The sequence below is a fragment of the Euleptes europaea genome, chromosome 12 (genome assembly GCF_029931775.1).
Source record: "Euleptes europaea isolate rEulEur1 chromosome 12, rEulEur1.hap1, whole genome shotgun sequence".
NCBI classification, from domain to species: Eukaryota; Metazoa; Chordata; class Lepidosauria; order Squamata; family Sphaerodactylidae; genus Euleptes; species Euleptes europaea.
This window is the reverse complement of record NC_079323.1, coordinates 3250504-3534140: the sequence shown is the minus strand read 5'-3', so window position 1 is coordinate 3534140 and position 283637 is coordinate 3250504. Positions and strand designations below refer to the sequence as shown.

Below are 283637 nucleotides of genomic sequence, written 5' to 3'. Positions count from 1 at the left end.
GAGTTTGAATTCCTCGGCTCCATCATCAGCCAAAAGGGAGACTGCGGCCAAGAAAATAGGAAGGAGATTGAGACTGGGAAGGGCAGCCATAAAGGAGCTAGAAAAAGATTCTTAAGTGTGAGGATGTGACGCTGGCAACCAAGACCAAGTTAATTCATGCCATCATATTCCCTATTACTGTGTATGGGTGTGAAATGTGGTGTTGGAGGAGAGCATTACGGATACCATGGATCGCCAAAAAGACACATCAGTGTTAATTGGGGCTCACAGGATCCAATGGAATGCCCCATATAAATGAGATTGCCACTTTTGAACTCAGAAAAACCGCAGCCTGTTAGGGATGTAACATTTCTAGAAATTTTTTAAGCTATGAGGGGAAAGCTGTCTTTCAAAAGGAACTGAAATATACGCAGCGATTACTTTTCTATCAAACCTGAACTTGCTTTGATGCGTTAACAACATAAAATGCATAATTTATATCTTAGCTGGCATACAAAACTGTACTAATTGACATATTTACAGAATTTAAAAGTATAAATGCCAAACAGCCATTCTTCACTGGGAGTTTGAGTGGGAAAATGCCCGTTGTGATGCGGCGCTTCTGGGTGTAAACCGGAAGCGACGTGATTGCGACGGTGTGGCCGAGCGCATGCAAGTGAGCACTGCTTTCGAGCCGGGCAATGGATTGGTGGGCAATTGCCTGCCTATCTAAGCGACCTCGCAACCCTATGCTGGCCTCCCTGTACTGCTGCGACAGCGTGGCCCTAGGACGCCATCTTGCCCCCCGCCAGCGTCCTGACAGCGCAAGTCCTTGCACCGTAGTCCCAGGGGGCATTCCCAGGGTGTTCTTGGGGCACAGCTGCCTTTAGGCAGCTTCCTAACCTACTTCCGGCCGGGAACGCCCCCTTTGCCCTTACATTTTAGGTGGCCTAGCCCCTTGGAAGGCTATGGAGCAGTTCCATGGGGCTTGAAAGTAAGGCCAGCTTTCCGGCTTCGGCAGAGGGGGTGCCGAAGTTGAAGCCGGAAAGCTGGCCTTACTTTCAAGCCTCCAGCCACCAGCTGACCCCTCCCACTCAAGAATGGGCTGTAAGTTTTCTAGACGAAAAACTGCAAATATACTCAATACTTGAGAGTGCTGCAGACTGTTCCTGCCTATGCTACCTGAGCACATGCGTCTTAATTTTTGCCATCTGAGAGGATAAAGAGGAGGAGGAAGAGGAAGAAGAAGAAGAGTTGGTTTTTATAGTGGTTAAGAGCGGTGGTTTGGAGCAGTGGGGTCTGATCTGGAGAACCGGGTTTGATTCCCCACTCCTCCATGTGAGTGGCGGAGGCTAATCTGGTGAAGCGGGTTGGTTTCCCCACTCTTCCACATGAAGCCAGCTGGGTGACCTCGGGCTTGTCACACTCTCTCAGCCCCACCTACCTCACTAGGTGTCTGTTGTGGGGAGGGGAAGGGAAGGTGATTGTAAGCCGGTTTGATTCTCCCTTGAGTGGTGGAGAAAGTTGGCATATAAAAACCAACAAGCATGACACATAAATTAAAATTACGTGACAACTATGAAGATTTCTACTAGTAGAACAATAATCCCTGAATTATTATGCCATTAAACCAAACTCGGTGCCCAGGGAGAGGTCCAGAGAGGGCCTCTGAAGCAATTTCCAACCTGGATGCAACTCGGCCTTCGAAACAAAAGCCAGCTTCACATCTGCATCTCTCCTGCAAGACCAACGCATACGGCCTCAATATTCTTTCTGCCTGGTGCACCGACAGCACGTTCGCTACCAAAATGCCACAGCTCCAGGCACAGAATTGCCTTTTAAAAAACGTAATAACCCTCCTGCCCATTATATTACTAATAAAAATGATTAAAGAGAGCGGAGATCTTTCTTTTTTTCCCCTCCAGCTTTTATTTAGAGGAAAGCACGGAACCTGGGAATTTGTGTCGAGTAACTGTCAGTTAAGCAACTGCTCAGTTAATTATCTTAATGAAGCAGATTCGTGGCTCTGATTAGCAGAGGGAAAAATCAGTCATTAAGCTTTATCAGGCAAGCAGTTCGTCTTCTCAGCTACCTACGCCATTTCAAACACGGTCCGTCTCCCCATCAAAACTTATCCCGTTCCCGAATTTCTGTTTAGAAGGGGGTCGTTTCATCAAATCATAAATTCAAACATACAACAAGGTCGACATTTATGATTGACGAGCAATTTGTTAGATCATTAATCCCTCTCTCTTAAGCCCCCAGACAGTAAACAAGTCAAATGTTAAACCTGGCAACAATCGGATTGACAATTAGTGCCTAATTAATTAGCTTTCCTGCCATTTTCAAGCTAGCATTATATTAGGCAGTCTTCCAAAGAGGAAGATGAGGGAAGATGTAAAAGAAGGTAAAAGGAGCAGGCAAACTGGGGTGCATATAGGGTTGCCAACCTCCAGGTGAGGCCTGCAGTTTCCCCAGAATTAGGACTAATTTCCAGACTAGAAATCAGTTCCCTTGGAGATCTGTTCCCAAGGGAGGCCTGGAGTTTTCCCAGAATTAGGACTGATTTCCAGACTAGCGATCAGTTCCCTTGGAGAAAATGGCACCTTCGGAGGGTGGGCTCGATGGCATTACATCTCCACTGAGCTCCCACCCCAAATTCCATCCTCTCCAGGTACCACCTACCAATCTCCAGAAAATTCCCAAGCTGCAGTTGGCAACCCTAGGCGCAGGAAATGCAACAGTCCAATGAAAGGCACATTTGCAAGACCCCCCCCCCAAGACCAAGGTGCTTTCACACCCACTGATTAATGCACTTTCAATCTGCTTTCAGTGCACTTTGCAATGGGATTTTACTGTGCGAAACAGCAAAACCTACTCGCGAACAATCTGTAGAGTGCATTGGGAGTACACTGAAAGTGCATCATTCAGAGTGTGTGACGGTTCAGCGGCCAGTGTCTATGGAAGGGATGGTTCTTCAGAAGAGGGCAACAAAGATGGTGAAGGGTCTAGAGACCAAGTCCTATGAGGAAAGGTTGAAGGAGCTGGGTATGTTTACTCTGAAAAGGAGAAGACTGAGAGGGGATATGAGAACCATCTTCAAGCACTTGAAGGGCTGTCATAGAGAGGAGGGTGCCGAGTTGTTTTCTGTTGCCCAAAAAGGTCGGACCAGAACCAAAGGGTTTAAATTAAATCAAAAGAGTTTCCGTCTAGACATTAGGAAGAACTTTCTAACAGTTAGAGCGGTTCCTCAGTGGAACAGGCTTCCTCGGGAGGTGGTAAGCTCTCCTTCCCTGGAGGTTTTTAAGAAGAGGCTAGATGGCCATCTGTCAACAATGCTGATTCTGCGACCTTAGGCAGACGATGAGAGGGATGGCATCTTGGCCATCTTCTGGGCATGGAGTAGGGGGTCACTGGGGGTATGTGGGGGGGGCAGGTAGTTGTGAAGTTCCTGCATTGTGCAGGGGGTTCGACTAGATGACCCTGGTGGTCCCTTCCAACTCTAATGATTGTATGATTCTATTCTATGATTCTATGATTCAAAGCAGCAGCCCCTGCCAAAATAACAGCAAAAATAATCCCCACCAGGTACCGTTCCGGGGCAAGATTTACATGTTGTGCGTGCGGAGTTTATGGCCCTCCCAACAGTTGAATCTTGGCACTCTTGCTCATCTGCAGCATTTTTTGTTACAGTATTTATAGAGCCATTAAGTTTACACCAGAATATATATGTGTATGCACTGTGGCCATTATGTTTGCCGCAGGGACCATCAGTCTCAATTCCCTGACTTGTGTGAATTTAAAATTCTGCCCCAAAATACTACATGGATATAACCTTTTTATTGCGTAGTGCTGAAGATTGATTTTTAAAAAGAGAGAGATAAAAAGGAACGTCAAACAGACCACTCTGTGTTACAGATGTGCTAAACTAAATTAACTGCCATGGCTTCCCCCCTCCCAAAAGAAAATCCTCTTGAGAATGCTGTTACTAGCGTGCCTATGCTGCATCTTCATCATCATTTCCAAAACGTCTTGAGGAAGAAGAAGAGTTGGCTTTTATATGCCGACTTTCTCTACCACTTAAAAAAGAATAAAACCGGCTTACAACCATCTTCCCTTCCCCTCCCCACAACAGACATCCTGTGAGGTAGGTGGGGCTGAGAGAGCCGTGACTAGCCCAAAGTCACCCAGTTGGCTTCCTGTGGAGGAGTGCAGTTCTACATGCTGCAGTATGGCACTCTGATCAGCTCCATAAACGCTAGCTTGGGCCTGTGCCTTACCTCTTTGAAAACAGGGCGGAAGGTACCATGGTTTGGCTGTACACCAAAGCTACCCTCTTTTCCAGTTCACAAGCAATTCTCTACCTGCTCACCTGGGGAAAACAACATGCACGCCACAGGCGACCAAGGAAGCGGCGCTTTGCAAGGTCTCTTCAGCTAGATAAGGTCTACTGGAATAATGTTTCTAATAAGCTTTATGAGAGATATTTATCTGAAGCGCTGATATGCCTCACTGTCAAATGGTATTAAGCCATTCGAGGAAGGCCACTGCCCAAATCCCATTAATTTAATTCACAGATCTGTCAGTCATTTTTGGCAAAGTCCTCAATGATGCAACAGACTCTATAGAGAGACCGACAATGAGCTCCAATTCAGCAGTGATTTAAAAAAATAGATTAAATTATTCTGATGTTATGTGACAGGGAAGCGGAAGTTATACACAAAAAAATTTTTTTACTGCAACAGTTTAGTTGCATATTAATCCCCAACACTAGAAGCCAATTTAATAAAAGTAAATGATCCAATGACGTTTAATAACAAGAGTCAATACTTAATTCCAAATCCTCAACATACCGCCAAAGCTATAATTATGCCTAGAAATATCTATTCCAGAGGGATAGCCATATTGAACACAGGAAGCTGCCTTATGCTGAACCGTGGTCCATCGAAGTCTGTATTGTCTACTCTGGCTGGCAGAAGCTCTCCAGGGCGTCAGGCGGAGGTCTTTCACATCACCTACTGCCTGGTCATTTTAAGTGGAGATGCCGGGGATTGAACCTGGGACCTTCTGCATGCCAAGCAGATACACTACAAACTGAGCCACAGCCCCTCTCCATGACTCTCCAGGGCCTCAGGCGGAGGTCTTTCACATCACCTACTGCCAGATCCTTTAACTGGAGATGACAATTGAACCTGGGACCTTCTGCATGCCAAGCAGATGCTCTGCCACTAAGCCACGGCCCCTTGCCAATGATTCACAGGGTTGCCATGAGTCAGAAGTGACCTGACAGCACTTAACACGCACACACACATATAACTCTGTTTAGGACTGCATTGGAAGAGTGGAACCAAAAAAACCCCAATGAGTTCATTTACGCATAAACTTTGGTGAATTGGAAACCACTTCATGAGACACATTTAAGGGTTAGTCCTCAGAGACAGAAGCTACAAAATAGCAGATGGGGCAGAGAGAGAGAGAGAAGTATTACCAGAAAATCTTGGAGGGGGGAACTAAGTACTTTTTATTGCAGGAAAATCTTTCATGAGTTGGACCTCACCGTTTATCAGATGTGAGCAGCGTATAATCATTTTGCAGAATCCTGAACCACAAGGCCCATGTTCCCTTTCCCGCAACAGCCTCAAACGTCTATCCCTTTGGAATCATTACTTTTTTTGCAGCGAGCTAACCGTCCCAAGCCCCTACCAAAATCCAAACGTGATTGCGTTAAGTGGGCACATGAATTCCAACTCAGCAGGTTCTCGCTGGAGCCTCCCTAGGGTGCCCTTCAGCTGAAGTCCTGCAATCTTTAAGTACCTTTTTGCACGTGGAGAAAGTTTGAAATGCTCACCCATTGGGTTCTGAATATTTCCCATTTGTCACGTCTGAGCTGTATTCTCTTGCACAGAGCCCATACAATTGGGCCAGTGAGTCGCAGTGAGAAAGGCAGACTAGAAATAAAGTAAATAAATAAATATACACAGCTTTCTCCCCCTAAAGTTATGGCCTTTGAGGTTCCAGTTCTACCATTCGTTATTGTCTGCCGGTATTAGATCACGTTGCTGAGGTCATGGTTTTCTTGCTTTCAGCTTCTGTGAAACACTGGAGAAATATTATTACTATACTGTACTGTAGAACTCTTATGAATGCCGAAGCAGCTGTGAGCTGGTGCTTATTATTTTCAAGTACCTAGATGCAGGATTGTTCTCCTTTGTCCTTTCCCCAGAGCTGACTGCAGAATCATCATTAATCATAAGAACATAAGAAAAGCCTTGCTGGATCAGACCCAGGCCCATCAAGTCCAGCAGTCTGTTCACACAGTGGCCAACCGGGGGCCTCTAGGAAGCCCACAAACAAGACGACTGCAGCAGCACCATCCTGCCTGTGTTTCACAGCACCCAATATAATGGGCATGCTCCTCTGATCCTGGAGAGAATAAGAATGCATCATGACTAATATCCATTTTAAGTAGTAGTCATGGATAGCCCTCTCCTCCATGAATGTGTCTACTCCCCTTTTGAAGCCTTCCAAGTTGGTAGCCATCACCACATCCTGGGGCAGGGAGTTCCACAAGTTATGTGTTGTGTAAAGAAATACTTCCTTTTATCAGTTTTGAATCTCTCACCCTCCAGCTTCAGGAGATGACCCCGCGTTCTAGTATTATGAGGGAGAAAATCCGCCCATGTCGGTTTCCCCAGCAGACATGACTGGTAAACCACAGCAGTTGAGAAAACAGTGTTGAACAACAGTGTTGTTCATCGAGTGGTCTTCTGTGCAGGCACACATGGGAACTGCACATGCGCAGGCTGGTCCCCATGTGGGACTGCACAGAAGCCGCAAAGATGAAACAGCAATTCTTATCCTAGCAAACACAACAGCTAGATGTGTTCTTATGAGACTCTTGTTGTCGTCCTAAGACAGACAACCACTGGACGACAATGACACTACTGGCAAATGTTTCACAAGTCCCTGCTTCTCCAACAGCCTCCCCATTTTTAATTGCACCCCCCACCCTTCACACTCCTACAATTTAAAAGAGCAAAACCAGCAGCCTGAATAGGCCAGACTAACCGGAGCTTGGGAGCTAAGCAGGGTCATTCACTGTCAGTTCTTAGATGGGAGACCCCCAAGGATATCCAGGGGTGCTACCCAGAGGCAGGCAATGGCAAACCCCCTCTATATGTCTTTTGCCCTGACTTGTATGGCCCAGGCTAGCCTGATCTCGCCAAACCTCAGAAGCTAAGCAGGGTTGGCCCTGGTAAGTATTTGGATGGGAGGCCACCAAGGAAGTCCTGGGTCGCTATGCAGAGGCAGGCAAGGGCACCTCTCACTGTCTCTTGCCTTGAAAACCCCATGAGGGGCTGCCATAAGTCAGCTGTGACTTGACGGCACTTTACACCACCACCACCAAGCCTTTTTCTTTCCTCACCTGGATAGCCCAGGCTAGCCCAGTCTCATCAGATCTCGGAAGCTAAGCAGGGTCGGCTCTGGTTAGGACTTGGATGGGAGACCACCAGAGGCACACAAGGGCAAACCAGCTCTGTATGTCTTTGACTCTGACCTGGATGGCCCGATCTTGTCAGATCTCAGAAGTTAAGCTGGATCAGTCCTGGTTAGTGCTTAGTTAGGAGATCACCAAAGAAGACTTGGATGGCTATGCAGAGGCAGACAATGGCAATCCACCTCTGCCCTTCTCTTGCCTTGAAAACCCCATCAGGTATCACCACTAGTCCACTGTGACTTGACGGCACTTTATTATTTCCTATAATCCAAAGGCAGCTGTTCCTACAGTACGGACAGAGAAGCTTCCACACACACACACACACACACACACACATACCCCAGGAAAAGGAAATTGTCTGGAGAGGCTCTAAAGATTAAACACTCAGATACCTTTGATTAAAGTTATGTACAGGCATTCATTTGACTTGACTTAGATTTGGAAAACCAGCAGCAGATTATTCTGTTTAATGTGGCTGCAGGCTATCTGGAGGTAATTAAAAAGTTTTTTCCAAGAGCGGCAGCTTAATTTCACCCCCAGGCAATCGGTTTGCCACAGGGAAGCAATTAGTTGAACGCATACCTTGGAGCGTTTTGCTCCTTGAGAAGAGGGCAGACTGGCATGCCAGAGTTAACGCTGGCAAAGCTGCATTTATCACAATTGCGCACTGGCTGTCTAAAGAAGAATGAGCAAATTTCTGCCTTTTCCAAAAGCCTGGGTGGGTAACCAAATGCTTAGGGCTGTTTAGGCTGCAAAGGAGGAGGTTAAGGGGAGACATGATAGAGGTCTATAAAACTATGCATGGTTTGGAGAGAGTGGACAGGGAGAAGATTTTCTCCCTCTCTCATAATACTAGAATGTGGGTCATCTGCTGAAGCTGGAGGGTGAGATTCAAAACTGATAAAAGAAAGTATTTCTTCACACAACGCATGGTCAAATTGTTGAACTCCCTACCCCAGGATATGGTGATGGCTGCCAACTTGGAAGGTTTTAAGAGGTGAGCGGATATGTTCATGGCTACTAGTAAAAATGGATACTGGTCATGATGCATACCTATCCTCTCCAGGATCAGAGGAGCAGGCCTATTATATCAGGTGCTGTGGAGCACAGGCAGGATAATGCTGCTGCAGTCGTCTTGCTTGTGGGCTTCCTTGAGGCACCTGGTTGGCCACTGTGTGAACAGACTGCTGGACTTGATGGGCCTGGGTCTGATCCAGCACAGCGTTTGTTATGTTATGTTCAAATAAATCCCATTCCATTCTTGTAGGTTATCCGGGCTGTGTGACCGTGGTCTTGGTATTTTCTCTCCTGGCGTTTCGCCAGCAGCTGTGGCAGGTGTCTTCAGAGGAGTAAAATTGAAGGACAGTGTCTCTCAGTGTCAAAGTGGGTTGGAAGAGTAATATATATAGTCAGAAGGGGGTTGGGTTTGAGCTGAGTCATTGTCCTGCAAAATCCCATTCCAGTTTAACTCAAACAGCCAAACCCTGCCAAACGCTAACAGTGTTAGTCAAGCTAACCCGCTACCAATGATGTAAGTTTTCCAAGAAATGTTGAATTGGAATTGTTTTCTGGAAAATTTATTTATTTATTTATTTATTTATGTTATTTATAATCTGCCTTTCTCAAAGCAGGCGACACAGAGTGAGTCAATACAATCGACAGGATGTGACATTTGGTAAACAATGAAATAGGATTAGGGTTGCAGAACCAACCAGAAATCTAAAAACAGAACTGAAGCAAAGCAAAAGTATTAATATGACACATTAAATTATGAAAAAAGACATATCAGGATGCAACTTAGAGCAAACTATAAACAGTAGTATAAAACAAATCAGTGGGTTATGACTTGGCCCTGCCCAGGGACAGAAAGGTAATAAAGAGCGTCTGCATAGCTCCTTCTGTGAGTTAACTTTTGTTTGACACTAGAAATTCTTTGCCTCGTGAGTAATTTCAACAGTGTCATGCAAACTATTAAGATGAAAAAAGGTTGCACATATACTAGGCCCTTAAAAAAACCGGGGGTGGGGGATCTGTACCATACAGAGATTATAAAACGCTTTAAAAAAGAAAGAAAAAACAATGAAAAGTGTTAATGTAACACTTACATTAAGGAACATCCATATGTCAAGTATGAAGTTTGGCAGCTCTAAGCAAAAAGAAATATTTGGTGTGTGTTTTTCAGTAGTAGAAGAGGAATTTTTTTTAACACACTCACCTATCATGTGCCTGCGATTGAAGGATTCAAACATTCTTAACAGGTGAAAAGTTCTGCACCTGAACATTAGCAGATTTAAACAAAACTGCAGACAACAGCAATAAATTCAGAACAATATTAGGTCCGTCAACCACAAGGCAAAATTATCCTTCCTGAAGCAACTTTTTGAAAATCAGAAAATGCAAGCAGGGGGACCCGCAAGGAGTTGCAGGGGGGCTCTCAACTTCCCTGCATCCCCCTCCTCCACTATTTCCTCTTCCTGGCTTCCCCCAGCATGGTGTAGTGGTTAAGAGCGGTGGTTTGGAATGGTGGACTCTAATCTGGAGAACCGGGTTGGTTTCCCCACTAATCCACATGAAGCCTGCTGGGTGACCTTGGGCCAGTCACAGTTCTCTCCAAACTCTCTCAGCCCCACCTACTTCACAAACTGTCTGTTGTGGGGAGAAGAAAGGGAAGGCGATTGTAAACCGGTTTGATTCTTCCTTAAGTAGTAGAGAAAGTCGGCATATAAAAACCAACTCTTCTTCTTCATCATGCCGTAGGTCAACTTGATGGCACTCAGCAACCTTGACATTCCCATGTTGGCGAAAGTATGGTATACAGAACGTTTAATAGTAAATCAAACTTTCCTGCCCTTCCCTCAAATGCACCCCCTATGCAAAGTATGAAGGACGAAGTAGGATTCTGCAGTGGGAAGAGGAAGCCTGCAACCCGCACCCACCCCCTGTTGGCTGAAGTGCCTTTCACCAGGGAAAATCAGGATTTATGATCCAGCCCTCTGACTTTGCGCTGCACTCTCGAGATCTTCAGAAGTATTCCCAAGTGCCAAGCGCAACCCCACTGCTCTACCAAGTATGGGGAGGGGCCGTGGCTCAGTGGTAGAGCATCTGCTTGGCATGCAGAAGGTCCCAGGTTCAATCCTCAACATCTCCAATTAAAGGGACTAGGCAAATAGGTGATGTGAAAGACCTCAGCCTGAGACCCTGGAGAGCCGCTGCCAATCTGAGTAGACAATATTGACTTTATTGGCCAAGGGTTTGATTCAGTATAAGGCAGGTTCATGTGAGGAGAGGTAAAGTCACATCATGCATCAAAATAGCAACGACAGAAAATAAACTAGCATTTTTTTAAAAGCTGACTTTCCCTTTCATCTGAAGAAGTGAGCTGCGGCTCACAAAAACTCATAACCTGCCAGAAATTTTGTTAGTCTTTAAGGTGCTACTAAATTCTCGCTCTTTCCCTTTCAGTCGTAGATAATAAGATTTGGGAAAGAAACAGACTTAAGAGGAGACAAACAAACGAAAGCCACCTGCCGTTAGCAATGTCTCCTTCAAGGAAAGAACGGCAGAGGGAGGGAGGGAGGGGCTTCTCTCTGCTCCTCCCGGCACCTGAGAGGTAGAGTAAAGGCACTGCAGAATCCTTAGCTGTTCAGTGGTGTGCTTGTTCCATCAATCACACACACAGAAAAACAAGGAGAGGCAGTTGCATAAGCGGCATCATTCGAGCACTGCGCATGGATGTGCTACACAAACCCTCTCAAACCTTAAGGAGATCTGACGAGGTAATCAGGGAAAGAACGGCATGCATTTCACCGCACGTTCTGCAAGGAAGGATTGTAAATTATGTATCACCCAAAGGGGGGGGGAGACAGGCAGAGGGATAAGAACATAAGAAAGGCCCTGCTGGATCTGACCAAGGTCCGTCAAGTCCAGCAGTCTGTTCACACAGTGGCCAACCAGGTGCCTCTAGGAAGCCCACAAACAAGGCGACTGCAGCAGCATTGCCCTGCCTGTTTTCCACAGCACCTAATGTAACAGGCATGCTCCTCTGAGACTGGAGAGAATAGCTTTGAATCATGACTTGCATCCATTTTTACTAGCAGCCGTGGATAGCCCCATCCTCCATGAATGTGTCCACTCTCCTCTTAAAGCCTTTCAAGCTGGTACCCATCACCACATAAGAATATAAGAAAAGTCCTGCTGGATCAGACCCAGGCCCATCAAGTCCAGCAGCCTGTTCCCACAGTGGCCAACCAGGTGCCTCCAGGAAGCCCACAAACAAGACAACTGCAGCAGCACCGACCTGCCTGCGCTCCACAGCACCTAATATAATAGGCATGTTCCTCTGATCCTGGAGAATAGGTATGCATCGTGACTAGTATCCAATTTTACTTGCCTTGAAAACCCCATAAGTCATCTGTGGCTTGATGGCACACACACACACACACACACACACACACACACACACCTCCTTAGGATTGCACTGGAAGTTTTTTGATGTATGTGGGGGGGGAGAGCAACATAACAAAAAAACAAAAAACCTCTGGGGAAATCTATTTTATACCGGTTTACAAAAGCACAAGAAGTAGACGTATTCTCAGAGCTCCACACAGAAGCCCCCTCACTTCGACGTGCCCATTAATTAGCACTCCTTTCCTGCCGCACGTGAGAACGGTCCCCATTCCAGCAGCCACCAAATTCATCTGCAGTCAGAATGTGTTTTTATCGCCGTATCAGCCGCGGCCGCTGCCAGGGCTGACAAGAACCGAGCGCGGCTTGGCAGAGCGCCTCGAATTACTGCCGACGAAAAAGCACTTCCAGCCATCCTCCCGGAGCTCGACATGACAAATAAAGCAATGATTCATAACTGAATTACAGCAAAGCTCTCTGGAAGGCAAGGAACGTGCCGGTGAGGAGAACAGCCCGGCCGTTCCTTCGTGGAGCCGAGGGAAAGAGCCGCCAAGGATGCTCCATCCATGCGGGCCCGGGGAGGAAGGAAATGCTCGGAGGGAGGGAGACCCGGTGGGATGCAGGAAGCTGGAAGGAAAGAAACCGCTTTAGGAGAAGCAGCAACACTTCCCTTCCAGGATGTTCCATGAATACTAATTAGGCTCGGAGGCACATGGTGCAGGGCTGTAGAGGAGGAGGAGGAGGAGGAAGAGGAGGAGGAGAAGGAGGAAGAGTTGATTTTTATATGCCAACTTTCTCTCCCACTTAAGGGAGACTCAAACCAGCTTACAAATCACCTTCCTTTCCCCTCCCCACAACAGTCACCCTGTGAGGTAGGCGAAGCTGAGAGAGCTGTGATTAGCCCAAGGTCACCCAGCAGTGGTTTGGAGTGGTGGACTCTGATCTGGAGAACTGGGTTTGATTCCCCACTCCTCCACATGAGCGGCGGAGGCTCGGGTTGGTTTCCCCACTCCTCCACATGAAGCCAGCTGGGTGACCTTGGGCTAGTCACAGTTCTCTTAGAGCTCGCTCAGCCCCACCTAACTCACAGGGTGTCTGTTTTAGGGAGGGGAAGGGAAGGCGACTGTAAGCCGGTTTGAGTCTCCGTTAAGTGGTAGAGAAAGTCGGCATATAAAAACCAAACCTTTTTCTTCTTCAATCCATCAGTAACGGTAGGTCGGACGGCTCCGAGCCTCTTCAGAAAAGGAATCCCTGAATTTCAGCGCCCTTTAAAAAGGAACAGCTTTAAGAGAGCTGGAGTCTAGACAGAACGAATTTCTTTGTTTCTTTTTAAAAAATAGGGATTAAAGAAAAAAATCTGGCAGTGCTGTTCCTTCTCACACGTGAAAGTTGGGAGACGCTTGGGCCTCAAGGCCTGGCAGGATTCCAGCTGCCGTTTTATTGGGGGAAAGGAAGAAAGAGCTGCCTACAAAACAGAAGAAGATACTCCTACCAAGGAGCCATGATAATTAAGAATGTTGTACTGACAGGAAACTACATGGGAGACGCCAAAAGCTTTTTTTTTTTAAAGGTACTTTCCAAGACTAGAGAAAATTTTGTAGCACCTTTAAAGACAGCAAATGTATTGTTGTCTCGGCTTTCATGAGCCGGAAAGCCACAGAAAAGAGACAAAAGATTCACAGGTGGCATGGAAAAGTAATCTTTCTCAAGGGTGGGTTCTTTGTCTTCTGCCTCGGCCAAAGCATGAGGAATGTGTCACTGATGTATCTTAGAACTGTGCACCCCTCATCTACTAAAGCAGGAGTCCAGGAAAGGTGTAAGCAGGTGCCACGACCACATGAAGCTGCCTTACAATGACTCAGACCCTTGGTCCATCGAAGTCAGCATTGCCTACTCAGACCGGCAGCAGCGGCTCTCCAGGGTCTCAAGGCAGAGGTCTTTCACATCACCTACTTGCCTGGTTCCTTTTAACTGGAGATGCCGGGGATTGAACCCGGGACCTTCTGCATGCCAAGCAGAGGCTCTACCATTGAGCCACAGCCCCTCCCCACGGGCACCATGTTTGGAACCCCTGTACTAAAGATACAACTCACTCATCTGGAAGACTCCGGTCCTTGACGGACCCCATCCCGGTGTCAACCAAAGCACTGAGCAATCCCACCTGCAGACTCCTTTCTTGGAGGTCATAGCACAATAGATCAGCAACCATGGCCAGGGCAAATACGCACTGAGTCAACTCCTTATACGCTTTTAAGCCAGGCAAATGTCAGCTGGTTGTGACGCCAAACGGGGCGGGGGGGGGGGGGGGAGAACAAGAAGACAGCCAGCATGGTGTAGTGGTTAGTAGTGTCTGAGTAGGAGCAGGGAGACCCAGCTTCAAATCCCCACTCTGCCAAAAAAGAGGAGTTGGTTTTTATATGCCAACTTTCTCTACCACTTAAGGCAGAATCAAATCGGCTTACAATCGCCTTCCCTTCCCCCCCCCCCACAACAGACACCCTGTGAGGTAGGTGGGGCAGAGAGAGTGTGACTAGTCCAAGGTCAGTCACGCAGCTGGCTTCATGTGTAAGAGTGGGGAAACCAACCCAGTTCACCAGATTAGCCTCCGCTGCTCATGTGGAGGAGTGGGGAATCAAACCCGGTTCTCCAGATCAGAGTCCACTGCTCCAAACCACCGCTCTTAACCACTACACCACGCTGGCTCTCCAAGGTGAAAACATCTAAATAAATAGCTTTTCCATTTTAAAAGAGAAAAACCTGAGCAGGCTGAACAGCCTCAGGCCCCAGCTTGTGTAGAAGATGGCACCCTTTTTGCACTGCTCATTAGAAATGCTAAAATAGTACTAATCGGGAAATATGCCTATGCATACGGCACAAGGCAAATGCTTTGACCTGCTGGAACCTGAACGGAGGCACTGTGCGTTCTGGGATTTCTTTCTCCTCCTGTCGAGGTATCACCCACATCTACAGCGGATCACCTGTCCACATTCCTCTGTGGTTTACGACAGCAGGGACGTTATCAGTGGAATCAGGGGAAGGCAGAACTTTGGCGGCCTGAGGACCTGTTCCAACAGCAGACTCCCCACCGCTGCCTTTAACGCTGCCAAGAACCTTGACGTGGCTCAAGATCCATCCCAGTTACTAAGGGGCATTTCTGCAGCCTGAAAGGCCTTCGCTTTTCCTGCCTGGAGATCCCTTTCTTCTTGAACCGCTTTTCTCAGCCGGCCTCTTGCCCCAGAAACCCTGCATAGCGTGTTCCTTTCCGGTCTCCTAGAAGGTCATAAGAGCATAAGAATATAAGAAAGGCCATGCTAGATCAGATCGAGGTCCATCAAGTCTGTTCACACAGTGGCCAACCTGGAATCTGCCATGCCCTGAGCATGTGCAGAAGAGTCACAAGAGGGACAGGAACACCAGCTGCGCATGGCCCTCAGTCTCCTACGCACAGAAGCCACTCAAACAGTCACCAATTATTTCCTACGTGGCCTTCCCTTCACAGCCTTGCTCCCCCTTGCTATTAAGATTTACTTAATAACCCACCTTGACTTACTAAGGGTTGCTCAAGATTCACAGCATTCAGTTGTTTCTCTCCGGCACGGCGTCACAGTTGACTCGCCCACATAAGCTATCTAAAATTGAAATTAGGACTTGCCGTGCACGCCAAGATCTTAATTTGCCTCCTGCTAAATCACAAAGGCTTCCTTATTGGGACTCATGGATTTGATGGGCCACATCTGAAGGAAGCCTTTGGTCACCATCATTTATAGCTGCTTGGCATCCTCAGATTTCATGACAGCAGGAAATGAGAAAACAAAAACCAGAAAGTGACCAATGAGGCCACGGGAGCCCAAAAACCCTATTCTGTGGTAGGGTGATGATCCCCAAATTTCATACAAAGAAGCAATATTGTATGATTTAAGAATATTAGACTAGTGGTCCGTCCAGTCTGGCTACCCTAATACACAGTGGCCAACCAGTTCCTCTGGAGGGCCAACATCAGGGCACAGAGGCTGAGGCATTCCCCTGATAAGAACACAACAAGAGCCCTGCTGGATCAGACCAGTGAAGGTCCATCCAATCCAGCATCCTGTCTCACACAGGGGTCAACCAGTTCCGCTGGAGAGCCAACATCAGGGCACAGAGGCCGAGGCCTTCCCCTGAGAAGAACCTCAGAAGAGCCCTGCTGGATCAGACCAGTGAGGGTCCATCTAGTCCAGCATCCTGCCTCACACAGGGGCCAACCAGTTCCTCTGAAGATCCAACAAGGCATAGAGGCCAAGGCCTCCCACCAATATCGCCTCCTGGCACTGGGATTCAGAAGTTTACTGAGTTTAAAGTTTAATGAGAAGGCTCCCTTCAGTCACTGTGGCTAGTAGCCGCTGAGAGACCTGTCCTCCATGCACCTGAGTAATCCCCTTTTAAAGCTGTCTATGCCTCCAGCTATCACTTCATTGTCTGGAAGCGACTTCCACATATTAATCACTCGTTGAGTAAAGAAGTAGTATTCCCTTGTGTTCATCCTGAATCTCCTGCCCATCGGCTTCATTGGATGCACTCAAGTTCTAATATTGTGGGAGAAGGAAAAAAGGTTCTCTTTGTCAACTCTCTCCCCCATGTGCATAACTTTATAAACCTCTATCATGTCCTCTCTTAGTTGTCTCTTTTCTAAACTGAAAAGTCGACTTGGTTGCTTTCTTCTGTACTTTTTTCCAGCTCTGAAATGTCTTTTTGAGATACAGCGACCAGAACTGAACACAAGTATTCCAAATGAGGCCACGCTACAGATCTGTACAGGGGCAGTGTGAGAGCCAGCAAGGTGTAGTAGTGGTTAAGAGCGGTGGTCTGGAGCAGTGGATTCTGATCTGGAGAACCGGGTTCAATTCCCCACACCTCCACATGAGCGGCGGACACTAAGCTGGTGAACTGGATTTGTTTCCTCACTCCTACACATGAAGCCAGCTGGGTGACCTTGGGCTAGTCACACACTCTCAGCCCCACCTACCTCACAGGGTGTTTGTTGGGGGAAAGGAAGGGAAGGTGATTGTAAGCCGCTTTGATTCTCCCTGAAGTGGTAGAGAAAGTCGGCATAGAAAAACCAACTCTTCTTCTTCATTATGGGCAAAGGATTCCTCTGGAGTAAATTAGTCGTGACTCGCAGCTAGGGTTGCAAACTCCTGCTTGGGAAATATCTGGAGATTTGGGGGTTGAGCCTGTGAGGGGAAGGGTATGGGATGGGGAGGGACCTCAGTGGGGTATAATGCTACAGAGTCCACCCTCCACAACAGCCATTTTCTCCAGGGCAACTGGTCTCTTGTCATCTGTTGTAATTCCAGGAGATCTCCAGCCCCCAACTGGAAGCTGGCAACCCTACTCGCAGCCTCAACACCCTCTTTGCAAAGGTCAGGCCGGGGGGGGGGGGAGGAATCGAAGCATTTCTGGGCTAAGAAGAGCTTGCTTATTAACTCAACCAGCGGTCCAAAATCACTTTCCCAGAAAGCCAGGCATATCAAAGAGCGGCTTGTTCAGCCTACAAAGTCACCAGCAGGCCGCACGCGGAGAACATGCACTTACCAACACAAACAAGGCTTGGCGCGCCAGGAAAAGCTGGTAAATTATACATCAGAAGTGCAAGTCACTAATTCCAGCCAGGCTTTTTGCAGGCAGAGCTAGAAAGGACGGGCTTGGCGGGGTGGCCCCCTGAAAAGGCAGGTACCTTTTATTCTAACTGCATTCCAGCCACTTAAGGGTCTGACGGAGCTGGGAAAGCGGAGGCGCTTTTCTGGGAAACGGGGAATCGGTAAGCCGGTCGCCCGCCAGGATCCCATTCAATACGGTTTTACAGGTTTTGCACTAGATTCGAAGAGGTGTTTATGACCTCCTTGGTTTAGGTATGGCCCTAATTCCTCTCCTAATACTCCCAAGAGCTGTATCAGGAAATCTCACACTTCAAAAAAACAATTTTTTTTCTTGAAGTAAAAAGGGATAAAGCCCATGACTTGAAAGACACACAGAGAAAGGATTTAGACCGCGGTGCTTCAGTCGATTTGGACTCATGCAGAGCGGCGGCCACCACATCACGTGGTCCGCAGAAGCCAGGAGCAGGATCTGAAGAGGAGGCAGATAAGCTAAGCCGCAGCCATGCCAAAGGAGGAAGCCGACAGCCCTCACCTCGTTCAACGTCAAAGCCAGTCACGAAGTCGTAGGTCCTGACACCCAGCCCCTCGGCCTGGGGACGGGCAGAGTTCGGATTCTAAAGGGAGGGAAAGGCACCGGACGAGGAATAGAGAATAAAACTGCTGCTATCATACCACCCTTGTACAAATCTATGGTGAGACCACACTTGGAATACTGTGTACAGTTCTGGTCACCACACCTAAAAAAGGAGATTGCAGAGCTTGAGAAGGTGCAAAAAAGAGCAACCAAAAGGATCATGAGGCTAGAGCAACTGCCCTACAAGGAGCAATTGAAACGCTTTGGGCTGTTTAACCTAGAAAGAAGGCGGTTAAGGGGAGACTTGATAGAGGTCTATAAAATCATGCATGGATTGGAGAGAGTGGACAGGGAGAAGTTTTTGTCCCTCTCTCATAATACTAGAATGTGGGGTCATCTGCTGAAGCTGGAGGGTGAGAGATTCAAAACAGATAAAAGGAAGTTAAATAGTTAAATTGTGGAACTCCCTGACCCAGGATGTGGTGATGGCTGCCAACTTGGAAGGCTTGAAGAGGGGAATGGACATGTTCATGGAAGAGAGGGTTATCCATGGCTACTAGTCAAAATGAATACTAGTCATGATGCATACCTATTCTCTCCAGGATCAGAGGAGTATGACTATTATATTAGGTGCTGTGGAACACAGGCAGGATAATGCTGCTGCAGCCTTCTTGTTTGTGGGCTTCCTGGAGGCACCTGGTTGGCCACTGTGTGAACAGACTGCTGGACTTGATGGACCTTGGTCTGATCCAGCAGGACTTTTCTTATGTTCTTATGTTTGCAAGGTGGACACCTAAATGGACAGACTGTGCCCCTAGAAGAAGGAAGCAAAGGCCTTCTGTCTGGCCGGGCTCGGTGCATCACAACCCCTCTGCTTCCTCATGAGCATTTGTGCTGGTTACAGAGCAGTGCGACTCGGTCACGAGAGAGATTTTCATCCTCCCAAATGCAGACGGGTGATCTTGTCTCTCCTGTACTGCCCTCTCCTGCTACTTTCAACATAGGCTTTGAAATCCTAATCCCTGTATCTGCCGTCGATCTTAAACATTTATTTATTTATTTAATCTAACAGCTGGAAGGGACCGCCAGGGTCATCTAGTCCAACCCCTTGCCAATGCGGAAACTACAACTATAATAGCCCCAGCAAGTAGACCTCCATTCAATACTTTAAAACCTCCAACGATGAAGAATCCACCACCTCACGAGGGAGACTGCTCCAGTGTCCCACATGCCTCACTGTCAGGAAGATCTTCCTCAAATTTAGATGAAACCCTCTTTGCTTCGGTTTATATCTATCAGTTCGAGTCCTGTCATCGAACCTGAATGAAAATATGCCTGCCCCATCCTCTGCATGGCAGCCTTTTAGGTGTCAGAAGGTGGCAATCGTATCCCCTTGTAAGCGTCCCTTCTTCAATGTAGAGATTCCCAGCTCCTTCAGCTTCTCCTCATAGGATATTTATACCCCACCTTGTCCTGTGGCTCAAAGCAATTTACAAATCCCAGTGTAAAACATAGACACATAGAAACATAGAGTTGGATGGGACCTCCAGGATCATCCAGTCTAACTTCCTGTACAATGCAGGAAATTCACAACTACCCTCCCTTTCCCCACACACCCCCAGTGACCCCTACTCCATGACCAGAAGATGGCAAATAACCTCCAGGATCCCTGGCCAATCTGGCCTGGAGGAAAATTCCTTCTTGACCCAATTCCTTCTTGACATTACCCTGGGCATTTAAGAAGGGGCCACAAGAGCCAAACACTGGCACAACCCTTCCTGCCCTCCCTCTCATGATCTGCCCAAGGTCACAGAATAAGCCTTGCTGTCAGATGGCCATCTAGCCCCTGCTTTAAAACCTCCAAAGGAGAGCCCACCACCTCCCGAGGAAGAGCTCTAACTGTCAGGAAGTTCTTCCAAACGTTTAGCTGAAAACTCTTTTGATTTAATTTCAACCTGTTGGGTCTGGTCCGACCTTCTGAGGAAACAGAAAACAACATTGGGGGACACTTGCTGTAGACCAAAGCTTCTTAAACTGTGGGTCGCAACCCCATATGGGGTCACGTAACTGAACGTGGGGGTCGCGAAATAACCACATCCATCTCATTAGTATGCAAATTTGCTTTCATCTTTAATAAACGGTAAAATTATCTGCATACCAAAGAATTGTTTTAAAATACATTTCTTTATGATTCAGTATCAGTAAATGTTTTGATTTGTATACCTATTTTATATACCAATATAGCCGGGGTCACATAAAAATTTCTCAGGCAAAAAGGGGTCACGAGTGGAAAAAGTTTAAGAAGCCCTGAGCTAGGCCCTTCTACTCACTCTCTGTCCTTATAACTCTTGTTTTCCCTATTGCCCGGAAGGCCTCCTGTCCCGCGCCCGGGCAAGCCCCAGTCACGGGCCTGCCCGGCGGCCTACTCACCGGGCGGGAGTCGCGGCCAGCTCAAGTCAGAGGGCCGGGGCCGGCTGTCCTGTGGCCCGCGCCTACCCCGGAGGGCTCGACGTCCGGGCCGGAGGGGTTGGGGCCAGACAGCGAGGCGAAGTCGCCCGGCGGCGGCAGGGACCACGAGGGGGCAGGACCGGCTGGGCCGCGACCCACGGAGGCCCTGGAAGAGTCGCCATCCCGACTGGGAGGGCTGGGTCACGAGGCGTCGCAGCCCGGCGGCGGCAGGGACCACGGGGTGCTGCCTCCGAGGGCCCTGTCGGAGGTCCTGGCTCTGCAGCGGTCTTCCCCGACAGAGAAGGGGCCGGGAGGGGCAGAGGCCGCAGGGCGGTCGGGCGTGAGCGGGGGGGGCGGAGCAGGTGCCGCCGATCAGCCGGGGCAGGGCCGTGGTCCCCCTGAGAGGGAGGGAGGGCCAACAGCGCTGGAGGGCGCTGACTGGTGGAGCCCCTGCCCGTCAGGAGGAGGAGAGAGGCGGAACCCAGGGGGCCTGGCCTATATGACCAGGAGGGGTGTGGAGGCCAGGGAGGAAGCGGCGACGGTCTACTGTGGAGCAGGTGGCTCGGTGAAGCAGAGACCGCCCGAGGGGCTGAAGGGGAGGGAAAGGCCTTCTCTCAGGAAGCCCATTCTGAGGCCAAGGAAGCCCCCTCCGGGTCGAGGGACGGATCCTCACACCTCCCCTTTCAGCTTGCCTTTGCCTATTTTAAATTGTAGGCCCTCTCAGTAGGACAGAAAAATTACAATTTTCCTTAACGGACCGCACGGCTGTGTAGAAGTATGAAAATATGCGAGTAGTTAACAGCAACATACTTACTCGAAGGGAACATGAATTTACCAACACAAAATCTAAAGTTCGCCATTCTTGCCAACAAAAGTTCACTACTTGTAGCAGCCAGTTACAACACCAGGCGAATATTCTAATAGTTAAATATATGCCGAAAATTCCATAATAACCATTTATGTCAATGTTTGCATTGCAGCCCTTCCATCACAGCAAGGTATATAGGGCACAGTTTAGCAAATAATGAAGTACGCTGGGGTTTTGTACCTTTTATGGATGTAGTATCTCCTTCCGCTGAAAATAGTCCCAAATCTTTTCTATCTATGAGGCAGCCGGACTCTTCACAGCATTCCACAATTCTGAAGAGGCAAATCAAAACAAAACAAAATGTTAAAAACAAAGCAAGATGAAGAAAAGCCATCAATTGTCACAAGATGTATCCCATAGAATCATAGAGTTGGAAGGGACCACCAGGGTCATCTAGTCCAACCCCCTGCACAATGCAGGAAATTCCAAACTTCCTCCCCCCACACACCCCCAGTGAACCCTGCTCCATGCCCAAAAGATGGCCAAGATGCCCTCCCTCTCACAATCTGCTTAAGGTCATAGAATCAGCCTTGCTGACAGATGGCCATCTAGCCTCTGCTTAAAAACCTCCAGGGAAGGAGAGCCCACCACCTCCCGAGGAAGCCTGTTCCACTAAGGAACCGCTTTCACTGTTGGAAAATTCTTCCTAATGTCTAGACGGAAACTCTTTTGATTTAATTTTAACCGTTGGTTCTGGCCCAACCTTCTGGGCAACAGAAAACAACCCAGCACCCTCCTCTGTATGACAACCCTTCATGTACTTGAAGATGGTTCTCATATCCCCTCTCAGTCTTCTCCTCTTCAGCTCCTTCAACCTTTCCTCATAGGACTTGGTCTACAGACCCCTCACCATCTTTGTTGCCCTCCTCTGGACACTTTCCCCATGGAAAGTGATGGGTAGTTTTAATCACGAAGAACCAGCGCCTTACCTAAAAATCTGGCAGGCGCTATAATGGAGGTGGAAAGTGGCGTCAAGTCACAGGTGACTCATGTTGACCCCCTAAGCTTTTCAAGGCAAGGGACGAACAGAGGCGGCTTGCCACTGCCAGCCTCTGTGTGACCCCGACCATGGCACGTCCCAGGCAAGAGAAGAAAAAGGGGAGTGTGCCATTGCCTGCCTCTGTTTAGCAACCCAAGACTTCATTAGACAAGGAATAGAGAATAAAAGTGCTGCTGTCATACTGTCCTTGTACAAATCTATGGTGAGGCCACTCTTGGAACACTGTGTACAGTTCTGGTCACCACACCTAAAAAAGGATACTGCAGAGCTTGAGAAGGTGCAGAAAAGAGCAACCAAAATGTTCAGGGGACTAGAGCAACTGCCCTATGAGGAGCGGTTGAAACGCTTGAACATGTGAACATACGAAGCTTCCTTATACTGAACCAGACCCTTGGTCCATCAAAGTCAGTTTTGTCTACTCAGACCGGCAGCGGCTCTCCAGGGTCTCAGGAAGAGACTTTCACGTCACCTACTTGCCTAGTCCCTTTAACTGGAGATGCCACGGATTGAACCTGGGACCTTTTGCATGCCAAGCAGATGCTTTACCATTGAGCCACAGCCCCTCCCCTAAAAAGAAGTTTGATTCGAACCCACGCCTCCATACAGAGACCAGAACACCCAGAGCCCCAATTGTGGGAAGGCATCTCACCTTGACTCTGGCGCCTTAGACAACTTGGCCATTTTTAGCTTAGCTTTAGCTTGGAAAGAAGGCGGTTAAGGGGGGACATGATAGAGGTCTATAAAATTATGCATGGTATTGAGAGTGCGGACAGGGAGCTTTTCTCCTTCTCTCATAATACTAGAAGGCGGGGTCATCTGCTGAAGCTGGAGGGTGAGAGATTCAAAACTGATAAAAGGGAGTATTTCTTCATGCAACGCATAGTTAAATTGTGGAACTCCCTGCCCAAGGATGTGGTGATGGCTGCCAACTTGGAAGGCTTTAAGAGGGGAGTGGACACGATCATAGAGGAGAGGGCTATCCATGGCTACTAGTCAAGTTGTGATGCACATCTATTCTCTCCAGGGTCAAAGGAGCATGCCTAATACATTAGGTACCATGGAACACAGGCAGGATAATGCTGCTGCAGTCGTCTTGTTTGTGGGCTTCCTAGAGGCACCAGGTTGGCCCCTGTGTGATCAGACGGCTGGACTTGACGGGCCTGGGTCTGAGCCAGCAGGGCTTTTCTTATGTTCTTATGTGGTGATGGCTGCTAACTTGGAAGGCTTGAAGAGGGGAGTGGACCTGTTCATGGATGAGAGGGCTATCTATCCATGGCTTCTAGTCAAAATGGATCCTAGTCATGATGCACACCTATTCTCTCCAGGATCAGAGGAGCATGCCTATTATATGAGGTGGAACACAGGCAGGATAATGCTGCTACAGTTGTCTTGTTTGTGGACTTCCTAGAGGCACCTGGTTGGCCACTGTGGGAACAGACTGCTGGACTTGATGGGCCTTGGTCTGATCCAACATGGCCTTTTGTTATGTCCTTATGTACTAACCAGGGTCAACCCTGCTTAGCTTCTAAGATCTGACAAGATTGGGCTAGTCTGAGCCATCCAGGTCACAGCAGGCAGTACAACCAGTACCAACTATTACGCAAAGTTTGATATCTCCTAGAGGATTTGCCAAGTGTGCTGTCACTGCTGGACAGCTCCCTCGAGAGCTACTCTAGCAGCGCTCTTTAACTGTGGCTACCTTTATGGACTGGGCTGCGTGGACAATTCTCCCCACAGGACCCCATTCAGTCATTTCCCTACCAGTTCATTTTCACATAAGAACAGCCCTGCCGGATCAGACCAAGGCCCATCAAGTCCAGCTGTCTATTCACACAGTGGCCAACCAGGTGGCTCCAGGAAGCCCCCAAGCAAGACGACTGCAGCAGCATTATCCTGCCTGTGTTCCCTTACAGCACCTCATATAATAGCCCTGCCCCTCTGATCCTGGAGCATGAATAGGTATGCATCATGACTAGGATCCATTTTGACTAGTAGCCATGGATAGCCTCATCCTCATAAGAAAAGCCCTGCTGGATCAGACCAAGGCCCATCAAGTCCAGCAGCCTGTTCACACAGTGGCCAACCAGGTGGCTCCAGGAAGCCCACAAACAAGACGACTGCAGCAGCATTACCCTGCCTGTGTCCCACAGCACCTAAGATAATAAGAACGTAAGAAAAGCCCTGCTGGATCAGACCCAGGCCCATCAAGCCCAGCAGTCTGTTCACACAGTTGAAGGAGCTGGGTATGTTTAGCCAACCAGGCGCCTCTAAGAAGCCCGCAAACAAGATGACTGCAGCAGCATTATCCTGCCTGTATTCCACAGCACCTAAGATAAAAGGTGAAGGAAAAGCTTCACTTCCCAAATCTTTTTCCCATCATACAACTGTTAAGACGGAGGAACCATACCACAGAAAAAGCTGTGGAATCTTGCAAGAAACACAATTCATGCAGCTCTCGCAGTTTAAGAAAAGCACCAGCTCTCATAAGGCACTGGTACTATGTGCATTACTCTGACCTGGATGGCCCAGACTAGCTTGATCTCATTGGATATCAGTAGCTACGCAGAGGCAGGCAACGGCAAACCACCTCTATATGTCTTTCGCCCTGACATGGATGGCCCAGGCTAGCCCGGTGGTCTCCGATCTTGGAAGCTAAGCAGGGTAAGCCCTAGTTAGTGCTTGAATGGGAAACCAGCAAGGAAGTCCAGGGTTGCTACGCAGAGGCAGGCAATGGCACACCATCTCTGTTTGTATCTTGCCTTGAAAACCCTATGGGGTCACCATAAGCCGGCTGTGACTTGATAGCACTTCACACGTGCGCGCGCACACACTATACACGCATCAGAATTTTTAAAAGATGACTACAGCAGAATTGTGGCCCTAGCCAATATTTTTAGGATCTAGCCATACAGTGTACACGAAATCTTAAATATATAGAAGAGTCAAGATTAATTGTGATAGGCTGTTAACATTCTGTCTTACCACTTCTCTTCCCCCTCCTTCACCTTTTGCAGTGGCATCAGAACTAAATTTTCATGCTTCATAGGTATTGCTGTGTTAGGGGAGGGGCTGTGGCTCAGTGGTGGAGCATCTGCTTGGCATGCAGAAGGTCCCCGGTTTAATCTCCGGCATCTCCAGTTAAAGGGACTAGGCAAGTAGGTGATGTGGAAGACCCATGCCTGAGACCCTGGAGAGCCGTGGAGAGGGGCCATGGCTCAGTGGTAGAGCATCTGCTTGGCATGCAGAAGGTCCCAGACCCTGGAAAGCCGCTGCCGGTCTGAGTAGACAATACTGACTTCAATGGTCTGATTCAGTATAAGGCAGCTTCATGTGTTTATGTGTAAACTGTGTAATATGTAGGCTGCGTGCTCTTTGAGCAAAATGCTTTGAGATTTAATAAATAAAATAAAAAAGATTAATTATGATAAAAGAACTGAAGACTTGGAGAAGAGGGCGGGTGGCTATAGTCAGACAATTTGGTTTGTTTTGATTTTCATATTTCTTTTTTTTTAAATTGGGGGAAAGTATTATATTCTTATAAAAAATCTACAAACCCATAACAAGTGAATTATTAAGTTCTCGCAGATGCGTCTGGAGTTTCTCTCACAAAATAACGCAAGTTCAATCACTCTCACACGCACACCTTTTTTTTTGCCCCCGGGGGGTAGTCTGAAACAATAAAGAAGTACTGACATTCAGATCACGGGCAACGCTTGGCACCGGGGAGGTAGGAATTCATAATTAAAAAGACTCTGGAAAAAGAGCATGCTGTTGGAGGTACACAAAGAAGACAAAGGAACCATGTTTGTGTAACAAGCAAAGCCCTCCCAGGCGAGTCCCACTTGTATTAGCCTCTCAGTGACTGTTCAGAGACCTCGCAGAACCTAACGTAATGACCTCCCCCGTTCCCCACCCAACAAACAGCACGTCTAAGGACAGCAGATTCACATAAAAGCTGGCATCGCTGTCCCCTCAACCTCTGCCACATCAGAGCATCTTTCCCTTTTCAGGCACCAACCTCTGAATCTATTATTTTCAGCCACCAAATATAATTCAACTTCAACGTATTCTGTTCGTCTCTGAAAGGCAGGCAGCCGTTTTGTCCAACCAACTGGAGACACGGAACAAGCGGTTGGAAGCGAGATGAACAGTGTCAAACGTAAAGCCGAGTGGACTTCCCGGGGCACCAAAAAACCCAAAACAAAACGGGCCAACGTAAGAACATAAGAGAAGCCCTGCTGGATCAGACCCAGGCCCATCCATTCAACCAATCCATGGTGAACTGAGGGCCTGCGTCTGGGTTGGATAAGTGGAAACACGGAAGAACAGACTGGCTATTATTCTGGACCAGCCAATGCAAGGATGTCCAATTGTAGATGTGGCTACAGCTACAACAATCTTCTGAGACTTCCCAGTAACCACTTCAGGTAGTGAAGCTGGTATGCTTATTAGGGCAATATTACAACTAAGATATCAAAGTTACTTGCCCACACATTTTTTGGTATCTCACCTACCCACACATGCCTGTGTTAGTAACATCAACTTATCCTGCTAGCTGGTAAGAAGTGATCTGGGGGTTGCATTCTTAATTCAGCCTAACCCACGATGAATCACCCCACTTTTCCCTCACTGACAGAAGGAGAAGCCAAGTGTAGGTTATTCTTTGTGTCTGTAAGTGTGTGTCTTTTCTGTCCAAGTGTTACTTCTGGTTTCTTTTTAATGAGAACTTCCATTCCAAGTAACCTTTAACAGCACAGTCTTAAAGAACTGCACCTTCTTTGTGTCAGCAGCAGGAAAGTCTGTTTACAGGAAGAATATTTAATATGCAGAAAAACTGCATTTGATTTGGTTGCATTTTTTCACTTGCATTTTTTCAGTGGGCAATTTAATGAAAGTCATTTCTCAACATGCAGCTGTGAATGAAATCATTGGCTCAGTCTGAGATGTGTACTTTTCCCACAGATGCTGCCTAGCTAAATTTATAGTGAGTAGATACAGCCTAGCACTTGGGGAGGGGGGAGTTTGCTGAGGACTTCTTGAGGTGGCGAGAATGTAACAGGACTATATGAATTCATTCTCTCTCTAACACGCTCACACACACGCACAAACACGCACACAAATAAGTCTGGACTTAGCTTCAAAGCATGAATAAAAAAAATCCACACAATGGGGCCAGGCTCAGAAAAGAGAAGCATCCAGGTTTGCTGAAAAAAATCTTTAAAAAGTGGGAACTTAAAAAACACAAACGCAAAAAAGAACACGTAATGTAACATTTTTAAAAAAAACCAAAACTTGGTGAGATCATGTTTGGTATTATGGTATTAACTACCGACCCCACACAATCAGGTATTCTTGCAAAAATAAGTAAAAATCAGCAGCAAAGGTCAAGAAGAATTGGTTTTTATATGCCAACTTTCTCTACCACTTAAGTCTCAAACCGGCTTACGCTCACCTTCCCTGCCCCTCCCCACAACAGACACCCTGAGAGGTAGTGTGAGAGAGTGTGACTGAGAGAGGTAGGCTGAGAGAGTGTGACTAGCCCAAGGTCACCCAGCTGGCTTCATGTGGAGGAGTGGGGAAACAAATCCAGCTCTCCAGGTTAGCCTCCGCCGCTCATGTGGAGGAGTGGGGAATCAAACCCGGTTCTCCAGATCAGAGTCCACTGCTCCAAACCACCACTGTTAACCACTACACCATGCTGGCACAAAGCAGCAAAAATGACAAAAAGAGGAACAGGAGAAAGCAATGATGGATAAGACACAGCAGCAGAAAGGTTGGAGGGAAGGCAAAAGCGGTCCGTTCATGGTGGGAACAAGCAATGAGAGAAGAACTGGGGGGATTATACAATATTCCCTTCCCTGCAAGTCTTTGTGGGTCCCATTCTCAAGGACGTTTCTCTCAGAAATACCACACTTTTGCACTATGGGAACTCAAACTCCTTAATCAAAACAACATAGGCTAGTCTCCATACAACATTCTTCCATGATTCACACATGCAGGAAAATAAGGCAGCAATTTGAAGGCAGAGACTGGAGGAGGCAGAATGGAGTGCATGTTTCAGACAGCAGGTGGATGATTCCAAATTTGAGGTGTTCCGTTGCATAAACAATTCCACGCAAACAGAAAACTAGCACAGAAGGGATAACGGTTCTGCCTGCTGTGCTGTTTTCTGCTTGCAAATAGCAGGGCTTGTGGCTCAGTGGAAGAGACTCTCCTTTGCATGCAGAAAGTCCCAGGTTCAATCCCAGCATCTCCAGTTAAAAAGGACCAGGGCAGTAGCTGAAATGAAAGACCTCGGCCTAAGACCCTGCAGAGCTGCTGCCAGTCTGAGTAGACAATAATGACCTTGATGGACCAAGGGTCTAATTCAGCATAAAGCAGCTTCATGTGTATTTCAAGATTTTGATCCTTCTGTATTTCTCCACGTGCTACCTGAAGTGATGTAGTCCAATCTAACATATCTAGGATCCACCATTTTCTTGCACCCACAAACCTAGCCCAAGACTTAAGAGGCTGTGCTTGCAAGGCTTCCTAAAATATACAAGTGCCCCTGCCCCCTTATAAACACCAATGATCCCACGGCAGATATGAGCTCAAAATCCTGTGTAGAGCAGGACTGAAATCCGTGTTCATAAAGTGTCCATCACTGGCTTATCGACTTTACAGGGATCCGGTATTTACACCTGTTTCACTATTTCTTCTTCAGAGAATTCACCGATGGACCATATATTTGGACTCTAAGTGTAGTGGTTCCTATTTTCAAATTGAACTCATATGTTCGCAAACATATGATTTTGATCTCATATCTGCTGTGGGATCAGTGGTTATACTTCTATTTTTGGTATTTACATTATTTTCAATTTTGTTTCATCATTAGCTTATAGCATATGACATCAGAAGTCTCTATGGGCATGTTACAATGATGTGAGAATAATTGTGATATGTGATTGTACAATACAGATATTAGCTGTTATCTATGCTTATACATGGTTTATTGCTGTGTTTTTTGCTTGAACTTTCTTGAAACGGCATGAAATACCCTAATTTTTGTTTTTTTTTAGCCCTTATAAACACCAGCAAGAAACAGTACAGTCTACCGTTAACAGGGCAGGGCCTCAGAGCTCAGGCTCCCCTCCAGACATCGGCTCTGTGATTTTATCAAAGAAAAAAGAAAAAACAATTCCACGCTCCACTAGTCTCTTGGGGCATCAAAAACCTTTCTCCATCTCCCTAATGAGGAAACAGAGACTGACCTCATCATGGCTTTCACATACGTTAAACAGGAGAAACGCTTCTTGACCACAAAGGAATGTCCTGAGGACAAACCAGCCGCACAACATGAGGCAAACTAGAAATATTATGGAGTTTAGCAAAACAAAATCCCATATTGACCATCAGTGTGTGTGCGTGCGCGCACCGTCAAGCCACAGCTGACTTATGGCGACCCCGTAGGGTTTTCAAGGCAAGAGACCTTCAGAGGTGGTTTGCCGCTGCCTGCCTCCGCGTGGGCTGAGAGAGCTCGGAGAGAACGGTGACTGGCCCGAGGCTTCGTGTGGAGGAGTGGGGAATCGAACCCGGCTCTCCAGACTAGACCACGCTGGCTCACTGTGACTGGCCCAAGGTCCCCCAGCAGGCTTCATGTGGGGGAGCGGGGAATCGAACCTGGTTCTCCATATGAGAGCCCGCGATTCTTAACCGCTACACCACGCTGGTTCTCCATTGATCATCAGAAGCTGCCCTATTTCGAGTCAGACTTTCTATCACAGCATTACCTACTCTGACTGGCAGCTGCTCTCGAGGCCCTGAAGCCTCTCCCAGCGCCTGCTGAGACCCCAGGGGCTGAACCACAGACCTTCAAACACACAAGGCACCCTGTTCTGTTTATTTATTTATGTAGTTATTAAAACAAGTGTTTCCCATCTTTCCTTGTGGTTCAAAGGAGCTTACAATAACAGTTTAAAAAAAAACACCCCCGGCTAAAACCAAGAAAGGAAATAACAAGCCCCAAATCCCTCCTCCCCCCTTACAAGTTGCCTGCCATTCAGACCCCTCCAAAGCCCTGGCAAACAGGCAGGCCTGAAGATCTTCAAGGAGAGGGGGGGCTCTCATCTCTTCAGGGAGCCCGTCCCACGGAGCCACAGTGGAAAAGGCCCCGGCTCTGTCGATGTCAGACGGGCCACCCTCAGCGGAGGGACAGCCGACAGATGGCTGCCTGATGACCGTAGTTGGCATACCAGGGACCTACGGAAGGAGACGGCCCTCCGCATCACTAGAGAACCAGCGTAGCGTAGTGGTTAAGAGCGGCAGACTCTAATCTGGAGAACCGGGTTCGATTCCCCACTCCTCCACATGAGCGGCGGACTCTAATCCGGGGATTAAAGAATCGAACCCAATTCTCCACCCCTCCACATCGGCGACGGACTCTAATCTGGAGAACCGGGTTCGATTCCCCACTCCTCCACATCAGCGGCAGACTCTAATCTGGGGATTAGAGAATCGAACCCGATTCTCCACCCCTCCACATCAGCGGTGGACTCTAATCTGGAGAACCGGGTTCGATTCCCCACTCCTCCACATGAAGCCTGCTGGGTGACCTTGGGTCAGTTCTCTCCAAACTCTCTCAGCCCCACCTGCCTCGCAATGTGCCTGTTGTGGGGAGGGGAAGGCGATAATAAGCCCCTTTGAGGCTCCTTAAAGGTAGAGAAAAGCGGGTATGAAAACCAACTCTTGTTCTTCTAAACCACTGGTTCCCAACCAGGGGTCCATGGACCCCCAGGGGTCCGCGAGAACTAAATTAAGGTCCGCAAAACAAAGTTATAAACCATAATAAATTAATATTTTCAATTAAAAGTTCTCTATTATAAAAATATATATTCAAATATTATTCTAAGTTTAATGTTTAACTAACCGTTATGATTAAAGTTTATTTTCAAATTCTCGGAATTTTTATTTTAAACCTTGGGGTCCCTGCACCGAACAAAAAAGTCCTAGTGGTCCCTGGTCAAAAAAAGGTTGGGAACCACTGTTCTAAACCGTGACCCCTTCCCAAATGAACAACACTCTCAGGTGTGCAAACAGTGCCCCCTTATTTACCTTCTTCTTCCCAGTGAGAAACCACTTTATCATGAATCCTCAGCTCAGCAACTGTCCTCAGCTCAGTAGGTACTGAGAGCAGCTCTCCAAAGATCTCACGCAGGTGGATTCTCCCAATCCTGTTACTGAAGATCTTTCGACTGGAGATGCCGAGGATCTCAAGAGCGGCCTGCTCCACGCAGAGCACGTGCTCTGCTTCTGAACTGCGGGGTTCTCCTTGTGAGGTAAATCATGAATATTCCCATTTTCCTTACGGGGAAACTAAAGCGGAGGGAGCGCGACTTGCCTCCTGCCGGGGCCACCCAGGAGGTGCGAGGATCCCACAGGAGCCGTAATCAAAAATAACATGCGCCAGAGTGACGTGCATTTTAATGAAGCCGTTGCCATGTGAGCCCAGCTATGATCAGAAAGATGGAAATATATTTCACAGGCTGGGGGACAAGACAGCAGGCAGCGGAGGAGGGGCTTCCACTGAACCTTGCGTTAGACTCTCCTTTCAGAAAATCAGAGAATCATAGAGTTGGAAGGGACCACCAGGGTCATCTAGTCCAACCCCCTGCACAATGCAAGAAATTCACAACTACCTCCCACCCCACCCCACGCACCCCCAGTGACCAGAAGATGGCCAAGATGCCCTCCCTCTCATCATCTGCCTAAGGTCACAGAATCAGCATTGCTGACAGATGGCCATCTAGCCTCTGCTTAAAAACCTCCAGGGAAGGAGAGCCCACCACCTCCCGAGGAAGCCGGTTCCTCTGAGGAACCGCTCTGTTAGAAAATTCCTCCTAATATCTAGACGGAAACTCTTTTGATTTAATTTCAACCCGCTGGTTTTGGTCTGACCTTCTGGGGCAGAAGGCCTTTGACGGAAGGCCTTTCCCCCCATCCTCACCCAGGCAGCTCTCCCTGGGGCGGGATCTAAAGTCACTTTCTTCATTAGGATACATGAACACATGAAGCTGCCTTATACTGAAATCAGACCATCGGTCCATCAGGGTCAGCCTTGTCTACTCAGACCGGCAGCGGCTCTCAAGGGTCTCAGGCAGAGCTCTTTCCCATCACCTCCTCCTGATCTTTTTGTTTTGCATTAACTGGAGATGCTGGGGATTGAACCTGGGACCTTCTGCGTGCCAAGCAGACCCTCTACTACTGAGCCACGGCCCCCTCCCCTGCAACACTGAGATTTGGTTTATACTTTCTGTGCTGGCATGAGCCAGCGTGGCGTAGTGGTTAAGAGCGATGGTTTGGAGCGGTGGATTCTGAATTGAGTCCTGGAGCAAAGTGGAAGCCGGCGTAGATGGAACCAGACTGGAGTGAAACAGTTCCCAATGACCCACTCCAGTCAACGCTCTGGCCACCACATTCTGTACCAACTGCAGCTTCCAGTCGGTCTTCAAGGGCAGCCCCAAGTAAAGCCTAGCCTTTCTCTTTCCCCCTTCAGCAATACCCCCCATCCTTGTGCTTCGTAGCCACAAATACCTTTCCTAAAGAGGGGTCTCTGTGAACTCCGCCACCACCACCACCATCTTCAGCATGGTGTAGTGGTTCGTAGCTGTGGAGTCTGATCTGGAGAATCGGGTTTGATTCCCCACTCCTACACACGAAGCCAGCTGGGCAACCTTGGGCTAGTTACAGTTCTATTAAGAGCTCTCTCAGCCCCCCCCCCCACCTTACAGGATACAGAAGGCCCTGGGTTCAAATCCCCAGCATCTCCAGTTAAAAGGATCAGGTGGTTGGTGATGTGAAAGAATGAGACCCTGGAGAGCAGCTGCCAGTCTGAGTAGACAATACTGACCTTGATAGATTAACTCTAAGGCTGCTTCGCTTATGCTGGGCCCCAGCAGACAAGCCCCGGCCCCCAAGGGGTCACTCGGCCCGGCTTGATCCTGGACCCCAGCGGCCCCCGAGGTCTCCAGCTCACCAGTAGCTTTCCCGGTAAACCTTTCCCGGTAGATCAAAGGATCGATCCTCCCCTGCCTCCTGAGTATTTGACGCATTAACAAAGCCGCAACAGCCACAAGGAAGCAGACAGATCGATCCCGGGCGTTTCCACTCCCGACGCCAGCTCCAGAGTGCCTCGCCAGGCTCTGCTCCAAACTCTTCGCATGAGGAAAACAAACCTTCCATTGCAAAGGACTACATTCACATAGATGTCTTATTCATGCTCTGCAGATATTAAATTCTTCCCAGCGAGTTGGTGTCAGCAGAGGAAGCTCGTAGGAGAGGGATCAGCTACCGGCAGCTTAAGGGAGGTATCTCGCCTCCCAGTTGCGAACACAGGAGAAAGTGTGACGCGTAATTCTGAACGCATCGCTTACGCAAAAAGAGAGGGAGGCGGCAACCTTTACAAATGTGCATTAAGCGTATACTGCCAAGGCTGTGGAACACCACACGCAGTCTTACAATCCTGACCCAAACTGTTAGCTGCTCAAGAACTCTCAAAGAATTTCCCACCTTACTCAGTCCACTGCTAGTACTTATGCTGCAGGGAGTTGAGTTTTCCATATGTGAAGGTACAAACTTGCAAGCCCACCTACAAGTGTGCAGCTGGGTTCCAGCTCATGAACAGTGCTGGTCCAATAGTTGATCAGAAATGCTGATTCTATGACCTTAGGCAGTTCATGAGAGGGAGGGCATCTTGGCCATCTTCTGGGCATGGAGCAGGGGTCACTTGGGGTGTGGGGGGGGAGGTAGTTGTGAAATTCCTGCATTGTGCAGGGGGTTGGACTAGATGACCCTGGTGGTTCCTTCCAGCTCTATGATTCTATTCTATTCTATTCACTGTGGTGAATTCTGGGTTGGAGGATATTTCTCCATACTATTACTACTACAAATAATTATAATAATAATGTGTCTTCAAGCCGCAATCAACTTACGGCGACCCCTAAAGTGGTTTTCAAGGCAATGAGATGAACAGAGGTGGTTTGCCATTGCCTGCCTCTGCGTAGCAACCCTGGACTTCCTTGGTGGTCTCCCGTCCAAGTACTAACCAGGGCTGACCCTCCTTCGCTTCTGAGATCTGATGAGATTGGGCTAACCTGGGCCATCCAGGTCAGGGCAACAGATATATAGAGGTGGTTTGCCATTGGCTGCCTCTGCGTAGCAACCCCGGACTTCCTCGGTGGTCTCCCATCCTAGTACTAACCGTGACAGATCCTGCTTAGCTTCTGAGCTCTGATGAGTTTGAGGTAGTCAGGCTGCTACGCCATACACAACAGACAGCGATTCATTAAAATTCATTCCAGAACTCCTGAATGTTTTCTGAGCGTGATTCTACCCAGTCTCTTGTGTCACTAATATTTTTAGATAACAGCAGCCCTAACGGAGAAAACCTATCATTTAAAACGGCCCCTATCATAGCGGCAAGTTGTAAAAAACCGCAATTGCCTCTAGTTATTCATTCATTCCCCCATCTGCAACTGCAGAACTTTCTAAGAGCTAAAACATTTCAAGCCTGTTATTATTATATTATTGATAATGGAGAGAGCAGACAGAGCCTAGAGGCCCTGATTTTATACTGTTTTATGCCGTCCTAAAATAGATTCTACCAGGCAAAATGGCTGTACAGTCTTCATTATTTTCCTCGCAGCAGAACAATACTTGTTGAATTGTCTACACAGAACACCGCGACTGCAAACCTGAAAGCCCCTGAAAAATTGGGGGTTGGGGTTGGGAGGGGCAGCGAGAAGATTTCCCATTCATAACCTCGGTTTTGTATGCGCAAAACGGGAGCGATAATTTGCCTTAGTGTCGCTGTGCAGGTGGAAGTGAGACGGCTATAAGGTATTCAGCATACTAGAAGCATTTAGGAGAGACTTTATAATAACGATGTGTCATAAAAATATGGATTCACTTTAGTCTTATCAGGCTTTCAACAACTTTTAACAGATTCAACATGCTTTTAACAACCTTCCTTCCAGATTCCCTGGAGAGGCGGCATAAAATATCCTAAATAAATAGATAAATATCTAAATTTTCCCCTTCCCACTCCTGCTGTTAATGCCACACATCTCTCTGTCCTGCCTGCTTTATTTCTGCCGTGGTATCTGCAACTCGTGAGCCAGCATGGTGGTGTAGTGGTTACAAGCGGTGGACTCTAATCTTAACAGTCACAGTTCTCTCAGAGCTCTCTCAGTCCACACGGAGGCAGGCAAAGGCAAAACCACCTCCAAACATCTCGTGCCTTGAAAACCCCTACGGGGTCGCCATAAGTCATCTGTGACTTGAGGGCAAAATCACACACACATCTGCAACTCGCTGTTGTGGAAGAGGAAGATGCGAGTCCAGTCGCACCTTGAAGACCCACCAGATTTCCAGGGAATCAGCTTTCGAGAGTTAAAGCTCCTTTCCATCCGATACCAAGTTTTGATTCTGAAAAGCTGATACCCTAGAAATCTGGTTGGCCTTTAAGGTGCTGCTGGACTCAGGCCTTGGTCATCTGCTGCAGACCAACATGGCAACCCTGAAATGATCTCGCTCTTGAAAGTTCACATCCAGCGTGGTGTAGTGGTTAAGAGCGGTGGACTCTGATCTGGAGAACCGGGTTTGATCCCTCACTCCTCCTCACAAAGCCAGCTGGGTGACCTTGGGCTAGTCACAGCTCTCTTAGAGCTCTCTCAGCCCCACCTACCTCACAGGGTGTCTGTTGTGGGGAGGGGAAAGGAAGGTGATTGTAAGCCGGTTTGATTCTTACTTAAGTGGTAGAGAAAGTCGGCATACAAAAACCAACTTCTTCTTCTTCCAAGGTGGTGTGCTTTGGCTACAGAAACACCAAGTGCAAATTCTTTTCTACTGCCAAGCCAGAGATCTCATCAGGTTATCAGAACAGCTGCTGTCAAGGGCAACAGCAGGCGATGATGCTTCTAAGATCAGACCATCAGAGCAGATGAACCAGCGGGAACCAGAAGGCCTCGCTGGAGGTCGATGGCGCACAGCAGGCGAGAAAGAAAAAATGCAAACCAAGAAGGGATCGAAGGAGAAACGGACAGCCAGGAAAGCCTGGGTGGGAACTCTCCAGAAGCCAAACAAGACGAGCAGGTAAGATGGGGGGAAAAGCACTGAGGAAGAATACAGCCGTTCCTCAGTTCTCTGAACTGCAAGGTATGATATAAATAAATGAAATGAAATACGCTTAATGCACTGTGAATGGGGATGCTTTTTTAAGAAGGCCCTGTACACTGCCGGTCCCCCCCAGTCTAGTACTGGCTAACCTCTCAGAGTCTCAGGCAGAAGATTTTGCTAGCTCCGTCACCTGAGTCCCTTTAATGGAAGATGTAAGGGAACTGAACTAAGCTTGTAAAGCCATATGATCTACAGCTAAGCTGTGGCTCCTCCATAGTGTGGTGTAGTGGTTAAGAGCGGTGGTTTGGAGCAATGGACTCTGATTTGGAGAGCCGGGTTTGATTCCTCACTCCTCCACATGAGCGGCTGATTCTAATCTGGTGACCTAGGTTGGTTTCCCCACTCCTCCACATGAGTGGCACACTCTAATCTGGAGAACCGGGTTGGTTTCCTCACTCCTCCACATGAGCGGTGGACTTTAATCTGGAGAACCAGGTTTGATTCCCCACTCCACCACATGCAGCCTGCTGGGTGACCTTGGGCCAGTCACACTCTCTCAGCCTCACCTACCTCACAGGGTGTCTGTCGTGGGGAGAGGAAGGGAAGGTGATTATAAGCCAGGTTGATCCTTTCTTAAGTGGTAGAGACAGTCAGCTTATAAAAACCAACTCTGCTTCTTCTGACTAAGAGCTCCATATTACTTCACCAAGTTCCTGTGACACCGCAAAGGCATTCCTACTTAACGTGGGAAGTCCTCTGCAAGCCAGAACAGGATGTCTGAATTTCAAGAAGAGGCCGGGACAGCTGATCATCTTGGAAAACTCTCCAGGTGACATGCAACTAACTACAAAGGAGCCACATAGGGGGTTATTTCATAACCTGGAGGTAACTGGGCTACATAACATTTTAAAAATAATATTTGAATGTTTGCAGAAATATCGTGAATGGTAGTTAAAGCGACACCTGCGTCCCCCTGGGGTCAGCTTCCAGTATGGCCCAGTCAACACTTAAATGGCATTTTAATAAAGACGAGATGTTCATCTAGTTTTAATTTAAAACCCCTCTCCTCCTTTTCTGCTACTCAGTATGAGGGCCCTGGCGGCTTCCTCGGCCCCGCGGCAGGCCCCGCGCCCGTAAATGAAGCCCCATCTGTTGTTTTACTACTGATTTTATGGAACGGCTAAATTGTTTTACCTGAGATTTTATTGTGCTTTATAATATCTGCTGATGTTGCTAGCTGCCCTGAGCCCGGCTCTGGCCAGGGATTGAGGGTGAGGCAAAAATCTAAATAAATTCATTAATAAAAGAGAAAGCATGAAGCCACATTTGTTTCCACAGACTGGTTTAAGCAAAGGGAGTGGTCTGGTTAGAATGCCGGATAATTAGACAAGGAATAGAGAATAAAACTGCTGCTGTCATACTGTCCTTGTAAAAACCTATGGTGAGACCACACCTGGAATACTATGTGCAGTTCTGGTCACCACACCTAAAAAAGGATATTGCAGAGCTTGAGAAGGTGCAGAAAAGAGCAACCAAAATGATCAGGGGGCTGGAGCAGGAGCCCTACAAGAAGCGGTTAAAACGCTTATGGCTGTTTAGCTTGGAAAGAAGGAAGTTAAGGGGAGACATGATAGAGGTCTATAAAATTATGCATGATATGGAGAGAGTGGACAGGGAGAATCTTTCCTCCCTCTCTCATAGTACTAGAACGCGGGGTTATCTGCTAAAGCTGGAGGGTGAGAGATTCAAAACAGATAAAAGGAAGTATTTCTTCACACAAGAGTTAAATTGTGGAACTCCCTGCCCCAGGATGTGGTGATGGCTGCTGACTTGGAAGGCTTTAAGAGGGGAGTGGTGGACATATCCAGGGCTACTAGTCAAAATGAATACTAGTCGTGAGGCATACCTATTCTCTCCAGGATCAGAGGAGCATACCTATTATATCAAGTGCTGTGGAACACAGGCAGGATAATGCTGCTGCAGTCATCTTGCTTGTGGGCTTCCTAGAGGCGCCTGGTTGGCCACTATGTGAACAGGACTTGATGGGCCTTGGTCTGATCCAGCAGGGCCTTTCTTATGTTCTTATGATCTGGGAGACCCAGGTTTAAATCCACAGTCTGCTTCAGGGGTAGCTTTACTGGGTGACCTTGGGCCAGCCACAGGCTCTCAGTGTATCTCACAGGGGTGCTGTGAGGATAAAACGTAGGAGAGAATGCCACTTTGGGTCCCCATTGCGGAGAAAGCCAGGCTGCAAATGAATAAATACTATTTGCCTATTTGCTCCTTGTAACTACCGTATTTACTCAAAAGTACGACAACCCAACCCCTCTAAAACAATGTTACACGCACACAATAAAGTATTACTAGACCTAACAAACTTGCATTCAAATGCAAGACAACCCCCTCTTTTATATGGCATACCTGGAAAAACTCTTGTCTTTCATTTGAGTAAATACAGTATACAGGGAAGAAGGGCTTCCTCGGGAGGCTGTGAGCTCTATTTCCCTGAAGGTTTTCAAGCAGAGGCTAGATGGCAATCTGTCAGCAATGCTGATTCTATGACCTTAAGCAGATGATGAGAGGGAGGGCACCTTGGCCATCTTCTGGGCATGGAGTGGGGCTCACTGGGGGTTGGGGGGGAGGTAGTTGTGAATTTCCTGCATTGTGCAGGGGGTTGGACTAGATGACCTCCGTGGTCCCTTCCAACTCTATGATTCTATAAGACAGACAAGATCACTTGGCTGAAAGGCACCCCAAGTCCAACTTCTTTATTTTTACAGATGTCCAGCAACCCCTTTGTCCCTTAGACTTTGGCAAATGAGCAAAGATAGGAACAGCTACATACCAGGAAAGACTCCAACCACCTCCTGTTAAAAGATGTGTGTCGTGTCCCCTCCAAAGTGCACCACTTAATCCACATCACTTGGTTCCCCAAATAGTATAAGTGACTCAGACAGAAGAGACAGTGATTGTGAAAGGCAACAGCCTCCCCCACCCTCCCAAAATAAAAAGACCCCTAGGCAAAACAAAACAGAAATAAACTCCAAGAACATTAGTCATCTCAACTGGGAGGAACTGGAATAACATTCCTTATGCTAAATAAACGAGTGTGTTTTTTTAATTCTAATTTCTAGCCTGAAGACCAGTCACGTGCCAATCAGTTTTATCACACACTCACAAAATGTCCTAATACAATTGGCTTTGGCAAGAAAGGGTGGGGTATGAACCAAATAAAATTTAAAAAAGATAAAAATAATATCACCAGGACGTGGTGATGGCTGCCAACTTGGAAGGCTTTAAGAGGGGAGCGGACATGTTCGCGGACACTAGTCATGAGGCATACCTATTCTCTCCAGGATCAGAGGAGCATGCCCATTACATTAGGTGTTGTGGAACACAAGCAGGATAATGCTGCTGCGGTTGTCTTGTTTGTGGGCTTCCCAGAGGCACCTGGTTGGCCACTGTGTGAACAAACTGCTGGACTTGATGGTCCTTGGTCTGATCCAGCAGGGCCTTTCTTATGTTCTTATGACAAGTTTAAAAAATAAAATCCAATGCCTACCAAATGAAAGACAGTCTAATAATTTTCTGGAAAACACTCGCCTGCAATCTTCTCACATGCAGTAAAGAGCACCTAGATTCGAGTCCGGCAGCACCTTAGAAACCAACAGGATTTTGCAGTATATATGTGTGTGTTATGTGCCGTCAAGTTGCTTCCAACTCAGGGCGACCATATGAATCAAAGTCCTCCAAAATGTCCTATCTTTGAAAGCCTTGTTCAGATCTTGCAAATTGAGGGCCGTGGCTTGCTTTATTGAGTCAATCCATCTCTTGTTGGGTCTTCCTCTTTTCTGCTGGAGTATAAACTTTCGGGAATCAAAGCTCCCTTCATCACATGAGGTGCTACTAGAGTGCTACTGGACTCTAAGGGGCTACTGGACTTGAATCTAGCTGTTCTACTGCAGGCCAAAACGTCAGCCCTCTGAAGTTATCAGTAAAGAGCATGAATGCCATTCCATCAGCCCCGAGTCGCGAAGATTTCAAAATCGTCACCAGCTTCGTAATCACAAAGGTTGTCGTGAATTCTTACTGAGGAAGACCAACCAGTTACCTAGTAACCACCTGGCAGCTCCAAGCAAGGCAAATGGGTTGTGCGCCGGGCTAATTACCCAACCATATGGGAATTACTAAACCAGATCTGCTGGGGATAAAAAGAGTATATTAGCTAGCAAATTACGGAAATTAACCGCAACAGGAGACCTTTGAGTCGAGAGACGCAGAGCTATTTCCATGAGAATAAAATCACAGGCATTTACGAGTCCTGTGGATCATACCATCATTAAAAACAAACAACCCATTTAAGCAACTCTTGTAAGATAAAAGAGTATTATTGTATTTATTGTTCCGTCTACTGCAGCGGAGAGGTTGAGACTTGAACGATCATTTACCAGAAGGAGCAATTTCTGGGAAATTGCAGATCGGGCGTCCATCTTATTATTCCCCTTATGATGAGCAGAAAGAGTCCATGGGAAAGATAGGGGGGAAAGAACTGTAAATGGCGATATGCATAAACTAACCTCTCCTGTCAGAGCGCCTGCAATAGCAAGAGCTTATTTTATCTCATCAGAGCCGGTATTTTCATAAAATAAGACTTAAATCTGAACAAGGTGCAGGTAACATTAGAAAGACTGTGGCTCAGTGGTAGAGCATCTGCTCGGCATGCAGAAGGTCCCAGGTTCAATCCCCAGCATCTCCAGTTAAAGGGCCTAGGCAAGCAGGTGATGTGAAAGACCTCTGCCTGAGACCCTGGAGAGCCGCTGCCAGTCTGAGTAGACAATACTGACTTTGATGGACCAAGGGTGTGATTCAGTATAAGGCAGCTTCATGTGTTCACGACAACTGAAAATCCCGGCGTCGTCAGTGGCCGGAACTTCTTCATCCGCTTCTGGAAAATGAGAGCATACAACTCTACCTCAAGACTCATGTTCCCCAAACTGAGAGCACTTCCATCACCAATCGCTAACCTAAGGCTACATTCACACTTAGAAAGGTGATGAATTTAGTCTCTAAGGGCCTACTTAAGAGTTCTTCAGAAGCAGACTAAATTTAAGTTATATGGGGAGGGGGAATCTCTGGTATTATTTGAAGTGGCATCCTTTAATTAACGAGGATGATTACACGAATCTGATATAACCCATAAGATTTTATGAATTCCGTCTAACAATCTGTAAGGGACCTGCACTGTTATTTTTGTAAGTTGTAATTCAGTATAATAAATAAAGAAGCAGACAAAACTATCATTCCCCTACTAGTAAACCGGGAAACATTGTATGCACCAGTTAAGACCTTCCCTTAGATGACAGCATAATACAAGCAACTCCTAGTTCTGGCTATTAGTCTATAAATGAGTTTAAATTTAAACATGCCCTTTTAATTGGATTGCGGATCAAAACTGGCTTGTGGCTCTACAGGACTACATAGTCCAGGATCTAAGAGTGATAAAAAAAATTAGGGCAACACCCTGATGAGCAGCAAAATCTTAACAAGTGGGGGCCAGGGAGAGTAACGATTTGCCAAATAGCCTTCAATTCACTTCACCAAGCCACAGAACGGAATATCCATTTAAAAAGGTAAAGGTCCCCTGTGCAAGCACCGGGTCATTCCTGACCCATGGGGTGACGTCACATCCTGACGTTTTTTAGGCAGACTTTGTTTTACGGGGTGGTTTGCCAGTGCCTTCCCCAGCCATCTTCCCTTTACCCCCAGCAAGCTGGATGCTCATTTTGCAGACCTTGGAAGGATGGAAGGCTGAGTCAACCTCGAGCCTGCTGCCTGAAACCGACTTCCGTTGGGATTGAACTCAGGTCGTGAGCAGAGCTTGGTCTGCAGTACTGCAGCTTAACACTCTGTGCCACGGGGCTCTTACAGGTTACCAAATACCAGCTAGGTTAGACTCGTCACAAGAACCTGCATATAAATTCGAACTACTACATAATACCACACAATCCTAAATTACCCCCCCGGTTACATGTTTGTTTCCGACTGACAACCCTTGAATTCTGCCTATATCTCAAAAGAATCCATTGTGACATATGAGCATAAGGCGAAATCCCTCAAATTGTGCTGGGTAAATATGGACTCGGATCTAGCTATTGAATAAAATGTATGTGCCCATTATCTGGTATACCATTTGCATTGATACACACCAGCCTTCCAAAAGCTGTATTTTGAATGTTGCAGTTAATTCTCACGTCTCCAAAGGTCGGACTTAAAAAATTTTTTTGCAAGGGACTTGGCTCACTTGGACAGACCAGAAAAAATGATGGACGCTCCAAACCCATTTCCCCCCAAGATCACCCCTTGATGTCCTTCTCTGCTCCTGCTCTGGAAAGCAGCTACATATTAAATCCACTGGCTGATGTCCCCCAGCCTCTAGAGAAGGGGTGTCAGACATACAGCCCGTGGGCCAGATTAGGCCCCTTGAGAGCTCTTACTCAGCCCACGAGTTAGCCAAGGCAGCCCCCCCCCTCCCAGTCCAATCTGAGCTGGCGAGGCATGGCCCGGCCCGATCAAGTGACATTTATGTCACATCCACCCCTGTAGTAACAAATGAGTTTGACACCCCTGCTCTAGAGGACATTTCTAGTACATAGTTAAATTGTGGAACTCCCTGCCCCAGGATGTGGTGATGGCTGCCATCTTGGAAGGCTTTAAGAGGGGAGCGGACATGTTCGTGAAGGAGAGGGCTAGCCATGGCTACTGGTCAAAATGGACACTAGTCATGATGCATGCCTGTTCTCTCCAGTATCAGAGGAGCATGCCTATTCTATGAGGTGCTGTAGAACACAGGCAGGATGGTACTGCTGCAGTCGTCTTGCTTGTGGGTTTCCTGGAGGCACCTGGTTGGCCACTGTGGGAACAGACTGCTGGACTTGAAGGGCCTTGTTCTGATCCAGTATGGCCTTTCTCATGTTCTTACATTTCAGTTATCACAGTGATTCAAAGAGAAGAGGCAAAAGCGTATGCCAAGCCAAAGGGCAGCATGATCAGCTCGTCACCACAAAGGAGCAGTAGAGGTCAAGCTGCCACCCAAAGCAACAAGCCAATTCCCCGACACCCGGCCCAAGCCCCATCAAACCCAGGGTCCAACCGATGCTCCTTCAGAGAGGAGCCAGCCGGGGCAGACGGAGAAGGGAACGTCTCTGAATGTCTCTTTCCCGGACGCAGCATCACAGTTGGGTTAATCGCGGGGAAAGGTCTCTGTGGCTGACTTTGCATTCTTTTTCATACTGCCGAGCTTTGTGGAAAAAAAATTTCATTAATTAGCATCCCGCTCTCTGCATTGTTTGGGTTTAATTAACGGTGGCTCGTTCTCGAGGCATTCTTTTGTCACCAGCAGAAACAAAAATTCCTAAGATCATCACAGCACTAGTCAGAAATCACCATGCTTCAAGGGCAACGATTGGGGGTGGGGGAATCATCTGAATATTCCTGTGCGGGAGCACTAGACGTTCCTGTTTAACCCCAGGCCCTATCTCACTCCTCTGCTCTATGACCTACTGGGGTTCCTTTCCATGCCTTTCCTGCTCCAGCAGATCTAGACCGAAGACTGAGACATGGCCTCTGGCTAGAGAGCCAACATGGTATAGTGGTTAAGAGCGGCGGACTCTAATCTGCAGTACGGGGTTTGATTCCCCACTCCTCCACATGAGCCCCAGACTCTAGTCCGGAGAACCAGACTCAATTCCCCTCTCCTGCACGTGAATCCTGCTGGGTGACCTTGGGCCAGTCACAGTTCTCTCCGAGCTATCTCAGCTCCACCTACCTCACAAGGTGTCTGTTGTGGGGAGGGGAAGGCAACTGAAAGCCAGTTTGTTTTTCCTTAAAAGGCAGAGAAAGTCAGCATATAAAAACCAACTCTTCCTCTTCTTCCCCAAATTCCTGTTTGAACTAGGTGTCATTCTTAAGGAGCTATTCATTTTAAAGATTTGTACCCCATCTTCCGATACCAGCAAAATTTTGTTGGTCTCTACGGAGCTACTGGACTCGAATCCCAGTCACCTCCTGATCCAATGATCCTCACTCCCAACAGAACCAGCCTGAGCAGCCTTTGAAATTCTGCAGAGGCCGCAGAGTTTTCCCCATTCAGGTATGCAGTTCCTGGCCAACTCACATCTGAGCAGGGTTCTCTCTGGCTCTCTGAGGCAACTCCTCCACTGTCCAACAGCCGCAGCAGGGCCAGACTTGGCCCAACCCGTGGAGACTGTGCTCTTGAACACCCAAAGCTGCCTTCTACTGAATCAGACCCATGGTCCATCAAAGTCAGTATTGTCTACTCAGACTGGCAGCGGCTCTCCAGGGTCTCAGGCAGGGGTCTTTCGCACCACCTACCTGCCTAGTCCCTTTAACTGGAGTTGCCGTGGGTTGAACCTGGGACCTTCTGCATGCCAAGTGGATGCTCTACCACTGAGTCCCTCTCCACAGCTCTCCAGGATCGCAGGCAGAGGTCAACACATGAACACATGAAGCTGCCTTACACTGAATCAGACCATTGGTCCATCAAAGTCAGTATTGTCTACTCAGACCGGCAGCAGCTCTCCAGGGACTCAGGCAGAGGTCTTTCACATCACCTGCTTGCCTAGCCCCTTTAACTGGAGATGCTGGGGACTGAACCTGAGACCTTCTGCACACCAAGCAGATGCTCTACAAACTGCGCCACAGCCCCTCCCCTGAGTCCCTGGAAGGAAAGTGAGGCAACCTCCAAGCGGCCTTTTGACCTCTGGCTGGTGACAGAGGCCGCAAGTGCTTGCCAACTTTACTAAGTCCTAACAAAGTAGCCGGCTCAAGGTTGACTCAGCCTTCCATCCTTCCAAGGTGGGTCAAATGAGCACCCAGCTTGCTGGGGGTAAAGGGAAGATGACTGGGGAAGGCAATGGCAAACCACCCCGTAAACAAAGTCTGCCTAGCAAACGTCGGGATGAGACGTCACCCCATGGGTCAGGAATGACCTGGTGCTTGCACGGGGGACTACCTTTACCTTTTACCTAACAAAGTACCTACCAGTAGGGCCTGTGAATGCATGAAGCTGCCTTATACCAGGGGTCCCCAACACAGCACACGTGGGGTCCAAGGAGCCAACGAACACCTTCCCTGGTGCCTGCCAAGGGCTTTAAGAAAGCAGGCAGGGCCGGGAAGGCTTTTGCTCAGCAAGACTTCTGATTGACTATTGGAGATTTGATTGGCCTTGCAAATTTTTAAAAACACTGGTTTGGCAGCAGCTGAAGGTTGGATTTTATACCCCGATTTCCTCTACCTTTTTAAAGCCGACTTATGATTGCCTTCCCTTCCCCTCCCCACAACAAACACCTTGCGAGGTAGGCAGGGCTGAGAGAGTTCGGAGAGAACTGTGACTGGCCCAGGGTCACCCAGCTGCCTTCATGTGGAGGGGTGGGAAATTGAACCCAATTCTCCAGATTAGACTCCCCCACTCTTAACCACTTCACCACGCTGCCACCACAGCACAAGGATCTTTGCTGAAAATAAGCTGTGGCAGCCATGTTGTGGCTGGCTCCGCCTCCTTCAACAGCCATTTTGTGACTGTGCCCCCACCATGCAATGTCAGATTTCTAAAGGTGCCTGCAGGCTCAAAAAGTTTGAGGACCCCTGCATTATACTAATTGGACCAAGACCATCGCTCCAGCCAGCATGGTGTACTGGTTAAGAGCGGTGGTTTGGAGTGGTGGACTCTGATCTGGAGAACCGGGTTTGATTCCCCACTCCTCCACATGAGCAGCGGACGCCAATCTGGTGAACTGGGTTTGTTTCCCCCACTCCTCCACATGAAGCCGGCTGGGTGACCTTGGGCAAGTCACAGCTCTGTTAGAGCTCTCTCACCCCCACCTAACTCACAGGATATCTGTTGTGGGGAGGGGAATGGAAGGTTATTGTAGGCCGGTTTGATTCTCCCTTAAGTGGTAGAGAAAGTCGGCATATAAAAACCAACTCTTCTTCTTCTTCTTCCATCTGGCTCAGTTCTGCCTAGTGTGGCTAGCTGCAAGTCCCAGGCAGAGAAGTTTTCTTCCCAGAATCTAAAAACCACAGCACCTCCCCTGGTGCCCCACAGGGGACAGAGGTAGAGAGGGATTCCATACTGCAAGACCCTTGGGACTCCAATCTCTCTCTGTGCAGAGACTCATGCTCTTCCCCACAGGATTTCTGTCTGCGGGGGAATCAAGAAGACGGGCCTTACCTTCAATGCAATCACGTTCTCAAAAGCAGTGTGCTTTCCACAAAGGAATCAACAGCAACCATGTGGGGAAAATAGAATGTGCGTGTGTGTGTTAAGTGCCGTCAAGTCGCTTCCGACTCCTGGCGACCCTATGAATCAATGTCCTCCAAAACATCCTATCCTTAACAGCCTTGCTCAAGTCTTGCAAACTGAGGGCCGGGGCTTCCTTTATTGAGTCCATCCATCCCTTGTTGGGGCTTCCTCTTTTCCTGCTGCCTTCAACTTTTCCTAGCACGATTGTTTTTTCCAGTGACTCTTGTCTTCTCATAATGTGGCCAAAGTATGACAGCCTCAGTTTAGTCATTTTAGCTTTTAGGGTCAGTTCAGGCTTGATTTGATCTTGAACCCACTAGCCATTTATGCAGGGGTATTTACTTCGCAGTCCCTGATGGACTGCTTCGAGGCTTCTTTTGCATTATTCATGATTTTACTGACCTTGAGACGTGACTTCGCTCTGGCCTCGTTCTTCCCCCGCAGTTCTAGGATCCCATTTTAGGACGAATTTAAATACGGCTTCGAGGCAAGAGCGACACAATTTCCCCCCTATTTCCATGCATAGCTCTTTGGGTTTCTCTTCCCACGCCCATTTTGGCTTCTCCTTCCCACGTGCCTGTCCCTCCCCTCCAAACTCTTCCCTCAAAGCAAAACACAAAAGAGGGAGTTAAACCTTCGTGAAATGTTCAGGAAGACACTGAAGAAGGCTGCAATGGTTGGAAGGCAGCTCTCGGCAGGGAACTGTTGAAGAAAGGTGGAGAGGAATACCCAGCAAAAGCACATGCAGTCCCTTTAAGAGCTGACCCACCCCCTCCAAGTGCAACAAGGCTGCGTTTTCTGGGGGACTCAGAAGCTCCGGGATTGACTAGGGATGCCTAATTAATCACAAAGTAATCCAGGAATGGGGGGGGGGGCTTCATGCATATGATGTTTGAGAATTCGGAGAGGAAGACTGTGCAGCAAACCAAACACAAATGTCCCCTGCATAACACACACATGAAGCTGCCTTATGCTAAATCAGACCCTTGATCCATCAAAGTCAGTATTGTCTACTCAGACCAGCAGCGGCTCTCCAGGGTCTCAGGCAGAAAAGGGTCTTTCACATCACCTCCTTGCCTAGTCCCTTTAACTGGAGATGCTGGGGATTGAACCTGGGACCTTCTGCATGCCAAGCAGATGCTCTGCCACTGAGCCACAGTCCCTCCCCATAAATGACCTGATTTGTTTTTTTTTGGCAGTCGTGGAGCCTAAATCTACTCCTGGTCCCATCCAGTGTTCCATTTCCTGGTCACGCTCGGATCCTGCATTTTGTTTCTAGGTCACACGGCGAGTGCGGCAAACCGCAGGGAACAGGTTTTTGGAGAGAGATTTATCGCATCCTGCCTAGTATCACCCCCACAATATGGCATCGTTCTGCTGTCTATTCTAATTGTTGTGCTATGCCAAAAAAATGGCGCTCTCTGACATTTTACATCGTGTTCTCTTTTAATTCCCTAGCATTACAGTTTACAATAACGAAAACTTTCCCCTTTCCACTGCCTCCGTTTTCTTCACAGGTAGCCCGGCGTAATAACCGGTAACCAGTCCACAAGCTGCTGTATTGTTTGCGCTTACTGTGTTGGTCTTAATTAGGGCCGAGTTTACACACAGCCCACAAAACCTGGAACCGGGCCCACCTCCAGCGGTGTCGGCAAACAAAACCAACCCCTCTCCTGTAAAAATGCAGCAAACAGTTCTCCGAAGGAGGGGGGGGGAATAAGAAGCACTGAAAGCCCTGGAACCAGGCTCCAAGCACGAGCATCGGATATATAAAAAGGCCTTCAGCGAAAACAAACTGGAATAAAGGAAAGGAGAGAACAGAAGCAGCATTTCCCTTCTAACAGGCTCATCATGTCAAGCTACCCTGGATTTCACGAAAGGAGATTAAAAAAAAAATCTAGCCGCAATTGTCATAACTGCGAGTGAGTCAGAACGGCTTGTCACACGCAGCCAGCCGTAGCAGGGGGCCTTTTGCAAATTGTGGCCATTTTAGGGCTCAGCTACATCTCCAAGACCAATTAGAATGGATGAAAATTTAGCTCCGCTCAGAGCCGACACATACCGCAGGGATGCAGAATGCAGACAATTTGCAGAAATGTCCTCGGCTGTTGCCTAAGAGATGTTTGGGGACAGCCGTGATTCTGTTTGTTCGTCGAGGAAGCAGTGCGGTGGGGGGGGGGGTCAACAACGGCGCCCGTCTCTTTTCGAGCACGAAACCTCTTAAATATTTCACCAAATTCTTCATTTCAGACCGTTGATCTCTTTGGATGTTCGCCTGCCAATGCTCAACTTGACAAGCAACGCAGGAACGAGCTGACATGCGCACCGTTCAGCTTCACCAGAGAAAGAGAATCGAAAAGGTATCTCGGATCATGTTTAGCGTCCCTCAGATGTAACATTTATGCCATTGCCAAACAATATTTCCCCAAACAGCTAATTGCTTATATATCCAAATGTTCCCTGCCGGCTGCATTGCAGAAAATCAAGGTTCAAATTGCTGCTTTTCTCAAAAATAAGAAGTCCAATCAAAATCATCGAGTTACAGCTACATGAGGGGGGAAACAACATATCTATAAATAGTCATAATAATAAAGTTATGTTAAGTCGCAACTGACTGATGGCAGCCCCTCACAGGGTTTTTGAGGCAAGAGACCTTCAGAGGTGGTTTGTCATCGCCTGCCTCTGCCTAGTGACCCCGGACTTCCTTGGTGGGCTCTAATCCAAGTACAAACCAGGGCTGAGCTTGCTTACCTTCCAAGACCTGATGAGACTGAGCTAGCCGGGGCCATCCAGGTCAAGGCGAAAGACAGACAGAGGTGTTTTGCCATTGCCTGCCTCTGTATAGTGGCATAATGTACATAAGAACAGCCCTGCTAGATCAGGCCAAGGCCCATCAAGTCCAGCAGTCTGTTCACACAGTGGCCGACCAGGCGCCTCTAAGAAGCCCACAAACAAGACGACTGCAGCAGCACCATCCTGCCTGTGTTCCACAGCACCTCATAGAATAGGTATGCTCCTCTGATCCTGGACAGAATAGGTATGCATCATGACTAGTATCCATTTTGACTAGTAGCCATGGATAGCCCTCTCCTCCATGAACATGTCCATTCCCCTCTTAAAGCTTTGCAAGTCGGCAGCCATCACCACATCCTGGGGCAGGAAGTTCCACAATTTAATCCTGGACTTCCTTGGTGGCCTCCCTTCCAAGTACTAACCAGGGCTGATCATGCTTAGCTTCTGAGATCTGACAAGTCCCGGCTATTCAGGCTTCTTATTTATAAATACATTTAGGAATAAACAAACCACTTTGAGGATATGACAGAAAAGCGGTATAGAAATCCCAAGTGCAGACTCCTGAAAACGGTTAGATGCTCTTGAGAGCACAGCAGCCAAGGAAAGCCCCAGCATAGGCAGTCTTGCAGGTTCAATGATAGGAAAGGCCAAAGGTCAATGCCAAGGGTCAGGACCCATGGAAAGAGCCCTTATGAAACCAGGCCAGCAGATTCAAATTCATTATTTCAGCCAAGAAATGATGAAGGGCAGAAAGCACCCCGAAAGAAGAAGGCTTGGTTTTTATATGACGGCTTTCTCTACCACTTTCGGCAGCATCAAACTGGCTTACAATCACCTTCCCCTCCCCACAACTGACACCCTGTGAGGTAGGTGGGGCTGAGAGAGCTCTAAGAGAACTGTGACTAGCCGAAGGTCACCCAGCTGGCTTCATGTGGAGGAGTGAGGAATCCAACCCAGTTCACCAGATTAGCCTCCGCCGTTCATGTGGAGGAGTGGGGAATCAAACCTGGTTCTCCAGATCAGACTCCACCGCTCCAAACCACCTTTCTTAACCCCTACACCATGGAGGATCAGGAAGAACCATCACTTCAAAGATGAAGCCCAGAAAGCTGTTGGCGTGACTGGATACCCACAAAGCCAATATCCAAAAGTTCCAGCTGTGACCCAACTTGTGAGAGAGGAAAGTGCCATCAAGTTGGAAACAACTTATGGCGACCCCATAGAGTTTTCAAACCAAGAGTCGAACGCAGGTGGTTTTCCATAGCCTGCCTCTGCATCGCAATCTTGGGTATCCTTGGTAGTCTCCCATCGAAATACTAACCAGAGTCGACCCTGCTTAGCTTCTGAAATCTGACAAGACTGGGCTAGCCTTGATCATTTAGGTGAGGGCAAAACCCACCTAGCTACAGCTAATCATGGCTGGAGAAGAGAGTATTAAAGGTAAAGGTAGTCCCCTGCGCAAGCACCAGGTCACTACTGACCCATGGGGTGACATCACATCCCGATGTTTACTAGGCAGACTATGTTTCCAGGGTGGTTTGCCATTGCCCTTCCCAGTCCTCTACATTTACCCCCAGCAAGCGGGGTGCTCATTTTACTGTCCTCGGAGGGATGGAAGGCTGAGTCAACCTTGAGCCGGCTACCTGAAACCGACTTCCATCAGGATCGAACACAGGTCATGAGCAGAGCTTTCGACTGCAGTACTGCAGCTTACCACCCTGCGCCAAGGGGCTCATTAAGAGGGAATTAGACCCAGATATAAAATTAGAAACAGAATGCCTCAATTTTCTATAGTCTAAGGCAGGGGTGTCAAATATAAGGCCCGAGGGCTAGATCCAAAACCTTGAGAGCTCTTATCCGGCCCGCAAGCCAACTGAGGAAGCCACACACATCCCACTCTCGATCTAGGCTGGCCAGGCATGGCCTGGCCCAACCAAGGGACATTTATGTCCTATCCGGCCCTCGTAACAATTGAGTTAGACACCCCTGGTCTAAGGCATACTTCTGTGATCCTGGAGAGAATAGGTATGAATCACAACTAATATCCATTTTGACTAATAGCCATGGATAGCCCTCTCCTCCATGAACATGTCCACTCCCCTCTTAAAGCTTTCCAAGCTGGCAGCTATTACCACATCCTGGGGCAGGGAGCTCCACAATTTAACTATGGCTGTTACCGCACTTGTATTAAGAGTTTGAAAATGTTATAAAAAATACTGTTCACATTTTCTATGTATTCCCACCAATGTATTAAGAGTTTGAAAACATTATAAAAAATACTGTTCACACTTTGTTTGGCCCCTTTAGCTGTGAAGACGTCTTCCAACCATTTATAAGCCGTGGAATCCAAAAACCCTTTTAAAGCTATGTTTTTTACAACATTTACAAACTCTTAATACATCGCTGGGAATACAAAGTGCGGTAACCCCCTATGTGTTGTGTGAAGAAATACTCCCTTTTATCAGTTTTGAATTTCTCCCCCTCCAGCTTCAGCAGATGATCCTGCGTTCTAGTATTATGAGAGAGGGAGAAAAGCTTCTCCCTGTCCACTCTCTCCAAACCATGTATAATTTTATAAACCTCTGTCATGTCTCCCCTTAAACAGCGTTTATTACAAAGGAAACACTAGTATCCGGATCCTAAATCAGCCTATTAATATATCAGGAAATAAATCCCATGGATTCCAACAGCAGGTGTTAATCCAAACAGCCACTTCTAGCATTGGAGTTCCACTACACAACAGAGTAACCGGTTAATACCATTTCAACCTGGGGAGGGGGGAGCTGGCCAAGAGCTATTGAATAAGCCGATACGTTAAACATTATTTTGCTACGTCGTTATCACAGGCATGCTCCAAGACCTGTATATGGTTCATGCACGGCCAAATGAAATATGCAGTGAATCAGGAAAATCGTGCACAGAAGGCAAAAAAGGGGAAAATCAAAAGGGACAGGATGTCTTTCAGAAGCAGGATGGATGGCTTCAGCCCGGCCCACCGTGCCCCACTGCATTACCCCCCTCCTCTGCTTCTATTCCAGCGTCCTCTAATTGGCAGCCACTTCACAGTTAACATTTTGCCAAATAACCGCTGTTGCTCAGCAAAAAAAACGTCTCCCCCAAGATGCTTCCATCGCATTGAATTCCTGGGGGGGGGGGGGGACGACAACAACCACATTCTGCCTTTCTCCATCGCAACTTCTCAGCAAGGATACGCGCTCCGCTGCATTTGATATAATATTTTCATTAAAACATAAATGGAACCCATCCTCCCCCCCCCCCACCGCGGCCGCCACTTTGGTTAACAACAACATGCCTTTGTCTGAATGTGTGGGGGGGGGGGGAGAGAGAGAGAGAGAAATAAACTCACCCAGCTAATTTTTCCACGTTCGACAGTTTTCAGCACAAACCAAAATTCCTTCTGGGTAAAATTCAATCAACAGGAAATCCAAGCTATATACCCCCTGAATGGTTATCACCGACCAGAGCGAGGGGGGGCGGGATGGGGGGGAGAAACAGCCTGTAGAGAAAGCCTTCCGATAATGAACACTTCTCCTATCGCCGTCTTTCACGGCCCTGCTGTGTTTGCACCGAAGAATGAATCCCGGACTATACTGTCTCCCCGACACTATTAATCCGCAATATAACGACAAGCTTAATTGCCCTTATTATCGCAGCCCCAATAAACGAGCTCTTACGGCGATCTTTCGAAAGGTGGGAGTGGGGGAGAGCTCTATCGCCGCTCCAGTTCATCACAGCGAATCCACACCGCCTGGCAAATATAACCGCTTCCAGGCCGCGGATGTTATGCGCGGCGACGTCCCCAATCAAGTCAAATCAAAATCATCTTAAAAACTTGGGTTCCAAAACAAGCACGAGAGAGGGAAATGATGCAAAGTTACACAACGCCGCTCTGTTGGTTTCTTCTGAACGCAAACGGGTGAAGCCCTCGCTACGTTATAAGAACATCCCAACACTGCCTTTCATTTATTATTTTATTTAGACGCCGCACTCTCGGCTGTTCTCACAACTTCGGCAGCACCTTACAAAACAGAGGTGGGGTGTCAGAAGGAAGACGTGCCCCCACGTGCAGTGAAAAATAATCCCAGAGTCACTACAGGGGCCTCAGATGAGACTGCTAAGTAGAGTGGTCCTATTCTTAAAATTCCCCTTTCAGCACTCGAGAATATGCCTGAAGAAGAGAAATTAGAATCTGCCTGAAGAAGAGTTGGTTTTTCTATGCCGACTTTCTCTACCACTTAAGAAAGAATCAAACTGGCTTACAATCGCCTTCCCTTCCCTACAACAGACATCCTGTGCTGGTCATTGACAGTAATAAAGATTATCTGTCTATCTATTTACCTACCTACCTACCAACCGACCATTTAAGGGAGAATCAAACCGGCTCACAATCACCTTCTCCTTCCCACAACAGACGCCCTGTAAAGTAGGTGGGGCTGAGAGCTCTAAGAGAGCTGTGACTAGCCCAAGGTCACCCAGTTGGCTGCATGTGGAGGAGTGGGGAATCAAACCCAGTTCTCCAGATTAGTGTCCACTGCTCCAAACCACCATTCTTAACAATTGTACCTGCTTACCTTCCCCCCACCCATGCCAGGTATGTAGAGATGTGAAAGAGCATCTCCTCAAAACCTACTTTGGGGTGACCTCAACACCCCAAATCCTTTTAAGATTCTTCCCCTGCCAACTGCACATGCACCAGTATTGTGTTGAAGAAGGCTCTTCACTCTGGTTACCAACTCTGGGTTGGGAAATTCCTGGATATTTGGAGATGGGGTCTGGGGAAGGCAGGGCTTGGGGAGAGACCTTGGCAGTGTGTAAGGCCAGTGTATAAGGCCCTCCAACGCATTCATGTTCTCCAGGGGAACTGATCTCGGAGTTCTGGAGATCAGTTCTAATTCCAGCGGATCTCAAGGAGGCCCCCTCCTAAGCTGTGGCTCAGTGGTGGAGCATCTTGCTTGGCATGCAGAAGGTCCCAGGTTCAATCCCCAGCATCCCCAGTTAAAAGGACCAGGCAGTTGGAGATGTGAAAGACCTCCACCTGAGACCCTGGAGAGTCGCTACCATCCCAGTCTGAGTAGACCATACTGATCTTGATGGACCAAGGGTCTGACTCAGTATAAGGCAGCTTTGGGTGTCTGGGGAGGGGCTGAGGCTGAGCAGTAAAGTATCTGCTTGCAGAAGGACCCAGGTTCAATCCCCGGCATCTCCATTTAAGGGGACTAGGCAAGTAGGTGACATGAAATACCTCTGCCTGAGACCCTGGAGAGCTGCTGCTGGTCTGAGTAGACAATACTGACTTTGATGGACCAAGGATCTGATTCTGGATAAGGCAGCTTCATATGCTCGTGTGTGTTCACCATCTCTCCCCCCCTCCCATGCCAGCCCAAGTTTCAGTGCTACTATCAAGAGACCTTGTGGTCCAGTGCCGGCATCCCCTCCCCTGTGCCAGCATCCTCTATACAACACACACTTACCAGGGACACTGCCAACCCAAGCTGGCAAGTCCTATGACATTCCTTCCACGGCCCTCTGCTGATTTTCTACCCCATTCCCCCGCAACAGCTCTTTATGGATGCCATCAGGATGTTGCCCTGGAAAGATTCCCTAGGCATTCCCCATATTCCAGTGTTTTATGTTCTATTTCACGCCACCGTCTTGTATGCCCCATTTTAAGAGCCCCTTGCCAGCGTGGTGTAGTGGTTAAGAGAAGTGGTTTGGAGTGGTGGACTCTGATCTGGAGAACCCAGGTTTGATTACCCACTCTTCCACATGAGCAGCGGAGGCTAATCTGGCGAACCGGGTTGGTTTCCCCGCTCCTACACATGAAGCCAGCTGGGTGACCTCGGGCCAGTCACAGTTCTCTATGAACTCTCTCAGCCCCACCTACCTCACAGGGTGTCTGTTGTGGGGAGGGGAAGGTGATTGTAAGCCAGTTTGATTCTTCCTTAAGTGGTAGAGAAAGTTGGCATATAAAAACCAGCTCTTCTTCTTGCAAACCACTCCATTTTTACTCAATAACACATCCCCCCATTCTGTACCCGATAAGCATTCTCATTTATTTTACCTCCGGTGCAAAGAGCATGAAAGCACCCCAAGGTGAACGCTGGAGGTATAAGCGTCTTTTCTCTTCTTTCCTCCTTCTATTGCTCCTCAGTATTTAATATTTTTCACTAGTCTCCTCTGAGGCTGCGGTGCCCTCACTCCATGCCAACACCATCCCTACAAAACGCCGCCGCCGTCCAGTCTTCCATTTTCAGCCTTCCTTTCGCGTACCGTGCCCACTGCCCTGGGCCAACCCCCAGATTTCGCAAGCCAGTGCAAGCCCCCCACCAGCGCAGCCATGCCACACTGACCCACAGAAAGCTGCGTCCTGTGCTCACTGGATCCACACCGTGGCACCCCGCCACCCTCGGAGACGGGCACCCGAGCCCACCAAAGATGGACCGATAGAGAAGAAAAATTAGACAGACAGACTTCTAAAAGCAGCATCTATTCCACGTCCATCCCAGAGTGTGGAGACCCTCTTCTCCTGCCTCGATGGGCACCCCCACCCATTCCACCAGACACAGCCAGCACTCAGTCTAGCCCCCCACCACCAATAAGCCCTCCATGCCTTACACCTCTAGCCAACCCCCCCCTCCCCATTAAAGGCACCCTCCTCTGCACCCACCCCCTCGCCAAACCACCCTCTGCAAACCATGGGGGTACCAAGTGTAGCCCCCCCCCAAAGTACAACATTGCCCCTTTAAAACTGCTCCAGCTGTCCTCCTTCTCTCCCCCCTGGCGGTGCCCCCCCCCCCAATCCTACCTGAATAGGACATGGCTCCTCCAACATTGCAAAGCCCCCCCCCCCGAAAAAAACCCAGGCTTTGCTCGCATAGGGAGAAGCGGGGGGGAGGGGGGAGGGGGACCCCGGGGCATGCCAATCCCCCCTCCCCCTCCCCCTCCCCACCGCGAGGGGGAGGGGTCTGCAGCGCCCCCACGGCTCCCACCTGCGGGGCTCTGCGCGCCTTCTGTCTGGGGGGGGGGTCGTCTTCCTGCTGCTTCCCCCAGCGGGCTGGTTGAGGGAAAGGCGGAGCGGGAACGTCGAGAGCCGCAGCAGCTGGGACGAACCGTTGAGGGGACCCGTCGCCGGACTACAGCTCCCGGCAGGCCGCGCGGCGGCACGCACGGCCTCGGCGGGCGGACGCCGCGCCGACAGGCATCTTGGGAGCGGTAGTCCTCGGAAGCCGCCTCCTCCTCCTCCCCCTTTCCCCGGCCGTTTGCGGTCGGGAAGGAAGGCGGAGCGGGGGAAGAGCGGGACGCGCGCGGAGCATCCTGGGAGTTGTAGTGAAAAGGGAAGAGCAGGGCTGCAGAATGAAGTGGTGGGTGGAGCTGCAGTAGGGTTGCCAGCTCCTTGTTGGGAAAGACCTGGGGATTTTGGGGGCGGAGCCTGAGGAGGGCGGGGTTTGAGGAGGGGAGGGACTTCAATGCCATAGAGTCCAATGGCCAAAGCAGCCATTTTCTCCAGGGGAACTGATCTCTATCGGCTGGAGATCAGTTGTAATAGCAGGAGATTTCCAGCTACTACCTGGAGGTTAGCACAGAACTGGCTGAAATAACTACTCAGCCAGTCCTGTGCTAATTTCCTAACCTGTGGTAGCAGTACAGTGGTGTTAATTTTGGTTGCTCGGTACCTGGAGGTTGGCAACCCTAGCGATGCCCCGTTTTGAAGGGGGGGAAAATAGACACATGTGCAAAGGTTAATCAGATCACTTCAGGATACAATAGTTCCATATTAACATACCACACCCGCATTAGCACATTATCTTGATACTTACAGGACAATGATTAGCACATTACCTTTGATACTTTTTGCAGGACAATGACTCAGCTCAAACCCAACCCCCTTCTGACTATATATTACTCTTCCTACACCCTTGACACTGAGAGACCCTGTCCTTCAGTGTTGCTCCTCTGAAGATGCCGGCCACAGCTGCTGGCGAAACGCCAGGAAAGAAAATACCAAGACCACGGTCACACAGCCCGGATAACCTACAAGAACCAAAGAAGGGGAGCGCTTTGACTATTCCCCCCCCCAAAAAAGAAAAAGGGAAACGGTATTTGTTATACTGGGGGGGTGGTCAGGCGGAGAAAGGCTGCACGGTTTGTAAACTGGGTTTCCATTCGCCATTCTTTTGGACAACGCAGGAAGGACGCCTAGAATATTTCTTCCATCTGTTCGCAGATAAGACGTTGGCCGGACCCTCCGGTTGCAATTGCTAGGATTGCACAGTAGCAATGCCCCCGAATTCGGCATGATTTGGGAATGCATGCCTCTGAACCGGATTGCCATTGTATTTCCTATTACTATGTATGGGTGTGAAAGCTGGACATTGAAGAAAGCTGATAGGAAGAAAGTAGATTCCTTTGAAATGTGGTGTTGGAGGAGAGTGTTGCGGATACTGTGGACTGCCAAAAAAAAACAAAAAAAACAAATCAGTGGGTTCTAGATCAAATCAAGCCTGAACTGACCCTAGGCCTAGACTAAACTGAGGCTGTCGTACTTTGGTCACATTATGAGAAGACCAGAGTCACTGGAAAAGATCATGCTAGGAAAAGTTGAGGGCAGCAAGAAAAAAGGAAGGCACAACAAGAGATGGATGGACTCTATAAAGGAAGGCAGGAGTCCTGTGGCACTGAGAGGTAAGCTGCAGTACTGCAGTCCAAGCTCTGCTCACGACCTGAGTTCGATCCCGACGGAAGTCGGTTTCAGGTAGCCGGCTCGAGGTTGACTCAGCCTTCTATCCTTCCAAAGTCAGTAAAATGAGTACCCAGCTTGCTGGGGGTAAAGGGAAGATGACTGGGGAAGGCACTGGCAAACCACCCAGTAAACAAAGTCTGCCTAGGAAACGTCGGGATGTGACGTCACCCCATGGGTCAGGAAGGACCCGGTGCTTGCACAGGGGACCTTTACCGTTTTTATAAAGGAAGGCACAGCCCTCAATTTGCAAGAGCTGAGCAAGGCGGTTGAAGATAGGACATTTTGGAGGACTTTGATTCATAGGGTCGCCATGAGTCGGAAGCGACTTGACGGCAATTAACACACACACACAAACCAGATTGCACCGTCACTGAGATGCCCTGGTAGAAAAGGGCAAGAGTCCAGTAGCACCTTAAAGACTAACAACAATATTTTCTGGTAGGGTATGCGCTTTCGTGAGCCACAGCGCATACCCTACCAGAAAATATTTTTGTTAGTCTTTAAGGTGCTACTGGACTCTTGCCCTTTTCTACTACTGCAGACAGACTAACACGGCTACCCACTGTGAGATGCCCTAGCGTGTCTTCCAGGGATCATTCAATCGGCCTAAATTTACAAGCCCCTTCCATGGGCAGAGCCTGATGGGAGTTGTAGTTGTGCAAAAAAGGGGGGGGAATAAAGCCGATGAGGGACAAAAAGCATGGCATGCTAGGAGTTGTAGGCATTTCCTCTCTGTCTCTCGGCAGGTTCCTGCCGGGAAGTCTTCTTATCCATCTGGGAACTGTAGTTCCAGGGCACGCAGCACATCTGGACTGTAGGGGGCAGCAGGGAGCGGAAGCAAATATTGCAGCCGAAATAAAACAGTTTCAAGACTGGTGCCGTTTATGCATGAGAGGTTTTGCCTTGGATTTGCCACTCTCTAAATGCACATTTTCGCGATCTGAATTCTCAAAGCTCAAAAATAAGCCCCCATGGAGAGTTCTGAGAAACTGGACGGGGAAAATGGGTATCTAGAAAGCGGCAAATCCAAGGCAAAGCCTCCCACGCCGAAATGGCCTTCGAAAATGAATTCCAGCCTAAAACATGGCTGCACAAAGCGTAGAGTCCCATAACACCTTAAAGGCTAACAGACTGGTGGCTTCTTTTATTGGCTTCTTTTCGTCCCAGCCTTTCTCCATAGTAGGTTGTCACCTCCAGGTGGGCCTGGAGATCTCCTGATATCATGACTCATCTCCAGACAGTAAAGATTAAGGTTGCCAGGTCCCTCTTTGCCACCAGGAGGAGGTTTTTGGGGCAGAGCCTTAGGGTTGCCAACCTCCAGGTAATGTGCAGGCTATTACAGCAGGCTAATTATTTTCTGAGTGTTTTTGAACCTCCAGGTACTAGCTGGAGATCTCCTGCTATTACAACTGATCTCCAGCCGATAGAGATCAGATCACCTTGAGAAGATGGCCACTTTGGCCATTGGACTCTATGGCATTGAAGTCCCTCCACTCCCCAAACCCCACCCTCCTCGGGCTCCGCCCCCAAAAGCTCCAGCCGGTGGTAAAGAGGGACTTGGCAACCGTACGGAGCCTGAGGTGGCGGGGTTTGGGGAGGGGAGGGGCTTCAATGCCGCAGAGTCCAATTGCCAAAGAGGCCATTTTCACCAGGGGAACTGATCTCTATCGGCTGGAGATCAGTTGTAATAGCAGGAGATCTCCAGCTAGTACCTGGAGTAGAGATAGGTCGGGTTGCCAGTTCTGGGCTGGGAGATACCTGAAGAAGTCAGTGCTTGGCTCTCATGGCCCTTTCGTACATGCCCAGGATAATGTTGATTGCCACTTTGGGGTCAAGAAGGAATTTCCCTCCAGGCCAGATTGGCCAGGGATCCTGGAGATTTTTTGCCTTCCTCTGGGCATAGAGCAGGGGTCACTGGGGGAAGAAGAAGAGTTGGTTTTTTATACCCCGCTTTTCTCTACCTTTAAGGAGTTTGAAAGCGACTTACAATCGCCTTCCCTTCCCCTCCCCACAACAGGCACCTTGTGAGGTAGATGGGGCTGAGAGAGTTCGGAGAGAGCTGTGACTAGCCCAAGGTCACCCAGCAGGCTTTATGTGGAGGAGTGGGAAATCAAACCTGTTTCTCCAGATTAGTCTGCTGGTCTTAACCACTACACCACATTAGACTGGGGGGGTAGTTTTGCATTTCCTGCATTGTGCAGGGGGTTGGACTAGATGACCCTTCAGGTCCCTGCCAGATGTATGTTTCACTCTTCCCTTTCTATCTTCCCCTTGACTTAAAGTGGATAAGATTCTCTGATCTGTCTTTCCCTTTCTTACTTATGTTACACCCTAAGGCACTATATACAATAATGGCTATGCATAAGAAATTATGTTCTCAATTAATGCAGGGTTTTTCCACAAAGCCCCCCCACCTTTTGTTTTGGGAAGAATGACAACTGTGATATTGGTAAACCAATCCACAGAAATGTGCCCCTGAAAGCCAGTCGCAATTATTAAATGAATAACTGTCCCACCCCACTAGCAGATTTCTCCATCAGAGGGGACGTGCCACTGAGGCCAGTACTCAAACTGCGCTCCATTTCTTTTCGATTTGCTCAGCACAGAATACCTCCTAGAGGGTTTTATTTAAATATTTTATGCCTGTCGCTTTATAAAAAATTCACCGAAAGTGAACACTGCGCATGATGCTGTGAAAAGACTGTGGTTCCTTGCAAAGAATCCATCCTTGGGGACTGATTCTCATCTGGTAGCTGATTTATCGGTGGTAAATATTTGTATTTGGGTGAAGGCCTCCTAATTCCGCCCCTCCCCACTTGTGCCCGATGCAATAAAGACATCAGGAAGAGATAATAATACACATTCCATGGAGTTTTTAAAAGACCACAAGAATGTGAATTTGAATACATCCCTTGAACAGACTGGTAAATCTAGGGATCTGCTTTGGACAGGACCTCGGTATCCCTGAAAGGTCAACCTGGTGTTTATGTGCAGATTTGCATCAGTGAGAAGTAGGATTGCTAACCTCCAGTGGGGCCTGGAAATCTCCCAGAATTACAACTAGGGTTGCCAGGTCCCCCTTCACCATCGGTGTGAGGTTTTTGAGGTGGAGCCTGAGGAGGGCGGGGTTTGGGGAGGGGAGGGACTTCAATGCCATAGAGTCCAATTGCCAAAGCAACCATTTTCTCCAGGTGAACTAATCTCTATGGTCTGGAGATCAGTTGTAATAGCAGGAGAAAGTAAGTTGGGTAGGGTTGCCAATTTCCAGGTACTAGCTGGAGATCGCCTGCTATTACAACTGATCTCCAGCAGATAGAGATCAGTTCCCCTGGAGAAAATGGCCACTTTGGCACTTGGACTCTATGATATTGAAGTCCCTCCCCTCCCCAAACCCCACCTCCTCAGGCTCCGCCCCCAAAATCTCCAGGTAATTCCCAACCCGGAGCTGGCAACCCTATGAATGAGGAAGGTTGGGATAGAAAATTGTACTGGATAGATAGGGATGCCTGCCTAGGAAACAGTAGAACAGCTAGAGTCCTGTATAGGGTTGCCAGGTCCCTCTTCGCTATCGGCGAGAGATTTTGGGGGCGGAGCCTGATGAGGGTGGGGTTTGCGAGGGGAGGGACTTAAATGCCATAGAGTCCAATTGCCAAAGCAACCATTTTCTCCAGGTGAACTGATCTCTATGGGCTGGAGATCAGTTGTAATAGCAGGAGATCTTCTGCTATTACCTGGAGGCTGGGAAAACAAAACCAGCACACAATATCAATGCAATACAACTATAATAAAGTGCAAGGTGATAAGTGAATACTTAGCATACAAAGAAGAAACATATATACAATATTTACAAAAAGCAAGGTCCAAAGTACAAAAGTACACAATTTATCCAATTGGTTCTTCTGTTTAGGTAAGTATCCTTAATATTATATAGTATTGCAATGCTACAGGTAAGTGACAGCTGAGAAGAGGATATAAGGACATGTTGTCTAGATCGATCTCCACGTTTCGCCGAAGGCTTCATCCGCTGGGCAATTTCTATACATAATAAATATTTAAAAAATGATATTTGTCTGTCTCTTCATTTATAAATACGTTATAAAATAATTAATCATGACCAGAACCAATATAAAATGACAAAAAGAAAGCATGTCATCAAGCTTACCACTCCAATGAATAATAATTGCACAGGAATAACATCCTCAAATGTACCACGTTCCAATGGCCAAGACGGCTCCAGGTAAGTTCAACAATCACCAAGTATAGGCTAACAGTCTCTACATTGACAGATAAATTTCTAACTCCAGCTGTAGGTGATGTAAGAAAAAACTAGGCTGTCTGCAGACTGCTAAGGGATCGAGTGCAAATAGCTGTTACAAGAAGCAGGAAAAATCCAGTTCAGTGTTCAAACCAGTAGGGTGAAGAGTCCGGAAGAGAAATATAAATTTAGATTCCATTTGTAATAAAATTATCTGGAAATTTTGTTGGTCAAAAGAACGCCCCCGATACTGCCATAGTACACAGGAAAGCATGTCATCTTCTGAATGATTTTTCTCTACAAAATGGGCAGTTAAAGGCGCCTGGAGGTTGGCAACCCTAGTCCTGTAGCACTACACCGCACAGGCATACCATACATTTTAAAAAATGACATTATGAGAATTTAAAACACTGAATTTGCCTCCCAATATTCTTCTTAGAGAACATGGGGGTGGGGAAGGAGAGCCAGTACCATCCTGAATATCAGTTTGTTTCAATATATATGGGTGGATGCCCACCACCCCTTTATTTCAGACTCTTCCTGCTGCCGATCGAAAAACAAACAATTCCGGCCTGACTGCAAAACTTGGAGACGTAAAGCAAGGGCTGGGAAGAATGAGACTGAACCGCAGAAACCCATCTCCCATCATCGAGATGATACGTACCAGATTGCCCGGAGCAGCTCAAAACTCCTGCCAAAACCCTAGCATTCCTTTCCTAGGGGACAGAGTTTAATTGTGGCTGTATATTCAGTTTAAGGCTGCGGAGAGGGAATGGGGAGGCTTTCGGATTAATTCCAACAGATGCCTCTAAAATCTCTCAAGACAAGATTTCGACATCTGACCAACTAGGAGGAGAAAAAAAATCCTTCCCTCTTAACAAAGGATGACCCGCCTGCCCGCTCCAAAGTACGCAATCACAATTTTACCCTTCTTGCAATCCATGTTGGGTTAATCTCATTCCTTGGGATGATTTGACTTGCCAACCGCAGCCCAGCCTGGAAAGGGGAAAAGGTTTAGGAAGCAGAAGTATGGCCAGGAACGGAGGGGCTTATGTATTTAAGAGCTGCCAAGTGCTTATTAAACAAATTTATTATCGAGTCAGGCTTTGAGGGGACTCTAAATAAGCCCTCCAGAGAATTAATGTTTAAGGCTCACAAGCAGCTGGGGTAGAAGTGTTTACAAACTCCTTTTGGTTAAATTGTCTCTGAGATCACTGCAGAGGGTATCCGTGCAGGTCTGCAGTAGATAGGGTTGCCAACCTCCAGGTACTAGCTGGAGATCTCCTGCTATTACAACTGATCTCCAGCCGATAGAGATCAGTTCACCTGGGGAAAATGGCCACTTTGGCAATTGGACTTTATGGCATTGAAGTCCCTCCCCTCTCCAAACCCCGCACTCCTCAGGCTTCGCCCCAAAAACCTCCCACCGGCGGCGAAGAGGGACCTGGCAAACCTAGCAGTAGAGCAGCTAGATTCAAATCCAGAAGCACCTTAGAGACCAACAAGATTTTCGGGGTATAAGCTTTTGAGAGTCAAAGCTCTCTGACACTGGGGGCTTTGACTGTGGAAAGCTTATTACCCCCCCCCCAAAAAAAATCTTGCTGGTCTCTAAGGCGCTACTGGACTCAAATTTAGCATCTCTGAGATGCAAACCTGAAAAGGAAAAGAATGAAATTACCCTTTATTAAGACCAACTGGACCCTGACTTGGCTGGCCCACGCTAGCCCAACCTCATCAGATCTCGGAAGCAAAGTAGGGTCGGCTCTAGTCAGTATTGGTATTGAAGCTGCCATTTTCTCCAGCGACTGATCTCTGTAGTCTGGAGATCGGTTGCAATTCTGAGAGAACTCCAGGTCTCACCTGAGGTTAGTAACCATACCTGTAAGGTAGGTTCGGCTGAGAGACAGTGACTGTGAACCTCCACATTCCACAGTGTGGATGCCCACCAGTCTGAAAGCCAGTGCCAACAGGCAACATTGGGGAAGGCAGGGTTGCCAACCTCCAGGCACTAGCTGGAGATCTCCTGCTGTTACAATTGATCTCCAGCCAATAGTTATCAGTTTACCTGGAGAAAATGGCCGCTTTGGCAATTGGACTCTATGGCATTGAAGTCCCTCACCAAACCCCGCCCTCCCCAGGCTCCGCCCCAAAAACCTCCTGCCGGTTGCAAAGAGGGACCTGGCAACCCTACCTAGTCACTATGCATCGCACATCCACATCAGAAAATAAAAGTCATCCATATACCTGCACAACAGTCTCTCCGAATCATTTAAATGTGCATTTCCCTTTTGCAAACCGAATCGGAGCACCTTTGCACAGCTTGTCCCGTGGGCTTCAGGGAGGCGTGTTGACTTCTTGTTAATTAAGCCCCGAGAGGAGCATTTCATGTATTCCCCCGGCAAAAGAAACGCTTGCGACTTGACACGCAGAGCCCTGCAGCAGCAGCCTGAATGAGCCGCGAACGTGCGAGCTAATTTGTAGAATTAGTGCTTGACTAGAGTGGATAATTTCTGAAGAAGGAGGTGCCAGAAGAGAGGGAGGCATGAAAGTTACAACCTGCAGGTATGTCCTAAGGCTGCCAACATTTTACCAGCCCCTGCTCCTGCGCCGTTAACAGCAACGTGATTTCCAGGCACTGGCAGGTGAAAATATATCCCCATGCCATAAAGCTTTTCTTTGATCATTTCTGTAGGATCATACAATTAGAAATGGCACAGGGGGGGGGGAGAAGAAGGAAGAAGAAGTTGTTTTTTATATGCTGACTTTCTCTGCCACTTAAGGGAGAATCAAACTGGCTCACAATCACCTTCCCTTCCTCTCTTCACAACAGACACCCTGTGAGTAGGGTTGCCAGGTCCCTCTTCACTACCAGCGGGAGGTTTTTGGGGCAGAGCCTGAGGAGGGTGGGGTTTGGGGAGAGCCAGCGTGGTGTAGTGGTTAAGAGCGGTGGTTTGGACTCTGATCTGGAGAACCAGGTTCGATTCCCCACTCCTCCACATGAGCGGCGAATGCTAATCTGGTGAACTGGGTTCAATTCCCCACTCCTCCACATGAAGCCAGCTGGGTGATCTTGGGCTAGTCACAGTTCTGTTAAGAGCTCTCTGAGCCCCACCTATCTCACAGGGTGTCTGTTGTGGGGAGAGGAAGGGAAGGCGATTTGAAGATGGTTTGATTCTGCCTTAAGTGGTAGAGAAAGTTGGCATATAATAACCAACTCTTCTTCTTCCTCTTCAATGCTGTGGAGTCCAATTGCCAAAGCACCCATTTTCTCCCGGTGAACTGATTTCTATCGGCTGGAGATCGGTTGCAATAGCAGGAGATCTCCAGCTAGTACCTGGAGGTTGGCAACTGTACTTGTGAGGTAGGTGGGGCTGAGAGAGCTGTGACTAGCCCAAGGTCACCCAGCTGGCTTCATGTGGAGGAGTGGGGAATCGAACCTGGTTCTCCACCGCTCCCCTGCTCCAAACCACCACTCTTAACCACTACACATGCTGGAGGCTCCCAGATTTAGATCTGTTCAGGCACTAAAAACAACAAAAGAAAGGAGAACAAGTTCAGCTATGGATTGAAGTCCCTGGAAAAGAAAGACAGCTCCCCTGGAGTCTCATTCACACACATTATACATAAACAGATGGCTTCAGAGTCTGTTAAGAGGAAGGCACGATCAACAGTGTAGTAAACGGCACCGTTCATGTGCTCGCTCTTCAAGACAGGGAATCTGGTTTCCACGCATGAACACAAGAAACTGCCTTCTACTGAATCAGACCCTGGGTCCATCATAGTCAGTACTGTCTACTCAGACTGGCAGCGGCTCTCCAGGGTCCCAGGGAGAGAGGTCTTTCCCATCACCTACTTGCCTAGTCCCTTTAACTGGAGATGCTGGGGATTGAACCTGGGACCTTCTGCATGCCAAGCAGATGCTCTACCAACTGAGCTATGGCCCCCATGGCTCTCCAGGATCTCGGGCAGGGGTCTTTCACATCACCTACTTGCCCGGTCCCTTTAACAGGAGATGCCGGGGATTGAACCTGGGACCTTCTGCATGCCAAGCAGATGCTCTGCCACTGAGCCAGAGCCCCTCCCAGAAATTCTGCAAGAAGAATCTGCTCACTTGTCCTCTTCTTCTGACAGATGAGCAGCAAGGAGCCTTCCTCTCTCAGTTTCTGGGGCAAACTATACTGTGTGCTTGATGAAACTAACTGTAGAGTTGCCAATTCCGGGGTGGGAAATTCCTGGAGATTTGAAGGTGGAGCCTGAGGAGGGCAGGGCTTGGGAAGAAACCTCAGCAGGGTACAATGCCATAGAGTCCATCTTCCAAAGCAGCTATTTTTAGAGGGGGAACTGATCTCTGTTGTCTAGAGACAGGATTGCCAACCTCCAGGTACTAGCTGGAGAGAGAACCAGCATGGTGTAGTGGTTAAGAGCGGTGGTTTGGAGCGGTGGACTCTGATCTGGAGAACCGGGTTCGATTGCTCCACATGAGTGGTGGATTCTAATCTGGTGAACCGGGTTGGTTTCCCCACTCCTACACATGAGCGGCGGAGGCTAATCTGGTGAACTGGATTTGTTTCCCCACTCCTACACATGAAGCTAGCTGGGTGGCCTTGGGCTAGTCACCGTTCTCTCAGCCCCACCTACCTCACAGGATTTCTGTTGTGCGGAGGGGAAGGGAAGGTGATTGTAAACCGGTTTGGTTCTTAAGTGGCAGAGAAAGTCGGCATATAAAACCCAACTCTTCTTCTTCTAGCTGGATATCTCCTGCTATTACAACTGATCTCCAGCCAATAGAGATTAGTTCACCTGGAGAAAATGGCTGCTTTGGCAATTAGACTCTATGGCATTGAAGTCCCACCCCTTCCCAAACCCTACCCTCCTCAGGCTCTGCCCCCAAAATCTCCAGGTATTTCCCAACCCGGAGCTGACAACCCTATCTAGAGATCAGTTGTATTAAGGGAGATCTCCAGGCCCCACCTGGAGGATGGCAATCCTAGCCAAGGGGGTGTCTGTTTGTTTTGAGACCTCTCCCAGGCCTCTGCATTTGCAAAAGCTCTTACAAAATCTCCCACGCTCTCACCTGAAAAGGAAACTTTTCCTTTCAACGATATCTGAACACACCATGTGGCAGGGCAGGGCAAGGTGTGTGTGTGTGGGGGGGGGGGTAACCCACAGGAGGGGTTATTTGTGTTGCTTATTCAGGATGTATTTAAATGTCTGCATTAAAAAAAATGTAGTTGAGGTTGCAGATGAACCCCATTCCTATTTTGCATCTGTCGCTAGACAGGATCATTATGTTTACAAAAAATGGCCTGCTTGCCTTCCATTTGCTTATGCTGCTGTTTTTTTTTTTTTAATTGGTTTTTAATGTACTGCTGCTGACTTGGCTTCTAAAGGAATGGATCATCTCGTTTTTATTCCACAGCTGTAAGCATGGTTTATTATTTTTTGTATGTCTTGTGGAATGCATGGGGATTTTACTGGAAATCATCCACTGTGCGTTTAGGATATAAGCGTCAAGTAAGTTCTGAGGAACCTGAAACGGCAAATAAGGAACTTCGGCCTCATCCGCCATAATTCCAGCAGTGGATTTCGCATCCAACATTGAATGCCCAGTCTGAAGAACCTTTCAGCACTAGATATGTGTGCAAAGTGCCATCGCCACAAGGAGGAGGAGGAGGAAGAAGAGGAAGAAGAAGAAGAAGGAGGAGTTGGTTTGTATATGCCGACTTTCTCTACCACCTAAGAAAGAATCAAACAAGCTTAAAATCTCCTTCCCTTCCCCACTGCAGACACCCTGTGAAGTACATGAAATACGTGGGGCTCAGAGAGCTCTAAAAGAGCTGTGACTAGCCCAAGGTCACCCAGCTGGCTTCATGTGCAGGAATGGGGAAATCAACCCGGTTCACCAGATTAGCCTCCGCCGCTCATGTGGAGGAGTGGGGAATCAAACCCCATTCTCCAAATTAGAGTCCACTGCTCCAAACCACCGCTCATAACCACTACACCACGCTGGCGACTTAATGGCACTTAACACACACAGAACGCCATCAAGTCGCAGAAGACTCGTGGCAAGCTTATAGGGTTTTCAAGGCAAGAACAGAGGTGGTTTGCCATTGCCTGCCTCAGCATAGCCACCCTGGACGTCCTTGGTGGTCACCCTCCAAGCACTAACCAGGGTCAACCCTGCTTAGGTTTCGAGATGTGGTGAGATAGGGCTAGCCTGGGCCATCCAGGTCAGGGCAATGACATATAGAAGCGGTTTGCCATTTCCTGCCTCTGCATAGCGACCCTGGACTTGGTGGTCTCGGTGAACCGGGTTGGTTTCCCCACTCCTACACAGGAAGCTAGCTGGATGACCCTGGGCTAGTCACAGCTCTTAGAGCTCTCTCAGCCCCACCTACCTCACAGGGTGTCTGTTGTGGGGAGGGGAATGGAAGGTGATTGTAAGCTGGTTTGATTCTCCCTTAAGTGGTAGAGAAAGTCGGCATCTAAATACCAACTCTTCTTCTTCTCCCATCCAAGTACTTTGGGTTTCAAGATATGACAAGATCAGGCTAGCCTTGGCCATCCATAACAAGGTCTGAAGAAGTATCGGGGAGCACATCAATAGTTCCATTTATTATTGATTTAGTGCATTTTGTCTAGCTTTACCAACCTCCAGGTAAGGCCTGGAAACCTCCTGGCTCTGTTGGAAAGGACTTTTAGCCACACAGTTTTAGGTCCTTGCTGACTGGATTATATTTTTAATTGTAGCTTTGCAGCCTGAAGTAGGCCCAGCTATGTTGGAGAAAGGCAAATAAAATAAGACTAACCCACAACAAACCCAGGCTGGCCAGTGATGGGGAGATTCTTGGATCTCATTACAAGGCCGGGTTGTGCTGGGCTATCTTTGTAATGCGTGTGCCTAGCTCATCTGGCGTCCCAATTTTCCACTTCCCCAGATTCTTACATAAGGAGAGAAAATATTTGACAGCGAGTCCCTGGGAATTTGGGTGTTTTTGTTTGCTGCGCATCACTTTGTCTTTGAGCAACGCGGAAGCCAGACACCGGAGCATCATTTTCGTCCCCGACGTGCTGAAGAGCATCACTAAAAATAAACAGCCACATGACATGCACAGCGAGGTCCCCGCACACTTCAGTTGGACATGCCCAGATTGTGGCTCCCTCCCTCCCTGCAACTCTGCTACTCAGCCGGAGAACAGCCTGGCGCATTCCCGAAGCTGGAAGCGTCGGAGTTTGCAAAGAAAGAGAGACAAAGAGGCCAAGGTGCGCAACCCAGTTCTCTGATCTCTTTCCAAGCCAAGCTTCACCTGCTCAAGGGACATTTCTACAACTGCAATGCATAAAGAAGGGGGGGGGGAGAGAAAGGAAAATAACATGCAAACACCTCCCCCCCCCCCAAGGAATTAATGTTCTTCTGCATTCTGGGGACTGTACCTTTGCTTACCAAACCCAGAGTGACAGGCAGGTTGCAAACTACAACTCCCAGAATGCTGTGCCAATCAGAGGTGGCGTGGAGGGGGGGGCCTGGTGGTGTTTGCATCTTGCCTGGACTTGGACTGTGCTGCCCCACGCCTGACCGTAAAGGGGAACAGCCGGCCGCGCTCTGCTGGGGGTGAGTGGGGCAGAGGGTGTTGCCAGGTAAAAGTATGGGGGGGCCTCTTTTTGCTCTGGGTAACTTTGCTCTGGGGAGGGGTTGGAAGAGGAATAGGAGCTTTTGCCTGCTGAAAAGGGAGGGAGGGAGACAGCCCAGGGTGGGATGGAGATGCAGGCAGGTGCAGAGGAGTTTCTGGTACCCAGGATGGTACCCAGGATGGAGCTTAGCGTCAGAGGATGCTGAGCCCTGGTTTGCAAGCAGACCCCGTCCCAGGAGATGCTGGACCTCTTCCAGGCACCTTTCTGAAAACGAGGAGCTGTCGATGAGGCTCATAAGAATCTGGTAACAATCGGGTAGCCTACAGCGAAATGATCTGGGAGAATCCAGGGTAGAGAAACGTGAGTTTCCTGCTAGGGCAGCAGTGATGATCTCAAAGGGAGCAAGGGAAAGAGGGTTCGTAGAGGTCCCAGTCGCCTTGGTGGCCGGCAGCTGGAGAACTTAGACGCTACTTCTGTCGTTTTGCTATTGCAGGTTTTTTTAAAGAGTGAATATGAACTAAATGTGAATGTTTGGGAAAGGAAGTGTGGGGATGGAAGCAGTTTGAGTGCATTCACGCAAGCTGCCTCTATCGCTGTCAAAACAGGGAGGGAGAGCGAGAGATCGTGTAAATCTGTGTCTTGTTACTATTTTATGGGGCTGAGGATAGTCACATTTTCCGCTCCCCTCCAGCCAGCTGTTTTCTTGAATCTTGCTTGGTGGCTCTCCAGATACTGCCTGGGTAACTGATCTGATACACCTTTACTCTGAATTTAGGGTTGCCGGCTCTGGGTTGGGAAATTACTGGAGATTTGGGGGTAAAGCCTGGGGAGGGTGAGTTTTGGGGAGGGGAGGGACCTCAACAGGGTATAATGCCATAGAGTCCACCCTCCTAAGCAGCCATTTTCCCCAGGGGAACTGACCCCTGGAGCCTGGGGATCCTTAGTCTGATCTTCGTCATCTGGAGATCACTTCTAATTCCTGGAGATCTCCAGGTGCCACCTGGGTGTTGACAACCCTATCTGAACTCAGTCCTGGAGTTAAAGGGACTGGCTCCCCAATAAGCGAACATAAGATCACACCCTCCCCTACAATTGGCCTGTGGGAAGGGATTTTGGGGTCCTCGGTAGAGTTTCCCCCCTTGTTTTTAATCCCACCTGCTTCATGCACATGAAAACAGCTCTTCGTTTATTCTGATTTAGGATTGGGCATTTTCTGGCATGCCCAGTGACTCCCATATCTTTGCACGTTCTTTTCCCCTTCTGCTTGGAATCTTTTCTCAGCCAGCCGGGGTGCCTTGGCAGGGTAGCCCCCCTTCTCTTGGAGATACCTGGGCCCTATGCATTGGCTGGCATCCTTGCCTGTGGGCACATGTTTGCACTGCTCAGAAGCACCATGCTGAGCGCACGGGCTACGCGAATTAGGCAAATCATATGTTTTCCCGTCGTTTTTCCCCTTTTATTTACGCGGCAGAGCTGCTGTTGAATGGGAAGAGGTGGGTGGGTGTTTACTCTCCTTCTGTTCCACCGCCGCCGCCGGCTCGTCTCCGTCAGCCGGATGGTGTTGCCTGGGAATCTGGGCATGGCCTCCTGCCAAAGCAACCCAAGGGGGCTTGTGGTAATGAGGGCTGGGAGTCGAGGGCGTTTAGGGAACGCCGCAGGGGGCCCTTTGCTTCAGGTAGGTTCTGGATGGCTCCAGTTAAACGTAGATGCCAACGGCTAATCTCTAAATCCCACGAAGATTAAGGAGGCCAGGAAAAGTAGCTACCATTTCTCTCTCTTCCCGTCATTCCTGCGATAATTTACATAACAGAGATAATTCCAGGGGAATTATCTGGTGTGTGTGAGTGTGTGTTCTTAATCTGGTTAGCCTAGACTTGGGCCTATATTTAGTGTCCCAATGACCCCAATAGCCACCTTTATTTACGGAGGGGATCTCGCATGCGTGTGGAAAATCCCCACGTTAGTTGTTTCCAGGGAGCGCTGGTGAGTGGAGCTGAAGAGATGCTCTAGTTGGTTTTTAATTTTCTTAACCCTGTCTTGGTTTGGTTTTTCTCTCCCTCGCTCTCTCTCTCTTCCTTGGAAATTCTTCTGCCTTCATAGATTTGTGGGAAATCATCTCCACCGAAATGGCCCTGTTGAAGAGCGGTTGGCTTTGGAGACAGAGTAAGTTGGATTCTTGGGAGCCAGCGTGGTGTAGTGGTTAAGAGCGGTGGTTTGGAGCAGTGGACTCTGATCTGGAGAACCGGGTTTGATTCCCCACTCCTCTACATGAGTGGCGGACGCTAATCTGGTGAGCCGGGTTGGTTTCCCCACTCTGACACACAAAGCCAGCTGGGTGACCTTGGGCTAGTCACGCTCTCTCAGCCTCACCTACCTCACAGGGTGTCTGACGTGGGGAGGGGAAGGGAAGGTGATTGTAAGCCAGTTTGATTCTTCCTTGAGTGGCAGAGAAAGTCAGCATATAAAAACCAACTCTTCTCCTTCTAAAATGATGGCAAATTCCATAGCAGGAGACTACTTACATCATATAGACAGCAGTATAGCCCACAGTCTCTAATAGCTTATCCAAGTGACTTTGTGAATCATTTCTGACTGTGCAACTCTATTGCTTGTGGCATGGGATGGAAGGAGACATAGGGTTGCCAGCTCCAGGCTGGGAAATTCCTGGAAATTTGTGGGTAGGGCCTGAGGGGGGCAGGGACTTCAGTGGGCTATATTGCCATGGACTCCACCCTCCAAAGCAGCCATTTTCTATAGGGGAACAGATTTCTTTTTTTTCTGGAGATCAGTTGTAATTCCAGGCCTGGAGGTTGGCAACCCTAGCGAGCTTGTTTTTTGAGCGATGAAGGGTCTGCTCGGATATTAATTTTCCTAATTTGGTTCCTGATGGAGTGTTTGACTGGGAAGGACTGCAACTCAGTGGAAGAGCATCTGCTTGGCATGCAGAAGGTCCCTGGTTCAATCCCTGACATCTCCAGTTAAAAAGGAATCAGATCTGACTCAGTATAAATATGCATTTTTGTGCAGCCTGTTGATAAAATGAGTTCATAATGTATCCGTGACTGCTAAATGCTCGCATCAAGGGCTGACTTGATGCCTTTCGTCCATATCCTAGAATAAGGACAAATGCTGGCACCAGCTACAGCTAAGCAGATGCTATGAATAAGCATGATATGCAAATATTATGCGTCAGGTATGCAGATCAGCTCCCCTTCTGCATCACCTAAATGTGTTTTGACCTGTTGCTTCCACTTTCTCTTTCAACGTATAACTTTGCAACCACCCAACTAACCTGCACTGCTAGTGTTGCCAGCTCCAGGTTGGGAAATACCTGAGGAGGTGAGGTTTGGGGAGGGGAGGGACTTCAATGCCATAGAGTCCAATTGCCAAAGCGGCCATTTTCTACAGGGGAACTGATTTGTCGCCTGGAGATCAGTTGTATATAGGGTTTCCAGGTCCCTCTTTGCCACCGGCAGGAGGTTTTTGGGACGGAGCCTAATGTGAGCGGGGTTTGGTGAGGGGAGGGACTTCAGTGCCATAGAGTCCAATTGCCAAAGCGGCCATTTTCCCCCTCCAGGTGAGCTGATCTCTATTGGCTGGAGAGAAGTTGTAATAGCAAGAGATCTCCAGCTACTACCTGGAGGTTGGCAACCCTATGCATTGCCACTCTGGCTACTGTTGCTAGGTTTGCCAACTCTGGGTTGGAAAATTCCTGGAGGTTTGGGGGTGGAGCCTGGGGAGGGCAGTCTGAGGAGGCAAGGAACTTCAGCTGGGTAAGAATGCCACAGAGTCCACCCACCAAGGCAGCCATTTTCTCCGGGGGAGCTGATTTCTGTTGTCTGCACATCAGCTATAAATTATAGCAGAACTCCAGGCCCTACCTGGAGGTTGGCAACACTAACTGTTGCCCAGGTGGGCTGTTCCAAAAACACATGTTATATGTGTGAGAGTTAGAATTATCAAAGGGTGTTGGTTGTGAATATTAGAGAAAGGCACAAGAGGGGGAACCCACAAGGTCTCACTGGGGGAGAAACCACCTTCCCTCCCTACTGGTCCTTCTCCCTACATTCTGTCTGATGGCCTCACTTTCTGCTCCCCATTTGCTTTGGCTTTCCTACCCCTTGTTGGCCTCCCATGCCCCTTAGGGGAGACGTGGCTAGATGCTGGTAACCGACTGAGAAATGTACAAAATGAAAATCTCCCACAAAGGACCCTCTTTTTCTCAGACATTTAGCAAAAGCTGCCAATTGATTTTGGGGGCTTATTTTCCATCCCTGATAAGGGCTAGAGCCCTGATCTGGATGGCCCAGGCTAGCTCGATCTCGTCAGATCTCAGAAGCCAAGCAGGGGTCGGCCCTGGTTAGAACTTGGATGGGAGACCACCAAAGAATTCCAGGGTCACTACACAGAGGCAGGCAATGGCAAACCACCTCTGTTTGTCTCTTTGCCTTGAAAACCCTACGGGGTCGCCATAGATCGGCTGTGACTTGATGATAAACAATTATGCATTGACCTGGGTGGCCCGGGCTAGCTCGATCTTGTCACATCTCTGAAGCTAAATCAGGCTGGCCCTGGTTAGTACTTGGATGGGAGACCACCAAAGGTTGCTGGGCAGAGGCAGGGAATGGCAAACCACCTCTGTTAGTCTCTTGCCTTGAAAACTCTACTGGTTGCCAGGTCCCTCTTGGTTTTTGGGGCAGAGTCTGAGGAGGGCGGGTTTTGGGAAGGAGAGGGACTTCAGTGCCATAGACTCCAATTGCCAAGGTGGCCATTTTCTCCAGGGGAACTGATCTCTGTCAGTTGGAGATCAGTTGTAATAGCAGGAGATCTCCAGCTACTACCTGGAGGTTGGCAACCCTACTACTGGGGTGTCATGTGCCAGTTGCACTTTATACACAAGAAGGGCTAGAATCCTGTTCATTTCTATTTGCTGTTTAAATCAGAATGCTCAGGGTTCTACTGTCTCTACCAGAAGATGCTTATGAGTCATTCTTCTGTCTGCAATCCACCATTACTGCTGGTAAAGTAAGTGTTTCATAAACATTACATCCCACCTTTTGGACTGGCTGTTCTTTATATTTAAAAAGCATAAGCAGGTTCATTAAAAAAAATAGAAATTAAAGCATACACTTTTATTTGGAATTAATTTATATGAAGACTTAACACAGCCACGCTTTAATCACAGTTCAATGAGTGGTTCTGGCAATATTGGCACCGGACAAAAGTACCATAATTAGCCAACCCAGAACTTGGAAGTAAGAGCGGTGGTTTGGAGCAGTGGACTCTGATCTGGAGAACCAGGTTTGATTCCCCACTCCTCCACATGAGCGGCGGACACTAATCTGGTGAACTGGGTTTGTTTCCCCACTCCTCCACATGAAGCCAGCTGGGTGACCTTGGGCTAGTCACACTCTCTCAGCCCCACCTACCTCACAGGGTGTCTGTTGTGGGGAGGGGAAGGGAAGGAGATTGTAAACCAGTTTGATTCTCCCTGAAGTGGTAGAGAAAGTCGGCATGTAAAAACCAACTCTTCTTGTTGTTGTTCTAAAAGACAACATTTGCACATTTCTCTCTCCTTCCACCTCCCCATCGATCCAGTCCAGTGTTGAGCCTTTCTGTGTCTTCTTAAAAGAGAATCTGGCTGTATTTGACATTGGAGTCTTAGAAATCTAGCAGACAAGGCAGAATAAGAGATGAAGCAGCATGGAAGTGAAGTCAGCAATCCGGCAGATCCTCAATCCGCCAAGAACATGCCCGCTACAAACCCCGTTGAAACAAACGAGGTATCACGGAGAGCGCTTGCCCAATCCCCACTCATTTGAAAAGGAATAGTGCGGGGCATGTTCTCAGTGGATCGGGGCCTCTGTTTGGACACAAAGCAAACCTTTCCCCTGCAGTGCTCGGCAGAAGGATTGTGGAGGTGTGATTCAATAAAGGATTGTGGAGGTGTGATTCAATAAAGCGGTGCAGTAACCTTCCCTAAAGGGCTGGCAGAAGAGCAGGTGGATTAGCATATCGCTTGCTCGTCTTGTCTGGTCTTCTTCCTTCACTTTGCCCTACCCACCTCTCTCCTGGCCTCTGCAGGTTCTATTTTGCGGCGCTGGAAAAGGAACTGGTTTGTCCTATGGGTGGACGGCAGCCTGGTCTATTACCAGGACGACTCGGGACGCGACATGGACGGCCGCATCAACATCAAATTCAACTGCCGGGACATCAAGACAGGGCGCGAGTGTCGAGGTGGGTAGATGGGTAGAATTTCACGGCTGGCAATGTTTGGTGTTGGGTACAAAGTGCAGTTTTTCTGAAAATTGTTACTTCTTTCCAGAGCAAGTTAATGGCCCCTTCAGGTGGCAAAGATTGGTTGGCAAACAGGTGTGTCTGGAAATGGGGGACCTTTTCCACCGGACTTTTCCTATCCTGTCACTTCTGTCCTTTGGTGGCTTTGGTTTGTGAATGCACAGGCAAAACTCTTCACAATCACCCCAGGGCAATTTACCAAAAACCAACAGACAAGATCTGATTCATCAAAGCCCCTTCTTCTTGCAAATTTCCATCTGTTCCAGTGTTTCTGGCCTAAAAAAATACTCCTGTTCTATCAGGGCCATCCTGCTTTTTCTAGATATCTATGAATAAGAGGTCAGTTGTCAGGGGTTTCTACCCCCACCCATCCCCATGGAGAAGGGGCTTAAATTGTGCTTTTCATTTTGTTGCCAGCCAATGTCACTGCTTATTTTTCATTATTGTTTATGATCATAATTGCACAATTACTAAATAATACCCCTTAACAGATACCCTTTAACAGAACTTTCTCATTGCCAACCTATTTCCACTGGTTAAAAAAAAAGGTGAAGGTCCCCTGTACAAGCACCGTGTCATTCCTGACCCATGGGGTGATGTCACATCCCGACGTTTACCAGGCAGACTTTGTGTTTACGTGGTGGTTTGCCATTGCCTTCCCCAGTCATCTTCCCTTTACTCCCAGCAAGCTGGTTACTCATTTTACCGACCTTGGAAGGATGGAAGGCTGAGTCAACATTGAGCCGGCTACCTGAAACTGACCTCCGTCAGGATCGAACTCAGGTCATGAGCAGAACGTGGACTGCAGTACTGCAGCTTACCACTCTGCGCCACGGGGCTCCTGGTTAGAAATCCATAAATTTAGATTAGCTTTCTTATTTGTGAGATGTAATGCCTTAGACAATAAGCTTGAAGAAGGAGGAAAGAAGAAGGAAAGGAGTTATATGTAAAGGGAGAAAATCACCCTTTAACTGTCCACATATAACCTCCAGTTGCTGCAATTCCATCTTATGTTTAAAGCAAACATCCCAAATCGGGCCTAAAATGAAACCTTAAACACTGATAGCCCGTTGCAAACAAAATAAACCAGACTATGCCTTAAAACGGAGTGAACAAATAATGGCAGTTTGGGAGCCAGTGTAGAGGTTAGAGCTTTGAACAACTACTTGGGAGACCCGAATCCACTATAGTCCGTGATCCCGTCTGGATGACCTTGGGCCAGTCACTCTTTCTTCCTAGCCTATCTAGAATGAAAAGAGGGAAGGGTGAGCCACAAAGACCATGAACAAGTTGTGATGGGCAGAGGATTCCACGGAGGGAAGACAACGTGGTATAGCTCACTCTTGACAGATCTCGGCAGCTAAGCAGGGTCAGGGCTTGGATGGGAGACCACCAGGGAAGACTCTGCAGAGGAAGCCAATGCAAGCTATCTCTGCTTCTCACTTGCCTTGTGCATGGGTAGGGTTGCCAGGTCCCTCTTCGCCACTGGGGGGAGGCTTTTGGCGCAGAACCTGAGGAGGGCAGGGTCTGGGGAGGGGAAGGACTTCAATGCCATAGAGTCCAATTGCCAAAGCGGCCATTTTCTCCAGGTGAACTGATCTCTATCCGCTGGAGATCAGTTGAAATAGCAGGAGACCTCCAGCTAGTACCTAGCTGGATAGAAGCCATAGCTCAGTGGTAGCAGGGCATCTGCTTGGCATGCAGAAGGTCCCAGGTTCAATCCCAGGCATCTCCAGTTAAAGGGACTGGGCAAGTAGGTGATGTGAAAGACCCCTGCCTGAGACCCTGGAGAGCCGCTGCCGGTCTGAGTAGAGTATACTGACTTTGTTGGACCAAGGGTCTGATTCCGTATAAGGCAGCTTCAGGTGTTCATGTGTACCTGGAGGTTGGCAACCCTATACATGGGGAAAAGTAGGCAGGGGCACACAGATGGGGGTGGAAAGATATGGGGGGTCTCTGGGAACTGTCTGTCCAGGGCCCCTCAAAAACCGGAACCGGGCCTGCAAACTGTAGCTCTTTGTTCTGTTTTGCAAGAGATAACATCTCCCCTGCCACACACACACACACACACACACACACACTGCCTTTGTGTATGTGTTGTTCTCGCACTGAGTGGTACCACCGTGATGAGTCTGCATTCTCTCACGGACAACTGGCAGCAAAGGGACAGATGTTGCAAACAGAAAGGCCGGTTCATGAGCCCCGGAGTTCATTTCTGAACTCGTCCAGTAGAGAAAATGCGACCCTCCACAGTTCTGCAGTCCATCGCGAAGCGTCGCCAGGGTCCAGATTCCGGGATATCGATTCTTTATGTCTGGATAAGATTTTGCTGCTCCCTGGCAAGAACTGGAGCTCAGGTGCATTTGGGGGAAATAACTCTCCTCCTTGATTGGATTTGCTGGCAAAAATCCAATTTATATTGTCCTGATTGGAGGGTTATCGGGACCCTTGAACGTGAGCAGTCCATCATGGAATACTCACCGACAGTACAGCTTCTGTGAAGGAAATGAAAGGTCAATTCAGCTTAGGGGCAACAACTAGGGTTGCCAACCTCCAGGTACTAGCTGGAGATCTCCTGCTATTACAACCGATCTCCAGCCGAGATAGATCAGTTCACCTGGAGAAAATGGCTGCTTTGGAGAGTGGACTCTGTGGCATTGAAGTCCCTCCCCTCCCCAAACCCCGCCCTCCTCAGGCTCCACCCCCAAAATCTCCAGGTATTTCCCAACCTGGAGCTGGCAACCCTAGCAACAATACAAGCCCTCAGGCTCCAGTCTATGTGTTAGTGGCTGAGGAAGAGAGTTAGGGGTAGGGTTGCCAACTCCTGGTAGGAAATTCCTGGAGGTTTGGGGGCAGAGACTGGGGAGGGTGGGGTTTGGAGAGGGGAGGAACCTCCGCATGATATAATGCCATAGAATCCAGCCTCCAAAGCAGCCATTTTCTCCAGGGGAAGTGATCTATGTGGTCTGGAGTTTTGTAATTCCAGGAAATCTCCAGGCCTCACCTGGATGTTGGCAACCTCAGTTAGGGGATCTAGGGGCACTGTTCAGCTGCTTAAAGCATTGTCAAAAGGCAGGATAGAAATATTTTAAATAAATAAGGGCTGGAGGCTGGCGGAAGGGGGCAGAGCAGGCCGTGGGTGTAGAAGCAGGGCAATAGAGGGCAGGTTGCGTTGGATGAGGTTGCTGGAAGGGGAATTGGGATTGGGAAACTCCTGGAGATTTGGGGATGGAGCCTGGGGAGGGGAGGGTTTGGGGAGGGGAGGGACCACAGCAGGGTATAATGTAGGGTTGCCAGGTCCCTCTTCACCAACGGCGTGAGGTTTATGAGGTGGAGCCTGAGGAGGGTGGGGTTTGGGGAGGGGAGGGACTTCAATGCCATAAAGTCCAATTGCTGGGCATTTTCTCCAGGTGAACTGATCTCCATTGGCTGAAGATCAGTTGTAATAGCAGGAGATCTCCAGCTAGTACCTGGAGGTTGGCAACCCTAGTATGCCATGCACTCCATCCTCCAAAGCAGTTGATTTCTCCAGGAGAACTACTCCATATAGTCTGAAGATCAGTTGTAGTTGTAGGAGATCGCCCAGACCCACCTAGAGATTGGCCAACTGGTTGGCCACACCTTATTCCAAACCAAAGATACCCACAATGTGTGTGTGAGGGGGGTATTGCACAGCCCGTTTTATGCAGAGTTATAAACAACCACAAAGGTGAAAGCGCTGGGGATTATTCTTCTGTGGAGATATCCTCTCTTAGAGTTGCTTGTTCCACCCCCCCCTGGCCACCAGCAGGGGATGAGAAGAAGAGTTGGTTTTTATGTGCCGACTTTCTCTACCACTTAAGGGAGACTCAAACCGGCTTACAATCATCTTCTCTTCCCCTCCCTACAACAGACACCCTGTGAGGTAGGTGGGGCTGAGACAGTGTGACTTGCCCGAGGTCACCCAGCTGGCTTTGTGAAGAAACAAATCCAGTTCGCCAGATTAGCCTCCGCCACGCCGCTCATGTGGAGGAGGAGTGGGGAATCAAACCCGGTTCTCCAGATCAGACTCCACCGCTCCAAACCACCGTTCTTAACCACTACACCACGCTGGGTAGGGTTCCCCAATCCAGGTTGAGAAACTCCTGGGGACTTGGGGATGGAGCCGGGGAGGGGGGGTGGACACAGGGACCTCAGTGGGGAACGATGCCATAGAATCCACCCTCCAAAGCACCCAGGGGAACGGATCTCTGTTGTCTGAAGATGAGCTGCAGTTCCAGGGGATCCCCAGGTCCCACCTGGAGGCTGGCATCCCTACCCTCTCTCACCTTTCTGGCTCGGGTCGTAGTTAAGCCTGAAAGACTGATAATTATTGTCGAAGGCTTTTATGGTCAGAGTTCATTGTTTCTTGTAGGTTATCCGGGCTGTGTGACCGTGGTCTTGGTATTTTCTTTCCTGACGTTTCACCAGCAGCTGTGGCCAGCATCTTCAGAGGAATAACACTGAAGGACAGTGTCTCTCAATGTCAAGTGTGTAGGAAGAGTAATATATAGTCAGAAAGGGGTTGGGTTGAGCTGAATCATTGTCCTTCAGTGTTACTCCTCTGAAGATGCCGGCCACAGCTGCTGGCGAAACGTCAGGAAAGAAAATACCAAGACCACGGTCACACAGCCCGGATAACCTACAAGAACCAACAGACTGATAATTGTTGTAATATTCCCATGTAGAACAGTTTTCCCCAGCTCCAGAGCCTAGGTTGGGGAGAGAAACGAGAACAAAGGCCCCATATCAATCTTGCTGGGAGGGTGGAGTGTGTAAACTTTGCAAGCACAAAGGATGTCTGTTTGAAACCCAGTTTGGGCCAGCTTGCGGGGTGGTGCAGGGCTGCCTTTCTCACCGCCGCCGCTGCATTCCAGCCCCGACACGGGGCACTGGAAACCATGCATGTTTCCAAACATGGCGTGAGCGACGCAGCTGAGCTCAGCGACAGCTGAACCTGCCGCCGTGCGAGGAGAAGGAATGAGGGAGAAAAAGTGCCCCGGCTGTTTGGGTTGCCTGGGGCAACTGCGAGGCTATCCGTCCGCTGCTTACTGGATTATTCAAGAGGGCTCTTCTCCACGAGCAATAGGGTTGCACAGTCAGAAATGATTCACAAAGTCACTTGGATAAACTATTACAGACTGTGGGCTATACCGTTGTCTATAGTTTGATGTAAGTAAACTCCTGCTTTGGAATTTGCCATCATTTTAGAAGAAGAGTTGGTATTTCTATGATGGCTTTCTCTGCCACTCAAGGAAGAATCAAAGTGGCTTCCAATCACCTTCCCTTCCCCTCCCCACGTCAGACACCCTGTGAGGTAGGTGGGGCTGAGAGAGAGTGACTAGCCCAAGGTCACCCAGCTGGCTTTGTGTGTCAGAGTGGGGAAACCAACCTGTTCACCGGATTAGCATCCGCCACTCATGTGGAGGAGTGGGGAATCAAACCGGGTTCTCCAGATCAGAGTCCACCCCTCCAAACCACCGCTCTTAACCACTACACCACGCTGGCTCTCATGTTGCGTCATGTTGACTTTTGCTTTGCTTCATTTCTGTTTTTTTAGACTTCTGGTTAGTTCTACAACGCCTAACCCTATTGCATTGCTTACTGAATGTCCCATCCTGTTGATTGTATTGACTCATACGGTTAATCCACCTTGAGTTCCAGTGAGAAAGGAGGACTATAAATAACATAAGTAAAAAAATAAATCACTGCTCAGCAGCTGGCAGCCAAAGCTGCTCCATTTTTGTAGGGGCAGCTCAAACTAGGGTTGCCAACCTCCAAGTGCTAGCTGGAGATCTCCTGCTGTTACAACTGATCTCCAGCCGATAGAGATCAGTTCCCCTGGAGAAAATGGCCGCTTTGGCTATTGGACTCTATGGCATTGAAGTCCGCGTCATCCCCTCCCCAAACCCTGCCCTCCTCAGGCTCCGCCCCAGAAACCTCCCACCAGTTGCGAAGAGAGACCTGGCAACCCTAGCCTGGCTGCAGGTCTCCCTTCTCAGCACTGTTGGCCTTATTTGAATTTCGCCCGGTCTCCCGGGCATCTCTGGGGCGGCTGCCAGAATTTGTGCAGCTTGTTTTCTTGGGGCTGCAGAAGGAACTGAGGAGGCAGCAGCGACATTTCCCTGAGGTCCCAATTATTCCATCAGTTGCTTGCACTGCATATTTGAGCCCAACATATGGAGGCATTTGGCTGGCTTTGCAGAGGTCAGTTCTGTGCATGGCCAGAAGCTTTTATACGGGGACTCAGAAGAAGGCACTTCCAGCCTGAATGAGGGGGACTCAAGAAGGACGCTGGCACCCCACCATCGCAAGAAGAGCGCGGGCAAGATTAACGGCTTAGGCTAGCCCGATCTCAACAGATCTCAGACGCTAAGCAGGGTCGGCCCTGTTTAGTACTCGGATGGGAGGCCACCAAGGACATCCAGGGTTGATCCACAGAGGCAGGCAATGGCCAACCCACCTCTGAATGTTCCTTACCTGGAAAACCCCATGAGGGGTCACCATAAGTCAGCTGCAACTTGATGGCACAGTCCACCACTACCAGATAAGGTTGCCAACCTCTAGGTACTAGCTGGAGATCTCCTGCTATTACAACTGATCTCCAGGTGATTGAAATCAGTTCCCCTGGAGAAAATGGCCACTTTGGCAATTGGACTCTATGGCATTGAAGTCCCTCCCCTCCCCAAACCCCACCCTCTTTAGGCTCTACCCCAAAAACCTCCCACTGGTGGCGAAGAGGGACCACGCAACCCTACCACCAGTGTAAACCATGGGGGTGAGTGTCTGATACCTTCATACCCTGCTTCTGGGCCTTCTGAAAACATCTGGCAGGCCAGTGATGGAACTGTATGCTGGCCTCATTAGCCTCTGGGTCGGATCCAGCGGGGCTCTTTTTACGTAAAGGTGATGCCCGTTACGTATCTCCTCTGCTTTCCCCGTCTTGACCCACCACAATTCAACCCGACTCTGCTCACCCCCCAGCAGTTAACATTTAATAATTCTTAAGACTGCTGAGCGCCTTCCAGAAGCCTTTTGTGAAAAGCTAATTTTTGAGACAGACATTAAAAAAAAATGTACAAGTGGGATAATAGCCCCTTGATTAATTACACCATTGTTTCAGTCTGACATTGATCTGGAGCAAAGCAACGACAAAGCTGAATTACTAAGGATGTTGAAACTAGTAACTTTCATCAACGCTTCCAACATAGTTTAATGAACAGTAGGTACCATTAAGCAAAAAGCAGATTTTAATTTTTTAAAATAAAGATCACATCAAGCTGATTGCTTGGGGGAGGGGGTTTGCTGGTTCCCCCCCTTTCCTTTCCAAGTGATGGGAAAATAGGGTTGCCAATCTCCAGGTGGGGGCTGGAGATCTCCTGGAACTACAACTGATCTCCACACTACATTGATAGCTTGCTTATTCATTCATTCATTCATTCATTCCAGTGCTCCTGGAGAAAATGGCTGCTTTGGAAGGTGGACTATATGGCATTATACCATACAGAGGTCCCTCCCCTCCTTAAACCCCACCCTCCCCAGGCTTCACACACACACACACACAAATCTCCAGGGATTTCTGAATCCGGAGTTGACAACTCTAAAGTTCAGGGCAGTTTTGGAAGTCTCTTTCTTCTCCTGAAATGGAGGGGCGGGTGCTGGCTGATGCCACTCCTGGGTAGAAAATCAAATGCTCCCATTTTAATTTGGTTTTGGCAGGGCGTTTAATTTTTATCCTACTAACTGCTCAGAGAGACAGAAGGCATTTAATTCTGCTTATGGGGATTTGGGAAGAAGTTTTCTACTCCTTCCTGTGGATGCTAAAGAAATATTAAAATTCAGTTCTGAGAAATTCAGTTTGTATAACAAGAAAAGTTGGATTTCTGTTGTCTACAATAAATTGTGTGTGTAAAGTGCCGTTAAGTCGCAGCCGACTTACGGCAACCCCTTTTGGGGTTTCATGGCAAGAGACTAACAGAGGTGAGACTTCTATATTTTGCATAATTCTGACTACGCATAGTTTAATTGTGGAACTCCCTGCCCCAGGATGGGGGGTGATGGCTGCCAAATTGGAAGGCTTTAAGAGGGGAGTGGACATGTTCATGGAGGAGAGGGCTATCCATGGCTCCACCCTAAAAACCTCTCGCCAGTGGCAAAGAGGGACCTGGCAACCCTAATCCACAGACAGGTGCCACTCATCAGTAGCTGGGCAGCATCTGTGCGGGTCAGCCCTGATCCTGTGGTGACTCCAGGTCACAGGCAGAACTTGACCGGTGCTGAGCTGCCAACCGCACGCTACAGTGCCGCTCCGGCGCCTCCCCCCGAGCCCGCCTTTACCGGCGTTCCGAAGGCTCTGGCAACCCTGGAGCTTGTTTCACCCTCAAAAATCGGGCTGTGAGACCGAGGGGTTGGCATGCTGTCTCTTTCTCATCCGAGGAGGCGTTGGCGGGCAGACCCTCAACACCTCCATTGGCTTGGGAGCCCTGCAAGAGTGGAAGAGGGACTTCAGGCTTCTGACCTGTGCTGTTTTCCCCAGAGGAAATGCCCACAAGGGAACCTTTGCCCTTCCTCTGCGGCAGTTTCCACTGGTGAAATTGACACCGACGGGAAACCTGAATCCCTCCCTGTAGCACTTCTAAGCTGAATGGAGCAATAGAATGCTTCAAAGCTAATTTCCCCTGACCTTATGTGTCACTGCAAGTCAGGTTAGGTGCTAGGGTTGCCAACTCTAGGTTAGGAAATTCGTGGAGATTTGGGGATGGAGCCTGGGGAGGGGAGAGGCCTCAGCGGGGTATAATGCCATAGAGTCCACCCTCCATAGCAGCCATTTCCCCCATGGGAACTGAACTCTGTTCTCTTGAGGTCGGTTGTCGTTCCAGGAGAACTCTGGGCCCCAACTGGAGGATGGCAACCCTGGCTTCCTGGCTAGATGGCCATCTGTCAGCAATGCTGATTCTATGAGCTTGGGCAGTTCATGGGAGGGGGGGCATCTTGGCCATCTTCTGGGCACTGGGTGTGTGTGGGGGAGGTAGTTGTGAGTTTCCTGCATTGCGTGGGGGGTTGCACTAGATGACCCTGGTGGTCCCTTCCAACTCTATGAGTCTATGATACTATGACTCATGTCACACTTATTGTGTATTTTGGCCTGGAGTCGCAGGCTGAACTGTTTCTTGGCTGTGCTACGGGAGATGCTCCAAAATGGAGATACTGAGGATTGGACCCAGGGCCTTCCATGTGCGAAGTGTATCTTGCGTTTTGCCGCTGAGCTCCAGGATCTTGCTCTGAGACCCCTTTCTTACTTCCTTTGTGGTTGTTTATGCATGGGAGTTTTACCTGAGGTTCGTTGCTGGCTGGACCCACACTTTCCTGTTGGGAAACTCTGCACCAGCAGTCTCCAAGCTCAAACCAAGTCCCCGCCCCTTGAAATGCTGCTTTGTAATTGGCGTACTCTGTAGAGCTTACATTGAGAGAAAATCCCCCCCCCAAAATACCCAACTGCTGCATTAAAAAGCATTTTAAGAACAAAAAAAAAAAAAAAAAAACCGGAGCAATCTGAAAGTGGGAGGAGAAATCCAAGCCTTGGTTTTAAAAAGCCTTTCTTCTGCTCAGAAAGAGCTCTGAGGAAGCAGGAAGTATTGGAATCCCCGCCTCGGGACATGCTGCTTTGTAACTGGCTGTGATAGCAACCAAGCTTGGGTGTCCCGTGCTTTGCATTATCCATGGGGATTTCACCTGGGATGAGCTCAGGGGAGAGGGAAGAATTGATCTAAGAGAGGGACTGGAAGTCCCGGGATTTGTGAGGGCTGGCAGCGAGGTCACCTCTAATGGACGGAAAACTCATGCATAACTCCAACCGAGACAGACTGGGAGAGGATGTGAGTGAAAGTACCCACGCATAAGTGACCTGTGTGCCTCTCTGTTTTGCCCCCCAGATATTCAGCTTCCTGAAGGGAAGACTCGCGAGTGTTTGATGTGCATAGTGCAGAGAGACGGCTCCAAAACCATGCTTTGCGCCGAGAGCGAGGATGATGCGGTGTAAGTCATGGGTGGGGGGAAGGGGAAGATTCCACAGGGCAAGATTAAGTTGGAGGCTTTTAAAGTTTATACATAAGAATACCTACATTTGAACACATACATAAGAAGCTGCCTTGTACCGTGTCAGACTACTGGACGGTCAAGCTTACTGATATCTGTTCTCCAAAATCCCAGGCAGAGATTTCTTTCACATCACCTGCTACCTGATCCTATAACAGGAGATGCCAGGGATTGATCTGGATTTATTGCCTGATCTTGGTTCAGGTATGTAGCTAGTGTTGCCAGCTCTAGGTTAGAAAATACCTGGATATTTTGGGGGGTGGAGCCTGAAGAGGTTGGGGTTTGGGGAGGGGAGGGACTTGGGTATAATGCCGTATAGAGTCCACCTTCCAAAGTGGCCCTTTTCTCCAGTTGAACAGATCTCTGTCACCTGGAGATCACTTGTAATAGCGGGAGATATCCAGCCACCACCTGGAGGTTGGTAACCCTGTACATAGCCCTCAGTCAGAATATGTTAGGGTGGCCGGCTCCTGGTTGGGATGGGGCCTGGGGGAAGAGGTATGATGCTGCAGAATCTGCCATCCTAAGCAGACATTTTCTCCTGGAGAACTGATCTCTGTCATCTCAAGGTCAACTGTAATTTGGGGGGGGGGTCTCCAGGTCCCATCTGGAGATTGGCAATCCTAGAATATGTCTCAAGGCCAGGCAGGTACTGTGTTTTCGTTGACAGGTGGTACCTTTACCTGATTTAATGCACAAAATATGCCCTTCGCAGCATGGGCATCCAGCCGGCATGGGTATCCAGTACCCTGTAGATTCCATTTGGAGTCATGGGTTTGGGGGGGGGTCTCTCTCTCCCTGCCCCCATCGCCTTCCCCTGCCACCTAAAACGTTTGTGTCCAGGTGTGGAATGCCCCTAATCTCGGGTTTGCAGACCCAAGGACAGCATCAATAGGTGGAAACGTTTCAGAAGTCGCCACATCCCTGAAGGGAGCCCGAAGGGACGGCCGGGGGCTCCGAGGAAGCAACGCTGAGCGTAAACAACACAACATGATCTGCTCAAATCTTGAGCCAAGTAGATGTGAACCGTGTAGAAAGATGGGAGCTTTCTGAGCCTGCTAGCACCTTTGGCATTCTGACTCAGCATTGTGGGGGCAGTCACAAAATGGCCGCCACAGGAGGCGGGGCCAGCCACAAAATGGCTGCCACAGCTTTCCTTCAGCCACACTGTGAAGATTCTTTGTGCTGCGGTGGCAGCACATGTTGCTCAAACCATTAAAGCCAAGCTAAAATATGCCTACAAACGATAAAAAACACACATACATAAGAACAACAATTAAAAACAGGGTAGGAAGGCTAGGGTTGCCACCGGTGGGAGGTTTGGGGGGGCGGAGCCTGAGGAGAGGGGTTTTGGGGAGGGGCTTCAATGTCCTAGTGTCCAGTTGCCAAAGCGGCCATTTTCTCCAGGCTGGAGATCACTTGTAATAGCAGGAGATGTCGAGCGAGTATCTCGAGGTCGGCAACCCTAACTGGAGGGCTCACCGAAGGAATGCCAGAAGGATCAAAGGAGTCTTCACTCACTGGCAGAAGACGGCAACAGAAGGGGACGGGCGAGTCTCCCTGGGGGGAGAGTTCCAGAGTTTTGGTGCCACAACCAAGAAGGCCCTCTCCCGTTTGTCACACACCTGATCTGAGAAGGTGGGGGCGCCCGAAGCAGGGCCTCTGAAGATGGCCCTAGTGGTTGGGCAAGTTCATAAGGGAGTAGGTGGTCCTTTGGGTATGTTTGAATCGTGCGCCAAAGCGAATAAGGAGCCGGCGTAGGTGGAATAAGAATACAGTGATAAGCACTTCTCTTTGCAACCCGAACATCCAGTTGTTAGGGTTGCTGGATCGCCCCTCTCCTCCGGCAGGAGGTTTTTGGGGCGGAGGTGAGGCAAAGATCACACGCGCGGCTGCGCCCAACGCAATTGCATCACTTCCGGTTTACACCCAGAAGTGCCGCATTGGCAGGAGCCTTTTACCACTCAAACTGGGAGTTTGAGTGGTAAAAGGCCCATTGCAGTGCGGCGCTTCCGGGTGTAAACCGGACGTGACGTGGCGTGGCAGGCGCGCGTGCACACATTGCCCGCCGACCCTCAGCTGCTCGGCGGGCAGCCAGGTGGATTGGCGGGGGTTTGCCCGCCACCACCTGGCAACCCTACAACCCTACCAGTTGTCCCTGGTCGTCTCCCACTGGAAAGCAAAGAGACCACCAGGAACGATCAAGCCGTACAAATACAGCCAACCCAGGCGAGCATAAGCAATCATGTAGTCATATGAAAGATTTTAAACTGTTTTTAGAATGATGTTAGCCACTGTGAGCTTGGCCTTGGCTGGGAAAGGGTGGCCGATAAATCAAATTATCAATAAATAATAATAATAATAGCCGTTCAGATACAAAGGTCAGGAGGGGCGAAAACGCATGGTCACTTAGCCCAGTTCCAGCCCAGTTCCAGCCCCGTTCCACCCAGGATCAAATGAACCCGCATTACCTGGAATGAGCAGGGACTAAACTGTGTGCAAATGGATCCATGCAAACAGAAAATGCGGGTTCCTGCTGAGTAAGCCCTCCCGTCCGCACCCCAGTTCCTGGTGATTGGTCCTTTCGAATTGACTAATGGAGGCTTCCCCCCCCCCGCTTGTAATTTTAAAAGCATTTTAAGAACTAAAAAACAAAAAACGGAGCTACCTGAACGAAGGGTGGGGAGGAATCCAAGCCTTGTTTTAAAAAAGACTTTATTTTCTCAAAAAAAGCTCCGAAGTAGCAGCAGGCAGTTGAATCCCCGCCGCTTCAAACACTGCTTCGCGATTGGCTGTGAGAGATGCCAATCATCTATGTTTCCCCGTTTCTGTTTCTCCCAGAAGAGGACTGGGAAAGGGCGGGTTCATTTCGCTTCGATACAGGGCTGAAAGAAGAGTAAATGAGGTATCGTCCAAAAGGGCAAGAGTCCAGTAGCACCTTAAAGACTAACAAAAATATTTTCTGGTAGGGTATGAGCTTTCGTGAGCCACAGCTGAAGAAGTGAGCTGAAGAAGTGAGCTGTAGCTCACGAAAGCTCATACCCTACCAGAAAATATTTTTGTTAGTCTTTAAGGTGCTACTGGACTCTTGCCCTTTTTGACTACTGCAAACAGACTAACACGGCTACCCACTGTGAGGTATCGTCCGTTTGCAAAGATTTGATCCTGGGTGAAACTGGGAGGGAACTGGGAGGGAACTGGGCTGGAACGGGGCTGGAACTGGGCTAAGTGACCATGCGTTTAGCCCGAGGTCAGGCTCTAAATGTCCAACAGAGCTGTACGAACGAAGACGCTTTCATTCTCTCCTGCTGTAACGTGACCGGAGAGCTCCGGTTATTTCTCGGCTGCCTTGGCTGAGAACCTCAGACAGATAATTAGAGGCGACTTGAAGGCACCGAGGTTGTGGTCAGGACATCGCGCTCCGCTCAGTTGTGGTCATCTGCTGTGACGGCTGCCGCTGGGAAGCGATGCGCCCTAGTACAATCCTATTAGAGAAATCCCCTTCAAAGGAGCTGCTGCCTTGATAACTTCTGCAGCGGTTGGCAGATGCGCCACAGGGAAGCGGACGCGTCACTGGGCGTTGCATGCTTGCAATGACTGTCTGCAAAGGGTTAGGAACCTGTTTGTTCTTCCTTTGGTGTGTGTGTGTGGGGGAGCTATAGGGTAGAGGTGTGAGTCATTCCGGTCACTTCATTTTGACCTTTTCTCTCCTGCCTTCTGGGGAGGGGCTGTGGCTCAGTGGTAGAGCACCTGCTTGGCATGCAGAAGGGCCCAGGTTCAGTCCCCGGCATCTCCAGGTAAAGGGACTAGGCAAGTAGGTGAAATGAAAGACCTCAACCCAAGACCCTGGAGAGCCGCTGCCAGTCAGAGTAGACAATACTGACTTTGATGGACCAAGGGTCTGATTCAGTATAAGGCAGCTTCATGTGTTCATGGAAACACAAGTGTTCATATGTTTTCATTTGCTCTCTTTGGTATCTGACAAAGGGAGCTTTGACTTTTGAAAGCTCCTACCCTGAAAATCTTGTTGGTCTCTATGGTGCTACTGGATTCAAACCTTGCAGCGATTCTTGGGATTGAACTGAGGGGCTATTTACTTCTCACATGAGACTCTGGGAAGGGCTGTGGCTCAGTGGAAGGGCCTCTGCTTGGCATGCAAAAGGTCCTGGGTTCAATTCCTGGCATCTCCAGTTAAAAGGACCAGACAGTAGGTGATGTGAAAGACCTCAGCCTGAGACCCTGGAGAGTCAGTCTGAGGAGACAACACTGACCTTGATGGACCAATGGTCTGATTATGTGTAAGGCAGTTTCATGTGTCCATGTGACTGGCAGAAGACAGGATGAGGCTTCACCATTCATGGCAAAATCTCCTCCATGTATATTTCTAGGGACTGTTTGTGACACAGTGCGCCCACAGGAACTGCAAGTCTAGGGCCCTTCAGAATAAGTTCTCCCCAGCATAGAGAAAATACATAGGGAAGGCTAAGAGGAAGCAAAGTGCTGTTTCTTAAAGCCGAAGCCATTCAAAGACATCCCAAAAGTTGGGGGGGGGGGAATCCCCCAAATCACTTCACACATACAAGACGAAGTATATCAGTACCCAAATATGACCCTTGCCAGATAACATCTAGCTAGATAACTAAAACCAGAATATCATACATCCAGGAGAAAATACATTAAGGGGTGAAAAATTGATCCTAAGACGGTGTGCGTTTTCGTCACCTTCATGGCAGGGTAAGGAAAGGATACCACTGAGCTTGTCTTATCACTTAATAAACGGAATGGGGTTTTTTTTAATGGAATTGTCACGGCAAAGATTCTATCTGAAATTGGTAGCAGCAGCTCGACTCTGGCTTCAGAGCAGGAGGAGGACAATATTTGATAGTACGGCAGAGGATTTTCCCAGATCCCAACTGCACCTAGACTGTTATCACCTTCCCAGAGTTTGAGGATAGCCACATTAGTCTCTGTTATTTATTTTTATTTATTTATTTATTTTTGTGATTTATAGCCCACCCTCCCCGGCCAAAGACGGCTCAGGGCACGTAACATCATACAAAAGCATTAACACATCAGTAATAAAATTACGAGGAGCCCCGTGATGCAGAGTGGTAAGCTGCAGTACTGCAGTCCAAGCTCTGCTTACAACCTGAGTGATATCCCTATGGAAGTTGGTTTCAGGTAGCCGTCTCAAGGTGGACTCAGCCTTCCATCCTTCCGAGGTCGGTCAAATGAGTACCCAGCTTGCTGGGGGTAAAGGGAAGATGACTGGGGAAGGCAATGGCAAACCACCCCGTAAACAAAGTCTGCCTAGTAAACGTCAGGATTTGACGTCACCCCATGGGTCAGGAATGACCCAGTGCTTGCACAGGGGACTTTTACTTTTTAGTAAAATTAACCACAAAATCTAAATTTAAAACCGTAAAATCCCAATGAAAACTTAAAAATACAAAATTACAGATGGCGCCTAACCATTACTCGGATTGCCGGATATTTGCAGCAGGTTATTAATGTCAACCTCCATTGACATTAATAATATAACAGGAGGGGGGATAATAGGGAGGCCAGCAGATATTTGAGGCTGTCCTCAGTTACAGGCCAGGCGGAAGAGCTCTGTCTTGCAGGCCCTGCGGAACCCTTTAAGGTCCTGCAGGGCCCTGATGTCACCAAAATATAACTCATAAACTGAAGTCCAGAGGCACCTTCAAGACCAGGGGTGTCAAACTCAATTGTTACAAGGACCGGATATGACATAAATGACACTTGGTTGGGCCGGGCAATGCCTCGCCAGCCCAGATTGAGAGTGGGAGGGGGTGGCTGCCTTGGCTGGCTCGCGGGCCGGATAAGAGCTCTTAAGGGGCCGGATTCAGCCTGCGGGCCTTATGTTTGACACCCCTGTTCAAGACTAACAGCATTTCTTTCAATACGAGCTTCTGTGAGTGACAGCTCCCTGTGGCTCAGTGGAAGACCCTCTGTTTTGCATGCAGAAGGTCCCAGGTTCAATCCCCGGCATCTCCAATTGAATGGGGACCAGATAGGAGGCAATGCAAAAGACCTCTGCCTGAGACCCTGGAGAGTTGCTGCCAGTCAGAATAGACAATACTGACCTTGATGGACCAAGGGTCTGATTCAGTATAAGGCAGCTTCATGTGTACTTAAGTGAGGGACCTTGGCTCAGTGGTAGGGCATCTGCTTTGCATGCAGAAGGTCCCAGGTTCAGTCCCTGACATCTCAAAGGAAGGAGAGCTCACCAGCTTCTTTAAGGTCGCCAACCTCCAGGTGGGCACACATATACATAAAGTACCACCGATACAGTGAATATAATGGTTTGTGTAATTTCTAAAATGTGATTTCCAACAAATAATTCAAATTATGCAATGAAACAATCTATGCAAGTTTATAAACTATAAGTTTATAATTATGCAAACTTTTGTAGATTACAATTTATAGTTTATAAATTTGCATAGTTTCGTTGCATAATTTGAATTATTTGTTGGAAATCACGTTTTTGAAATTGCATAAACCATTATATTCAGTGTATCAGTGGTACTTTATGTATATTTGTGTTCTAGATACCTTCTAGTATTGTATAACCTCCAGGTGGGAGTTGGCGATCTCCTTACATCGATCTCCAGAAGGTAGATATCAGCTCCCCTGGAGAAAATGGCCGCTTTGGCAGGTGGTCTGTAAGACATTATACCACTCTCCGTCCTCAAACCCCACCCTCCCAAGGCTCCACCCCAGATCTCCAGGAATTTCCCAACCCAGAGTTGGAAACCTTGCTAGTCAACAATAGCTGCCTTTCTGCTGCAGATCTACATTAATTCAGCTGAGCTTGTGAAAGAAAGAAAGCCTCTCTTTCTGACTCCCGACCCACGCAGTGAAGTCCCAGCTCTGCCATCCTCTGTGCCAGCTATGCCAGTCACCTCAAGGAGCCTGCTTAGTTCATAGATTCCACATAGGGCTTCTGAGGGTGAAGTCTCGGTGGGTGGAAAAAGAATTCGCCTGGCAGGCAGATTTCTTTGTAATCTGCAGTCACAAGAGTTAGAAGCATGCACTGATGCGAAAGACACACACACATAGCTATATTAATACACACACACATATGGGGAGGGGCTGTGGCTTTGTTCTAGAGCATCTCCTTGGCATCCAGAAGGTCCCAGGTTCAATCCCCAGCACCTCCAGTTAAAAGGACTGGCTAGGAGCCAGTGTGGTGTAGTGGTTAAGAGCGGTGGTTTGGAGTGGTGGACTCTGATCTGGAGAACCGGGTTTGATTCTCCACTCCTCTGCATGAGCGGCGGACGCTAATCCGGTGAACCGGGTTGGTTTCTCCACTCTTCCACATGAAGCCAGCTGAGTGACCTTGGGCTAGTCACAGTTCTATTAAGAGTTCTCTCAGCCCCACCTACCTCACAGGGTGTCTGTTGTGGGGAGGGGAAGGTAAGGTAAGCCGGTTTGATTCTTCCTTAAGGGGTAAAGTTGGCATATAAAAACTAACTCTTCTTCTTCTAGGAGGGGATGTGAAAGACCTGTGCCTGAGCCCCTGGAGGGCTGCTGCCAGTCTGTGTAAACAATATTGATCTTGATGGACCACAGGTCCAATTCAGTATAAGGCCACTTCATATGTGTTCATATATGCCCTTTGAGTTCAGAACTGGATACTGGGGACACATTCTGGAATCTTTGCTTTCATTAAAAAGAAAAGCCAAGTTTCTAGTCCTTAAAACACTGTCCTTAAAACATCAGTAGCCTGGGGAAGTAAAAGTAAAAGGCCCCTGTGCAAGCACCGGGCCATTCCTGACCCATGGGGTGACATCACATCCTAACGTTTACTAGGCACATTTTGTTTACGGGGTGGTTTGCCAGTGCCTTCCTCAGTCATCTTCCCTTTACCCCCAGCAAGCTGGGTAGTCGGAAGAATGGAAGGCTGAGTCAACCTTGAGCCGGCTACCTGAAACCGATTTCTGTCAGGATCGAACTCAGGTCGTGAGCAGAGCTTTTGACTGCAGGACTGCAGCTTACCACTCTGCGCCACGGGGAAGAGGAGAGCTTTTTCTTTTTTGTCATCAAGTCACAACTGACTCATGGCGGCCCCGTAGAGTTTTCAAGGCAAGGGACCTTTGGAGGTGTTTTGCCATGGCCTGCCTCCATGTCACGACCCTGGGATTCTTTGGAGGTCGCCCACCCAAGTACTAACCAGGGCCCACCCTGCTTAGCTTCTGAGATCTGACGAGATCAGGCCAGCCTGGGCTATCCAGGGCATGGCAGGGAAAAACTTAGTGGCCTTTAAAAATGTCTGATTCTTCAGGTACCATTTTACTCAAATGCTCTTGTGCTGGTTTTGTTCACAGGGCTTGGAAGATGGCAATGCTGGAATCCAAGGCAACCCAGGTGAGCCTTTTTAAAGCTTCGCCTTCCTTGTGTGGAGAGCCAGCGTGGTGTAGTGGTTAAGAGTGGTGCTTTGGAGCAGTGGACTCTGATCTGGAGAACCGTGTTTGATTCCCCACTCCTCCACATGAGCGGCGGAGGCTAATCTGGTGAACTGAATTTGTTTCCCTGCTCCTACACACAAAGCCAGCTGGGTGACCTTGGGCTAGTCACAGCTCTCTCGGGCCCACCTATCTCACAGGGTGTCTGTAGTGGGAAGGGGAAAGGAAGGTGATTGTAGCCCAGTTTGATTCTTCCTTAAGTGTTAGAGAAAGTCAGCATATAAAAACCAACTCTTCCTCTTCCTCTTCTCCTTGATTCCTGTCTCCTGAAATGCTACCTAGAGGCTTTAATTTGGCATGCCTACCCCTTCCCTGTTTCAACAACAAGGTTTTACCAGGGTATAAGCTTTTGAGAGTCAGAGCTCTCTTTGTCAGATGCAGGTAGGAAGGAAGATCCCTGAGCCGAGATATATCTGATGAAGGGAGGTTTGACTGTCAAAAGCCCTGGAAATCTTGTCAGCATTTAAGGTGCAACTGGACTGGAATTTTTCTCTTCCCAGTTCTTTGCAATCTTCTCCTAAAGCTCCTCTCCTTCTCTATATCCTCAGCATCCTACAACTATACTTCCATGGCATGGGGGAAAAGCAGGATATAAATAAATACAGGATGATAGGAGAGGTCCCAGGTTCACAGAGAAGAAGAGTTGGTTTTTATACCCTGATTTTCTTTACCATAAGGATTCTCAAAGTGGCTTACAATCACCTTCCCTTCCTCTCCCCACAATAGACACCTTGTGAGGTAGGTGGGGCTGAGAGAGCTCAGAGAGAACTGTGACTGGTCCAAGGTCATCCGCAGGCTTTGTGTGAAGGAGTGGGGAATCATACCCGGTTCTCCAGACTAGAGTACGCCACTCTTAACCACTGCGCCACACTGGCACACTGAGCAGTAAGGATTTGGCTGTGGCAACTGACCAGGGAAGGGTAATCTGGCAGGCAATTTGAACTTCTTAAGAAACTTCTTAAGAAAACAGAAAAGGTTGAGGGAAGGTTATGAGGAAAGGTTGAAGGAGCTGGGTGTGTTTAGCCTGAAGAGGGGAAGACTGAGAGGGGATATGAGAACCACCTTCAAGTACTTGAAGGGCTGTCATATAGAGGATGGTGCCAAGTTGTTTTCTGTTGCCCCAGAAGGTCGGACCAGAACCAATGGGTTAAAATTAAATCAGAAGAGTTTCCATCTAGACATGATGAACTTAGGCAGTTCATGAGAGGGAGGGCACCTTGGCCATCTTCTGGGCATGGAGTAGGGGGTCACTGGGGGTGTGGGGGGAGGTAGTTGTGAATTTCCTGCATTGTGCAACGGGTTGGACTAGATGACCCTGGTGGTCCCTTCCAACTCTATGATTCTATGAGGTTTTGAGGGGGGACTTAGAGGGAAAGAGCGAGGGGGCACGCACATGCTGTACTTCCCTCGCATGTGGGAAGCAGCCACGGAAGGCCACGGACGAGCTCTTGCCACAGACGGGGCACGGTTCAGCTAAAGCAATTTCCAAATATCCAGCTAGAAGTCCACAAGTGATGCGGTCAACTGTGTGACGCTCTGCAGTCAGCAACCTGAGGACTGTCATAACAAGGTTAACAGTAGGGTGGTGGTGGTTAGATTTGAGCCCAGTAGCATTTTATAGACCAGCAAGATTTTCGGGGTAGAAGCTTTTGAGAGTCAACGCACCCTTTGTCAGATAGGGACCTCCATTCCTGCTTGTATCTGACAAAGGGAGCGTTGACTCTCGAAAGCTGGTCTCTGAGGTGCTACTGGGCTCAAAATCTAGCTCTTTTACTGCAGACCAACACGGCTACCCTGGTTAACAAGGTGGAATAGGGTTGCCAACCGCCAGGTACTAGCTGGAGATCTCGTTCTATTACAACTGATCTCCAGCCGATAGAGATCGGTTCACCTGGAGAAAATGGCCACTTTGGCAATTGGACTCTGTGGCATTGAAGTCCCTCCCCTCTCCAAACCCTTCAGGCTCCGCCCCAAAAATCTCCCACCAATGGCAAAAAGGCACCTGGCAACACTAAGAGGGAAGGATATTGTCCAAAGATAAAAAGAGAGTTCTGTTGGAGTCGCAGCTCCACCTGGGCCAGCTCCCTGTTCCCAGCAGGGGCCCAAGAGATGCCTTGGGGAAAACTCACAAGGAGGGAATGAATGTCACAGCTCCCCCTCTGCTGTCGCCCCCCCCCCAGAAACTGGTGCACAGAGGTATACTGCCTCTGCACCTGGAGGTTCCGTCAGGTCTCCATTTAGCTCCCTCCGCCCCTCTGTTTCCTCAAGCCCCCTCCACTCAACATGGTAGGAGGCACAGGGGTGGGAGGCGGAGGTAAAAGGCACTGACAAGAGAAGAGATTTTTTTTTTTACTATCCCCAGTCAAGCTTTGCCTCTGGTTTGAATTCTGTTAAAAAATTCCCTTTGTTGAATTATTCATCAAGCTTTCGTTTCAAAATCCCTCCACCTGCAGAATCGCTCCTCTTCCTCTCCCGGGTTCCTCCTTTGATTATTTCTTGCTCCCCCCTGAAGTGTGCGCAAGCCATCTCCTCCATACAACGTGCGGAGAGGCGTTGACGGAGGCCGTCTCCCGCTGCTCGCACAGTCGATGTTCTGAGCTTTCTGTGGCTGAGCGCAACTGCGGAGTATTTCCCCCCTCCCTGCTGGGTGATTATCGGGTGGCTAAAAAGTTGCATCTGGTGAGTTCCAGTTGAACATTCACCATCTGCTGGTAAAATTCACCACCAAGTGCGCCCATGACGGGAGCAATGTTTGCTCTTTCCAGGGCTCTGTGTGTGTGTCTGTGTGCGTGTGCACGCGCATGGCCTAGGGTTGCCAGTTTGGGGTTGGGAAATACCTGGAGATATTGTGGGACTTCATTGGGGTGTAATACCATAGAGTCCCGCTTCCAAAGCGGCCCTTTTCTCCAGGTGATCTCTGTTGCCTGGAGATCAGTTGTAATAGGGGGGATCTTCAGCCACCACCTGGAGGTTGGCAACCCTAGTGTGGACTCAGTCATATCTGCAGCAAGATGAAACAGCTGCCTCAGGCTTAGGATGTCCTTGAGGACAGTGCAGTTGCGGACTGCAGATCAGAGGCATTGGGTAAAATCCATGGGAACGTTGTCCCATGCAAGCACCATGTCGAGAACCCCTGATTTAACCTTCAAGGTGCCATGTGTGTGGGCAAAGCCAAGCGGAATCTCAGCAGGCAGAAGGGGTTAGACCTCACCTAGAGTACTGTGTTCACTTTTGGGCACCGGTTTAAGAAAGAATGTGTCCAGAGGAGGGCAGCAAAGTTGGTGAGGGGTCTGGAGACCAAGTCCTATGAGGAAAGGTTGAAGAAGCTGGGTATGTTTCGCCTGAAGAGGAGAGGACTGAGAAGTGATATGATAACCATCTTCAAGTACTTGAAGGGCTGTCACATAGAGGAATGGTGCCGAGTTGTTTTCTGTTGCCCCAGAAGGTCGGACCAAAACCAACGGGTTGAAATTAAATCAAAAGAGTTTCCGTCTAGACATGAGGGAGAATTTTCTAACAGTTAGAGCAGTTCCTCAGTGGAACAGGCTCCTTTGGGAGGTGGTAAGCTCTCCTTCCCTGGAGGTTTGGAAGCAGTGGCTAGATGGCCATCTGTCAGCAATGCTGATTCTATGACCTTAGGCAGATGATGAGAGGGAGGGCATCTTGGCCATCTTCTGGGCATGGAGTAGGGGTCACTGGGGGTGTGGGGGGAGGTAGTTGTAAATGTCCTTCATTGTACAGGGGGTTGGACTAGATGACCCTGGTGGTCCCTTCCAACTCTATGATTCTTGATAAGCCTCATGGAAAGGACCAAGAAGGCACCATGTTGGGAACCCCTGATTTAACCTTCAAGGCGCCATGTGTGTTTGCAAAGCCAAGTGGACCCTCAGCAAGCAGACATGAGCTCAGAGCTAGGTTTCCAGTGACAGGAAGGAAGGGCTACGATGCCCCTTGTCTGCTCTTCCCACTCTCCAAGACCTGCAGAATACATTGTGCAAATTTATGCAAATATATGGATGCTGGCATATAACCCCACATTCTTGGTGCAGAATAAAAGGAAGTGAAGAGCAGAGGCAGCCGTGGTTTTGAGGACGGCACCTCCTGTCTGGGGACAACCTTGGCCGCTTCCCTCCCCCTTGGATCCGCAGCGGCTCTGCTGGAATTCTGCCTGTCTGGGCATGAAACGGGGGGGGGGGGGGTCAGCAGAAATGTCTGTTCCACTCAGTCTTCGGTTGTCAAATTTCTCCGGTTAAGAGCAAAGCCGGGCCACCCCTCTGAGCCCGGAAACAGCTCCAACAGCTCCTCACTCCTTTGCCAAAAACAAAGCAAAACCCCACCTGTAAGCAATTTTTCTAAAATATTGTCGAAGGCTTTCACGGTCAGAGTTCATTGGTTCTTGTAGGTTATCCGGGCTGTGTAACCGTGGTCTTGGAATTTTCTTTCCTGACGTTTCGCCAGCAACTGTGGCAGGCATCTTCAGAGTAGTAACACTGAAGGACAGTGTCTCTCAGTGTCAAGGGTGTAGGAAGAGTAATATATAGTCAGAAAGGGGTTGGGTTTGAGCTGAGTATTGTCCTGCAAAAGTATTGTCCTGTAAGTATCAAGATAATGTGCTAATGAGGGTATGGTATGTTAATATGGAACCATTGTATCCTGAAGTGATCTGTTAATGTGTGTAATCCAAAACTAATCTGTATGGCTATTGTTGAATGTTGTCTTTGTCTGGAGGTTTTTCAGGGCAGGAAGCCAAGCCTTATTCATTCTTAAACTCTCCTCTTTTCTGTTAAAGTTGTGCTGATGTTTATGAATTTCAATGGCTTCTCTGTGCAATCTGACAAAATAGTTGGTAGAATTGTCCAGTCTTTCAGTGTCTTGGAATAAGACCCTGTGTCCTGTTTGTGTCAGTCCATGTTCAGCCACTGCTGATTTCTCAGGTTGGCCAAGTCTGCAGTATCTTTCATGTTCTTTTATCCTTGTTTGTATGCTGCGTTTTGTGGTCCCGATGTAAACTTGTCCACAGCTGCAAGGTATACGATATACTCCTGCAGAGGTCACAAGGTCTACCGGAAACCAACTCACACAGATCGCTACTTACACAAAAACTCCAACCACCACCCCCGACAGAAAAGAGGAATAATCAAAACATTAATGGACCGTGCAAGACGGATCTGTGAACCACAGTTTCTCAAGGAAGAAACTAACCATCTAAATCACGCACTGCTAGCAAACGGCTACTCCAAGAATGAAATCAGAAGGGCCATTGAACCAAACAAAAATCAGAAAACTCAAGAAAAACAGTCTCCCATAGGAAAGGTATTCTTGCCATTTATTAAAGGAGTCACTGATAGGATGGAGAAACTTTTGAAAAAACATAACCTACAAACAGTGTTTAAACCCACCAAGAAAATACAACAAATGCTACGATCAGCAAAAGACAAAAGAGACCCCCTCACCTCTGCAGGAGTATATCGTATACCTTGCAGCTGTGGACAAGTTTACATCGGGACCACAAAACGCAGCATACAAACAAGGATAAAAGAACATGAAAGATACTGCAGACTTGGCCAACCTGAGAAATCAGCAGTGGCTGAACATGGACTGACACAAACAGGACACAGGGTCTTATTCCAAGACACTGAAAGACTGGACAATTCTACCAACTATTTTGTCAGATTGCACAGAGAAGCCATTGAAATTCATAAACATCAGCACAACTTTAACAGAAAAGAGGAGAGTTTAAGAATGAATAAGGCTTGGCTTCCTGCCCTGAAAAACCTCCAGACAAAGACAACATTCAACAATAGCCATACAGATTAGTTTTGGATTACACACATTAACAGATCACTTCAGGATACAATGGTTCCATATTAACATACCATACCCTCATTAGCACATTATCTTGATACTTACAGGACAATACTTTTGCAGGACAATACTCAGCTCAAACCCAACCCCTTTCTGACTATATATTACTCTTCCTACACCCTTGACACTGAGAGACACTGTCCTTCAGTGTTACTACTCTGAAGATGCCTGCCACAGTTGCTGGCGAAACGTCAGGAAAGAAAATTCCAAGACCACGGTTACACAGCCCGGATAACCTACAAGAACCAATTTTTCTAAAAACTGCAACATATTAAAATACACAATCCGTATCAGCAACAGACAAAATCATGAGCGGTGGACCCTAATCTGGTGAACCGGGTTTGTTTCCCCTCTCCTACACATGAAGCCAGCTGGGTGACCTTGGGCTAGTGACAGCTCTCTTAGAGCTCTCTCAGCCCCACCTACCTCACAGGGTGTCTGTTGTAGGGAGGGGAAGAAAAGGTGATTGTAAGCCGGTTTGAGACTCCTTAAAGGTAGAGTAAATCGGGGTATAAAAACCCTCCTCCTCCTCCTCCTCTTCTTCTCACAAAGAATAATGGAGCATTGCGCCTAGGGTTGCCAAGTCCAGGTCTGGACAGTCCTGGAGATTTGAGGGAAGACAGGGTTTGAGGAAGGGAGAGACGTCAGCAGGGTATCACGCTCAAGAGTCCACCTTCCAAAGTAGCCATTTTTCTCCAGGGGAAGTGATCTCTGTCATCTGGACATCAGTTGTATTACCAGGAAATCACCAGGTTCCACCTGGAGATTGGGAACTTTACGCCTGGGGGTTAATAGCAGGTCAAAACTGAAGACAGGTCTTCCTGTTAATGTGTGGCTGTGTCTTGCTTTGCCCTCATAGGTCCACATGTATGATCCTTACAACGATGACTACTACCAGACGCTGCCCCTAGATTCTCACCAGGCGATGTACATCAGCTCCGATTACTACGGCAACCAGTTTGGAGGTAGGTGTGCCTCCCGGACAGAACCTCCCTTCCCCTTTAGCATCCTTCCTGTGAACGGGGCTGGCCAGACACTTTCCAGGCATTTGGCTGCAACAGAGATCCTGGTAAGAATGGGTCAGGGGCCCGTCCAGATTGCATCCCGGGCACACGGTTTTGGCATGAAAGGCCTCTCTCTGCCCTTTGCTTCTTGAACATGGCACAGAGCAGGTAGTGGCACTATCTGGTCGAGGGTTGCCAGCCTCCAGGGGTGGTCTGGAGATCTCCCAGAATTACAGCTGATTGCTAGACTACCGAGATCAGCTCCCCAAGAGAAAATGGCTGCTTTGGAGGGTGGACTCTATGTAGGGTTGCCAATCTCCAGGTAGCGGGGGAGAAACAGGCACCTCTATACTAATACCAAAGGTTAGGAAAATAGTATAGGAGCGAAGAACATTTACAAACAAGGTGCAATTTATATAAACTACTGAGATACCTATATACATACAATTTACAAACAGAAGTAACCACACTATAACCAACACACAGTATGTACAAAATATACAATCAAAGGGCAAAAAGTCTTTCAAAGGTCTCAGCAGAGTACCAAGTAAGTAATATGAGTTCAAGTACAATATTCAAGATGAATGAGAAGCCACAATCTTCAATAGGATACGGCCGTTTCAAATTCACAATAATGTATAATCCTTCTTCAGTCCTTCAGAAAATTGCTTCTAAAGAGTGTATAGTCATACACAATCATTTTCATATCCCACACAGGGTAAGTATAAATCAGGTTACTATAAGACATCCAAAAGGTACTTCACATCATGCAACATAATTCAGGACCTCTGGCTTAAACAGCATTATCAAGGTTGCGGTGACATCTGGTGGCATCAAATGTGAATTGCCCGGATGGTCGCTTGCCACAGGCCCAGGCAATGCTGGTTTCCCACCCCTCTTCTTTTGCTCGAAGTCCTCCTGACTTAGGGATGCCAACCTCCTGGTGGGTATAGCTGAAAGACAAATAACAGCACGTAGGCTCACTAATAATATGTCTAGAAACTTAAATCATACTCATATGAATCCTAGAAGGAGTATATATATCTCTTTTTTACTCAATGCACAAGTTCTCAGGCATTAGCAGCATGCCTATTATACAAAAATCCAAGAAATAACCAAGAAAAAAACAATTACAAATGAATGTAACCATAAGACTTCTATAATAGGCATGCTGTTAATGCCTGAGAACTTGTACATCGAGTAAAAAAGACATATGTATATACTCCTTTTATATTTATAAATGATTTGGATGAAGGAATAGAGGGGATGCTTATTAAATTTGCAGATGACGCTAAATTGGGAGGGGTAGCAAATACGGTAGAAGACACAGCCAAGATGCAGGATGATCTTGACAGGCTGGAGAAGTGGGCTAGAACTAATAAAATGCACTTCAACAAAGACAAATGTAAAGTTCTGCATTTAGGTAGGAAAAATCAAATGCATAATTATAGGATGGTGGAGACTTGTCTGAGCAGTCTTGGGCTGCATCAACAGAAGTATAGTGTCCAGATCAGGCGAACTGATGTATCGCTTTACTCCTCTCTGGTTAGACCTCAACTAGAGTACTGTGTTCAGTTTGGGGCACCACAATTTAAAAAAGATGTAGACAAGCTGGAACGTGTCCAGAGGAGGGCAACAAAGATGGTTAGGGGTCTGGAGACAAAGTCCTGTGAGGAAAGGTTGAAGAAGCTGGGTATGTTTAGCCTGAAGAGGAGAAGACTGAGAGGGGATATGATAACCATGTTCAAGTACTTGAGGGGCTGTCATATTGAGGATGGTGCCGAGCTGTTTTCTGTTGCCCCAGAAGGTCGGACCAGAACCAACGGGTTGAAATTAAATCAAAAGAGTTTCCATCTAGACATTAGGAAGAGTTTTCTAAAAGTTAGAGCGGTTCCTCAGTGGAGCAGGCTTCCTCGGGAGGGGGTAAGCGCTCCTTCCCTGGAGGTTTTTAAGAAGAGGCCATCTGTCAGCAATGCTGATTCTGTGACCTTAAGCAGATGATGAGAGGGAGGGCATCTTGGCCATCTTCTGGTCACTAGGTGTGGGGGGGAGGTAGTTGTGAATTTCCTGCACTGTGCAGGGGTTGGACTTGATGACCCTGGTGGTCCCTTCTAACTCTATGATTCTATTCTATTCTATTCTATTCTATTCTATTCTATTCTATTCTATTCTATTCTATTCTATTCTATTCTATTCTATTCTATTCCTTCTGGGATTCATATGAGTATAATTTAAGTTTCTAGACAGATTATTAGTGAGCCTACGTGCTGCTATTTGTCTTTCAGCTATATCTGTATGTATCAGCATAGGTTATTATTTTTGTGATATAAACCTCCGGGTGGGGCCTGGGGAGCTCTCAGAATCATGGCCTTTCTTATGTTCTTATGTTAGAAAGGGAGCCTCCTCTAGGCTAGGGCCAAGGCTGAAAAAGCCCTGACCCTAGCTGAGGACAGCCTCATGCTCTTAGGTCCGGGGACCATCAGGAGATTATTATTTGAAGATGGTAATGCTCTCTGGAAATGTTTCGGTTTTATCATGTCTGCCGCATCGCAAGAAGGCACGGTGGAAGTATTTTCAAATAAATGCGAGGCTGACTTATGTCTTCCAACTCCCTCCCCTCCGCAGCACCCGGCATGACCCACGTCATCTTCCGTGAAGACCCATACCGCGTGTCCGGAGACCAGATGGCGCTGGGCTTGCTGGCAGGAGCGGCCACCGGAGCCGCTCTGGGGTCCTTCATGTGGATGCCGTGCTGGTTCTAGGACTCGTCCGTCTGTCTCCCGCGTATGCGGCCAGCTGCTCGACTGAAAAGCCTCCGTTGTTTCCTAAGGGGGCCGGAGAGGATCTGCTCTGTATTGTAGACTCTTGTAAGATTCCCTTCTGCACACGCACACACGGTCCCTCCATGGCCATTTTCGCACTCCCCATGGCATTTCCTGACTATGCGTATTTTATGGCGTCCGTTGGTCTTCTTGGCATCTTGGAGATAGCAGTCCGCTTCATTGCCCTGCCATGCCACCCGAGTGCCCCCTTTTTATCAGCCGTGTTCTGCCAGTGCGTTGAGGGAGAGCACCTCTCCCTTTGGCCCTCGCCTAGAAATCTTCCCTCCCTCTCCTTGGAATTAATCCAAAGGGATTTCAGGCCTTAGAGGAGCTAGGTTAGTGTTTGGTGGTGGAAAGTGCCATCAAGTCATAGCCGACTTATGGTGACCGCTTGGAGTTTTCAATACGAGAGATGTTCAGAGGTGGCATGCCATTGCCTGCCTCTGCGTAGCAACCCTGGACTTCCTTGGTGGTCTCCCATCTAAGATCTAGCCGGAGTTGACCCTGCTTAGCTCCCATGATCTGCCGAGATCAGGCTAGCCTGGGCCATCCAGGTCAGGGCAAAAGACACACAGAGGTGGTTTGCCATTGCCTGCCTCTGCGCAGCAACCCTGGATTTCCTTGGTAGTCTCCCATCCAAGAACTAATCTGGGCCAACCCTGCTTAGCTTCTGAGATCTGATATAAGGCTAGCCTGGGCCATCTGAGTCAAGGTTGGGTTAGTGTAGGCCACATAGATGTTGACCCTTGAGAATCCCCTGAATTGGCTACAGAATTTCGTGTCAGTTCCATGCAACTGTTGACCATAGTCACTTATATCGTAGCCAGTTTTGGGGAATACTTTCTGGCTTTCTGTCGGAACATTTGAAGCTTCATTTCTTTCTTTTTTTCCAGGTCCAGGTCTACTCCTGGAGTGTAGCTATTCCTTCTCGCAGCTAGTAGAGAACCACAAAGGAGAGAAAGCGCAGGTCCCTCTGGGTTAGGCCGATTTCCATTGGTGAGATTTTGCAAGGTTTAAACTTGTTCGTAGTTCTGACGGGGTGCTGTGGAGTATGGAAGCTTGTGCATTCCAACTGACAGGGCCAGGCCAACCTTCTTCAATGCCCAAGAATGGGCTTCTTAAGTGACCACCACACACACAAATTGTTTGCTGACTTTATAGAGGGGCTCCTTTGAATCAGGTCGGCTGACTTCTGAAATTCAGGGGCTGTTTGGTTACTTAGCTGGGGCCAAATGTTGCCACACACACTGGCCCTTGTCAGGCTCCATAGTGGTGCTGGTATCGTATCTAGCAGTTAGGGCTTCCTAGTTGTGGATTAGATCCAGTGCCCAGAAGAGAAACATAAGAATGAAATGTGGAGTTTCTCCATTTCTTACAACTCCCCTCTTCTTTTACCTCATGAGTGAAACTGTAGGTAAATCCTGTCTTGATGGAAATTTAGGAAGGCTTCTGGGCCCCAGATAACACGAACATCAGAACTTCAGAAGAGCCAGCTGTCCATCTAGTCCAGCATCTTGTTTCATACAGTGGCCAACCAGTTCCTCTGGAGGGCCAACAACAGGGCACAGAGGCCGAGGCCTTCATAAGAACACAAGTCCTGCTGGATCAGTCCAGTGGTCCATCCAGTCTAGCATCCTGTCTCACACAGCAACCAACCAGTTCCTCTGGTGGGCCAGAAACAGGGCAGAGAGGCTGGGGCCTTCCCCTGATAAGAACCGCAGAAGAGCCCTGCTGGATCAGACCAGTGAGGGTCCATCTAGTCCAGCATCCTGCCTCACACAGTGGCCAACCAATTCCTCTGGAGGACTAACAACAGGGCATAGAGGCCGAGGCCTTCCCTCATGTTGCCTCCTGGCACTGGTATTCAGAGGTTGACTGCCTCTGAACATGGAGGTTTCCTTCAGTCACCACGGCTAGTAGCCACTGATAGATTTCTCCTCAGTCTACTCCCTTTCAAAGCCATCTATGCCTGTGACCATCGCTACATCCTCTGGTAGTGAGTTCCACCTTTTAATCACTTGTTGTGTAAAGAAGAATTTCCTTTCGTCTATTTGAATGTTCTGTCCATCAGCTTCATTGGATGGCAGAGATACCAGTTGGTTGGCCCTGAAGTAGAAAGTCAGCTTTTGTAGCCTGGATGGAGCACTGCTAATTGAGAGCGAACACGCCAGCCATTGGCAAAGCATCCTGGCTCTTCTCCCATCGTTTATGTCTGGCACATCTCCCTGCAGATTTAAAGTGCAGGTTTTTACACCAGACATAAACCTCTGTGATATAGAATTGACCACTAGAAGGAGCTAAACACGTGAAGAACATGAGTGCCCCCCCCCCCCCCGCAAGAAACAGGAACTTACAAGCAAGGAAACTGGGAATGCAGAAAATCCCCTGCACTTAAGGTTCCCAACATCCAGATGGTGGCTGGAAATCTCCCACTATTACAACTGATCTCCAGTCAATAGAGATCAGTTCCCCTGGAGAAAATGGCTGCTTTGACAATTGGACTCTATGGCATTGAAGTCCCTCCCCTCTCCAACCCCGCCCTTCTTAGGCTTACCACTCTGTGCCATAGGGCTCCAGGGAACAAGCATTAATAATAAGTCCAGGTAATTAGTACTAAGTCCAGGTAACAAGCATTAATAATAACAGGAAAGAGTATGCTTCTCAGAACTACAAAAACTTGTAAAAAACTATGCAAAGAACATTATTAAAAGGGAAATATCCAGAATTATCTAAAATCTGACAAACTAACTAGAATTTGACTAATAGACTTTATAATAATCAGCAAAACCAAGCAGAACTTGAACCCAGCCATAATCCACCTGGCATGTACCAATGATGTTTTCTGCATGCTTCTAAATGCAGGAGTAAGGTTGCTGGGGACCAAGATCAAACGTGGTATCCCACCCCCCATGTCAGTCTGAAATCTGTCTCTTGCCTCTTATAAGATGGGGAGGGACCGTCGTGGGGAGGTAGAGGCACGTTTGCCAAAAGATGCTGGACTAACTTGGCATGGGCAACTGCCTATGTCGCTGCACATAGTCAAAGGAACAGAAGGATTGAGGTGGTAGGTTTTTGGTTTTTTTTAAAGGGGGTGCGGAAAGTACCAGAGGGACCAGACTCTTTGGGGTAGTTTAAGTAACTGCTCGAATGATTCTAGCACAGCTGCCAGTTCTTGGAAGAGAGATCCGTTAGTTACTGCTAGCCAAAATGACTAATTGGAGCCTCCATGTTCAAAGGCAGTAACTCTGTGACTGTCATGCTTTGAGGGGAACAGATTGCAAAGTTTTTGGCCTCTCCTTGCCCTACTTGTGGGGTCTTCAAGAGCATGTGGTTGGCTGCCGTGTGAAACAGGATGCTGGACTAGGTGGTGCATTTGGGGAGATCGTTGGTCCGATCTCGTGCAGTGGCTCTCGCGTCGATTTCAAAGGCTTGCCATCAGTGTGGGTGTCACTTAGGGTTGCCAACCTCCAGGTGGGGTCTGGAGATCTCCTGGAATTACAACTGGTCTCCAAACGACAGGGATCAGTCCCTTGGAGAAAACGGCAGCTTTGGAGGGTGGACTCTACAGCATTACAACCTGCTGAGGTTCCTCCCCTCCCTTAACCCCACTCTCCCCAGGCTTTACCCCCAAGTCTACAGGAATTTCCCAATCTGGAGTTGGCAACCCTAGAATCCCTTGAAAATAAAACTGCGGACATGGGAGATGCAGAGAGGGCACTGTTTGTGTCCTGGCATTTCCACAGTGCACTTCAGGAATTTTTTTTAACCCCAACTGATGTGCTCCCCTCTTTGGAGGAGGGTAATTATAGTTTATTTTTAAATTGATCGACACTTATTTTCCCCCTCCTAAGAGTGTTCAAAGAAAAAGAAAAAACCACTTCCACATAGGGAATTGCAGTGCTGTAGTCAGAACAGCAGAGGGCGCTGCTTCCCTTGTGGAGCAACTATAGAGAGAAAAGTGCAAGAGGTGGTTCTTGTTGCCTAAAATTCCACTTTATCTTCCAATTAAAATTGTACAAAGTTTTACTGTAGAGAGGCCAAGGAGTATACTCAGGCAACTTAACATGCACTGAAAATCTCCTGGAATTACAGCTCAACTCCAGACTACAGAGATCAGTTCCCCTGGAGAAAATGGATGCTTTAGAGGGTGGGGTCTATGGCATTGTACCCCCACTGAGGTCCCTCCCCTCCCCAGGCTCCATTCCCAAATCTCCAGGAATTTCCCAGCCTAGATCTGGCAATCCTAACCCCCCCTCATCCCAAACCTCAGGTTGCCAACCTCCAGGTACTATGCAAAATATCAATAGGGGAGTGGTAACCAAAGCACATATATGTAAAGAGAAAAAATACTACTATACACTTAAATGTAATGAATTATATAATTTTCCAAAAAGGTGATTTATAATTTTAAATAAAATTACCAAAACACTTCTGTTACCAAGCAGACCTAGGCGAAAGAGAGGCGAAGGCCAGACAGTGTGGTCTGCCAATTCAAACAGAATAGGGTTGCCAGGTCCCTCGTCACAACCAGTGGGAGGTTTTGGGGTGGCGCCTGAGGAGGGCGTGGTTTGTCTTTCTATCTTTCTATGGTTCACCGATTCTTTTAGTACAGAGAATAGATCCCACTCTGTTATTACAAATGGTACAAGTCATCAGACACAGAAGGTGCTTTATACTTGGTTGTTTCTATGTATTTTTGCTCAAAGGCTCACACTTGGAAATAATAGCCAGACAAGCTTTAACTCTGTACAGACACTCCAAAAGACCCCGTTGGATTCCCTGCCTATCTCAGGAACCCTCTTATCCTCTCTCAATCAAAAACCCGCAACCCTCTTTTTTTCAGCCAGCAGTTGGGTGTTTCCAGCCACCTAAAGTTGCTAACCTCCGGGAGGGGCCTGGGGATTTCCCAGAATGACAATTGATCCCCAGGCCACGAAGATCAATCCCCTTGGATAAAATGGCTGAATTGGAGGGTGGACTCTATGGCATTATACCTCTTTGAGGTCACTGCCCTCTCTAAACCCCACCTTCCCCAGACTCCACTCCCAAATCTTCAGGAATTCCCCAAACCAACCACCACAGATTCCCCCCCACTTCCAATACACTGCTCAACATTTTGAATCTGATTGATTGATCCAAGTTGAATAGATAAGAGAGCGGGCACCCATCATCTCCGGCCCATTACGGTAACTGCTTTCCATTTTAACCTGGAACTCTGTGTATGTGCATCTTTTTGTAGCTGTGTAGAGGAACAACCGGAGAGCTCACAATGACTAAGGCTGTTGTTGGTACAGGGAGCAGCCTCAACTACATTTCTGCTTTTCTGGTCTAGGAAAGGAAAATTCCTCTTTTTCTCACTTCCCTTTGCCACAAAGCACACAATCTGATTTAACCAATAGGCAGAGGGCAACAGGTCGATTTAGCACGTACGTGTTAGGCTGTGCTTTTTAAGCAAAAGGCCACGTTGACTCAGAGAAAGTTATAAATTTTGGGCTCGGGTGCAACGAACGAGTACACAGAGCTGGCTGTGTGTATTTGGAAGGGAGAGGCATCCAAAATACATGGCAACGCAACACATCACGTATATATTTTGTGCTGTTTTGCACTTGAACAGAGGGATACGGTTGCCAGCGAGACAGTGAGACCCGGAACAGCTGATCTGCAGTTTCCAGGCTCAGGATTTCATGTGGCATTTTCGGTTTGCAGGCGGAAGGGTACGCAGCGAGCTCTCTCCCTCCACCCAGAACCCACAACCCAACGAAGGCCTTGCTTTGGTTAGCTTTTCTAGCCACATTTCAGCTTCTGGGTTTTGTGTGTCAGTTTGCAGAGCTTGGTTCTGTCAATGTTGTCATTTAAAGCACTAATAATTATGTATATTTTGGAAGGAAAAAAATGCTATTTAATGATAATAAAAGTTGCTCTTCACTGCACTGTATGAAATCAGGGTCCTTCTTGTCCACACAGAAACATTCTAAACCTGAACAATTAACTGCATCAGGCCACGAGTAATCTTAAAACAAGGTAGGTGCTGGTACTAGGTAGGCTTGCCAGCCTCCAGATAGTAGCTGGAGATCTCCCACTATTACAACTGATCTCCAGCCGATAGAGATCAGTTCACCTGGAGAAAATGGCCACTTTGGCAATTGGACTCTGTGGCATTGAAGTCACTCCCCTCCCTAAACCCTGCCCTCCTCAGGCTCTGCCCCCAAAATCTCCAGGTATTTCCCAACCTGTAGCTGGCAACCCTAATACTAGGGTTATCAACTTCAACATGGAGCCTGGAATTCTCCCAGATTTATAACTGATCTCCAGGCTACAGGGATCAGTTCTCCTGGAGGAAACGGCAGTTTCAGAGAGCAGACTCCATTATATTCCCCCGAGTTTAGAAGAAACACAATTTCCCAAGACAGAGTTGGCAACTTTGGGTACAAGGGGGGTTGCCAGCCTTCAACTGCAGATAGGGATGCCAGCCTCCAGGTGGGACCTGGGGGTCCCCTGGAATTACAGATCATCTCCAGACTACAGAGATCCATTCCTCTGGAGAAAATTCATGCTTTGAAGGGTGGACTGTAGGGCACTGTACCCCACTGTGGCCCCTGTCCTCCCCAGGCTCCACCTCCAAATTTCCAGGAGTTTCCCAACCTGGATCTGACAACTCTGCCCCCCAATCCCCTGCCGGTGACCGGGGGGGCTGGCAACCCTACTCCCAAAATTACAAGTGATCTCCAGACTACAGAGATCAATTCCCCTGGAGAAAGTGGATGCTTTGGAGGGTGGGTTCTGTGGAATTGTCCTCCACTGAGGTCCCTCCCCTCCCTCAATCTGCAGGAGTTTCCCATCCAGGTGCTGGCAACCCCTCCCCACTCAGTCCCTTGACACCTACCTGGCATTTTAGGACATCATGGGATTAAAGGAAGAAGGAAGAAACTGCTTCTGACCATGGAATGTCTGTCAGACATGACCCTATATCTGGAACCGTTTGCTGAGCACCTCTGGAGTCAAACGGCAACTACTTTGGATCATTGGTAGTCAAAACTGCAAGTAGGAAAGGAAGAATGGAGGAAAGTCAGGTGAAGATCTTTGCGAGGTGTTGAGGTTAACCTATTGGATGAGCAAAGTACCAGGTTCAAATCACCGTTTGCCATTCAATTTATTGGTTGACCAGTCATTCTGCCCCCACCTAACCTACCTCAGAGGGCTGTGGTGAAGTCCCTGGGGCTTATTATCTGGCCCCCAGCATAGCCCCTGATCTTAAGCTATAAATTCAATAAATAAATAAATAAGCAAGCCTTTGGTATCTTAGTAGGGTTGCCAACTTCCAGGTACTAGCTGGAGACCTGCTATTACAACTGATCTCCAGCCAATAGAGATCAGTTCAGCTGGAGGAATATGGCCGCTTTGGCAATTGGACTCTATGGCATTGAAGTCCCTCCCCTCCCCAAACCCCACCCTCCTCAGGCTCGGCCCCAAAAACCTCCCGGCAGTGGTGAAGAGGGACCTGGCAACCCTATACCTTAGCCATTTTCTCCTGCATCAGGACCCAGGCTGAATGGGGCTGTTTAACCAACTCCTTTAGAGGGCATGAACAACATTCATCTGACCCCGAATGCACTTTGCCAGCTGTGGAAGGGGCAGAGCAAGAGGGAAAGAAGTGGTGGTCGGGTGGGGGTGTCCTTGTGGGTCCCCTTCCATTACATACACACACACACCTAACTCACTGCCTTCCAGACATTTCACTATTTATGAGGAAGAAACCGTGTTGCTAAACCAATTTACAAAATCAGATATAGTCAATCCGTTCTGCTGCAGGGACAGAGAGAGAGCGAGAGCGCGTGCATTCGGAGTAGCAAGCAATATCATGAATCGAGAGCTGGCAAGCCTCCACCTCTCTCGGTTCATTCTGGGCCGGTTGCCATAAAGTCTCCACTTCACAGCCAACAATTTCCCACTCATTAAGGGATGCTCCAGTCCAGGGGGATCTGCAGCAGCTCAAGTACTTCATTCCGTTCCTCCCTTCAGTCCTCAGCTAGCGCAGAGTTCCTCAACATGGTGCGCATGGGGCCCCACAGGACCCGCCAATACGCCCTTTGGCACCTGCCAAGTTGTTAAAAAATAGGATGGGGTCATTGTAAGTAGGGTTGCCAGGTCCCTCTTCACCACTGGCAGGAGGTTTTTGGGGCGGAGCCTGAAGAGGGCGGGGTTTGGGGAGGGACTTCAATGCCATAGAGTCCAATGGCCAAAGCGGCCATTTTCTCCAGGTGAACTGATCTCTATCGGCTGGAGATCAGCTGTAATAGCAGGAGAGCTCCAGCAAGTACCTGGAGGTTGGCAACTCTTAATTGTAAGGCAGGGCTTGCTGTCGGCTGTCCTCATGCAAACAAGAGGCTTTTCCGCTGGAGGATAAGGAACTGTGGTTTGCACCTGGGTCAGCGTGTGTTTCTGTTCCCCCTTCAGCCTTTCCTTCTTCGCAGGAAGTGTTGGGGTGGGGGGGAGATATGCCATTGAGCTCTGCCGCCTGTGGAGCTAACAGCAGGGTTATTGTAAAGACTGCTGTGGTTGTAAGTGTGAAGTGCCTTGAAAACTAGGGTTGCCAGCCTCCAGGTACTACCTGGAGATCTCCCACTATTACAACTGATCTCCAGCCGATAGAGTTCACCTGGAGAAAATGGTCGCTTTGGCAATTGGACTCTATGGTATTGAAGTCCCTCCCCAAACCCCACCCTCCTCAGGCTCCGCCCCCAAAACCTCCCACCAGTGGCAAAGAGGGACCTGGAAATCCTATTGAAAACTGAGGTTCCATCCACACAGAGTTAGATGCTGCTCTATCAGTGTGCTACATTAACCACTGGCGTCTCTGGTTTGCACATGAAAATTCAGCTACGAATGATTGCACTAGCATAAAGATACTGCAACATCTAACCACGTGAACCATGTGCGGGTAACAGACTGAAAGGGCCAAGGGAGCGCTAAATCTGATTATGTACATATTCCAAGAGTCAAGATAGGGCCATGGAAAGCTATATCCACAGCTCAAGGTTTGGCTCCACCTTCTCTGGCAGCCATTAAAATTGCAAAGATGCCCACAGGCTGGTTCGGAGATCCCTCAGCTAGCAGACTACCCAATCGTTGAGCGCTCTTGATGACTGCGGGAGAACACACACACAAGTGCATCAGTGGATGGACTACTCAGCACTTGATGCTGAATAATTGGGGGGGGGTGACTTTAGACCATTTCAGGTGCCTCTTTCAGTCTGATGGGGACAGGGTCCTCTCAGCTGCGAAGCTGACCACTTGCCTCCTTGATCCATGCCCCTCCTGGCTGGTCAAGGCTAGCCTGGAGGAGGGATGAGCAGTGGTGGACCTACATTTTTGGGTCCCTGAAGCTTGAATTGTTATGGGGCCCCCTTTGCAACCAGCAACAATTGGGCAACATCCAACAAGGTCCAAAGGGCCTTGCTGCCCTTGCAAGGACCTCGAGGCCCAAATGGCGAACAGGGTGGTGGGGTGGAGTCCTTGAAAATGGGCCATACAGTGAGCCCCTTCCCACCAGCAACAAGGTCTGGGTAACTGCTGTTATCTTCAATGGGATTGTTCTATGGCAGATGTATTGTTTCATTCTCTAACAGAGAATGAGAGGGGGCTTGTTAGGATAAAGAGGTGAAAATCTGATTTTTGGTGTTAAAATGCACAAGCGAGAGGAGTGCAGCCTGAATGGAGAATTCAGGTGTCTTTTTATGGTTTCGATCGGCTCTAGCTTAAGGGCTGAGTTACAGAATTATTAAGCCGTGCACCAACGAAGGATTTGAGGATCCAGCTGCCAAAATGTAGGCTATGAATAAATTCTCGCGAGCTCAGTGAGTCCATACAGCTGGGGGCTCGGGCGCTGCAAGCCCCCAAGAAAATTTTGAAATTTGACCAATTACAGGGACATTTTGAGGCCACGTGAAATGGGTATTAGAGCATATTCCAAGGCCATATTAAGGACTTCAACCCATTGGCTTATGAGTATCACTAAAATAGCCTTATTTTAATAACACTAAAAAATGTGTGCGTGTGTAAAGTGCCGTCAAGTCGCAGCCGACTTATGGCGACCCCTTTTTGGGGTTTTCATGGCAAGAGACTAACAGAGGTGGTTTGCCAATGCCTTCTTCTGCACAGCAACCCCTCGTCTTCCTTGGTGGTCCCCCATCCAAATACTAACCAGGGCTGACCCTGCTTAGCTTCTGAGATCTGACGGGATCAGGCTAGCCTGGGCCATCCAGGTCAGGGCCACTAAAAAATACTCCATCGATTTTGTTCAAAAATTCACTTATTTAAAAAGAAAAGTTGCTACAGGGCTCCTCCGGGATTAGGGTCCCTGAAGCTTAAGCTTCATTAGTTTCTTTGTAGATCAGCCACTGGGTACGAGCTCCCTTGAAAGACAATATAAATCTGTCCCTCACTTCAGGGGTCTTCCTGGAGATGCTGAAGGAGGTGGTGGGGAAACTGCTCTTGAAAAAAACATCACCGGATCGTGATCCTGCCAACTACCAGCCAGTCTCGAACCTGAAGCATGTAAGTGTTACCCTCAAGCAAAGCATCCAAGCAGCAAAAAACAAACAAAAACAAAACAAAAACAAAAACCGAGGCCAAGATCTGTTTGTTTTGTTGCCCCAGAAGGTCAGACCAGAACCAATGGGTTGAAATTAAATCAAAAGTTTTTCTGTCTAAACATCAGGAAGAACTTTCTAACAGTTACAGCGCTTCCTCAGTGGAACAGGCTTCCTCGGGAGGTGGTGAGCTCTCCTTTCCTGGAGGTTTTTAAGCAGAGGCTAGATGGTCATCTGTCAGCAATGCTGATTCTATGACCTTAGGTAGACTATGGGAGGGAGGGCATCTTGGCGATCTTCTGGGCTTGGAGTAGGGGTCACTGGGGGTGTGGGAGGTAGTTGTGAATTTCCTGCATTGTAGAGAGGGTTGGACTAGATGACCCTGGTGGTCCCTTCCAACTCTATGATTTGATGATTGTATGACTGGAGTATTGAAGAGGGGTAAGCGGTCTTGTGGCCAAATCAAACAAAAGTCCAGCGGCACCATAAAGGTATTGAAATAAACAGACTTTTGATTTCGCTACAACAGGTTAACTCAGCAACCCCTGAAAGGCAGGGGTATAAACAGAGTTGCCAGCTCTGGGTTGGGAAATACCCGTCGATTTTGGGGCTGGAGCCTGAGGAGGGCTGAGTCTGGGGAAGGGAGGGACTTCAGTGGGGTATAATGCCATAGAGTCCACCTTCCAAAGCAGCCATTTTCTCCAGGTGAACTGACTGTCACCTGGAGATCAGTTGTAATCCCGAGAGCACTCTAGCGAGCTCCTGGAGGTTTTCAACCCTAGGCACAAATGAAGTAAATAAATACCTTGGTGAGGAGTAAGCTTTCGGAGGTCAGACCATGGCTTTGCTCCTTTGCTGCCTCAGGACTTTCGGCGGGGGAAAGTGCCAAGACTTGCAAAGCCTGTGGAGCGTGGCCTGGTGTGTGAACGCGTGCTTTTCGTTTCCCCCTCATGGGTAACCGTGCTCTAAACAAGCCCCCCAGGGGAATTTCTTCACGTGGGTGCCACCAACTGGCTTTTCAGGTCCCCTGAAGTGTGGGCTTGACAAATACTTAGCTCTTTTCCTAGGGCAGACATGTGCAAAGGATGGAGGCAGGCACGCTCTCCCTTCTTCTAAGACAGGGGTACCCAATCTTTTTGGCCTGCTGGCACCTTTGGAATTCTGGCACAAGATTGAGGCTGGAGCCACAAAACGGCCGCCGCAGGAGCCAGAGCCAGCCACAAAATGACTGCCTCCCACTGTGAACCCCAAGCAAGCAGCATCCCAACAGCCTTTGCATACGGAAGTCACATTCAAGCCTTTGACCACCCTCTCCTCCGTTGCCCCCTCCGATCCCCCCTAGGCTTCTATGAAACGCTCTCTAGTAACCATTAGGGCAGGTTTTATGTGATCAGTATGTATTTGCAATGAAGAAGAAAAAATACCAACTAATGTATGACATGGAAGATACTGCTTCCAAGGTTGGATCGTGGTTTCCAAAATGCAAAAGAGAGCAACAGAAAGGAGAAGGGAAGCCATGAGGGAGGGCTGGCCCGCGACCCACTTTCAGAGGCTTTGCGGACCGTCCCCCCCACTTCTGGGTCCCAACCCACAGGTTGGGAAATTCTGGTCGGGCTATAAATCACAAAATAAATAAATGCACACCTGTAGGATATTTCTCCGAGCAGAATTCTAGACCTGCCAGGGCATGGCACTTTTTATTTAATGCTGAGGCCTTATTATTCCCCACCCACCTCCATTGACTGTAACAACATTCTGATGTCCAGTGCAGAAATCAGAAGCATTATGGTTGATAGTAGGTGTTGATCAGAAGTTGTGGGTCAGCACTGGGGTGTGTGAAAAAAGGTGGGTCATTTAGGATGTGATCCTTGGTGTGATCTACCACATGCAATATGAGTTGGTGCTCTCCCTTTGGTCACCTCAGAGCTCCCCCCCCCAACCTTTTTGGCATGCCTCCACATTTCACACTAAGGTAGCGGTTTCTCAAACTCTGAAGTGAGGCCCGCTTCTAGACTTACCCTACCATCGGGGGCCCACTCGCCAAGAAACTTCTTCCCCTTCCCCAACATAAAATGCAGGCGTCTTGTATCAGTTAACACCAAACTAGTTTATATTTTCATGTCTAGCGTTTATAAACCAAGTATTTTTAATTCTGAACTTAGCCCCTGTGTGGATGAAAAAATCTAGAGAATGGGGCCAAGTACAGGTAGGGGGTATTTCTCTACACACTTGAGAGAGAGCCCCCCCCCCAGGTTTGCAGAAAAATTCCAAAAAGAAAAAAAAAAGGGAATAAAACTTTATGTTATCAGAAAAGAACGAGAACTTGTGACACTAGATCGCAAGACCTTGGCTGCCATTTTGGAAAAGGGAAGGGCATCCACCTGGCGCCACACGAGTCTGGTAGGCAGGGGAGGAGGAGCCAGTGTGTGAGCTGTAGCTCCTGCCCCAGCCAAGTGAGCCATGGAGGAGGGAGGTGTGGGTATCGTCCCCCCCATTGCTGTAGCAGCTGAGAGAGCCAGGCAGGTGGAGACAGCGGAACTGCAGGTGGTGGCCAGGCCAAAAGCGAATGTGGGCACACAGAAGCAAGCAAGAACCAGAACCCAATGACTCCATCTTCACTTCCGCTCCAACAACAACACAGGGTGGCAGAGCCCAAGGGCTAGAGGGGGGTGGGTTAAACGGGTGTCACCTTATTCTCCTGAGCTGCAGAACAAAACAAGCCGGCGCCGCGGTGCTTTAGTGTTTTGATTAGATACTTTATTGGAAGCAAAAAATTCTGTGCATGTTTAAAAAAATCCAACCCGTGTACACATTTTCATTGCTTTAAGAACCCAAGCCACGGAAAAACTCAATATTAAAAAGCAGCAAGATGGAACTTTTTCTTTTCTTTTGCACATTTAAGAATACAACAATACAGGAAAAGTAGACAGGTCACCATTTTTCTTCTCAGGGAAAGAATCGCCATATTTAAATGCATCTTTCCAGACGTGCTACTTCCCAAAAAATTAAAAAAAGGTCACCTCATTAATATTGCATTATAAAGCATTTTTAAATGTCTTATTCTGCCCCTTAACATGACATTACTGGTATATGCAAAGTTACTGGAAACTCAGGTCGAAGTGATGCGTTTGCCATTCCATTTCCACAACGCTGGAAAATGTACATCTGAAGCTAAGGATACTTTTCTTTGGGGGGGGGGTCTCTGCCCCATTGTGGAGGGAATTCAAGGAAAGAGGGGGAGAAGAATCTAAATTCCATTCCCACTTGGTCACTCAGAGACACAAGGCCTTTCCTGTGTGGTACCCCCTGCCCCCCTTGCAATATACCTTTCCTGCAAATAATGTATTTACAAATCGTGTTTGTTAACTCACACAGCAATTTCACAAGGACTAGTACAGATTTAAGAGTGCACTTCTAGAGTGTGAAAGCAAGTGTTTGCGTGTGCACGTCTCAAGTGTTTCACTGGTAGCTACATCTCGGGACATCGGCAAAGCTCTAAACGGATTAAAACAAATCCTTCAACGACGGTAAAAAAAGAACAAATCAAAGCAGAGAAAATAAATATCGAAAGAAACCATGGTTAAAAGTATAGTTCAGTTAAACGTAATACTAAACAACCGGTTAACTTAACCAAACTACGGAGAATCAACGAATATACTGGACTCAAAAGACCCTACATTTATAAAAAATGCTGAAAATAAAGGCAAAAGTCTGCATAAATGTAAGGTTGTTTCCATCTCATACTCCCTTCCCTCAGCCAAGAGCCCTTTCAAATCTACCTTTTACAAGTAAATGCTCCCGACTTCTGTTCAGCTCAAACATACTAGGGAATAGCCTCTCCTGTCCCTTCCTCCTCTTCGTGACATACTAGCTTCACATCGGACCTTGGCAGCTTGGACGCCATTTACCTATTGGGAGAGACCAAACTATCTTTAATGCTAGAACCTGCATTGCTTTAAAACTTCTCCGTGCCTTCCCCGCTCCAAATTTTGAAGGCATTCCTCCCCAATGCATACACTGCAAAATTACATTTACTTATTTTGTGGGCCTTCAAGAGAAAAGAGCTTTCGAAATTCTGCCTGCGTAACACCTCTACCTCCCTTTCTAAAGCATCTCAGCAGGTGTCAGAAGCCGGCTTTATCCAACACCAAGAGACGGAAACAAAACGAGGGGGGGGATTAAATGAAACAGGCAGGCCCACCGTGCCAAAAGGCTACTGTTTAGAAAAAGGGTCAGAGGTACCTCGACTGAAAAGGCAAAGCAGGCTTATTTGGTTTTGCTTCAACATTATGATTCCGCTACACTGCTTTGTCTTGAGGGCTGGCTATTTTTTTTCCAGCTAAAAGTATTACCCTGCATGCCTTTTGCTCATCACGTCCAAATCGTAGCCATTTCCACAATTTTTTAAAAGTGCAATTAAAAAAAAAAAAAGGGAACAGAGATTCAACCTAATTTGAAACTCCCCCCCCCCCCATCAAGTTACTGGAATACACAAGGATCAGTTTGGCTATCGGGTGTGTGTGTGTTTCCTTATAAATAACAAAGACACCGACGTTCTCTTTTGTGCTTGTGAAGCTAACAGATCATCTTCACGAGACAGGCAGCAAATGAAGAATTGCACTACGTTACTGGGGGGGGGGCAGGTAGGGGGCTAGGGAAAGGGGCAAGCCAAGAGTCACACCGCTGTCAATGAGTTGAGGGGAATGGAGAGAGGGAAGGAGAAAGAAGCAGAGATGGTCTGGAGGAAGGGAAGAGAAGACCACACACACACTATTAGCACGAACAACCCCCTTCGCTGACTGGCTGCTCTTGCGGCTTTTCAAGTTTGATGTCGATCACTGGGGGAGGAAAAGTCGTTAAGGGAAACAAAGTGGAAGAGGGCTGCCCACCATGCAATAGAGCTAGACTGTCTCATCCCGGTGCTTCAGAGGTCCATTTCAAAGTTCAGGAAGAAGATGTGGTGCCATCAAATGTGGAACTACCTGGGGGGCGAGGCAGAGTTTGCCTGGATGAAAGCGTCCTTGCACCAGGATCTCTTTCCTAGGCCCACTGCCCGGAATGTTTCAGTACGGGCAACACATCGGAAGTGAACCCGAGTCCAAGAGCTGGTCTCTTTATGAACCAGAACCTGAACGAAAAATCTCTTGGTTGCCTCGGTGCTTATTAACCCGTTCTTTCATCAATAGTGTGAGAAACCCGCTTTCCAAGTCCCTCCCTCTAACCTAGAAACTCATCCTCTCCATATTGGTTAAGAACATAAAAGACCACGCTGGATCAGGCCAAGGCCCATCAAGTCCAGTAGTCTGTTCACACAGTGACCAACCAGGTGCCTCTAGGAAGCCCACAAGCAAGACGACTGCGGGAGCATTATCCTGCCTGTGTTCCGCAGCACTTAATATAACAACCATGCTCCTCTTATACTGGAGAGAATAGGTATGCATCATGACTAGTATCCATTTTGACTAGTAGCCATGGATAGCCCCCTCCTCCATGAACATGTCCACTCCCCTCTTAAAGCCTTCCAAGTTGGCAGCCATCACCACATCCTGGGGCAGGGAGTTCCACATGTGTGTGACTGCTGCATCGTGAGGGAATGGCCCGCTGTGGGATGGATCTCACAGAGGATTTCCATCCACAGAGTGCAACTTTCTCACCTCCCTCCTTCCACTGAAGCCCAAAATGTTGACACCCCCCACCCCCGATACTGCTCCTGGAGGATAGCAAATCTCCGGCAACATGTGGGGAACTACCGGGGGGGGGGGGGGGAGAAGAGGTGAAAAGTCCCTCGGCTTCTGCCCACTGAAGTCCTCTGCTGGGTCCATCCCTGTGGATGTCCGGAAGTACCCCAGGGGCAGAAACAGGGGCAAAGAATACTAAAGCACAAATGCCCTTCTTCCCGGCACATGACCGCTTCTCCTTTGCCCAGCCCAGATGGCTCCCGTCTGGACCACTAACAGGGGAAGAACTTAGATCACGATGGGTAGCTGTGTTAAGTCTGTCTGTAGCAGTAGAAAAGAGCAAGAGTCCAGAAGCACCTTCAAGACTGAGAAAAATTTCTGGCAGGGTGTGAACTTTCGCGAGCCACAGCTCCCTTCTTCAAATACAGCCAGAATGTGATTCCATCAATCCTTCTTTACAAGGTTGATGGATTTCCATTCTGTACGGCTAAATGTGGTGCTTTCCACAGAGACAGATCACGACGGGTAGCCCTGTTAGTCTGTCTGTAGCGGTAGAAAAGAGCAAGAGTCCAGGAGCACCTTCAAGACTGACAAAATTTCTGGCAGGGTATGAGCTTTTGTGAGTACACAGCTCACTTACTCGGTTATGCTACTGGACTCTTGCTCTTTTCTTCTGCAGGTGAAGAACTGGACACTCTGCAATGATGACACACGGATCATTTCGTCAGCCCAGAACTTTGAACCTCAACCTTCCCGTGGCAGCAACTGAGACAGCCCTCCCTTCTCAGACTGATTAGAGCAAGCTGCGCATGACCCTGACTGGGGCCAGCAGTACAGGAGATGATAAACAGCCAGGAAGGAGCAGGTATGAGCGAATGGCTACAGGTTGTGTCTGCTTAGTTCATCCATGCTACCAAGGACAAGTCAGGATTCAGAAACCTGCACTATCTGCATGAAGCCGAGTCATAAAAGGCCTTTGGATCAGGGCATTTGAGGGCTGAATTCGCTTCCCTTCAGCTAGCACAAGAACACATGAGGCTGCCTTCTACTGAATCAGGCCCTGGGTCCATCAAAGTCAGTATTGTCTACTCTGACCGGCAGCGGCTCTCCAGGGTCTCAGGCAGAGGTCTTTCCCATCACCTACTTGCCTAGTCCCTTTAACTGGAGATGCTGGCGATTGAACCTGGGACCTTCTGCATGCCAAGCAGATGCTCTACCACTGAACCAGGGCCCCTTTCCATGGCTCTGGACAGTATTCTAAACATCAGCCAGCGGACTGGCTCACTTGTCTGAGTCACACAAAAGTTTATTTGCACTCCAGGGACTTTCTTCAGTGCCCTCTCTGGCATAACACACCTTCTGCATCAGAGGCTCAACTCAAGGGCTTGGGCATCACAAGCCCAAAATCCCCCTTTTCTGAACTCCTATGCTTGAACAGTTCTGCCCTCCACTCAGCGGCTTAATTTAGGACCCACGCCCCAAATCCAGAACAGGTCATCTTAATCCCATAGTTCTCAACACCCCGTGCCTCCCTTTACCCGCCCCCCCGGGAAACGGGGTATCAGTCAAGGATACTGTCTTCTCTGCTTTTGTCCTGCGTGCTTTCCATGCCAGGCAAGGCAGCGGCCACACGTCGGAAAAGCTGGAAGGGGAAAGAACCAGAAACACACCGTTAAGAAACACAGAGGCCAACAGCATGGGGGATAAACGTAACATTTGTCCCACCCACCCCACCCCCCAGACTCTCTTCCAAACCTATTTTTATACACAATAAAAGAAATGCCGTGCATCTGCAAAGCGTGTGTGTGTGTGTTAAGTGCCATCAAGTTGCTTCTGACTCCTGGTGACCCTATGAATCAAAGTCCTCCAAAATGTCCTCTTTGACAGCCTTGCTCAGATCTTGCAAACTGAGGACCGTGGCTTCCATCATAGAGTCAATCCATCTCTTGTTGGGTCTTTCTCTTTTCCTGCTGCCCTCTTCCTAGCATGACTGTCTTTTCCAGGGACTCTTGTCTTCTCATAATGTGACCAAAATACGATAGCCTCAGTTTAGTCATTTTAACTTCTAGGGTCAGGTCAGGCTTGATTTGATCTATAACCCACTGATTTTTTTTTTTGGCAGTCCAGGGTATCCATAACACTCCTCTAATACCACATTTCCAAGGAATCTACTTTCTTCCTATCAGCTTTCTTCAATGTCCAGCTTTCACACCCATACATAGTAAAAGGGAATATGATGGCATGAATTAACCTAATCTTGGTTGCCAGTGACACATCCTTACACTTCAGAATCTTTTCTAGCTCCTTCATGGCTGCCCTTCCCAGTCTCAATCTCCTTTTGATTTCTTCTGATTTTTTCATCTGCAAAGTACCAGAACTCATTTGCTTCCAGACAGAAAAAAGGGGCTAACATGCAGGCATAACTTGAAGATATTGCAGCTATGGTCCCAATAAAGTGAATATTGCAATAAAGTGAGTCACACTAATTTTTTGGTTTCCCAGTGCATATAAAAGTTATGCTTACAGTATACTGTAGTCTACTGAGTGTGCAAAAATACTTTATTGTTAAAAATGTGACACAGAGACACAAAGTGAGAACATGCTTTGGAGCTCCCTTTGCATTTAAAAGACAGCGGCTAAAAAAACAAAATCTCTTTTTGAGAAGTGAAAGGCGCTTGGCAGGAAACAACTGAATTATGCCGACTAAACCCAGCTGACAACTGACTTTTTTTTTTTAAGTAATCGCTCAAGCAGGGAACAAAATTGTGCTCTAGCCAGGTTCTGTGCCTAAATGGCTCAGCTACGAAAGGGAATTTGGCAAGAGAGTTAAGTCAAAGTGGATTTAACAGCCAGAGCAAGCAGGGATAAATCCAATTAGGGAAACATTACAAAAAGCTAGAAAGCTGTGCAGGGAATTTAGGGCCTTCGCATTCCCATGTTTTTCCCTCTCCTCCAAAAAAAGTTAAGGGTGACTAATTCATATCTAGTTTCAGAGGATAACCAGGATGCTTATAGTAGAAGAGTTGGATTCGAGTCCAGTAGCACCTCAGAGACCAACAGAGTACAAGCTTGCGAGAATTAAAGCTTCCTTCGTCAGACACCAGTAGAGTAGAAATGGAGATCTTTGACTTATACCCTGAAACTCTTGTTGGTTTCTGTGGTGCTGCTAGACTTTAATCTAACTGTTGCCAGACTTGTATTATCTAAAGTATGGAAGGTTAAAATAATTCTTATAATAAGATGGATAATTGACAAAGAAAGGTTTTTATTTAAATATTAAATTATCTGCTCTGCAAAAATAAATAAATGAAGATTTCTCTAGCAGAGATGTAATTTGGTAAAATATTGCACAGCGCATGGAATCAATTTAAGCAAAGGCTTGATGGACATCCACTGGGGATGCTGTAATTGCATATTCCTGCACTGAGCAGGGGTTAGACTAGGTGACCTCTAGAGCCAACAGCATCCTGAGATGATGCCCTTCCCGGCCTTGATGGGAAGACCATGAATGTGAACCGTATGGCGCCAGAGATGTCAGCGCCCTAATTCTCAACTCGTACTTCTGGCAATAAATCCTATTGATCCAAATGCAGCTGCCTGCCAGTGGAAAATCACTGCCCAGGTCACCTCTCATGTGGGTCGAAATGAACACACCCCAGAGGCCAGGGCACGGGGAATCACCATGGTTACCCTATGCCGACTTTCTCTACCACTTGAGGGAGAATCAAACTGGCTTACAATCGCCTTCCCTTCCCCCCTGCCACAACAGGTACTTTGTGAGGTAGGCAGGGCTGAGAGAGCTCAAAGAAAGCTGTGACTAGCCCAAGGTCACCCAGCTGGCTTCATGTGTAGGAGTGGGGAAACAAATCCAGTTCATCAGATTAGCCTCCGCTGCTCATGTGGAGGTTCTCCAGAGCAGAGTCCACCACTCCAAACCACCGCTCTTAACCACTTCACCAAGCTGGCCGTCACTGGTCTGATCCAGCAGGGCTCTTCTGAGGTTCTTATCAGGAGAAGGCCCTGGCTGCTGTGCCCTGCTGCTGCTGGACCTCCAGAAAAACTGGTCAGCCGCTGCGTGAGGATGCTGGACTAGATGGACCACTGGGGGCGGGGTTTCCCCCTAACATGCTGTTTGAAATACCAAGGTACCTTACAATGAATTAAAATAATAAAACATAAATCCAATTCTCAGTACAAATTGCTGGAAGTAGTTGGTATGGTAAATAAAACTTTCAGACTTCTCCAAGCACCCACACCAGGGTTCTTCTTTACCACAAGACATGCCCTTGGGGCCCTATTCCTCCCTCACTTACCTGTTTTACATTGTACCCTGCCTTCGCGCTAGTTTCAATAAACATTACATTCAGCTCTTTGGCTTTCCTCTCCCCTTCTTCAATAGACACTTGCCTGGAGAAAAGAAGCAAAAAAAGGGGGACATTTCAGTCTTGCCTGCCACCCTGGAGCCATCTTCCTCCCATGTCCTAATAAGCAATGTCCCAGAAATGCCACCCGCCGTTACACACCTGCCACATTCCACACAACTCACGATAGCAGTAAGGCAGCATCTGAGCAGAGACGATAGTAGCATAGCATTTGAGCAGAGCGCGTTCCTTTGATGCGTACAGAACTTTACGGAATGGCATAAAAAGGGATGAGCCCCACTGTAAAGAACGTACAGCCTCAATATTTGGCAGAGGGAGAAATGAAGGATGAAGGTTTTAAGGGGTTAAGCCAAAGGCTTTGCTGCAGAAGGGTATTTTGAGGTGTTTGGACAGAGGCAGATGGGAACCACGCAGGTGTCCAGGACAGCACTGTTTAACAGAGCAGGAGTCCATGGTGACAGAGGTGAAAGAGTACAGCTCTACCAGGTAAGAGTATAATAGGAATAAGGGCAAAGAGATCAGCAAAAGCAAGAAAGCTGTAAGAGGTAACAGCAAAAGGCGCTATGGATGAAGAAGGCGGGGAGAGTTTCTCATCCATTTTATCTTTTCAGCCATTCGTCTCCTGGAAAGCTTCCTAACTCTCTACCAGGAATCTTTATTTCTGACTTTCAGCCAAAACGTAGTTCTCAAAACAGCTCATGAGAATCAAGGACCAACACAATTTATTATAACTGAATCACAATTATCCTTAGGGCTGCTTCTTGCCCCCAACGGGAAGGTGGAAGTGTAGCGAGATATTCTCCCTCACACCCTATTAAAGACTCTGCACGAGACACGTTTCTAGGCTTTGCCTATGAAAATACTGATTAGCCACAGAGATCTTCAGGGTTTAATATTGTCAGAGAAACTTTTCTGCCTCTAATTCTGATAATGCGAAATATTAAGGAGTGAGCCTGTTCTTTTCTCTCAACAGGACACCTATATAAACATTTACCGTACATACTCGCGTATAAGCCGAGTTTTTCAGCCCAAAAAAAGGGCTGAAAAAGCCGGCCTCGGCTTATACGCGGGTCAATACGGTAGAGGGAGGGAGGAGGGAGGAGGGAGGAGGGAGGGGGGAACTTACCGCCGCCGCTGGGACCGCGTCGTTTCCTGCCGCCGGGAGCAGCCTCCTGCAGCTGCACGGAGGCTGCCCTGGCCCCCGGCTGCGCCGCCGCTTCCTGGGGCCGGGAGCGGCCTGGGGCGGCCTCCTGCAGCTGCACGGAGGCTGCCCCGGCCCCCGCCCGGCCGCGCCGCCGCTTCCTGGGGCCGGGAGCGGCCTGGGGCGGCCTCCTGCAACTGCAGGGAGGCTGCCCCAGCCCCTGCCGGGTGCACCACCGCCGCCACCAGGGCCGTGCCGCTTGCTCCCGAGAGCCCGGTCAGGTAAGTCTGCGGGGGGGGGGGGGGGTTATAAGCCGACCCTCGGCTTATATGCGGGTGCCTAATTTTTCCCCATTTTTGGGGAGAAATTAGGCACCTCGGCTTATACGCGGGTCGGCTTATACACGGGTATATACGGTATATTGAAAAAGAAACTACTCTTTTTATTCAGTGAGAAAATAAAGGCACAAAAGAATTAACCCCACAAATACTGTGGAAATGAATGCTAAAATTGTCAGCGTTCCTAGTATTGCTTAATCATATTATAGCTAATGGTGGTTTTAAAACAAATCAAGTTTCAGCTTTTGTCTCACCGCTTTTAGGGATTATTTAAAAAAGCCCAAGTTATCCAAGATCACACCAAGAGATCTCATCTCTTCTTCTGAGACGTCCAGCCAGAGAAATCTGATTTGCTTGTCACCACAGTGCCTTTTTACAGAAAAATATCAATCATATATCTCTCTAAGTTTGATTTATCATAATCATCTGCTTATTTCTAGATATCTGATTAAAAGGTAAAGGTCCTCTGGGCAAGCACCGGGTCATTCCTGACCCATGGGGTGACGTCACATCCCAACGTTTGCTAGGCAGACTTTGTTTACAGGATGGTTTGCCAGTGCCTTCCCCAGTCATCTTCCCTTTACCCCCAGCAAGCTGGGTACTCATTTTACCGACTTCGGAAAGATGGAAGGCTGAGTCCACCTTGGGCTGGCTACCTGCAACTGATTCCCGTCGGGATCGAACTCAGGTCGTGAGCAGAGCCTGGACTGCAGTACTGCAGCTTACCACTCTGCGCCACGGGGCTCATAGATATCTGATTGGTTACCACTAAATAAGAGATAAGCATCGTAAGTGCAAATAGCCAATCAGCAGGTGCGTGCATATGAGATACATCTGATATAGCAAGGTAAGAGGCCAATCACAACTCTTAAAAAGCAATTAATCTTTTGTAAGTGTTCCAATTAACTGTCCAAGATAAAGGCAGATCTAAGCAACAGGTGTGCAATCTCTCAGTCAACTTGCAAACTCAGCAAGAAAAAAGAAGCAATCTCATCGCAACCGCAACAAAAGGAGAAGTCCCTTCAAGCACAAATCTTAATTATTTGCTTTTGTGTCTGGCCTCTTTTAAAAACACCAATTGATACAGTTTCGTTCAGAAAACTGCTTTGTCTGGAAGTATCTGAAGATAATCTAGACACACAGGGGCACAGGTCAGAATGGCAGAAGGAACTAAGGCTCTGCTAAGGAAAAGTATAGTTTGAGAAAGATAGGGGAAAGAACACTCTAAAGGGAAAGAAGCAATTTTTCCATAACTGAAAAAAAATTAAGTTTTTACATTCTAAATCAGATATGTCAATTTTAATTAGTTGTCAATATTTTTCTGAAGCATGACCCTTACCTCTTATCCGCTAGGTCTGTTTTGTTTCCTACTAGCATGATGATGACATCGCTCCCTCTTTCCGTTCTGACATCATCGATCCATTTTGTGGTTTGCTGGAATGAGTTTACATCTGGGAAGAAGAAAAGACAAACGAGGGGGTGAAGGTCACCTGACCGGGTTTCCCCATGGCAGCCAATGCATTCACTTGCGCCAAGCACCAAACCCTCGTTAGTCATCCCCGATTGATCTGAAGCTTCGTCAAGATTCTGGCAAGTCATAGATGCTACTGGTGGGGCTTCTCTGTGAGTCCAGCTACAGGTGGGCATGAGCCAGCATGGCATAGTGGTTAAGAGCAGTGGACTCTAATCTGGTGGACCAGGTTGGTTTCCCCACTCCTACACATGAAGCCAGCTGGGTGACCTTGGGCTAGTCACAGTTCTCTTAGAGTTCTCTCATCCCCACCACCTCACAGGGTGTCTGCTGTGGGGAGGGGAAGGGGAGGCGACTGTAAACTGGTTTGAGTCTCCTTAAATAAAGGTAGAGAAAGTCGACATATAAAAACCAACTCTTCTTCTTCTTCCAGAATGAGACATTTCTTTAAGCCCCTAAAGGAGAACTTCACTTCCATTATGTTATTCTAGCATTTGCATGTTCTTTATATGCTTTACTTCAGAACTGCTTAAATTCCTTTATGGGGAACCTCCCAAGGGGGAAAATTGTCCCTTTAGCTAGAGACAAGTAGTTCAGGAGGTGGGGAGAGGAGGATTAAAATCTGAACTATCCAGTTCCCTTCCATGCAAAAAGATTCCAAGGTGTGAGGAGGGAGCATGGCTCAGTAGTAGAGAATCGGTCTGGCATGTAGAGGGTCCCAGGTTCAATCCCCAACACCTCCAGCTTAAAAAATGGTCAGGTAGTAGGTGATGGGAAAGACCTGAGACACAGGAGAGCCGCTGCCAATCTGAGTAGAGGATACTAACCTTGATGGACTGGTGGTCTGTTTCAGTATAAGGCAGGTTACAGGTGCTGATGGTGTAAGCTGGGGATGCGGGGGGCGGGAGGAAATCCCCTGGGGAAAAGGGACATTTCAAGAGGTTCTATCTTCTAGGCCATTCTACAAGCGCACTGTTGATGGAGCTGGTATGGAAGTGGCACTGACCTCCTTTGGGAGCAACTGTGGCCATGCAAGCATTGCCACCTGCTCACACAAATCCGAGACCGCAGCTCAATAAGCCAGGCCGCTTTCTCGTGAATCACAGCTTTTAAGGAGCAGTTGATACCCTCTGCCGCTTAATCATTTGTTAATTTGTGTTTAAACAAGGTTATTCCCTCTGGAGCAACTAAACTGCACAAGCCATAAGAAACTACTCCACTGTGGGTTTTAAATATACAGCCGAATGATACAGATGACTTAAATAAAAGAGGGGGGGGGCATGGAGAAATAACCTAACCAGCGGTGCTTTGCTTTGCAACTCCCTGAATAAAGCTTCAATCAGGGCTGGGTCAGCTATGGAACCAAATTTTAAGCCTCCACTACTCCCAAAAAAATCTTCAGGGATTTTTGTTTTGTCATACCACACAGCACAACACTCGCACAAAACACCAACGAGATGGAGGAGCAAGTGACACCTGGCACAGGCTTGTTTCTAAACCTCTCCCTTACCAGTGATTGTTTTGTGTTTTACTGTATTTTTAAACCCAAGTCTCCAATGTGGTTCACAGTAATTAAAACAGAAATTATAATCAAAACACAATGGGAAGGGCGTTTTTCAGTTGGAGCGGGGGCCTGCTGGATATTTATTTGTTTAAAACATTTATCAGCCTCCTTTCTTCCTTACAGAGCTCAAGGCGGCTGGCAACAGATAAAACACAGATAATACATAAAGAACATAAAATTTGAAATTTAAAATCACAGGTTGGGACTGCTAGGGCCAAATGTGGTCCTCAATGAGATGCTGAGATCTCAATATCTCGCTGACATGTGTCAATGAGAAAGGTGCCTATAAATAAGGCAAACAAATAAATCTGCATCTCTAGCTTTGAGCAAAACATGATGCTCTATTGTGGTTTCCAGTGTGGCATTGACTCTGGCCCACCGTTTGTACAGGAGATGGTCACAGGATGATTCTTTCCCCACACTTGAAGGTGGTTTCACACAGCATCTAATGGACAAAGGTGTATCTTAACATCATCACCAGTACTGGCTGCCTCCATCCTATAGGCATGAAAGTTTTGGCTTTCATGCTTGGGAATGGTGGGTTCATGAAAATCTAACAAACTCTGGTAATTTCATTCAAATGAGGCCCAGTTCGTTAACCACGTTTGTTTTGTGTAAACTGCTCAATTATTTGTTCTCGCATTTATGTTTTAACACTGACGCCTTTGAGTTTGCAGGCAGTGCTTATTTTGCTCAGCTGCACCATTCAGTCTGATTTGAGGGGGGAAAACACCAGAATGTGCAAAATCTCCCCCCCCCCCCCCACCGCCGCCTTGTGACAGATCTATACACATATTAAGGCTTTGCTGGTCTTTTCCAGCTGTCTTTCAGAAGGACCGTAATGTTTTAGTTCTTAAAAATGTACGTACCTTAGCAGGAAATGAAAGAGCAAATTGATTAGGAAGAAAACAAAACAAGTCTTGTAATAAATGAGGAAGGGAGGTTACAATCCTTGGGGCTCACACGCAGCTGCTGAAAGCCACAGAGTAGCAAGCAGTAGATGACTTCAGCGGGAGAGCACCATTTGGGAATTGGCGATTTGCAAAAGAAGCCGAACACTCGATGGTGACACCCACAGAACAGCGGATAAGGAGTGAGATGGGGATGGGGGCAGCTCCTTTCCAGGAAGCCTGGGGGCAAGGGAAGCAGGAAGATGGAGCAGGAGAAGATGGACATCCCTCACACCTTGGTGCAAAAGTTTTATGGTTTGCTTAAGAGCAGATCCTGGAGGACGGTGCCCCATGCATGAGCGACCGGCAAACAGTGGCCTGATTTATCGCCAGATGCCAAAGCTCAAGCCAACCTCAAGCGGCCATTTTTAAGCCCCCACCCCCAATTTCCCACGGTGTTTGTGGTGTTTATTCAGTGACAAGGAAATGCATTATATTCTTGCCCAACTAACTTAGACAATGCTTTGTGCAATGCATGTGCAAATCCTGGCCCCTATAGGTTACAGGGCTCAGCCTCTGCTGAACCCTAGGTCAAGCTTATTCCTACATTCAAAACATTTGGGAGGGGGAAAACAAACACAAATTAGAAACAAGACTGTCTCCCGCCTTCATGAAGGCCCAGGCCAGAAGGGTTTCATGCCACAATGGACAAGCAAATGATTTGTGACACAGCATGCATGGCTAGGCTGGAAGATGAGAGAGAAAGAAAGGAAGAACAAATGCCGGAAAGGCAGAATTTCCCCGCCCCACTCACTTGTGATATCATAAACAACCACCGCAACAGTGGAGTCACGAATGTAGCTAGGAATCAAGCTCCTGAACCGCTCTTGACCTGCCGTGTCCCACAATTGCAACCGTACCTAACGGGAAATCGGTCAAAACAAGCGAGAGAAACAAAACAAAAGGGTCAACGCCAGAGCAAAGAGATACCTACTTGTGATATCGTAAACTACTACAGCGGCAGCGGAGTCACGGATGTAACTGGGAATGAGGCTACGGAAACGCTCCTGACCCGCCGTATCCCACAGCTGCAGCCTGATCTGTGGGATGGGAGAAAATTAAAAAAAAAGAGCCAGACTGCCACTAAAAAGGAATGAAATTTTGATTGCCATTTAAAAAAAACATGAAAAAGCTAGGCAAAAATTATATAAAACTCATGCATGGAATTGCTTTGGGTTGGGAGCAGAAGCAGGCAGCCAGGACTTTTCCATTGGCTGTAGAGAAAGCCCAGAGGGCCTCCTCCTCCTATTTGACAGGCATCACTGCCAATCAGAGGACACTGCCGCAGCTTGCTAACCCCTTTAAGAGGCCATATTTAGAAGGGCATCGTGCTGCAAATCGTTGTGGTGTTTCCATGGAGGGACCCCTAGAGCAGGGGTCCCCAACGTGGTGTCCACTGGTTCCATGGTGCCTACTGGCACCTTTCCCGGTGCCCATTGAGCGTGTTTGGAAAGTGGGCAGGGCCTGGTGGGGCTTTCGCCCAGCAAGGCATCAGATTAGCTGTGTAGATTTTTAAAAACGTTGCTTTGGCAGCGGCTGCCACCACATCACAAGGATCTTCACTGTGTAACTAAAGGTACGCTGCGGCAGCTATTTTGTGGCTGGCTCTGCACCCACTGTGTGGTGTCGGAATTCCAAAGGTGTCTGAGGACTCAAAAGGCTTGAGGACCCCCTGCCCTGGAGGATCAAGGGAGGAGTGGCCAAAAGATGAGGCCATATGTGATCTTTTGTAAGCAACGGCCACTAAACTTCAGTGGAGCAGTGATCAGTATGCTTTATCAGCAAAGCTAGCCGCCAAGTACAGGGTATATAACTCATATAGAAGCAGCATGTCAAAGCACAACATTCTTGGCAAGTGTGACATTCATTCCTGGGGTGAATTCAGGAACAGAAGAAGCCATTTAACAATATCCCATTAACAGCCATAGCAGGGAACAGTTGGAAGTTCAGGCTCACCTGTGGGCAACCACATGGCCTGGCGCTAAAGGTAAAAACTATGCATTTAAATAATATGAACATATTTTATGTATTTAATACATCAGCTTGGTACGGACAGTCAGACATGTTTGCAGTACCAAAATAAGATGCAAAATGGATGGGAGGGAGTGGACAGAACCCTACCACACAAATACAGAAGCAGGTTTGCATGAGTATTTCTTCTCTGCCTTCCCCCAGGGTCAGGAGGCCCGTGTGACCAAACTTCTATGAGGCACAGAGGTTGCGATAAGGAGGCGGAAACCAGGCAAAGCCCCCTCCCCCTTTCATTCTTACACCAGTGGAGCAAATCTTATGGCTCCATCTGCTCATACATGACAGGATTCAATCATAGAATCATAGAGTTGGAAGGGACCACCAGGGTCATCTAGTCCAACCTCTGCACAATGCAGGAAATTAATATCTACCTCCCCACACACACACACCCAGCGACCCCTACTCCATTTCCAGAAGATGGCAAAAAAAAAAAGGATCCCTGGCCAATCTAGCCTGGAGGAAAACTCCTTCCTGACCCCAAAGTGGCGATCAGTATTACCCTAGGCATGTCAGAAAGGGCCATGAGAGCCAAGAGTTGGCGCAACCCTTCTTGCCCTCCCTCTCATGATCTGCCTAAGTTCACAGAATCAGCACTGCTGAAAGGTGGCCATCTAGCCACCCTCTGCTTGGAACTGAACCTGGGAAACTCAGTTCAAGTGCCAAGCTCACAGCGGCCTTGGGCTGCATGTGCCTCAGTTCCCCTATCAGAAAACAGGAAATATTCACCTGCAGTGCTGCTGTGAGAACACTGTACAACATACTTTAAAATTAAGAGTAGGCAACTTGTCTGGGTGTGTTTTTAAGTCGGGCCAGCTTTCTTCAGTGAAAAACAAAAGATGCTGCTTAAGCTTTCGATTCAGGGAGAACCGACCCCAAGACCCAGGGATCGGCCTTTCGTTCCATACAATGAAGGATCGGGTCAGCTCCAAAGCTCGTGTCTTCTGCGACCAAGCGTAGCCCACCCAGTGACAATACATTTCGCATCTTTTATGGTACTGAGGCCATGTCGCTGGGTTAATTTCTAGGAAAATGGCTGGCTTACTTAAATAACAGCTGTTTTCACTATGCAAAAAAAAATTCACAGGAAAAGGTTATGTAAAATCGAGGGTTTGCTTTTTTCTTTAAAAAGTATCTTGCGAGTACAACTAGGGCTGCCAACCTCCAGGTACTCATAAATCTCAACAACATCACTGTGAACAAAATCTCAAATAATCTCCAACAGGAGGAGTCTCTCATGACATCCACAAGGTGGATTTATGAGTGTTGTTTTGCATTATATTATACTTTGGCTTTATACTCATGAATCAGCTATCTTGTTTGAATAGAGTGTAGTATATTCCTCTATTGCTTTTGTACTACTCTAATTAATATAGAGGTGTGATTTTGTACACACAACCTCCAGGTACTAGCTGGAGATCTCCTGCTATTACAACAGATCTCCAGCTGATACAGATCAGTTCACCTGGAGAAAATGGCTGCTTTGGCAATTGGACTCTATGGCATTGGAGTCCCTCCCCAAACCCCATCCTCCTTAGGCTCCACCCCAAAAACCTCCCGCCGGTGGCGAAGAGGGACCTGGCAACCCTAAGTACAACCAGCCATGTATTTTAAGTTCCCAAGTGTACATCAAAACCAGACATTTCCCCAAACCAATGCAGGTGTGTAATATGGTATCCCGCCTCCTCTGGGGCAGGATCACACCCACTCGCCCTCTTCTGGGCCCCCTGGAACTCCGGACCGCTCTCGCATTTGGATAATTCCGAGTCCCAGTAAGAAGAAACAACGTACCCTTCTCTGTATGGTTACTACCACACTACTACAGTCTGGTTACTATGAAATTGTTACTCACTGTGCGATCTTCCAAGTACATGGTTTTTGATAAGAAGTCAATACCAATAGTTGCCTGCAAAACAAAAGTTTCATCCGTGAGCAAATAAGTACAACCATTCTCACTGGATACTGGTGTTTTTAAGAACGTAAGACCTGCTCCATCACCTGCCCAGCTGAGGCGCTCTGGGAATTGGATACCGCTGAAATTGGCTGCAATACTAGATCCGGTGCGGCTGCCGACCAGTGAAAAGGCACACAGAGGGGGTTTGCCACTGTCTGCCTCTCCGTAGCAACCCTGGACTTCCTTGGAGGTCTCCCATCCAAGTGTACTAACCAGGGCTGACCCTGCTTAGCTTCTTAGATCTGATGAGATCGGGATAGCCTGGGCCATCCAGGTCAGGGCTATGCTCTTCCAGCCTTCCTTTTATCACTCCCACATGCCTTCCACCTCTCGTTGTCTTTAAATGCTATCCCCCCACACCACTTCTCTGGCTGGCTTCAAGGTGTGCTAAAGCTGGTGGGGAGATGGAGAAGGACTGATGGGGGGAAGCAAACTCCAATCACCTCCTGTGAATGAAAGGTAACAGGCACCTGAGCCTGCCTCCATTTGTCTTCAGGAAGAGGGGTCATTTGCTGGAAACTACATTGCCACAACCACAGCTCCACCACCAACCGAGAGGGCGGGAGGGACACCCTCATTATGAGAAGACCCAAGAAAAGAGAGGAATGGAAGATTTTACTTTTCCCTAGTCTCAGTCACACTTTCCCACCTCCTAGCGCTCGCCACATTGAGAATACCTCTGCACACACTCCCCCAAATAAAACCCCTTGGACAAGGTACTGCTTCAACTGGATTTGCCCCATCAGAGCCCCCAGTCTCGCAAAGGCGACTCAGAGGTTTTTCCCCCAAATGGATCATTATCATTAGCAATCTCTGGTGATTACACTCTTACCTGAATGTTTCCTTGGCTCCCTACAAAAACTGAACTCTTTGTTACTCTCTCTGAACATTCCATTTCATTGAAAAATTTAAGGCAACGTACAGAGAAAAGCTAAAGCACAGGTGTCAAACATAAAGCCAGCCCTGGGGGCGGGGACCAGCCCTCTGAGGGCTCTTACGTGGCCCGCGAGCCAGCTGAGGAAGCTGCCCCCCCCATCCCGCTCTGGGACCTCCCCCACTACTGATCCAGGTTGGTAAATCCACTGTGGGCTCGCCAGCCGAGGCAGCAACCTCCCCCAGTCCTGAGGCGTTAATTATCAAAAACGGTTAAATAAAAGAAAATACTGTTAAGAGTGTTCTTGTTTTAAGCACCAAGCAGTAAGTGATGTGAAAGACCTCTGCCTGAAACCCTGGAGAGCCGCTGCCAGTCAGAGTAGCTAATACTGACCTTGCTGGATTGAGGGTCTGATTGAGTAAAAGGCAGTTTCATACGTGCTCACCTCAGATAAACGGCACTTCTCAGAGCCGTTCCACAACGCAGGGGCATTACTGAACAAGAACAAGGACCGTCAACTGTGCCCAATTTAGCTGTCATATAAGGAAGATGTTATTTTGCCTTAACTACCTGGAGATTAAAAGAATAACTTTAAGACATTGTTCGCATTTTCTGAATGCTTCTGCTCCTGACAAGGTGTCAGCGGCGAGACCTCTTAAGTCAGAAGAAATGAAAGGATGCTTCTATTATGATGCATCACAAGATGACTTTTACTTACCATTTCTCCTCCACCGCCACTTTCCACGACATGACACTTGAATTTGCCACAAGACTGTCAAAAGCACCAGCACATAGTAGTCCTCAGATGTCACTGTGAGAGGTGCCTCCAGACGAGTCCACTATGTAAAGTGGTCCTCTCCCAAGGGGGTCTTTGCCACACCAAAAGTGTGGTGGAGCACTCTTACAGAAGAACAGCCTTTGCTTGCCACAGCCATATGGGCATCTAACAGCACACAGTTTTGCTGCCTACTCTCAGGGTCACGTTAGATGTGAAGTGGGAAGCCGGGCTTGCAGTCCCCATTTGTCCATACAAAGTAGGGGAGTGGGGAAAGCAAGGCATGTGCCTAATTTTAACCAAAAAGAAGAAGAAGAACATGCAGGTGGTGGTGGTGGTGGTGCGAAGTATTGTGACATTGCAGTTGATTTATGGCGACCCCCATAGGGTTTTCAAGGCAAGAGGAACAGAGGTGGTTTGCCACTGCTTTCCTCTGCGTAGCAACCCTGGACTTCCTTGGTGATCCCCCATCCAAGTCCTAACAAGGGCCTATCCTGCTTAGCTTCTAAGATCTGACAAGAGCAGGCTAGCCTGGACCACCCAGTTCAGGATTTTTCCAACTGGTTGCGCAAAGTGCCGTCAAGTCACAGCCGACTTACAATAACCCCGTAGGGTTATCGAGGTGAGACGTGACCACAATTTTACTGCTTGCATGGGACGCTTGAGCAGAGAAAGTTCCCCTTGAAGAAGCTCGTGTGAAACGCTTAGAGGTACTTTATGAAATTTTATTCCCTTGCAACATTCGTTGCTTTTTGTATCTCCGTTTTGTTTTAGTGCATACCTCCCCTTTTTGCTTGTTTTCAAGGTGAGAGACAAACAGAGGTGGTTCCACCCCCAACCCCACTGGAGTTTCCTTCATGCAGTCTTGTTTCCTTTCTCCTTCCATCTTGCTCACCGTGTTTGCACAGCGACTGAGCATGTGTCATAAAAGAATGAGGTAATGCCATCCTTGATCAAGGCAGACACTCGACTTCCGCTAGGGCAGCTGAGCGAAGCACCCGTCTCCCCGGGGGCTCCCGGAGGGGGAACCAAGAAACGTCTTAAATAGGGGTGTTAATGCCCCCCTCCCGATTCCTGGATCGGGTATCAGGAAATCTCCTGCAGCAGATGAAGAGCGGTTTGACTCCTGAACTCTCTGAGTTTTACAACTTCGGAGATTCAGTAGTAGTCCCGCCAGCTTGAGGGATAATAAATCGCCGCAGACGTCTCTTTGGAATTTAGGCTTCGCTCTCCCCTATCTATTACCATCTAGCAACTATACAGAAGCAAGAATACCTACTCTCCTAAAATCTGAGTAAGTTTAAAAGAACTCCTTTGTTTTACCTGGATTTGGAAGTCCCAGGAGACTGCTAAATACATCAGTTGAATCTGTATCTCCCCACTCAATGTTTAAGTGACTCTTTAAAAACAAGAAAAGATCCGATAACCCGGCAGGGATCTTATCAATTTGATCAGTGGGAAGACATAACAACTAAGATTTTTGAAAGACGCTTCAGTTGCCAATCAGGAACTACTACGTATAAAGGGGAGGGAGGAGTGGAACCCCCCCCCGAAGAGTAGTCTTTCTAACTAAACAAAGCCTTCCTGCCACGTCCTTCCCGGAAACAATCTATCATCGCGAGAGAGTCAGAGAACTTGGAATTGGAAGTGTGGTATTAGTGTGTAACTGTGCCGGCGTAGGCCAAGGGCCGGGCGGTGCCCACAGTCCTCAGACGTGCGGGAGGTATCTAGACCCTTTCGGAGCAGGCGACAAAGATTATGCTGTCTACCGAGGTCAGAAGTCGGAGGCGTCGTCAAAGCAGGCAGGAGTCAACAGCCAGAGAGATCAATCATGAGCGGTAGCAGGAACACAGAGAAACTGCATGGTTGCTTCCGCAAAGTGAAAGCACGCCTGCACTGCCTTTATCAGTCAGTGCACTTCCAAGCTAGGCTTCATCCTGAAACGACTCAGCACCAGTTCTCTGTCTGCTTAGCCTCTCCAAGGGAGCACTTCTCCTTCTACCTTGCAGAACCACACGCTGCCGAGTCCTGATACGCCTATCAGGTTCAGGTGAGCTTGGAGGGCTGCCATTCTCAGCTTCCACTGCAGGGGTTGGGGGAAGAGTAGCTTCTGTCTGCCCTTGTTCCATCTCTCTGCCTAGCTGTGTTTCCTGCTGAGTTGTTTCAGGCTCCTGTGCTATTGACTGCAATGGAGGTACTGAAGGCCCAGAGGCAACCTGTTCCTCCACTTCAGCTTCAGAGTCCTCCGAGTCCTCAGCTCCCAAGGCAGGGCCCATGACAGTAACTGGCAAATATTTCCCAAGTTCCTGACCACAAAGAAGACAGAAGGTCTATGACCCTGATTCCTGCAGCACCTCCTTGTTATTTACTACACTGGAATTTGCCTGGATCTTATTAACTGAGTTTCAACAGAAATTTTCAGAAGTAGCAACCATGGAATATCTGATTACACAGATGGAACAACTGTCTGCTTTGATGAACATTTCATTTCAATTTATTAATCAAAAACTGGACATCACCTCAGACGATCTTAAAGACATAAAAACCCAAATTATCACAATGAGATCAGAGGAGATACTAGAGGGCCGTCTAGCTGACAAGAGAGATAAAGAACTGAAGAACCCTGCAAAGGAAACGAGGAATTACAATAAACAATCTGCAGTAGCCCATCTGACAACAATGGATTTGAATATGAGTGATTTTGACTTCTGTCCCCTTAATCTGCTTGATGAACTTTTCAACACCTGCTTGGAGGATTTAATGAGTAGAAAAACTGGGGCTGTCAGGATCTTTTTCTTTGAATTTGGGATGGAAGATATTGCAACATGGATTTACTATGGAAATTATCTATCTGCAGAAGAGACTTTACCAACAATCTCCAAGGATGCTCTTCGACGATTACTGCTAATGTGGAAAAGAAAGAAATGCTGGAAATTCCGGATAAAGAGACTAATTTAAGAGTCTAGTGTCTCTTCTGGATAAGATTGAAAAGGAACTGGTTAAAAGGATTGGTTATAATGGAAACAGAACTATATATGATATCAATTTACTAGAAAAACAATATGTATTAAATGAGTGTTAGGGAGAAATGGAGGACTTACAAAATAATTAATTTTTAATGGAAATAATCAAATGCCTTTTATTATACTAATCCATTTATTATTAGTGAGTTTTACTATTTCTCTTCTTCGTTTTATTCTTATTTCTTTTTTCTTTCTTTTATATGATATTACTAACTATTAATCTTTTTTTCCTTGAAAAATATAAATGTCAAAGAGATCAATAAATATTAACAATAGTATCAGGATTAGAATTTTATGCAAAAGAGATTACTAATTTATCACAAGATGAAGGGAGGTGTAGGGGAAGTCAACAATTCTTGATTATATATAATTTTTTAAACAATGTTACTGATTTGTTATTACTTTTTACTGTTTATGCTATTGTTAAACTATGTGATTAATAATTTTGGGGAAATAATAAAAAATTTATTTTTAAAAAAAGGCAGACACTCAAAAGACAATTAAACCAGCCCTACATCTAACTGTTCAACAAGTGAGCCTCTCCCTTCACTCTGCTGCTCTTCTAACCCCCAATAAAACAGCACTTCCTTTTCCCAGCTAGACAACCTGCTATGGTAGCTGCCTGTGGTGTGGAGTCCACAAACACTCATGAACACATGAAGCTGCCTTATACTGAATCAGACTATTGGTCCATCAAAATCAGTATTGTCTACTGTCTATTGTCTATTGACCAGCAGCAGCTCTCCAGGGTCTCAGGGAGAGGTCTTTCACATTACCTACTTGCCTAGTCCCTTTAACTGGTGATGCCGGGGATTGAACCTGGGACCTTCTACATATCAAGCAGATGCTCTACCACTGAGCCACAGCCCCTCTCCTCCTCTCCTCCCACTGATATGAAGGGAGGAAGCCAAGGACCATGACCCTGCTACACTTCACTAGCAAGCAGACGGAAAAAAACAAGGGAGAAGGAGCTCACACCAACAGAGTGGCATCACGATTCTAAACCCAGGGCAAGACTGGAAGAACTGTTGTTAGGGGTGGGGCGGTGGCTCACTGGCAGAGCCTTTTCTTGGCATGCAGAAGGTCCCACGTTCAATCCCCAACATCTCCAGTTAAAAAGGACCAGGCAGTAAATGATGTGTGAAAGACCTCTCCCTGAGACCCTGGAGAGCCACTGCCAGTCTGATTAGACAATACTGACCTTGATGGACTAAGGGTCTGATTCAGCATAAGGGCAGCTCTGTGTGTTCATTGGCAGGTGCTAATACTGGGGTGGGGGATCTGCTACTTGTCCCTTATGCGCAGCATACAGAAAGTGAGCACATCTGTTCCAGAATATCCCTCCCCACTTGGTGGTGGTGGAAAATGTCGTCAAGTCACAGCTGACTTCTGGCAACCCTGTAAGGTTTTCAAGGCAAGAGATGTTCAGTGGTGGTTTGCCATTGCCTGCCTCCGCATAGGCTGAGAGAGTTCTCAGAGAACTGTGACTGGCCCGAGGTCACCCAGCAGGCTTTGTGTGGAAGAATGGGGAATTGAACCCGGTTCTCCAGATTAGAGTCCGCCACTCTTAACCACTACACCACAGAATCATAGAGTTGGAAGGGACCTCCAGGGGGTCATCTAGTCCAGGGCTTCTTAAACTTTTTCCACTCACGCCCCCTTTTCGCCTGATAAATTTTTACGCGAGCCCGGGTATACAGGTATATACAGTAGGTATACAAATCAAACATTTACTGATAATAAATCACAAAGAAATTTATACTGTTGCCAAATTTTTTGCGATCCCCACATTCAATTACACAACCCAATATGGGGTCACAACATACAGTTTAAGAAGCTTTGATCTAGTTCAACTGGTGGTTGGACTAGGAGGTCATCCAGTTCTATGATTCTAACTCCCTGCACAATGCAAGAAATTCACAACTACCTTCCCCCTACACTCCCAGTGACCCCTGCTCCATGCCCAGAAGATGGCCAAAACAATCCTCCAGGATCCCTGGCTAATCCAGCCTGGAGGAAAATTGCTTCCTAACCCCAAAGTGGCAATCAGCATTCCCCTGGGCATGTAAGAAAGGGCCACAAGAGCTGAGCACTAGCTCATCCCTTCCTGCCCTCCCTCTCATGATCTGCCTAAGGTCATAGAATCAGCATTGCTGTCAGATGGCCATCTAGCCACTGCTTAAAAACCTCCAAAGAAGGGGAGCCCACCACCTCCCGAGGAAGCCTGTTCCACCGAGGAACTACTTTAACAGTCAGGAAGTTTAGCTGAAAACTCTTTTAATTTCAGCCCATTGGTTCTGGTCCGACCTTCTGGGGCAACAGAAACCAACTCGGAACCATCCTCTACAGCCCTTCAAGTACTTGAAGATGGTTCTCATATCCCCTCTCAGTCTTCTCCTCTCCAGGCCAAACATACCCAGTTCCTTCAACCTTTCTTTATAGGACTTGGTATTCACACTGGCTCTCCTCACTTATTACTGAGCTATTCGCTTTGCACTTGCTTTGTTTATTATGTTAGACTTCCTTTCCGTGGAGACAGCCATATTGCGATAAAATGCTGGAGGGGTGGGGTCAGAGTTCCAAGTAAAAACTAGGGCACGCACTCAACGGAGAAGAACAGAACTGAGAGAGGACCAGGAGAAAGACAGATGATTATTACATAAAAGAACCGCTTTAACGGCTCGGTAATTACAGCAGGCAGAAATGCAAAGGATGTTTGCTCCGCTAGGAAGCCAGAGGCACATCTGAGTCCTCCCGCATCGTTAATTCTGCTGACCCAGCAGGAATTTCTATTGGTCTATTAGGCCAAATGATGCTGAGGATGTGGAGAGACCCATTCATAATCGCAAGGAGACAGATTCTTTAGAGAGAATTTTAAAACAAAGGAAAGCATCCCAGGAGGTTTTGTTTTTTTAAAAAAATGAGGAGTAGAAAGGAGAGGGCATCTCTCCATTGGAGTTTAAGTCCTTGAGCCTAGCCTTGGACTCATGGGCAGCTTGTGGAATTCACTGCCACAAGATTTAGTGATGGCCGCTCATTCAGCTGGATGTAAAAGAAGAGTAGAAAAAGTCATGGAGGATATGTTCACCAATGGCTCACTGCCATGACGATTAAATAGAACCTCCATGTTCAGAGGCAGTAGCTCTCAGAATACCTGTGCTGAGGCGCAGCAAACACTGGGAGGTTTTGGCTTTGGCTGTTACCGCACTAGGTATTCCCAGCGATGTATCAAGAGAGTTTGGAAATGTTATAAAAAACATCGCTTTAAAAGGGTTTTGCCATACTACGGCTAAAAAATGGTTGGAAGACTAAAGAGGCCAAACAAAGTGCGAACAGTATTTTTTATAACAGTTTCAAACTCCTAATACATCGCTGGGAATACCTAGTGCGGTAACAGCCCGTTAGCCTACATTTTAAGGGGCTACTTCCTCACCAAGCATGCCAATTTCAACAGCAAGCACACAGAAGGGCATCCCCAGGGACTATAACTCTGAGACAACCATATAATGACTTGCCAAAAACAGAGTCCTTTTCAAGCATTACAAGGCATTTCTATTTAGACAGATTTTTGGTGTCTCTAGTTAAGTGCATCATCTGTGGGCGGCTGCAATGTACAGTTGGTAAAGTAACAAATAATGCTAAATGTTCTAGCTTTTCATGATTTTACCATCCTCAAGCCTTTCAAATGAAGAAGAGTTGGTTTTTATACCCTGCTTTTCTCTACCAAAAGGAGTCTCAAAGCAGCTTACAATCGCCTTCCCTTCACCTCCCCACTACAGACATCTTGTGAGGTAGGTGAGGCTGTGAGAGTTCAGAAAGAACTGTGACTATCCCAAGATCACCCACCAGGCTTCATGTGGAGAAGAAGATAATCAAACCAGGTTCTCTAGATTAGAGTCCGCCGCTCTTAACCACTACACCACACTGGCTACAAATCTAAAATATTTAGACACAAATGACACATAGGTTTCAAAAAATGAGCACCTTCCAAAATGGAACTGAAATATTTTGTTGTGGATTGCTTGAGGCAGGCAAAGGACCAAAGGATTCTTGGGTTCAAGAAAGCAGGGAACAGATACACCTGACACCTGACACAAATAGCCCAAACCAGGGTTAGCTGAATGCCACTGGTATTAACTGGTCCCATACTACTGCTGTAGTTTGAATACATGATCATTGTCATAGTACTAAGAGGAGCCCAGTACATCTTTGGCAGAATTAGCATTCACAACTTCAAGCATGAACCAAGTCCTCAGGAAGCCACTCTTCACCTTGGCAAAGTCCCATGACTTAGCTTTGCAGTCATAATATACCTTAAAGACTGATGTATGGATACAGCCAACCGGTTTTCCAAATTTAGTTCCTATTCTATCACGGTGGCACCCTTTGGCATTCCAGATGCAGACCCCCATTCTTTTCAGGGGCTGGCAAGGCAGGGCATCCAAAAGGTCTGTCACTTCCAAGTTTTCTCCAGTGTCACTGAGACTGACTTCAGAAGACAATGGTTCTACATACCAAAGGTCTGATGGGGGCTCTACTATATGGAACTAGACCTGTGTGTCTACAGAAGTTCACAGCTGAGGAGGATCAGCATTACGTAGGGTTGTCAGGTTGCTGGTTCTGGTTGGTAATTGCCCACCAATTCCCCAGGCTGCTTGGAGCGGCAATCACATGCGCGATGCGATTACGTCACTTCCAGGTTTTCCCCTGGAAGCCCCGCATCATGACAGGATGCCTTAGCACTCAAACCCCCAGGGATTTGAATGCTAAAGCATCCCGTCACAATGTGGCGCTTCTGGGGTAAACCCTGAAGTGATGTAATCGCGTCACGCGCAGCCATGAGTGCTGGATCGCCACCCCTACCCTGCCCCAAAAACCTCCCGCTGGTGGAGAGGGGGGGACCTGGCAACCCTAGCATTATGCCACAGCCTATCTTCCTTTCTTCCCCCACAACATTCACCCAGTGAGAGGAGGCAACTCCCTTATCCGGCCAACAAGACTGCTTGCTAAAGTTTCTGTGGTATATTTTGTTGTTGATGTATTTAGTAATTTCTGTTCTAGACTCTAGTATTGTATTTTATTTGGTTTTTTAAAAATAAAGTACATTAAAAAAGACTACTTGCTAAAACACAAGAATGCAATTCAGAAGAGAAAGTGACTCATGAAGTCCAAATCCCCACTCGGGGACACACTCAAAGTTAACTTGCAAAAGAACAATTTATTTTGAAAATATCTACTGCAGGTTGTTTTGTTGCTTTGCAAATATTGTTAGCTAGTAATGCATACACATTAACTTTTAAAAGTGCAATTTGTGCATTTTAGCTGACACCAGTCCATTTTTCCATGACTTCAAACTGTCAAATCATGAGCAGGTCAGAGGCTTGGGCGACCCTGAGAAATATATTTATAGAATCATAGAGTTGGAAGGGAACACCAGGGTCATCTAGTCCAACCCTCTGCACAATGCAGGAAATTCACAACTACCTCCCCCACACACACCCGCATTGACCCCTACTCCATGCCCAGAAGATAGCCAAGATGCCCTCCCTCTCATGATCTACCTAAGGTCATAGAACCAGCATTGTTGACAGATGGCCATCTAGCCTCTGCTTAAAAACCTCCAGGGAAGGAGCTTACTGCCTCCTGAGGAAGCCTGTTCCACTGAGGAATCGCTTTCATTGTGAAAATTTTCTGGCCTCTCTCCTCCCCCCCCCTCCCCCACAAATAGAGCCCTCTTAAATTCAACCACTCGTTTGTGGAATGGACAGGAACAAAGAAGTGGAAGCGAGGATGCCGGAGTTCCCAACTCCTTGACACCAGCAGTAGCAGATGGTGAGGCGCCTGAGATTTTTTCAAGAGCAGCATTCAAGAGCCCTGGCCTACCATTAATGTGACAACCTTGAGCATTTATATATTAATTAAAACACTTAATAACATTTAATTTAATAAATGCCTTTCCTTATGGTTGCTAACAAGAACAGTTTAAACATCCCCAGCTAAAACCAAAAATAGTAGAGAATAAAAGAAGAGAAGAAGGATGGACTTGGCAATGTGTATTTACACAAAATAATAAGCTATGGACTTTACAGAAACAGTGCAAGAATCTGACTTATAACAAAAGTTGAACAAGGACTTTAATATTTATAAGGTTTTGCTTATTATTGGTTTGTGATTGATTCTTTAATGTGAATGCAATTTCTTGGCATTGTTGTATGTAGTAGCCTGATTTGCTGTTTGTTTTCATATATCTACGTGCTACAGCATTTCTTCCCCATTTTGGAATTGTATAAAAACCAAAAATAGAACAGCAAACCTCAAATCTCTCCCCATTCATCCTCTTAAAAGATGCCTGATGTTCAAACCTCCTCAAACGCCCTGGCAAACAGGCAGGCCTCGCAGCGGCTCCTGAAGACCTCCAAGGAGGGCCCCCCTCCTCACCTCTTCAGAGAGCCCATTCCACAGAGCCAGAGCCACAATGGAAAAGGCCCCAGGCTCTGGTTGATGCCAAGAAGGCCAGCTTGAATGGCAGGACAGTCAGCAGGTGGCGGCCTGCCTACCATAGTTGGAGCACAGGGACATCTGGAAGGAGCCCTTCTGCAGCTCTGTCACCAAGCTAGGGGAGGGGCAGTGGCTCAGTGGTAGAGCATCTGCTTGGCATGCAGAAGGACCCAGGTTCAATCCCCGGCATTTCCCGGACTAGGCAAGTAGGTGATGTGAAAGACCTCTACCTGAGACCCTGGAGAGCCGCTGCCAGTCTGAGTAGACAATACTGCCTTTTATGGTCTGATTCAGTGTAAGGCAGCTTCATGTGTGTGTTTATGGAGTACATCCATTTCCCGACGGAGACAGTGACCAACGCCCTCAAACGAGAGCGCATCTGGAGTTCTTACCTGGTAGGTGTTGTCAAAACTGTCATACATGAACCTGGTGATCAGCGAGGTCTTCCCCACTGGAAGAGAAAAAAAGAAAAGAATCGAGAGGTTAAAACAGCGCAACCTAAGATACATTCTAGGTGTTCCAACTGAAATCCTAGCAATAAGGTTCCGTACAATTAAAGAAGCAGTCAACTGACTAGTGTTCTAATTATGAAGTGTCTTGGGGGCAAGGATTAAGTGACAGCATTTAACATTTGTTCCTATTTACAGTTATTTAAGCAAAATGCAGAGAGATGTGGATTACTGTGACCATCACTGGAGTCAATCAGTGCTTCCTCTGCATTCGTTCATTATCAACACTTTCCTGCTTTGCCGTAATGGAGCTGCATGCGGTTTCCATATTGCCACGGCCCTTCCCCTTCCAGTTTCTTATTTTTGTACCTTTAAGGGTTGAGCTGGACTCTTGAAGAAAGTGGCAATTTCAGGATGATTTTTTTTTTCTGCTAGAAAAGATATCCGACCTACATTTGCTGCAGCGCTTTGATTTCATACTGAAAGTCACGGGGAAATGTCTAAAATTAGGTACTCTGGACACCGGGGGGTCATTTCGACTGCCTTCTTGTTGCCGGACTTCAACCACTTGGCGTCTGAGTTTTCAGATCTGCAAAACACATCAAGCCCATCTTGAGCCAACGTAACGGTCATGTGCAAGGCTCCATATGGGATCCTTTCTTCCTGCGAAGGATTTCTCTCTTAAACTTACCAGGACGCCTCGGCATTCTGTTTTAACTCCTTGATTACTATTAAAGTGTCAGATAGCAAAGCGCGCTTCTGCAGAGATTATGAGAATCAACAACGACCACTTCTCACTGGGCCTATAATTAAATAAAGGCAACGGGCCCCACTCTCAACATGTACAGGTTTCTATCATGCAAGAACACCCACTCGTGAGTTCAAGGAGTTTTCACAGGAGTGGGATTTGAGAATCCAGTTACACTTAATACAGTCCTCTCTTCAAAATATGTCACCTTTTGTAATGGGATACCAGCAAGCAGGGCAAACAAACAATAAACCAGGGGTGTCGAACTCAATTGTTACAAGGGCTGGATGGGACATAAATGTCACTTGGTGGGGCCGGGCCATGCCTCGCCAGCCCAGATTGAGAGGGAGTTTTGGCTGCCTCGGCTGGCTCTCAGGCCCGATAAGAGCTCTCAAGGGACCAGATTCAACCCACAGGCCTTATACTTGACACCCCTGCAATAAACTCTTTACCCACCTTACCACTTTATGCGCACTTTGCTTCTAAAGGTTAACAGAGTTCTGTAAAAATACAGTATTCTCTCTCACACACGCACACCACCCATGCACCCCAAGTCTGTAGGGTGAAACTCAGCATTACGGTGGTCATTAGAACAAAGTCTTACAGTACTTTATAGTACCATTACAGCATCATGGTTCAAGTGCACTCACAGATTCTGACAGCAAACCTCTGCCTCAGGATTGTGCTGAACACTCCGTCTTTTGCCTTGAATTCACTAGAGCCATACCACTTGCTAGGAGCCTCCCCCGCCCCTGCCTCATTTGGGCTGGTAACTTTTCGGCCAGAACGCAGCCCATGTTCATCAGCTAATGCCACAGCAGTCAAGAAAATGGAGCTTGTCCTTGGCTGCTGCACCAGATGCTACATGAGAGTTAATCTATCCCTCTCCACCCTCAGAACTCATCTGATCTCTTTTCTACTCCTATCCTTGCTACATTTTCTCAAATCCAAAAAGTTAGAGTCAGAGCGGTTCCTCAGTGGAACAGGCTTCCTCGGGAGGTGGCAAGCTCTCCTTCCCTGGAGGTTTTAAAGCAGAGGCTAGATGGCCATCTGTCAGCAATGCTGATTCTATGACCTTAAGCAGATGGTGAGAGGGAGGGCACCTTGGCCATCTTCTGGGCATGGAGTAGGGGTCACTGGGGTGTAGGGGGGAGGTAGTTGTGAATTTCCTGCATTGTGCAGGGGGTTGGACTAGATGACCCTGGTTGTCTCTTCCAACTCTAGGATTCTATTCTATGATTCTAAGTTGTGCAAGGGAGGGCCAGCCTTTCCTGCAACTGTAGATTCCCCCTTCCTCTTGGCAGCTTTGGCCATTAATGTCTCTCTCTCTCTCTCTCTCAGACCCTGGGACTGCTCGGGCTTTACTAATTAAGAATGTGACTGCTGTTGCTATAGTAGCATTCCCAGTGGTCAGCTGCACAGTAACTACATTAAAGAAACACTGCTTAGGGCAGCGTCTAATTTTTCCCCCCAAGATGCTATCTGCACACAGGTGCTATAAAAAATAAGAGGCTGATACGAGTCTGGATACTCTTGATGGTCCAGGAAAGTTATCTCCTCGTCATAGCTAATCAGGCAATTTGAGCGGTAATAGAGTCTTATTCGCAGAAGATATTCCTGTGGCTTGCTATGAAAAGGCTTGCTTTTGTGCTATCATTCTGAGGTATTTTTATAGTTTTCAGTTTGGAAGGGTGATAACAAACTGAGGGCTTAATCAGTTGCTGCTTCGTTTCAGACAAATCATTTAGAGATACTATCTCGGTCACTGGGATGCAAGCAGAGAGGGTGAGCAGAAGAGAGAGCAAGACCTGGAGGAGTAAGGCTTTCAAACCCATCTTGGGCCAGAATTCTACCAAACTGCTATGTTTTATATGGGTGGGTTACAGTGCCTTGTTTTTAATGAAATGACTGCTCTAAGGTGGGTTAGGATGAATCCCACACACACAACCCTCTCTGCAACGCAACTGCTCTCAAATAGTCCATTTGCAGGCACACTCAGAACTGGAATAAAACCTTACACTCAAAAGAATGCCCAACAGATATTAAGTGTACCCCATTTCTGTCCCGGAACCCTGACCTGGACGGCCCAGGCTAGTTCAACCTTGGAAGCTAAGCAGGGTCAGCTCTGATTAGTACTTGGATGGGAGACGACCAAGGAAGTCCAGGATCGATACACACAGGCAGGCAATAGCAAACCACCTCTGAACGTCTCCTGCCCTGCCCTGGATGGCCCAGACTAGCCTGGTCTCATCAGATCTTGGAAGCTAAGCAGGGTCGGCCCTGGCTAGTTTTTGGATGGGAGACCACCAAGGAAGTCCAGGGTCGCTAGGCAGAGGCAGGCAATGGCAAGTCACCCCTGAACGCCTCTTGCCTTGAAAACACTACAGGGCCGTCATAAGTTGGCTGTGACTTGATGGCACGCTCCACCACCACCACTTCTAACCCTCCCCTCCTCCAAGGAGTCAAGGGACTGTCCAATTTCATCCAAGCAATCTTGTGGTATAACTTAGGGTGATGATTTTCTCAAAGCTATCCAATAAAATTTAAGGTCGGGAGCTGGAGGGTGAGAGATTCAAAACAGATAAAAGGAAATATTTCTTCACACATCGCATAGTTAAATTGTGGAACATCCCGTCCCAGGATGTGGTGATGGCTGCCGGCTTGGAGGACTTTAAGAGGAGACGTGGAGGAGAGGGCTATTCATGGCTACTAGTCATGATGCATACCTATTCTCTCCAGTCTCAATAGAGCATGCCTATTATATTAAGTGCCGCGGAACACAGGCAGGATGAATGCTGCTGCAGTCGTCTTGCTTGTGGGCTTCCTAGAGGCCCCTGGTTGGCCACTGTATGAACAGACTGCTGGACTTGATGGGCCTTGGTCTGATCCAGCAGGGCTTTTCTTATGTTCTTATGACCACATTCGAACCCAGGTCACCCTGACTCATGTCTAACATACGATGCACTCCATCACACTGGCTCTCTAAAGGCAGGCAGTCATAGCTGAGCTGAGGTTCAATGCAGAAATTTAAACGTACTTGGCTGGCACTCTCAAACCAGACCTTCAACTGTCATACCTTCTGGGTGAAAGACACTGATAGTCTGCCAGTCTGAAAAAGGTTCCACCACAAAGCCTACTGGAGTGCCTGCCACTCCATGGCCCTCCGCTAATGAAAGTGGTTGGCAAGAGGCCTCTACAATCCCTCTTTGCCGTTCCTAACGGATGATGCTTCCACATCTGCAAGATGTATTTTTGCTGTAATGAGGCACATGGGGAAATTGATAAGAACTTGAGATGGAAGAGACCTATTAGATTATGCAAAAAAAAAAGTTCCCATCTTATTTTCAAGACTGATTAGAAGTCTTTTGTTGCCAGGCAGTGTTGGGTACAGAGTTTTATTAAAGGTGACGAGAAAGGATAATTAACTTTAAATACAGAGTACATTCCTACACCACTGGGCACTTCCATTCATGGAAGACAAGTGCCTTGCTCTGACCTGAAAAGCAGCCAGCATCAGAGGAATACGCCCCACAGCAGAGGGCTAGCCCTCCACAATACAGAAGAAATGCTGCAAGGGGCCGTGGCTCAGCGGAACAGTCTCTGCTTTGCGTGAAGAAGGTCCCAGGTTCAATCCCCAGCAACTCCCATGGGAAAAAAGGACCAGGCAGTAGGTGATGTGAAAGACCTTTGCCGGATAACCTGGACCACTGCTGCCAGTCTGATTCTGTACAAGGTGTATTCTGAGGAACCCAGCCAGAGAGTAAGATGCTTGGGTCTAGTCCCTGAGAGCCTCTGCCCCACGAACCATGCCTACTTCAGCAGCCTCAAGCTAAAATACACAAGACTTATCTGTAAAAGGAAGGTGCTTTCAGATACAGGTTGAGTAACCCTTATCTGGACTGCTTGGGACCAGAAGTGGTCCGTATTTCGGCTCATTCTGTATTTTGGAATATTTGCACGTACATAATGAGATATCTTGGGTATGGGACCCAAATCTAAACATGAAATTCATTTATGTTTTAAATACACATAGCCTGAATGTAATTTTAAACAATAACTTTTAACTATTTTGTGTACCTTGAACCATTAGAAATTGGCGTGCTGCTGAGGGCCTGTGAGTAATGCCTGCATGCCGACTCAAAAAGTTTTCCGATCAGTCCGGATATAGGGATGTCCTGATAAGGGATACTCAACCTGTACTGTCCACTACACACTATCCACAAGCTCTTTCTGCATTTTAGGCTACCATTTTTGCTTTTAATTTAATAAGCAAATTTACAATTTACCTAGAGGGGAAAGGACAGCATATCCCATGCCAAAATACCAGCCGTTTTAAGAGCGTTTCTGAAAGCCAGCCTGGAAAGCTATTTCTGGTACTGAGTTGCTGCTGCCCACATTGATCCAAGCAGTCGGGAACATCATGTCTGCTTGCAGCAGAAGAGGACTCACTATGCTTCAACCATTAATTGAACGACTAGCCTGTTTGGCGGTGAACAGTGACTATCAAGCCACAGCAGTAAGCTACCAGCCTGGGGCAAGTAAAGTACCCCTGTGAGCAAGGTGGACAGCCAGTGTGGTGTAGCGGTTAAAGTGTTGGACTAGGATCTGGGAAACCTAGGTTCGAATCCCCACTCTGCCGCAGAAGCTTGCTGGGTGACCTTAGGACAATCACATACACTCAGCCTCGACCCTGGCAAGTACTTGGATGGGAGACCTCCAAGGAATACCAAGAGCGTGATGTGGAGGCAGGCAGCGGCAAACCACCTCTGAACGTCTCTTGCCTTGAAAACCCTACGGCCGTGTTGGCGAACCTATGGCACGCGTGCCACAAGCGGCACGCCGAGCCCTTTCTATGGGCACGCATGGAGCCGCCGGGCCCCCCCGCCCGTCGCCCGTCCGTCCCCCGCCCCCTCCTTGCGGCCTCGACGCCATCTGCCTCCGTTGCCCCGCTCCGCCTTAGCAGCAGCAGCAGCAGCGCCGCCGCCCCACCCAGGCGCCGCTCCAGATCCGCCGCCGCCCGCTCATGCTCAGCCCCGAGGGCTGCCCTGCCGGCCGCACCGCTACGCCCACTGAGTCGCCCCCGCCCCCTCCTCCGCCCCCTTGGCTGCCCGACCCCCTCCTCCGCCCCTCCTCGCGGCCTCGGCGCACGTTTCCGCCACGCCGCAGCCAACTTTGTCGAGGGGCGGGGGCGACTCGGCGGGCGTAGCGGTGTGGCCGGCAGGGCAGCCCTCGGGGCCGAGCATGAGCGGCCGGTGGCGGCGGCAGGTCCAGAGCGGCGCCTGGGTGGGGCGGCGGCGCTGCTGCTGAGGCGGAGAGGGCGGCGGGAGGCTTGCGGGAGGCTGGCGGCGGGAGGCTCTTTCGCTTGGACTTGCCACTGAGATGCACATTTACCCCATCCAGTCTCAAAACTGCATGGGGGGGGGGTTGTCTGTGAAAGAGAGGTTTTGCCTTGGACTTGCCACTGAGATGCACATTTACCCTATCCAGAGTCTCAAAACTGCATGGGTGGGGGTTGTCTATTTGTGAAAGAGAGGTTTTGCCTTGGACTTGCCACTGAGATGCACATTTACCCCATCCAGATTCTCAAAACTGCATTGGGGGGGTTGTTGTCCATTTGTGAATGGGAGGTTTTGCCTTGGACTTGCCACTCAGATGCACAACTCAACAATAAGCCCCCCTGCAGAGTTTTGAGAATGAAGATGGGGAAAATGGTGTTTGTCAGTCATTGCCATGATTTAATTTTATGGATGACAAAGGATAGTACAGTTAGTTCTGAAAATGAAATCCTTAAAGTGTGGAATTCTCTGCCAAATAATTTTAAATCAATGAAAGCACTTGGGATTGCTTTTCTTACTTTGTTTGGATCATTTTATGCTTGTGAGCATAAGATGTTAACGTATGAGTTGTTTTTTCTAAACTAAAACCTCAGTATTCAGGTTAAATTGCAGTGCTGGCACTTTACGATGAATAAGTGGGTTTTGGGTTGCAGTTTGGGCACTCGGTCTCTAAAAGGTTCGCCATCACTGCCCTACGGGGTTGCCGTAAGTCACCTGTGATTTGACAGCCAAAAAAAGAATGAGCAAGGAGCTTGGCAAGGTATCCCCTTCCATCCTACAGTTATTTGAAGTACACAGAGTTTGATAAGAAAGAACATAAGAAAGGCCCTGCTGGATCAGACCAAGGCCCATCAAGTCCAGCAGTCTGTTCATATCCTGTCTGAGCTTGCATATCCGTTGACCTGGACAGCCCAGGCTATCCTGATCTCATCAGATCTTGGAAGCGAAACAGGGTCAACCCTGGTTAGTACACTTGGATGGGAGACCACCAAGGAAGTCCAGGGCTGCTACGCAGAGGCAGGCATTGGCAAACCATCTCTGTTTGTCTCTTGCCTTGAAAACCCTATGGGGTCACTAAGTCAGCTGTGATTTGACAGCACTTTCCAACACCTCCAGGAGAGTGCTTCCTTCCCTCTGATGAAGATTAGCCTACTTCACTGGGCATAAGTGGAGCTGTTTTTCTACCAGGGTTTAGCCCTGCAGAAACCCCAGAGCTGAGCAGACGAAACCCCAGAGTCTTCCCAACACAGAAAGCCTCTCTCTCTCATGCCAAAACATGCAGTTCTCCCACAGCTGCTCTCTCTTCCGCTTCCATTCATATGCTCTTTCCTCTGCTGCTCCACTCACTTTCCAACAGTATGAAGCTACAGCAATTGGGAGGGGGGAATCAGTGCTAATCAGTAATTGCAAGTCATTGGCATAATTGCTCTGAGTAGCAACTTCAGGAATTGGACGGGGTGGGGGAGAAGCAGGAGAGTAAAACTAGACAGGGGCAGGAGATATTCTCTGCACCAGTACTGCTTTGCTGTTTCAGCTCATTAGCTGGTACTTCAGACAACTCTGCATTAAGGTTCCAAAACTGACCCCTTAATCGCTTTTTAGAAAATTAGTCCCGCTACGAGACACTGCTTGCCTGCGAACAAATAAAGCAGCAATTCAGTCCTATCAGCCAGAAATAGTGGTTGCTCCAACTCTATGCTGGCTCTCTCCAAATACTTGTTAATTTTCTAATCCTTTTACCTTTAGTCAACATCTCTGGCTCTGCATGTTGTCTGTACCTGAACGGAAGACTGGCTGCGAAACCAATCATAAAAATGCATGTTTCAAGAAAGCAATGTGAGCCGCATCTAGAATCCCCACATCCAGTTTTTCTGTTTATTTAAACACGTTTATTTTATTTATGTACAAAATCTGTATCCTGCCTTCCGGCCCTTACAAGAGCCACCATGGCGGCTAACAATTTAAAACACGTATGACAAATTCACATTTTAAAACCACTGAAACCAACCCACCCCCAAAATACATCATTAAAAATTAAATACAGTTAAAATACATAAAAAACACAAAAACAGCAATTGATGTAATGGTTAGGAAAGAGGGATCATTGAGGGAACGCCAAATGACACAAAAAAGTCTTCACCTGCTGGCGAAAGACGGCAACAGACGGGGACAGATTAATCTCCCTAAGGAGAGAGTTCCATAGCTTTGGTGCCATGACCGAGAAGGCCCCTCTCCCAGGTTGCCATCTGCCTAATTTAAGAAGCCAGGGTCTCAGGCAGAGGTCTTTCACATCACCTACTTGCCTAGTCCCTTTAACAGGAGATGCCGGGGATTGAACCTGGGACCTTCTGCATGCCAAGCAGATGCTCTACCACTGAGCCACAGCCCCTCTTGGTTTAGAAGAACAGAGGGCTGCAACGCAAGCCCAGCAGAACGAGCCAGGGCGGACAGAGAAGAACTGCAGGCAGCGGGTGGCCTGCTCTTAAAACCAGGAGTGTGTGAATTCATGGAGTATTTCACAAGTCAACTGATCAGGGTCCAAAGCCTAATTTTAGCATCTCAACATTAAAACTCTTAAGCATCACAGCAGTGTGGCATAGTCGACTGCGTCACACTCGGCCGCCGGGAGGCCCAGGTTCAAATCCTCACTCTTGCACGCAAGCTGGCTGGGTGACATCGGGCTGGCCAGTCTCTCTCAGCCTAACCTGCCTCGCCAGGTTGTTGAAAGGATAAAATGGAGGAGGGCAGAATGATGCTGTGTGCCATTCTGAGTCCCCACAGTGGAGAAAAGCAGGGTATAAATATCTAAAATAAACAGGTAAACGGCAGCGCAGGAGGCCCGATTTCCCCCTCCCATTCTCCTCCAAATACACGCTGCATCCTCACCCAAAATCTTTATTTCTGTGACCCCGTCTCCCTTCTGACATACTTTCAAAGTTTAACGGGGCTGCTGAAACAAAGGCCCAGCATGCGCTCTAACAAAGCAGGAGCCGTATGCGTCATCTTGGCCCTGAAGCTGAAGCAGTGGGACATGACAAGCCGCAGCCCAGGCAAAACATGAATATTTAAGAGTTCAGGGGGATCCTGTGACTTGCATGTTAAGAAGAGGGTGGGGAAGCCGGGGAGCTCGCGGTAAAAATTTAATTAGGAGGTGCACAGAAAAACAAGCATTTGAAAATTCTGTAGAATAATTATTCAGATGCAATAAATGGTAGCTAACTTTAGAGTATCTTCCCAATGCAAATGGAGGTTTTTAGCTCTCCAAGGCCCCTGGTATTTTCCACCACAAAGCCAGAGGCTCAAACATTAGCTCACTGGGCACTGGTGTGCTAAGACAAAGCATCCTTTTGGGGGGAGGGGGATGGAACAGGCTATCAACTAAGTATACAAGACAGAAAGGATGAAGGAAGCCCCCATGAATATTTATGACTGTCTGGTGCAGAAGAAGCAGGAAAGCAAGCTACGGAGGAGAGTGAAATGGGGTGAAGTAACGGGGAACGACACGCACCTACGATATGAACATCCTTCAAAGGGAGAAACCGCTGCACACTTTACTGTATGTGGAGTGGGGGGGGGGTCAGCACCACCCGAGGCTAAAGAAGTACACTAGTACCAACAGAGGTCAGTATTCCTTTTGTACGCTTTTAGGATGCAGTTACAGCTATGTTGTTCCACACGGCCGTCAAATCGCAGCCATGAAAGACGATGAAAGGGACTGCAGGAAGGGATGCGTCAATGTTTGGCTCTCGTGGTCCTTTCTTGCATGCCCAGGGTAGTGCCGATAGCAACTTTGGATTCAGGAAGCAATTTTCCTCCAGGCCAGATTGGCCAAGGATCCTGGAGGGGTTTTGATGCCATCTTCTGGGCATGGAGTTGGGGTCAGTTGGGGGGGCAGGAAGGTAGTTGTAAATGTCATACATTGTGCAGGGGGTTGGACTAGATGACCCTGGTGGTTCTTTCCAACTCTGTAATTCTGTAACTTTTCAAGGCAAGAGACGTTCACGGGTGTTTTGCCGTTGTGCACCTCTGCGTAGCAACAACCTTGGATTTCCCCGGTGGTCACCAACCCACATACCAACCAGGGCTGACCTCCTTAGCTTCCGAGACCTGGCAAAATGGGGATAGCCTCGGCTATCCAGGTCAGGGCAAACTACTCTAATGATTTTAGTTTCGATTTTGACACTGTCTGTTGACTATTTTGGGAGGCTGTTTGTTTTTTAATTTAAACTTTGTTTTAACAGGAATTGTAAGTTATCTTGGGATCCCAGTTTTATCTTTGAAATTTTACATCTTTCAACAATGAAGGAGAGAAACAGGTCATTTTTTAAATAAACATATAGGCAGACACACACCTTTGTGGCTACTTATACATTTTAAATAACTAGCATGTTTTACTCCATACGTTTAAGCTTTTAGTGGAAAAATGTCAGAGGATAGCCATGTTAGTTTGAAGTCGAACAGAGTTGAGTAAAGGGGCTGCAGCTCAGTGGTAGAGCATCTGCTTGGCATGCAGAAGGCCCCAGGTTCAATTCCCAGCATCTCCAGTTAAAGGGACTAGGCAAGTAGGTGATGGGAAAGACTTTAGCCTGAGATCCTGGAGAGCCGCCGGCGGTCTGAGTAGACAACACTGAATTTGATGGATCAAGGGTCTGATTCAGTAGAAGGCAGCTTCATGTGTTCAAATGTGAGTACAGGTGCACCTCTCAGTAACAGTGAAATCCGTGGTCACACATGAACACACATGAAGCTGCCTTATACTGAATCAGACCCTTGGTCCATCAAAGTAAGTCTTGTCTACTCAGACCGGCAACGGCTCTCCAGGGTCTCAGGCTGAGGTCTTTCATATCAACTACTTGCTTAGTCTCTTTAATTGGAGATGCCGGGGATTGAACCTGGGACCTTCTGCATGCCAAGCAGGTGCTCTACCTCTGAGTCATGGCCCCTCCACTGAGCCATGGCCCCTCACTGACAACATGTGTCAGCTACCTATGCAAATTCCTATGCCATCAAGGGCTTACCACAAAGCAAACCTGAGATGCCGATATCCTCCCATCGCAATCTGCCTGCCACCAGGAGCAGGCTGAAGGGGCTTAGTTCCGGTCGTACGTCAGATGACAGCCTGCGTGAACAAGCCATTTCATGCCTGCTTGCACCATGCTCCAAAGAGAGTTCCGCTAGCTTAAAAAGTGCTGCGAGGTTTTATCTCCTTACCGTTAGCCAAAAGCCAAACAATTAGCAGTCAAAGCACACCTTTGTGGAAACGATGACTGGGAGGAAGATTCCAGGTGAATTTTAAAGATGCTGGCACTGTGGTATGGCCTCCTGGAAGCTGCATATGTGGCCCCAAGCCAGGGAAAACACATTCTACAGTTGCCTCGGGGATTCACTGGCTAGAAAGGCAGCGCACAACCAATGAAATTCTGATTTCAAAACTGGATACTTAAAACTTAGTGTACTTCACTTTTTATTTGAGTACACTTTTTATTTGGTATCCATCGTTTATATTTGAGGAATGTAAATTAGCGATGGAGGCTAATCTGGTGAACTGGATTTGTTTCCCTGCTCCTACACATGAAGCCAGCTGGGTGACCTTTGGCTAGTCACACTTTCTCAGCCCCACCTACCTTACAGGGTGTCCGTTGTGGGGAGGGAAAGGGAAGGAGATTGCAAGTGAGTTTGATTCTTCCTTAAGTGGTAGACAAAGTTGGCATATAAAAACCAACTCTTCTTCTTAGGCAGGCACATGTGCAGTGCATTCTAATAATCTAAGCAGGACTTAGGGGGTTACCGCACTTTGTATTCCCAGAGATGTATTAAGAGTTTGAAAATGTTATAAAAAACATTGCTTTAAAAGGGTTTTTGGATACCACGGCTTATAAATGGTTGGAAGACGTCTTCACAGCTAAAGGGGCCAAACAAAGTGCGAACAGTATTTTTTATAACGTTTTTAAACTCTTAATACATTGGTGGGAATACATAGAAAGTGCGAACAGTATTTTTAATAACATTTTCAAACTCTTAATACATCGCTGGGAATACAAGTGTGGTAACAGCCTATATTAGGGCATTTTTTCAACACCCGGAAAGGGTGTAGCTGGTGAATCAGCTTGAGTAGGTAAGACCTGGCCCCAGCCTCTACCACAACATGCACACTCATGTATACCTGTGCAACCCCACCCAGCACAGAATATACTCCAGAACAGAGATAACCCACGTATTATTTCTCACCATCTTTCCTTTGTGGTGGCCACAGTTCGTCTATGTTTCACTAAAGCCCACAAGCTGATTAAGTACAAGCTTTCTCTTCTTTTGACTTTGTGAATCTGAGAACCTTCTGTACAAAATATGGCTATGAAAGATTTGACAAGCTTTCTTTCGTATTACATAAACCTGTGTGATCATTCCTTAAAAGATTTTAAACACTGCTTTGACATAATATACCTCACAGCAGCTTATGACATCAAAACCTAGTTACAGAAATACAGAAAGAGCCAGAAACAGATGTACCAATCGCACATCCTTTCAGGAAATTTGTCAGTCTTTAAAGATTATTCTGATAACTTTAGTTAAGTTGTAAATGTTAGAAAACGGGGAAGGTTAATAAGAGAATACAAATATTGATATTTGCTAGGGGTTTGCAAGACAACCATTTTTAGTAGTTGGGTGAAAACACTTGATTCAGCGTTATGCAACGGAAACACATTTGGTTTATCATGTTGTTTGGTCAACAGAGCACACAGCAGACAGTAGCACAGAACCAGAAAATATTTCAGAAAACATTTTAATGTCATTTAAATACAGTTGAAGCCTTGTAAACCAAGAATCTCCAGATATCAACCTGCTCCTAGTATCGAATGCCATGCTTGCACAATGCAGTCACAGAAGTGGGAGAATATGCATAAGCCTGAATACCAAAGAGGCCCCAACCTTTGTACTTCTGCAGAATTAAGCAATCGAACACAAGCCTTGCAAACTAGAGATCACAGAAGGTCACTCCCAATTCCTGGTCCACGATGCATAGACAGAGGGAACTAAACAGAGATAACTACTCGTCTTTCCTGAAAGCAGTTACCAAAATGCTAGCAAAGACAAATGTGCACCCATTTTTTTTCTACAATGTGGGGCAAAAAAAATTTCCAGTGGAAATTTGACACACATGTGTAAATACAGTCTATTTATCTGTAGTTGTCAGGGCTGTTTAGCAGCAAATCAATCACATTAGATGGGCTCAATGTGGAGTATGAAGCATGGACAAACCCCAGTGCATGCACAATGCGCACTTGCCTTTTGCAAATATTCCAATTTTGTAACATCATTAAAATAATTTAAATTTTAACTGGAGAATTCCCCCAGAAAACCCCCATGACTGATTATTACAAACTAATGTTTGCATATACTCTGTTAGCAACCATGGTGTGTTTTGTGTCCTTTTCTTTTATTATTAAACTCGAATGGCCAAAGGTGTTGAGCATAAAACCAATATACCACAGGAAATCAAACAGACAAACAAATGTAATATGACAGAAAAAAAAGATACCAAATCAATAAAATACAATAAAATACATATAACTCATATTTTGTGTCTGTTTTTCATGGTACAGAATTTGGTTTTTTGGAGGACTCAGAGAACACAATGTTCCCTTCTTTTATATAGAAGAAAAGAGAAGAATCCCACTGCCACAGGCTTTTTGCAACCTGTTTAAAAGGCTGGTTGCTTGATACCAACTTAGCTGCGATGGAATTGCCTCACTTTCAGACTTGCTTTTCTAGTCAAGGTCATAAAGCTTCAGCTTTCAACGTAATTCAGAGGCCCTGCCGGAAGACATCACTCCAGTGGGTAGTGCCTATGTCTAAGTATGAGTTATTTTTTCCCCTTTTCGGTGAGGAGTTCTAGAGCTTGATTTTTGAGCAGCCAGTGTTTTTTTTTGGGGGGGGGGAATGTTTTTGGAGATCATATGCACTTTTCTGGCCATTCACCCAATCAGCACGTAAGGCCAGGGATGAATGAGGATGTTGTCTTTGTACAATTGCAGGTGTTTAGGATCTAGGTGGCCATGGCGGTATATACTTGGCACCGCTGCCAAGCATCACATGAGGCTGTATTGTATTCTGTCAGACTATTGAGCTGTCTGTTTAGATGCCTGTGTCCTCTAACTGGCAGCAACTCTCTAAGCCCTCGACTAGAGGTCTTTCCCCAGACCTGAGGTCTTTCTCCTGGGAGAGATGCCAAGGACCTTCTGCATGTAAAGCAGGGGTTCTCTGAGTTCCCCCAAAAAACAAATTCTGTACCATGAAAAACAGACTCAGCAATTATTTCAAAATTCTGGAACTGCCTAAACAGATCTGAGAAAAAGTACTGAGGCTTATGGAGGGGTGGACAGGGAGAGAGAAATTAAGCTGGTTCTGAATCTTCCCGAAGCACCCATATAGCATCGGGAGTTTCTTTTTAATAAGTAACCATCACTGCATGAAGATGCCTTATACTGAATCAGACCACTGGCCACCAAGGACACTATTATCTACTATGAGTGGCAGTGACTCTCCAGGATCTTAGGTAAAAGTTTTTCACATCACATTAGGGAGGGGCTGTGGTTCAGTGGTAGAGCATCTGCTTGGTATACAATCCCCGTCATCTCCAGATAAAAACTATCAAGTAGTAGGATGAAGGTTAAAGAAGAAAGTGCTAAAGCAAGATTACAGATGACCATCAAGAAGAAAAAAGGTATAACTACTGGGGAATTACACAACATTAAGGTTGATGATGATCAAACTGAAATTAGATTTTCTATTCCTTCATTCCATCATCAACCAAAAAGGAGACTGCAACCAAGAAATCAGAAGGAGATTGGGACTGGGAAGGGCAACAATCCTTAAGGTTGTGTCAATGGTGACCAAAATCAAGTTAATTCATGCTGTTACCATGTAGGGGTGTGAAAATTGGACAATGAAGGAAGCTGACAGGAAGAAAGTAGATTCATTTGAAATAAGGTGTTGGAGGAGAGTTGGATTCCGTGAACCACCAAAAAGACAAATCAGTGGGTTCTAGATCAAATCAAGCCTGAACTCTCCCTAGAAGCTAAAACAACTAAACTGAGGCTATTGTGCTTTGGTCACATTATGAGAACACAAGAGTCACTGGAAAAGACAATCATGTTAGGAAAAGTGGAAAGCAGCAGGAAAAGAGGAAGACCCAACACGAGATGACTTGACTCAATCAAGCAAGCCACAGCCCTCAGTTTGCAAGACCTAAGTAGGATGTTTGGAAGACATTCATGCATAAGGTCGCCATAAGTCAGCAGCATCTTGAAGGCACTTAATACAAAGTAGGTGATGTGAAGACCTCTACCTGAAACTGCAGAACTGCTGCCAGTCTGAGCAGACAATACTGACCAATTCAGTATAAGGCAAGCTTCGTATATTGATCACCTGCCACCTGATCGTTTTTAATTGGAGGTGTCAGCAGACTGACCCTGGGACCTGAGATCCAGTGTGGTGTAGTGGTTAAAAGCATCTGGTGAATCATGTTTGATTCCTCAACTTGTCCACATGAAACCTGCTGGGTAACCTTGGGTTAGTCACAGTTATCTCAGAACTCTCTCAACTCCATATAAAAGAAGGGAGATGAAGGGATTGTGGGGAGAGGAAGCGACTGTGATTGTAAGCTGCTTTGAGCCTCCTTAAGTGGGGTATAAAAACCAACTCCTCCTCTTCTTCTGCATACCAAACATATGCTCTACTGCTGAGCCTCAGGCCTCCCCTACCTAGTAAGGGTGTGTTTAAGAACTATTTGGAATTCTTCTGAAGCGGCTGAGATGCAACAGAGCAAAGCAGTTCACCCAATCATAGACACATGGTTTTTCATGACAGGGGTGGTCATTAAATCAGAAGCAATACCTTTCTCTCTATTTTTTTTATTCCAGTTTTTAATGAAGGCTTGAAGCAGTTTACAGCATTTAACATAAAAGTTTCTTGGTGTAGACCAGGGGTGTCAAACATAAGGCCCGGGGGCCGGATCCGGTCCCTTGAGGGCTGTTATCCAGCCCGCGAGCCAGCCAAGGCAGTACCTCCCCCCTCAATCTGGGATGGCGAGGCATGCCCCGGCCCAACCAAGTGACATTTATGTCATATCCGGCCCTTGTAACAATTGAGTTTGACACCCCTGTTGTAGATGATAATCCCCCACAGCGCTGCTATTACCCCACCACCCAGCTCCAATTCTAACTCAGCATGGCTTATAGCCTAACTAAGCAATTTTTCATTAGTTCCACGAAGCAGGTTTGAAATGCCATCAGATGGCCATCAGGATGCTTCTCTGAACGCCACTGACCATCAAGTCTGAACGCCACTGACCATCAAGTGGCTCCAGCTAAATATGAGTAACAGTCAGAACAGTTGTATAATTCTTTGACAGGACAAGGACAGTTTCTTATAAGTATTTTTTCACACAACGCATAGTTAAATTGTGGAACTCCCTGCCCCAGGATGTGGTGATGGCTGCCAGCTTGGAGGGCTTTAATAGGGGAGTGGACATATTCATGGAGGAAAGGGGTATTCATGGCTATTAGTTAGAATGGATACTAGTCATGCTGCATAACTATTCTCTCTAGTATCAGAGGAGCATGCCTATTATATTGGATGAGGTGGAACCCAGGCAGGATGGTGCTGCTGCAGTCGTCTTGTTTGTGGCTTCCTAGAGGCACCTGGTTGGCCACTGTGTGAACAGACTGCTGGACCTGATGGGCCTTAGTCTGATCCAGCAGGGCCTTTCTTATGTTCTTATGACAAGAACTGGAGAGACAGAGCACTTGCTTCTACACTTAGGATCTTTTCAGCCAATTTCATTCAACTGATCCCAGGAGGGGAGGGAGGTTTTCTGGTAGCACAGTACAGCTTTTGCGCATGGTAATGCCAATTTGGGGCCAGGAAGGAATTTTCCTCCAGGCCAGATTGGCCAGGGATCCTGGAGGTTTCTTGCCTTCCTCTGGGCATAGAGCAGGCTGGGTCACTGGGGGAGTAGTTGTGAATTTCCTACGTTGTGCAGGGGTTGGACTAGACAAACTTTGAGGTCCCTTCCAGCTCTATGTTTCAGCTGAGTCACTTCAAGCTGTTACCCTACTGCAACCTTACATGTGATGCCCCTGGCTGGTTTCGTCTCATCTGTTAGAGATACTGGAGAATCAAAGAGAAAGCCTGGTAGCTGGTCTCGAGCAGCCTCTCAGTCAATTCTGAGGGGGTATGTGACGGCAACTTGCTAGTAACTTTCCAATTTTACACAGTAGGCATTTCACAAGCTGATATTTCATCAGCCTTGTGCTGCTCTGCCAACACTTTCACTCGAAAAATTCAGCTGACATTTCTCTATAGGTCACGCTGACATCACTTTAGGGTCCAGTCCTTTCCTTAGCAGATTTGGAGGATGATTTGTGAGAGATTTAAAGGTAGCTCAGTTGTCATTCCGTTACCTAATTCATGCCATATACACGAAGGCTTTTTAAAGAAAAACAAACTGGGGGGAGCAGCTGTGGCAATTGAGAGGCAATGTGGTGTAGTGGTTAAAGTGCCAGACTAGGGTCTGGGACACCCAGGTCTGTATCTCCACTTGACCATGCATGCTCACTAGGTGACCTTGGGCCAATCACATACACTCAGCTTTACCTACCTCACAGGGTTATTAGGAGTATAAAATTGAGAAGAGCTCAGTGTAAGCTGTTTGGGGCTCCCATTGGGGAGAAAGGCAGGATATAAAAGGGGTAAAATAAAATAAATAAATATCTGCCAGGCAGGCAAGTTTCTGAACTGAAGATTGCTTCCCTGAAGATTTTGTTAAAGAGCCACATGGCTCCGTACTGAGCCACGTGGAGCTCTAGGGTCACAGGGTACAGAACTCTGCTCCAGGCAAGCTCCCCCTATCAATGAGAGGGAGGGCATCTTGGCCATCTTCTGGTCACTAGGTGTGGGGGGGGGGAGGAAGTTGTGAATTTCCTGCATTGTGCAGGGGGTTGGACTTGATGACCCTGGTGGTCCCTTCCAACTCTATGATTCTATAATGCCTCGGGCATCAAGATGGACCCTACTGGGTGTCTGTAGAGAGGCAAGTGACAAAATGGTCAGGGGTAAAGCTTTTCCTTGCCAGGACTTGGTAAATGGATTTCACTCCTATTTGGAATTCAATTTAAGAACAGATGCCCCCAATTTTATTTTTGCTCTTCCCTAATGTCGCTTCATCTGCCCTCACCATCCTGAGGGGTGGCTGCTCTACCCTTGTCCTGTTCCGCAGTCTTTGCTGTTTCAGCTGATCTATGGACGGGAAACCTATTCACAAACTTAACTGATGGGCAGTCAGGTTACCTGTGAACTTGTGGTTCCTTTTGCAACCTTTGCAGGACCCAAACCACCCTTCAACTTCCTAAGATATGTTGGGCAAGAATGATTAGCTGGTAAGAAGCAACTTTGATTACAATCATAAGAAGACAGGAACCACCCGATGTTGTTGGTTAATAGTTCTTACAAAGGACACACAGTCCTGTTTCAATTCACCCATTAGCTGCTGATGGAAAGGCTCGATGTTTGCAGCCCTGGGCGTCCCCACACATTGTGAAATGTGGCTTCCTGAAACAAAACCTCACTGCTTCTTCAGAAGTCCAGCAATGCTGATTCTATGACCTTAGGCAGATTATGAGAGGGAGGGCATCTTGGCCATCTTCTGGGCATGGGGGCATGGGGGTGGGAGGTAGTTGTGAATTTCCTGCATTGTGCAGGGGGTTGGACTAGAGGACCCCGGTGGACCCTTCCAACTCTATGATTCTATATTTTGCATTTCCAGCTGGCCAGGTGACTAAATAAAGCCAGAAATCATGGAGGCAGTGCCTGCTCCCAATTCAGAAAGGGAAAGTCATCCAACAGTGAGCAAGATGAAGTTCACCTTACTCAGCTCTGGACATTGGAGGCCGCTTTATGTGGGCAGGGCGATAGAACTCTAATAGACTCCAGTCAGTGTGAATGTTGCCCTCTTTCCAATTCAGCCCACTACAATAGCCTGAATACAAAGAAGAAAACCCTCCTTCCAATGTCTCTCATATGCCAAAAGAAGATGCTTGGCTTAGGTTTTACACTGGGATTCAAGAAGTACACACAATAAGGGACCCATTGACAAAGTGATAAGGCTTCCTCTGCAAGTTCAAAAGAAAGACCAAGAATCTGGGTAGAGTAAAAAAACGCTTGAAGGGAATAATACAATGATCCGGGCTGGAGAACTGGTAAAGTGACACAGTCAAAATACCAAGTGTTCAGCAACAACAGACAATACTAGAATGCCCACTAAAAGGAACCAAATATTTCCCACATACTGTGCAATGTAAGTCTGCTCAAGAGTCAAAGGCCAAAGAGGCAGAGCAAGAGGTTAAAACAGGGGATACAGGTACCATGCAAATCCTACAATATCTCTGTTCCCAAAGGAGGGGGCCCAAGTATTCAGGCAGCAAATAATTAAGAAATAATCAAAAGACAAAGAGAAAGAGCCATGTGACGTCACAGCAGAGGAGGCCTTAAGCAGCTGCGCTATCATGGATTGTTTGGAGACAGCCAAAAACACATTTTGGGGGCAGATTCTAGCCCCGGTAACAGTACAAATAGCTGGGGTCAAAACCAAAATTATTTTCTTTCCAGGCTTGGAGGAGAGGGGACACGGTGAGCAATCAGGTCTATTTGGCCAATGTGACCAATTCCAGGTCCTAGGAATATTGAAAATAAGCAAACAGAAGGACAGGTTTCCAGACAGACAGAGTTTGCCTACCAAGAGGCAGTACTGGTTTGATCGATCACATGGCTTCAACTGGCAACTCAAACATTCTGATATGAGCAGACAGACCTGTCTGTGGGGAAATGTAGAAGAAGAGTTGGTTTTTATACCCCAATTTTCTCTAACTTCAAGGAGACTCAAACCAGCTTACAATCACCTTCCCTTCTCCTCCCCACAACAGGAGTAGGGGGGGGGTGAGAGATTTCTGAGAGAACTGTGACTGGCCCAAGGTCACCCAGCAGGCTTCATGTGTAGGAATGGGGAAACCAACCCAGTTCACCAGATTAGAGTATGCCACTCATGTGGAGGAGTGAGGAATCAAACCCAGTTCTCCGGATTAGAGTCCACAGCTCTTAACCACTACATCACGCTGGGAACAGTTCTTTCTTTGGCAGAGTGCTAAAACACCAGGATCATTTTGTAGCAAAACACACACCAGTTCACCACAGCGTCACAGACCAATATTCTAAAAAGCTGAATACTGGGCAAGGCTTCTCTTTGGAACAGCTATATTTTTGCAGCGAGAAGAAATTAAGAAGCAGCCTGGGATGTTTTCATTAAGTAAATATTGTATGCGTGTGTTTTATTTCTGTGTTTTAATGCAGGGCTTTATATGTATGTTGCTGTGGTGTAAAAAGGCCAGCCTCTAAAGCAGGGTGTGCATCGTTGTGCACAGAAAATAACTCGGCACCCTCCTCTATATGACAGCACTTCAAGAACTTGAAGATGATTATCATATCCCCTCTCAGCCTTCTCCTCTTCAGGCTAAACATAACCAACTCCTTCAACCTTTCCTCATAGGACTTGGTCTCCAAACCCCTCGCCATCTTTGTTGCCCTCCTCTGGACACGTTCCAGCTTGTCTACATCCTTCTTAAATTGTGGTGCCCAAAATAATACAAGACAGTTACCAACTACAGTGTTTACTCTACTAAAGGGGTTTCACCACTGCACACTTTCAGAAAGCTTAGCAGTTCCTAGAGCTACTAAAGTAAGAATAAGCTTTTTATTATCGAATTTCCTATAGTTCTTCATCCCTGAACAGAAGCACTGCCATTACAGCTTGTGTCTCTTGGGGCCTTTAACAGGCTTCACTTATTATATAGCCTATATTAATAAGAAGAATTTATGACAGGACCATAAGCTTGGATTAATGCACAATCATCTCCACTTTGTGACTCAGCTGGCTCAAAGCAACATGCTGGGTGAAGGCAGATATAGAATGCCGCTTCAGTGCATCCAAGCAAACCCCAGGCATACTGGATCCACAAGTCAGACCAAAGTCCACAGGGTGAGAGGAGGAAAAACATTCACAGCTTCAGTTGTGAGCCAAAGGTGGAAGCGCACTCATTACCCGTGGGACGCACAATCAGCCTTCTCACCTAGGCCAGGTTCTGGACCACTTCCCCCAAAAAACCTTTCCAAACAGGCTGACAAGGTACCTTTTGGTGGGCTTGTCTGTTATAGCCAACTTCCTTCCTGACCAAACAATGATGTGAATCGGTTTGAAAACACAAAACCCTTTTCAGTGCACAAAACAAGCATCTGATCAGGTAAACTCACCAGCAAAATGAAGAAAATACCTATTGTGGATAAACCCTGGGGAAGGGAAGAGGGAAGAAGAAAATCAGAATATGATCCACAGCTTGTCATTGTGTCTTTACAATAGTTTAGCTGGAGGGGGAGAAGAGAGGGGGCACAGCTCCCTTTGCAGTCAGCAGAATTCTTCACCTTAATGCATTTCAGGAATCCTCAGATACCTATATAGCAGGGAGCAGAAAATGATGCTTTTCTACTCAAAGTGATCATAAGCCACAGACATCCATAAGTGATCATAAGCTACAGACATTTATTTCATAGCATCCAGCCTGAAGAGTTCTGGAGAACTGAAACGCCCACATGCTGCTAGAATATCATATGGTCAGTCCTGATAAAAGGTTATTATGTGGACTGTGCTCTGTTTTGTTTTGTTTTTTAATTTAAATTTTGACTCAGTGATGGACATGATATGATTGTAGATTGTAGACTACATTCACCTATGTTAAAGGGACACTGAACTGACTTTGTAATTGATTGGATTTTTTTCAGTTCAATTATCCACCCTGTGATAATGGAGTATCTGTTATCTGGAATTAGGCTTATACCTAAAAGCTCTGTTTGCTTCAATGAAATGCTGCAAATAATCTTTAATACCAATAATTGAGACCTGCAATTTGAGGGATTTTTCTCCTCACTCGCCTTGTGCAAAGTTACTCCCGCAGCCAATCCACACTGGGAATATATATTTGTACTGCATCCAGGGAATGCTGTAAAGGTAACCACAACAGTGTGCAGTCCCCTTTATATAACCAGGTACAGAGAAGTGTTTAACCAAGATGATGCAATTTCTCAGCAAGACAAAAAAAAATCAATTGGGATTATGCAAATTGAAGACAAGACGGCACATTTCTAAATACCAAGAACAGTATCATGAAGGTAGCCAATGCTTCAGGACCCGCGTATCCCTCATATCCCTTTAGAAACACCTCCAGAAGCCCCGCACTCACAGCTATAAGCACTGTATCCACATCTAAGAACATAAGAATATAAGAAAAGCCCTGCTGAATCAGACCAAGGCCCATCAAGTCCAGCAGTCTGTTCACACAGTGGCCAACCAGGTGCCTCCAGGAAGCCCACAAACAAGACAACTGCAGCAGCATTGTCCTGCCTGTGTTCCAAAGCACCTAATATAATAGTCATGCTCCTCTGATCCTGGAGAGAATAGGTGTGCATCATGACTAGTATCCATTTTTACTAGTAGCCATGGATAGCCCTCTCCTCCATGAACATGTCCACTCCTCTCTTAAAGCCCTCCAAGTTGGCAGCCATCACCACATCCTGGGACAGGGAGTTCCACAATTTAACTATGCGCTGTGTGTAGAAATGCTTCCTTTTACCAGTTCTGAATCTCTCACTTTCCAGCTTCAGCAGATGACCCCTCATTCTAGTATTATGAGAGGGAGAAAAGCTTCTCCCTGTCTACTCTATATTTCAAGTTCATATGGCAGTCACATTTGTGGATAAACACCTATAGGAAATAGGTCTCTGGAACAGCATTTTCCTTTAATGAAAGAATCCAGTCTCGGTACTGTCTTTAGTACTTTAAAGAACCTTCACCCTGTCCCTAACTGCAAGCCTGGGAGAGCTGGGTTTCGATTCCGACACAAATGTGACGCTTGCCAGGTCATTCACTTGGTCTCTGAATGGGGTTGCTGCAATGACAAAATGGGAAGAGATCATCGTGCATGCTCCCTTGAGCTCACTGGAGGAAGGGCGGGATAAAATGTTGAGTGTCAGCAAGAAAGGCAGACTAAACATCTAATAAATACAACTATAAAGAAAAACAGATGCCAACTAGTAAAAATATTTTAACATGCTTGAATCAATGTGCTTTGCATAGATTTTTGCAACCATCTTTACAGCAACCTTGTACACAGGGGCTGGTGTTACGCTTAATAGCACAATAGAGGGAATAAGCAGCAATAGTGTTCCAAAAGCCATTACAGCAGGCATACAGTCGAGGCAAAGTTTTAGCTGGACTTTCAGATCAGAGGTTAATTTCCCCTTTTAAAGGAGGCCTGTAGCTGGAAAAATCTTTCTAGGAGTTAGCAAGCCCGTTTGGCACTTCTGAAGAGGACACCCCTCTGGGGACCTTGTCAAGATCACAGTGGTGGGAAGGTTCAAGGCAACCAATTCATCAGATTTCTGGTGTTCTGTAGTCAGATTATGATTTTAACAGGCAGACATATGCAGGGCCCTCAACACATCCCCACTGGGAGCCATATTATTTCTTAAGAAGAAAGAACTCTCAACACCTACCTCTGGCAATTTTTAGTCAGTTCGCTCCGCCCCCAGTTTATTTTAGTTAGGATTTTTACTTATTGGGCTGATACCTAATTTTTAGCATTGTTAACTTAAGATTGTATTATCCTTATCATGTTTACTATGTACCGTATTTTTCGCTCCATAAGACGCACTTTTTTCCTCCTCAAAAGTGAGGGGAAATGTCTGTGCATCTTATGGAGTGAATGCAGGCTGGGAGCGTGCGCGTTGGGACGGCACGAGCCGGCGTTCCCCGCCCTGACGGCCAGCTGGGAGGCAGGCGGGGCTCCACAGAGCCGGCTGGGCGCGTGCGCGTCGGGATGGCGTGAGCTGGGAGGCGGGCGGGGCGCACAGAGCCAACTGGGCGCGTGCGCGTCGGGACGGCGCAAGCTGGCGTTCCCCGCCCCAACAGCCAGCTGGGAGGCGGGCGGGGCTGCACAGAGCTGGCTGGGCGCGTGCGCCGGCTCGCACCGTCCCGATGCGCACACACCCAGCCGGCTCTGTGCGGCCTTGCCCGCCTCCCAGCTGGCCGTCGGGGCGGGAACGCTGGCTCGCGCCGTCCCGATGCGCACGCACCCAGCCGGCATTCACTCCATAAGACAAGTTTTTAGAGGAAACTTAGATTTTTTCTTGTTTTCCTCCTCTAAAAACTAGGTGCGTCTTATGGTCAGGTGCGTCCTATGGAGCGAAAAATACGGTATTATGCTTCCTATCCTCCCTCGTCTTCTCCTCCCTTCCTTTCCTCCTCCCTTGGTCAAAAACTGCGGTCATATACCTATTAATAAAATTATTATTATTGGTGGCCTGTGCTCTTAACTGGGGAGGGGCCATGGCTCAGTGGCAGAACATCTGCTTGGCATACAGAAGGTCCCAGGTTCAATCCCCGGCATCTCAAGTTAAAGGGACTAGGCAAATAAGTGACGTGAAAGACCTCAGCCTGAGACTCTGGAGAACCGCTGTATTGTCTGAGTATACAATACTGACTATGATGGAACGAGGGCCTGATTCAGTATAAGGCAGCTTCACGTGTTCATGCGTACATCAACAAATCACGCAACAAGCAGCCAAAGCAAACTTCACCTTCATGCACACAAGGTTAATTTGTATAAACAATATTTAATCAAGCACAAGACTAGGTTTTTCCCCAGGTATACCGCCAAAAAGAGGGGGGGGGAGACATGGTCATCTTGTATTCGCATGAACTTTAACAGTTATGTCAAGCAATAATTTTGTGTATACGTATATAACACATAAGGTGATTTCTTTTTTGCGTAAATATAGTATATCAAGTACTGTGTTTTCAGCAAGTAACAATGCAAACCTAGAATGCATCTGTAAACATAATAATTTATAGCAACACCAACTGAACAGCCTTCTTTTGCAGAGCAATTTCCAGTTAAGAAAAAACACGCTTACATATTTGAATTTCCTCATTCCCATTCAAGCAGAGAAATTAAAGTCATCATCACAGGCTCCTTTCTTCTCTACCAATCCTGGAGTAGCGGCACTTAAACGGAGAACAGCTCCTCTAGAGCAAAGCTCCTCGGCTCGCTCAAATGCACAGAGCTCTTTTTGCCCGCGTTCAAAGACCCTCTAGACATGGGCTGTTACCGCACTAGGTATTCCCAGCGATGTATTAAGAGTTTGAAAATGTTATAAAAAATACTGTTCGCACTTTCTATGTATTCCCAGCGATGTATTAAGAGTCTGAAACTGTTATAAAAAATACTGTTCGCACTTTGTTTGGCCCCTTTAGCTGTGAAGACGTCTTCCAACCATTTTTTAGCCGTGGCATCCAAAAACCCTTTTAAAGCGATGTTTTTTATAACATTTTCAAACTCTTGATACATCGCTGGGAATACCTAGTGTGGTAACAGCCAGAGTTAAGACAAACTCCCCACTCTGCCACAGAAGCTTTCTGGGAGACCTTGGGACAGTCATTCTCTCTTAGCCCAACCTACCTTATCAGGGTTGTTGTGAAAATAGAGAAGAGAATGAGGCTGCTGCCCTCTTGGTAGGGGCAGGACAAGTTACTTCACAGTTTTAGGGAATAATATTTTGGCAGTGGTTTTCTTGGGCCAAAAGAAACTGGAGCTATTAACATTTGAGCTAGCTCAGGATGATGGAGGAGGTAAATTATCAGGTGACCTCACTACTTCAGTGCCATCATTAGTAACCTGCCTTTTGACTAAATTGAGCAGCACAGTGGGATATAATTTCACAGTGGCAATTCAGTGAACCTTGGCAGCAGCAAAAGAAATGTGAAGAATTTTGCAATGCTAGAAAATACTTGTTTTGGGAAAGTTGAAGTCAATGGAACATAATTGGTAGTTTTGGTACCAAAAGTTCTGTTGAGCCTTCCACTCAGGCTGTCAGCATCAAGCACTTTCTCACTCTGACGGTAAGTAGTTACAAAAGGCGAATGAGGTCAGAAATTGGATGGGGCTGGATTTAATTGGGAATGTGACTACAGCAGTCAGACGATCTTGATGTGTGGAATCTTATTCACAATTTTGCCACTATTCCATGGCATTCTTGGAATGTGTTGCTGCAGGTGGGGTGGGGAAGCCATTCTAAGCTGGGTCTACTAAGGGGACAAAACCCCTAACTGTTCAAAAGATAATGGAACGAGGAAGCAGAAATTAAACCCAGCAGACGCATTCCCCAACACCAATGCCCCCAGAACACTCACACTACCCAAGGAGGAAGGTATGCTAAAAATATCCCTACTCTTAGAGCTGAACCACCAGGATTCAAGGGTTCGCTATGCCAAACCCTTTAGTAACACAAGTTGGGTAGATGGGTGGGATAATCCTTTAAGAACATAAGAAAGGCCCTGCTGGATCAGACCAAGGCCCATCAAGTCCAGCAGTCTGTTCATACAGTGGCCCAACCAGATGCCTCTAGGAAGCCCACAAACAAGACGACTGCAGCAACATTATCCTGCCTGTGTTGTGCTATGGAATGTTTCCCATCAATAGTCTTTCTTGCCTGTGCAACTTTCTAAATACATTTTCAAAGTAGTCTTTCTCCAAACAACATAGCTTTCTTTGACCCTGTCATTCTGTGTTACCCTTATGAGTTTTTCACAGTACAATCCTAAACAAGTCTACTCAGAATCCTACTCAAACTATTCGATGAGGATAACTCACAGGCAAGTGTTCTTAGGGCTGCACTGTTAGTTTTATTAACAGTGGGTGGCCCATGTGTTTGTTCAGTCATCTATACCAGCGTAGTTGCCTTCCTTTCAAAGGCAAAGCTCAGGAAATCAGATAATAAAATAATGAAACTATAATGGAAAAATTGAGACTCCTTTCATAATAATCTATCTGTAACAAACTAGTTTCAGGGAAGCCCAAGGCTAATGTGGAATGGTTCAAAGAGGGAGCTCAACTAGAAGCAGGAGATACAAGTTCAGATATATGAAGAAGATGGAATCCATTGTTTGTGCCTGGAAAAAACTGTCTTGGAAAACAGTGGATCTTATTGTTGCACAGCCTCAAATGTTAGAGGTCAGACTTCAACCAGGTAGATGTTAACTGTAAGACGTAAGTACATTATAGCTGCATAATTTGAACAGATGATCACTTGGAAGCTTCAGTTAATGTATAACCAAGGAGGTCTCTAGATCTGAGAGGAGTTAAAAATAGGCTTTCAGCCATATTGTGGAATATATGTATAGGCTCATCTGGGGTATAGCCATATATGTATAAAAAGCATTCCATTTTTCCTGAAATTTTTATCATTCACTCTTTAACTTGCTCTGTTCTAGCATCATATTGCAGCAGAATTTTATAATTTTATACTTTTTTCCTAATAAACGTATTTGTGACTATTAACTGCTCAAAATCTGCCTTCTTAGTTGGCCTCTCCCTGCAGCTATATATTCCTTTAATCTTGTCACCATTTGATGGCATAAGACCCATTGAATGTTCTTTTGTCCTTTGATTTTTTGCCAAGTTTTTATTTTTCCTTGATTATCAATCATATGATATGGAGGACAGTGTTACAGATACCATGGACTGCCAAAAAAAAAATCAGTGGGTTATAGATCAAATTAAGTCTGAACTGACCCTAGAAGCTTAAATGACTAAACTGAGGCTATCGTATTTTGGTCACATTATGAGAAGGCAAGAGTCACTGGAAAAGACAATCATGCTAGGAAAAGTTGAGGGCAGCAGGAAAAGAGGAAGACCCAACAAGAGATGGATTGACTCAATAAAGGAAGCCACAAGACCCGAGCAAGGCTGTCAAAAATAGGACATTTTGGAGGACATTGATTCACAGGGTCGCCATGAGTCGGAAGCGACTTGATGACACTTACACACACACATCAATCATATCCTCCAGTTGCCATTCTTAATACATATGTAAACACTGAATAGACAGATTTGCAGGGAGGACTATGATCTTCCAGATAAGAGCTGTAAGTTTCCGTAAAACTGGGAACAGCCCCAATTAAAGGATCCAGCATGCTACTGGATCTCCCTGTTGCTAAAAACCCAAACTACTGTGCAGAAGCCAAGAGTGTTGTTTTTTTTAGCAATGACAGTTAGCAAAAAGTAAAAATACAACTGTTCTGTGGCTGAGGATAAAGGGTAAAAACTGGAAGAGACAATTAGAACAGCTAAATGAGGGTGTCCTCTGAGGGTGTCCTTTGCTCTGAGAAGACAATAACTAAGAGGGTGGCTTGTGGTACCTTATGCTGATTTATTGTGGCATAAACTGTTGTCGACTTGCAAAATGAACACACATGTACACAAAGCCACCTTATACTGAATCGGTCCATCGAGGTCAGTATTGTCTACGCAGACTGGCAGTTCTCAGGCAGAGGTCTTTCACACTACCTACTGCCTGACCCTTTTTCACTGGAGATGCCCAGGATTGAATGAACCTGGGACCTTCTGCAAGCAAAGCTCTTCCACTGAGCCATAGCCCCTCCCCCCAAAGGATAAAAAGCACAGACCACAATAAAGCTGTTACTCTTTAAGGTGCCACAGGACACACTGGGTTTTGCTGCAGCAAACTCACACACCTATCCCTCAGTAATACACAGCAATAGCCAAATTACATCTTGCCACACTGAAAGCCCTAATCAAGGCATGCAAGAACAGGAAAACGTCTCTGGAAGTGAAGCGAGCCCACTGCAAAATTAATTTACAAGCAGAAGACTCCTTCATTCAGCTATTTCAGCCTAAACCCCTTCTTCTGAATGTCTGCAGACACGCACGGATTTTCTGGTAAAGCTCCTTGCAAGCTTGCAGCTGCTTTGTCACTGAGTGAACTGAAGTGTACTAAAGGCCTGCATATAAGAAAATTTCTGAGCATTTAGCATCGTGCAGCCAGGTGTGTATCATGGTAGGAGAATTGAGGGAGGTAAAGCTCCCCTTCTCAATTGGTAACAAAGCAGATTAGACCAACTATAGGCAGTTCTGCCTGTTCATCCAATTGGTCCATTCTAGTCCCTCATCAGATCCTGCTGTTCTTCACCCCATCCTTACATTGCTCTATACTAGCCTGGGAGAGGCTGCAGAGGCAAGAGACGTTCAGAGGTGGTTTGTCATTGCCTGCCTCCGTGTCACACCCCTGGCATTCCTTGGAGGTCTCCCATAGAGATACCTGCCAGGATCTACCCTGCTTAGTATCTGAGATGTGACTTAGCCTGGGCTATCCAGGTCAGGGCCTGATAGACCCGATCCTCCTTGAATCTTTCTATGCCCGTGGCCATCACTACATCCTCTGGCAGCAAATTCCACATTTTAATCCCTCGTTGAGTAAAGCCATTTCCTTTTGTTCATCCTGCCTGTCAACTTCACTCCCCCACCAGAGTTTTAGTACTTTGGGAGAGGGAGAAAAAGTTCGGTCCACTCTTTCTACCTTGTGCATAACTTTAAAAAGCTAAAGACAGCTGCCTTATGCCACAATACCCACAATGGCCTGAAGGAAACTGCTCCAGAGTCCTTCTAATACAAACACATGCAAGTAGTGAGAGAGCATGAGACACTTCCTATAGCGCCGGTGGCATCCAGTTCTCCCTGCCAACTTCAATAAAGGACACATGACATGTAGCAAGGAGCAAAGGCCACTGAATATTTGCAACGCTGGAGTGTTAAGGCAGCTTTACACCCATAAGCGAATTAAGCAAGGGTGTCGTCGAAGGCTATCACAGTCAGAGTTCATTGGTTCTTGTAGGTTATCCGGGCTGTGTGACCGTGGTCATGGTATTTTCTTTCCTGACGTTTCGCCAGCAGCTGTGGCAGGCATCTTCAGAGGAGTAACACTGAAGGACTGTCCTTCAGTGTTACTCCTCTGTCCTTCAGTGGCTCAGTGGTAGAGAGTGTCTCTACCACTGAGCCACTGAAGGACAGAGGAGTGTCTCTACCACTGAGCCACTGAAGGACAGAGGAGTAACACTGAAGGATAGTGACACTGTCCTTCAGTGTTACTCCTCTGAAGATGCCTGCCACAGCTGCTGGCGAAACGTCAGGAAAAAAAATATCAAGACCACGGTCACACAGCCTGGATAACCTACAAGAACCAATAAGCAAGGGTGGTTTACACCATTTAAGCCCCAAACTGTGATGAACACCACATTTTCGGACACAAGAGATCAAGACATAAGGGTGCATGTGTGTGGGGGGGGGGAGATTGTGTTTGTGTGTGTGTATGTGTGTGTATACTGCTTTCTCAGCTCAAATCAACTCATTCCTGGTGATGTAGTTTAGCTGCTTTTAAATGTGTTAATCAGCTGTCCTCAAGTAATTGTTATGCCTGGAATCATTTACAATCATTTGAGAGTCATCAGGGCACAGCGGTTAGAATATCATACTAGGATATTAGAGACCCAGGTTCAGATCGCCACTCTGCATTGGAAGCTTGTTGGGTGACCTCAACCCAGGCACACTCTAAGCATAACTGTGGCTCAGTGGTAGAGCATCTGCATAACAGTGGCTCCGTGGAGGGGCCGTGGCTCAGTGGTAGAGCATCTGCTTGGCATGCAGAAGGTCCCAGGTTCAGTCCCTGGCGTCTCCGGTTAAAGGGACTAGGCAAGTAGGTGATGTGAAAGACCTCTGCCTGATACCCTGGAGAGCCATTGCCGGTCTGAGTAGACAATACTGACTTTGGTGGACCAAGGGTCTGATTCAGTAGAAGGCAGCTTCATATGTTCATAACCTACTTCACAGGGCTACTGTGGGGATAAAAAATGGAGGATGAAAGCTGTACTGGGTTTGCATTGTGGTGAAAGGCAGAGGATAAATAAAGTAATGATCTAAAATGGGAGTATGAACCGAGCAAGAGCAATGGTCTCAATCCAAGAGTGGGCAACTTGTTCTCACTAAAGTTCAGAGAACACAACTGAGCATTGAGGCTGTTTTCAACACATACATACCAGTAGGTGAAACGTTTCCCCCTTGCTACACCAGTAGAGCCTTACAGCATGGGGGCAACAGCAGCTGTGCTTCTACTGTGTAGGAAGCACTGGATTCATGTCTCTCCCATCCAGAAGGGCACTAAAATGTTTCAGCTCCTGCCTCCCACACAAAGTGGAGGGCTACAGCTCTAAGAGCTCCCTAGAGGAATGAGCAAATGAGGAACAGAGCAGGAAATTGGAATTCAGGCCTATCAACAGTGGAAGGATGGGCAGGCAATAGGGCCATGACCTGTCATGGTCTCTGACATAATTAGGGTATTTTGTGTACATGTGCAGAATTAATTCCATGTAGAGCTTGAACACAACATACAAACTGAACAACAAACTGCAGAGGTTTGTGTAATGAAAAGCCTGGCAACAGCTTGCAAAATGCAAATGTCCTTAGAACAGGCTGACTGAATTCTCTCAAGGTCTGAATTCTTTCAAGAGCTAACTAACTTACCCTGGTCTTGTCCTTGAAAGGAGAAAGAGCCTTGGTTCACTTACCGTGAAGGCTTCTTCTGCTCGTAGGTAAGAAGGGCGTCTTCATTCCGGGTTATTTTCCTTTATTTGCTAGGGAAGGCAGGAATCAACAAAAATTGTAGGCCTTCCGGTTCCCTGGGGGAAATGACCCCCTCCTATCGGAACGCCTCAGTTAGTTGAAAAGCTTAAAAAAGTGCCAATAGCTATGAGCCCTTATAATTTGAGAAACAATCTTTTTTCCCCCAATAGACAAGGAACAGGGGGGAAAAAACAACTGGTAACAATACAACCACTCAAGGTTAACGTGAAAGAAAAACATGCCCTATAAAAGACACCCTCCCATTGCATTCATGCTCTTTCCTTTTTTTTTTTTTTTTTTTTCTCGCAGGAGTTAGGGAGGGGAAGACGCCCTTCTTACCTACGAGCAGAAGAAGCCTTCACGGTAAGTGAACCAAGGCTCTTTCTCGCTCTAGGTAAGAAGGGCGTCTTCATTCTGGGACTTACCAGAGCTATTTGTTAATTTGGGCGGGAATTAGGCCTCCTGCACAGTCTGAAGGACTCCCACTCCAAAGGCAGAAGCCTCTCTGGAAAAGGAGTCCACTTTGTAGTGTCTAGTAAAAGTCGACAAGGACGACCAAGTAGCAGCATTACATATTTGTTCTAACGAAACTCTGTGTCTAAAAGCCACGGTGGCGGCTGCACTCCTGACCGAATGCGCCGTGATGCCGGGTGGCGTTCTCACTCCGGAAGTCTTATAAGCATGGGAGATGCAGGCCTTTATGGAACTACTAATAGCTGCCCGGGACATGGCCCCTCCTTTATTTGGTGCCGTCAAGGAAATGAAAAGACGCTCTGACTTTCTAATGTGCTGAGTCCTCCTAATGTAGATACGCAATGCCCTTTTTACATCTAGTGAGTGCCATTCCCTCTCCTTCTGATTAGAAGGGTTCGGGAAGAAGGTCGGAAGAACTACTTCCTGTTCAAGGTGAAAGCGCGTATGAATCTTTGGAATGAAAGAAGGATCGGTACGGAGGATCACCCTATTCTTGCGGAATATGCAAAGTTCTGGTCTTGCAGAGAGTGCCCCAAGCTCCGATACTCTTCTGGCCGAGGTGACTGCGGTAAGAAACAATGTTTTCATGCGGAGCCACTTAAGGTCGACCGTTCTAAGGGGCTCGAACGGTGGTTTGGTCAAGGCTAGCAGTACCGTACGTAGATTCCAGGAGGGGAACCTATGAACTACTGCCGGAGATGTTAATTTAACCCCTCTAAGGAAGGCACTGATGTGAGGATGTTTAGTTAGAGGGTATCTATTCACGCGAGGCACCAGTGTGGCTATGGCGGCCAACTGTCGCCGTAATGTGGAGACTTTGAGACCGAGTTTCTGACCGTCTTGAAGGAAAGATAAAATGTCGGCCACCCTCGGTTTTAGTGGATTCTTTGAATTGCAGTGACACCACGTAGCGAACACCTTCCAGGTAGCTCCGTATATTCTTTGTGTGGCTGGTCGCCTACAGGCTAAGATGGTATCAACGATGTCTGAACTGTATCCCTGACCTATGAGGGCCCGCCTCTCAAGTGCCAAACGGTCAGTCGATACCACCCGGGGTCCGGGTGGCAAATTGGTCCTTGGAGCAGAAGGTCCTGCCTGGACGGAAGTCGCCAGGGAGGTTGAATGGACAACTGTTGCAATGCCGGATACCAAGGTCTCCTTGGCCAGTCCGGAGCTATCATCAATACCGTGGCTCGAAGACTCCGAACGCGTCTGAGCACCCTGGGAATGAGAGGTAGAGGGGGAAAGGCGTAGAGCAGACCGCTCGGCCACGGAGACAAGAGAGCATCTGTCCCCTCTGCACCGACCTGGTGGTACCTGGAATAGAACCTCCTGAGCTGGGAGTTGGCTGGAGTCGCGAACAGGTCTACTTGTGGGACGCCGAACTTGCTGGCAATCTGATCGAACACCTCCGGGTGCAGAGCCCACTCGGCTTCGTCGAGGTGTTGTCTGCTGAGCCAGTCGGCCTGAACATTCTGCACCCCCCGGATGTGCTCGGCTGATATTGAGGCTAAATGGGTCTCGGCCCACTCCAGTATCTTGGAGGCTTGTTTGTGGAGCGAAGACGACTTGGAGCCCCCCTGTTTGTTTATATGCGCCTTCGCAGCTATGTTGTCCGTTCTGATGAGAAGGTGAGTCCCCTCTAACTGGGGACTGAAGTGCAGAAGGGCATTCCATATAGCTGTAATTTCTAGGAAGTTGATGCTCCTCTTCTGCTGATTGAGATCCCAGACGCCCTGCGCCGGCTGGTCTTGGAGAGATGCTCCCCATCCCGTTAGACTCGCGTCCGTGAACAACTGAATAGGTGTTTGGTGGATGTACTGAAGACCCCGAGATAGGTTGGATGGAACTGTCCACCAATTCAGACCCACTCGAGCATCGACCGAGAGTTTTAGCAGTTTGTTTCGTTTCTTGGCAATGTCCTTCTGGAACGGTTGAAGAAACCACTGAAGTGGTCTTGCCCGGAAGCGCGCCCATGGAACCGACGGGATGCAAGATATCATGTGCCCCTGGAGCTTGGCCAAGGCCATGAGACGAGATGTCTGGGCAGATGCCGCCTGTCTGGCTAGAGTAGAGATGGATTCTACCTTCTCGCCCGTGAGAATGAGTGAGTTGGTCGTAGTGTCGATGACTACGCCGAGATGGGTCAGTCTCTGCGAAGGGACCAGTTGACTTTTGTCCCAATTGATCAGGAATCCGTGATCCTGCAATATCTTGATCACGATGTTGGTGTGGATCCGGCTGAGCTCCTGAGTGGGTGAACATATGAGGATGTCGTCCAGGTACGGGTGTACCTGGACTCCCTGTTTGCGGGCCGCTACCATGAGGGTCACCAATATCTTGGTGAAGACCCTTGGCGCAGATGTTAAGCCGAAAGGTAGAGCCCGAAACTGATAATGTTCCTCCTGGCAGAAGAAGCGAAGGAACTTCCTGTGACTTGGGTGGATGGGGACGTGGAGATACGCCTCGGTGAGATCCACTGAGGTAAGGAATGCTCGAGGTGTTAATGTCTCCGAGATGGACTTCAGAGTTTCCATCCTGAACCTCTTGTAGATGACAAACTTGTTCACCCACTTGAGATTCAGGATGGCTCTCCAGTCCCCGTTTTTCTTTGGAACCGTGAAAAACACGGAATAGACCCCCGAGGAGCGCTCTGAGTACTCGACGGGCTCTATGGCCCGGATGTCTAAAAGATGTTGTATAGCTTCCCTTGTGCGAAGCAACTTTTCTTGGCCTAGAGGTCGCGTCTTTGAGATGAATCTTGAAGGTGGGGTTCTGCGAAACTCGATTAGGTATCCTTGAGTGATGATGGAGGATACCCAGTGATCTGCGTTTGATGCCTGCCACGTCTCCGCAAAGCGGGAGAGGCGGCCCCCCACCGGACCTATAATGGCGTCATTGTTTGGATTGTTGAGGGCCGTACCCAGTCCTGTCGGAGGGTTGGTTAGAACGTGGAGATCTTGAGTAGCGGCCTCCTCTTCGAAAGGAACCCTTAAAGGAGTTCCAGGAGCCCCTTCGTTGTTCTCCCCGAAATCTCTGGAGGGTATGAGAGGAACGAAAGGAACGCGAGTAAGTCTTTTGATCTCGCTTGTAGCTCTTTGGGAGCGCCTTTTTCTTGTCCCTCGTTTCAACAAGAATAGGGTCCAACTGATCACCAAAGAGCCTTTGTCCCTGGTATGGGAATCCCATTAGATCAGCCTTTGAATGGTGGTCCACCTGCCATGGCCTAAGCCAGAGGGCTCTCCTTGACGCAAGTTGCGTGGCAATGGCTCTGGCTGAAAATGAGAGGGTGTCCAAAGAAGAGTCAGCCAAGAAGGTGACTGCTTTTAGGATTCTGGACACTCCCTCCTGGGCCTTCTTATTTCTTTCAGGAATGATTTGTTGTAGTTTGCGTGCCCATACAATTGCTGCCCTGGACACTAATGCCGATGTGACCGAAGCGCTGACTGCCAGAGCAGAGGCTTCATGTGACCGCTTCAGAGAGATCTCTGCTTTCCTATCTAGAGGATCTCTGATAGACCCTTTGCCATCTCTGGCCACAACATCGTTGGAGTGTAACGCACACACAGGTGCTTCCACTACCGGGGGTTGAAGCAATTGGGCCGAGGCAGGGTCTAAATCATAAAATTTCTTAGCTATGGCAGGAGTCTGCCTGCCTGCTAATGGTTTGTCCCATTCTGCAGTAATAAGAGAAGTGAAATAGTCTGGGACTGGTATAACCCTAGTGGGGTTAGTATGTCTGTGGAAAAATTCCTTTGAACCTCTAAGCTTGTCTGGAGCTTGGGGGTCCTTCGGTTCTGACAGATCCAAGGCCTCTAGAGTCCTAGCCAGGAGGGAGGGAAAATCCTCCTGAGAAAAAAGTCTAAGTTGTTTCTCCTCTGGCTTTGGTGGGTCCTCCTCAGTGGAGGAATCATCCTCTTCTCCGTTCTCATCTTCAGATGAGTCTGGGGAGGAGTGGGACTGCATCACTACTGACCCCCTGGGTTGGTGAGAGGCTTTGCTACTGGCAGGTTTCTCACCTGTAGGCACAGCCTGCTTGCGCTGGGCACTAGGTCCCTCGAGAGGATTCTGTCTGTGCTGGGTGCTAGATCCCTCTAGAGGATCCTGGTAGTCCTCTGGGTCTCTAAGAGAGGGGGTAGGGGTCACCTGAGCCGCTTGCAACCCGTCCACAAAAACACTCCTTATGAGCTCAGTGAGCTCTGCTCTTAAGGCAGCCATCCCCCCAGCCTCCAAAGCCCCCGCGAGCGCCTGTACATTACCGGGAGTAGAAGCCTGCTGCGTCGCCGTTAAGGGACGTGGAGCTTCGCTGCCGCTTGGGGGGACGTGGCTAGCAGCCGCAGCAGCTGGTAGGGGCCTCGCTGACTCAGACGGGCCCTCGGAGCACTCGGCCTCCTCCGAGATCCTTGGCGATTGGCTAGAAGCCGCGCCAGGCGTCCGGCTAGCAGCCGCGCCTAATTTCACCCTCTCCGCCACGGATGTAGCGGCGGGCATGGACGGCGGTCGGCTAGCAGCCTCGCCTGTCTTTTTCCGTTTCCCCGCTGAGGGGATTTTCTTTTCCCCTTTCTCCTTTGGGTCCGGTTTCCTCTTCCTTTTAACATCAGGTCCTTTTGAGGACCTAGAAGAGTCACCGCGGCTTTGATCCGCCGCGACGAGGAGCCCCGGGTCTAAATCAACGGACGAAATGAATTCGTCCTGGTGGGGAGCCGCCATCTTAATTCGGCGGGAAAAACTAACCAAACCCTCAGGGCCCAAAGGACAAGACGACCGGGAAAACACGGAGGTAAGGGGAAAGCGAAACGAAAGGGAAAAAGGGGGGGGGGAGAAATTAGGGAATTTTTTTTTTTTTTTTTAAAGAAAAAATTCCTCCACCCCAAATAGTTATTAAAAAATCGAAAGGAAGATGGCGGAGAGCCGCCGCAAACCTGCTTCCCTGACAAAGGCAGGAAACAAAACTGAGGCGTTCCGATAGGAGGGGGTCATTTCCCCCAGGGAACCGGAAGGCCTACAATTTTTGTTGATTCCTGCCTTCCCTAGCAAATAAAGGAAAATAACCCGGAATGAAGACGCCCTTCTTACCTAGAGCGAGAAGAACAGAGTCATTCTTCACTATGCCAGAAAGGTGTATCTGAAATTACCCTTCCTGGTTCAGCTGCCAGCTGCCAGCTGCTCATATCTCAAGAGCAGAAAAGTCCTGCTATCTTCAAACCTTGAGAAGGTCTACTCAAAGACCTCAAGGCTATAAGTGCAGTAAGCTTCTTGCTTTCTATAACCTTGCTGAAGGCTATGTTTCCTACTGACCATATGGTTACATGTTACAATGTGAGCAATAATTGTGTTTTATGATTTATATAGTTATATATTGTATTGTAGATTTCTACATAGTCTCATTTAATGTGTATTGTACTGAAGATGAGAATGGTATGAAAACTGAGTATATGGAGTGATCATGGAGCTCAGAAATGATTGTTTATACTTTAAGCAAAATAGACTGAAAGGAAAGGAAGCCCATATTTGGTCATGGGGAGAAGCTAATAACCTGAACAGCTGCAACTAAGACATAATTGCACTGCTCATGTTATCTGAAAGTAGGGAGGAAGATATCCCTCCTGATGGTAAAATCAACACTCTTAATGAATCTGAAACAGTATAAATACAGCCACAGTAAGCCCAGAGAATCAGAACCTTCCAAAGGCTCTCAAGAAAAGGCTGACTGGTATATATGGCTTAAATACATTACTCTAGACTTTATGAATTAGATACTTCGAACTGAATCAGAATAATTTGACTGTTATATTTTAGAAGTTGGATTTTGAAGCTGAATAGTATGTAAGACTTGCTTGCTTTTACTTCATACATTGTAAATACATACATTGTACTTTAACAAGTTTTTATAAAAGTGTTAAAGACTTGATAATCTGCATTTACACATATTTTACTAGAAGTATATCAATAAAAAGACTTGCTTTTTAAAAGTAGGTAAAGTTGTTGAGTCCTGCTTACTCGATGACTGGCTGAATAAGATAACTTCACTTCTCAGTAAGTGATACATTCTAAGAGCCTGTCATCTGAATAGCACGACCCGCTTCAGACCCAGGCCAGGTGGAATGACAACACTGGCCGAGCAATACTCTGGGCCTGACGTACCCAAAGCTTTAGATTTCTAACTGTAAGAGCTCAGCAGCTTGTAGAGCCCTTAACACATGAAGCTGCCTGCTACTGAATCAGACCCTTGGTCTATCAAAGCCATTATTGCCCACTTAGACTGGCAGCAGCTCTCCAGGGTCTCTTTTGCATCACCTACCACCAGATCTTTTAACCAGAGATGCTGGGGATTGAACCAGGGACCTTCTGCATGCCAAGCAGATGCTCTACCACTGAGCCATGGCCTCCTCAGAATTGCTTTTTCAACCACTGGACAAAGTATATGTGGCCTGAACTACAATTCCTCCTACTTTTCTGGAGGAAACTTTGCCTCATCCATCCCCAGCCGGTACGGCGCAGCAGATAAGAGTGCAGGACTAGGATCTTGTGAGACCCAGGTCCACATCCCCACTTCTACCATGGGAGCTCCCTCGGTGACGTAGGGCCAATCACATTCTCTCAGGCTAGCCTATCTCACAGGGTTGTTGTGAGGAAACAGGAGGAGGGAAGAACAGTGTTCTAAGCTGCTCTGAATCCCCACTAGGTAGAAAAGGGGGATACGAATAAGTCAAGGCAAATACATGCAACCGTACATCAAAAATATGTCACCAAAAATCAATTGAGGCTTCTCTAAAAACAAAAGATATAAATTGGCAGCTGAATTCAACAAGTTGTGGCAAACCCAAAGAGAAACCTTGAATTTGCAATATAGACCGTGCCAAGCTTATATACCATTCAGCCACAGTTGTGCCCTATTTATCAGCGACACCTGGACTGAATAATAGAAACTGTAATACTACACCTGCCTCCAAGGTGGTGGATATACTGATGTTGCTGTAGGAAAAACAGGAATGCAGGGAATGCAAAGAAAGCAAGAAGGCAGTAAGGAGCGTTTCAGTATTCCGTCTGAAGCCACAGCACACTGCTACAATAGAAACTCCTGCAGCTTAGAACCAATAAGAATTGCTGCAGTGGAAGCAGACAGAGATAGGAAAATGCAACTAACACACAACAGATGCAAGTTGCATCTCTAAGCACAACATGCTTCTATTTTTGAAGCATACATAAAAACAGAACTATTGCAGAACCTCCAGTCTCAGGCAGCGCCCCTGATCATGCGATATCTGCTGGGCAAACGGTTGGGGCTTTAACTATAAGAATCAAAAGAACAGCAGCTATGATTAGAAGGAAAGCTTTACGCAGTCAGCACAAGAGGGCTGATCACAGCCACGGCCTGCTGCTTCAGAACAGCTCTCCATAACATTTCTGTTGCTTCAAAATGGCAAATGGACTGCTAGAACGCAAGGGCAGCGTTCCACTCCCCGAGGAGTAGCATGAGACAATTATATGGCTTCTTGACAAAGGAGAACTTAACATTTAGCTAGAAGAGAAAAGCAAATGAGTATTCCAAGCATATGCCCCTGGTTTAATTTTTCTCACATACACACACAAATTTGTTAACAGTTCTTCATCTAAATAACTGTTCAAGGTACTCTGAAGTAACAACTACAATGCTCTCAGAATCAACTCTGTTTGTGTAGTATTAACACACTGTGCTAGTAACACAGTATACAGTTTATATCCATTACAGGTAAATTTTCACAGACAAGCTTACATAGATCAGACCTATCAAGAGCTATAATGGCTAAATGGAACCTCCACATTCAAAGGAAGTATGCTTTGGATACCAAAATGCTGGGTACAGGGGTGGATGGGAGGGGTCCTGTCTTCATGCCATTTGTAGAATTCCCAGTCATCAGGCTGGCCATTCTTGGCAAAAACATCAGAGATTAGATGTTTTTGCAGGGAGCCATGGTTATTCATTCACAGACACAGTTCTTCAGACAGGAAAAAAACACATTTCATACTGCAAATAAGTGTCTGAATTAAAGTGTATGCCAGCATACTACCCCTCCCCCAACTGCATCGGAGATAGCAAGTATTCAACTTCTCATTCAGTAATCAATACAGAAGCCATGTGGACTTTCTTATACCTACATGTAATTTTAAAAAGTGAAATGCTAGAAAAGGCTACATTGCAAAGTCTATTATAACTGCCAAACACTTATCAACGTTATACAGAACCTCTATCATTTACCTACTTACACTGTGCAAACATCTCTCTACAACTCAGAAACAAGCAGTGTAAAATTATACAAAAATAATTTTATGTAATTCAGTATGGATTCCCTCTGAAGCTCTGTAAATACTGCTCTTTCATCCTGCATGAAGGCTGAACACATGAAGCTGCCTTATACTGAATCAGATCATTGGTCCATCAAGGTCAGTGTCGTCCACTCAAACTGGCAGCAGCGCTCTGGGGTCTCAGATCAAGGTCTTCCACATCACTTACTACATCCTGTCAACTGGAGATGCTGGGGACTGAACGTCAGACCTTCTGCGTGCCAAGCAGATACTCTATAGCTGAGCCACAGCCCCTCTGCTATTGGTTAAAATCTAGGCCAGTTGTTCATGTTTACCACTACCTTGGACAGTACACACCATATGCCTTGGTATATCTTTCCACCACATGCAATAACGTACATGGCATTTTCCAGGAGTTATCTAGCATTTACTGAGGGGAACTGGAATAGGTGAGGCATTCCTGGAACTGAGAAAACCAGCAGGATCTATTTGGCAGAGAGAAAACCCTACTAGAGGCAAAAACCCTTCCTTGTAGGCCTATTCAAAAGCTTCATTCTACAGACCAAATCTCTACACCCAAATAAGTCAGGCAGCTGCATCCTGAGGTTTCAAAGGCAGCACTTTAGCTTCATTTTAAGCAACATTTATGTGGCACAAATGTGTGTCTGTCTTGAGGACCCTGTGAAAGAGCTTCTTGCATATACAAGCCTTTGCATTTACCGGGTGAGCAGTGCAGGCAAATCAAAAGAATAAAACACACACAAAATCACAGGACATTTCTTTCTAACCATCTCAAAAGAGAGGAAGCAGATTACAAGGATGGCAAAAGGTAAGACCTATTTCTACATTAAAACATTTTCAATATTAGCACTGCTAATTAGCCAGACACAGAAATTGCCGATGTCACAAATACTCTTCTGCGGCTTAAAACAAACATTTTACTCTTTCCAGCTGCATCCCTGGGGGACTCTGGTGTGCAAGGTGTGCTGATCCTTATGACAAGATCTGTCTGAATAGACCAGCCATCTGAAGCTACCTTATACCAAATCAGACCACTGTTCCATCTCATCCAGCACAGCTTATTCTGACTGACAGCAATTCTCCGGGGCCTCTGGCAGAGGCCTTTCCCAGCTTGCTATCAAACCTCCTTTTAACTGGAGGGGCCACGAGGAGGGGGGGGCTAACCCAAGGCCTTATGCACGCAAGGCATGCGCTCTACCGCTGAGCTATTCTCCTTCTTGAAAGAATGAAACCTGGATTTTGTAGTGTGTTGTGGGAGAGACCAAGGTTCTGTCTCCTAGGCGAGACGTGGGCATTTAGACGAAGGAAGGACAGGGGAGATACTGTGGTAAAGGTATACTTGCACTTAAGACTAAAAACGTCTATTTAAGAAAAATTGCCTACTCTCACTTGATTCATGCACCCAACAATTGAAACCACAGAAACCTAGGATAAATGATTCAGCAGCTTTTTTTAAAAAAAGCTTCTGTATTATTTTCCAAGTCTTCCATACAGATATGAAATGCAGTAATACACAGAGAAATTGCAGACAGTGGTACTCGTACCCAAAGCTGCAAGGATTCCTACTACTTCTCATGGCATTAGACAAGAACAACACAATTCATGATCAAGGAAACCCTTTGTAAATAAATGGGGAGGGACATCTTGAGGTGTCATTCCTTTCCAAAAACAGTAAAGCGTTTCCTTCTGCTTTTCAGAGGGCATACCTGATCACACCTTTGCAATGAGCCTGGATTTGAAAGCCAGCCCCCAATCCATGATTCACCCCTTCCAAAAAAAGCTTTTTATTAAGGACTGGCCTTGAAGGAATCCAGTGGGGAAGACTCAATGTAAGTATTCTTCAACAAGCTTAGAGGCAGTTTTGTTCACAGAACAGGGTCAGAAACCAGTGCCATTAATCCATAGGAGGTTTTGCCCTGGATTTGCCACTCTCTAGATGGACATTTCCCCCAACCAAATTCTCAAAACTAAAAAAACAACAACACATGCAGAGTTTTGAGAATTCAGATGGGGAAAATGTGCATCTAGAGAGCAGCAAATCAAAGGCAGAAACTCCCATGCATAAATGGCCTAGTCTAGGGCATCTCAAGGGAACATATTAACAGTACAAGTAACAGTTTCTGTCCTCCCCATTCATTGACCAGAGCATCATATTGGTTTGAAGAGAGCCCTTCACACTGCAAAAGACTGCTCACATTTACCTAGCTGTAGCAGAGACCACAGTGGTGGTAACAGTCAAGCTAGGCAGCTCAAAAGTAGATTATTTAGAAAAGGAGATTACCTAAAACATGCCATAGTTTTCTGCACAAAAGATGCACCTAATTGTTATGGGACAAGATGTATGGAAAACAGAAGGCAACACCATTAGGCCTGAAATTCATCATCCAAGGAACCAGTGGAACCAGTAAAAGGGAACTTGCTGTTCTCAGGAACAGCAAGCAAGACTCAAGGAATGCAGAAGAGGAAGGTGCTTAGAATTGACAGAGGAGGAGGAGTAAGGTCAATGTGACAAATGTTTTTTCCACAATCAATTTCTGCTCTGCAACAGAAATAAACTCAGGGTTGGAAAAAGAATCTTGCTTGGACTAGAAGGAAATCAACAAGCACTGCTCCCACTTGAATCAAAGCCTTTTTTTAAAAAACAAAAGAATAAGATGGGTCAGGCAGGAAGCTTGGAATGCTCTCCAGACAGCCTACACTGGAACCACTCTGTCTTTTATAATTTTATTTAATATTTAAGATGCTATAAACCTCCTGTATAATTTTAGATACAACAGACCAGCACGGCTCTCCCTGTGGAGCTAGGAAGAGTGTTACCTGTACTCAGGAATAAACCTATTTTACTTTATCAACATATGGGGGGAAGGCTGATTATAAATATTCTAAATAAATAGGTCTATGAACACATCAGGGTGCATGCAGCATGACATGATATGTTACATTCTGATAACCCCTATGAAAATGATTTACAGTGCAATCCTAAGGAGAGTTACTTCAGTCTAAGCCCACTGAAATGAAGAGGATAGGATTACACTCTCCATTTCAGAGTTTAGCTGTTGGCCTGTAGTAGAACAGTTAGATCTGAGTCTTGTAGCACCTTAGAGATCAACAAGATGAGCCAATGCTCATCTGATGAAGGGAGCTTTGAAGCTCGAAAGCTCACACCCCAAAAAATCTGGTTGGTCTCCAAGGTGCAGCGGGACTTGAATCTAGCTATGAAAATGAGCTGACAAGTGGCCTTTAGCCTGCCAACACTCACCCTCGATTAAAAAAAACAACTTGCACTAACCTTTTTAAAGAACTACAAGACTCCTATTCATTTTTATTTTTTAGCTTCCAAAGACTAAACTGCTCTGGAATGATCTTCTAAGTGAGAAGGCAGAGGAAAGAGACTTGTACTCCCCGCCCCATTCTCAAGGATGGAATCTTTGGCAAAAAGGGATGGGTGACAATGAAATTTCTCTGTATTTCCTCCTATACACAGGCGTGTATACACACGTGTGTATTAGAGTTGCCAGATTCCTCTTTGCCACCGGTGGGAGGTTTCTGGGGAGGGGCTTCAATGCCATAGAGACCAATTGCCAAAGTGGCCATTTTCCCCAGGGGAACTGAATTCTATGGGTTGGAGATCAGTTGTAATAGCAGGAGATTGCTAGCTACATATACATATATATACATTCACATACATACAATCATATATATGTATGTATACATACACACTCATATACATAAATATACATACACACTCATATACATAAATATACATACACACTCATATATATGTATGCATACATACACACACATATATACATACACACGCATATATATACATACATATACACGCACATATATACACAAACCCACATATATATACATACACATATTTACATTCATATGTAGGTATATACACACACAGATATACATATCTATATGTATATATACATATTTATAGATGCATGTATACATACACACACACACATATATATATACACACACACACGTGTGTGTGTGTTAAGTGCCGTCAAGTCGCTTCCGACTCATGGCGACCCTATGAATGAAAGTCCTCCAAAATGTCCTATTTTTGACAGCCTTGCTCGGGTCTTGTAAATTGAGGGCTGTGGCTTCCTTTATTGAGTCAGTCCATCTCTTGTTGGGTCTTCCTCTTTTCCTGCTGCCCTCCACTTTTCCTAGCATGACTGTCATTTCCAGTGACTCTTGTCGTCTCATGGCGTGACCAAAACACATACATACACACATATATATATATATATATATATGCACACACACACGTTTACACACACATACGTGCTTATGCACATGTGTACTGATTCTTACATTCAGAGGGAGCCAAGCACCCTCCCTTTCAGCCCAACCACCCACTCTGATTTGGGGGAGGGACGAGGTGGGAAACGAGAGGTCTCCTCCTGCACCTGGATCGGGGCCAGACCCTAAAGAAGCTGAGATTTGGGAGGGAGGGGGGAGGGGGGAACCGGAGGCCACATCGGAGCCTCCCCACCCCACCCCCACCCCCACCCCGTCCAGGGCTTCGGCCCAACCCGGGGCCCCCCTCCCCCCTCCCCCCTCCCCCCTCCCCCCCTCCACTCACCGCTTTGCTCCCCGAGGAAGACCAGCTTGAATTTCCGCAGCGGGTTGCCGAAGTCGCCGCCCGCCGACATGATGCTGGTGCGGACGAGGAGGAGGAGGGAGGTGGTGGAGAAGGAGCCGCCGGAGGTGGCCGCCCGCCCGCTGACCCGGGGGGGGGGGTCGGAGAAGGACCCCGAGGGGTGAGGGGAAGAGGGGGAGGAGGAAGGGGGGCGGCCGCCGCGGTCGTTGCTCTCCCCCCCTCAGCGGCTGATCCGCCCTCGCGAAGGGGGCCCCGAGAGGAGCTGAGGCGGGGGACGGACGGAGGGACGGAAAGACCGACACCCGCCGGCCGCTCAGTCAGCCACGACGCAACGTCGCCTCCGCCGCTGAGGCAATCCGCGCCCCGCCTCCGGCCGGCCCCGCCCTCCGCGTCGGCCCCGCCCCGCCGCGCGTGCGCGCACGTCCCCCCTAAGCGCCGCCCCCTCCCGCTTCACAGCCAATCAAAGGCGACCGAGGGAGGAGACGAGGAGAAAGCGGGGGGGGGAAGTGAGCACGCGCGGAAGGCCGAAGGAAGGGGGGAGGGGGAGGAAGGGGAGGAGACAAAGGAATAAGTGGCATCGATTGGCTGAGGCTTCCTTTTGGAGGCGGGGCTTTTGTTTCTCCTGCTCGCTTTTCCGCTCTGTTGGGTCTCAGACCCGCCCGACGTGAGAGGTGTTGCAGGCACTTCCGGCATGGATGTGATACTGTAATAACATAGTCAATAAAGGTATTGATTTTTAACATGCTGTGAATATAAATTCTACTCAATATGCAGCTGTATTGTAATTTATTAATATGTATTGTAGAGTGCAACATACATTCGAGATACAACGTATTGTACATATAGGATTAGGAAATACCTGGAGATTTTGGGGGCGGAGCCTGAGGAGGGCGGGGTTTGGGGAGGGACTTCAATGCCATAGAGTCCAATTGCCAAAGCGGCCATTTTCTCCCAGGGAACTGATCTCTATCGGCTGGGGATCAGTTGTAATTGCGGGAGATCTCCAGCCACCACCTGGAGGTTGGCAACTCTATGTACATATATGTTAAAGGGTTGCCAGGTCTCCCTTGGCCACCGGCAGGGGATAGGGCGGCAGGGTTGGAGAGCTCCTAGAGATTTGGGGATGGAGCCTGGGGAGGACAGGGACCTCAGTCCAATGCCACAGAGTCCACCCTCCAAAGCATCCATTTTCTCCAAGAGAAGTGATCTTTGTAGTCTGGAGAGGAGTTAAAATTCCAAGGGATCCCCAGGCGGGGTTGCCGGCTCCGTGCTGGGAAATTACGGTTGTGGCTGGAGGTGTCCTGCTGTTACAACTGATCTCCAGGCGACAGAGATCAGTTCCCCTGGAGAACATGGTGGCTTGGGCAGTTGGACTCTATGGCATTGAAGTCCTCTCCAAACCCCGCCCTCCTCAGGCTCCACCCCCAGAATCTCCAAGTATTTTCCAACCTGGAGCTGGCAACCCTACCTGGCCTACTCTTGTGAAAACATCAGCAGGTGAAGCATTTTGGAGCATAGAGATAAACATTAACTGCTCATCAAGCACAGCTTCAGCGGCCGGCTGAATACCAGCTCCTAAGAGTGCACAATATTGATTTATTAAGAATCTGGAAGGCATCCAAAGTAATTCCTGTTCCTTAAGCCTGGTGTGAACAGACAATAAAAGGCATGATTAGTCCACATATGTATTATACACACACACATGCCTAAATCTGTGGCTGCAGTTGGTCTTTCTTTGAAAAGCAAATGCTTTCAGCTTTCCTTTGCAAGCATTCCCAAGGTGCCCTGAATTGGCAACAGGAAATATTGAAATTATTTGTGACTAAGGTGTTTGTTTTTTTAAGTGGCTTCTCGGAAGTGTTTTCATCACTGGGTGTGAGGGAACACAAGTACACTTTGTGTTGTTAGCTGAGCAATTAGGCACCCTGTATTGAGAGAGACTGACACTGGCCAGTCACAGCAAGCATACTTTTTATGAAACAGAAGAAGGAGGAGGAGTTGTTTTTTATTTACTGACTTTCTCTACCTTTTAAGGAAAATCAAACCAGTTTACAATCTCCTTCCCTTCCTCTCCCAACAGACACCTTGTGAGGTAGGTGGGGTCGAGAGAGTTCAGAGAGAACTGTGACTGGCCCAAGGTCACCCAGCAGGCTTCATGTGGAGGAGTGGAGAAACCAACCTGGTTCATCAGATTAGAGTCCGCCATTCATGTGGAGGAGGGGAAATCACACCGGGTTCTCCAGATTAGAGTCCTCCACTCCTAACCACTACACCACGCTGGCTCTCTTAACTAACCCACTGTACACTCAGTAGGCCAGCAGTTCCCAACGTGGGTTGGCTTACCAGCTCTGGGTTGAGGAATGCCTGGAGATTTTGGGGATGGACCCTGAAGAGGGCGGGGTTTGGGAAAGGAAGAGAGTTCAGTGTGGTATGATGCCATAGAATCAACCCTGCAAAGCACCAATTTTCTTCAGGTGAACTGATCTCTGTCGCATGGAGATAAATTGTAATTCCAAGAGATCTCCAGCCACCACCTGGAAGTTGGCGAGCCTAGTGGTACCACCCCCTGGGGCAGTGGGATTACCTGGGGGAAGTGAGGGGATTCCTTTTGACTACTGAACCAAGAACTGAAATACCTGGCCACCATACTGATTCCTTTTTTCAAGCCTGACATTTTGCAATACCAGGTGCTCACGTAGAATCAGACAGCAGACTCTATGGCATCACATCCCCACTGAGTTTCCTCCACTCAACCTATATTGCGCCTGAATTTTACACATAATAAATATAATAAAATACTTACAATCAATCTGTATAATTTTATACATATTCCATAGATATAATGTAGGTAACTTTCAATTGTCCCTGAAAGGGTACCATGTAAAACCTCCTTTCAGGGACAATTGAAATTTACCTACATTATATCTATGGAATATGTATAAAATTATACAGGAGATTGATTGTAAGTATTTTATTATATTTATTATGTGTAAAATTCAGGTGCGATATAGGTTGATTACCATTATACAATTTTTAATATAGGAAGGACTGAGGAAGAATTGCTTTATAAGCTAAGAATCTGATACGGCCATATCCTCCACAAATTGATGATCTCTGGCTTTTCACCTGATATTTGTCGTCAACAAAGAAGATTTTGTACTCACAATTGAGACAATTATGTTAGACAACTTCTGTACATATGTACATATGGAATTTTTTGTGGGTTTTGATGTATAATTTGTCATGTATTGTCTTGAACTATATGTGGTAGCTTATAAAGTATTTTGCACTTTGTTTAAATTGGCTTCGCTCCTGTACTGATTTCCAAATCCCTTGATACTTGTACAGTGGTGTCTACTTTGTTTTCTCACCACCTGGAGGTTGGCAACCCTGTCTCAGGTGGAGGTCTTTCACATCACTACTGCCGGGTCTTTGTCCCAATTGATGCTTTTGCAAAACGATGACAGAAGCTGCAGCAAAGTCTGCTCGCAGTCACAGCCGACAAGGGGCGGGGCTGTGCCAATTTGGGCTCGTCTCTGGTGTTCAGCTACACTGTGAAGAGCCGGCACTTGCCATGTCTTTTCCTCTTTCTGCCTCCTGTGCCGCTGCATCCCAGCCACATTGGAAGCTGCCCCATGCCTCACATGAAGGGATGCAAACGGCCCTGCGAATGGGGGGTGGGGGTGTCGGAGCAGCTCGAAAGACGGCTGCTGACTCATTGGATCCGATTCCAAAGCTGCTTGCATTCGCCGTGAATCACTCGCTGCATTCCTCTTTCAATAGATCAATTTACATCTAAGGTGGCGCCGTAAACGAGGAAGGAGAAACGGGGCCGCTGGTTTCAAGAAGCCCGCACCACCTGGGGGGTTGCTTTTCCCATCCGCAGCTCTCACAAGCTACTAAAGAGTGCGCCTGTAATGGAACAGGGCTTTTTGAAGAATCAGGAAAGCTAGAAGATTTATCGTCTGGTTTTCTGCCCAAAGAGAACTATCCGCCCCCCCTGCATGCCAGCATACACGCTCCGTACCTCCATGTGCTGCCGAGAGAGATGTGACTCATTCAGTCAGGCAAGCATTGCTCAGATCTATAGCCCACCCAAAGAGCTCAGGATAGCATGCGTGGACGGGGTGATGCCGTTATCCCCCCTCGCCACATTCAAACGCATAACGCTCCTTGCCTAAAGTACAAAGAGGCAGCCCAAAGGAAGACAAAAACAAGAAGGGCCCACACAATCCCTGGGGCCGCATTCAATTCAACCTGGAGAGAAATTAATTCCCCCGGATTTTATGATCATGCTTAAGAGTGAGGCGGTTCAGTGAACTGCTCGTTTGCTGCCTGCTGTGCTATGGACGTTTTTCACTATAAAGTCATAAGAATATAAAAGTCTGGATTAAACCAGTGGTCCCTCTAGTCCAGCATCCTGTTTCATACAGTGGCCAACCAGTTCCTCTGGAGGGCACAGAGGCTGAGGCCTTCCCCTGATAAGAACCTCAGAAGAGCCCTGCTGGATCAGACCAGTGAGGGTCCATCTAGTCCAGCATCCTCCCTCACACACTGGCCAGCCAGTTCTTCTGGAGGTCAAACAACACCGCATACAGGCTGAGGCCTTCGCCTTCCCCTGATGTTGCCTCTTGGCACTGGCATTCAGAGGTTGACTGCCTCTGCATGTGGAGGTTCCCTTTAGACACCATGGCTAGTCGCCACCTATTCTCCATGAATCCCCATTTAAAGCCATCTATGCCTGTGACCATCACTACATCCTCTGGAAGCAAATCCTACATTTTAATCCCTCGCCATGATTAAATAAGTATTTTCTTTTGTCTGTCCTGAATCTACTGCCCATCAGCCAATGTAGTGCACGATATAAGGGATGGTATAAAACACTATGTACTCATATGCACACACATAGAAGCTTTAGGGAAGTTGGCATCCAAAGGCTTTGAGCCAACAAATCATACACTATGCCTGGTACTGCCTCTCACCAGTAGAGAGAAAGCTGTCTTTGAATTACCTCTAACCTTAGGAATGTAGTTTCTGTTTCCTAGCTCACAAGATCAAGCACTTTCCTAAGTGACGCCTTCGGGCAATATCTATAGGCTATGCTAATTAACATAGAGTAGACACCTAACATGTATTGGTGCTTTTGTGTATCAATCCTCCTTGTTGTCTATCATTGGACTCTATAAAACAACCAGGCACTTCACCAGGCCCCTCTTCGCCACTGGAAGTTTTTTTGGGGGGCGGAGTCTGAGGAGGGCGGGGTTTGGGGAGGGACTTCAATGCCATAGAGTCCAATTGCCAAAGTGACCATTTTCTCAAGGTGAACCGATCTCTATCGGCTGGAGATCAGTTGTAATAGCAGGAGATCTCCAGCTAATACCTGGAGATTGGCAACCCTAGCTTTGTTGGATGCCCTAGAGGCTACCTCTCATCATCTGCCTAAGGTCATAGAATCAGCATTGCTGACAGATGGCCATCTAGCCTCTGCTTAAAAACCTCCAGGGAAGGAGAGCTTGCCACCTCCCGAGGAAGCCTGTTCCACTGAGGAACAGCTGGGATTTCAACTGATCTGTGGGTCTTCTGGGATTTCAACTGTACTGAGGAACACAGGCAGGATGGTGCTGCTGCAGTCGTCTTGTTTGTGGGCTTCCTAGAGGCGCCTGGTTGGCCACTGTGGGAACAGACTGCTGGACTTGATGGGCCTTGATCTGATCCAGCAGGGCTTTTCTTATGTTCCAGAAATCAGTTCCACTGGAAAAAATGGCAGCATTGGAGGGTGGACTCTATGGCATTGATTGTACCCTGCTGAGGTCCCTCCCCTCTCCAAACCCTGCCCTCCCCAGGCTCCACCCCCCCCAAATCTCCAGGTATTTCCCGACCCAGAGCTGGCAACCCTTCAAAGCTACTGACATAGGGTTGCCAACCTCCAGGTACAGCTGAGATAAATATGCACAAGTACTAAAATAGTCCAAGGCTCTCAAATGATTGCACAAAACGTATATTGACAAATACAAAAGTGGAAGTGCTGATGTGTAGAAAAAGAAACGTATCCGTTCTATAGACGGACTCAAAACAAAAAAGTAGCAGGAGCTACTCCAATGAAAAAAGGCAGAGCATAGAGCAACCCTCTGGGAGCAAGCAGTGACTAGCTGAGAATGGTGTTTTTTTTCTAATATTTAAGGAGCCTCGTCTCCTCGTACACGGAGAGCTGAAGAAGCTGCCCCGGCGGCGGCGAAAACGCAAAGCATCCGGACAGCATTCCGATCTCCCTCTTCGGCCTTCTGTTCTCCTTTCCTAAGGAATAAGAGACTTAGGAACTGAGACTGAGCTTCTTTGACTTGAAATTAAGGCATATGAACCGATCCTTATTTATTTATTACAGTTGGCTTGTGTGTTTGTACATATTGTCGTTGACACTGGAGTAGCTCCTGCTCCTTTTTTTGTATGGAGTCCGTCTATAGAACTGATAAGTTTCTTTTTCTACACGTCAGCACTTTCACTTTTGTATTTGTCAATATACGTTTTGTGCAATCGTTGGAGAGCCTTGGAGTATCTTTACCTCAACCTCCAGGTACAACCTGGAGATCTCCTGCTATTACAACTGATCTCCCGGCTCCATGTTGGGAAATTACGGATGTGGCTGGAGATGTCCTGGTATTACAACTGATCTCCAGGCGACAGAGATCAGTTCCCCTGGAGAAAAATGGCCGCTTTGGCCATTGGACTCTATGGCATTGAAGCCCCGCCCTTCCCCAAGCCCCGCCCTCCTCAGGCTCCGCCCCAAAAACCTCCCGCCAGTTGCGAAGAGGGACCTGGCAGCCCTACACGGGCTTGAAGGGCGGAGAGATTAAAATCGCAGCGGAACTGTATGTGATACGGTCGCAGAGCGGAGGGGGACGTCTTTTCTTTTCGGACCTCAGCGTTTAGGGGGACGCATGTAGCTGGTGCACCCATTCCCGTCCGTGTTTCTCCGCCTGCGTCGCCGTGGTTACCGCCAGGAAGGTTGCACAGGGACCCGCGGGGAAGCATGAGCGCGGCCTTGGGCAGAGTAAGCACCTCTTGGGTGGGAAGGAGGGTGCAAGGGGAGGAGGAGTGGCTGAGAAAGCTCGAGCCCTCTCTGTCCTTGCGGTTGTCCTTTGCTTTCCCCACGGTCCTTTTCTCCTGTGTGTGTGATGTATGGCGTGGCTGTTCCCAGAATCCTTTGCGGTTGCCCTGGGCATCAGAACCATGTATGGGCACGACAATATATAGCCATAGACAGGGGTCTTAAGACAACTATAACAACTAACCAAATGGTATCGCAGCATAAAATTTCGTGGAATAACCCTCCCCCCTTTCTTCATATTTGACCTATGGAAAAAAATGGGGTTAATGTTATGTAATGAAAGCTGGACATTGAAGAAAGCTGATAGGAAGAAAGTAGATTCTTTTGACATGTGGTGTTGGTGGAGAGTGCTATGGATACCGTGGACAGCCCCAAAACACAAATCAGTGGGTTCTACATCAAATCAAGCCTGAACTGACCCTAAAAGGCTAAACTGAGGCTGTCGTCCTTTGGTCACATAATGAGAAGGCAAGAGTCACTGGAGAAGACAATTCACAGTGGGTAGCCGTGTTAGTCTGTTTGCAGTAGTCAAAAAGGGGCAAGAGTCCAGTATCACCTTAAAGACTAACAAAAATATTTTCTGGTAGGGTATGAGCTTTCGTGAGCCACAGCTCACTTCTTCAGATACAGCTAGAATGACATTCTAGCTGTATCTGAAGAAGTGAGCTGTGGCTCACGAAAGCTCATACCCTGCCAGAAAATATTTTTGTTAGTCTTTAAGGTGCTACTGGACTCTTGCCCCTTTTGGAGAAGACAGTCATGCTGGGGAAAGTTGAGGGCAGCAGGAAAAGAGGAAGACCCAACAAGAGATGGATTGACTCTACGAAGGAAGCCACGGCCCTCAATTTGCAAGATCTGAGCAAGGCTGTCAAAGATAGGACATTGATTCATAGGGTCGCCATGAGTCGGAAGCGACTTGACAGCCCTTAACACACACACAACTGCATTTCAACCCTCTCTGCCTGCATTCCGTGATTCTGTTCCCCCTTACCATCCTGCTACACAAAATGTGTGATGTTAAGTGCCTGTCAAGTTGCTTCTGACCTATGGCAATCCTCTAAATTAATGTCTTCCAAAATGCCCTATTCTTAACAGCCTTGCTTAGGGCTGTGGCTTCCATCCATCTCATGTTGGGTCTTCCTCTTTTCCTGCTGCCTTCCGTTTTTCCTAGCATTATTGCCTTTTCCAGTAACTCTTGTCTTCTCAGAGCAGGTGATGTGAAAGACTTCCACCTGAAACCTTGGATACCCACTGCCAGTCAGAATAGTCAAGACTCACCTTGGTAGACCAAGGCTCTGACTCAGCATAAGGCAGTTTCATGCAAGTGTTGATCTCGAATACTGTTCACACACTGTAGATAATTGTGAGGGGTCCATTAGGAAAAGACAACCCAGCTGTTCGGTACCCTTTTTAAAATCCCTATCAACCAAATTATTTCACAATCATGAGAAAACATGAAATTCCACAGTGCATCAGTGTGGATGTTCACTTCAAAAAGGAGGAGGAGGGAAAGGGAGAAAGAGGGAAGCATCAGAGCATCACAGAAAAGTCTGCAGATGGCATTTTCAGAGGGGTCTGTATATTTTTTGTGGGTTAGAGGTCCTGAGACTGGGTAAGGCTGCTGCTGGTCAGAGTAGATAAACCAAAATTAGACCTGATGTTGACAGATTAATCTATTTGTTATCAGATATGGACCCTTATAGTTCCCAAAAAATGGCACTGCATGGCCTGGCGGCCAAGAAAATCAGGGCGAAACAAATCACGAAAGGTGGTAAAGTTGGATAGAACCAAATGGGCGTATTTTAATTTCCTAATTTTTGTATTCTTTTAATGATTCTGGTTCTGTACATTTTAACCTGTTTGTTATATTGTTATACTGTTTTAGATTGTAACGGCCTATGGCTTTATACAATAAACTTGACTTGACAAAATTAGATAGATAATGGCAAACAGGTGGTTTGTTTCCTGAAGTGTTAACTTTGTACACATTTCCTGGAGTTAACAAAGGGAACTTTGACTCTCGAAAGCATAGATGACAATGGGTAGCTATGTTAGTCTGTAGAGGTAGAAAAGAGCAAGAGTCCAGTGGCACCTTAAAGATTAACAAAATTTCTGGCAGGGTAGATCTGTCATGAGTCACAGCTCACTTTTTCAGATAGTATCTGTATCTGAAGTGAGCTGTGACTCACAAAAGCCCATACCCTGCCAGAAGTTTTGTTAATCTTTAAGGTGCTACTGGACTCTTGCTTTTTTCTACTGCTCTCAAAACCATACATCTCAAAAAATCCTGTTGGTCTCTAAGGTGCTTCTAGACTGTAGTCTAGTTGTTCTACTGCAGACCAATGCGGCTACCCTCTGAAACTATCTTGCACACATGAATACACGAAACTGCCTTATACTGAATCAGACCCTGGGTCCATCAAAGTCAGTACTGTCTACTCAGACTGGCAGCGGCTCTCCAGGGTCTCAGGCAGAGGTCTTTCACATCACCTACTTTTCTGATCCCTTTTAACTGGAGATGCCGGGGATTGAACCTGGGACTTTCTGCATGCTAAGCAGACACTCCACCACTGAGCCATAGCCCCTCCCCAGGTCATTTACCTGCTGTTGACATTTACATGCTATTGCCATTAGGTATGTGAATTCACTCTTCTCTTCTTAAGGGCAAATGGACTCACATTCTAACTGTACCTGACGAAGTGAGCTGTTTCTGTGCTGAGGAAATTTTGTATGTTAATTTCTGCTTGTCATGTGGTTGTTGAGGGCTCAGAATTTCTGTGGGGGACTCCCCCCTCCAATCCTTTTCAGAATGACATAGATAGCCATATACCAACACTCACAGACTGGGCAAGATGAAGATAGCCAGTCCCTTGATATCTAATAGCCAGAGGTGCCAGGCTTGGTAACTTGGAAGAAAGCTGCTGTGTTTAGTAGGCATTGAGAGGTCTATCTTCCATGCTGTGTTGATCTTGTCCTTTGAAATGCTACATGCCAATGGCCACCCCATGTGGATAGATTGAACACACTAATCGTATGTTGCGTGAATGTTTCCAAAAAATTTTTGTCATGAACTGTCCCTCACTCTCACTAGAAAAAGAAGAAGAGATGGTTTTTATACCCCACTTTTTTCTACCTTTAAGGAGTCTCAAAGCTGCGTACAATTGCCTTTCCTTCCTCTCCCCACTGCAGACACCTTATGAGGTAGGTGGGGCTGAGAGAGTTCTGAGAGAGCTGTGACTGGCCCAAGGTCCTCCAGCAGGCTGCATGTGGAGAAATGGAGAAACCAACCCGGTTCACCAGATTAGAGTCCGCTGCTCATGTGTAGGAGTGGGGAATCAAACCCAGTTCCCCAGATTAGAGTACGCCGCTGTTAACCACTACGCCATGCTGGGCAGCCTATCAGGGAGCGAACAATTCATTTGTGCTCTCTTTCTTATTTGGGATTTTATAAGTTTCTCCCTCCCACTGTCATTTTCTTTCTAAGCTAACAAGCCGCAGCTGAATGAACCTTAAAACTTTCACTGTCTTGGTCCCTTTTGAATCGTTCCGTGTTCCATTCCCTTTCCCAGGTTTCCCTGCACACTCTTTGAGTCTGCAATCCGAAGGGAGGGCTTTCCAGTTGATTTGAGGGCGTATTTGTATGTTCCTCTGAGCTGAAGATGAGCGTGGGCATCAAGAATGCACTCAGCCGAGCGCACGTTTTTCTCTGACTATTATGCTGTTGAAATTTGCCATGTACAAGTGATGGATCACGCAGGAGAGAAATTGCAGTCATTTGTCTTCCTGCCTTTCTCCTGAGAAAGCCAGGCTTTAGGGCTTCTAATAACTTTTTTGAGATATTTGCTGGTGGCCTGGAGACTCCCAGCTCTTGACGTAGGAGATGTGGGCGAAAATGAATCGCCTGAGAGCAGCCCATTCCCTTGAAAACTCTGGGCAATCTTTCTTGTGTTTTAAAGGGGAATTTAATCTTTTTCTCCTCCCCCCTTACTAGGTGTTCTGCCTGGGAAGAGAACCCTTTCTAAAAGAGATGCCAGCTGGACGGCTTATCAGGTAAAATAACTGAAATTTAACCACATCAATCTGGCACCCTTTGTTGCCCTGAGGGTGTTGGTTAGCCCACCAGTGGGGGCAGAGGGAAGAATCCAAAGGTGTGTGGATCGTGGCCCAGTTGTCAGCATGATGGGCTTTCCAGCCCTTCTCTGATGCTTTATTGTACAGCCTCAAGGAATACCCTGGCAAGAGAGAAACAACTGTCTCGTTTTCCTGGCCGTACATGCATTCTTCAAAGTGAGACAGCGCTTTAAAAAATGAGCTTAATATAAGCAACTTTCAACATCATATGTGGGAAGGGGCTAATAAAAAATGGTAAAACAACTACAGCTGTACACTTCCTGTTAACCAAATCTGTAGAGAATCTTTCAGTTGGGGTGTGTGTGTGTGTGGGGGGGGTGATCTGTCATAAGAAAGGCCATGATGGATCAGACCAAGGCACATCAAGTCCAGTCAAGTGGCCAACCAGGTGCCTCTAGGAAGCACACAAGCAAGACGACTGCAGCAGCATCCTGCCTTTGTTCTTTGGCACCTAATATAATAAGAACATAAGAAAGGCCCTGCTAGATTAGACCAAGACCCATCAAGTCCAGCAATCTGTTCACACAGTGGCCAACCAGGTGCCTCTAGGAAGCCCATAAACAAGACGACTGCAGCAGCATTGTCTTGCCTGTGTTCGACAGCACCTAAGATAATAGGCAATAGTCTGTCGCTTGGACAGACCCCAGCATCTCCACTATATGTATGAATGAGGGATGAGGAGGATCAGGAAAAAGGTCTAATTGTTACAGGGGCATTGGAAGGGCTCCAAAAACAGTTAAAATATGACATAGGCAGAAGTATCAACAGATTGTAATCTGGAATTTTATCTTTCCCCCCTTCTCTAGTCTTACCTTTGAAGCATCCAGAAAGAATCCTGTCTGTTCTGTGGGTAAGGACATTTTGAAAAACAAAACCCTCTATGTTGTCAGTGGAAGGAAAACTGTGTTTGGGGACCCTGTCCTGAGAATGCTTGGTTTGGCTGTCTGGAAAGGGATTGTTTTCCCCTCTGCGATTGGGCAGAAGGAGACTTACCCTGGTAATGTCGACGTGAACTAACAGCTCAGCAGTAGGGGTACTTATGTGGACATGTGTGTCTAGTCACAGCCAAGCCTATGGTAAACCTAGAGGGTTGTAAAGACAAGAGACATTCAGAGGTGGTTTGCTGTTGCCTGCCTATGCGTAGTGACCCTGGACTTCCTTGTTGGTCTCCCATCCAAGAACTAACCAGGGCCGACCCTGCTTAGCTTCTGAGATCTGATGAGATCAGGCTAGCCTGGGCCATCCAGGTCAGGGCACAAGTCATACAGAGGTGGTTTGTCATTGCTTGCCTCTGCATAGCAACCCTGGACTTCCTTGATGGTCTCCCATGCAAATACTAACCAGGACCGACTCTGCTTAGCTTCCAAGATCTGACGAGCTTGGGCCATCCAGGACAGGGCCAAAGGCATGCAGAGGTGGTTTGCCATTGCCTGCCTCTACGTCGCAACCCTGGATTTCCTTGGTGGTCTCCCATCCAAGTACTAACCAGGGCTGACCCTGCTTTGCTTCTGAGATCTGACAAGTTTGGGTTAGCCTGGGCCATCCTCTGCTTTAAGAGCCCTTTACAGTCATCACTGACCTTCCCAATGAATAACCTACAGTGAACTTCCAAGAGACCTCAGTGAGAACTTCTGGCCACCTCAAGCCAAGAGAAACAGCAAGGAAATTATGCTCAGTAAATGAATAAATTGGGGACCCAGGTTCATTAAAGCAGCCAGCACAGGCTGTGTCTGTATCCGGAGGATAGCAAGAACCCTGGTGTTGCCTCTTCAAAGGAGAAATCTAGAGACCTTTAAAGCAATAGCCATGGCTTGGTAGTAGTGGACATGATCTACACGCCAAAAGTCCCGGTTTCTGTCACGGGCATCTCCATTTGAAGGGCGTTGGGGTTAGGCGTTGGAGACATTGCCAAGCTTTATAGACGTGCAGTCTGACTTGGTATAAGGCTGGTAAGGGAAGGGCTGTGGGGAGGGACTGTGGTTGAGTGGGACAGCATCTGCTTGTCATGCAGCAAGTCCCAGGTTCCCGACATCTCCAGTTCGAATGACCAGGCAGTAGGTCATGTGAAAAACCTCTGCCTGAGACCCAGGAAAGCTGCTGCCAGTCTGAGTAGACAAGACAGCCCTTGATGGACCGAGGATCTGATTCAGTATAAGGCAGCTTATACTGTGAAGAAGACGAAGAAGAAGAAGAGTTGGTTTTTATATGCCAACTTTCTCTACCACTTAAGGAAGAATCAAACTGGCTTATGATCACCTTCCTTTCCTCTCCCCACAACAGACAACCTGTGAGGTAGGTGAGGCTGAGAGAGTGTGACTAGCCCAAGGTCACCCAGCTGGCTTCATGTTGAGGAGTGGGGAAACAAATCCAGTTCACGAGATTAGCCTCCGCCGCTCATGTGGAGGAGTGGGGAATCAAACCTGGTCCTCCGGATCAGAGTCCACCGCTGCGTTCACTTAGGTATTTGGAAGGCACCATGGCTCAGTGGTAGAGCATCTGCTTGGCATGCAAAAGGTCCCAGGTTCAGTCCCCAGCATCTCTAGTTAAAAAGGACCAGGCGGTAGGTATAGTGAAAGACCTCTGCCTGAGACCATGGAGAGCCGCTGCCAGTCTGAGCAGACAATACTAACTTTGATGGACCAGTGGTTTGTTTCGGTATAAGGCAGCTTCATGTGTGTCCAGGTACGTTACTCTGTTCTGTTTCCTACAGGTAGCCAACTGGTGAACTGTTTCAGGCACTATAGGGCTAATCCGACCCACGGCATCGGCCGGTACAAATATCTTTTACCAAAGGTAAGCATTTTCGAGGTTGATAGATTCCTCCGCTTCTTAGAGGTATATTTCCAGAGACTGAAGGAAAAGCAGCACACTGTAAAAAAAATTGATACTAACTAATCAAAACCAGGGAACCTCTGAGCTGGAAAGGGCCTATTGGGGTTATTTCAGCAGCCTGCCTTGGGCCAAGAGTTCTGGAGGTCTACGTTCCCACCACGGAGAAGGCTCTGCTGTGGATCCGATCTAAGTTTCATGTCCTTTCTGGAATGGTCTCTCAGCAGGGCTTCCTCGCTGATCTCTAAGGGGGAGTGGGGCTTACCCTTCTGGTACCTTTCTCAGTATGGGCAGCTTAGGCCTGTGGTTCAGGCAGGGCTCCCCAACATGGTGCTTGTGGGCACTAAGGTGCCCCCAACACCTTTTATAGCACCTGCCAAGTGTTTTTAGAACATGAATGGGGCCAGGTGGGGCTTTTGCCTGGCAAGGCTTTTGATTGGCCGCTGAGGATTTGATTGGCTGTGCAGATTTTTAAAAAGGTTGCTTTGGATCTTTGCTTCCTGACTGAAGGTAAGCTGCGGCAGCCATTTTGTGGCTGGCTCCGCCTCCTGTGGCAGTAAGGTTGCCAGGTCCCTCTTCGCCACCGACGGGAGATTTTCATAGAGTATGCATCTTGGAGCCTTTACTAACTTGATTGTATCCAGCTGGGAACCTTTGCAAGTCAGCCCAGGAAGGGATTGGAATTTGTAACATGACATACAAAATGGATATGAAGAGGGACTGATGAATAATTAGAACTTGAAACCACTGTCTTCCTCTTCCTCCGTGACAAAGGGAGCACACCTGAATATATCCAATAGAGAAAAGTCTCTGACCTGCACCTGTAAAACAAGAAGATGTGAGAGGGAGCATCAGACATGGGACTTTCCTAATCATACTTATTGCATCTCAGTGTTTGTATATAGCTGATTTAAACTTTTGCATTTTTGGCATGTAATACATTTTTGCATTTTGTCATACTCCTTGTGCATATTGGTTTCTGTGTATGATTTTGTACTAAGTACCTGGAGGTTGGCAACCCTATGCGGCAGCCATTTTGTGTCCGAATTCCAAAGGTGCCTGCAGGTTCAGAAAGGCTGGGAACCCCTGTGAGGGGTAATGACTGAAGAATGGATAGGCTTGAGTTCAAGTCCTGCCGCCCCCTCCCCCGCTCTTCCACAACCTTTCCGTTCTTCTGTACAAACAACCCTGTAGTTTTTTCAGCTGGCGTAAGCGGTTAATGATGCTCCACCTGAACCACCAGCTGCTGAGCGGAGGAAGCAGCTGAATCTGAGACTTTGCAGGGATGTGGGACCCCGAAACAGGGGGCCTCTTGTAATTTGGGAAGATAATGAACTAATAATTCATCTGGGCAGGGTGCCTCGAAGGCAGAAGTTAAAATAGAAGCAATTTGTCCTAGCTTGTCAGGGGCTTTGAGGCAGAAAGGACTTTTAATTGTGGTAAGGCCTTCTGTTTTCCCCCTGGTTCCAGAACCCCCCTGAAGTGCCGATCCTAAGAAAAGTCCTGCTGGATCAGACCAAGAGGGTCCAGCAGTCTGTTCACACAGGGGCCAACCAGGGGCCTCTAGGGTCTGGGTTGTATGGCCAGGTGAGCCAAGTGACAACCTGAAAGCAATCCAGCAAACTCACCGGGAAGTGGTTGGGTTACTGAGAGGGCAGGTAGTTTTGCAGGGCTGTGTTTGGCAGATTAGCAAGCCAGGAAAGAGGGTCATGCAAACACACGAAGCTGCCTTCTAGTGAATCAGACCCTTGGTCTATCATGCTGGGTGTTGTCTGCTCTGAGCGGCCCTTGGGTAGAAGCGTTTGGCTTCACCTTTTAACAGGAGATGCCAAGGATTAAGGATGGGACCATCCACGTGCACTGTGCATGCTCCACCCCAGAGCCACGCCCCCTTTGTGGGTCTGTTCCCAGAAAGGATGAGAGCCAGCATGGTGTAGACGTTAAGAGCGGTGGTTTGGAGTGGTGGGCTCTGATCTGGAAGAAGAAGAAGAGTTGGTTTTTATATGCTGACTTTCTCTACCACTTAAGGGAGACTCAAACCGGTTTACAATCTCCTTCCCTCCCCCTCCCCACAACAGACACCCTGTGAGGTAGGTGGGGCTGAGAGAGAGTGACTTGCCCAAGGTTACCCAGCTGGCTTCATGTATAGGAGTGGGGAAACAAATCCAGTTCTCCAGATTAGCCTCTGCTGCTCATGTGGAGGAGTGGGGAATCAAATCCGGTTCTCCAGATCAGAATCCACCGCTCCAAACCACCACTCTTAACCACTACACCATGCTGGTTTGATTCCCCACTCCTCCACATGAGTGGCAGAGGCTAATCTGGCGAACTGGATTTGTTTCCCCTGCACATGAAGCCTGCTGGGTGACCTTGGGCTAGTCACAGCTCTCTTAGAGCTCTCTCTTAGAGCGTGCCTGTTGTGGGAAGTGGAAGGGAAGGAGATGGTAAGCTGGTTTGATTCTTCCCTAAGTGGTAGAGAAAGTCAGCTTATAAAAACCAGCAGGTGCCACAGAGCCCCCGATCACCATGATCGGGGACCCCTGCTCTGTGGTTTCCTTCCAAAGATGAGTTCATCCCGTATGCCAACACGCCAATATCTTCATAGGTAGACAGTGCTTTTTTTTTTTTTTTTTTTGCAAAAAGATTGTCCACACTGTACTGTCTGTCCTTTGCCTGATGTTGGGGCCTGAATGGTTGGTGCCCGTGTCCCACCTGCGTCGCCTGAGAATTCTTCTCCCGGCAGGTTTCCAAGAAGAGGTGGGACAGAGTGCAGATGAAGGAGATCGACCCCGGGACGGAGCACACCTACGGCTTCCTGAACATTGTGATGACGGCCTACGACATGGCCCTCGTGGAGCACTACGCACGCTACATCCACAGGCTCTGCAGCCAGCTCTCCATCAGGGTGGAGGAAAGGTAGGATGTCATGGCTTGCGTTGGACCAGTGGTTCCCAAAGTGGGCATTACCACCCCCTGGGGGCGGTGGGAGTACCTAGGGGGGCACTAAGAGGCTAGAGGCGGGCCCCTTCGACTGTATTGTTCACTAATTTACAACAGATCAAGCTATGGCACCATGCTGGCAAATCTGGTGGAAACTCTCAGAATTTTTTTCCAGACGTTGAAGAGCTGGTACCATTGGATCAAGTTCCTCAGTTTTGTTGAACAAATTTCAACTAAAAGTTTTAATTTGATTTTGAGTGGATGTGCAATTAATTGTCACTGTTCTGAAATTTTATTGTTATTATCTTCTTTAGTGAGTCATGCAAACCCCTATTTTGAATAATGCTTTTTATAGGATTGGGTAGGGGGTCCTGGGGTTGAGTCTGTGGAACTGAGGGGGTGGTGGCCCAAAAAGTTTGGGAACCACTGTGTTGGATGACGCTGGCGTGTTGTATACAAAACCCTCTACCTTCATAGGGCTTTGGTATGCTAGCCTCAATGTAGTCCTCTGTTCACCCCGTATGGTTGAGAGTGAGAATGAGGTGTTTAGACAGCACCCCCAAAGTATTTCTTCTCTGCCAGCGTGGTGTAGTGGTTAAAAGCAGTGGTTTGGAGCGGTGGACTCTAATCGGGAGAACCAGATTTGATTCCCCACTCCTCCATGTGAGCGGCGAAGGCTAATCTGGTGGATTTGTTTCCCCGCTCCTACACCCAAAGCCAGCTGGGTGACCTTGGGTAAGTTACAGCTCTCTTCGAGCTCTCTTAGCCCCACCTACCTGACAGGGTGTCGTGGGGAGGGGAAGGTGATTGTAAGCCGGTTTGAGTCTCCCTTAAGTGGTAGAGAAAGTTGGCATATAAAAACCAACTCTTCTACTTCTTCTTCCCCATGCTGCAGTTCTGAACTCCCTATTAGTTACATGGGAAAATTGTCCCTGGCTGTACTCAGACAGACCACCTATGCTTCAAAACTTCTCCCTGCTTCCCATGAAGGGGAGGGGCAGAGCATCTGCTTGGAATGCAGAAGGTCCCAGGTTCAATCCCTGGCATCTTTAGTTAAAGGGACTAGGCAGGTAGGTATTGTGAAAGACCTCTGCTTGAGACCCTGGAGAGCCGTTGCCTGTCTGAGTAGGCAATACTGACCTTGATGGACTAGTGGTCTGATTCAGTATAAGGCAGTTTCATGTGTTCATGAGAAATGCTTCAAAACTTCTCCCTGACTCCCATGGCGCCGGCTTCTGAGTGCTGGCATCTGCATGCCGCAGGCTCACGTGATGTGCATCTTCCTGGAGTGTACTGCTTCAAACTGTGGGCGAGAACCTCTTTGCATTTTCCTGTGTTTCCCTTGCCTCCCCACCTCCCCACCCCCGCTCATTTCCTGCATATGCTCTACCACTGAGCCACAGCCCCTCTCCATGGCTCTCCAGAGTCTCAGGCAGAGGTCTTTCACATCACCTACTTGCCTAGTCCCTTTAACTGGAGATGCCGGGGACTGAACCTGGGATCTTCTATATGCCGAGCAGATGCTCTACCACTGAGCCACGGCCCCTCTCCATGGCTCTCAGGCAGAGGTCTTTCACATCACCTACTGCCTGGTCCTTTTTAACGGGAGATGCCAGAGATTTAATCTGAGACCTTCTGCATGCCAAGCAGATGCTCCACCACTCAGCCACAGTCCCTTCCCAGTGGCAGATCTTGTTTGCATTGCTAACTTGTCACAAAGGCACCTTCCTGTTCCCTGGGCAGCTGCAAGTTAATTTCTTTCTGGTGCATAGCACAGAAAAGCCCCGCCCCCGTTCTTCTTCAGGAAGGTCAACGGCTCACTCCTCTGTTGTTTCCACAGCTACGCCATGCCCACAAAGATCATGGAGGTGATGCAGATGCAGCAGCAGGGGTCCAAGATGTATCTGGACGCTGTCCTCTCCACCCACCAGCGCATTGTTCAGGTAGGGGACATCTTGCTTCTGAAACAGGACTGCGGCAGCTGGTTGGCCACTGTGTGAACAGACTGCTGGACTTGATGGGCCTGGGTCTGATCCAGCAGGGCTCTTCTTATGTTTTTATGTTCATCATGGAGCTGAGAGGTCCTTCTGTTCTGGTTTCTGCACACCTTGTTGTTGTTAAGTCATGAAGAAGAAGAGTTGGTTTTTATATCCCGCTTTTTCTCTACCTTTAAGGAGTCTCAAAGCAGCTTACAATCGCCTTCCCCTCCCCACAACAGACACCTTGTGAGGTAGGTGGGGCTGAGAGAGTTCGGAGAGAACTGTGACTAGCCCAAGGTCACCCAGCAGGCTTCATGTGGAGGAGCAGGGAATCGAACCCAGTTCACCAGATTAGAGTCCGCTGCTCATGTGGAGGAGTGGGGAATCAAACTTGGTTCTCCAGATTCAAGTCCATCACTGTGGGGAGAGGAAGGGAAGACAATTATAAGCCAGTTTGAGACTCCTTAAAGGCAGAGAAAATCAAGGTATAAAAACCACCGCCACTTCTTCTTAGCTTTGATAAGCTCAGGCTGAACTAAACTGTAAATCAATGCAATGTAAAAGCATTATATAAATGTGAATAAGCATAGCATATTAGACATGATACAGAGTGCAGATACAATGCAGAAAAATAACACTACATAAGTATCATTGGGAGCCAGATTGGTGTAGTGGTTAAGAGTGGTGGTTTGGAGCGGTGGACTCTGATCTGGAGAACTGGGTTTGATTCCCCACTCCCCCACATGAGCAGTGGAGGCTAAACTGGTGAACTGGATTTGTTTCCCCACTTCCCTTCCCCACATGAAGCCAGCTGGGTGACCTTGGGCTAGTCATACTCTCTGAGCCTCACCTACCTCACAGGGTGTCTGTTGTGGGGAGGGGAAGGTAAGGTGATTGTAACCTGGTTTGAGTCTCCCCTAAGTGATAAAGTCAGCATATAAAAACCAACTCTTCTTCTATCTCACAGGGTGTCTGTTGTGGGGATGGGAAGGGAAGGTGATTGTAAACAAGGTTGATTCTTCCTGAAGTGTCAGAGAAAGTTGGCATATAAAAACCAACTCTCCTTCTCCCCCCAACCCAATGCGGCAACAATGGATACACCTAACCAGTTGCAATGATTTGTCTGAATTCTGGCTGCTTGTCCTGCTGGGGAAATTCTTATGCCTTGTTGTAAAAGGATCGAGTTCTTATTTGGCATGTTTTTCCCCCCTATAATGTCTTCACTTGGTTTTCTCTGCCCCAACCCCAGATCAACGGCTTGAGTGCCACATTTGCACCTATTCTCTTGGAAATCATTCAGAATAACCAGCCAGAAGGCCTCCATCTGTTAGTGAAAGAGGTACGTAGATGAGGGAGGGGAGAGCTCCCTTGGGCTTCCACCCTCCTTGGGGGGGGGTTCTCACCCCCTTCATACCTACCCACCTTGTGTGGGGCGGGGGTTACTGGCTTGTGGTGGCAGCTCCCTCAGCCTCTTGGGGGCTTGCCAGCTGGCAGTGGCTCCTGCCCATTTTGTGTGGGGCTGCCCTGGGGGTGGGGGGCAGACCATTGGTCCACCATGACTTTCCCAGTGGCCCAGCAGATTTAGTTTTAGAGAAGGGTAAGGAATTGCATTGCCATGGCTTTCTCTATGCTCACCTGTGGCATTATTACCTGCCTGTCTGACTGGAAAGAAATCCAGCTGTAAAGGGGACTCACGTATAGTTTCAGGGGACAGGCCTCCTTGGCGGATGGTACTCTGTTTTTTGGCAGCACGCAGTTTGGGTATTATTATTCTGGGCCCCTTATGGAAATGGAATCTCTGAAACAGGCATAGGGACACATGAAGCTGCCTTATACTAAATCAGACCCTCGGTCCAAAAAGTCAGTATTGTCTACTCAGATCAGCAGCGGCTCTCCAGGGTCTCAGGCAGAAAAGGGTCTTTCACATCACCTACTGCCCAGTCCCTTTAACTGGAGGTGCTGGGGATTGAATGTGGGGCCTTCTGCATGCCAAGCAGAGGCCTTACCACTGAGCCACAGCTGAGTAGAATGGAATTTCTTTCTGCCCTGGAGAGCCTTTTGCCTAGCTGCTGTTTCCTAACCTCACTCTAGCTTATCAGGAGACTTTTTGGCCACAGCAGTGCTGGGAGTGGAGCTCCTCAGCAGAGCTGCCTTTTGGGGACACACAGCTGGAAGGGCTAGTGCGTCCTAGGGCAGACCTAGTCCTAGGGCTGGAAGTCCTAGTGCGGTTCTAGGCTGCAGTTCTTACCACACGCCTGCTTTCTGTCTGCTCCCTGTAGCATACCGAGGATGACTTCAAGGGTCGGCTGAAGGCCCGTCCAGAACTCGAAGAGCTCCTTTCCCAAATGGGTTGAGCCGAGCCAGTTGCTTCTTGTCGAGGTCACCTCTGCACCCTTCTTTGGGCTCCTTCCGTGCCAGCTCTGTGAAAACAAAACTGATGCGCAGACTCCGCTTGCTGGAGGGGTTTCTCGTGCTGTGATGGGTCTCGTTTTTAACAGTCGTAAATTTAAACTTCAGCCGTGTGCTGCAGCGTTCAGTAATGCGAAACGGTACCCAAGAGAGAGGATGCTGCTGGCATGGACGGGCATCGCCAGCTAACGTGGATTTTGTGCAGATCCAGGGGTGACCATGTCTCTCTTAAATACTGGCCTCTCTCCACTAAGTGATTTTTAAAGAAATAAAAAAAAGGTATCATTTAAATACATGACTCCTCTTTGCCAAGTGAGACTGAACACGCTTACGGCTCGTGCCATTTTCCTTCTCCCTTCCGTTGCGAATGGCTTCTCTTAAAAAGTGGCACAAGAGAAAAGGCAGGTCTCAGCCCTTCTGAGATCACAGTGTAAACTGAGCTTACGTAAGAAAAGCCATGCTGGACCAGGCCAAGGTCCATCAAGACCAGCCGTCCGTTCACACAATGGTCAACCAGGTGTCTCTAGGAAGCCCACAAACAAGACAACTGCAGCAGCATGAGGTCTTTTACATCACCTAGTTGCCTAGTCCCTTTAACTAGAAATGCTGGGGATTGAACCTGGGACCTTCTACATGGCAAGCAGATGCTCTACCGCTAAGCCACAGCCCCTCCCCAGTCCTCCACATGAGCGGCAGAGGTTTCCCTGCTCCTCCACATGAAGCCAGCTGGGTGACCTTGGGCTGGTCACACTCTCTCAGTCTCTCCTACCTCACAGGGTGTCTGTTGTGGGGAGGGGAAGGTGATTGTAAGTCAGTTTGATTTTGCCTTAAGTGGTAGAGAAAGTCAGCATATAAAAACGAACTCCTCCTTGCTGTAGGGTTGGAGGAAGGATCCAGCTCAACTCTCTTTAAATATATATATATTAGGAAGGGGTGTTTGAGTGCCATCTTGTGGCTAACAATTCACTACCAGCCAAAGCAGGTAATTTCAGATTCTGGCAAAGAGGGCTGAATTCCTTGAAATCCTGTCCCTTTGGGAGTAAGTTTGTTGCTTATGGGGAGTAGAAACAACCAGTATACTTTCAGGTTGCTTACCACCTGATCCTTTTAGCTGGGGATGCGGGGGATTGAACATGGGACCTTCTGCACAGAAAACATGGTCTACCACTGAGCCACGCCCCCTCCCCAATATATGAACTTGCCTCCTACTGAATCAGTCCCTTCATCTGTCACGGCCAACACTGTCTACCCAGAGTGGCAGTGGCTTTCCAGGGTTTCAGGCTGAACTCTTTCACATCACCTACTGCCTGATCCTTTTAACTGGAGATGCGGGGAATGAACCTGGGACCTTCTGCATGCCGAGCAGATGCTGTACCACAGAGCCATAGCCCCTTCCTCATTCCCTAAAATATGCCAAAAGTTTTGAAGAAAAAAAGACAAGAGGATACTAAGTCCCCATTCACTCACTTTATTCCGGTCATAGACCAGCATAACAGTGAATAAGTCTCCATTTATTTTTGGGAGAAAACATAATTCACGCTTTCATTTTTAAAAACAATAACTTGGTGCCCTGAGTCTGTGACCACAGCAGCAGCCCCTCCCCTGTCCACAGGGGAGAGCAGACTCTTCCTTGGAAACAGGCATGGCCCCGAGAAGGCAGCTTCTGCCTGCTTTGGATTTATTTCAGCTTGAGTCACGGAAGGCGGTGGTCCTTCTTTCTCTTCTGCTTCTGGTCAGCTCGTGGCCTGGCGCTGTTTCTGCAGCTCTTCCGCCCGCCGCTTCTGATAGGCACTCATGCATTCCTTGAAGCGCTGCACCTGCTCCTGGCACTTGCGCCAGTCCTGGTGCTCGGCCATGCACTCCTGCACGGCATAATGGAAAGCCGCGCAGCCGGTGCGGGAGATCATCTGGTCGAGGGGGTCCTCTTCCTCCTCTGCACTGGGATTCCGGCTCCAGTTGTGACCTGAGGGGTGGGTGCTGGACATCCTCTGGGATCTGAAAGGAGGGATAAAAACTAAGCATAGAATCCTAGAGTTGGAAGGGACCACCAGGGTCATCTAGTCCAACCCCCTGCACAATGCAGGAAATTCACAACTGCTTCCTCCCCATTCCCCCAGTGCCCCCTACTCCATGCCCAGAAGATGGCCAAGATGCCCTCCCTCCCATGAACTGCCCAAGGTCATAGAATCAGCCTTGCTGACAGATGGCCATCTAGCCTCTGCTTAAAAGCCTCCAGGGAAGGAGAGCTCAACACCTCCCGAGGAAGCCTGTTCCTCTGAGGAACCGCTCTCACTGTTAGAAAGTTCTTCCTGATGTCTAGACGGAAACTCTTTTGATTTAATTTCAACCCGTTGGTTCTGGTCCGACCTTCTGGGGCAACAGAAAACAACTCAGCACCATTTAGACCCCTGGTTCCCAACCAGGGGTCCGTGGACCCCCAGGGGTCCGTGAGAACTAAATTAAGGTCCGCGAAACAAAGTTATAAACCCATAATAAATTAATATTTTCAATTAAAAGTTCTCTATTATAAAATATATATATTCAAATATAATTCTAAGTTCAATGTTTAACTAACAGTTATGATTAAAGTTTATTTTCAAATTCCCTGAATTTTTATTTTGAACCTTGGGGTCCCTGCACCGAACAAAAAAGTCCTAGTGGTCCCTGGTCAAAAAAAGGTTGGGAACCACTGGTCTAGACATTAGGAAGAATTTTCTAACAGCTAGAGCGGTTCAAGTCCTTGAAGGGCTGTCATATAGAGGAGGGTGCTGAGTTGTTTTCTGTTGCCCAAAAAGGTCGGACCAGAACCAACAGGTTGAAATGAAATCAAAAGAGTTTCCGTCTAGACATTAGGAAGAACTTTCTAACAGTTAGAGAGCTTCCTCGGTGGAACAGGCTTCCTCGGGAGGTAGCAGGCTCTCCTTCCCTGGAGGTTTTGAAGCAGAGGCTAGATGGCCACCTGTCAGCAAGGCTGATTCTATGACCTTGGGCAGTTCATGGGAGGGAGGGCCCCCTGGCCACTCTCTCCTTACCACGCATAATTTCATAGACCTCTATCCTGTCTCCCCTTAACCGCCTTCTTTCCAAGCTAAACAGGCCCTAGGCGTTTTAACCGCTTCTCACGGGGCTCCAGTCTCCTGATCGCTTGGGTGGTCCTTTTCCGCCCTCTTCCAAGCGCGCTCTCGAACGGCCCAGGCCGGTCGCCCATCCCAGCCCTCACCGCGACCGCTCCTGCTTAGCTTCCCAGCCGCGCCGCACGCCCCGCCCCCCGCGCTACGCAGGCAAAAAAGGCCCGGCCCCCTCCGACGTCGGCCCCGCCCCGCCCCTCTCCTCCCTCCCCCCCCGCCCACCTGGGCCTGCAGCTCCTCCGGCCCCCGGCGGGCCCTCCCGGGCTGGGCAGGCGAGGCAGGCGGCCGCGGGAAGGGCTCCCCCGGCGGGAGGGGGGCGCGTCGACTTCCGGGGAGGAGCCGGGCCGCTCAGCCAAGATGGCGGCGGAGGCGGTGGTGCGGATCCAGAGCGACTGGGAGCAGGTGTTGAGGTGGGGGCCGGGCCACGCCCCTCCCAGGCCGGGCCACGCCCACTAGGGCCCCTGGGAACGCCCCCTTAGCGGCCCCGGTGATCCCCCCCCCAAAAATAAGTGTCTGTGACCCCCCCCCCAGGCTTCTTCCTCCCCAATTTGAGAGACCTCCCCCTTCCTCAGTTTCCCCAAAGGGGAAAACCCCCTTCAAGGACTGGCCTGAAGCCCCTCCCCCTTCTAGGGGTTCCCAAAATTTCAGGGTTGGGGGCCAGAATCTAAGTTGGGGGGTGGGGGAGGCTGGAGATGCCAGGCTCCAGGTGGGACGTGGGGATCTCCCGGAGTTACAGCTCATCTCCAGACTGGAGAGATCAGTTCCCCTGGAGAAGATGGCTGCTTTGGAGGGTGGGCTCTGTGGCAGTGTACCCCACTGACGTCCCTGCCCTCCCCAGGCGCCATCCTCAAATCTCCAGGAGCTCCCCAACCTGGAGCTGGCGACCTTACGGCACCACTCCTGACCAGTGGCCAAGGGGGACCTGGCCACCTGGGGAGGGGGCTGTCTTCTGCCTGGCCCTTTGGCTTCATCCAGAGGCACAGCCTGGTTCTTCTGCTCCCGACTGACAGGGAGCCATCTTCTGTTCCCCCTCCAGGGTCGCCAACTCCGGGGTTGAGAAGTTGGAGATGTAGGGTGGAACCTAGGAAGGATGGTATTTGGGAAGGGGTGGGACCTCAGCAGGGCATAATGCTATGGAGTATACTCTTCAAAGCAATCGTTTTATCCAGGGGAGCAGATGTTTGTGATCTGGAGTTTAGTTGTATTTTGGGGAGATTTCTGTGCTTCACCCGGAGATTGGCAACCCTACCCCAGCTGTTGGCAGGTTACAGTTTTTTAATCTACCAAGTATCGCCCCTTAATCTCCAGTTTCTGCCCCCAGGGTTTTAGGGCTGAGTCTCATCAGTCACTCCACCATAATAATGTTCTTTTTTTCCTGCCTGTCTTCTTCTAATTGCACCCTGTTCCCTCCCATTACTCCTTTCCTGTTAACAACCTCAGTAGATCCATGAAGCTAGCCCTCCCGACACATCAGCCACTGTTTCCCCTTTACAGTGTGCGCCCCTCCCCTGCTTCTGCTCAGGAAAGGTGCAGGGGCTCCTGCTTCTTCTGTCTCCCCCCTCCCCAAATTCAACAACTTGATTTAATTGTTCATCGCCATCATCCCCAAAAAGTGAGCCTCTGAGATGAACCGGTTCAGTGTTTCCTCTCACAAATATTTCCCTTTGCTCTCTTTGGATCTTGCCTTTTTTTCCCTGAACCCCCAGCCCTCAAATACTGGCCCTCAATAGCCTATCCAGTGACTCTGCAATAAGCTCTAAAGGACCTTGGAATGTGCCTTTGTCCATGCAAACGTCAGGATGAGGTCTGGAGTTCTCCCAGAATTACAACTGATCTCCAGACTACAGAGATCAATTCCCCGAGAGGAAATGGCAGCTCCGCAGGGTGGAATTTATTTTTTTTGCTTATTTATTTTTTCCGATTTATAGCCTGCCCTATGTCCCCAGCCAAGTTTGGCTCAGGGTAGCTTACAACATCTGTATATAATACAATAAAATCAAAGCAAAATACACTTAGAACAGTAGAATATAAAAACAGATTTAAAACCCAGTGTCAATCAATTATAATTAAAACCATGGTGCTCAGCATTAGAGCATAGAGCCCTCGTGGACTTGGAAAGCAGTCAGAGCCCCCAGATTTTAAACGTGAACAGAATAACAAGATATGGGGGGGGGGAATAGGGAGGGCAGCTCTGATGAGAAACCGTAGTTGCCCTCAACTATAGGCCTGGCGGAAAATCTCTGCAGGCCCTGTAGAATAAAGATCCCGCAGGGGCCTGGTCTCACTAGAGAGTTCCACCAGACTGGGGCCAGAGCTAAAAAGGCCCTGGTGCTAGTTGAGGACAGCCAGACACTCTTTGGGCCAGGGACCACCAGTAAGTTGTTGTTTGTCTAGCATAATGCTCTTTGGGGGGGGGGGGTGTACCAGGAGAGTATCACATTCCTACTGAGCTTCCTTCCCTCCTTCTAAATCTCCAAGAATTTCCCAAGCCACAGTTGGCAACCCTGTTCCCAACACATCCCACCCTTCAGCCTGCTCAATAATGTGCTCTCACGGACCATGTCAGGAGCATTGTGATTGTTCAGAGGAAAAAGTGGCTGCTGACCTTTAATTCCATAAGATAATGATGTACATTGTGCTATGTACTTAAATTTCTTTTCAGTGGTTTTGTTTCAGGATGTCATAAAACGTGCAGAAATGCAGTCTGAGCTGCCTATCAGAGGGACCATGGCATCCCCTTTAATATTAACTGGTTTTTTTTGTCTTTGTAGGAAGAACGAGGGGGAGGCCTGGCTGAGCTGCAGGAGCCCAGGTGAGCACAAATCCCCAGGCCCAATTGGGGTACCTGGGCTCCGCACTAGCACCTTTTTATCAGGTCCCTTTTTCTTACTCCTTCCCTTATACAAAGCTTCAGACTGTGAAATGGGATATGAGTAGTAGACAAGGTTGCTCATTATATTAGACTAGATAACTCATATGCACCTATATTTTATTTATTTAGTTAAAACATCTATTAGATGCCTTTCTACCTTACAGAACTCAAGTTGGCTTACCGTATAAATAAAACAATTATTTTTAAAAGCACATAAGAGACCACCGTTTTAATCATCAGTTAGGGCTGCCAATAAATAAAAGCTAAAATTAGCCAAATGCAGGCCTAAAGAAAGCCGTCTTCAGGGGCCTCCTGAAGATCGAAAGTGAGGGGTCCAGGTGCACCTATAATGGCTTCCCCACACTGATGGGAAAAAATCATGCAAATTATTCCATTTGCAGAACTGGGAGAATTAGTGTGTGTGTTTAAGAAGCCAGCGTTGCATTTTTTTACACAATGGACCAGCTTAGGCCAGTAAAAGGACAGGAACCTAGTTTTATTTCCTGTATATTTTTCGTGTTTTTTCTTCTGTTCATCTCTTTGAATCTACTTTAGAGTGTTTCTTCAATTCTTATTTCTTAGGGTCATGACTGTTAGCGGTGAGAACTTGTAGACGCTGGACTAGGCGATCTTAGGCAAGTGGCTCACTCGGTCTGTGAGGAGTGTTATAAAGCTGGCCTACCTAACAAGGCTACTATAAAGATAATTGTGAAAATACGTTCCTCTCCAAGGAAATATTTAGTAAAAGGTAAAAGTTTAATATGATCTGAAGAGAAACCGTTTTTTAAAATTAGTTACTGAGTTTTGAGATTTTCCCCTTCTTGTCTTTTTCTAAAGATTTTTTTCTTAATTGGAAAGTATGGACTGACTTAACTGGAAATGATGCTTCTAATTAGCACAAGTAGGGCTAGTTTGGTGAACTCTTAGGAAGCACTGAACTTTTAACACTAAAAATGAAATTTTAGTCTAATTTTAAAAAAAAACCTGAATAATGATCCCATATTTGCAAGAGTAAGTTTTCTGTTCTTTTTGTGCTCCAGGAAAATCTACTTTGTATGGGACCCTGACTCGTCAGGGGGTTGGCTCAGATGGAGTTCCTGAAATCGTGGCCTCCGAAGGGTTTGTTGTAAAAGAAATAACGAAGGTATCGTCTTCTCAGTCTTTCTCATTGAAGGGTAGACAGAGCTAGAAGAGAGAGCCAGTCAGCTGGCAGTAGAATTTATAACCTTTCAGGTACTGGTTTATGAACTGAACTTTGAAATATGGCCTCATTCATATACCTCTTGTTACATTTCCTTCCACACCCCTAACTGTGTGGAAGTCCTCTTCTGTTTACTTCTGTGAGTTTAAATCCTGCCATTTTGACCACCTGGGGATCCCCAAAGCAGGTCACAGCATTTTAAAATGCAGCAGGTGGGATCTTGGGGATTTGATCCTTTAACAGCAGTCCTTTCTTCCAGAACAAGCAGCGTTCCTTACCTTTTCTCAATGTGCGTGTTTGACCAAAGGTTCTGAGAGGGAGGGCGAGCTCATAATGTGACAGACAGGGAATGGCGGAAGGGCCTGGATGGATGTCCTCTAGCAGTTGTCAAAGCCCATGGTGTGGCATGAAATACCTGAAGACAAAAGACAGGCAGATGGAAAGGGGGTCATCACGTCCATTTGGAGCAATAAGGACCACCCGTTTGCTCTTGCATTTGGCATTTGCTGTCTGATCTGTCTCAGCTTTCTTCATAATTAGCAGGGGTTTGGGATAAGCAAAAACAAGAGGAACGTTCTGGGTTGTGATCAGTTTTAATGTTCTTTCTCTCCTCTCCTTTTCAACCTGCCACAGAAAAGTCTGCTTGTTTCTTGCCCTCGTGAAAACGCCTCCACCAGATTTCTGGCCCCCTACACCGCCTTTTGTAGACTCCATCAAAAAAGTGTAAGTGTTTTTTTGGAAGAGCTGCTTTTGAACGAAGGGGCTCTGGAGGCGGGAGTCCTTTGACAAGTCCTTAATGGCTTTATTCGAACCAAGTTAAAAGGAGAAGGCCCGGCTGCTTGATTCTGTCCTTATCCCATCAGCTTCTTGAGTCCGTGTGTTGGTGCAGCGTGGCCCAGATTCTATGAAGGCAGTCCATCCTCATTCTGTCTAGAGCAGGGGTGTCAAACATACGGCCCACCTTGAGAGCTCTTGAGAGCCACCACCACCCACTCCCGATTTGGGATGGCCCGGTCTGACCAAGCGGCATTTATAGCTGGTCCTCGTAACAAATGAATTCGACATCCCTGGTCTAGAGAGAGACCAGAAAGTTTTTTGTTTGTAACCAGGTTTCCCCCCCAAAGTAGCTTACCCCCAAAAGGCTGGGCAGGGCCAGTTCTCTCATGTTTCCAGGAGGGGAAAAAAGTTGGAGTAGGATCTGGGAGACCCAGGTTCGAATCCTCACTTTGCCATGGAAACTTGCTTTCTCAAGCCTGGCCCTGGCCTGGTAGAACCTCCTCTCCAATGAGACCAGGGCCATTCAGGGCCTAACGCAGTTCCACAGGGCCTGTGGTTGAGGACAGCAACAGTTTCCAACATAGCTGTCCTCCCTAGAATCATAGAATCGTAGAGCTGGAAGAGACCACCAGGGTCATCTAGACCAACACCCTGCACAATGGAGGAAATTCCAAACTACCTCCCCCCCACACCCCCAGTGACCCCTACTCCATGCCCAGAAGATGGCCAAGGTGCCCTCCCTCTCATCATCTGCTTAAGGTCATAGAATCAGCATGGCTGACAGATGGCCCTCTAGCCTCTGCTTAGAAACCTCCAGGGAAGGAGAGCTTACCACCTCCCGAGGAAGCCTGTTCCACTGAGGAACCTTTCTAACTGTTAGAAAATTCTTCAATTTCCCCTTACTGTTTATCTTATTAGATCTTAATAGGGAACCCTGACTGCTTCCCTGGACTGGCCATGTTTACTGTGTGCCAGTAAATGAGCGTTCTCTGAATTTAAAACTAGAGATTACTGGTTTTAATTGGGATGGTTTGTATGTTTTTAGTGTGTTTTATGGTGTTTTATCTCTGATGGTAGCTGCCCTGGGCCTGGCTTTGGCCAGGAGAAAGGGCAGGATACAAGTCTAAAAATAAATAAACAATGCCTGGGCTTTGCTGTCCACATTGTTCTCATATTTTTTTCCTCTCTCCATTTTAGGTCACCTGTCTTGACATTTCCAGTGGTGGTGGGCTTGGGGTGTCAACCAGCGCTGACGGGACTATGAAAATCTGGCAGGCTGCTAATGGCGAAATCCGTGTAAGATCCAGATTCTTTCAAGCAGGGGCTCAAATTTGCATTGGCAAAAGCTGCAGCTGCAGCTGCAAGACTGACGTTTGGAGCCAGGGCCCTCAACTCCTGATTCAGCAAAGCCCCATCTCAACTGTGCTCCTCAACTGTGGAGAGCCAGCGTGGTGTGGTGGTTAAGAGTGGTGGTTTGGAGCGGTGGACTCTGGTCTGGAGAACCGGGTTTGATTCCCCACCCCTCCACATGAGCAGCAGAGGCTAATCTGGTGAACTGGGTTGGTTTCCTCACCCCTACACATGAAGCCAGCTGGGTGACCTTGGGCTAGTCACACTCTCTCAGCCCCACCTACCTCACAGGGTGTCTGTTGTGGGGAGAGGGAAGAAGGGCAATTGTAAGACGGTTTGGTTCTCCTTAAAAAGTAGAGAAAATCGTCATATAAAAACCAACTCTTCTTCTAATGAGACCATGTTCTGTAAAGACATGCTGATCGCTGTTGCCATGGAGAAAGTCCAGTCATGGTTTTTTTGAGTTACCAAATAGGTAGAAGTAGGTCGCTATTTAATGCTTAATAAAGGATGAGATGGGACTCGTGGCCGAGGCCCTAACGCCAAATGTAATTGTCTTTCCAGAGACGTTTGGAAGGCCACGTGTATGACGTGAACTGCTGCAGGTTTTTCCCATCAGGCATCGTGGTCCTGAGCGGGGGAATGGATGCCCAGCTGAAGATCTGGTCGGCGGAAAATGCCGGTTGTGTCGCAACCTTTCAAGGTCACAAAGCAGGTACAGAGAACAGGAAGTAAATTGCCATTGCCTTTAGAACGTGAGGATTTAGATGGTTTAAAGTAGTTTATTTCTTTTTAAAAATTATATCTCTATCCTGCCCTTCCCAACTGTGCCACCTTCTGGGGAGGGGCTGTGGCTCAGTGGAAGAGCCTCTGCTTTGCATGCACAAGGTCCCAGGTTCAGTCCCCGGCATCTCCAGCTAAAAAGGATCAAGCAGTAGGTGGTGTGAAAGATCTCTTCCTGGGACCCTGGAGAGCTGCTGTCAGTAGACAATACTGACGTTGATGGACCAATAGTCTGACTCAGTATAAGGCAGCTTCCACATTTGGGAGGGGTCATGGCTCAGTTCTCTAGCATCTGCTTGGCATGCAGAAGGTCCCAGGTTCGATCCCCAGCATCTCCCGTTCAAATGACCAGGCAGTAGATGGTAGGAAAGACCTCTGCCTGAGACCTTGGAAAACCATAGAGAGGGGCTGATGGCTCAGTAGCACAGTATCTGCTTGGCATACAGAAGGTCCCAGGTTCAGTCCTCACCATCCCCAGTTAAAGGATCTGGCAGTAGGTGATGTGAAAGATCTCTGCCTGAGACTCTGGAGAGCCGCTGCCAGTCTGAGTAGACAATACTAGCCTTGATGGACCCAGGGTCTGATTCAGTACAGGGCAGCTTCGTGTGTGTGTTCCCAGTGTTCCAGCCAGTGCTTGGTATTCTACACTATAGAAACTCAAGAGTAGACCATCTGCTGGGCATGCAGAATGTCCCAGGCTCAATCTCCGGCATCTCTTGTTAAAAGGACCGGGCAAAAGGTGACAGGAAAGACCTTGGCCTGCGGAATGTCTCAGGTTCAATTCCTGGCACCTCCAGTTAAAAGGATGAGAAAGGATGTGAAAGACCATTGTCGGATACCCTGGCTCACAGCAGCGGAAAAGGAGCAGGGAAACATGGACTCTGGGATTTGATGTATTTGCAGTACTGAACATTAGGGGGGGAAGCAAGGAGCAGGAAATGCAGGGCTGCTGTTTTCAGCGGCAGCCACGTGTCTCCTATCATGCTGAGTTCCAGCTTCAGTCCGTACCTGCGAAGTGCAGTCTGATACAGCATCCTGGGTCTCAGAGCAGCTACTCTAAAATAAGTGATCCAACACTTCCACACATGGCCAGATGTCATCGACACTCACAGTCTTTGTGGAAACAGATTGGCAAAGGTTTTATGCACCACTATAAAGATGCACCAATGGTCTGATACAGTATAACGCAGCTGTTTGTGAGTGTTTGATGCTGCCATCTTGGCTATATCTATATCTAGCTATATCATTTTCCATCTGGTGTTGCCTGCATAGTCGTATCAGGCTGGGTAACTAGCAAAAAAACAAAAACCCCTTTCTTTCTCCATCAACTCTGTCCTTTGTACACATTGCATTCTCCCAGGCTGAAGAATCCCATCTGGACCCAGAACCTCCACCAAACTGGTCCTTCCTTGTTGCTTTTGCCTCTTTGTAGCAGTAGAAAAGAGCAAGAGTCCAGTAACACCTTAAAGACTTATAATTTCTGGCAGGGTATGAGCTTTCGTGAGCCACAGCTCACTTCTTCAGATACAGCTAGAATGAAGAATCTGAAGACGTGAGCTGTGACTCACGAAAGTTTACACCCTGCCAGAAATTTTAAGTCTTTAAGGTGCTACTGGACTCTTGCTCTTTTGTACTGTGAGTCACAAAAGCTTATACAGACTGCTACAGGCTACAAGCTACTACAGACAGTCGAACACGACTACCTATCGTGATTTTGCCTTTTTGTGTACAACTGTCTTCTTGTAATGTTGCCTAGAGCAAAACTTGGTTGGTGTGGGTTCGTCTGTTCTTGAGTGCTGTGTGTCCTTAAAAGGGCATCTGTCCCAAGGGTGTCAGCCTGATGGGCGGAGTAATGCCGCGTTTCCAAGTAAATATCTCTCCAGTCCCTTGAGTGGAATATTAATTTGTTTCATTTACACCCCACTCTGTTCTCCCAGTGGGGACCCAACATTACAACTTTCTTCTCTCCTTCATTTTATCCTCACACCAACCCTGTGAGGTTAGCTGGCAGTGTGTGACTGGCCCAGGGGTTCACCCTGCAAGCTTCCATGACAGAATGAGGATTCGAACCTGGGTGAGGAGAAGGGTTGTCAGCTCTGTGTTGGAAAATACTTGGAGATTTGGGGAGGGGAGGAGTAGAATGCCATAGAGTCCACCCTACGAAACAGTTGTTTTCTCCAGGGGAACTGATCTCTGTAATCTGAAGACCAGAGATCTCCAGCCACCACCTGGAGACTGGCAACCCTAGCTGATGCGGTATCTTTCAAATGCCTTGAGACAAGAAGTAATTATGACTCTGTTTCATCACTCATTTGTCTTGAAAAATCCTAAGATCCTGCCGTCAGCAAACTTAGCAGTTTTCTCTTGCCCAAGGGCTTTGCCACCACAAAATTTAGCACTCCAAAAAATACAGAATTTTGCCTCCTTCGCTGTATATGTGATTGCCTCAGCAGCTGTGGACAGCTACAGTTATTAGATCTGGCCTGTATTGGATTATCTCAGAAACACATCTGGCCCTTTCTCTTGCTGCATCTGATAACCGCAGAAGTGGAACAGTGTATCTTGCCAAGAAATCAGCACCTGAGAATATCCACTGAAAATCAGATTTCTAGCTCCTGTATTAACTGCATACAGTAATCAAACAACAGAATATGATAGCAGGGAGAAGAGAGGCAAAAAAGTGAAGACATAATTATATGATCTGTTTTGCACTTTAATAAAATATTCTTATGTTTCTAGTAGAAAAGGACAAGAGTCCAGTAGCACCTTAAAGACTAACAAAAATTAAAACTTATGTTTCTATTAAAAGTTTGAGCCTTTTTATGTCAAATTGTCGCTTCTCAAACTTGCACAAAGACTATGCACCATTTTTTATTGCCTGTTGCCCTGGTGATTAAACTGGTGTCTCTCATGACAAGATCCGCTTTTTCTCACGAATAGTTCTTTTACTCCGCTGCAGGAATCCTGGACACGGCCATCGTAGATCGAGGAAGGAATGTGGTCTCCAGTAGCCGGGACGGCACTGCCCGCCTCTGGGATTGTGGGAGATCTGTTTGCCTGGGCATAGTGGCAGACTGCGGCTCCCCCATCAACGGAATCGCCCTGGGAGAGGCAGACAACACCTTAAATTTGGGATCTCCTGAAACAATACCTAGTAAGTAACATCAGCCAAATGTCTCCCTCTCTCCTTAAGAGTGACATTTCAGATCTGCTGTCTGCATGATGCTTCTCTGCTAGAGAAGCATAGAACTGGAAGGGACTGCAAGGGTCATCTAGTCCAACCCTCCTTGCACAACGCAGGAAATTCACAACTACCTCCCCCCCCCCCGCCCCCAGTGTCCCCTGCTCTATGCCCAGAGGAAGGCAAAAAACCTCCAGGATCCCTGGCCAATGTGGCCTGGAGGAAAATTGTCTCTTGACTCCAAAGTGGCTATCAGCATTCCCCTGGGCATGTAAGAAAGGGCCATGAGAGCTGAGCACTGACACAACCCTTCCTTCCTTCCCTCTCATGATCTGCCTAAGTTCACAGAATCAGCATGGCTGACAGATGGCCATCTGGCCTCTGCTTAAAAACCTCCAGGGAAGGAGAGCTCACCACCTCCCGAGGAAGCCTGTTCCACTGAGGAAATGCTCTGTCAGGAAGTTCGTCCTAATGTCTAGATGGAAATTCTTTTGATTTAATTTCAACCCGTTTGTTCTGGTCCAAATTTCTGGGGCAACAGAAAACTTTGTGGGCAAAAAACTGCTCAAAGGCCAAACTATGATATGAGGGGCTAAGCAGCCATGTTAGAAGAATAGAGGGGGGATTCCTCTCCCCCCCCCCGCCTAAAAGCATCTGTTCATGAAAAAAATCAGTCAGCTGCCCTTTATGACTGGGGTGGATGTGAGCAAGAAATGTGGCTGGTCTGGTTCAGTTTGTTCCCCTCTCTGTCCTAAGAAATGCCCTACCTGCCTCTTTATCCATTTTCATGCCACCCTCCCTCAGACCAAGGCCCATCAAGTCCAGCAGTCTGTTCACACAGAGGCCAACCAGGTGCCTCCAGGAAGCCCACAAACAAGATGACTGCAGCAGCGTTATCCTGCCTGTGTTCAACTGCACCTAATATAATAGGCATGCTCCTCTGATACTGGAGAGAGTAGGTATGCATCATGACCAGTATCCATTTTGACTAGTAGCCATGGGTAGCCTTCTCATCCATAAGAACATAAGAAAGACCATGCTGGATCAGACCAAGAAGGCCCATCAAGTCCAGCAGTCTGTTCACACAGTGGCCACCCAGGTAACTCCAGGAAGCCCACAAACAAGGCGACTGCAGGAGCATTGTCCTGCCTGCGCTCCACAGCACCTAATATAATAGGCCTGCTCCTCTGATCCTGGAGAGAACAGGTATGCATCATGACTAGTATTCATTTTGACTAGTAGCCCTGGATAGCCCTCCTCCATGAACATGTCCACTCCCCTCTTAAAGCCGTCCAAGTTGGCAGCCATCACCATTGCTCTCCCTGGTTCCTTTTTATCATCACAATAAATCCTGCGGGGTAGGTTAGGAAGAGAAGAAACAGCTGGCCCATGTCCATCCATATCCATCCAGTGAGTAAGGGATTTGAACCCGGGTCTCCTGGATCCTAGCCTGATGGTCCAACTTCCAAGGGGAATAATAGCTTCTGACAATGACCGTTCATTTCTCCAAAACAGGCGATCGTGAAGTCGGAACGGAGGGGAAGCTGCTGCTGCTGGCTCGGGAAGACAAGAAGTTCCAGGGGGTGGGGCTGCAGAGCCGGCAGCCGGTAAGTTGTCTCTTTTTGCCTGTTGAATCACAAAGAGGTTTGCGTAGGGAGTAAGGCAAGGAAGGCAATATTGGTCTGCAGTGGAACAGCGCTTTGTATGGGCCTGGCTCCTCTTCCTGGGAAATCCCATTGATTCGGTTTAAGAATTCATTATTTTTCTTAGAATCCTAGAATCATAGAGTTGGAAGGGGCATAGAGACCATCTAGTCCAACCCCCTGCTGACTGCAAGATCAGCCTAGAGCATCCCTGACAAGTGCTTGTCCAGTCTCTGCTTAAAGTCTTCCAGTGAGGGGGAGCTCACCACCTCCCTGGGTAGCTGATTTCACTGTCGAACAACTCTTACTGTAAAAAAAAAATTCCTAATATCCAGCCGCTACTTTTCCGCCCTCAATTTAAACCCATTATTGCGAGTCCTATCCTCTGCTGCCAACAGGAATGGTTCCCTACCCTCCTCTAAGCAGCAGCCCTTCAAATAGAAAAAGAGTTGGTTTTTATACCCCGCTTTTCTCTACCTTTAAGGAGTCTCAAAGCAGCTTATGATCACCTTCCCTTCCCACAACAGACACCTTGTGAGGTAGGTGGGGCTGAGAGAGTTCGGAGGGAACTGTGACTGGCCCAGGGTCACCCAGCTGTCTTCATGTGGAGGAGTGGGGAAACTAACCCGGTTCACCAGGTTAGAGTCCGCCACTCATGTGGAGGAATGGGGAATTGAACCTGGTTCTCCAGATTAGAGTCCGCCGCTCTTAACCACTACACCACTCTTGCTTAAAAAGAGCAATTGTGTCCCCCTTCAATCTCCCCCCTCTTCATCTCTGTGCTTGTACAGAACTGCAGGAGTATACCCAGCTTGGTGTGGATTCTCACAGAATAAATAGGTCTCTGAGATACTGTGCTAAATCATCTCTGCCCTCCTTTGGGAGTGGCACCGTGGCTCTTGTATATTACAGTTGTTTCGTGCAAGAACTGCCTTGGTTCATACACCTAGGAGAAAGAAACAGTAGGAATTGACTGCCGCACTTCAGGTTGCAGGGCTTCAGCTTTTTATGTTCCTTTTGTATTTTTAAAAAACTCCTTGCAAGCAGAAATCTAGCACAAAGAGAGGGCAGATTCAACCTCCCTCCTCTGCCACCTGTTTTCATTGCTCAGTGGTAGAGAATCTGCTCAGTGGTAGAGCATCTACCCCTCCCCTGGGGCCATGGCTCAGTGGCAGAGCATCTACTTGGCATGCAGAAGGTCCCAGGTTCAATCCCCGGCATCTCCAGTTAAAAGGGACTAGGCAGGTAGGTGATGTGAAAGACCCCTGCCTGAGACCCTGGAGAGCCATCGCCGGTCTCCAGTAGACAATACTGACCCAGGGTCTGATTCAGGATAAGGCAGCTTCATGTGTTCAGGTGTGCTGTAGTGATTTTCTGTTTGCAGGAATTTTTTGTAATGCAAGGGAGCTTTCATACTTGCAATCCTCCACCTGCCGTCTGAAGCGGTTCTGGCCTTCCTACCACCTCTGTCCCATCTCTTTCTCCTGTATGTGTGAATCAGACATCTGGGAGGGACATGTTAGGGCAGCAGTGGCCAGCGTTTTGTATTGCACAACGTGACACCTTTCCTCTCTTGTCTGCGAACTGTTCTCGTCACAGCAGAAGTCCCATTCACACATGTCTCTGGAGGGGCGGCATACGTGTTCTCTAAATAAATAATAAATCTCTTCTAGGAAATCACAGCCCCCTTTCCTTCCTTCTCAGCTTTTCCTCTTCGTTGGCTCCGATGCATTCAATTGCTGTACATTCCTCTCTAGCATCTACCTCCTGGCAGGAGCGCAGGACGGGAACATATACCAGCTGGACGTAAGAAATACCAAGTGAGTGGGCTTCAAGGCCTGTTTGGTAGCATCACCTCGCCAGTTTGGTCTGGTCTCGCCGCATCCTGTGTTGGTTTGAGAATTTATGTAATTCAGGGAAGGGAAGAGAGAATTACGTGGGAGGGGATTATGATCCAGGCCTATTCTTACGCCTTTCTGAGTTAGTTTCAGTGGGGTATCCGCATTATTTATTATATTTAGTTAGTTTAGTCATAGTCCGTCTTTCTCAATGAGACTCAAGGCAAATTACATAGTGCAAGTACAATCAACAGTATGGAACATCCAATGAAGAAGAAGGAGAAGTGGTTTTTATACCCCGATTTTCTCTGCCTTTAATGAGTCTCAAAGCGGCTTAGAAGAAGAAGAAGAAGAGTTGGTTTTTATATGCCGAATTTCTCTACCACTTAAGGAAGAATCAAACCAACTTGCCAGCTTCACATTTGTCTGCTCTTTACATTCTGCATTCTGTGGCTTGCAAGGGTATGAGTGACTTTGCAGCTAAGACTGGGTGGTTCTTGCTCTTCTTCTCTGTAGGGCTCCAGTTCGGATCATCCGAAGATCTGGTGCGCCGGTCCTTTCCCTGCTCCCGTACAAAGACGGATTTATTGCCAGCCAAGGTAACGCTCCTGTTTATCTTCGCTAATTGCAATGAAAGACAATTAAGTTTTTAAAGATACCTCCACTGTGGATTTTCAGTTACTATGAAGAAGAAAACTCCATTAGGGCTGTTTAGCTTGGAAAGAAGGCGTTTAAGGGGAGACAAATAAAATTATGCATGGTGTGGAGAGAGTGGACAAGGAGAAGCTTTCCTCCCTCTCATAATACCAGAACGCGGGGTCATCTGCTGAAGCTGGAGGGTGAGAGATTCAAAATTGATAAAAGGAAGTATTTCTTCACACAGCGCATGGTTAAATTGTGGAACTCTCTGCCCCAGCATGCGGTGATGGCTGCCAACTTGGAAGGCTTTAAGAGGGGAGTGGACATGTTCATGGAATAGAGGGCTATCCATGGCTACTAGTGAAAATGGATACTAGTCATGATGCATCCCTATTCTCTCCAGTCTCAGAGAAGGATGCCTATTCTATTAGGTGCTGTGGAACACAGACAGGACGGTGCTGCTGCAGTCGTCTTGTTTGTGGGCTTCCTAGAGGCACCTGGTTGGCCACTGCGTGAACAGACTGCTGGACTTGATGGGCCCTGGTCTGATCCAGCAGGACTTTTCTTATGTTCTTATGTCACCCGGGGGCCAATGGCTTCAGGGCACTTTAAGCAGGCTTCCTTTGAGGATATGGTGGGTTTTGTGCATTGGACTTCTGCAGATCTCGCAATGTTAGGTGGGAAAAACAGAAGGCTTCTGATGCAAACCACAGAAGAATCTGTTGTTTCTTAAACCATGACGGTTTCCTGTACCTTTTTCCAGGTGATGGAACCTGTTTTATTATACAGCAAGATCTTGACCACATCGTTGAGCTTACAGGAGCAGACTGTGACCCCGTGTACAAGGTAGTGTGAGGTTAAAAAAAGCTGTTAACGTAGTTTGAGAAAAGTACTAACAGACAAGAACAAAAGGGGAAAAAACCATGCTCAACTCCAAAGAATGGAAGTAGAAGAGTTGGTTTTTATATGCCAACTTTCTCTACCACTTAAGGGAGACTGAAACCAGCTTACAGTCACCTTCCCTTCCCCTCCCCACAACAGACACCCTGTGAGGTAGGTGGGGCTGAGAGAGTGTGACCAGCCCAAGGTCACCCAACTGACTTTGTGTGTAGGAGTGGGGAAACAAATCCAGTTCCCCAGATCAGCCTCCGCCGCTCATGTGGAGGAGTGGGGGAATCAAACCCGGTTCTCCAGATCAGAGACCACTGCTCCAAACTACCACGCTTAACCACTACACCACACTGGCTACACCACGCTGGAGTGGTGGTAGAAAGTGCCGTCAAGTCACAGCTGATCCTGGCAACCCCATAGGGTATTCATGGATAGAGACATTCAGAGGTGGTTTGCCACCGCCTGCCTCTGCATGGGCTGAGAGAGTTCGGAGAGAACTGTGACTGGCCCGAGGTCACCCAGCAGGCTTCATTTGGAGGAGCGGGGAATCAAACCCAGTTCTCCAGATTAGAGTCTGCCGCTCAAAGGGAAAACGAGGTGTAGGTGTATGACTCCTTCGGAGGGTGGAAGAGCCTCTCATGTGCTGATGTTAGTTGAGTGGAGTGGGAGGATGCTTTAAAGTCTCTGTCCACTAACTTGAGTACACAGATGGTGGCCCTTTTTCACTTGTGGGGACTCAAACCTCTGGCCTGTGTAAAGAGCAAGATTTGAATCCTGTAGCACCTTAAAGACCACCAGGATTTCCAGGACTTAAGCATTCGAAAGTCAGAGTACCCTTCATCTAGGGTATCTGAACTTTGACTTTTGACAGCTTGCCCCCTGGAAATCTCACTGGTCTCCAAGATGCTGCTGGACTTGGATCTTGCCAGCATGGTGTAGTGGTTAAGAGCGGTGGTTTGGAGCGGCGGACTCTAATCTGGAGAACCGGGTTTGATTCCCCACTCCTCCACATGAGCGGCGGATGCTAATCTGGTGAAACGGGTTGGTTTCCCCACTCCTACACATGCAGCCTGCTGGGTGACCTTGGGCCAGTCGCAGTTCTCTCTGAACTCTCTCAGCCCCACCTACCTCACAAGGTGTCTGTTGTAGGGAGGGGAAGATGATTGTAAGCCAGTTTGATTCTGAAGTGGTAGAGAAAATCGGCATATAAAAACCAACTCTTTGTCTTCTTCGTCATCTTCTTACCTCCAATATGGCTACCCACCTAAAACTGGTCAGGGTAAAAAGTGTAGTATTCTGCTTTTCTCTGATGCCTCTTTTTGGTGTGCACTTGAGGTAGTTTCATGTGGATTCCTCAGCATGCTGAAACTAGCCAGTTTGGGTCACCATGAAAAGGCTTGGCAAGTACCCACTTGGGGCAGATAATCTCCCAGAGGAAGGACCAGCAGGCGAAACTGGGTAACCAGAAAAAAACGCACATGAAAAATGCCCACATGAAAATTGCTCACAGAAAAAAACCCACGGTCATAAATGCACACAAAAAAAAAGCCCACATGGAAAACCCACACAGGAAAAAAACCCACACGGAAAGAAGCCCACACAGAAAAATACTCACATTTGAATACTTAATATTATTTATTTATTTTGTTTTTTAAAAATTACAACCATATCATTATTTAACGCTGACAACACATTTCCCATCCCATTGCGAGGAGTAGCACTTACTGCTCCCATGTCTTGCCTCATTTTTGCTTCTGGCAATGTTTGCTGCTGCTTTTTGAGGACAGGAATCATGACAACACTCTGTTGGTTCTTGAACTATGTTGCCATCTTTTGTTTTTATAATTGAATGGCACTTTATAGAGCGATTCAGTCTGCATCTCCAAGTCACCACTCCATTGATAGTGCAAAAAGCAAGATACTCAAACCCCAAGTAAATCATAACTTTATTGTTCTTCTGGCTTATTGAAAACTCCACTGTTTGCACTACAAAAAATAAAAAATAAAACTCATAATGTACATTTAAAAGAAACAGCAATAAAATAGTTGTGTAATATTGTCGAAGGCTTTCACGGTCAGAGTTCATTGGTTCTTGTAGGTTACCCGGGCTGTGTAACTGTGGTCTTGGTATTTCCTGACGTTTTGCCCACAGCTGAGGCAGGCATCTTCAGAGGAGTAACACTGAAGGACAGTGTCTTTCCATGTCAAGTGTGTAGGAAGAGTAATATATAGTCAGAAGGGGGTTGGGTTTGAGTTGAGTCATTGTCCTGCAAAGTATTAAAGGTAATGTTCTGGAATTTCTGGAATAGCCGTTTGCTAGCAGTGCATGATTTAGATGATGCTCAAGTAGGCCTCTGGCACACCTCCCTGCCTTCCCCCTGCCCCCGGTCTGGAGTCCTCGTCTGGAGGTCTGGTCTGGTCTACCGCCATAAAAGCCTCTTGGTAGACCTTGAGGCCAGGTCTACCCAGGGGCCCATAGAAACCAGTGGGTAGACCTAGCTTCCGAGGGGGGGAACCGTCCCCTTCCAGAGGCCAGGTCTACGCATTGGCTTCTGTGGGCCTCCGGAGGCCAAGTCTACCGCCAAGAAAGCCAATGGGTAGACCTGGCCTCTGGAGGGGGATGGTTCTTCCCCCTCGGAGGCCTGGTCTACCTATTGCAACCACTGGGTAGACCTGGCCTCCGGAGGCCCATAGAAGCCAATTAATAGACCTGGCCTCTGCTGGGGTGAGGGGGGGAGTCAGCTTGATCAAGAGACATTTAAGTTGTATCCGTGAGTATTTTTCCATGTGGGCTTTCTTCTGTGCGGGCTTTCTTCCATGTGGGGTTTTTCCTATGGGCAATTATGTGAGTTTTTTTCATAGAACTGAGAAACTGCAGGGGGTGGAATTGATGTCAGGCTATGGTAATACTGTCTGGCGTCCCTAAGGGTTATGGCAATTAGAAAAGAGAATACTCTTTTTCTCTTTTCCCCCCCATTGGCGGTAAGGATGGCTTGACTCTTTTAAGATCCCTCTTTTGCTACAACCTTTCTAGGTGGCTACCTGGGAGAAGCAGATATACACGTGTTGCAGAGATGGGTTGGTGAGGAGATACCATCTTTCAGACCTCTGACGGGATCGGAGCCGCAAGCCCTGGAACGCAAACACCAGGCTACGAACACGGGACACGTTTCAGGGAGTGCATGAACAGCGCATTTCGCGACTAGCCATACTAGCGCCACGTTTCCAGGACTTTGTACAGTAATGTGAATGGAACACACATGTGCGAGTGAGGCCCAACGGCCACGTTGAGAGAAAAATCCTAGCTCAAGCCATAGGCAAGCTTCCTGGGAAGGGATCTGAAAAGCAAAAATGTGTTTGAAAGTTTACATCTGTCTGTCGTACCACACAGTTTAGCGAGACTGTTAACATTTAAGGCCCCCTTTTTCTATCATCAAAGTTTGTTTGCTTTACCCATCTTGTGACCTCAGCGGTTCCTGGAGGTGGAAAGTCGAAGCCAGCGGACTTCAATAAAGGGATGTTTTTAGCAAAGCCTGTCTTGATTATTTTTCATATCCTGCCTTCCTCCAGAATTGCATTTTCGAGGCATTTCTCCCGGCAAACAGCCGGCCCATTTTCAGTTTTAAGATAAAGCTGCTTTGATCTCAAGCTGTTCTTTTTAAAAATTAAAATAATTTGTTCCGGCAGGCTACTTATTGATCTGAATACTCCATTCTGGCCGTACATGGCCGCAGCTGTTTGTTTCTAGAAACAATTACGGAGGATAGATGTGTGTGTTTTATCTTGCTGAGTCTCCTTCTGTCTTTCAACAGTTAGAAACTGATGTTCATCTTTTAGAACTGGTTACCTAACACAGGCAGAAAAATTACTTCAGTTTTTAGGGGAGCCAACAGCTGAATAGCTTGTAGGATCTGCAGTCTGCCTCAGGAGGAGGGGGGTGAAGCACAGTGTCTCAGCCCATATGTTTTTTACTTGCTGAACTGTATAGATTGCACTACCCCAAAGAGAAAAACTGATGTGCAGTATCCCCCCTAAAATGTGATTAACTTTCTATTCAATAGTTAAAACACACAGGATCAAATTGCTTTTCCCCCGACTGGCTTTAAGCTTAACCCCACAAAACCAGCCCTGTTCCAGAGAACTTTTGTTTCCACATCTGCTTGGGATTTGAGATGTGAAGGACTGGAGAGGGGAGAAAGGCCCTTCCCCAAAACCTCCAGTTTTCTTGGTCTTCACCTGTGGCAACATTTGGAATTCTGACACGGCATGGTGGGCAAAGCAGCAAAATGAGTAGGGCTGCCAAAGGAGTAGGGTTGCCAACCAGGTGGTATATTATATTAGGTCACTTCCCCTGGAGAAAATGTCAGCTTCGGCAACTGGACTCTATGGCATTGATGTACCTCCCCTCCCCAAACCCCACCCTCCTCAGGCTTCACCTCCTCCAGGTATTTCCCAACCTAGAGCTGGCAACCCTATGCAGGAGGCAGATACAGCCACAAGATGATTGCCACAGCTTAACTTCAGTAGCGCCCTGACCTGGATGGCCCAGGCTAGCCAGAAGCTAAGCAGGGTCAGCCCTGGTTAGTATTTGGATGGGGGACCACCAAGGAATACCAGGGTTGCTGTACAGAGGAAGGCACTGGCAAACCACCTCTGTTAGTCTCTTGCCATGAAAACCCCAAAAGGGGTCGCCATAAGTCGGCTGCGACTTGACGGCATTTTACACACACAACTTCAGTAGCACGGTGTAGAACCTTGTGCTGTGGTGGCAGCTGCCGCCAAAGCAATATTTACAAAAATCTGCACATCCAATCAAATCTCCAAAGGTCAATCAGAAGCCTTGGTGGGCTAAAGCCCCAGCGGGCACCACCCACTTCTTAAAAACAGCCAGTTGATTGGCACCAGGAAAGGTTGGCAGTAGGGTTGCCAACCTCCAGGTAGCCACTGGAGATCTGGGACGTAGGGTTGTGAACCTCCAGGTACTAGCTGGAGATCTGTTACAACTGATCTCCAGCCAATAGAGATCACCTGGAGAAAGATGGCCGCTTTGGAAGGTGAACTCAATGGCATTATACCCCATTGAAGATAGGGTTGTCAGGTCCCTCTTCACTTTTGGGGCGGAGGCTGAGGAGGGCGGGGTTTGGGGGTGGGAGGTACTTCGATGCCATAAAGTCCAAAGCGGCCATTTTTCTCCTGGTGAACTGATCGCCAGGTGAACTGATCAGCTGGGGATCCGTTATAATAGCAGGAGATCTCCAGCTAGTACCTGGAGGTTGGCAACCCTAATTGAAGGCCCTCCCCTCCCCAAACTCTGCCCCCTTAAGGCTCCACACACCCCTCAAATCTCCAAACCAGAACTGGCAACCATAGTTTGCAGGCGCCAATGGCAGAGTGAAGGGAGTCAGATCAATCAATAACTTATTTGTAGTCACAGTCCATCAAATTTAAGAGGGGAGTGGACATATTCATGGAGGAGAAGGGTATTGTTGCAGTAAAACGGGTTCGCGGGGGGAGAGGGAGGCCCAAGATCGTTATCAAGAAAACAGTTTATTTGCAGCTGCTGACTCAGAGGCCGTAATGGGCAGAAATCTCTGAGTCCCGATTATACTGGGGAAGAGATATTTATCCAAATTCAAGTTATGACGATACATCAACAAGTTATGCATATCTGATTGTATTGCAGACAGAAAGGCGACTCAGTACAGTTGCAGTTTCATCCAGTTTCTCCTATCATTGCTTATCGTTCACTCTGACACTCCATGACTCTTAGCCCAGTAACCCAGTGCACAGAGCAGGCTTGTAGCTAGGCAGAAATTCCTTCCCTGGCAGTCTGGAAGCCAATTATTACCGGGAGATCTCTGGGGTACTGTCACAGTATTCATGGCTGTTAGTTAGAATGGATATTAGTCATGATTCACACCTATTCTCTCCAGGATCAGAGGAGCATGCCTGTTATATCAGGTGCCGTGGGACACAGGCAGGATAATGCAGCTGCAGTCGTCTTGTTAGTGGGCTTCCTAGAGGCACCTAGTTGGCCACCGTGTGAACAGACTGCTGGACTTGATGGGCCTGGGTCTGATCCAGCATGGGGCCTCTCTTACATTCTTATGGAGGATGGGGCTATTCATGGCTACTAGATAAAATGGATACTAGTCATGATGCATTCCTATTCTCTCCAGGATCAGAGGAGCATGCCTGTTATATGAGGTGCTGTGGAACACATGCAGGATACTGCTGCTGCAGTCGTCTTGTTCGTGGGCTTCCTAGAGGCACCAGGTTGGCCCCTGTGTGAACAGACTGCTGGACTTGATGGGCCTGGGTCTGATCCAGCAGGGCCTCTCTTATATTCTTAAATAAGACAAATTTGCATAGTTAAATAGCATAGGATAAAACAAATACAAAACAGATTTGCTATTAAAATGGTTAAACGGTATGGGAGCCAGGTCTAGTTTTCCAATGTTTCCAGGGAGACCCCTGATTAAACTGTGCCTCCCCCCACCCCCCAAGCCCCCACCCCCCACTCGCTGAATGGCTGTCGGGGAAGGAACAGACCTCTCAGAGGAGGCGGGACTACAACTCCCAGGATGCATCTGGGCCGGGCGGAAGGCGGTGGCGGCGTCCCTAGCAACGGGAGTGCTTGGCAACCGGTCGGGCCGGCCTGGGCAGGGGCAGCCGCCGCCGCCATGGGGCAGGATTACTACGCGATGCTGGAGCTGACCCGCAGCGCCAAGGACGCCGACATCAAGAAGGCGTGAGCCCCGGGAGGGGTTGGGAGGTTGGGGGGCATGCAGCATAATTTTTTATTTTTAAGTTAAAGGTGAAAGATTCACCTGGATAGCTAATAATGCGTGCACACGTGCGCGCGAGTGCACACATGGCAATGCATGGGTGTTGTATGCACATATAACAAAAATACAAAAGGTTAAAAGGCACGAAATAATATGTATATGTGCGTGCTACATAATAATGCATGGACATATATAAACATATACTTTGTGTGTATATGGTTCTGTGTGTGTATACACGCATGCGTGCAGCATTTACTCAAATACAAGAGTAGTTTATTTTTGCACAGGTACGCCATTAAAAAAAGGGGGGGGATAATAGAATCATAGAGTTGGAAGGGACCACCAGGGTCATCTAATCCACCCCCCTGCACAATGCAGGAAATTCACAACTACCCTCCCCCACACACACCCCCAGGGACCCCTACTAGAATTTGTGGTTTTAATCAGTTTAGGGCTGTTTTAATGTATTGTTTTATCTGATTCATCTGATTGTTGTATATTTGTGGATTATGTGAACCGCTCTGAGCCCAGCTTGCTGGGGTAGAGCAGGTAATAAGTCTGACTAAATAAATACTCCATGCCCAGAAGATGGGGTAAAACCCCTCCAGGATCCCTGGGCCAATCTAGCCTGGAGGAAAGTTGCTTCCAGACTCCAAAGTCAGAAAGCAATTGTCCTGGGCATTTGGAGAACCAAACACTGAGGCAACCTTTCCTGCCCTCCCTCTCATAATCTACCTAAGTTCTCAGAATCAGCATTGCTGTCAGGTAGGAGGTTGTCTTGTGGAACTCGCTGCCCCAGGATGTGGTGATGGCTGCCAACTTGGAAGGCTTTAAGAGGGGAGTGGACATGTTCATGGAGGAGAGGGCTATCCACGGCTACTAGTCAATCCATATTTTAGTAGAATTTATGAACATCTGATGTTCACGTAACATTTTCAGGCCTGTAGCATAACGTAGTTAAACAGATATGGAGTTTGATCTTACGGTCCGCACATGAACATATGAAGCTGCCTTCTACTGAATCAGACCCTAGGTCCATCAACGTCAGTACTGTCTACTGTCTACAAAAGAACTTTTGGTTGAGATAGAATTTAAGAAGGGCATGTACAAGAAATGGAAAAAGGGAGAAATCAACAAAGGAATTCAGACAAGTAGCTGGCACATGTAGGGAGAAAGTCAGGAAGGCTAAAGAGCAGAATGAGCTCCGGCTAGCCAGGGAAGTTAACCAAAAAAACCGTTTTTGTTGTTTTTATGTCCATAACAAAAGGAAAATCAAGGTAACGATCGGGTCATTGCGTGGAGAGGAAGGTGAGTTATTAACAGGGGAGGCAGAAAAGGCAGAATTACTTGACTCCTTTTTTGCATCAGTCTTCTCCCAAAAGGGGAATAGTGCTCAACCTGGGAATAATGGAGCAGAGGATGCAATAGGGGAATTACAGCATAGTATAGACACTGAGATAGTACAGGAATACCTGGCTACTCTTAATTAATTCTCCGGGGCCAGACGAACTGCATCCAAGGGTGTTAAAAGAATGGGTGAAGTGATTTCAGAACCACTGGCAATAATCTTTGAGAATTCATGGAGAACAGGAGAAGTTCCAGCAGACTGGAGGAGGGCAAATGTGGTCCCCATCTTTAAAAACAATTATCGCCCAGTCAGCCTGACATCAATACCAGGTAAAATACTAGAGCAGATAATTAAACAGACGGTCTGTAAGCACTTAAAAGGAAATGCTGTGCTCACTGACAGTCAACATGGGTTTCTCAAAAACAGATCTTGCCAAACTAATCTCATATCTTTTTTTGACAGAGTGACAAGTATGGTAGATGAAGGGATTGCTGTAAATGTAGTGTACTTTGATTTCAGTAAAGCCTTTGATAAAGTCCCCCATGATCTTCTTGAAACAAAGCTAGTAAAATGTGGGCTGGACACTGCTACTGTTAGGTGGATTGGAATTGGTTGACCAACCGAACCCAAAGGGTGCTCATTAATGGCACAACTTCATCCTGGAGAGGAGTGACCAGTGGGGTACCACAGGGGTCTGTCCTGGGACCGGTACTATTTAATATTTTTTAAATGACTTGGATGATGGAATAGAGAGCATACTAATCAAATTTGCAGATGACACCAAGTTAGGAGGGGTAGTTAATACCCCGGAGGGTAGGGTCAGAGTTCAGAATGACCTCGATAGACTGGAGAGCTGGGCCATAAGCAATAAAATGGATTTAAATTAGGAGAAGTGTAAAGTACTTCACCTAGGCAGAAACAACATAAGGCACAGGTACAGGATGGGAGAGAGTTGGATTGACATGTGAAAGAGATCTGGGAGTCTTAGTGGACCACAAACTGAACATGAGTCAACAGTGTGATATGGCGGCTAAGAAGGCCAATGCAATTCTGGCCTGCATTAAAAGGAGTATTGTGTCTAGATCAAGGGAAGTAATACTACCACTGTATTCTGCATTGGTCAGACCTCACTTGGAATACTGTGTCCAGTTTTGGGCTCCACAATTTAAGAAGGATGTTGACAAGTTGGAGCGTGTCCAGAGGAGGGCGACCAAAATGGTCAAAGGTCTGGAATCCATGCCCTATGATGAGAGACTTAGGGAGTTGGTTTTGTTTAGTTTGGAGAAGAGAAGGTTGAGGGGAGACATGATAGCCATGTTTAAATATTGGAAGGGAAGTCATGTGGATGAGTGAACTAGCTTGTTCTCTGTTTCTCCAGAGACTAGGACACGGAGTAATGGATTTAAACTAATAGAAAAGCGATTCCACCTAAACATTAGAAAGAACTTTCTGACGGTGAGGGCTGTTCGACGGTGGAATGTGCTGCCTCGGAGGGTGATGGAGTCCCTGTCTTTGGAGATCTTTAAGCAGAGGCTAGATGGCCATCTGTCGGGGGTGCTTTGATTGTAGGATCCTGCATGGTGGGGGGAGGGTTGGGGTCACTGGGGATGTGGGGGGAGGTAGTTGTTAATTTCCTGCATTGGGCAGGGGGTTGGACTAAATGACCCTGGTGGTCCCTTCCAACTCTATGATTCTATGATTCTACTGAGACCAGCAGTGGCTCTCCAGGGACTCAGGCAGAGGTCTTTCACATCACCTACCTGCCTAGTCTCTTTAACTGGAGATGCCAAGGATTGAACCTGGGACCTTCTGCATGCCAAGCAGAGGCTCTACCACTGAGCCACAGCCCCTCCACAAATGACGGGGCCTTCCTCTGCTCTCAGCAGCAGGTTCCAGGCCTGGGGAAAAGTTCTGCCCTTAGAAGAATGGGTTCATGGAGATCCAACCACAAAATGTACCCGTTTGGGTAAGGAGAAAAAGAGAGAGGAGAATGCAGGTCTCTTGGTTATGTTTTACAGCTATCGGAAACTTGCCTTGAAATACCACCCGTTCAAAAACAAGGAGCGATTGGCTGTGGAGAAATTCAAGCAGCTCGCAGAAGCCTACGATGTCCTGAGCGATCGTAAGTTGAGAACCCATCCTTTCTGTTCATTCTTTGACTCTGTCCCCTTCCAGCACAGTCAGTTTTGTCTACTCCAGGGTTCCCCAACATGGTGCTCACAGATACCTTTCCTGGTGCAGGGCTTCTGTTTGGCCGTTGGAGATTTGATTGTCTATGCAGATATTTAAGACGTGTAGCATGGTATAGTGGTTAAGAACAGCGGGCTCTAATCTGGAGAACCGGGCTGGTGTCCCCACTCTTCCATATGAAGCCAGCTGGGTGACCTTGGGCCAGTCACAGTTCTCTCCGAACTCTCTCAGCCCCACATATCTCACAAGGTGCCTGTTGTGGGGAGAAAAAAGGACTGTGATTGTAAGCCGCTTCGAGACTCCTTTCAGTAGAGAAATCCAGGTATAAAAACCAGCTCTTCTTCAGCAGCAGCAGGTGCCACCACAGCACAATGATCTTCACTGTGTGAATGAAAATAAGCTGTGTGCATGCAAGAGAATATTTCTAAACACTGTGTTCATTTTAGAAGGTATCCGGTTGCTCTCTTCTTTTTTTGCTTTAGCAGGGGATGTTTTCACTGTTATTGCAAGCTGCCTTGGACCCCAAGGAAAGGTGGGATATAAATGGGTCAATCAATAAATTATGCAAAACAAATCAACCCCTGATCAAAGTGCCTGCCATCCTCTTTCTTGCTTAGCGTTGAAGAAGGGTGTTTACGACAAATTTGGAGAAGAAGGCCTTAAAGGAGGGATCCCGTTGGAATTTGGGAGAGACACCCCTTGGACGGAAGGCTATGTGTTCCATGGGAATCCCAACAAAGTTTTCCGGGAGTTCTTTGGAGGAGACAATCCCTTTAATGGTAGGCACAAGGGGTGCAGTTCGTTGGAATTCCACATATTTGGGTCAGGCCTGAAGCTTCATAGGAACATACGAACATAAGAAAAGCCCTGATGGATTAGACCAAGACCCATCAAGTCCAGCTCTCTGTTCACACAGTGGCCAACCAGGTGCCTCTAGGAAGCCCACAAACAAGACGGCTGCAGCAGCATTATCCTGCCTGTATTATACAGGACCTCATATAATAGGCCTTCTCCTCTGAGACTGGAGAGAATAGGTATGCATCATGACTAGTCCATTTTGACTAGTAGCCATGGAAAGCCCTCTCTTCCATGAACATGTCCACTCCCCTCTTAAAGCCTTCCAAGTTGGCAGCAACACCACAACCTGGGGCAGGGAGTTCCACAATTTAACTATGAGTTGTGTGAAGAAATACTTCCTGTTGTCTTTTTTGAATCTCTCACCCTCCAGCTTCTGCAGTTGCCCCTCCCCCCGTTTTGGCCTTATGAGAGAGGGAGAAAGGCTTCTCCCTGTCCGCTCTCCATACCGTGCATAATTTTATAGACCTCTTGCTTGTCTCCCCTTAACTGCCTCCTTTCCAAGCTAAACAGCCCTAAGCGTTTTATCATAAGTCTTTTTTTTTTTTTAAAGCTCCTCCGTGAACTGCCTTCCGTTGGTTTTTTCCTTGCTTAGAGTTCTATACCGGCGAAGGGGCAGAAGTCAACATGGCATTTGGGGGCCTGCGGGGAAGGGGAGTGAAGAAACAGGATCCTCCGATCGAGCGGGATCTCTACCTTTCCCTGGAGGACTTGTTCTACGGATGCACCAAAAAAATAAAGATTTCCCGCAGGGTAAGCACAGGCCCTCTCCCTCTTGGTCTCTCCCTCTCAAGTGAGGGCCAAACTACTTGACAAAGGCAATTCTTTGATTCTTCTTGGATTCCCCCCCCCACTCAGTGCAAAGCGGACCATTTTGGCTTTAACTGAGAGAAAGGAATTGGGGGAAGGGGCTGCTTAACTCTTTCCCCCTCATCCATTTTCCAATTCAGAATCCGACCGGCATAGCAAATGAGTTCTACACCCCTGATTCTGTTATACAAAGCATCCTGGTTAGCTGGCTGGGGCTGAGACCGTACTGACCTTTTCCAAACCCTCCTCAGGTGATGAACGACGACGGCCATGCGTCCACCATTAAAGATAAGATCCTGACGATCGATGTACAACCAGGGTGGAAACAGGGGACCAAGATTACCTTTCCACAGGAAGGAGACCAGGTGACACATCGCGGGGCTTCTAAGATCTTCCACTATCCCTGGAAATGGTTAATTCTGAAGTCAGGTTCCTGCTCTAGGGTGAAACCAGCACAAATGAGATAAAAATTGAACACACATGAACACATGAAGCTGCCTTCTACTGAATCGGATCCTCGGTCAACCCAAGTCAGTATTTTCTACTCAGACTGGCAGCAGCTCTCCAGGGTCTCAGGCAGAGGTCTTTCATATCATCTACTTGCCTTTAACTGCAGATGCCGGGGATTGAACCTGGGACCTTCTGAATGCAAGGCAGATGCTCTACCACTGAACCACAGCCCAAATTGGCCCTGATCAGCCCTCTCTGTCGCAGGATAGTGTTGCAATAAGTTTGAGTTAGGATTCATTAAATAGGACCCTGCTTAGCTTCTGATATCTGACAAAATCAGGCTAGCCTGGGCCATCCAGGTCAGGGCAAAAGTCACACAGAGGTGGTTTGCCATTGCCTGCCTCTTTGTAGGGACCCTGACATCCTTGGTGGTCTCCCCATCTAAGTATTAATCAGGGCCAACCCTGCTTAGCTTCCCAGATCTGATGAGATTTAGCTAGCCTGAGCCATCCAGTTCAGGGTGGCTTCTCAAAGACTAATAAAATGTATTCCAGCGTAAGCTTTTGGTTTTAAAGCACCACTTCACTCCCCTTTTATTTTGCTGCTGTGGACTAAAAAAGCTGCCCACCTGAGCAAAACAAGATTCCCTTCTGGGGCCAACCATCACCCCAATGCATGATGGGAGGGGGTTAATGAAGACCTACCTTGCAGGGTTGATGTACAAACCACAAGATAATACATATGAAGTGCTTTTAACCCTTGCACTGTGCAATGCTAAATATTGTAATTGTTTTTTATGCATGGGTACTTTTACTTGCATTCACCCCCTGTCTGTCTTTGTTGTTCCTTGGAGTTATGCATGAGTTTTCCATCCATTAGAGATGACCTCGCTGCCAGCCCTCACAAATCCCAGGACTTCCTGTCCCTCTGTTAGCCTGATTCTTCCCTCTTCCCTGAGCTCAGCCTAGGTGAAATCCCCATGCATAAGGCAAAGAGTGGGACATGCAAGCTTGGGGAGTGTCGTTTCTCTCACAGACAGCACTACAGTCAATTACAAAGCAGCATGTCAAGGGGCAGGCATTAAAATGCTTCCTGGGAGTTCTTTCTGAGCAGAAGAAAGGATTTCAGAAACAAGGCTTGGGTTCCCACACTGTCCTGTTCCTTTTAGAGAGCTCAGTTTTTTAAAATGCTTTTTTATGCAGAAACAGAGAGCTGGAAGGTACCCCGAAGGGTCATCTAGTCCAACCCCCTGCACAACTACCTCCCCACTCCCCCAGCGACCCCTGCTCCATGCCTAGAGGAAGTCAAAAAAACCCTCCAGGACCCCTGAGCAGCTGCTTCCCCCATACACACATTGTTTCTACTTTTCACACTCTTCTTGGTAGCAGAAACAGCTAAGGGAAGGGCGGGGCTCCTCATCTCTGCATAACCTCTGCCCACCCCATGTGATCAATAATGCCCTTTTCTTGCAGGGGCCAAACATTATCCCAGCTGACATCATCTTTGTTGTCAAGGAGAAGATCCACCCTCGATTCAAGAGGGAAGACGACAATCTGATCTACGTAGCCAGCATCCCCCTTGGCAAGGTAACCAGAGCCGTTCAGGCGACTCCACCCCCTGCTGTCCAGGCTGAGCCTGACTCGGTACGGTAACATAGCCCAGTTTACCTGGGTTTGGTCCCAGTAACATCCTGAGTAGCACACACCATAAATCAAATTAAACTTTATTGAAGAAACTTACAATATTAAGACAAGGTATGTAGTCCAGTGGCAGTGAAATGCACAAAAAATAATAAAGCTGACGAGCTATCTTACTAGAGTCCAGTTGGTTCTGAAGGCAGAGAGTTTCCAAAGCATAATACAAGTGTCTTCTTGGCAGCAAGGAGGGGTAAAGGGATAAGGGATTTTTCTCTCTAGCTACGCTTAATGGACTGTTAGTTACCTCCATGAGCTGACAAGCATCCAGTACCCCTTGCCACACATTAAGCCTGTATTCAGGTCCAGAATATTTTTTATATTTAAGTTTAAGCCATTCATGCCCTGGGACCTACCCCTGGGACCATCTCTCCTGATGCTAACCCACACACTAACTTCTTGCTCCTCACTACTCCTTCCGTGCAGTGCCATCTTATAGGGTGGGTGGTACAATCATAGGCTTTTTTCAGACACATTCCCACCCCAGCTCCCTGGAACCGGCTACCCCAGAACACCTAAGGAGAGCTCCTGACCTTCACAAAGCAGAGGCAGGCACCATTATGTCAAGGAGCCAGGCATCTAGTGGCTCCGTGAACCAAAGATAAAAAGTTGTTGCAGGTTGTGACAGTAAAATAGTGAAGAACCATGTAGGCCAGGGGTGTCTAACTCATTTGTTTCAAGGGCTGGATATATCATAAATGTCATATGTTTGACACCCCTGATGTATGCTTTCTTGAGCTCCTTGGAGAGGGGGGTTAAAAAATGCACCAGATAAATTCTAAAGCACAAATTCCTTGCCACCTCTAAACTGAGTGGTTCTACCCAATTACAATTAGTTCTGACGAGACAAGTCTGCAGGCATTACTGAGCACAGCGACTCATACAGACACAGCAACTGGCTCCTTCAGGGGCAAGAACTCTTTTTGGCCCTCAGAAATTTCTCCTTCTCCAGTCTCACTTTCGGACCTCTTCCCCTGCAGTCTCTGATCGGGTGCACCGTGGACGTGAGTACGCTGGATGAGAGGCTGCTGAACATCCCAATCAACGACATTGTCCAGTAAGTTAAGCCACAGTCCAGGGCCTGAAAGTGTTGCTTAGGCAGATCGTGAGAGGGAGGGCAGGAAGGGATGAGCCAGTGCTCAGCTCTCATGGCCCTTTCTTGCATGCCCAGGGTCATGCCGATCGCCACTTTGGGGTCAGGAAGCAATTTTCCTCCAGGCCAGATTGGCCAGGGATCCTGGAAGGTTTTTTTATCATCTGGGCATGGAGTAGGGAGTCACTGGGGAGGAGGCAGTTGTGAATTTCCTGCATTGTGCAGGGGGTTGGACTAGATAACCCCGGTGGTCCCTTCTATGTGTCGAGCCAGTGTGGTGGAGTGGATAGAGCGGTGGACTTAGGACCTCGGGCAACCCAGGTTCCAATCCCCCACTTTTTACCACAGAAACTCATTGGGTGACATTAGGCCCCTCACAAATACTCAGCCTGGCCTATCTCACAGGGTTGTGAGAAAATGTAGAGGGGAGAACAGTGTCCTAAAAGCTGCTCTGAATCCCAATGGAGGAGAAAAGTGGGATATAAAGAAATAAATGTACCATAAAAGGCATCATTCCTTGGGTTAGCGGCTGCTGGGAAAGCCTTCTTGCTCTCAGGGGGTTGGGGTCTTTGACCAGAACCAGCCCTTGAGGAACTGGACACGAATACCATCTTTACTGGCTCCCTCCCCCATTCATATGTATGAAATGGTATAACGGAGGGGCAGCCACCTGCAGAGGTTCTTACAGCAAAAAGGGGGTTCAGGCGCCATCTTCGATTAGTGGTTTTAAGTTAAAAATTTAATGATGATTTTGATTATTAGTATTATGTAGTAGAAAAGAGCAGGAGTCCAGTAGCACCTTAGAGACTAACAAAATTTCTGGCAGGGTGCGCGCTTTCGTGAGCCACAGCTCACTTCTTCACTGGCTCACGAAAGTTCATACCCTACCAGAAATTTATTAATCTTTAAGGTGCTACTGGACTCCGGCTCTTTTCTACTGCTAGTGACAGACTAACATGGCTACCCATCGTGATCTGTTAGTATTATGTGTTTGTTGGATTTTAAACTGACATTACTCACCTTCCCCAGCTTGCTGGGGAAGGTGGGCTATAAATTCAAAAATAAATAAAATAAATGTTCCTCCATCCCCCGAAGGAACTGGGGCGGTGTAAATCCCTCCTGCCCCAACTTGTTCATGCGGATCCACCTCTCATCCTTACAGCCCCAAGTACTTCAAAGTGGTGCCCGGCGAAGGAATGCCGCTCCCCAAGGACCCCACCCGCAAGGGGGACCTCATCATGTATTTCGATATCGTCTTCCCAGCCAGGCTGACCCCGGCCAAGAAGGAGCTGCTGCGGGAAGCCCTCTTGACCTGAGACGGGGCACGGCAGGCCGGCCCCTGCCCGCTGCAGAGGGGCTGACACAGAAGCAAAGCTTACCACACACCCCTCATCTCGGTTTTTATTCTCAAAAGCAACGGCAGATAAGCAAACGTGGAATTCCGCTAGCCTGTGTGTGAGCTGGCAGAGTCATTGTCCTTAGAATTGCCACACCAGGAGGAAGTCCTGTGCACCAAGAGACTCAGGGGCCCAGGTGAGCATCCAGAAGGAGATGTGCATCTTATAAGAAAGGGTACAAAGAAATGGTACAAAGAGCTACTTTGAGTGCTTTCGAGAGTTAAACTGGAAATAAGGAACCACCAGAAGCAGCACAGACTCCCGCTGTTAACAACAGGATCAGCCAAACTCAATAAATGAAACTCTTTTAGAACCACAGCCCATCAATAGTTGCTTTTTCCAGTTTGAGATTTTGGCCGTTATGGCTTTGGAGAACACCAGGCCCAAAAGTTGAATGCTACATGTCAACGCCCTTAACAAGCAGAAGTTCATCTCTGGTTAAACAGCTCAATTCCAGTTCAGAAGTACCTTAGATACCGGCAACATTTCCGGGGTATAAACCTTTGAGAGTCGAAGCTTCCTTCATCAGATAGAAGCTTTGACTTTTGAAACCCTATACACCAAAAATCTTGTTGTCTTTAAGGTGCTACTGGACTCGAATCGAGCTCTTCTACCGCAGACCAAAACAACTATCCTATGAAACTCTCTCTGGTGGAGGGATTCATTTTAACTGCATAGAGCAGTACTTGGTGCTCCTTTGGGGTGGGGTCACAGCTGAATAATGCTAACACCCCCTCCTTTAAACAGGGACCAGTACAGTTTAAATTGCAACCTGCAATTTCAGCCAGACTCCAGTTTTAATCCTAAGTACACACTTATTCTACATTACACTGTACTGTACCCAGTCTGTTAAACAGCAACAACAACAAAATCACTCAGGGCTTGCTTCCTACTGTAGCTTTATTTTAAAAGACATGCACAAACAGGCGTTTACAATTTAAAACAGGATTCATTACAACTCGACTCCATCAGAAGTGGCTTCACAGAACACGCACTTAAAGAGGCCTAGAGATACGCAACGTTCCCTCTGAAGTGGACATAAAGTGGCCAGGATTTAATATTTTGTTGAGTCCCACAGAAATTTGAGTTCATTGTTGTTCGCAGAAAAAGAATTAGTAGGGTTGCCTACGCCAAGGATCATCACAGCTGCAATTCAGGGCCGACCCTGGCTCATATGCAAAACTGGGTCGGTCATCAAAACGTATACAACAGCAGGATTTGGGGGGGAGGAAAATTTAAAGCACAACCCGGTCAGGAGGGGGAGTCAACCATACTAAGTCAAGATTTCAAGAGTTCCTTAAAAAGAAAGGGGAAAAGTTCTTATATGACAGGCCCCCCCATTAACAAACAGAATGGGAACGCTGCCACATCGCCTCCAAAGCCTAAAATTCTTCAGAACTTAAGATCCGCTTCCTGGATGGGAACATTTTGTTGAGGAGAAGGGAAAGTGCAGCAAGAAGAGGCAGCAGTTACTTTAAAAAAAATAATAAAACAAAGCAGCTGAATGTACTCGAAGCTATGGTCCCATCTCTACGTCGCCCGGCAGGTACAGAGGAAAAGTTCGAGGTTGGCTTGGACAGGCAAGGCCGACCAACAAGCAAGAGAAGCCACAAAATGCTAAAGACAAGAAGTTAATAAATTAAAAAAGTCACAATGAAAGAGAAGACTCCACTGAGAGGTAGAGAGGCAGGAAAAACTACCCAGCAGTGGATTTTTCTGTTGTGCACAAAAGGATCTGCAAACTGCACCCATCCGCCAGCTCAGAAAGGGGCTTCCCAAGATCCGCGGGCTGCCATCATGGCCCGTTTCAGCTGCTCGTAGGTCACGAACATCACCACGTTCCAGGATCCCAGCCGCAAAAACGAGGGAGTGAAGCTGGAGAGGGAGGGGCAAGGAAAAGAGACGTTAGACACACTAGACAGGAGAGGTTGTGTCGCAGGGACAACCTTCACAAGGGTCACTCAGCTGTAGGAGAAACCCAAATAGGATCCTGGGAAGCAACGTTTAGGATAGCGACTCTAGGAAAACATTAGATTTGAGTCCAGGAGCACCTTAGAGACCAACAAGGTTTCCGGGGGTCAAAGCTTTTGAGAGTCAAAGCCCCCTTCGTCAGATTCAAGCCCGGCAGTTTTGGGCACCGCAATTTAAGAAGGATGTAGACAAGCTGGCATGTGTCCAGAGGAGGGCAACAAAGACAGTGAGGTGTCTGGAGACCAAGTCCTATGTGGAAAGATTGAAGGAGCTGGGTATGCTTAGCCTGGAGAGGAGAAGACTGAGAGGGGATATGAGAACCATCTTCAAATACTTGTAGGGCTGTAATATGGAGGATGGTGCAGAGTTGTTTTCTGTTGCCCCAGAAGGTCGGACCAGACCCAACAGGTTGAAATTAAATCAAAAGAGTTTCAGTCTAGACATTAGGAAGAACTTTCTAACAGTACGAGCAGTTTCTCGGTGGAACAAGCTTCCTCGGGAGGTAGCAGGCTCTCCTTCCCTGGAGGTTTTTAAGCAAAGGCTAGATGACCATCTGTCAGCAAGGCTGATTCTATGACCTTAGGCAGATCATGAGAGGGAGGGCTACTTGGCCATCTTCTATACATGGAGTAGGGGTCACTGGAGGTGTGGGGGGAGGTAGTTTGGAATTTCCTGCATTGTGCAGGGGGTTGGACTAGATGACCCTGGTGGTCCCTCTCAACTCTATGATTCTATGAGATCCCTGAGCCCTTATATCCCAAATCAGGAGGTGGAAGGGGTGTTGCAAAGAAGGGAGTCACAATGCAGAGGCACAATCCAAAATGTAATCAGCTTCTTTAGGAGCAGAGGGGAAATTCTCGGGGGCAAAAAATTAGCATCCGTAGGGAGATAAAAATCCTTCATCCCTATTGAGCCCTGGGGGGAGGGGGTCCATTGTTTTCAATTTGTGAATAAACTCAAGTTCAGCGATCTCAGTTGAAGCTTCTCTGTTTGAGAACGGACACTCTCAGGTCCGCAATGGAATGTCCTGGAAGATTAAAATTTTCTCCCACTGATTTTTCAGTGTTAGAACATAAAAAGAGCCCTGCTGGATCAGACCAGTGAGGGACCATCTAGTCCAGTGTCCTGTCTCACACAGTGGTCAACGGTTCCTCTGGAGGTCCAACAACGGCACAGAGGCCGAGGCCTTCCCCTGAAAAGAACATAAGAGCCCTGCTGGATCAGACCAGTGAGGATCCATCTAGTCCAGCATACCGTCTCACACAGTGGCCAACCAGTTTTTCTGGAGGGCCAACAATCAGGTACAACCAGAGGTTGAGGCCTTCCCCTGATATTACCTCCTGGCACTGGGATTCAGAGGTTGACTACCTCTGAATGTGGAGGTTCCTTTTAGTCACCAGGGCTTGTAGCCACTGAGAGACCTCTCCTCCATGAATCTGTCCAGATGTCAGATTTACGTCCATTTATTCTTTTGCGTAGCTACCCTCTGAAACTACCTTTGAGCAAACTGCGGTCCAGCACAGTGCAAAAAGAAGCTGAGGGCTTGCATCATCAACTCCCAGATCCTAATAAGCCCTCCCCCGCCCACCAAAGACCCTCTCTTTCCACAGAAGGCTGAGACTCACCCCTTGTAGAAGGCCAAGGGCCCCTCCTTGCGGAGCATGGTCAGGGCACAGTTCACGGCACTTCCGTATTGACCGGGGGCAGAGTTCATGTATCTCGTCTTCACTACATCAACGGGGGAAGCAATGATGGTTGTGAAGAACCCGGCACCGAATGCCGAGGTAAAGTGGCAGGGGAGGTTATCTGCAGAAGGGAGAGAAAGAGAGAGGGGTGGGCAGATCTGAACAGATTCACAACCCACAGGGGTATTCTTTGGCACCTGGTAAGGCAACCCCAGTCACCCAGCTGGCTTCATGTAGAGGAGTGGGGAATCAAACCCGATTCTCTAGATCACCACTCCAAACCACAGCTCTTAACCACTACACCCTGCTGGCTCCCAGAACTCTCATACCCCCTGCTCCAGGCCATTTGCTGCCCTTACAGAGGATCTCTTCTCCCCCGGTAGACTCAACAGACCCCATGATCTCCCAGGCATCCGTACCAGTCATGAGGTTGTATTTCAGAAGAGAGTCCTTGATCAAATCGTAGGTCACCAACTCCGCACAATTCACAAGGGCGTTGCGAGTAATATTAGGGGATGTTCCTAAACAAAGAAAAAAACAACACACATAGAATATTGTGAGTGTGGAACTAGGCAGTGGTGGTTTGGGGGGGGGGAAGCTGGTGTGACTAGAGGTTGTGGCAGCTGTACTGAAATCGGATCAGAGAAGAAATCCTGCTCCTAGTTCAGTCACTGGCTTGTTCTGAACATAAGAACATTCAAAAAGCTCTGCTGGATCAGACTGAGGCCCATTAATTCCAGCAGCCTGTTCACAGTGGCCAACCAGGCGCCTCTAGGAAGCCCACAAATAAGACGAGTGCAGCAGCACCATCCTGCCTGTGCTCCACGGCACCTAATATATTCGGCATGTTCCTCTGATCCTGGAGAGAATAGGGATGCATCATGACTAGTATCTATTTTGACTTGTAGCCATGGATAGCCCTACCATCCATGAACATGGCCACTCCCCTCTTAAAACCTTCCAAGTTGGTGGCCATCACCACATCCTGGGGCAGGGAGTTCCACAAAAAATAAGACTTCATACATGACCTGAATTCTGAACCTTAACTCAAGAAGCTGCCTTATATTGAATCAGACCATCAAGGTCCATCAAAGTCAGTATTGTCTACTCAGATTGGAAGTGGCTCTTTCAAGCTAAGGTCTGTCACATCACCTGCTGCCCAATCCTTGGACTGGAGATGCCGGGGGTCGAACCTGGGGCCTTCTGCATGCCAAACAGATGGTCTACCACTGAGCCACGGCCCCTCAGATTCTGAAATGTTTTGACAAACTCACGGCTGCTTCATATGAGAGCTGAGCATCATACAACTGAAAAATCAAATCCCTAGTCCTCAAGGAATGGAGGACCAAGTGTCCCAAAGCAGGGAAAGCAACTGGAGGTCTCTGTCGGCTGCTGCCACTGAAAAATCTGTCCCTGGAATCTCAGCATTGGCATCAAACTCCACAAACCCTTGACAGCTCCTTTTACCAACCTTTCCAAAGGCCTCGGACACCCTCCTCTTTCGCGATGGTCTTGTAGGCATCCAACGTCCCCTGGTACCGCTTGCCGCCTTCCGTCCGGGCTTGCGCCTGGAACCTCACTTTCACCACGTCCGTGGGCTGGGCCACAGCGACAGCCATGGCCCCCGTGGTGCAGCCAGCAAGGAGCCGACTGCCAATGCCAGCATCTGCAAACGTTGGCAAGAGGAACAGACACTTAGCTCAGAGACAAACCAGGACACCCACACGCTGCCTGCAGAAAGAAGGTCCCCAGTTAAGCAATCCCCTCACAGCAACGCAGGGCTGCTCAACCCCCTTTCCTTACCCCTGCCATACAAAATGCTCCAGAAATGTGAGCTGTCCCCAGATATAAGATCATCAGAAGAGTCCTGCTGGATCAGACCAGTGAGGGTCCATCCAGTCCAGCATCCTGTCTCACACGGTGGCCAACCAGTTCCTCTGGACTAGATGACCCTGGTGGTCCCTTCCAACTCTATGATTCTCTGGAGGTCCAACAGCAGGGCACAGAGGCCAAGGACCAGATGACCCTGGTTGTCCCTTCCAACTCTATGATTCTCTGGAGGTCCAACCACAGGGCATAGAGGTCGAGGCCTTCCCTTGAGAAGAACCTCAGAAGAGCCCTGCTGGATCAGACCAGTGAAGGTCCATCTAGTCCAGCATTCTGTTTCACACAGTGGCCAGCCAGTTCCTCTGGAGGTCCAACAGCAAGGCACAGAGGCCGAGGCCTTCCCCCGATAAGAACCTCAGAAGAGCCCTGCTGGATCAGACCAGAGAGATTCCATCTAGTCCAGCATCCTGCCTCAGGCTATGGCCAAGCAGTTCCTCTGGAGGTCCAACAATTGGGCAGAGAGGCCGAGGCCTTCCCACAATAAGGACCCAAGAAGAACTCTGCTGGATCAAACCAGTGGTCCATCTACTCCAGCATCCTATCTCACACACAATAGCCAAGTAGAGGGCCAACAACAGTGCATACAGACTGAGGCCTTCCCCTGATCTTGCATTTCTGCACTGGGATTCAAAGGTTGACTACATCTGAACATAAAGGTTCCCCTTCAGTTGGCAGTGCCTCTATGAATCTGTCTAATCCCCTTTTAAAGCCTTCTATGCCTGTGGCCATCACTAGATCCTCTGGCAGAGAGTCCTACATGTGTATAGAAATATTTCCTTTTCTCCATCCTGAATCTCTTGCCCACCAGCTTCACTGGATGCTCTCGAGTTCTAGTATTTTAGGAGAAGGAGAAAAGTTCTTTTTTTGTCACCACTCTCTACCCCATGCATAATTTTATGAACCTCTATCATGTCCCCTCTTAGTCATCTCTCTTCTAAACTGAAAAGTCCCAGACACTCCTCGTAGGGAAGGTACTCCAGTCATTCATGGAACATCAAAAGCCTTCCCAATTACAGGTCTTGATCCCCCCCAGATCCCTTCCCCTGACATGAAGACCGCTTCAGAGAGTAGGCGTGTTGGTCCACAGCAGAAATGCAAGATTTTTGTCCAGTAGCGTCTTACAGACCAACAAGATTTTTGGGGTATGAGCTTTCAGGGCTCCCTTAGTCAGATACCCAATCTATTTCCCCAATGGTGGCACTTGCCTTTGTGCTATCAAGAAGCGTTGTTTTTATATGCCAATTTTCTCTACCTTTTAAGGAGTCTCAAACGGGCTCCTTCTCCTCCCCACAACAGACACCTTGTGAGATAGGTGGGGCTGAGAGAGTTGGGAGAGAACCGTGACTTGGCCAAGGTCACCCAGCTGGCTTCACGTGGAGGAGTGGGGAATCAAATCTAGTTCACCAGATTAGCTCATGTGGAGGAGTGGGGAATTGAACCTGGTTCTCCAGATCAGAGTCCGCCACTCTTAACCACTATGCCACCTTCCGCTAACGCAAGTCAGCCGGCTCCTTCCGCCGGAGGAAGAGCACCACCATCAGGGGATCAGGCACAACAAGCTGAAGACCAACTTACGCTCCGAGCCCTTGGTGTAGAACTGCTTCACTGAGTCGTAGAGCCCGATGCGGACGGAGGCGAAGCTCATCTGACGCTGGAGGCCGGCCACCAGCCCGTTGTAGAGGCTCTTGGGGCCTTCATTCTTCACCATGGTGGCGATGGTGCCAAAGACACCCTTGTACTGGGCCGAATTGGCCACGATGGCCAGCTTGCTTTCTCCTTGGATCTGCGCAGGAAAGAATTGGGGGGGGGGAGATGAAGAGGCGTTAGAATGGATCGGGGCCCTGCTCGGCCCAGTTCGTTAAACCATCTGAAGAAAGGCACATGTTGGAAAGCCACCCAGGCTCCATCCACTAGAGGGGGATTTTTGTTGGGGGTTTTGCCATCATCATAGCTGACTTACGGCGACCCATAATTTTAATTTTCCAACAGTCAGAGCAGTTCCTCAGTGGAACAGGCTTCCTCGAGAGGTGGTAAGCTCTCCTTCCCTCGAGGTTTTGAAGCAGAGGCTAGATTGCCATCTGTCAGCAATGCTGATTCTATGACCTTAAGCAGATGATGAGAGGCAGTTCATGAGAGGGAGGGCACCTTGACCATCTTCTGGGCATGGAGTAGGGGGTCACTGGGGGCGTGTGTGGGGGGGAGGTATTTGTGAATTTCTGGCATTGTGCAGGGGGTTGGACTAGATGACCCCGGTGGTCCCTTCCAACTCTATGATTCTATGACCCTGTAAGTTTTCCAAGGCAAGAAACCTTCGGAGGCGGTTTGCCATTGCCAGCCTCCACGTCACGACCCTGGTACTCCTTGGAGGTCTCCCGTCCAAATATTTGCCAGGGCTGACCCTGCTTGGCTTCTGAGATCTGATGAGATCAGGCTAGCATGGGCTATCACATTTTATGCTTCCAGGAGAGCATAGTCACCCCCTCGTGAGAACCAGCCACCCTCTTGAATAGGAGTAACCAGTGTGGTATAGTGGCTAGAGAGTCAGATTAGGATCGAGGAGACCCAGGTTTGAGTCCCCACTCTGCCACAAAGCTGGCTGGGTGACCCTGAATCACACCTCACCTTCCTTCCATGGTTGTTAGGAGAATACAATGGTGAAGAATGAACCTTGTATGTCAACTTGGAGGGAAGGAGGGATAAAAAGGTACCCCCAGTGTTGTTTTATCCTCTCATTCCTGTTTTCCAGTATATTTTTTAAAATTACCCCCCTGCACTTGGACTTCCTCTGCATGTGTGTGGTTCCGCCTCCTGTGGCAGCCATTTTGTGGTTGCGCGCCCACTACTCCGGGTCAGAATCCCAAAGGTGCCCACAGTCTCAGCAAGGTCAGGGACTCCTGTGACATGCAAAGGGCCACTCAGCGTCCATTTTGGAAAGCACACAAGGATGAGGAAGAAGCAGGTTAACACATCAAACCACCTTCAGGCTCACCTGCAACCTGACTTTCGCCGTGTCCAGCGGGAAGGTGACCAGATCTGCGATGCAGGCCGCCGTCCCGGCCCCGACAAACTTCACCATGGCCGTCGGAGGGACATCCGTGGGCTTGAATCCAACCATTTTATTAACCCGGCACAGGTTTTGTGGAGTGGATGAAGGGCACAAGAGCGGCAAGGAATGCCGCTGGGGGCTGATGCAGTGAAAAGGTCAAGATGAATGAACTCTGCCCCTGGCTGGAAAAGAGACAATTCTGTAGTGAGCAATCCCCATACACGGCTTACTCACTGTGGTCCCAAATCAGGCCCATGCACACCTGGGAATTAAGTTCACAGCTGGGAATTCCATAGGGACATAACATAAGAAAGGCCATACTGGATCAGACCAAGGTCCGTCAAGTCCAGCACGACAGCATCTGCACAAGAGTCAACATGGGGACACACAGACTTCGCAACATGTGACTCAGCCCTCGATAACCTGGTTGACCGCACACGCTTCAGTATACGCTTACTGTAGATGCACACTTGGAGACGCGACGGGTGCGCAGGAAGTCCTGGAATGCAGGATTCTATCTAACCACTAAAAATGTGCACAAGTCTCAATGAGAAAGGCGGGCTATAACGTTACAAAAATTTAAAATCTGTTTTAGCCAAAGTGTGTTTCAGCCCCATTTTTAGGGTTGCCAGGTCCCTCTTCGCCACTGACGGGAGATTGTGGGGGCAGAGCCTGAGGAGGGCAGGGTTTGGGGAGGGGGGGGACTTAAATGCCATAGAGTCCAATGGCCAATGCTGCCATTTTTCTCCAGGTGATCGGATCTCTATCGGCTGGAGATCAGTTGAATTAGCAGGAGATCTCCTGCTACTACCTGGCAGTTGGCAACCCTACCCATTTTATACTGAGGAGGGGTGATTTTAAGCGATACAAATTATGACTGGTAACCATTCGGGATTGAGTCCATATTGCAATTTCCACGGCTTGGTCGAGGGCCCGGTCCCCACTGCAGCATCGCGTTGCCTCTCGCTAAAGGGACATCTCCGACAACACTTTAAAGCTCTCTTCGGCCGCAGACCTGTTGCCCTAGCAACAGACGTTACGTCCCAAGGTGGCCACAGCCTACAACTGATTGGCTGTTGCCAAGCAACAGCCAGCAGCACCACAAAAATCACATCACCGCAGTCAGCAGGTGACCTTCGGACCTTGCCAGGTAAGAGCAATGCCGAATGAATGTTGGCTGGGGGAGGCTACTTCAGGGATTGCCAAACGAAGCGGGTCGTTTAGATTTGTTCTAATCCGGTTTCAGGCCTAGTCACGGGTCTGAAATGGCCTTGTTCCCCCGGTGGACAACCTACACCAGGAGATCGACAGGGAGATTGCAACCCTGTTAATTTCTCCTGGAACTCTTGGTTGGTTTTGACACCATCAATCTTGGCATCCTTCTGGACCGCCTTTTGGGGCTGGCGCTGGGAAGGCCCCATTCTGCAGAGGTTCTGGTCCTACCTGGAGGGCAGGCTTCAGAAGATGTGGCCATGGGACTGCCAACTCTGCCCCTTGGCCTCTGAGGCCAAAAGAGTGTTATGGATAGCGTGCACCGCCAAAAAGACAAATAAGCCGGTTCTAGATCAAACCAAGCCTGAACTCTCCCTAGAAGCTAGAAGGACTAAACGGAGGCTGTCTTATTTTGGTCACCTTATGAGACGACAAGATTCATCAGAAAAGACAATAATTATAGGAAAAGTGGAAGGCAGGAAGAAAAAAGGAAGATGCAACAGGAGATGGATTTACTCCATCAAGGAAGCCACGGCCCTCAGTTTGCAAGACCTGAGCAAAGCCGTTCAAGGTAGGATGTTTTGGAAGACATTAATTCATAGGATAGCCATGAGTCAGAGGTGACTTGATAGCACTTAACACACACATACCCCTCGATTATCTCGCTCTTAGTTCACACTTCTTTTTTAGTCATCAAGTCACAGCTGACTTATGGCAATCCCACAGAGTTTTCAAGGCAAGAGATGAAAGGAGGTGGCTCGCCATTGCCTGCCTCTGCATAGCAACCCTGGACTTCCTTGGCGGCCTCCCATCCAAATACTTACCAGGACAGCCCGATCTCATCAGATCTCAGAAGCTAAGCAGGGTCAGCTCTGGTTAGGAATTGAATAGGAGATCCCTTAGCTTCTGAGATCTGATGAGATCAGGCTACCCTGGGTGAAAGACATACAGAGGTGGTTTGCCCTCGCCTGCCTCTGCATAGCAACCCTTCCTTGGTGGACGCCCATCCAAATACCGAATAGGGCCGACCCTGCTCAGCTTCTGAGATCTGGCTAGTCTGGGCTGTCTACCTACTCAAATATTCCCTTGCCTGTAAGTTTCACCTGCGGAAGTCCAAACTACTCTCTGCCCTGCTCTGGCTCCCGGGTTTTGCAAGCCACCCCTGCAATTAAAATCTTCTCAGCCCTTTTGCTGCCAGTTACATTTCAGCAACACGGGCATCTCCAACAAGCCCCAGCCCCACCTAGGAGAATCGGCTTTCAGATGACAACAATATCCTCGGGAAGAGACAAACCTCCTGCCCCATTTGCATCCACACAAGCCCAAACAGGTCTGTAAAAATGCAAGGTATTTCTCCACATGGGAATAAGCATAGTTTTCCATACAGTGTGGTGCAACCACTGATGCAACAGGTTTGTGGGAAATACAGTATCAAATCCCTTCCTTCAGCCATTAGGTGTCTCTGGGCGGCCTTGGGGCCCGCAGACGTGCAAGCCAAGCTTACCCCATAGGGGTGTTGTGAGGCCGCTAATTCCATTCTGAACTCCTGTGAAGGGGTGGCATAGAAGACAAGTACAGACTGATGTATCTTGAACACACATAAAGCTTCCTTATCCTGAGTCAGAAACTTGGTCCATCAAGGTCAGTCCTGTTTACTTGGACAGGCAGCGGCTCTCCAGGGTCACATCACCTACTTGCCTAGTGCCTTTAACTAGAAATGCCGGGGATTGAACCTGGGTCCTTCTGCATGCCAAGCAGATGCTCTGCCACTGAGCCACGGCCCCTCCCCATCTTTAGTTCTGTCATGAGGGGAGTGGGTCTCCAGATACCCAGGCATAACCTACACATAGGTCAAGAGAGCCACCCCAGAATTCTGCTTTCCAGCAGCACATTTTAACAACAGCCAAGCCTGCAGCTTGTACTAAAGATTCTGTACCGCGGAAAATCTCTGGGTTGTCATTTCATTGCAGGAACTGAGTCAGCAGTAACAGGAATCCAGTCACACATTTCCCACGCAAGCGTTGCAGCTTTTCAGAGAAGATTGGTAGGTAAAACGACATTCGGTAACAGTTAACTTTGCATTAAGGAGACCGCCCATGTGGAGGGCTTCCAACCTATTGATCCTCACTATAACAAGACTCCTGCTAATGATAGCAATCCACCCCCCAGCTAATACATACCTTAAAGCCATAGAGTGGCCTCATCAGCTAAAAGTTCATGTATCCGCCCCACTCCACCAAATTCACTCACCCCCCCGCGACTGTCTACATTCTGCCCTATCGCAGGGTGCAGACAGGCTAGTTTTTTTAAAAAATCAAGGGGAGTACTGTGTGTGCTAATGGGGGGGGAGTTCATATTTGCCCAAGCCTCTCCCCCTCCCTCTATATATTTAACCCATATACCTCTGGGAATCTTTCTGCATCTAGAAGGCACTTCTGAGCCCAGACATCCAGCATAACATGGTGGTCTACAGGCCAGCAACTGATGCCAGCACCATTAACAACTCATCCAACACGGTGTAGCTTTTAAACCACTTTAGACACATTACCCTTACGCAGGGTAACAAAATCCCATCCCCAAAGCACTGAAAATCCTACTTAGCCACCACGTACTCCTAAAATCACATCATGTGTGGACACCATTGAATTTAACTAGCACCTTCTTAAGGACTAGTAACTTATTCAGCCTCCAGAATTCTGCAACCAATACCAGATTCTGCAGTTCTGCAATCTATAGCTAGAATTGCCCATACAGGTAAAGCTTAGGCGATGGTTTTGGGCAAATCATGAGTGAGAAAAGATTTTAATCTGCTATTCTGCATCGTCTGGAATTTGGCACATCACAGGAATAAGCAAAGAGCAGTAGGAGACACTAAAGTCCACCCTTTAAGGCCCAGAAATTTCATTAAGCAACTTTTTCAGTTTCTGAGATTTTACTCACATACTTTCAAGTATATCTTCAGGACTAGAAACTTGCTTGGTGTGTGTGTGTTTTTTAAGTGAGCCTGAGATTCAGCAACTTAATTTTGCCCCCCATTCTGCATTTTCTTCCACACTGGCAGAGAATTCCATCATGCCAGCTGTACCCCACAAAGCCGCCATTCACCCTTGAAAACCATCATTACCTTATTCAAGTATGTCAGGATGCCAGCAGCGTGATCAGGATTCTCTAAAGGTATCCCGTTCGTCAAATTTGTTCAACGCCACCGCGGCCCGACTCCCTTTACTTGCCATAGAAAGAGCGGTTAAAAGACGACACCTAATAATCATAATACTTATCCTGCAGAGACAAAAGGGGAAAAGAGAGTTGTCAATGTCATTTTTTATTTCCAGGATTACAACGTAGTGCAGAGTCAGGCTCCCGAAAGGTCAGCCAGCGGAGAGATTTGCATGAAAAACCTCCACAGCTCAATGCATTTGGCTCCCCCACCCCTTGAGAAAACCAGCTCAGACCAGAAGGAAAGGGGAACGTCTTCCAGATAAGCCAAAGCAAGCAAAGTACACCAGGAAACACTCTCTCCATCAGCCCCCAGATAAGGATCATTGAAGCGAACTTCACAACTTGATCACATTTGGAGGACAAGCCAAGGGAGAGCCCTTTGTGGGCGGATAATGCTCTGCACAAGTTGAATGCTCTTGAACATGTTATGCTGGCCTTTGGAGCCACTGACAGTAAATTAGATCACAAACAAGTGTACCTCCTCCAAAGATGTTGCAGCAGTTAAGGTGCCAGGCTAGTACTGAGGAGATCTGGGTTCAAATCCTCACTCGGCCACAGAGCCCCTGGATGACTTCAGACCGGTCACTCTCGGACTAAGCTACTTCATAGGGCTGTTGTGAGAATAAAACAGAGGGGAGAACCAATTATGCCAGAGGGCGGGGGCAAAATGGAATAGATAGAGCTCCAGCAATCTAGCCCCAAAGCAATCCACAATTAATTTTCGAATCCAGTAGGACCTTAACGACCAGCAAGATTTCCAGGGTATAAGCTTTCAAGCGTCAAAGAAATCTGACGAAGGGAGATTTGACTCTTGAAAGCTCATACCCTGGAAATCTTGCGGGTCTTTGAGGTGCTACTGTCTACCTTGCTCTTCTATTGCAGACCAACTTGGCTACTGACTTGAATCTGCAACTAAATGCTTCATAAGAGGTGTGAAACAAACCTTTTAAAAGATGCATTTTAAATACATTACAGACGTTTTTCTGCCCCTGAGCATTTCCTCCCTGCTCTAATCCACCCAATTAGATTTTGCACTGCACCTTGGCTTCCTGACTCCTTTCTTTGCAACGCCCCTCCCACCTCCAGGATATAATGCCTTAGGGATTCCCATTCCTACTTGTATCTGACGAAGGGAGCTTGGAACTTGGGGTCGCCTGAGGCTTCTGGAAACTAAAGGGGAAGGTGAGTTAGCACTTCTGTTTCCTGGGGGCAGCGGGCAAGACCTCTGCCGCCTACCCCCTCCATCAGAAACAGGTCCACAGTGAAACATGGCCCAATGCCAGGCACTCTCCCTGCTTCCTGTGACTCAATTCTAACCATTAAGAGATTTAAATAATCCCCATTCTGGGCAATAACACAACTGCAACAAACAAACAAGGTCTTTTCAACAGTTTTTTTTTGGGGGGGGGGCTGATCCTTACATAGGGGGAAATGAGGCACAGCCTAAGAGCGCAGTGGGAGGGAGAGGAGAGGGAGAGAAGACGGGCGGGGCAAAAAAGGCACCAGGTTAATGCTTTTTTTGGGGGGGGGGCTGATCCTTACATAGGGGGAAATGAGGCACAGCCTAAGAGCGCAGTGGGAAGGAGAGGGAAAATGGGGGGGGGAGAGGAGAGAGAGGAGAGGCCCCCCAAAAGCACAAAGTCCCCCAAAAAGAAGAGACGGCAGGAGAGGAAAAAGCCCCCGATGGACGATCGGGGGGACGTAGAGGGAGATCCCCCCCACTGCGCAACCCCCCACCCCAGCGAAGCAGGAGAGCAAAAGAAGCCCCTCCCGAAGGATGAGCGTCGAGGGAGAGGGGAGCCCCCGCCGGGCAGGGGGGCAGGAAAGGAAGAGAAGCCCCCCAAGGCTGCCCACTCACCTGGTGCCGAGCAGGAGACCCAGATGCCGGCGCAGGCAGAGAAGGGGACCGGAGGCGGCGGCCCGAGCTTATAGAGCCGCCTCGGCCCGCCCCGCCGGCGGATCCGCCCCGCAGGAGGGAGGTGGGGAGCGCGGCGCCGCGGGGCATGTGCAGAGTGCGCTCCCCGACGGGGCAAAAAAAACGGGCGGGGAGGAGGGTGTTCCCCCCACACCTGGAGTCAATGGGATTTACTGCCGAGTAAAGCATGCCCCGGTCGAAGATTCCCAACACCGGGTCGGGAAATTCCTGGAGATTTGGGGGCGGCGAAGCGGGGGGGAGGGAGCCCGGCTGGGGGGTGGGATGCCCCAGAGCAGGGCTTCTGAACCCTTTCCCACTCGCGACCCCTGTTCACCCAAGAAACAGGGATACAGATCAAACATTAACGGATAATAACTCAAAGAAATTCGTTTTAAAGGTATACAGATGTACTTCTAGCACTCTGCACAATGTAAAAAGTTTATCTGGTTTTGTGAGCTGCCTTGAGCAGCTCTCTAGAGAGTGGACATATGTGTTTTTTGAATAAATAAATGCATCAGCCATGGCAGACTGAGCTAAAAAGATAGATTCTCTCTACCAAAATAAATTAATCAGTATCTAGCACTAAACACATGATGTGCAAATTGTGTTTTACATATATAAAACAGGGATACAGATCAAACATTAACTGATGATAACTCAAAGAAATTCGTTTTTAAAAAAACTTCGTAACATTAAGTGACGCAACCCACAGTTTGGGAAGCTTCGCCCTAGAGCCCACCTTCCCAAGCTATCATTTCCTCCAGGGGACCTGATCTTTGGGGTTGGAAGATCAGCTGCGATCTTGGGAAGACTCCAGCCCCCACAGGGAGGTTGGCAACCCTACCCAGGTTCCTTTGCAACCACCTCACCCCCTTCTGGAGCAGGCGTCCGTCCATCAGGTAGGGTTGCCATCTCCAGGTTTGGAAATTCCTTGATTTTTGGGGGGGGGGGTGGAGCCAGGGGAGGGCCCGGTTTGTGGAAGGAAGGGACCTCAGCAGGGATGTAATGCCGGAGAATCCACCCTACAAAGGCGCCATTTCCTCCAGGGGAACTGATCTCTGTCGCCTGGAGATCAGTTGTAATTTCAAGAGATCTCCAAGCCCCACCTGGAGGTTCATGATCAACATACACATGAAGCTGCCTTCTATTGAATCCTTCTATTGAACCCTGGGTCCATCAAAGTCAGCATTGTCTACTCAGACCGGCAGCAGCTCTCCAGGGTCTCAGGCAGAGAGGGCTTTCATGTCACCTACTTTGCCTACCTAGTCCCTTTAACTAGAGATGCCGGGGATTGATCCTGGGGCCTTCTGCAGGCCAAGCAGAGGCTCTACCACTGAGCCAGGGCCCCTTCCCATGGCTCTCCAGGGTCTCAGGCAGAGGTCTTTCGCATCACCTACTTGCCTTGTCCCTTTAACAGAAGATGTCGGGGATTTGAACCTAGCACCTTCTGTATACCAAGCAGATTCTCCGCCACTGAGCCACAGCCCCTCCCCTAAACATTCACATGAACACAAGAAGCTGTCTTATACTGAACCAGACCCTTGGTCTATCAAAGTCAGTATTGTCTGCTCATACTGGCAGTGGCTCTTCAAGGTCTCAGGCAGAAAAGGGTCTTTCACATCACCTACTCTGCCTAGTCCCTTTAGCAGGAGATGCTGGGGATTGAATCTGGGACCTTCTGCATGCCAAGAAGAGGCTCTACCACTGAGCCACGGCCCTTCCCCAAAAGGGACGCCTACCACCATGAAAGCTGAAGACTCTAGTCTATTAGCTTTTGAGGTAACCTCCAGGCTCCAAGTTTTAGCTTCGTGCCATCTTCACCCTCCTAAACAATTCCTTTACTTAACTTCATTGACAGGCTGCCTTTCACACAGAGACTCTGGGCAGACGACCCAAATACAAAAACCATACAATGACAGATTCAGAAGACGGTCGCGTTTTCACACATGCTGAACAATGCACTTTTGTACATGCTGAGAAACCGCCAGTTTCCTAAATGTGCTATACACTGTATGCCTGACTACTCTAGGTCTACTTACCACCGTGCATACAGCAGACTCCTTCAGCTAGACCCCACTCCAAACGCACCTACAACTCTTTTACAACAAGGGTGAAAAACAGTTTCCTACAACCCCCTTTTTCGACCAAGGCCAGTAGCTGACTCAAGTTCCCCCGCCCCCATTAAGATTATCAACAACATGTAGGGAAGAGTCCCTATAATAGAGGCTTAATGGGAACATTATTTGCCAGGTGATGTTGCTTAACTCCAGAGATGAAAAGCTTCACCTGCAGCACATTAAAGTCTTAATGTGTGGGAATGGACAGGTGAGGCTTTTCATGGCGTGCAGGTAAATCACATCACCTGGTAACTAACTAACTTAACTTAAGCCTCCCTTAAAGGGACAAGACTTTTTTTCTCTCTCCAGACAGTTGGCAAACCTCATTCCTGATAAACAGGGTTGGCTGGAGGCTAAGAAAGGTCTTTTATGCATGGCTGTTTCACTCAGCCGTCACCCCTCAACGACTTTGGGTCTTTGTTTGGATTATGTACGCCGTTTCCGCCCATCAGAGGTCGCCTCGCTCTCCCTCTGCATTTTCCCGTGTTTTGTCCACGTTTTCAGGGACCTGTGTTATCTCCAATTTTAAAACGCGGGGAAAGGCAGGGGTAAAGCAAGGCGATCTCTGACGGTCGGAAACGGCCTGCGTAATCAACACAAAGTCATTGGAGGGGTGACGGCGAGTAAAAAAGCCATGCATAATAGACCAAAGACTCCTGTGAGCTGAAATGCTGAACAGCTGTTTGGATCCTGCCCCTTTTTAGAAGGAAAGGCAGGTGAGCACAGTTAAATACACATGTAGCAGTAGGGTTGCCAGCCTCCAGGTAGTGGCTGGAGATCTCCCACTATTAGAACAGATCTCCAGGTGACAGAGATCAGTTTCCCTGGAGAAAACGGCTGCTTTGGCAATCGGACTCTATGGCATTATACCCCGTTGAAGTCCCTCCTGACCCCAAACCCCGCCCTCCTCAGGCCCCACCCCCCAAAATTTCAGGTATTTCCCATCCCAGAGCTGGCAACCCTAACCCAACCTGCAGCCACCCACCCCCCAGGACGTTCATCACATTTTCATGCTTTCTTTTGCTTTAACCCTGGATTCCACAGGGAGGAAATGAGTCAAATGTTGGGACCGCTGCTGAATTAAGTGAACTTGACACAGACCTCAAAGAGACATTCTGCAAAATAGAAAAACTTTATTAAAAAAAAAACCCTACAAAAACGGGAACGTGCTAGAACATTTGCTGAGATCGCCTCTCCTCCCAACGAGAACAGCAGGGCTTGTTTCCTCTTTATGGCAATCTTCAACAGCACCCTTTCATTTGCTAGTGGGGTCTCAGGACAGGCATGGAGTTCTGTGGAAGGCAGCTCTAGGAAAAGGAGAAAGGAATCCAAGTTAGGCCTAGGAAGGAGGGGCCCAGCAAACAGGTATACCTGCCCCCCCACCCAAGTAGGAGCCGCCTAAATGCCAAAGGACCTACATAGCCAAGTAACAGCAGATTCCCTTGCTCCGCTCATCTCCACCAATTGCAACACACCCAGAAAATATTTGCACTAGATTCATGATGCTACAGATATCTCTTTCTAGTGATCTCTAACTAATCTCAGTTTCAGAGGGTACCCGTGTTGGTCCTGCGGTAGAAGAGCAAGAATCGAGTCCAGGAGCACCTTAAATACAAACAAGATTTTCAGGGTATGAGCTTTCGAGAGTCAAAGTGAGCTCTCAAAAGTTCATACCCTGGAAATCTTGTTTGTGTTTAGGAGCTACTGGACTCGAATCTAATTAATCCCAATGCATGAATCTGCCCTACATCTTTAGATTCCTCTCGGACTCCTTTTTACGAGTACCTTGGCTCTTTAGGTGCTTGGCACTTAACACACACATTACTTAGGGTTGCCAACCTCAGGTGGTGCCTGGAGATCTCCCGCTATTACACTTGATCTCCAGATGACTATGATCAGTTCCCCTGGAGAAAATGGCCACTTTGGAAGGGGGACTCTGTGGTATCATATCCTGCTGAGGTCCCTCCCCTCCTCAAACCCCGCCCTTCTCAGGCTCCACCCCCAAAATCTCCAGGTATTTCCCAACCCAGAGGTGGCAACCCTACCATTAATATAATTATTAGGAAACCTCGATTTCATAGGGGGGCTGAATGAAACCACAGGGAACCTTAAGGGTTGAGCTGACAACTAAAAATTCTTTAAAAATATTATATGTATATATTTATTAGGTATACACAATAAAATGTATAAAAACAATAGGACTGGACTGCAGGCTACATATACAATCGCAAGTATAAACCATTATAAAAATAATCAGCACCGCTGATGATATAACAAAATATAAATGACCAATAGACCATACGCCTTTTGGCCTTTTGAGCCTTCCTCAGTGGTCAAATAATACAAAACACAATTAATCAGAAACACATCCGGAAATGCACTTTAAAGAGTAATTTAACTGAAATTTGTAAACCTTATATCCTGTGAGGCTAGATGTAAATTAATAACACCAATAGGGTTGCCAACTTCCAGGCAATAGCTGGAGATCTCCTATTACAACTGAGCTCCAGCTGATAAGAGAGCCGTTCCCCTGGAGAAAATGGCTGCTTTGGCCATTGGACTCTATGGCATTGAAGTCCTCCCCTCCCCAAACCCTGCCCTCTTCAGGCTCCACCCCAAAAACCTCCTGCCAGTGGCAAGGAGGGACCTGGCAACCCTAAACACCAATCATAGGTCTTTCATGGTAATTTGCTCACACAAGTATCTGGTGCAAAAAAAATTTGTGTCTCCAGATGTGTTGTGACATCAACACATGACAAAATCTATTAATGAAACCACCATATCTCGTGAGGAAAATACAGCCCTGGGGATGTAGTCCCCTTTGAACATATTTACTGATACGTACCAGTTTGCCATATCGTGTCCAAATCAGGAGAAACTTTCATAGGAAGACTGCATCAGACGCCATGGCTCATGTTTACTTTTTAAAGTTTTCATTTGTTGGCTTAGTATTTTGCTTTGTTGGGCGGCACAGTGGTCCGTACTGAAGCAATTAATATAATTGATATTTGCATCTTGCCACTTTTGACAAGAACATCTCACGAAAGCCCACGCTGGCGGACAGTTCCCGACCGAGGCCGCTTCTCGCGTTTTCCTGGCAGCGTTACTCTCGGGGAGTACTTGGCAGGATCCACTCCCCCTTTCTCAGCCCAGAGATGGCTGCTTGTGGCTTCAAAACGGGGACTCCCAGGCCACCTGCGCCAGAACCATCAACCTTTTCAGCTGCTCGAAGGACACAAACATCACCACGTTCCAGGAGCCCAGGCGAAGGAATGAGGGCATGAAGCTGGAAAAGAAGGCAGGGAATCGGTGAAGGTTTCCCCAGAGGCCCAGAAGGCTCCGTTCCCTCCACCCTCAATATTCACCGTATCACAACAATCCAGATTTTTTTTACGGCCAGTTTTTACAATGGACATTCAATTATTTTGCTATAATGGGGTCGTTTTGTGCAGGTTTGCCTGCGATACACAATTTGTTATTGTCATTGAATGTTCTGTAGGCTCATTCCCACACTAAAGCCTGTCCTTACAACAACAAAAAATTCTACAATCAATCCATCTAGTACACTGGTTCCCAACCAGGGGTCCATGGACCCCCAGGGGTCCGCGAGAACTAAATTACGGTCCGCGAAACAAAGTTATAAACCCATAATAAATTAATATTTTCAATTAAAAGTTTTCTATTATAAAAATATATATTCAAATATTATTCTAAGTTTAATGTTTAACTAACAGTTATGATTAAAGTTTATTTTCAAATTCTCAGAATTTTTATTTTGAACCTTGGGGTCCCTGCACCGAACAAAAAAGTCCTAGTGGTCAAAAAAAGGTTGGGAACCACTGATCTAGTACATATTTATCCTGCCCTTTCTTCAAGGATAGGGTGCCAACCTCCAGGTACGGCCTGGAGATCTCCCCAAATTACAACTGATCTCCAGACTACAGAGATCAGTTCCCCTGGAGAAATAGAAATAGAAGAAGAGTTGGTTTTTATATGCCGACTTTCTCTACCACTTCAGGAAGAATCAAACTGGCTTACAATCACCTTCCCTTCCCCTCCCTGCAACAGACACCCTTTGAGGCAGGTGAGGCTGAGAGAGTGTGACTAGCCCAAGGTCACCCAGCTGGCTTCATGTGTAGGAGTGGAGAAACCAATCCAGTTCACCAGATCAGCCTCCGCCGCTCATGTGGAGGAGTGGGGAATCCAACCCGATTCTCCAGATCAGAGTCCGCCGCTCCAAACCACCGCTCTTAACCACTACACCACGCTGGCTCCTCTTATTTGCCATTGGGGGTTTGATTGCAGATTTTTGAAAACATTGCTTTGACAGCAGCTGCCACCACGCCTCGTGGATCTTCACTTCGTGGCAGACCATTTTGCGTGAGAAATATTGCTTACCCTTTGTAAAACGCGGTGGGGCCCTCCTTCACCACCATGGTCAGCATACAATTGAGGGCGTTTTTATACTGCCCGGGGATGGCGTTCATGTATCTTGTCTTGACAACATCCACTGGCGACGCCACCACCGTCGCGCAGAACCCGGCTCCGAAGGCGGCAACAAAATGGCATGGGAAATTATCTGCAGGTGGCAGAGAAGGACACCGCATGTTCAGGGTTCGAGCGAGCCAAAATACGGTGCTTCAAAAAGCTCCCTCCAAGGGCCATTTCTGAGAGCCAGCATGGGGCAGTGGTTAAAGTGTTGGACTCGAATCTGGGAGACCCAGGTTTGAATCCCCGCTTGTGCCATGGAGGTTTGCTGGATTGCTTTGGGGCAGTCGCATGCTCTCAGCCTAGCCTACCTCACAGGGTTGTCGTGAAGGTAAAATGGAGGAGAGGAGAATTCTTTAAGCCACCTTGGGCCCACACTGGGTAGAAAGGCAGGGATAAATTAAGTAAATAAAATAAATATTGGAGTTTTACATCCTGGTCTTTATTGCATTTCATGACCCCCTAACCCTGCTTATATTATTATTTTTTTCTCTGTGTAGCCTTTCTGGGGAAAGTGGCTGCTTTGGAAGGTGGACTCTATGGCATTATACCCCATTGAAGTCCCTCTTTCCCCAAACCCCGTCCTTCCCAGGCTCCATCCCTAAAATCTCCAGGTATTTCCTAACCCGAAGCGGGCAGCCCTAATGCTCTGCTATAGAGTTCACACCCAGACACTGACATTTCCTCCCGGGAAACAGATCTCTGTGGTCCGGAGATCAGTGACAATTATGGGAGAGCTCCAGGCCCCACCTGGGAGTTGGTAACCCTACTCCTTCCCAACGTATGGGGTCCAGCGGGCGGTCTCCTCACCGGTCATGAGGTGGTATTTCAGCACTGTTTCCTTGATGAGGTCGTAGGTAACCAGCTCCCCGCAGTTCACGATGGCGTTGCGAGTGATGTTGGGCAAAGTCCCTGTGAAGAGGCGAAAGAAGCAAAGGTTGAACATGGGAGCAGAGATTCCCGATCCCCTGGCTGGATTCCAGAGACGGGCAAAGTGCTGCAGAAAGGGAGCCGGCGTGTGAAACGGGTCCCACCTTAAGGGGACGGATGCCGCCCACGTACCTCTCCACAGGCCTTTGACCCCTTCCTCCCTCGCGATCGTCCGGTAGGCATCCACCGTCCCGTTGTACTTCTTGGGTCCACCGACCACCCTGATGTGTGCTTGGAAGCGCACCTTGACCACGTCAGTGGGCTGGGCGCACGTTACAGCCATGGCGCCAGTGGTACAACCGGCAAGCAGTCGAGTGAAGATGCTAGCATCTGAAGAAGAAGAAGAGTTGGTTTTTATATGCCGACTTTCTCTACCACTTAAGGAAGAATCAAATGGGCTTACAATCACCTTCCCTTTCCCTCCCCACAACAGACACCCTGTGAGGTAGGTGGGGCTGAGAGACCTCTAGGAGAGCTGTGACTCGCCCAAGGTCACCCAGCTGGCTTCATGTGGAGGAGTGGGGAATCAAACCCAGTTCTCCAGATCACAGTCCACTGGTCCAAACCACCGCTCTTAACCACTACACCACACTAGCTGGCTCCCTTTGAGGATGAGCCCCCTCTCTTGGGCCTCACCTCTAGTTGGAGAGAGGGCAGTTGGCCCAAGGTCATGAGGATTTGAACTCAGGTCTCCTCGGTACCGTTCCAACCTCCACACCACCCTGGCTGAATATGTAGCCACACAACAACTGTATATGTAACCTTGGAGCCTAGTGGGTGTACTACCACATCCAAATCTGCTCTGGCGTATCTCCTGGTGGCAGCGGACTTACTATCTGATCCCTTGGGAGCGTAGAACTGCTTCACTGAGTCGTAGAGGCCGATGCGGATGGACGCGAAGCTCATCTGGCGCTGGAGGCCGGCCACCAGCCCGTTGTAGAGGCTCTTGGGCCCTTCCATCCTCACCATGGTGGTGATGGTGCCAAAGACGCCCTTGTATTTGATGTTCTTTGTGGTCTTGGAAGCTTTTGATTCGCCTTGAATCTTTAGAAAGAAATTGCTCTCGGTAATTGGTAAGTCAACGCTGCAGGTGCGTACCAGGTTGAAATAGGGTTGCCAGCTCTGGATTGGGAAATACCTGGAGATTTTGGGGGAGGAGCCTAGGGAAGGTGGGGTTTGGGGCGGGGAGGGGCTTCAATGGGATATAAAGCCATAGAGTTTAGCTTCCGAAGAGGCCATTACTTACCTTTGAAAAATTATTTGCTTTCTTTGAGTAGCTTTATGCTACATATTCTTTGTATTTCTGTATAACATCTGCACTTGTAAATAATATATCACTTTTGCATACCATTTTGAGCTTGATACCATTATCTTTATCCAACCACCTGGAGGTTGGCAAGCCTAGATTGAAACCCGTTTAACGGTTACGGCTTCTTTCTGAAAACTCACTTGTAGCCTGACTTTTGCCGTGTCCAAGGGGAAAGTACAAAGGTCGGCTATACATGCTGCTGTGCCGGCACTGAGAAATTTGATGGTTACAGATGGAGGGACGTCTGTGGGCTTCAGACCGACCATCCTGCTCTGGGGAACAGAAGAGTTTTGGCTCCAAATAAAAAGAAATGCTTCGGGCAATGCTACATTCAGGCAGCAGCTGCTGACGGAGAAGGAAGTTGGGAGATACAAACAAGCCTGAAAAAAAGAAAAAGATAAACGGAATTGCATCTCCCTGGACTTAACCCTAATGAATTACAGCCATGAAATGGTCTCCCTGGATTTAACCCTAATGAATTACAGCCATGAAATGGTAGACATTTTATTTATTTATTTACTGTCCTTAGATTTCGCCTTTCCTCCCAACAGGGACCAAAAGCGGCCTGTATCATTAGGGTTGCCAACCTCCAGGTACTAGCTGGAGATCTCCTGCTATCACAACTGATCTCCAGCTGATAAAGATCAGTTCCCCTGGAGAAAATGGCCGCTTTGGCCATTGGACTCTATGGCATTGAGTCCAAACCCCGCCCTCCTCAGGCTCTGCCCCAAAAACTTCCCATCGGTGGCAAAGGGGGACCTGGCAACCCTATATATCATTCCATTGTTCTTGATTCTGTCCTCACAACAGCCCTGTGAGGGAGGTTAGGCTGCGGCAGCGTGACTGTCCCATGGTGCCCCAGCAGGCTTCCAGAGCAGAGTGGGGGTTTGCCCCTGGGGCTCCCAGATCCTAGCCCAGTGCTCTCACCACCACACCATGATGCCTTTCAAAATGTCATGTTAGGCAGAGGGGACCTAAGACACTATGGGGGAAACGGGGGCTGATCGGCCTGAACAGCCCCGACTAGGCCAAGTTCCTCAAATCCCAGAAGCTAAGCAGGATCGGCCCTGGGTCGTACTTGGATAGGAGGCACCAAGGTACTTGGATAGGAGACTCAAATCCAAGTAACCAGGGCTGATCCTGCTTAGCTTCCGGGATCTGACAAGAATGGACTAGTCTGTCCCTTTAACAAAGTCTTAATGTGTGGAAATGGGTAGGTGAAGCTTTTCAGAGCATGGAGGTAATAGACACCCCCTGGTCAATAACATCCCTTTAAGCCTCTGTTAAAGCAGCAGGGAACTTTTTCTCCAGGCTGTTGGCAACCCCACGATCACAGAAAGATGATCATTCAAAAATCAAGACCAAAGGGGTGCCTACAGAGGAAGCATTTTTACAGACATCTCTAGCATCGTGATTTGGATGGTTCCTGTCCATCATCTAAACTAGTATTCCTGAGGAGTAGCACCTTGAATCAGTGCCAAAGGAGGAATTCAGGCCACATTCCAGGAAGAGGAACAAGTTGGCTGGCTCCTTGCACAGTGACCGGATAACCTCTAATCTCGGACGCATCACACCTTCCTGACCTGTTTTTGAGCGGCTACCTGCTAGCCCATAGGTCTAGAGAAAATTATCCTGTCCCTTTAATAAGGTTTTAAAATGTGCGGAAATGGTTTTTAATTGGGTTTTATTGTTTGATTTTAGAATTATTACTTTTGCTGTTAATATTATATGTGTGATATTCCCCGCCCTGAGCCTGGTCTTGGCCAGGGAGGGAGGGTTATAAATAGAGTAAGTAAGTAAGTAAGTAAATAAATAAATAAATAGGCCTTTTAAGCTTTTGCATGCAGGCAAATAACATCATCTGGCAAATGACATCCCATTAAGCCTCTGTTAAAGGGATAGAACAAGTTTTTCTCCAGGCAGTTGGCAACCCTAGAAGCCCTGAAGAGTCCTGTTGAACCCGAAACATGAACAACACGTTTATGAGCTTTTGTAAGCTAGAGCCCTTTTTATTGGGTGCGTGAAATGTCCCAGGGTGTGGCATTTCTCATATCGGTCCAGATAATCCTTTGCTTCATGCCACAATAAATGGGATAGACTTCCGGGTTGGATAGGATTTTGATGATTCCCAAATATTTAGATTTTGATTTTTGTGAATTAGCTAACTATCTAATCCATGCTTATCACAAGTCAGAATAAATACTACTGGGAGCAGAGGACAATTCTCATCTTGAGATTGGATAGCATTAGAAATAGGGCTACCAACCTACAGGCGGGGCCTGGAGATCTCTTGAAATTACAATGGAGCTGCAGGTTACAGAGATCAGTTCTCCTGGAGAAAATGGCCGCTTCAGAGGGTGTGCTTTAGGGCATTATATCCTGCTGAAGTCCCTCCCCTCCCCAAATTCTGCCCTCCAAAGCCTCCACTCCCAAATCACCCGCAATTTCCCAACCTGGAGTTGACAACAGAGACACTTGCCCTTGGTAGCTGTCTTCCCCCAGTCATAGAATCATAGAGTTGGAAGGGACCACCAGGGTCATCTAGTCCAACCCCCTGCACAATGCAGGAAATTCACAACTACCTCCCCCCCACACACCCCAGTGACCCCCTACTCCATGCCCAGAAGATGGCCAAGGTGCCCTCCCTCTCATCATCTGCCTAAGGTCATAGAGTCAGCATTGCTGACAGATGGCCATCTAGCCTCTGCTTCAAAATCTCCAGGGAAGGAGAGATCACCACCTCCCGAGGAAGCCTGTTCCACTGAGGAACCGCTCCAACTGTCAGAAAATTCTTCCTAATGCCTAGATGGGAACTCTTTTGATTTAATTTCAAACCGTTGTTTCTGGTCCGACTTATCCCACTTCACAGGGATGTTGTGAGGATACAATCGGGGGGGGGGGGCTACATATACTACCTTCAGCTCCTTAGGAAGGACGAGATAAAAATGTAGTAGACAGACAGACAGACAAAAATGCATCCCTTACCCAGGAGATCTTGGCTCCGGAAGCCGTCTTCTCAAATCCCTTCTGACCGGCTTTGAGGATATTCCTCTTGAAAGGTGGGTCCAGAAATGTTGGAAATATAGAAATTATCAGGTTGGGGGTGAAGCAGCTCCTCCATCCATTTCAGGTATCCCTTAGTAGTCCAATTTACTTTATCCATGCTCTTGTCCGGCTCTTTATTTATAGAGACCTGCCTGGGGGGTGGACTTAGAGCTGGACACAGACCGTTGTAAACAGATCACTTCTCAGGGTCAGGAAGTGTAAGAGCACAAACCTGACCTTCCCTTCTCCCCACCACCCCAAAAGCAGGTTTAAAATAGAACTGGCCTTTTTAAATGTGATAACATTCTCAGAGCTATTACCTACTTTTCCCACTGTGTGTTACTGTTGGGGGTGGTGCGTTTACCACATATGTGCCAGAGATCGGGACGCAACGTTCAAATCTTTCTGCAAAGAGGGGAGAATCCCATTACGCAGTTTTTCATTTGCAAAAGTGATTTATGATCTCACTGAGTTTGGCCTTACGACAAGCTTGTAAGGTAGGCCTCTATTAACTTCCGTTTTACAGACAGGGCAGCTGAGGCTGAGAGTTTGCTCAAGGTCTCCCCATTATACCATTAGAAAAGAGCGAGGGTCCAGTGACACCTTAAAGACTAACAACATTTCTGGCAGGGTAGGAGCTTTCGTGACGAAGCACATTACAGGTTGCGGAAACCAAAAACGGTCCTGGTCCCAAGAAATGGGTGCTCTAACATATCAGAGTGAAAAGAGAACAGAACAAGGGGGAGGTGGGCTGGAAAATGTATCAAGGATAAGAAGCATTAACTGTTTTTATTTTTAGGTTTAGTATCACATCTGGTGTGTTACAAATCAATAAAACTACCGATACATAAAAAGATAACAAGGGATAAATGTTTACTAGGGTTGCCAGGTCCCTCTTTGCCACCGGCGGGAGGTTTTTGGGGAGGGGAGAGACTTCAATGCCATAGAGTCCAATTGCCAAAGCGTCCATTTTCTCCAGGTGAACTGACCTCTATCGGCTTATCTCAGTTGTAATGGCAGGAGATCTTCAGCTACTACCTGGAGGTTGGCAACCCTAATGTTTACAAATGCTGTTTGCATATACTCTGAGGAAAGTTCTGTAAGAACATAAGAAAGGCCCTGCTGGATCAGGCCAGGGCCCATCAAGTCCAGCAGTCTGTTCCCACAGCGGCCAGCCAGGTGCCTCTAGGAAGCCCTCAAGCAAGACGGCTGCAGCAGCACCATCCTGCCTGCGTTCCACAGGCAGCCCCAGGGGAAGAGAGGTCGTGTTCCCTGTCCCGTTGGGCGGGGGGGGGGAGTCAATGTCCTCCCTTGACTTAGGTGACTTTTTACATCCAAGCAAAGGCCAGGTCAGCTCCATATAACCTGCTGACTAAGGATCCGTTCTCCTTATACGCTGCCTTTCCTCATAAGCCTCGGAGATGCTGGTCTGGTCTAGATCCCACCAGTCGGTCTATCAAAAATAGACTTCGTTGCATTGAAGGGACTGGGGACCTAGGGGGGCTTATCTCGCTGCACCTGCTCCGGCTATTTACAGAAAGCCGCTTCATGGAAGTGGGCTGAGTAGACAGACACCAGGAGAGACTGCGCCCATCTGTCCTTCGCTGTTCTCCTGGCTCACCCCTGCCACGTGCTTTTCTCGCATGTGCCAATCAATCGATCAGTAGTTTATTACGGTCGTAGACAAGCAGAATAAAATGTACACTAGCAGAATACTTACAGGGCGAAGGAGAAGAAGATGAAGAGTTGGTTTTTATATGCCGACTTTCTCTACCACTTAAAGAAGAATCAAACCGGCTCACAATCACCTTCCCTTCACCTTCCCACAACAGACACCCTGTGAGGTAGGTGGGACTAAGAGAGCTCTAAGAGAGCTGTGACTAGCCCAAGGTCACCTAGCTGGCTTCATGTGGAGGAGTGGGAAATCAAACCCGGCTCTCCAGATCAGAGTCCACTGTTCCAAACCACCACTCTTAACCATTACACCAGATACTTTTCACAGGGTCATCATGTTGGTCTGCAGTAGAACAGCTAGATTACAGTCCAGGAGCACCTTGGAGGCCAACAAGGTTTTTTTTTTGGGGGGGGGGAGTCCATCACAATCTCAGCAAGCTTCTGCAATACGCGAGGCCTCCCTGGGCACGCACAGAGGCCTTCATCAGCATTGGGGCCCCTCGGCACAGAAGAATTCCTTGGCTGAATTACCCAAGCCTTTAGAGGTCTCCCCTCCTACTTTCCAAAGCTGAATTGGATTTCGGGCTCTGCATCCTGGAAGGGAACCAGAGAGCGTCATTCCTTTTCGAAAACCCACCTATTTCATTTTCAAAAAACTGCTTTATAGGTCCCCAGGTCCATCCCATCCCTCCTCTCTCAGGTCAGGATAAAGGAAGCTGCTGGGGACGGACCCTGGGACACATGAACACATTAAGCTGGCTGCCTTATACTGAATCAGACCCTGGGTCCATCAAAGTCAGTACTGTCTACTCAGACTGGCAGCGGCTCTCCAGGATCCCAGGCAGAGAAGTCTTTCCCATCACCTACTTGCCTAGTCCCTTTAACTGGAGATGCCGGGGATTGAACCTGGGACCTTCTGCATGCCAAGCAGACCCTCTTCCACTGAGCCACAGCCCCTCCCCTAACCTGGGACCATCTATGTGCCCAGCAGGTGCTCTGACTCTGAGCCACGGCATCCCCTTGGCAGGGCAGGGCAGTCAGTTGTTTCTGCTGCCTACAACATCCCAGGCAGGAGCAAAATTTAGGCTGGTTGTTCAGTTGGGATCAAAAGCCCTGCCCACTCTTTCTCTGCCACGCCACCACATGGCCTTCCCTTCCATTAAAATCTGCCCTGTCCAGTTGGTCCAGAACATCTGAACATTCTGTGACCTTGGGCAGATCATGAGGGGGAGGGCATCTTGGCCATCTTCTGGGCATGGAGTAGGGACGCTGGGTGTGTGTGAATTTCCTACATTGTGCAGGGGGTTGGACTAGATGACCCTGGTGATCCCTTCCAACTCTGATTCTACAATTCTGTCTCCTGCCTGCGCTTCACATCATTTTTGCTCCTCATGGCCTTTTGTGTTTGTGTTAAGTGCCGTCAAGTCTCTTCCGACTCATGGCGACCCTATGAATCAACGTCCTCCAAAACATCCTATAATTAACAGCCTTGCTCAGGTCTTGCAAACTGAGGGCTGTGGCTTCCTTTATAGAGTCAATCCATCTCTTGTTGGGTCTTCCTCTTTTCCTCCTGCCTTCTGCTTTTCCTAGCATGATTGTCTTTTCCAGTGACTCTTCTCATAATGTGCCCAAAGTACGACAGCCTCAGTTTTGTCATTTTAGCTTCTAGGGCCAGTTCAGGCTTGATTTGATCTAGAACCCACTGATTTGTTTTTTTGGCGGTCCAGGGTATCCGTGACACTCTCCTCCAACACATTTCAAAGGAATCTACTTTCCTCCTATCAGCTTTCTTCAATGTCCAGTTTTCACACCAATACATAGTAACGGGGAATACGATGGCATGAATTAACCTAATCTTGGTTGCCAATGACTCATCCTTACACCTAAGAATCTTTTCTAGCTCCTTCATGGCTGCCCTTCCCAGTCTCAATCTCCTTCCGATTTCTTGGTTGCAGTCTCCCTTTTGGTCCTTCTTTTAGCTCCCTTTTATTTCCCAGAGCAATACCAAGGTGCTCGTCCTTGCTTTCATACTCTCCTCTTTGCCCTTGACCAAGCCACCTCCCAGATTTGTTTGACTCTCCTTGCTTTATTAAAGATAGCTTAAGAAGGTAGATGTGTTAATCTGCAGTCAAAGAGCTGGATTTGAATCCAGGAGCACCTTAGAGACCAGCAAGATTTCCAGGGGATCGCTATCTTTTACTTTTGATAGCTCATAGCCTGAACATCTTGTCGGTCTCTAGGGCGCTACTGATTCGAATCTAGTTGCTTTATTAAACTTTTCCTTCTCTAGGGATGCCAAGCTGGAGATCTCCTGGGATGACAACTGATCTCCAGGCAACAGAAATCAGTTCCCAGGGAGAAAATGGCCGCTTTGGAGTGTGGACTGCATGGCATTATATCCCACCGAAGTCCCTCCCCTCTCCAAACCCTGCCCTCCTCAGGCTCCACCCCCAAAATTTACAGGTACTTTCCAACCCAGAGCTGGCAACCCTATTCCACTCAGATCCTGACAGCATGCTACGTCCCTTTATTTGTGCTTCAAGAGTAGTGTAGTGGTTAAGAGCGGCAGACTCTAATCTGGAGAACCAGGTCTGATTCCCCGCTCCTCCACATAAGCCGCGGACTCTAATCCAGAAAACCATATTTTGTTTCCCTACTCCTCCACATGAGCGGCAGACTCTAATCTGGAGAACCTGGTTCGATTCCCCACTCCTCCACATGAAACCTGCTGGGTGAACTTGGGCCAGTCACAGTTCTCTCTAAACTCTCTCAGCCTCATCTACCTCACAAGGTGCCTGTTGTGGGGAGAGGAAGGGAAGGCAATAGTAAGCTGGTTTGAGTCTCCTTAAAAGGTAGAGAAAGTTGGCATATAAAAACCAACTCCTTTATCTTCTCCTTCCTCTCCACCTCAATAGCCTTAAAGTTTCTGTTCCTTTCCATTTATGGCTTCCCTCTCTTGGCTGCTGACTCTTTCCTCTCTCGATTCCCCTTGCACAAACTTGTCTGTCCCCTTTTTTCTGCTCAGATGCCTCCCTCCCCACCCCTTCTCTCTGGCTGCCCACCAAAGCCCATCAATGCATCCACAACGGTCTGGGCTTCTGAGAATGTGGTACAGTTCGGCAACCAAATACAGCGGTCAGCCTGCGTACATCGGCCCAGGATGCGCTTCTCACTGTCCCGACGTAGCCCTGAGGTTTATTTATAGCCGAGGCTGGGTTGGAAGTGAGCCCTGGGAAGGGCTTTCAGAGGCAGGGATCACGCTGGTGCTGTGCTTCTCAAGAGTTTTGAGCCTGCTATTTCCTCCTAAGAGACCTCCTGCCTCCGGTGACCCCGACCCAATATCACCCATTCATTCCACAACAGTGCATGCCATGACCATGTGCTTGCAGACTGGTGCTGTGCGCAGGTGGTTTGCCATTGCCTGCCTCTGTGTAGTGACCCTGGACTTCCTTGGTTGTCTCTCATCCAAGTACTAACCTGGGCTGACCCTGCTTAACTTCTCAGATCTGATGAAATTGGGCCTGCCTGGGCCACCCAGGACCGGACAAAAGTCATATAGAGGTAGTTTGCCATTGCCTGCCTCTGCGTGTTAGTACTAATTATGATGCATACCTATTCTCTCCAGGATCGCAGGAGCATGCCTATTATATTAGGTGCTGTGGAACACAGAAGGAGAATGCTGCTGCAGTCATCTTGCTCATGGGCTTCCTAGAGGCACCTGGTTGGCCACTGTGTGAACAGACTGCTGGACTTGATGGGCTTCGGCCTGTTCCAGCAGGGCTCTTCTGTTCTTATGCGTATTGACCCTGGCCTTCCATCCAGGTACTAACCAGGGCCAACTCTGTTTAGCTTCCCAGATCTGATGAAATCTGGCTAGCCTGAGCCAGCCAAGTCAGGACAGAAGACAGAGATCTGCCATTGCCTGCCTCTGCGTAGCAACCCTCGTCTCCCTTGTTGGTCTCCCCTACAAGCACTAACCCAGGCCGACCCTTCTTAGCTTCTAAGATCTGATGAGACCAGGCTAGCCTGGGCCATCCAGGTCAGTGCCAAAGGGATACAGAGGTGGTTTACCATTGCCTGCCTCTGCGTAGCAACCCTGGTCTTCCCTCCAAGTACTAACCAGGGCTGACCCTGCTTAGCTTTCAAGGTCTGGCGAGATTGGGCTGGTCAGGGCAAAAGAGCTTTATACAAATAATTTAAACAGCTTTTGGCATTTGACGGCTTGTGGGTTATATTTTTGCTGGGTGTATGATGGTCCCCTAAACATGTTCTTAGACTCCTGGTTATACTTGGGAGCCAGCGTGGTGTAATGGTTAAGAGCGGTGGACGCTAATTTGGTGAACCAGGTTGGTTTCCCCACTCCTGCACATGAAGCCAGCTGGGTGACCTTGGACTAGTCACAGTTCTATTGAGAGCTCTCTCAGCCACACCCACCTCACAGGGTGTCGGTTGTGGAGAGGGGAAGAGAAGGTGATTGCAAGCCGGTTTGATTCTGCCTTAAGTGGTAGAGAAAGTCGGCATATAAAACCAGCTCTTCTTCTTGATAGCACCTAGGATAAAAGGTACACCTTGGGGCCATGGCCTACCCATGCAGTTCAGGAAATTTTGCACACTTCTGTCATGCTGCACAATGAGCAAAACATTAATGTTCATAAAATGTATTGTGGGAAACAATGTTCAGGAGAGAATTTATAAGAAAAGATTAGAACTATAGTAGAATGGAAGAATCCATGAAGCACCTTTATGACCAAATAGGATTGTAGTCCACAATGATTATTGTCGATATCTAGCATTGCCAACTCCATCTTGGGAAATTCCTGGAAATTTGGGGGGTCGTCACTCTGAGCTCCTTCGAAGAGAAGGATGAAAATGCGCAATTGGCCCTACAGAGCAATACGGGAACGGTTTGTTCCGCCAATTTACAGCTGGTTGGGTGCAAGAGGAAGATTGTGTGCGTCCATAGCTACACCGTTGCAAAGCTCTCCCTGCAAAGAACCTCTGTGCTCCTTTTCCCAAGAACTGTGTTGCAAGCTTGTTCTGGGGTCAGGGCCTCGCCTCCGAAGGCAGGGAAGGGTAAGTCCGAGGCTGGGCCTGCCAGCCCCTTGCTTGGATTTCGGAGACAGTGAGTTCAGAAGAGAGTTACTTGTTTACAGAATTCAGAGATACCTGATACCTTGCGGAGGAGGCAGCAAAAGATAATCGTTGCACTGGCAGCGGCTGTGCCAGGGAGGGCAGGGTTTAAATCTAAATCTTTACTCTGTTCTGGTCAGACCTCACTTAGAGTACTATGTTCAGTTTTGGGCACCGCAATTTAAGAAAGGCATAGAGAAGCTGGAATGGGTCCAGAGGAGGGCAACAAAGATGGTGAGGGGTCTGGAGACCAAGTCCTATGAGGGAAGGTTGAAGGAGCTGGGTGTGTTTAGCCTGAAGAGAAGACTGAGAGGTGATATGAGAACCATCTTCAAGTACTTGAAGGGCTGTCATATAGAGGATGGTGCCGAGTTGTTTTCTGTTGCCCCAGAAGGTCAGACCAGAACCAACAGGTTGAAATTAAATCAAGAGTTTTCGTCCAAACATTAGGAAGAACTTTCTAACAGTTAGAGCAGTTCCTCTGTGGAACAGGCTTCCTCGGGAGGTGGTGAGCTCTCCTTCCCTGGAGGTTTTTAAGCAGAGACTAGATGGCCATCCGTCAGCAATGCTGATTCTATGACCTTAGACAGATGATGAGAGGGAGGGCATCTTGGCCATCTTCTGGGCATGCAGTGGGGGGGGGTCACTGGGGGTGTGGGGGGGAGGTAGTTGTGAATTTCCTGCATTGCGCAGTGGGTTGGACTAGATGACCCTGGTGGTACATTCCAACTCTATGATTCAAATAAATAAATAAATACACACACACAAACAAACAAATAAATACAAATAGGCAGAAGTTGGATCCAAGAAGCATTCGGACAGTGCAGAGGGAAGCGATCCAAGGATGGTGTAGATGGATTTGTGTGTGCATGCTCTGCAGGAGTGTGACAGCTGCAGTTTTCAAGCGCTTAGAAGTTGTAATGAACACATGAATCTGCCTTCATACTGAATCAGACCCTTGGTCCATCAGGGTCAGTATTGCCTGCTCAGGCTGGCAGCAGTTCTCCAGGTTCTCAGGTGGAGCTCTTTCCCATCACCTGTTGCCTGGTCCTTTTAACTGGAGATGCCGGAGATTGAACCTGGGAACTGCTGCATACAAAACAGAGGCTCTTCCACTGAGCCAGGGTCTCAGATCAAGGCCTTTTCCATAGTCTACTATTTTATCCTTTCTACTGGAGGTGCCGGGGATTGAACCTGGGACCTTCTGCATGCCAAGCAGATGCTCTACCACTGAGCTGTCGGTGGCTCCTCCCTTCACATGCCTCCCCCCCAGTGCAAAAGTCTTCCCAACAAGAAAGCAGAATGGACTTACCTGACACATTTCAGATAAATTGAGGTAGGATAGTAAACAAGCCTTCATGCTGCCTCCAAAATCTCAGGCTGGTGCCTGCTCTTCGCTGTGCTCACCGGCTCCTCCCTCAAGGGAACCTGCGACAGCCAGATTCCGTTTCCTTGGCGTTTGGGACCTTCTAAGGCATCTCCTCCTCTTACAAGTGAGCCTTGCCCAAAACATTAGTGTTAAGAAAAGCTCTCAAGTTCACAAAAATAAAAATGCCATTTTATTGTAGGTGGAAAAAAGGGAGAAAGCTACAGTTCTGTAAAAATGTTTATAAATAAACTCACGTGGTTTCCATTTGGGACCGTGATTTGTCAAGATCCATTTACAAAAAAAGCAGATTTAAAACGGGCATTATAGACAGAATTAGGAGAAATAATTTACAATCTACAAAATTGCATACGGTAAACAAAAAGTGCAACTTGGGTCTCTGTGCCGTCACTAATCTAACCCAGCAGTGCACAGAACGGGTTCACAAGGGGCTCTAATGTGCACGGGGAGAGATTGCAGGCAGAGACGTATCCTACACAGATTCTCAGAGCCCTGGAACTAAAGGGGGCAGCCCCGGCTTGTAAGAATGCAGCCCCTGGACAGTCTTCACTCCG

The 283637-nt window shown here is 47.8% G+C and overlaps 8 protein-coding genes and 1 non-coding gene across 10 annotated transcripts; 4 read left to right on the top strand and 5 right to left on the bottom strand.

Annotated features, from left to right (window-relative positions):
• Window positions 1-70264: 70264 nt before the first annotated feature.
• PLEKHB1 (pleckstrin homology domain containing B1) lies at window positions 70265-104853 on the top strand. Its single transcript, XM_056858087.1, has 7 exons — window positions 70265-70303; window positions 72424-72486; window positions 76408-76560; window positions 86571-86673; window positions 95085-95124; window positions 101947-102052; window positions 104717-104853. The coding sequence occupies exons 2-7, from the start codon at window positions 72450-72452 to the stop codon at window positions 104851-104853; spliced, it is 576 nt and encodes a 191-aa protein (XP_056714065.1). The 5' UTR covers window positions 70265-70303; window positions 72424-72449.
• Window positions 104854-120217: 15364 nt separating this feature from the next.
• On the bottom strand, window positions 120218-191807 carry RAB6A (RAB6A, member RAS oncogene family). 2 transcript variants are annotated; one of them, XM_056858085.1, is made up of 8 exons: window positions 191730-191807; window positions 146571-146629; window positions 134907-134960; window positions 131961-132066; window positions 128381-128492; window positions 125494-125587; window positions 122756-122822; window positions 120218-120340 (listed from the first exon to the last, which is right to left on the bottom strand). In XM_056858085.1, exons 1-8 carry the CDS (start codon window positions 191797-191799, stop codon window positions 120276-120278), a joined length of 627 nt encoding a protein of 208 aa, XP_056714063.1. In that variant the 5' UTR covers window positions 191800-191807; the 3' UTR covers window positions 120218-120275. The 2 variants fall into 2 exon arrangements, with proteins under 2 accessions (XP_056714063.1, XP_056714062.1); XM_056858084.1 differs by lacking the exon at window positions 131961-132066 and adding an exon at window positions 131781-131886.
• Window positions 191798-213100, top strand: MRPL48 (mitochondrial ribosomal protein L48). The gene is made up of 7 exons (XM_056858828.1): window positions 191798-191907; window positions 203790-203833; window positions 205694-205776; window positions 208556-208728; window positions 210593-210695; window positions 211981-212070; window positions 213011-213100. Exons 1-7 carry the CDS (start codon window positions 191798-191800, stop codon window positions 213083-213085), a joined length of 678 nt encoding a protein of 225 aa, XP_056714806.1. The 3' UTR covers window positions 213086-213100.
• Window positions 213101-214873: 1773 nt separating this feature from the next.
• Window positions 214874-216422, bottom strand: LOC130485402 (cytochrome c oxidase assembly factor 4 homolog, mitochondrial). Its single transcript, XM_056858587.1, has 2 exons — window positions 216361-216422; window positions 214874-215135 (listed from the first exon to the last, which is right to left on the bottom strand). The coding sequence occupies exon 2, from the start codon at window positions 215123-215125 to the stop codon at window positions 214874-214876; it is 252 nt and encodes an 83-aa protein (XP_056714565.1). The 5' UTR covers window positions 215126-215135; window positions 216361-216422.
• Window positions 216423-216624: 202 nt separating this feature from the next.
• PAAF1 (proteasomal ATPase associated factor 1) lies at window positions 216625-234580 on the top strand. The gene is made up of 12 exons (XM_056858580.1): window positions 216625-216678; window positions 219040-219080; window positions 220181-220284; window positions 220975-221064; window positions 222316-222414; window positions 223033-223183; window positions 226211-226405; window positions 227948-228039; window positions 229780-229895; window positions 230430-230512; window positions 231316-231398; window positions 234478-234580. Exons 1-12 carry the CDS (start codon window positions 216626-216628, stop codon window positions 234553-234555), a joined length of 1185 nt encoding a protein of 394 aa, XP_056714558.1. The 5' UTR covers window position 216625; the 3' UTR covers window positions 234556-234580.
• On the bottom strand, window positions 219814-219926 carry LOC130485703 (U5 spliceosomal RNA). The gene has a single exon (XR_008933719.1). It is a non-coding gene; the product is annotated as a U5 spliceosomal RNA (small nuclear RNA).
• A 3530-nt stretch (window positions 234581-238110) lies between the features above and the next one.
• On the top strand, window positions 238111-247987 carry DNAJB13 (DnaJ heat shock protein family (Hsp40) member B13). Its single transcript, XM_056858582.1, has 8 exons — window positions 238111-238194; window positions 241598-241701; window positions 242387-242548; window positions 243220-243377; window positions 243686-243799; window positions 245357-245470; window positions 246559-246635; window positions 247834-247987. Exons 1-8 carry the CDS (start codon window positions 238127-238129, stop codon window positions 247985-247987), a joined length of 951 nt encoding a protein of 316 aa, XP_056714560.1. The 5' UTR covers window positions 238111-238126.
• Window positions 247988-249822: 1835 nt separating this feature from the next.
• LOC130485399 (dicarboxylate carrier SLC25A8) lies at window positions 249823-261115 on the bottom strand. The gene is made up of 7 exons (XM_056858584.1): window positions 260994-261115; window positions 256601-256839; window positions 255187-255394; window positions 253196-253390; window positions 252144-252245; window positions 251665-251845; window positions 249823-249943 (listed from the first exon to the last, which is right to left on the bottom strand). The coding sequence occupies exons 2-7, from the start codon at window positions 256724-256726 to the stop codon at window positions 249829-249831; spliced, it is 927 nt and encodes a 308-aa protein (XP_056714562.1). The 5' UTR covers window positions 256727-256839; window positions 260994-261115; the 3' UTR covers window positions 249823-249828.
• Window positions 261116-268262: 7147 nt separating this feature from the next.
• Window positions 268263-272145, bottom strand: UCP3 (uncoupling protein 3). Its single transcript, XM_056858583.1, has 6 exons — window positions 271988-272145; window positions 271372-271582; window positions 270671-270868; window positions 270419-270520; window positions 269519-269699; window positions 268263-268406 (listed from the first exon to the last, which is right to left on the bottom strand). The coding sequence occupies exons 1-6, from the start codon at window positions 272111-272113 to the stop codon at window positions 268292-268294; spliced, it is 933 nt and encodes a 310-aa protein (XP_056714561.1). The 5' UTR covers window positions 272114-272145; the 3' UTR covers window positions 268263-268291.
• Between the last annotated feature and the right edge of the window lie 11492 nt (window positions 272146-283637).

Bases quoted from the DNA above. Each gene is read 5' to 3' on its own strand.
- RAB6A (XM_056858085.1), bottom strand. From the start codon at position 191,799: ATGTCGGCGGGCGGCGACTTCGGCAACCCGCTGCGGAAATTCAAGCTG. The intron at 132,067-134,906 runs GTGAGTAACAAT...CCCATCCCACAG, and splicing joins TGTACTTGGAAGATCGCACA to ATCAGGCTGCAGCTGTGGGA. The intron at 122,823-125,493 runs GTAAGTGAGGGA...TTCCCCTTCCAG, and splicing joins CAGGGTACAATGTAAAACAG to CTTTTCCGACGTGTGGCCGC.
- LOC130485402 (XM_056858587.1), bottom strand. From the start codon at position 215,125: ATGTCCAGCACCCACCCCTCAGGTCACAACTGGAGCCGGAATCCCAGT.
- PLEKHB1 (XM_056858087.1), top strand. From the start codon at position 72,450: ATGGCCCTGTTGAAGAGCGGTTGGCTTTGGAGACAGA. The intron at 86,674-95,084 runs GTAAGTCATGGG...TTTTGTTCACAG, and splicing joins GAGAGCGAGGATGATGCGGT to GGCTTGGAAGATGGCAATGC. The intron at 102,053-104,716 runs GTAGGTGTGCCT...TCCCCTCCGCAG, and splicing joins CTACGGCAACCAGTTTGGAG to CACCCGGCATGACCCACGTC.
- MRPL48 (XM_056858828.1), top strand. From the start codon at position 191,798: ATGATGCTGGTGCGGACGAGGAGGAGGAGGGAGGTGGTGGAGAAGGAG. The intron at 203,834-205,693 runs GTAAGGACATTT...TGTTTCCTACAG, and splicing joins GAATCCTGTCTGTTCTGTGG to GTAGCCAACTGGTGAACTGT. The intron at 210,696-211,980 runs GTAGGGGACATC...CCCCAACCCCAG, and splicing joins CCCACCAGCGCATTGTTCAG to ATCAACGGCTTGAGTGCCAC.
- DNAJB13 (XM_056858582.1), top strand. From the start codon at position 238,127: ATGGGGCAGGATTACTACGCGATGCTGGAGCTGACCCGCAGCGCCAAG. The intron at 242,549-243,219 runs GTAGGCACAAGG...TTCCTTGCTTAG, and splicing joins AGGAGACAATCCCTTTAATG to AGTTCTATACCGGCGAAGGG. The intron at 243,800-245,356 runs GTGACACATCGC...CTTTTCTTGCAG, and splicing joins TTCCACAGGAAGGAGACCAG to GGGCCAAACATTATCCCAGC.
- UCP3 (XM_056858583.1), bottom strand. From the start codon at position 272,113: ATGGTCGGTCTGAAGCCCACAGACGTCCCTCCATCTGTAACCATCAAA. The intron at 270,869-271,371 runs GTAAGTCCGCTG...CTTCTTCTTCAG, and splicing joins CGCTCCCAAGGGATCAGATA to ATGCTAGCATCTTCACTCGA. The intron at 269,700-270,418 runs GTGAGGAGACCG...TGCCACCTGCAG, and splicing joins GAAATACCACCTCATGACCG to ATAATTTCCCATGCCATTTT.
- PAAF1 (XM_056858580.1), top strand. From the start codon at position 216,626: ATGGCGGCGGAGGCGGTGGTGCGGATCCAGAGCGACTGGGAGCAGGTG. The intron at 226,406-227,947 runs GTAAGTAACATC...TCTCCAAAACAG, and splicing joins ATCTCCTGAAACAATACCTA to GCGATCGTGAAGTCGGAACG. The intron at 228,040-229,779 runs GTAAGTTGTCTC...CTTCCTTCTCAG, and splicing joins GGCTGCAGAGCCGGCAGCCG to CTTTTCCTCTTCGTTGGCTC.
- LOC130485399 (XM_056858584.1), bottom strand. From the start codon at position 256,726: ATGGTTGGATTCAAGCCCACGGATGTCCCTCCGACGGCCATGGTGAAG. The intron at 255,395-256,600 runs GTGAGCCTGAAG...TTTCCTGCGCAG, and splicing joins CGGCGAAAGTCAGGTTGCAG to ATCCAAGGAGAAAGCAAGCT. The intron at 249,944-251,664 runs GTGAGTCTCAGC...CTCCCTCTCCAG, and splicing joins CCCTTGGCCTTCTACAAGGG to CTTCACTCCCTCGTTTTTGC.